The sequence below is a fragment of the Stegostoma tigrinum genome, chromosome 11 (genome assembly GCF_030684315.1).
Source record: "Stegostoma tigrinum isolate sSteTig4 chromosome 11, sSteTig4.hap1, whole genome shotgun sequence".
Taxonomy (NCBI): domain Eukaryota; kingdom Metazoa; phylum Chordata; class Chondrichthyes; order Orectolobiformes; family Stegostomatidae; genus Stegostoma; species Stegostoma tigrinum.
Genome location: NC_081364.1, coordinates 471,059 through 749,578, shown reverse-complemented (window position 1 = coordinate 749,578; position 278,520 = coordinate 471,059). Strand labels below are relative to the sequence as shown.

The 278,520-nt window shown below is 45.0% G+C and overlaps 2 protein-coding genes across 8 annotated transcripts; one reads left to right on the top strand and one right to left on the bottom strand.

Annotated features, from left to right (window-relative positions):
* The first annotated feature begins 49,140 nt into the window (after positions 1–49,140).
* On the top strand, positions 49,141–176,317 carry LOC125460176 (6-phosphofructo-2-kinase/fructose-2,6-bisphosphatase 4-like). Of its 5 annotated transcripts, none has more exons than XM_048547311.2 (15): positions 49,141–49,269; positions 101,907–102,132; positions 125,898–126,023; positions 127,964–128,060; positions 128,167–128,233; positions 130,129–130,203; positions 131,271–131,327; positions 132,591–132,712; positions 136,050–136,257; positions 138,023–138,169; positions 140,942–141,046; positions 147,961–148,090; positions 153,653–153,715; positions 157,321–157,385; positions 175,032–176,315. In XM_048547311.2, the coding sequence occupies exons 2-15, from the start codon at positions 102,117–102,119 to the stop codon at positions 175,110–175,112; spliced, it is 1,359 nt and encodes a 452-aa protein (XP_048403268.1). In that variant the 5' UTR covers positions 49,141–49,269; positions 101,907–102,116; the 3' UTR covers positions 175,113–176,315. The 5 variants fall into 5 exon arrangements, with proteins under 5 accessions (XP_048403268.1, XP_048403269.1, XP_048403265.1 ...); XM_048547312.2 differs by lacking the exon at positions 49,141–49,269 and adding an exon at positions 51,259–51,417; XM_048547308.2 differs by lacking the exons at positions 49,141–49,269; positions 101,907–102,132 and adding an exon at positions 114,656–114,910 and having other exon boundaries at positions 175,032–176,311.
* A 2,419-nt stretch (positions 176,318–178,736) lies between these two features.
* Positions 178,737–264,361, bottom strand: LOC125460312 (protein kinase C delta type-like). 3 transcript variants are annotated; one of them, XM_048547653.2, is made up of 18 exons: positions 264,235–264,361; positions 225,942–226,076; positions 217,188–217,387; positions 216,261–216,321; positions 210,796–210,955; positions 210,243–210,274; positions 210,057–210,142; positions 209,380–209,509; positions 209,181–209,281; positions 206,501–206,612; positions 200,933–201,078; positions 199,846–200,019; positions 198,206–198,297; positions 195,320–195,382; positions 187,825–187,963; positions 187,345–187,533; positions 186,216–186,344; positions 178,737–182,889 (listed from the first exon to the last, which is right to left on the bottom strand). In XM_048547653.2, the coding sequence occupies exons 2-18, from the start codon at positions 226,054–226,056 to the stop codon at positions 182,734–182,736; spliced, it is 2,085 nt and encodes a 694-aa protein (XP_048403610.1). In that variant the 5' UTR covers positions 226,057–226,076; positions 264,235–264,361; the 3' UTR covers positions 178,737–182,733. The 3 variants fall into 3 exon arrangements, with proteins under 3 accessions (XP_048403610.1, XP_048403611.1, XP_048403612.1); XM_048547654.2 differs by lacking the exon at positions 264,235–264,361 and adding an exon at positions 249,787–249,855; XM_048547655.2 differs by lacking the exon at positions 264,235–264,361 and adding an exon at positions 249,731–249,755.
* Between the last annotated feature and the right edge of the window lie 14,159 nt (positions 264,362–278,520).

Here is a 278,520-nt window from a genome sequence, read left to right as displayed (position 1 = left end):
GACAGGATGCAGAGATGGGCTGAGAGGTGGCAGATGGAGTTCAACCTGGATAAATGCGAGGTGATGCATTTTGGAAGGTCGAATTTGAAAGCTGAGTACAGGATTAAGGATAGGATTCTTGGCAGCGTGGAGGAACAGAGGGATCTTGGTGTGCAGATACATAGATCCCTTAAAATGGCCACCCAAGTGGACAGGGTTGTTAAGAAAGCATATGGTGTTTTGGCTTTCATTAACAGGGGGATTGAGTTTAAGAGTCGTGAGATCTTGTTGCAGCTCTATAAAACTTTGGTTAGACCGCACTTGGAATACTGCGTCCAGTTCTGGGCACCCTATTATAGGAAAGATGTGGATGCTTTGGAGAGGGTTCAGAGGAGGTTTACCAGGATGCTGCCTGGACTGGAGGGCTTATCTTATGAAGAGAGGTTGACTGAGCTCGGTCTCTTTTCATTGGAGAAAAGGAGGAGGAGAGGTGACCTAATTGAGGTATACAAGATAATGAGAGGCATGGATAGAGTTGATAGCCAGAGACTATTTCCCAGGGCAGAAATGGCTAGCACGAGGGGTCATAGTTTTAAGCTGGTTGGTGGAAAGTATAGAGGGGATGTCAGAGGCAGGTTCTTTACGCAGAGAGTTGTGAGAGCATGGAATGCGTTGCCAGCAGCAGTTGTGGAAGCAAGGTCATTGGGGTCATTTAAGAGACTGCTGGACATGCATATGGTCACAGAAATTTGAGGGTGCATACATGAGGATCAATGGTCGGCACAACATTGTGGGCTGAAGGGCCTGTTCTGTGCTGTACTGTTCTATGTTCTATGTTCTATGTTCTAATTTTCCATCTTTCTTCTGACCAGGAATTGTAAACAGGAAACTATAGGCCAGTTAGTTGGGTATCTATTTGGAGAAGGTGTTAGGATCAATCATTAGAGACGTTATAATCTGGGCATTAGAACAACTCAAGATAATTGAGAGGAGTCAGCATGAATTTGCAAAATGGTAATGCTTAAACAATTTTGGAATTCTTTGAAGGTGTAACATGCACAGTAGATTAAGAGTATCCTTAGGTGCACTGTTCTAGGACTTCCTGAAGGCATCTGACTTGGAGCCACATAAAAGATTGTTGTGCAAAGATGGTGATTAATACCACATTAGCGTGGATAGTAAAGTCACTGTAATCCCAGAGGACCAGAGCGCTGCTCTGTGGTGGTTTAACCTGAGGGTTGCCATGTCTCAGAAAAGGGGAGAGGTTGAGGAGGGGGCACCTTCATGTAGCCTCAGACAGTATGGAATTTGAACTTGTGTTGTTGGCATCATTCTGCATCAGTGGTAGAAAACAGAGATAAATGGTTCTTTGTCAAATTGACTAGCTGCAGTTCATGGAGTTCTACAGGGGCCAGTTCCTGAGCCTTAGCTTTTTGCAATTTAGATCAATGACTTAGATAAGGGGAGCAAAGGCACGGTTGCTAACTTCGAAGATGATGCCAAGACAGGGAGGGAGAACTGTTATAAAGAAGACATAAAGCAGTTGCAAATAGATATAAATAAGTTGGAATGAATGCACAAAAATCTGGCAGAGAGAATATAATGTGGTAAAATGTAAATTTGTTTACTTTGGCAGGAAGAATGAAACAGCAGAATATTACATAAATGGAGATTGTCAAGTATGGTAACTAATTAAGAAGGACTTGAATGTTAAAATTAAAAATGAAAGCAAAATATTGCAGATGTCAGAAATATGAAACAAACAGAATAGTGGAGAAACTCAGCAGTCTGGCGGCATCTGAGGGGAGAGAAACAGTGTTAATGTTTGGAGTCCAGCACAAGGCTCCTTCCTAAAAAAATAAAGACTTTGTGGTTCACTTATACTGGGCACTGGTGAGGCCATTAATTGAAAGACTGAGTGTAGTTTTGGTGGCCGTATTTAGGGAAGGATGTAAATTAATTGAAGGTGTTCACATTAGGTTTACTAGATTCAAAAACAGATTTTGCTGGAAAAGCTCAGCACGTCTGGCAGCATCTGTGGAGAGAAATCAGAGTTAACGTTTCGAGTCGAGAGACCCTTCCTCCGAACCTTAACACTCCCAGACCTGCTGAGCTTTTCCAGCAGTTTCTGTTTCTTTCTGATTTCAAACGAACACAATATTTCACTTTTATCAAGTACGTTGATACCTGAATATGGGGATGGTTTTATGAGTATCGACTGGGCTTGTTGCAATGGAGAAACAGTTTGTGCTTAAATTTCACTGGGGTACAGTCCCCCACACACAGTGACTCTCACCGGGGTACAGGGTCCCACACACACACTGACTCTCACTGGGGTACAGTCCCCCCCACACAGTGACTCTCACTGGGGTACAGTCCCACACACACACTGACTCTCACTGGGGTACGGGGTCCCACACACACACTGACTCTCACTGGGGTGCGGGGTCCCACACACACACTGACTCTCACTGGGGTACGGGGTCCCACACACACACTGACTCTCACTGGGGTACAGGGTCCCACACACACACTGACTCTCACTGGGGTACAGTCCCACACACACACCGACTCTCACTGGGGTACAGTACAGAGGAGGTTTTTCCCCACTATCTAACCCCGTGCTAACCCTATGCCGGGAGTGTTTGAAGAGGAAGGTGTCGTTTCTTACTCTCCCAGGGATTTCCTGTCACCCAGCACAAACAGAACCATCAGAGATTTTCATTTCATGGACAGACTTTCTTCGAATTGTTTAGGAATCTTATTCACGAACAAGCTTTAAATTGGTTCTTTTCCGGCAATAATGTCTCAATCCATGAGTGATGCTGCGGCTGACTGGGAGTTATCCGGCATTTCAAAAACCCGGTGTTTACAATTCTGAACTCTCCACCTCCTGGTCTGCCTGTTACCGGGCGCTCTGAACCTTGTCCTGAGGCTGGAACTCTAGTGTGGTCCATGTCTCAGTGTAAATCGACTGCCCCCTCTCTCTGTCTGACTCTGTATCTCTCTTTACTAATTATCTCCAAGTTTCTTTCTCTCTCCGCCCCAACGGGTTTCTCTGCCTTTTTCAGTGCCTCTCTTCCCAACTTCTCCCTCTCTCATTCAATCGCTCCCAGTCATTCTCGCTCCGCTCCACTGAACCTCTATACTCTCAGATTGTCTTCCTTTGTTTAGTGCCCATCTCCCTCCAATTTCCTGCTTCTCTCCTGTCCTCGGGGCCCGCACACTCCTCTCTGTGGTCACTTTATCAAATGGCCTTATTCTCAGAGCATGCCCCCCGACCTCCCCCCAACCACCCCTGCTTTCTCTGCTCCAGTGCCACATTTCCCTGGCGGCAGTTTCCTGGATCCTGTCTCTCCCTGGAAAGGTTATCCCTCAGCCAAAAAAAAGCGTTCATCCAGAAAACGGTCCATTCCAACATCATATTAAAATGAAGAGGCAGAGACCCCTGGGGGCGCAGGTCACAGGAAGACCCCAGGGGACGGGACCAAGGTGGGGGGGTAACCTGGGGGCAGGAAGGTAGAGGAAAGGGTAACACGGTTAGGGGGCAGGGTGTATTTGAGGAGTTAAGGTTGGAAGCACGAGCAACTGTTTCTAAATAAATTGCATTGATTCCGCTGCCTAACACTCCAGCCCCTCCCTATCTGGTCCGGAACTTTCCAAAACACTCAGGTCCGGTTACACCCACTTATTAATTTGTCTGAAAATAATTTCAGTCTGGATGTAAATAGATCTGAAATCTCTCTGTGTCTTTGAACATGGGTCTGCCAATAAACTGTTCTCAGTTAACGACAATACTGGGACAGGGAGCCATCAAACAGCACACAACAAGAATCCACTATCAATGACACGATTTCATCTTTACTGATCTGCATTGAGGTTGTAATACTGACAAAAAGACAGTCAGGAGAACATCCCAGTTTTCAAAGCGCTGCTTTGGGATTTTTAAATTCTTTCTTGGGATGTGGGCATTTGCAGGTCCAGCATTTATTACCCATTCCTTATTACCCTTGAGAAAGTGGTGATAAGCTACTTTCTTAATGCTGCAGACCTTGGGATGTAATTGGACAATGCTATTAGGGAGAGAATTCCAGGATTTTGACTCAACTATTGTGAAAGAATGGCAATATTTTTACAAGTCAGGATGGTGAGTGGCTTTGAGGGGAACTTGGGGGGGTGGGTTGGTGTTCCCATGTATCTGCTGCCCTTGTCCTTCTAGATGGAAGTGGCTGTGGGTTTTGGAAAGTGCTGTCTGAGGATCTTTGGTGAATTTCTGCAGTACATCTTGTAGACAGTACACACTGCTGCTACTGAGCATCGGTGGTGGAGGGAGTGGGATGCTTGTGGATGTGGTCCCAAACAAGCGGCTGCTTTGTCCTGGATGGTGTCGAGCATCTTGAGTGTTGTTGGGGCTGCACTCATCCAGGCAAGTGGGGAGTATTCCATCACACACCTGACTTGTGCCTTGCAGTTGATGGGCAGGCTTTGACTCAGAGTCAGGAAGTGAGTTCCTTGTGCAGTTTCCTTGCTTCTGACCTGCTCTCATAGCCACTGTGTTTATTTTGCTGGGTCTGTTCAGTTCCTGCTCATCATAATGTTCAGCATGATAATAGTAAAGTATCAATCAATGATATGTCCATTAACTATTAAGGGGATATAGACAATCTTTATTTGACACATATGTGCTACATTTGGTTCTTCCCACACAAAGTCATTGATCAGCCTTTTGTTGCATTTGGGCAGAGACTGCCTCAGTATCTGAGGAGTCAAGAATGGTGATGAACACTGTGCAATCATCAGTGAACTTCCTCATTTCTGGCCTTAAGGTGGAGGCAAGGCCATTGATGAAGCAGCTGGAGATGGCTGGGTGTAGGACACTACCCTGAGAATTTTTGTGTGCTCATGTGGACACTGGTTGTCCTTACCTCTGAGCTAGGTGGCCCAGGATCAAGTCTCACCTGCTCCAAAGCAGTGTAATCACTTCAGTGAGAGAGAGATAATGGGAACTGCAGATGCTGGAGAATCCGAGATAACAAAGTGTGGAGCTGGATGAACACAGCAGGCCCAGCAGCATCTCAGGAGCACAAAAGCTGACGTTTCAGGCCTAGACCCTTCATCAGAAAAGGGGGATTGGGAGAGGGTTCTGAAATAAATAGGGAGAGCTGTGAACAGGACATTTAGAAAATATCTACCTTAAGGAGCTCCTACAGGAATTGACTGGGACCCTTTTTTACACATGCTCAGAAAGTCAGGTTATCTGATAAAGCAGCACTCCTCAGGTACATCACTGAGGGTCAGTTTAGAGAGTGTTTCTGCACTGGTTTCTGAAATCATGTTCTAAGACAAAGAAAAGTAATATATACAGTCCGGTTGAGATAGAGGGAGCGCCGCACTGTCGGACGGTCAGTGCTGTGGGAGTGCCGCACTGTCGGAGGGTCAGTGCTGAGGGAGTGTTGCACTGTCGGAGGGTCAGTGCTGAGGGAGCGCCGCACTGTCGGAGGGTCAGTGCTGTGGGAGTGCCGCACTGTCGGAGGGTCAGTGCTGAGGGAGTGCCGCACTGTCGGAGGGTCAGTGCTGAGGGAGCGCCGCACTGTCGGAGGGTCAGTGCTGAGGGAGTGGGCACTGTCGGAGGGTCAGTGAGTTTGAGTGTAATCTCTCTCTGTGTCTCTGTCTCGAGTCTGGGCTGTCAGATTGTCTGAGTGCAGAGAATGACGAGGCTATCCCCGGGATCCGGTAAACGAGCGTGATCATACCTGGCTCCCAGCATCTTGTTGCTGCTCGCAGGCCGCTCTCTCTCTGGAACAGGGGCTTCCCTTTGGTCCCTCACGGAGCCGCACCGTTTCTGGCCCGGGCTGTCCCGCCTCTCCGAGCCCGATGTCCTGCCCTGGGCGGGGTGGCGTGATACCGGTCCCGGGACTCGGGACCTCCCAGGTGGAGCTCACATCCACACGGAGCCGCCTGGACGCGACGGAAACTCGGAGTTGTCCCAAACACAGAGGAAGAGAGAGTGGGGCGGGGGGTGGTGGTGTGGGGAGACAGAAGGAGGGAGGGGGAGACAGAAGGAGGGAGGGGGAGACAGAAGGAGGGAGGGGGAGACAGAAGTGGGGAAAGAGAGAGAGGGATGGAGGGAGAGAAAGAAAGATTGGGAGAGACAGAAATACAGATGTGAGGGGTGGGGTTGGTGGGAAGAGTGAGTCGGGGTGGAGGTATGGTGGGGAGAGTGAGAGAGTGGGGGCTTCGTGGCTGGTGGGGAGAGTGAGAGTGGGGGGGAGTTGGTGGGGAGAGTGAGGGCGGGGGTGTGCGGGAGGTGGTGGGGAGAGTGAGAGCCGGGGGTGGGGCGGGGAGGTATGGTGGGGAGAGTGAGGGTGGGGACGGGCCCGGAGACAGAGGGAGTGAGAGACAGAGAGAACGCGGTCCCAGATCCAGACCCGGCTGATTCCCGGCAGAGACTCCGAGGCGGAGAGTTCCCAACTTCTCCGCCAGCTCCGGGATGGGCAGCACACCGGGGGAAGTTGCTGTCCTGGGAGTTCAGCCCGTCCGCACCTCCCGTACTAGCCACCTGCCCGTCGGTAAGAAGCGCTCCGAGAACGGGCAGCAGCTGTTGCTCCATCTGTCTGTGGGAGCACAGCTTTTGTGTGAAGATGAATGATTGAAATGTGAGCTGCCTGTTTCTCCCTGAAACCCTGGAGAATGAGGCGAGGGAGCCAGCGGGACAAAGAGACTGCATCAGATTTCCCCTCTGCACAGGAGCCACTCTGAGGGTCACGATCCCAGCCAATCCTCAGCTCCGGGCTGAAACACCCTACCCCGTCCCGGGTAGACCAATCCTTCGGGAGGGGGCATTATCTTGGCGACCATTATTGCAGGGGGACAATCGCTTTGTATGGGGCCCAGTATAAAATGCTCCCAAAATGCGGTTAAACTGCACTGGGGAAATCCGTCTGATTGTGGAGCACTGGGCCCCAGTGAGAGTCAGTGTGTGTGTGGGACCCTGTACCCCAGTGAGAGTCAGTGTGTGTGTGGGACTGTACCCCAGTGAGAGTCAGTGTGTGTGTGGGACTGTACCCCAGTGAGAGTCAGTGTGTGTGTGTGGGACCCCGTACCCCAGTGAGAGTCAGTGTGTGTGTTGGACCCTGTACCCCAGTGAGAGTCAGTGTGTGTGTGGGACCCCGTACCCCAGTGAGGGTCAGTGTGTGTGTGGGACCCCATACCCCAGTGAGAGTCAGTGTGTGTGTGGGACCCCGTACCCCAGTGAGAGTCAGTGTGTGTGTGTGGGACTGTACCCCAGTGAGAGTCAGTGTGTGTGTGTGTGTGTGTGGGACAGTACCCCAGTGAGAGTCAGTGTGTGCGTGGGACCCTGTACCCCAGTGAGAGTCAGTGTGTGTGTTGGACCCTGTACCCCAGTGAGAGTCAGTGTGTGTGTGGGACCCCGTACCCCAGTGAGGGTCAGTGTGTGTGTGGGACCCCGTACCCCAGTGAGGGTCAGTGTGTGTGTGGGACCCCATACCCCAGTGAGAGCCAGTGTGTGTGTGGGACCCTGTACCCCAGTGAGAGTCAGTGTGTGTGTGGGACTGTACCCCAGTGAGAGTCAGTGTGTGTGTGTGGGACTGTACCCCAGTGAGAGTCAGTGTGTGTGTGTGGGACCCCGTACCCCAGTGAGAGTCAGTGTGTGTGTGGGACCCCATACCCCAGTGAGAGTCAGTGTGTGTGTGTGGGACTGTACCCCAGTGAGGGTCAGTGTGTGTGTGTGTGTGTGTGTGTGTGTGTGTGTGTGTGTGTGTGAGAGAGACCCTGTATCCCAGTGAGAGTCAGTGTGAGAGTCAGAGACTGTTCCCCAATGTTCTTATGCAAATCGCAAATTTATTTAAGTTCTTTCAAAGGATAGTGGTGTTATGAAGAATCTTTATCCAAAATATAAACTTATAATTTCATTGATTGGACTTATGTAAATATTTACGGAATATAATCAGGAATGTTAATGGAATGTTGACCCCTATTCCAAGGGGTTTGGGGTATTAAAATAGGGAAGTCTTAATGCAGCTGTGCAAGGTGCTGGGGAGGCTACATCAGAGTAGTGTGAGCAGTTTTGGTTCCCCTATTAGGAAAGATATCATTTCATTGTAGGATGTTCAGTAAAGGTTCACTAGGAAGATCCCCAATATAGAGGGATTGTCTTATGAGCAAAGGTTAAACAGGTTGGGACTCCACCCATTGGAGTGTAGAGGAATGAGAGGTGAGCTCATTGAAACATGTAGGATTCTTCAGGGGCTTGACAGGGTAAATGCTGAGAAGATGTTTCTCCTTAAGAGAATGTCTAGATCCAGAGGGTATAGTCTCAGGATAAAGGGGCACTAATTTAAGACTGAAGAGGAATTTCTTCTCTGAGGGTAGAGGGTTGAGAGTCTTCAGAACTCCCTGCCACAGAGAACTGTGGAGATAGAGTCATAGAACATGGAACAGTAGAGCACAGTACAGGACCTTTGGCCCACAATGTTGTGCCGAACTTTTTACCCTAATCCTCAGGTCTATCTAACCAACACCCTTACCTTATACTATCATCCATATACCTATCTAATAGCTGCTTAAATGCCCCTAATGAGGCCGACTCCATTACCCTCTCCGGCAATGCATTCTACGCCCTGACCACTCTCTAAGTAAAGAAACTCCCTCTGACATCTCCCCTATATCTACCTCCACTCACCCTAAAACTATGTCCCTGTGTAATAGCTACCTCTGCCCTAGGAAAAAATGTCTGGCTGTCTACTCTATCTATACCTCTGATCATTTTGTACACCTCTACCAAGTCACCTCTCATCCTTCGTCGTTCTAAAGAGAAAAGCCCTAGCTCTCTCAACCTTTCCACATAAGACCTTCCCTCCATTCCAGGCAACATCCTGGTAAATCTCTTCTGCACCTTTTCCAATGCTTCCACATCTTTCCTGTAATGAGATGACCAGAACTGGACACAATACTCCAGATGTGGCCGAACCAAGCTTTTGTTTGGCTGGAGCATAACTTCACGGCTCTTTAACTCAATCCCTCGATTAATGAAAGCTAACACACCATACGCCTTCTTAACAACTCTATCCACCTGGGTGGCAGCTTTCAAGGAACTGTGGACATGAACCCCAAGATCCCTCTGCTCTTCCACACTGCCAAGAATCTTTCTGTTAACCCTGTATTCTGCTTTCAAGTTTGTCCTTCCAAAATGAATCACCTCACACTTTTCAGGGTTAAACTCCATCTGCCACTTCTCAGCCCAGTTGTGCATCCTATCAATGTCCCTTTGTAACCTAGAACAGTCCTCTGCAGTATCCACAACACGACCCACCTTCATATCGTCCGTGAACTTGCTAATCCACCCTTCCACTCCTACATCCAAACCATTTACAAAAATCACAAATAGGAGACGACCCAGAACAGATCCTTGTGGTACACCACTCGTAACTGAGCACCATGTTGAACATTTGCCGTCCATGGCCACCCTTTGCCTTCTAAGGGTCAGTGAATTGTCCTTGCATATATTTAAGGCTGAGATAGATAAAATCTTGATCAGTTGGGAAATTGAGGATTATCGGGAAAGAGCAGGAAAGTGAACATGGGGATGTTGGATCACGGTCCTATTGAATGGCAGTGAAGGCTTGAGGGGCTGAATGGCCGACTCCTGTTCCTATTTCTTTTGGTCTTATAGTGTGTCTCTATATATGTCTCTCCAAGTTGTTCATTAACCTGAGGACCAGACACAGAGATTGGCAGTAAAAGGGCTCTATCATTAGTAACTAGTCACTAATCCATAGCTCAAACAACTTTTTGTTGCCAGCAAAAGCAACACCTGTACACCCCTCAAGCTCCAAATCTCCTTGAAGTTTGCAATTACTGCTTGTTCAAACAGGTGTTTTGGTGATACCTGGTGTGGGAGTCAGGTTACTTGTTTTTCAAAACTGTTACAACTTCTTCAAACACTGCTTCTTTAAAACAGCTTTTTTCAGTTCAGTTTTTAATAACATTTAATAACATAAAATAAAAAGACACAGTCTTTTACCAGAACAATGCTGTTTAATTTACGAAGAACAAAGCACTTGACTGGTGACACTGAACCTTCAACACTTTCAGAGGGAGGTCACATTATCTAGTGATAATGGGAACTGCAGATGCTGGAGATTCCAAGATAATAAAATGTGAGGCTGGATGAACACAGCAGGCCAAGCAGCATCTCAGGAGCACAAAAGCTGACGTTTCGGGCCGAGACCCTTCATCAGAGAGGGGGATGGGGGGAGGGAACTGGAATAAATAGGGAGAGAGGGGGAGGCGGACCGAAGATGGAGAGTAAAGAAGATAGGTGGAGAGGGTGTAGGTGGGGAGGTAGGGAGGGGATAGGTCAGTCCAGGGAAGACGGACAGGTCAAGGAGGTGGGATGAGGTTAGTAGGTAGCTGGGGGTGCGGCTTGGGGTGGGAGGAAGGGATGGGTGAGAGGAAGAACCGGTTAGGGAGGCAGAGACAGGTTGGACTGGTTTTGGGATGCAGTGGGTGGGGGGGAAGAGCTGGGCTGGTTGTGTGGTGCAGTGGGGGGAGGGGATGAACTGGGCTGGTTTAGGGATGCAGTGGGGGAAGGGGAGATTTTGAAACTGGTGAAGTCCACATTGATACCATATGGCTGCAGGGTTCCCAGGCGGAATATGAGTTGCTGTTCTCCCGCATTTCCCGCGACACATCCCTCACACCCCGCCCCCGCCACAACCGCCCCAAGAGGATCCCCCTCGTTCTCACACACCACCCTACCAACCTCCGGATACAACGCATTATCCTCCGACACTTCCGCCATTTACAATCCGACCCCACCACCCAAGACATTTTTCCATCCCCACCCCTGTCTGCTTTCCGGAGAGACCACTCTCTCCGTGACTCCCTTGTTCGCTCCACACTGCCCTCCAACCCCACCACACCCGGCACCTTCCCCTGCAACCGCAGGAAATGCTACACTTGTCCCCACACCTCCTCCCTCACCCCCATCCCAGGCCCCAAGATGACATTCCACATTAAGCAGAGGTTCACCTGCACATCTGCCAATGTGGTATACTGCATCCACTGTACCCGGTGCGGCTTTCTCTACATTGGGGAAACCAAGCGGAGGCTTGGGGACCGCTTTGCAGAACACCTCCGCTCAGTTCGCAACAAACAACTGCACCTCCCAGTCGCAAACCATTTCCACTCCCCCTCCCATTCTCTTGATGACATGTCCATCATGGGCCTCCTGCACTGCCACAATGATGCCACCCGAAGGTTGCAGGAACAGCAACTCATATTCCGCCTGGGAACCCTGCAGCCATATGGTATCAATGTGGACTTCACCAGTTTCAAAATCTCCCCTTCCCCCACTGCATCCCTAAACCAGCCCAGTTCATCCCCTCCCCCCACTGCACCACACAACCAGCCCAGCTCTTCCCCCCCACCCACTGCATCCCAAAACCAGTCCAACCTGTCTCTGCCTCCCTAACCGGTTCTTCCTCTCACCCATCCCTTCCTCCCACCCCAAGCCACCCCCAGCTACCTACTAACCTCATCCCACCTCCTTGACCTGTCCGTCTTCCCTGGACTGACCTATCCCCTCCCTACCTTCCCACCTACACCCTCTCCACCTATCTTCTTTACTCTCCATCTTCGGTCCGCCTCCCCCTCTCTCCCTATTTATTCCAGTTCCCTCCCCCCATCCCCCTCTCTGATGAAGGGTCTAGGCCCGAAACGTCAGCTTTTGTGCTCCTGAGATGCTGCTTGGCCTGCTGTGTTCATCCAGCCTCACATTTTATTATCACATTATCTAGTGTTGTGGTTGTGAAACAATTGTTTTGAACATAGTGCAATAGCTACAGGGCAACAATGCCATCAATGCCTGTGAATTGAAAACCTACTCTAAGGCCTCATCATGAGACAGTAAGAACTGCCGATGCTGGAGTCTGAGATAACACAGTGTGGAGCTGGAGTAACACACCAGGCTAGGCAGCATCAGAGGAATGGGAAAGCTAATGTTTTGGGTCGGGATACTTCTTCAGAAATGGGGGAATGGCAGGGGACTCTGAAATAAATAGAGAGAGGAGGGGTGGGGCTGGAGAAGGTAGGTGGGGTGGTGATAGGTGAGTGCAGGTAGGCAATGGTGGGGGTTGGTCAGTGAGGTGGGAGGAAGAAGGGTCTCGACCTGAAACGTCAGCATTCCTGCTCCTCTGATCCTGCTTGAACAACATCTCATTTTCAGATTGGGCACTTTACAACCTTCTGGACTCATCTCCACCTATCTGGACTCCATTTTCTCCCCTTTGGTCCAGGAACTCCCTACCTCCGTCCGTGACACCACCCACACCCTCCACCTCCTCCAGGACTTCCAATTCCCTGGCCCCCAACGCCTCATTTTCACCATGGACGTCCAGTCCCTATACACCTGTATTCCACATGCAGATGGCCTCAAGGCCCTCCGCTTCTTCCTGTCCCGCAGGCTCGACCAGTCCCCCTCCACCGACACCCTCATCCGCCTAGCTGAACTCGTCCTCACCCTCAACAACTTGTCTTTCGATTCCTCCCACTTCCTACAGACAAAGGGGGTGGCCACGGGCACCCGCATGGGCTCCAGCTATGCCTGCCTCTTTGTAAGTTACGTGGAACAGTCCCCCGTCCGCACCTACACAGGCCCCAAACCCCACCTCTTCCTCCGTTACATTGATGACTGTATCGGTGCTGCGTCTTGCTCCCCAGAGGAGCTCGAACAGTTCATCCACTTCACCAACACCTTCCACCCCAACCTTCAGTTCACCTGGGCCATCTCCAGCACATCCCTCACCTTCCTGGACCTCTCAGTCTCCATCTCAGGCAACCAGCTTATAACTGATGCCCATTTCAAGCCCACTGACTCCCACAGCTACCTAGAATACACCTCCTCCCACCCACCCTCCTGCAAAAATTCCATCCCCTATTCCCAATTCCTCCGCCTCCGCCGCATCTGCTCCCACAATGAGGCATTCCACTCCCGCACATCCCAGATGTCCAAGTTCTTCAAGACCGCAACTTACCCCCCACAGCGGTCGAGAACGCCCCTGACCGCGTCTCCCGCATTTCCCGCAACACATCCCTCACACCCCGCCCCCGCCTCAACCGCCCAAAGAGGATCCCCCTCGTTCTCACACACCACCCCACCAACCTCCGGATACAACGCATCATCCTCTGACACTTCCGCCATCTACAATCCGACCCCACCACCCAAGACATTTTTCCATCCCCATCCCTGTCTGCTTTCCGGAGAGACCACTCTCTCTGTGACTTCCTTGTTCGCTCCACACTGCCCTCCAACCCCACCACACCCGGCACCTTCCCCTGCAACCACAGGAAATGCTTCACCTGCCCGCACACCACCTCCCTCACCCCTATCCCAGGCCCCAAGATGACTTTCCATATTAAGCAGAGGTTCACCTGCACATCTGCCAATGTGGTATACTGCATCCATTGTACCCGGTGTGACTTTCTCTACATTGGGGAAACCAAGCGGAGGCTTGGGGACCGCTTTGCAGAACACCTCCGCTCGGTTCGCAATAAACAACTGCACTTCCCAGTCGCAAACCATTTCCACGCCCCCCCATTCTTTAGATGACATGTCCATCATGGGCCTCCTGCAGTGCCACAATGATGCCACCCGAAGGTTGCAGGAACAGCAACTCATATTCCGCTTGGGAACCCTGCAGCCCAATGGCATCAATGTGGACTTCACCAGCTTCAAAATCTCCCCTTCCCCCACCGCATCCCAAAATCAGCCCAGTTTGTCCCCTCCCCCCACTGCACCACACAACCAGCCCAGCTTCTCCCCTCCACCCACTGCATCCCAAAACGAGTCCAGCCTGTCTCTGCCTCCCTAACCTGTTCTTCCTCTCACCCATCCCTTCCTCCCACCCCAAGCCGCACCTCTATCTCCTACCTACTAACCTCATCCCACCTCCTTGACCTGTCCGTCTTCCCTGGACTGACCTATCCCCTCCCCACCTCCCCACCTATACTCTCCTCTCCACCTATCTTCTTTTCTCTCCATCTTCGGTCCGCCTCCCCCTCTCTCCCTATTTATTCCAGAACCCTCACCCCATCCCCCTCTCTGATGAAGGGTCTAGGCCCGAAACGTCAGCTTTTGTGCTCCTGAGATGCTGCTGGGCCTGCTGTGTTCATCCAGCCTGACATTTTATTGTCATAGACTTAATATTGAGTTCAGCACCTTCAGATTGTGAACTCACTCCCACTTCTTCCCTTTCTTTTATTTTCCTTTGTATTCTCTTCAACTATGTCCTCTCTCCCCTCCCCTATTCCAGTGAAATCAGCTGTTCTTTCTAGTTTGGCTGTTATACACACCATTGTTCTGCCATTCTTCCATTCCTAACACTTAACCTGCAGTATTAGCACCCTTTCTCCTGTTGCACTCCACACCCCACCCAATATCGCATAAATGTTGCCCTGTCCACACTTCATGTTAGCTCTGATGAAGAGTCATCTCGCCTCAAAATGTTAGCTTTCTCTCTCTCTCTCTCTCTCTCTCTCTCTCTCCACAAATAATGTCTGACTCAGTATGATTTGCACTGGTTTGGTTTTCAGGCTTAACACCTTCCTGATATTCACCTTTGTGATATTCTTTCAACAGAAGATCTTCAGTTACTAATGTTGGTGACTGAATGTTTCAGCCTGTAGACACATTGCTGTATGCATTAAAATTCCTTTTAAACAAAAGCACAAAAAAAGGAGCAGAAATAGACCATTTAACTTTGCTATTCAATACATTCATGCCTTCAACTCTACTTTCCCACATATTCCACCCAAGCTTTGATTCCCTGTGAGATCAAATTTTGTCTAATCAAACATTAAAAACATTTGCCGGTGAAGCATCTATATTCCTCTCGGGCAGAGAATTGACACTGATACTGTCTAAGTGAAGAAATATCTCCTTATCTAATTCTTAAATTACCTGCTTCTTCCTCTGAGACTGTACACTATGGTCTTGATCCCCTGCTTGGAATCTAGAACATAGAATCCCTACAATGTGGAAACAGGCCATTGAAACAAGTACACACAGCCTGTCCAAACAGCATACCACCCAGACCTGTTCCCTTATATTTCCCCATGTCCAACCTACCTAACCTAAATATCCTGGGCACTAAGGACAACTTAGTACGGCCAATCCACCTACCCTGCACATCTTTGGACCGTGGGAGGAAACTGGAGCACCCAGAGGAAACCCACGCAGGAGGACGTGGAAATTCCACACAGACAGTCACCTGAGGGCAGAATTGAACCTGGGTCCCTGACACTGTGAGGCAGCAGTGCTAACTACTGAGCCATAGTTCCACCTTAATTTTGCAGTATGGAACTCTCAAGCCCTACAGAGCCTTACGTTTCAAAGAGGTCACCTTTCATTCTTCTAAACTCCAGAGATGTTTGATAACAGAATGGGCAAGGGGTTAGTGGAAAGACCTGCATTGTTTCCCATCGTCAGTTTATTCAACAATTTACTGTACCTTGTCCCTTCATCCTTCACTACAACAGGTGTTGCCATGTAACGTAGTAAAGTCAATCAATTTCTTTGAAAGCAATTCTTCTAATTTGAAAGCATGGACCTGGGAGTGCTTGGTGGCAACAATGTAGAGGATGATTTACTTTCAGTTTATCTTCAACTTAAAAGAGTAGAGTGAGCTTTACTCTATGTCTAACTCTCTGCTGTACATGTCCTGGAAGTGTTTTGTGGGGACAGAGTCAAGGGAGCTTTAATTTCTGTTGAAAAGAGTGCAGTAGAGGGGGGCTTTACTTTCTTTTTCTCAGAGTAGAAAGCATTTCTATTACTCAGGGCAACTCAGAATCAATATAATTTGAATCTTCTGAGCTCTTAGTTTTGGTAGATACAGGTTGTTGATACCAGTTCAGAAATCGTATTCACTATTAAAACTTGAGCTATCTTCTGTCTTGAAAAAGTATGTCACTTGGTTGATGGTGCTGTGTATTGCTAGCATTTATCTGCTGTCCCAATAATCCAATGTCACAGAATCCAAAACTCCCAGTATCCTAAAATCCCATTCACCTAAAAGTCTTGTTTCTCAAAATACCAAACATCTAATAACTCAGTTTTCTTGGTTACAGTGTCCTTGTCACTTGAGACCAGTATTTGGATCCTGGGCTGCAAGACTGTGTCTTGTCTAAGTGTTTCTTCCTCTGTTCCAGTGCATCTTGCCGTCTCAATGTTACTACTATCTCTCTCTCTCTTATCCAGTTGATCTCATTGTCGCCATCGTTATTTCATTTCCAGTCTCTTTCTTTCTGCCAGTGTCTCTCTTTTTTGCTGTTTCAGTCACTTTCTCCCCCTCTCTCTGTCTTGGTGGCTCTCTGTGTCTCAAGTTCTTTTTCTGTCTGTTCCAGTGCCTATCTCTTTTCTAGTTTCTCTCACTCTTATTCTCTGTCTCAGCGTCTCTCTGTGCCTCAGTTTCTTTTCTAGGGGACTTCTCTTTCATTATGTTCCAATGGCTCTCTATCTGTTCTAGTTTCCTTCTCTGTCCCAATTATTTTCTTGGCCTTTCTTTCTTGCTATCCCAGCATTGCCCTCTCTGTTCCGGTGTCTCTTTTCCTTCCAGTGTTTCTTCTAATTTTAGCATTTCACTTAGATGGGCTTCAGATCGATATGACAGGTCGGCACAACATCAAGGGCCGAAGGGCCTGTACTATGCTGTAATGTTCTATGTTCTATGTTCACTGTCTCATTCACTCTTTCCCACTCTCTATCTGTCTGTGTTTAGTGCCTCTCTCTTTCTTTCCATTTTTCTGCCTTTCCACTCTCCTGTCCCTGGGCCTGGCACACTCCTCCTTTCTGTAGCCACTTTCTGATGGTGGAACCACTCTGTCCTTATTCCCAAAGGACACCCCCTAACCTCAAAGCAACCACCATGCTTTCCCTGCTCCAGTGCCACATTTCCCCAGGAACAGCTTCCTGACTCATGTATCTCCTAGGAAATGTTTTCCCAAAGCTGAAAAACATTGAGTTCATCCAGAAAACAGTCCAATCCAATTTCATATTAATATGAGGAGGTGCTGACATCTGGGGGTGGGGAATCAAACAATGACCCCAGAAAATACTGAGATACAGGCTACTAGACTAGGTGGGATTAAGGCTCACAAGGAAGAGGTATTAGAAATCCTTCAGAGGGTGAAGATAGATAAGTCCCCCTGGGCCGGATGGGATTTATCCTCAGATCCTCTGGGAAGCCAGGGAGGTGATTGCCGAGCCTTTGGCATTGATCTTTAACTTGTCATTGTCTACAGGAATAGTGCCAGATGACTGGAGGATAGCAAATGTGGTTCCCCTGTTCAAGAAGGGGAGTAGAGACAACCCTGGTAATTATAGAGCAGTGAGCCTTACCTCAGTTGTTGGTAAAGTGTTGGAAAAGGTTATAAGGGATAGGATTTATAATCCTCTAGAAAAGAATAAATTGATTAGGGATACTCAGCACGGTTTTGTGAAGGGAAGGTTGTGCCTCACAAACCTTATTGAGTTCTTTGAGAAGGTGACCAAACAGGTAGATGAGAGTAAACCGGTTGATGTGGTGTATATGGATTTCAGCAAGGCGTTCGATAAAGTTCCCCACAGTAGGCTATTGTACAAAATGCGGAGGAATGGAATTGTGGGAGATATAGCAGTTTGGATCAGAAATTGGCTTGCTGAAAGAAGACAGAGGGTGGTAGTTGATGGGAAATGTTCACCCTGGAGACCAGTTACTAGTGGTGTACCACAAGGGTCGGTGTTGGGCCCACTGCTGTTTGTCATTTTTATAAATGACCTTGATGAAGGCGTAGAAGAATGGGTTGGTAAATTTGCAGACGACACTAAGGTCGGTGGAGTTGTGGATAGTGACAAAGGATGCTGTAGGTTGCAGAGAGACATAGATAAGCTGCAGAGCTGGGCTGAGAGGTGGCAAATGGAGTTTAATGCAGACAAGTGTGAGGTGATGCACTTTGGGAGGAGTAACCAGAAGGCAAAGTACAGGGCCAATGGTAAGATTCTTAGTAGTGTAGATGAGCAGAGAGATCTCGGTATCCATGTACACAGATCCTTGAAAGTTGCCACCCAGGTTGACAGGGCTGTTAAGAAAGCATACATGTTTTAGCTTTTATTAATAGAGGGATCGAGTTCTGGAACCAAGAGGTTATGGTGAAGCTGTACAAAACTCTGGTGCGGCCGCACTTGCAGTATTGTGTACAGTCCTGGTCACCGCATTACAAGAAGGATGTGGAAGCTTTGGAAAGGGTGCAGAGGAGATTTACTAGGATGTTGCTTGGTATGGAGGGAAGGTCTTACGAGGAAAGGCTGAGGGACTTGAGGCTGTTTTCATTAGAGAGAAGAAGGTTGCGAGGTAACTTAATTGAAACATATAAAATAATCAGAGGGTTAGATAGGGTGGATAGGGAGAGCCTTTTTCCTAGGATGGTGACGGCAAGCACGAGGGGGCATAGCTTTAAATTGAGGGGTGAAAGATATAGGACAGATGTCAGAGGTAGTTTCTTTACTCAGAGAGTAGTAAGGGAATGGAACGCTTTGCCTGCAATGGTAGTTGATTCGCCAACTTTAGTTACATTTAAGTCGTCATTGGATAAGCATATGGACGTACATGGAATAGTGTAGGTTAGATGGGCTTGAGATCGTATGACAGGTCGGCACAACATCGAGGGCCGAAGGGCCTGTACTGTGCTGTAATTTTCAATGTTCTATGTTCTAAAATAGGGTCAGGAGGGTTACCTAGGGACAAGAGGTAGTGAGTAGAGAAAGGGGTAACATGTTTAGGGGGCAGGATGTATTTGAGGGGTTAAGGTTGGAAGCACGAGCAACTGTTTCTAAATAAATTGCATTGATTCCACTGCCTAACACTCCAGCCCCTCCCTATCCGGTTAGGAACTTTCCAAAACACTCAGGTCCGGTTACACCCACTTATTAATGTGTCTGAAAATAATTTCAGTCTGGATGTAAATAGCTCTGAAATCTCTCTGTGTCTTTGAACATGGGTCTGCCAATAAACTGTTCTCAGTTAACGACAATACTGGGACAGGGAGCCATCAAACAGCACACAACAAGAATCCACTATCAATGACACAATTTCATCTTTACTGATCTGCACTGAGGTTGTAATACTGACAAAAATACAGTCAGGAAAACATCCCAGTTTTCAAAGCACTCCTTTGGGATCTTTCCTTTTAATTTTTTTTCTGGCATGCAGGCATCAGCTGGTCCAGCATTTATTGCCAATCCTGCAGAGAGGCAATGGTCTCATGGTATTATTGCTGGATTGTTAATCCAGAGACCAAGATAACATTCGGGGGAACCTGTGTTTGAATCCTGCCACAGCAGATGGGAGAATTTGAATTCAATAAATGTCTGGAATTAAGAATCTAATGATGACTGTGAATCCATTGTTGATTGTTGGAAAAACCCATCTGGTTCACTTATGTCCTTTAGGGACAGAAACTGCCATCCTTACCTGGTCTAGCCTACATGTGACTCCAGACCCACAGCAATGTGGTTGACTCTTAACTGCCCTCTGGACAATTAGGGATGGGCAATAAATGCTGCCTATCTAGCAATATCCTCACCCTGTGAATGAATACGTTACAAATGTCCCAAAGAAGGTGGTAGCCTTTTTGAATTTCTATGGTTCATTTGGTGTAGGTAAGACTACAAAACCATTAGGTTGGGACTTCCAGGATTTTGACCCAGCAACAATAAAGGATCAGCAATATGTTTCCAAGTCAGGATAGTGTCTGGCTTGGACAGGAACTTACCTATGGTCGTGTTCCCATGTATCTGTTGCAGGAAACATAGAGAATACTACAGAAACATCAGCAGAGTGAGGAGAGAAGCAGAACTAACGTTTGACTCAGGTCCATGTATATACTGCCCTTGTTAGTGTTTTATGGAATTAGTCCAGTCTTGCTTAACTCTTCACTGGGCACTTCCCTAACTTTGGCGCCGGGGATCGGTGGGGTTGAAATAAGCTTATTTTTCAGAACTCAGAAGCATCGACAATATTGTGTCGAATCAGTGAGCAGAAGCGCCTGCTGCAGAGTGAAATTTATCGAGTTTCTGATTTGTCACTTGTACATTTCCAAGTCTGAATGGAACAGATTAAATAGTGAGTATTATGAACGGTATGAAACAGCTTGGATAGTGCTTGTAACACATAACTGATTTCTGTTCAGGCTCGGGTTCCCCTTGAGCTCTTCAGCTGCGGCTTCAGGAATGGTCGCGCGCTGTCTCCGAAATAGGTGCCTTTCCCTGTCGCGAGGCCTGCCGGGATAGCTCTGCAGCCATTGCTCCTCCCTCATTCCGTCCCTGGCAGGAGGCCGGGAGCGGTGGTTCTTGTTGATGGCCCGGCCGTCGGTGAGAACGGAGTCTGGGTAGTGTCATGATTCACCAGCCTCTGTGATGGTTTTTGCACTTTTGCTTTCAGAAGATCATTTTTATTTTCATCTCTTTAGTTTACCATGCCATTTGTTTTGGATAAGGATCGCTGTTGTGGCTTAGAGGTAAAATTAACCCTTTCACTGACCTTGTTATTTTATCCGCGAGGTTCCCAGAATCACATTGCTAGTCTTCAGCTAATCTAATTCACTCCATATGATATCAAGAAAGGGCTGAATGCACAGGATATTGCAAATGTGATGGGCCCTGACAACATTCTGGCAATAGCACTGAAGACTCGGGCTCCAGACTAGCTGTGTCCTGAGCAAAGCAGGTCCAGTACAGGGAAAGGTATTTGCCCAACAATGTTGAAAATTGTCCAGATGTGTCACGTACATAAAAAGCATCACAAATTCAACCTGGCCAGTTTGTGCCCCTGTCAGTCTGAAATAACTCCACAGAGGCCAGTGTCCAAGTACTAGGTCACCCTTTATTTGCAAATGAACAGTCCTTGGCTTTAGTATTGCCTCAGTCCAAGTCCCTGGCAGGGTGTCAGTATCTCAGAACCTCCACTTCATTATTGGTCAGCCAGGGCTCCCTAATTGGACCAGATTAACATCCCCAATCAGCGAAATCATATTCTATGAGGCCCAGCTGGCTGACCTCTTTACAATCACTGCTTCCCTCCGCCTCTAACTTTTAAAAAATATATTCATTTTGTGGGATGTGGGCATCACTGGCTGGCCAGCATTTATTGTCTGTTTCTAGGTGCCCTTGAGAAGGTGGCAGTGAGCTTCCTTCTTGAACTACTACAGCCCACTTGCTGTGGGTTGGCTCACAATAACATATTGGAGAAAATTCTAGGATTTTGACCTGGTGACAGTGAAGGAATGTGATATATTTCTAAGTCAGGGTGGTGAGTGATTTGGAGGCAATCTTGAAGGTGGTGATGTTCCCATGTATCTGCTGCCCTTGTCCTTCTAAATGGAAGTGGTTGTGGGTTTGGAAGGTGCTGTCTCAGGATCTTGGGTAAACTTCTGCAGTGCGTCTTGTTGATAACACACACTTCTGCAACTGAGCATCAGTGGTGGCGAGAGTGTGGATGCAGTGTCAATCAAGCCAGCTACTGTGTCGTGGATGGTGTCAAGCTTCTTGAGTGTTGTTGGACTGCACTCAATCATAGTCCTAACTTAAGCTTTGTAGATGATGGACAGGATCTGGGAAGACAGGAGGTGAGTTACTTGCTGCAGCATTCCTAGCCTCTGACTGCTCTTGCAGCCACTGCATTCATGTGGTGAGACTAGCTGAGTTTTTGATCAAGACAACTCCCAGGATTTTAACAGTGGAGGATTCAGTGATGGTAACACCATTGAATGCCATGGGGCAATTGTTAGATTGTCTCTTATTGGTGATGGTCAGGGCCTGGCATTTGTGTGTTGTGAATGTTACTTTCTACTTGTCAGCCCAAGCCTGGATATTGACCAGACAATAGACAATAAGGTGCTGAAGTAGGCCATTCAGCCCTTTGAGCCAGCACCACCATTCATTATGATCATGGCTGATCATCCATAATCAGTATCCTGTTCCTGCCTTATTCCCATAACCCTTGATTCCTCTATCTTTAAGAGCTCTATCTATCTCTTTCTTAAAAGTATCCAGAGAGTTGGCCTCCACTGCCTTCTGGGGCAGAGCATTCCATATATCCACCACTCTCTGGGTGAAGAGGTTTTTCCTCAACTCTGTTCAAAATGGCCTACCCCTTATTTTTAAACTGTGTCCTCTGGTTCTGGATTCACCCATCAGTGGAAACATGCTTCCTGCCTCCAGAGTGTCCAATCCCTTAATAATCTTATACGCCTCAATCAGATCCCCTCTCATCCTTCTAAACTCAAGTGTATACAAGCCCAGTCACTCCAATCTTTCAACATATGATAGTCCCGCCATTCCAGGAATTGACCTTGTGAACCTACGCTGCACTCCCTCAATAGCAAGAATGTCCTTCCTCAAATTTGGAGACCAAAACTGTACACAATACTCCAGGTGCGGTCTCACCAGGGCCCTGTACAGCTGCAGAAGGACCTCTTTGCTCCTATACTCAATTTCTCTTGTTATGAAGGCCAGCATGCTATTAGCTTTCTTCACTGCCTGCTGTATTGGACCTTGATGTATTGGACACAGACAGCTTCAGTGTCTGAGGAGTTGCAAATGCTACTGAACATTGTGCAATCATCAAAGAACATTTGCGCTTCTGACCTTATATTGGAGGAAAGGTCATTGATGAAGCAGCTGAAGATGGTTGGGCCTAGGAACTCTAGCCTGAAGAACTCCAAGGGAGATGTCCTGGAGCTGAAATGACTGACCTCCAACAACCATAATCATCTTCCTGTGTGTCACATAAAACCTAAACACCAGAGTGTTTTCTCCCTGAAAACCATTGATTCCAGTTTTGCTCTGTGAGGTCTGTGATGCCACATTTGGTCAAATGCAGCCTCGATGTCAAGGGCTGTTACTCTCACCTCACCTTTAGAATTCAGTTCTTTTGTCCATGTTTGAACCGAGGCTATAATGAGGTCAGGAGCTGAATGACCCTGGAGGAACCCAAACTGGGTGCCACTGAGCCCATTATTGCTGAGCAGGTGCTGCTCGATAGCGCTGTTGATGACACTTCCATCATTTTACTGATGATCAACAGTAGGCTGATGGGGTGGTAATTGGCCAGATTGGATTTGTCCTGCTTTTTGGAGACAGGACATACATACTTGCACAATTTTCCACATTATCAGGTAGATGCCAGTGTTGTAAACATACTGGAATAGCTTGGCTAGGGGAATGGCAAGTTCTGGAGCACAAGTCTTCAGCACTATTGCCAGAGTTTTGTCAGGGCCCATAGCCTTTGCAGTATCCAGTGTCTCCAACCATTTCTTGATATTACTTGGGATGAATGTAATTGGTTGAAGACTTTCATTGCTAGATCTGTTCAAAGTCTATTATCCCATTTAGCGCAGTGATAGTGTCACACAACATGATGAAGGTGATTCTCAAAGTGAAGGCAGGACTTTGTTTCTACAAGGACTGTGCGTTGGTCAGTCTTACTGATTGTCATGGACAGATGCAACTGCAGCTGGCAGATTGGTAAGAATGAGGTAAAATATATTTTTCCCTCTTGGTTCTCTCACCACCTGCCCCAGACCCAGTCTAACAGCTATCTTCTTTAGGACCCAACCAGCTCGATCAGTAATAATTGGAACTGCAGATGCTGGAGAATCCAAGATAATGAAATGTGAGGCTGGATGAACACAGCAGGCCCAGCAGCATCTCAGGAGCACAAAAGCTAATGTTTCGGGCCTAGACCCTTCATCAGAGAGGGATGTTTCGGGCCTAGGCCCTTCATCAGAGAGCTCTGATGAAGGGTCTAGGCCCGAAACGTCAGCTTTTGTGCTCCTGAGATGCTGCTGGGCCTGCTGTGTTCATCCAGCCTCACATTTCATCAGCTCGATCAATGGTACTGCTGCTGAGCCACTCCGAGTGGTGGACATTGAAATTCCCCACCCAGAGTATGTTTTATGCCCTTGCCATCCTCAGTGCTTCGTCTGAGTGTTGTTCAATATGGAGGAGTACTGATTCATTAGCTGAAGGAGGATGGCATGGGGCAATCAAACGGTTTCCTTTCCCATGTTTAATCTGAAGCAACAAGACTTTGAACAGATCTAGCAACGAAAGTCTTCAGTCAATGTTGAGTACTCCTAGTGCAACTCCTTCTCGCCTGTATAGCCACGTGCCGCCATCTCTGCTGGGTGTGTCTTGCCTGTGAGACAGACCATATCCAGGGATGGTGATGGTAGTGTCTGCATCATTGTCTGTAATGTATGATTCTGTGATATGATGATGTCAGGCTGTGGCTTGACTAGTCTGTCAGATAGCTCTCCCAATTTTAGCACTAGCCCCTAGATATTAGTGATGCACTGCTGAAATTTTGGCTCCTTATACAGCACCTTCCAAAGCTGCAACCACTTCCATCTAGAAGGACAAGGGCAGCAGATACATGGGAACACCACCCCCTGCAAGTTCCCTTCCAAGTCGCTCACCCTCCTGACTTGGAAATATGTCACTGTTCCTTTACTGTCCCTGGGTCAATATCCTGGAATTCCTTCTCTTATGGCATTGTGGATCTACCGACAGCACATGGACTGCATTGGTTCAAGAAGATAGATCACAGGGCAATCAGAGATGGGCAATAAATGCTGAGCCAGCCGGTGATGCCCATATCCCATGAATATTTCTTTTTTAATTCATTCATGGGATGAGAGCATCATGGGCTAGACCAACATTTATTGCCTGTCAAAATAAAAACGGAAAGAACTGCGGATGCTGTAAATCAAGAACAAAAATAAAGTTGCTGGAAAAGCTCAGCAGTGTGTGAAGGAAAAAAAAATCAGTTATTGTACAAAATGCGGAGGAATGGAATTGTGGGAGATATAGCAGTTTGGATCGGAAATTGGCTTGCTGAAAGAAGACAGAGGGTGGTAGTTGATGGGAAATGTTCATCCTGGAGACCAGTTACTAGTGGTGTACCGCAAGGGTCGGCGTTGGGTCCACTGCTGTTTGTCATTTTTATAAATGACCTGGATGAGGGCGTAGAAGGATGAGTTAGTAAATTTGCAGACGACACTAAGGTCGGTGGAGTTGTGGATAGTGACGAAGGATGCTGTAGGTTGCAGAGAGACATAGATAAGCTGCAGAGCTGGGCTGAGAGGTGGCAAATGGAGTTTAATGCAGACAAGTGTGAGGTGATGCACTTTGGTAGGGAGTAACCGGAAGGCAAAGTACAGGGCTAATGGTAAGATTCTTAGTAGTGTAGATGAGCAGAGAGATCTCGGTGTCCATTTACACAGATCCTTGAAAGTTGCCACCCATGTTGACAGGGCTGTTAAGAAGGCATACATGTTTTAGCTTTTATTAATAGAGGGATTGAGTTCCGGAACCAAGAGGTTATGGTGAAGCTGTACAAAACTCTGGTGTGGCCGCACTTGGGAGTATTGTGTACAGTTCTGGTCACCGCATTATAAGAAGGATGTGGAAGCTTTGGAAAGGGTGCAGAGGAGATTTACTAGGATGTTGCCTGGTATGGAGGGAAGGTCTTATGGAGAAAGGCTGAGGGGCTTGAGGCTGTTTTCATTAGAGAGAATAAGGCTGAGAGGTGACTTAATTGAAACATATAAAATAATCAGAGGGTTAGATAGGGTGGATAGAGAGAGCCTTTTTCCTAGGATGGTGACGGCGAGCACGAGGGGGCATAGCTTTAAATTGAGGGGTGAACGATATAGGACAGATGTCAGAGGTAGTTTCTTTACTCAGAGAGTAGTAAGGGAATGGGACGCTTTGCCTGCAACGGTAGTAGATTCACCAACTTTAGGTACATTTAAGTCGTCATTGGATAAGTATATGGACGTACATAAAATAGTGTAGGTTAGATAGGCTTGAGATCGGTATGACAGGTCGGCACAACATTGAGGGCCAAAGGGCCTGTACTGTGCTGTAATGTTCTGTGTGTATGTTCTATGTTAACGTTTCAGATCTAGTAACCCTTCCTCAGAAGGTCTGTCCCTAATTGTCCTGAGATAGTTAAGAGTCAATCACATTGCTGTGGGTCTGGGATCACATGTAGACCAGACCAGGTATGGATAGCAGCTTCCCTCCCTAAAGGACATTTGTGAACCAGATGAACTTTTACGACAACTTATTCATGGTCTCAATTCCAGAAATAGTAGGAACTGCAGATGCTGGAGAATCTGAAATAACAAGGTGTAGAGCTGGATGAACAGAGCAGGCCAAGCAGCATCTTAGGATCAGGAAAGCTGATCTTTCGGGGCCTAGACTCTTCTTCAGAAATGGAGGAAGAGGGCTCTGAAACAAATAGGGAGAGGGGGGAGGCAGATAGAAGATGGGTAGAGGAGAAGATAGGTGGAGAGGTGACAGACAGGTCAAAGAGATGGGGTTGGAGCCAGTAAGGGTGAGTGTAGGTAGGGAGTTAAGGAGGGGATAGGTCAGTCGGGGGAGGGCAGACAGGTCAAGGGGGCGGGATGAAGTTAGTAGGTAGGAGATAGGGGTGCGGCTTGAGGTGGGAGGAGGGGATAGGTGGGAGGGAGGACAGGTTAGGGAGGCAGGGACAAGCTGGGCTGGTTTCAGGAACAGCTACTGCATCCCTGACTGGGTCTCTGGATTAACAGTCCAGGGATAATACAACTAGGCTGTTGCCTCCCTGATTAATAGAATTCTCCAATTTAGAGTGGACAGTCTCAGTCATATCCCATTGATATCAGTCTTAAATAACTCTAAAATCTTAGTACCTGTGAATGTGAAGTTGAATTCGATCATTTATAATCGGGATGAGATTAATGTTCAAGCAACATTTGACTGTTCATTAAAATGTGGTCTTTCCTGATTCACATTGAATCTGCCTGTACTTTTATTTGTTCATCAGGAAACATCCCTGATACACCCATAAACATTCACTGTCTTTATGATTTGTACTCATTTGCCCCTCCCACTCTATGTGAAAGTTGAAATCCCCCATAAAAACCTCACTGCCTTTGCTACACACCTGCATAATCCCCACAATTATACAATTTACCACTTCAGAGCTACTCTAATGGGCTGTATATAAAACCCATTGCAGCCTTAAATCCTTTTCTATTTCTTAATTCTAACTGTGGAGTCTTGACCAGCTGTCTCACAGTATCTCAGAGTAATTTGGGACTGTTCCCGTTGGAGAGAAGAAGGCTGAGATGAAATCTGGGAAGTGTTCAACATCATGAGCAGGCCGCATAGAGTAGATAGGAAGAAACTGTTTCCACTCGTTTAAAAAAATAATCAAGAGGGTACAAATTTAAAGTGACTAGCAGTGTCCCACAAGGGCTGGTGCTGGGCACACAGCTTCTTGTCATTATACAAATGATTTGGATGTGAATATAGGAGGTATGGTTAGTAAGTTGCAGATGACGCCAGAATAGGTTGTGTAGCGGACAATGAAGAAGGTTAACTCAGCGTACAGCAGGACCTTGGTCAGATAGGTCCATGAGCTGAGGAGTAGCAGATGGAGTTTAGTTTAGATAAATGTGAAATATTGCATTTTGGCAAGGCAAAATCAGGGCTGGATTTATATTTAATGGTAAATTCCTGGACAGTTTTGCCAACAAAGAGACTTAGGGTGCAGTTCCATGAAAGTGCAGTCACATGTAGACAAGTTGGTGAAGAAGACATTAGGTATGCTTGCCTTCATCAGTCAGTGCATTGAATATGGGAGTTGGGAGGTCATGTTTTGGCTGTACAATGCATTGATTAGACCACTGTTGGAATACTGCGTGCAATTCTTGTCTCCCTGCTGTAGGAAGGCTGTTGTGAAACTTGAAAGGGTTCAGAAAAGATTTACAAGCACGTTGGCAGGGTTGGAGGGTTTGAGCTATAGGGAGAGGCTGACGCTATTACCCCGGAGCACCAGAGGCTGAGGAGTGACTTTATAGAGGTTCATAAAATCATGAGGGGCATGGATAGGGTGACTAGCCAAGGTCTTTTTCCCAAGACAGGGAAGTCAAAAACTAGACAGCATAGGGTTAAGGTGAGTGGAAAGATTTAAAAGGGATTTGAAGTGTATCATTTTTACGCAGAGGGTGGTGCATGTATGAAATGAGCTGCCAGAGGAAGTGATGGAGGATGGTACAATTACAACATTTAAAAGGCACCTGGATTGGTATATGCATAGGGAGAGTTTAGAGAGATATGGGCCAAATACTGACAAATGTGACTGGATTAATTTAGAATATTTGGTCAGCGTGGGCCAGGTAGACCAAAGGTTCTGTTTCCATGCTGAGTTACTCTGTGACTCTATGATGTTCAAATGAAGCAAGGATGTGATGTGAGAGAAATGCATTTTCACACAGTAAGTAGTTAGTGTTTGGAATGCATTGCCTGGAAGTGTGTGCAGGCAGTTGAGGCATTCAAGAGGGTCGTGAATGGTTATTTGGATAGAAATAGCATGCAGAGATAGGGGGAAAAGACAGGAAATTGGAATGAGCTAACAGAACTGGTATGGGGCACGATGGACTAAATGGCCTCTTCTGCACCATGACAATGCTGAGAATCTGTGAACTTCAAGGGAGAAACGTTAGGTTTTCTTCAATTGAAGGAGTTAATGCCTGATTTATGTTAATGAAATGTTTCTTGCCACTTGTCAGCCCAAACCTGGGTATGGTCCAAATCCTGTTGCATTTGAATATGGCCTGCTTCAGTATCTGAAGAGCCACAAGAACTTTGTGCAACCATCAGCAAACATCCCCACCTCTGATCTTACGATGGAGGGAAGGTCATTGATGAAGCAGCTGGAGGTGTTTGGACGAAGGAACTTGTGGTAAAGGCTGTATCTTTCCATTTTACTATATTTTTGACATGTTTTGAAATTGGAGATGAACTGTTTCTTAAAAATGAGGTTTATGAAAGGACTTGCTACACAACAAGCGCCATTCCAAAGGGATAGACAATGGCCTCAATTGCCCTCAGTGGAATAGAGTCCTTAGGTGGTTGTTTATGACTGGAGCAGCACAATGGGCCAAAGGGCCTATTTCTGTGGTGTAAATCTCTATGGCACTACGGCCTCTAAAAAGCAAGTTACCAGAACTCATTGTGTGTGTTGTTTACACTGCTGCTTTGTTCAAATGATAGGGGAGGCTGCTTGAAGTGGGCCAGCACCAGGGGATGTGTACAAAGTGAGATTTGGCTGTCAACATGCTGTACATAATTTGTGGAGTTGTGGATGGCAAAGACCATTAACCTGACAACAACTGCCTGATTGGCTCCCAAGTACTTTAACAGTTTTGTGGGTATGAATGACACTCACAGAAACCCATGGGCTGGGCAGAAGATGTCTTTTCTCCAGCAAAATGTCTAAAGCCAGGAACAAAAACAAGTTGCTGGAATTGCTCAGCAGGTCTGGCAACATCTGTGAAGGAAAAAATCAGAGTTAACGTTTCGGGCCCGGTGACCTTTGTTCAGAACTTAGATTTTGTTTCTGATTTACAGCATTCGCAAATCTTTTAGATTTCTAAATAAAGCCAGTTTAATTTTCTCTCACCAGTTGGTATGCTATGACCTTTAGGGAGTAACTAAGAGACTTTGCAGTTACTGTATCAACCACCTGTGTCTCCTGTGGAGAAGTGAAAAGAATCTAAGAGAGACTGACAAACAAACTCCTGAATAAAAACCAAAGGAACTGCTGATGCTGCAAATCAGAAACCAAAACAGAAGGTGCTCGAAAAGCTCAGCATCGGTGAAGAGAAATGAGAGTTAACGTCCTTGGTCCAGTGACCCTTCCTCAGTTACTACTGGCAGGCAAAAGGATTAGCGTTTCACCAAACCCTGTGGACTGAGGCCGTTGAACTGCTCCCCAGATTTTACTTTCCCTACATCCACAACATCAATGTCTGTCTGTCTGTACGTGCGTGTGCAGCAGCAGATTTGGAAACGAGTGTTATTGTTTACCTGTGGTTGGAATCTATTTATTTGCAATAAACAATAATTCTTGTAAAGTACAGAAATCTGGTCTATGTATTTTTGTAAATCTGTATATACCTAACAGTGAAGTGGGACTTGGTGTAGTTTGATTTTTTAAAAACTTTTGTGATGGCTCTGTGAATATTAGTATTTCATTTCCCCCAGTTGGACAACACAGTGTGCGAGCATGTGTGTGTGTATGTGTGTGTGTGCGCGAGCATGTGTATGTGTGTGTGTGTATGCGCGAGCATGTGTATGTGTGTGCGTGCGTGCGCGAGCATGTGTATGTGTGTGCGTGCGTGCGCGAGCATGTGTATGTGTGTGCGCGAGTGTGCGCGCGCGCATGTGTATGTGTGCGTGCGAGCATGTGTGTGCGCAAGCATGTGTATGTGTGTGTGTGAGCGAGCATGTGTGTGCGTGTGCGAGCACGTGTATGTGTGTATGTGTGTGTGCGTATGTGAGCATGTGTATGTGTGTGCGTCCGAGCATGTGTGTGTGCGTGAGCATGTGTATGTGCGTGCGATCATGTGTGTGTGTGCGCGCGCGCGATTGTGAGTGTGGATCGGTGTGTAAATGTGAGTGAGCGTGCGCTTGTATCCAAGTGTATGTGACTAATCCTGTAAATCCACGTGAAATTCCAGCTGCGATTACAATGAGTTAGGGTTTTGGTTAAATTTATAAGCAATAACCATAAAAATAATTTAAGATTAATTTTTATTTGTTTTCCAAGAAATTAGATTAAAATAATATTTTACATATGTGTATATACATGCTCAGATGATAGTGCAACGGTACTGAACCAACATTAACACTCAGGCCTTACTTGGAAATAGAATGCGAGGATGACCCCATACCACGCCAAGAAAGACAAAGCAGTGGGGGTTTAGTTAACGGTGGGAATGAAGCACAGGCTTCGGCGTGGAGACAGTTTGATACCTCGGAGGAGTGAGTGCGGTGGGACCGGAGATACAGGTGCCTTGCCACTTTTGGATTGGTGTGAAAATCTAAGTGTTTGTCTAAAACAGACCATTTCGGTATTCGAGTAATGTACTGTCTACATGACTTACAATAAACAAATATCTGATGAATCCTCTTTGAGTTAAAGTACAATCTCAGAATATTTACTGGAGTAGACTAGCTCACTAAATAATCGCTGAACTGTACCTTGAGGCTCCTGAAATTATTTCGTTAAATAATCTACCACAACAATTGTGTGGGAATTTGTGTATGAGTGTACAGGTGAACGTGTTGGGAAGTTCACGATGATGTCCCACATTATCCCATTTGTTTCAATTCCTACCTTCCTCGTTTTCCCATATCTGTCCGCCCTTCTTCACCCCCGATACAGTCGTCCCAAATCTCCCTTGCTCCTCATCCCTTACACCAGATTACTCTGCCTCTGGTCCCTATTTCCCATCCCATAAATCTGCTCTTCTCAGTCTCCATATCAACTCCATTCCCTAAGGTTACAGATTGTAAAATCGCTCCAAAGCAAAAATTGAACTTGCTAAACTGCACAGTTGAACCTGAAATAATATCAGAGATAATGGGAACTGCAGATGCTGGAGAATTCCAAGATAATAAAATGTGAGGCTGGATGAACACAGCTGGCCAAGCAGCATCTCAGGAACACAAAAGCTGACGTTTCGGGCCTAGACCCTTCATCAGAGAGGGGGATGGGGAGAGGGAGCTGGAATAAATAGGGAGAGAGGGGGAGGTGGACCGAAGACGGAGAGTAAAGAAGATAGGTGGAGAGAGTATAGGTGGGGAGGTAGGGAGGGGATAGGTCAGTCCAGGGAAGACGGACAGGTCAAGGAGGTGGGATGAGGTTAGTAGGTAGCTGGGGGTGCGGCTTGGTGTGGGAGGAAGGGATGGGTGAGAGGAAGAACCGGTTAGGGAGGCAGAGACAGGTTGGACTGGTTTTGGGATGCAGTGGGTCGGGGGGGGGGAAGAGCTGGGCTGGTTGTGTGGTGCAGTGGGGGGAGGGGACGAACTAGGCTGGTTTAGGGATGCAGTAGGGGAAGGGGAGATTTTGAAACTGGTGAAGTCCACATTGATACCATATGGCTGCAGGGTTCCCAGGCAGAATATGAGTTGCTGTTCCTGCAACCTTCGGGTGGCATCATTGTATGACTGTATCGGCGCCGCCTCTTGCTCCCCAGAGGAGCTCGAACAGTTCATCCACTTCACCAACACCTTCCACCCCAACCTTCAGTTCACCTGGGCCATCTCCAGCACATCCCTCACCTTCCTGGACCTCTCAGTCTCCATCTCAGGCAACCAGCTTGTAACTGATGTCCATTTCAAGCCCACCGACTCCCACAGCTAACTAGAATACACCTCCTCCCACCCACCCTCCTGCAAAAATTCCATCCCCTATTCCCAATTCCTCCGCCTCCGCCGCATCTGCTCCCACGATCAGACATTCCACTCCCGCACATCCCAGATGTCCAAGTTCTTTAAGGACCGCAACTTTCCCCCCACAGTGATCAAGAACGCCCTTGACCGCGTCTCCCGTATTTCCCGCAACACATCCCTCACACCCCGCCCCCGCCACAACCGCCCTAAGAGGATCCCCCTCGTTCTCACACACCACCCTACCAACCTCCGGATACAACGCATCATCCTCCGACACTTCCGCCATTTACAATCCGACCCCACCACCCAAGACATTTTTCCATCCCCTCCCCTGTCTGCTTTCCGGAGAGACCACTCTTTCCGTGACTCCCTTGTTCGCTCCACACTGCCCTCCAACCCCACCACACCCGGCACCTTCCCCTGCAACCGCAGGAAATGCTACACTTGTCCCCACACCTCCTCCCTCACCCCTATCGCAGGCCCCAAGATGACATTCCACATTAAGCAGAGGTTCACCTGCACATCTGCCGATGTGGTATACTGTATCCACTGTAGCCGGTGTGGCTTCCTCTACATTGGGGAAACCAAGCGGAGGCTTGGAGACCGCTTTGCAGAACACCTCCGCTCAGTTCGCAACAAACAACTGCACCTCCCAGTCGCAAACCATTTCCACTCCCCCTCCCATTCTCTAGATGACATGTCCATCATGGGCCTCCTGCACTGCCACAATGATGCCACCCGAAGGTTGCAGGAACAGCAACTCATATTCCGCCTGGGAACCCTGCAGCCATATGGTACCAATGTGGACTTCACCAGTTTCAAAATCTCCCCTTCCCCTACTGCATCCCTAAACCAGCCTAGTTCGTCCCCTCCCCCCACTGCACCACACAACCAGCCCAGCTCTTCCCCCCCCACCCACTGCATCCCAAAACCAGTCCAACCTGTCTCTGCCTCCCTAACCTGTTCTTCCTCTCACCCATCCCTTCCTCCCACACCAAGCCGCACCCCCATCTACCTACTAACCTCATCCCACCTCCTTGACCTGTCCGTCTTCCCTGGACTGATCTATCCCCTCACTACCTCCCCACCTATACTCTCTCCACCTATCTTCTTTACTCTCCATCTTCGGTCCGCCTGCCCCTCTCTCCCTATTTATTCCAGTTCCCTCTCCCCATCCCCCTCTCTGATGAAGGGTCTAGGCCCGAAACGTCAGCTTTTGTGCTCCTGAGATGCTGCTTGGCCTGCTGTGTTCATCCAGCCTCACATTTTATTATCTTGAACCTGAAATAAACTGTGCTCTTCCTGCCCTCTGCTGGCAGAACTGTGACACAGCACCGCTAGACATCAGTCACAGCAGAAACCAGCAGGGATGCCACAGAAACAAAGTTGCTGGAAGAGCTCAGCAGGTCTGGCATCATCGGTGAAGGAGAAAACAGAGTTAATGTTTCGGGTCCGGTGACCCTTACTCAGAACTGGGAGAGATGAAGAGAGAAATGAAAAGAGAGTAGAATGGAGTTAATGAGATTGGGTGAAGATTCAAGCAATCAAGTAATCGTCTACTAGAGATAATGGGAACTGCAGATGCTGCAGAATTCCAAGATAATATTGCAGGAACAGCAACTCATATTCCGCCTGGGAACACTGCAGCCTAATGGTATCAATGTGGACTTCACCAGTTTCAAAATCTCCCCTTCCCCTACTGCATCCCTAAACCAGCCCAGTTCGTCCCCTCCCCCCAACGCACCACACAACCAACCCAGCTCTTCCCCCCCACCCACTGCATCCCAAAACCAGTCCAACCTGTCTCTGCCTCCCTAACCTGTTCTTCCTCTCACCCATCCCTTCCTCCCACCCCAAGCCGCACCCCCATCTACCTACTAACCTCATCCCACCTCCTTGACCTGTCCGTCTTCCCTGGACTGATCTATCCCCTCACTACCTCTCCACCTATACTCTCTCCACCTATCTTCTTTACTCTCCATCTTCGGTCCGCCTCCCCCTCTCTCCCTATTTATTCCAGTTCCCTCTCCCCATCCCCCTCTCTGATGAAGGATCTAGGCCCAAAACGTCAGCTTTTGTGCTCCTGAGATGCTGCTTGGCCTGCTGTGTTCATCCAGCCTCACATTTTATTATCAAGTAATCTTCTACTGTTCGTATTTCTGTGGAATAAGGAAATTCAATCAAATCATAACTGACCTTCAATGTGAACCATCCAGCCTGCGTGTGGGTATTTGAATCACCAGCAACCTTGAATGTAAACTAATAATTGGTTGATTAAAGTGTTGGATGAGCTCTCTGGATTGGCCCTTTAAGTCTGGTAGTTGGGCCATTTGGGGGTCCACAGTGATTGGTTGGTTTCCAATTAGTTTCAGTCACTCAGTTTGAGGTTATTTGATAAATGAGTTGAGATCATGACTATTGCTGAGTTTGCAGAGATGAAAGTTGCACTTGTGAAAACATTGTGTTGCTATGGTAAGTGAGTTTTAAAAGTTTCTATGGTTGGCTTGTGTGAAATAAAGAAGAAGGCTTTTAATGACCTAGTGAATGATTTTTTTTTAAACAAAATCTTGCTTGTTTCCCAACCTGGGACTTGCTCCTTCTGTGGCTTTTGGGGATGTCTCTCAGGTTTGGGAAGAGTGGGGGCTAGGGATTGTTGATGGATGAAAGTTTGGGATTGGGATCTTGTTTGGGAATTTGTGGAGTTGGACGTGGAAGGGGCTCTTATTGATGAACTAAGGCTTGATTTGAGTTGTTTTCTGTTCTGATTGCTTGATGTTTCTCTTGCAGTGGCTAGTTGGACTGATTCTAGAAATCCTTCATTATCCAATGACACTCTGAATTTTGAAATTTCAAATCAAAATATCCTGAGCCCTATCACTCCAAAACTTGACATCACTGATCGCTGCTACCGTGTTATTGGCTCTACCCCAAAGTCAGCTCAAGAGAGGAGGAAAGGAAGATCTTATCGGAGCAAAATCTCCAAATCTGACATTGGAACTCCCAGTAATTTCCAGTGAGATTCTCAAACATTCTGTCTAAACACCATCTCAACATATGGGGTAGGGGAGGGAATCTGAGGAAAGGGCAATTTGACAATGGGTTTGGAATCTGTGGGAAGGCGGCCTTGGGTAGTGCTAGTTCTGATGGAGTGCTGTTAATGTACTGAGTCATGGGGATTGGCGGGGGGGGTGAGATGTGTCATTGCAATTGAAAAAGTTAAATGTGGCTGTGGTGTCAGTGGGATGGTCTGGGCTGGAGGTAGAAGGGGGTGATGGATTGGATGAATAGAGAGACTGCAGAATACTTTCATTAGTGGGATCTGGGTGATCTGGTATGTGAATCTAGTGTAGTCAGCAGGTGTAGCATCTCAAGAGTGCTCATGAGATGTTGCTGGGCCTGCTGTGTTCATCCAGCTCCACACTTTATCTTTTGGATTCTTCAGCATCTGCAGTTCTCATTATCTCTAGTCAACAGATGCCATGTGATTAGAAATACTAATGGGAAATTCTCCTCTTGAAAGAAGAATGGAATATAAAAGTGAAGACTTATCCTTCCTGTGGGATAAACTACAATTAGGGGATAGTCCTAAAATGAGAAGTCACCCATTCATGATGATGAGAATTCTTTTTTGAGGGTTGCAATTCTCTCCAGAGACCTGTGGAGATGAGTCAAGATGATGATTTGGGTTGTTTTGGTTTGACAAGGGAGTTAATCCTTATAGGATATGGAGTTTAGTCCTCAAATCAGATCAGCCATGATTTATCACATGGAAGAACAGGCTGAAGGGACAGAATAGTTGTTGTCTCTTGGCAACTTTTGTCTGGTTGGGAATGACGTAAGGGTAGTGGAGGTTTAGGATTGTGGGTTGATCATGTTTTTGCTGCTGACAAATTTGTTTCTGCCCTTCTGCTCAGGCATGTTGGCCATGTGGCTTGGGACCCTGAGGCTGGATTCAATGTAAGTGCACAGTCTACACACCACCACTGCGCACCCCCCCTGACCCCCGCAACCTCCAAGTTGGTGCCAATCCTTGGGTGTGGGAGGCTTGAGGTGGGGAAGCCATGGAAGGGGAGGGCAATGGGACTGGGGTATGTGGGTGAGATCAAGGTGGGGGGGATGGCTTTGGGTGCGGAAGAGGGGTTAGGGAAGTGTTTGCTTGCTTGGATTGGGAATGTGGGGTGGCTGGAAGGTTTAGGGGTGGGGTTTGGTTTGGGAAAGCAGTTGGTAATGAGTAGGTTTTCGATCACCACTATTAGGATGAAATTGTATGTTAGGTGGGGCATTGGGATGGAATGGGAGATGTATTGGTGGGGAAGGTGCTGGGGTCGTGGTATGTTGAATGCTTACTATTGTCCCATGTGGTGAAGGTGTCTGGCCCGGGTCTGGAGGTGTTCAGAGAGGTGGGAATGAGTGACTCCTGTCCTGAAAATGAGATGACCCCAAGGCGGATGCTTCCTGTTCCTGATGAGAAAGGAATCCTTCCTGTGTGTGAAGAAACAAAACTGAAAGGTACTGGCTTTGGTCTGGGGTTGGATGTGTGTGGTTTGATTGGTATTGAATTGGGCTGAGAATGTGGGTAGAAAATGAGTGCAGGATTCCCTTAACTTAAAAGTTTGTCCCCTCAGTTTTGAACTCTCCACTCAAGGGAAAAAGACCTTTGTTCACCTCATCTCTGTTCATGATTTTTGAAGCTCTAAGGTCACCCCTAGGTTGCCTCCTTTGCTCCAGTGGAAAATGTCCCAGCCTGCCCTCAACTCGAACACTCCAGTCCCAGCAACATCCTGCTAAAGCTTTTCTGAACCTGTTCCAATTAATATCTCTTACTCAGAAAATGGCTTGCCATGAACTCAGAATGGGATGTCAGTCCTCTTCTCCCAGCTGCAAACCCAACGTAGCTGACAGCGTTGCGGGGTGGGGGGGTTGGTGTTCCAGGCCTCTTGAAGGTTAAAAATCATGGGGTGGATTTTTTGGCAAATCCAATGCCTTAGATGGGTGAGGAAGTGGTAAGCGTGCGTCGTCAACTGAAGGTGTGGGTGTCAGAGTACTGACTCTCTCTCTCTCTCTCTCTAGCTCCTTCATCGACTTCCAGAGCCAACTGTGTGTTGACCCCTCCCAAGACTGTAACAGATCCTCTTGTGCTACCTGCTCAAACAAGCAGCCAACAAGCCTCTAGAAAAACCAGAGAACTTGGTCCCTCTCCACAGCAGTCTGGTGATCCTCTTGAACTCTGTCAAGACACTGGCGGCTCCCCTCCTTTAACCCCAGCATTAACGCTCACCCATTCTTTCCGTGCCCCAGTTGCCCCACCCCCTCCACCCCCTATATGTCACTGTGCTGCATCACTTCCTTTCTCGCCATCTCCAAACAATTGCCTGCCGAAGGACAACGTACGGAGCTCTCGCCTGAATTCAGTGGAAACAGGGCGGTCTCTGGGAGCTGCCAGTGATTGGCGCCTGCTGCTGAGTCAGATCCGACAAGGATGCGTTTTAAAGCCAGTAAGTCTGGGGCTGGGAAGTCTGCCAAATTTTCATTTTTGTTTTAATACAATTCATGGGCCTGCGGCTGAGCCAGCAATTATGGCCTAGTTACTCCTTGAAATAATAATGAGCTGCTGCAACCCATGTGCTGTAGGCAGACCCATAAAGCCCTTAGGGTGGGAATTCCAGGATTCTGACCCAGCCACAGTGAAGGAATAGTGGGTCTGTTCCCAAGTCAAGATGGTGAGTGGCTTGGAGGGGATCTTGCAGAACAGCATTTAGGATAGTGACAGCTGCCAAGAAAGATCAACTCTAATACAAAGTCCATTCAAAAATCGAAGTGGGGAAGAAGCTATTTTTTGAATCTGGTAAGTTTTCAGACTTGTCTTCTGCCTGATGGAAGAGAGTATAACCTGTTTTCCCATGGCAACAGGAAGTATAGATGGAATCAATGGAAGGCTGGTTTTTACGCTGAACTGGGTTGTGTTCACAATTGAAACTTCTTGTGGTCTTGGGGCACAGCAGTTGCTATAACAAGCTGTGATGCACCTATAGATAACAAAGTGTGGAGCTGGATGAACACCGCAGGCCAAGCAGCATCTCCGGAGCACAAAAGCTGACGTTTCGGGCCTAGACCCTTCAGCCTCTGAAGAGGCTAGGCCCAAAATGTCACTTTTGTGCTCCTGAGATGCTGCTTGACCTGCTGTGTTCATCCAGCTCCACACTTTGTTATCTTAGATTCTCCAGCATCTGCAGTTCCCATTATCTATGATGCATCTATAGAGTATTTTCTATGGTACACCTATTAAAAATTGGTAAGAGTCGTTGCACATAACAAATTTCCTTTAGCTTTCTGAGGAAGTAGATGCATTGGTATGCTTTCTACTGTAGTGCCAATATGGGTGGATCAGGACAGCCTGGTGAGATTTAATTTCAGGAACTTGATGCACTGAGCCATTTCCATCACAATTGGTACTGACAGGGGTGTACCCTCCTGAAGTCAATGATCCATTCCTCTTGCTGACATTGAGGGAGAGATTGTTGTCTTTACACCATAACCACTGAAATCAGTCCCTCTCCTATATTGTCTCAATCGTGTTTTAAGATCTGACCCACTACAATGGTGTCATCAGCAAACTTGTAAATGGAGCTAGAGCAGAATTTGGCCCTACAGTCATCTGTAGAAGGAGTATAGTAAGGGGATTGCTATACAGCCTAGCAGGGCACTGGTGTTGAGGATTATTGTGGAGGAAGTGTTGTTGCCTATCTTTACTGATTGTGGCTTGTGGGCCAGAAAGTTGAGGATCCATTGTGGTGGACGGTAGGGGAAGCAGAGTCTGGAGATGAGTTTATTTAGAATTATGATGTTGAGTTTAACTCCACCTTCAATCAATAGGAGTTAAATGTAGGTGTACTTGTTATCCAGATATTTCAGGGACATGTAGGGCTGGGGAGATGGCATCTACTATGGACCTGTTGTGACAGGTAAATTGTGGATCAAAGCATTAGAGATGTTTGTGAATATCCTGCCAGAATTTAGTCTGTGCAGAATTGTAACCAATAACTATTCAATCATTCCTACATTTGAATAATCTGAACTTGATGATAACTGTCTTCTAGGTAACTCGTGTGGATCCCAAACCGATCCCTGCTGCTGTGCCTGATGGGATTGTGAGTGCCCTTCTGAAAGCCTTACAGAACAGAAGTCGTGTCATTCATTCTTCAAGTGAGCCATAATTTTTAACGTTTTGCCCATGCTGCTAGCAGCCACACCCACTCAAGCTATTAAACATTCTGAAACTTCATTCAGACAACTTTGTTAGGATAGGGATTGATGGAACAATAGGCTGTCCCCAGGAGATGGACTAATGGGGTTAGAGGAGGTGTGATAGTGAGCACCATCAAAACTGTTCCCTGTTTGAAGCAACATTGCTGAATATTGAACCTCCCCTGAGATCTGGTTTAAAATGATGCAGTGACTAATTCAATTTGAGAGAAAGTTCATTAAAACTGAATCAATCTGCATGTGGCAGTAATATTTCTCCTTTCTTTCAAATTCCTTGAAAGGAAATGGTAATATCCTTGTGACAGGCAACATCCCTTTTTATTCCTGCCTTGAGCAGGTGATTTCAAATCGGAGAGCTTTGAATTTTTTCCTTTGGGTAGTAACCTAAAGACAGTGTGGCCAGCAAGGGAACCACTCAGCCTTTGGATGGCAAAGTTGTTTTTGTGTTGGGGACATGATGGTGGAAGGTAGGGGTGAGAAAAGCAGGAAGAGTATCACTGACAAGGCTGGAGAACAAATTCTAGACAATAAATGCCCTGGAGAAGTGGTGGTGAGCTGTTGTAGAGCCCCTGAAGTGTAGGGGCGCAGTGCTGATTAGAAAATACAGGATTTCAACCCAGTGATAATGATATACTTTGGGATGGTGTGGAATTAATGGTCTATCAACATTCCTTTATTCACTTACAAGATGAGGGTGTCACTGGCCAGGCAGTATTTACTGCCCATCCCTAATTTCCCAGACAGCAATTGAGTGAACCACATCGCTGTGGGTCTAGAGCCATATGTAACCCAGATCAGGTGAGGATGGCAGTTTCTGTCCCTAAAGGACATTAGTGAACTGGATGGGTCTTTCAGACAATTGACAATGGATTCATGGTCATCATTAGATTCCCAATTCCAGAGATTTATTGAATTCGAATTCAATCATCTGCCACGGCAAGATTCAAACCAGGACCCCACAATGTTATCTGGGTCTTTGCGTTAACAACAATCCAGCAATTATACCACTCAGCCATTGCCTTGTCATTATCTGTCTTATCCTACTTGGTGTAGACTTGGGATGGAATGAGTTTTGGGGAAGGTCTCTGCATAGAGGAAAATGTGATATTGATGATGTGTTTCTTTCCAGATGATTTTGAAGATGATGATGAATGGGATGATTAAACTCCAAGTTGAGATCATTTTTGGATCAGTGCCATTCTAGAAATGTCATTTTCTTAATTGCTTGTTTAATTTGCATTTTCTGTAGTGGCTGTTTTTGATCAATATCATGGATTTTAAACCCTCCCTTGATGTATGCTATGCTAGGGCTGATGACACCATGTTTGAACAAGATATATTCAAATCTTGAGCATTGGTTTTTAAAAACAAGAAATTTATCATCGGAATTGTGAAACTTTAATCTGTCTGAATACTTCTTTTATTTAAAATTCAAAGTGGTGCTCACCTGGAGGACTCAATACTGAATCAAACACTGCCTCCGGCTTGTCTTAGAGACATTCCTGGACTTTTGATCTGTATCTTGTGACCTTGAATGTGCTTAAACTGTGTTCCTGCTCTTAAGAGAAGGAACAAATTATTCAGTTATTTTTGAATGTATTTTGTGTTTTTGTAAATAAAGTCCCTATGGATCTGACCAGCTGACTGGTAGCCTGTAATAACCAGCGTGCAATGTGAAGACTGTACCAGACTACTCCTTTTGCTTATGTATGGATAGGGAGCCTGAGTTTCAAGAACTCCATTGCAGACGAAGATTTGTTTGCATTCGTGGGGAGATAATGGCCTATTAGTACTATTGTCAGGCTATAAATTCAGAGATCCAGATAATATTAAGGGCTGTAATATTATGTCATGACTAGACTCTTTATTCCAGATTTTTATTGGATTAAAATTTCATCACCTTACATGTGGTAGGATTTGAATCTGCCCCCAGAACATTGAGCTTGTTGTCCAGAACTCTAATGACATTGCCACTACACCACCTCTAAAGGTTCATAATGCATTTTTCTTTAAAAGTTGTCAACATCAAATAGTCTGGACAATCATTTGTCTGGTCAGCTGGAGAATTTCCTCACTGCTATAGCTGGTTAGACCTAGATAAAACTGAAATGTGTTCTGGAGAGACTTGGTAGGTTCAGCACAATCTGTGCAGAGAAACCTCAAGTTGTACTGGTCTCAATGTTTTGGCTGTTTCTTCTCTGGATCCTACTAGAGCTACTGAATGTCCTCAGCATTTTGTTCTTGGGTCTCCAGCATCTGCAATGGTTTGGTTTATTTCACAGGACTGAGCTGTTTATCGGCCCTGCTTCTCGTACCCAACTATCCCAGTTCAGCTATTTTCCCAGATTAGGGCTGACTCAGTAGGTGCCAGGGCACAGTCAGATCTACAGCAAAAAGCCTTTCACCCTGTCTTAGACCATTCCTTTAGCTGTTCTGTTTAATTACTGAACTTAACATATCTGAACAGGTTACGGGGAAAATAGTTTATTACACACTTTTGGAACAAGAACAAGAAAAATAGTGCAGGATCAGGCCCTTTGGCCCTCCAAGCCCATGCTAACGCTTTGCCCTTCCAGCCTAAAACTGTCCTCACTTACAGGATCCATAATCCTTCTATTTGCTTCCTATTCATGTATTCATCCAGCTGCTCCTCGAATGCTGCTATTGTCTACTTCCACTACCACCTCTGGCAATATGTTCCAGGCACTCCACACCCTTCATGGAAAAACTTTGCCTCTTGCATCTCTCTTTAAACTTACCTCTTGCACTTTGAACCTGTGTTCCCCTAGTAATTGACCCCTCCATCTTGGGGGTGGGGGGTGGTGGAAGAAACGCTCACTCTCTACTCTACCCATACCATTCACTATATTAAACTTCTACTCAGTCACTCCTCAGACTTCTGCATTTCAGTGAAAACAAGCTGAGTCTATTTTCTGAAGAAGGACCCTGACCTGAAATGTCAGCTTTTCTGCTGCCTGGCCTGCTGTGTTCCTCCTGCTCCACACTTCTTTCTGACTCCAGTATTGGCAGTTCTTACTATGAGTCTATCCACCCTTTCTTCATAGCTCAAAATCCTGTATACCAGGTAACATCCTGGTTCACTTTTTCTGTGCCCTCTCCAAAGCAGGTGTGATTTGACCCTAGGTCTCCTGGCCCAAGGGTACAGACACTACCTTTTGCATGACAAGAAGGCCCCCACTTAATTGAACTTAGAGCCATTTAGGGAGTTACTTATTTAATCTTGACTAAACTGACAAAGCATTTGCTAACTCCAATGAGATTGAATTGAGGATTGCTATAGGTGATCTTTTTAGCGTTAAGATTTGTAGGACACTTTCTGGGTGAAAAGTTGTGGAGAAAGGATTAAGGAAGATGGTAACTAACCTAATCAACTATGTATGTGGTAACTTCTAAAGTAATGCTCAAGTTTTGTGGGGGGAAGGAAGGTTAAAAATATTTAGACAAATTTTTGGTTTGGGAATTACACAGGGTGCTTGATGCAGGATTTAAATTGAGAGTATAGGTTTTTGGGTGTACACTTTTAGACTCTGGGTATGGGAGCACAGTTTGGGCTGTGGGAAGAATGTCAATATTCTTTGAGCGTGATGGTTGTTTCAGCATCTGTTGATTATTGGGATAAATCTTATCCACCACTAAGCTGTGTATATTGGCTCTAGGTGCTCCAGTAGTAATGATGACTAGAACCAGTGATGGAATAGGTGATGTTGCCTTCCAGATTTTGATCCACTTCAGCTGAAGTTTTCTAATTTAAAAATGGTTTTCAGCTCAGCTTCGTTTTTAACACTGCTGTGAAAGATAGCAGTGAGACTTTAGGAACTAAGTCAAAGACAGAAGTGGGAAGTTGTGTGTGGACCTGGTGGAGATTGGAGAGGTGCTAAACGAACATTTCTCATCTGGTTTCACTCAGGAAAAGGAGAATATTTGTAGAGGAGAAGGCTGAGTTACGGGCTATTAGACTTGAAAGGATTGATAGAACGTAGAACAGTACAGCACAGAACAGGCCCTTCAGCCCACGATGTTGTGCCGACCATTGATCCACATGTACGCACCCTCAAATTTCTGTGACCATATGCATGTCCAGCAGTCTCTTAAATGTCCCCAGTGACCTTGCTTCCACAACTGCTGCTGGCAACGCATTCCATGCTCTCACAACTCTCTGTGTAAAGAACCCGCCTCTGACATCCCCTCTATACTTTCCTCCAACCAGCTTAAAACTATGACCCCCTTGTGTTAGCCTTTTCTGCCCTGGGAAATAGTCTCTGGCTATCAACTCTATCTATGCCTCTCATTATCTTGTATACCTCAATTAGGTCCCCTCTCCTCCTCCTTTTCTCCAATGAAAAGAGACCGAGCTCAGTCAACCTCTCTTCATAAGATAAGCCCTCCAGTCCAGGCAGCATCCTGGTAAACCTCCTCTGACCCTCTCCAAAGCATCCACATCTTTCCTATAATAGGGCGACCAGAACTGGATGCAAGTGTGGTCGAACCAAAGTTTTATAGAGCTGCAACAAGATCTCACGACTCTTAAACTCAATCCCCCTGTTAATGAATGCCAAAACACCATATGTTTTCTTAACAACCCTGTCCATTTGGGTGGCCATTTTAAGGGATCTATGTATCTGCACACCAAGATCCCTCTGTTCCTCCACGCTGCCAAGAATCCTATCCTTAATCCTGTACTCAGCTTTCAAATTCGACCTTCCAAAATGCATCACCTTGCATTTATCCAGGTTGAACTCCATCTGCCAACTCTCAGCCCATCTCTGCATCCTGTCAATGTCCCACTGCAGCCTACAACTGCCCTCTATACTGTCAACGACACCTCCAACCTTTGTGTCGTCTGCAAACTTGCTGACCCATCCTTCAATCTCCTCATCCAAGTCATTAATAAAAATTACAAACAGTAGAGGCCCAAGGACAGAGCCCTGTGGAACACTACTCACCACTGACTTCCAGGCAGAATATTTTCCTTCTACTACCACTCGCTGTCTTCTGTTGGCCAGCCAATTCTGTATCCAGACAGCTAAGTTCCCCTGTATCCCATTCCTCCTGACCTTCTGAATGAGCCTACCATGGGGAACCTTATCAAATGCCTTACTGAAGTCCATATACACCACATCCACAGCTCGACCCTCATCAACTTTTCTAGTCACATCCTCAAAGAACTCGATAAGGTTTGTGAGGCATTACCTGTACCTCACAAAGCCATGTTGACTGCATTTAATCAAGCCATGCTCTTCAAGATGGTCATAAATCCTATCCCTCAGAATCCTTTCCAACACCTTGCAGACGACAGACGTGAGACTTACTGGTCTGTAATTGCCGGGGATTTCCCTATTTCCTTTCTTGAAGAGAGGAATTACATTTGCCTCTCTCCAGTCCTCAGGTACGACTCCAGTGGTGAGCGAGGATGCAAAGATCTTCGCAAGTGGCAAAGCAATTGCATTTCTCGTTTCCCAAAGCAGCCAAGGACAAATCTGGTCTGGGCCTGGTGACTTGTCAATCTTAATGTTTGACAAAATTTTCAGCACATCAGCTTCCTCTATCTCTATCCATTCCAGCATGCACACCTGCTCTTCAAAGGTTTCATTCACTACAAAGTTCGTTTCTTTCGTAAAGACAGAAGCAAAAAACTCATTTAGGGCTTCCCCTACCTCCTCAGACTCCACACACAAGCTCCCTATGCTATCCCTGATCGTCTCTACTCTTTCTTTGACCGTTCTTCTTATTCCTTACATAAAAGTGTAAAATGCCTTTGGGTTTTCCCTAATCTGTTCTGCCAAGCCTTTCTCGTGCCCCCTCCTGGCTCTCCTCAGACCATTTTTGAGCTCCTTCCTCGCCTGCCTGTAATCCTCTAGAGCTGAGCTTGACCCTAGCTTCAATGTTAGTAAGGAGGAGGTGTTATCAATTCTAGAAAGTGTGAAGGTAGATAAATCCCCTGGGCCGGAGGGGATTTTTCCAAGGATTATTTTGGAAGCTAGGGAGGAGACAGCGGAGCCTTTGGCCTTGATCTTTGAGTCCTCATTGTCTACAGGTTTAGTACCAGAGGACTGGAGGATTGCAAATGTGCCCTTGTTCAAGAAGGGCAGTAGGGATGACCCAGGTAATTATAGACCTGTGACCCTTACGTCTGTTGTAGGAAAAGTTTTGGAAAGGATTACAAGAGACAGGATTTATAGTCATCTGGCAAGCAACAATTTGATTGGAGATAGTCGACATGGATTCGTCAAGGGCAGGTCGTGTCTCACTAACCTCAGTGAGTTTTTTAAGAAGGGCATGTGGATGAGGGTAGGGCAGTTGACATGGTGTACATGGACTTCAGTAAAGCCTTTGATAAGGTTTCACATGGTAGGCTATTGGAGGAAATGCGGACGCATGGGATTGAAGGAGATTTAGCAGTTTGGATTAGAAATTGGCTTTCTGTAAGAAGGCAATGAGTGGTGGTTGATGGAAAGCATTCAGCCTGGAATCCAGTTACTAGTCGTGTGCCTCAAGGATCTGTTTTGGGACCGCTGCTGTTTGTCATTTTTATAAATGGCTTGGACGTGGGCATAGGTGGATGGGTTAGTAAGTTTGCAGATGACACAAAAGTTGGTGGAGTGGTGGACAGTGGAAAAATGTTGCAGGTTGCAGAATTGGTCTGAAAGGTGGCAAATGGAGTTCAATGCAGATAAATGTGAGGTGATTCACTTTGGGAAGAAGAATAGGAAGGCAGAATACTGGGTCAATGGAAAGATTCTTGGTAGTGTGGATGTGCAGAAGGCTCTTGGTGTCCATGTACATAGATCCCTGAAAGTTGCCAACCAGGTTGATAGTGCTGTTAAGAAGGCTTACGGTGTGTTAGGTTTTATTGGTAGTGGGATTGAGTTCCGGAGCCGTGATGTCATGCTGCAACTGGACAAAACACTAGTGTGGCCTCACTTGGAATATTGCGTGCAGTTCTGGTCGCCCCATTACAGGAAGGATGTGAAAGCATTAGAAAAGGTGCAGAGGGGATTTACCAGGATGTTGCCTGGTCTGGAGCGAAGGTCTTATGAAGAAAGGCTGAGGGACTTAGGTCTGTTCTCATTGGAGAGACGAAGGCTAAGAAGGGATTTAACAGAGACATACAGGATAATCAGAAGATTAGATAGGGTGGACAGTGAGAGTCTTTTTCCGAGGATGATGACTTCAGCTTGTACAAGGGGACATAGCTACAAATTGAGGGGTGATAGATTTAAGACAGATGTCAGATGTAGGTTCTTTACTCAGAGAGTGGTAAGGGCATGGAACGCCCTGCCTGCCAATGTAGTGAACTCAGCCACATTAGGGGCATTTAAACAGTTCTTGGGACAGCATATAGATGATGATGGGATAGTGTAGGGGGGTGGGCTTAGATTAGTTCACAGGTCGGCGCAACATGGAGGGCTGAAGGACCTGTTCTATGTTCTAACGTTTGTTATTAATGAGTAAAATGACAAGGTATGAACAGACCTGTGGAGATAGCAAGAACTGCTTATGCTAGAGTCAGAGATAAGTGTGCAGCTGGAGGAATACAGCAGGCCAGGCAGCATCACACAAGCAGGGAAGGTGATGTTTCAGGTCAGGACCCTTTGCCCACTTTCCTACTCCTATGAACAGACCTGCTCCCAGTTAATCGAACAAAGATAGTGCAGTGAGATAGATTAGGAGCAGAATAGTATGAGCAAGAATGAGCTGTGGGCAGGGTGGACCAGGCAAAACCAGGCTAGCCAGATTGGGACCTTGGGCACTAGACTGGACTCAAGGCACTGGCCAGAGGGCAGCAGTGGCAGTGGACAGATCCCTGATTAGTGAGGAGAGCAGGTGGGCAGTGGCATGATCATTAAGGAGTAGGCTGGGCACTGGCCAGACCCCTGTAGTCGGGAGATCAGGACAATGGGCAAGGGGTAGAGTGGACTAGAGGGAGGGCTGGACCCTGGGCAGTGGGGAAGAGTGGGGTGGAGGGCAGGGCAGGGCAGGGCAGGGCTGGACCCCGGACACGGTGCAGAGTGGGGTAGGGATGAGGGGGCAGGCCTGGGCACTGGGCAGAGTCAGGTAGAGGGCAGGGCAGGGCTGGACCCCAGGCACGGTGCAGAGTCGGGTAGGGGACAGGGCTGGACCCGGGGAACGGTGCAGAATCAGGTAGGGATGATGGGGCAGGCCTGGGCACAGGGCAGAGTGGGGTAGAGGGCAGGGCTGGACCCTGGGCACAGTGCAGAGTCGGGTAGGGGACAGAGCTGGACCCTAGGCAGTGGGCATAGGGAAGAGTGGATTGGAGGGCAGGGCAGGGCAGGGCTGGACCCTGGGCACGGTGCAGTCGGGTAGGGATGAGGGGGCAGACCTGGGCATGGTGCAGAGTGGGCTAGAGGGCAGGGCTGGACCCCGGGCACAGTGCAGAGTGGGGCAGGGGGCAGGGCTGGACTCAGGGCACGGTGCAGAGTCGGGCAGAGGGTAGGGGACAGGGCTGGACCCCGGGCACGGTGCAGAGTCGGGTAGGGATGAGGGGGCAGGCCTGGGCACAGGGCAGAGTGGGGTAGAGGGCAGGGCTGGACTCAGGGCACGGTGCAGAGTCGGGCAGAGGGCAGGGGACAGGGCTGGACCCCGGGCACGGTGCAGAGTCAGGTAGGGATGAGGGGGCAGGCCTGGGCACAGGGCAGAGTGGGGTAGAGGGCAGGGCTGGACTCAGGGCACGGTGCAGAGTCGGGCAGAGGGCAGGGGACAGGGCTGGACCCCGGGCACGGTGCAGAGTCGGGTAGGGATGAGGGGGCAGGCCTGGGCACAGGGCAGAGTGGGGTAGAGGGCAGGGCTGGACTCAGGGCACGGTGCAGAGTCGGGCAGAGGGCAGGGGACAGGGCTGGACCCCGGGCACGGTGCAGAGTCGGGTAGGGATGAGGGGGCAGGCCTGGGCACAGGGCAGAGTGGGGTAGAGGGCAGGGCTGGACTCAGGGCACGGTGCAGAGTTGGGCAGAGGGCAGGGGACAGGGCTGGACCCCGGGCACGGTGCAGAGTCGGGTAGGGATGAGGGGGCAGGCCTGGGCAGTGGGCATAGGGAAGAGTGGAGTGGAGGGCAGGGCTGGACCCTGGGCACGGTGCAGTTGGGTAGGGATGAGGGATCAGACCTGGGCACGGTGCAGAGTGAGCTAGAGGGCAGGGCTGGACCCTGGGCACAGTGCAGAGTGGGACAGGGGGCAGGGCTGGACTCAAGGCACGGTGCAGAGTCGGGTAGGGATGAGGGGGCAGGCCTGGGCACAGGGCAAAGTGGGGTAGAGGGCAGGGCTGGACCCTGGGCACAGTGCAGAGTCGGGTAGGGGACAGAGCTGGACCCTAGGCAGTGGGCATAGGGAAGAGTGGATTGGAGGGCAGGGCAGGGCAGGGCTGGACCCTGGGCACGGTGCAGTCGGGTAGGGATGAGGGGGCAGACCTGGGCATGGTGCAGAGTCGGGCAGAGGACAGGGCTGGACCCCGGCCACGGTGCAGAGTCGGGTAGGGATGAGGGGGCAGGCCTGGGCACAGGGCAGAGTGGGGCATTGCCGGGTTGGCTGCGACGGTCCGGGGCGGGCCCGGGGCGGAGCGGGTTCCCGCTGCCGTCACTTGTTTTGCGCCGCTCGGCACCGCCCGGGCTCGGGGAGCGGGAGTCGGAGCCGCCGCTACGGTCCCAGGTAAGGGCCGGAGGGAGGGAGTCCGCGATCGGGGGGTAGACCCCCAGCACAGCACCTCCCCCACACCCAGCCCCAACCCCCTCCTCGTCCTGACCCGGCCCACACCTCCCTGATGATCACCAACCCCACCCCCGACACACACACACACACTCTCTCTTTCTCACATACACATCCCACAACATACACACACTCTCATACTCAGTCACTCATTCTTTCTCACTCTCTCTCTCTGTTTCACACACACAGTCTGTCTCTCTCTGTCTATCTCACTAGGGCATGGTTTTAGCTGCAGGGTCTGGTTTTCTGACTGTTGTCTGTGAAAATTCATGTGTCAGTGATCTGTCTGAGGGCAGTGAGTGTCAGACCTCAGTTTGTTTCCATCTGATGAGCTGGGATAAGTTGTTGTTGCTCAGTGATTAATTTTGATACTGCAGTAACTCTTCAGTAGTTCAGCTGATTATGAATTTTGTCAAATGAAAAGAAAAAACGCTGGTGATAATCAGCAGGTCCCGCTGCACCTTTGGTGAGGAAAATAAGGTAAATTTTGAGCCTGATGTTACTCTTCTTTAGAACACTTCCACACAGTTCTGAAGAAGTCATTGGATTCCAAGTTGACTATTTCTTTCAGTACAGAGGCTGCCAGAGCTCCTGAGTTTCTCTAACACTTTGTGTTTTTATTTGAGATTTCTGCATCTGCAGTATTCTGTTTTTATTTGAATTGTCTCAGTATGTGTTTATGTAAATAGATTTGCAGCATGGTCATCCAGTTATGAGCCTGCCTGGGATGGTTTAGAGTTTCATGAATTAGCAGTTCTTCCAAGTGATTGGAAACAGTGTGTTTCCAACAGGGAGCTTCGACATGTTTTTATTCATCCAGGAATGCTTGGTGTCACAGGCTGGCTGCCCTGAACCATGGTCCATTAGATGCAAGGATACCCACAATGCTCTTGGGGAGGAAATTCCAGGATTTTGATCCAGCAACAGTGAAGAAAAAGTGATATATTTTCAAGTCAGGGTGGAGAGTGACTTGGAGGGAACTTGTGTATGATCTTGTCCCCTTGTATCTCCTGCCCTTGACCTTCTGGATGTGTTGTGGGTTTGGAAGGAGCTGTCTAAGGATCTTTGGTGAATTTCTGCATTGCATCTTGTAGATAGTACACACTGCTGCTACTGAGCGTCGGTGGTGGAGGGAGTGGGATGCTTGTGGAGGTGGTGCCAATCAAGTGGCTGCTTTGTCCTGGATGGTGTCGAGCCTCTTGTGTGTTGTTGGGGCTGCACACATCCAGGCAAGTGGGGAGTATTCCATCACACTCCTGACTTGTGCCTTGTAGATGGTGGATAGGCTTTGGGGAGTCAGCAGGTGAGTTACTTGCTGCAGGATTCTTTAGCCTGTGACCTGCTGTGTAGCTACTGTGTTAGTGTGTATAGTCTAGTTGAGTTTGTAGTCAATGGTAACCCTCCGCCCCTCCCACCCCAGTTTGTTGATAATTCAGTGATGGTAATGCCATTGGGTGTCAAAGGGAGATGTTTTAATGCTCACTTGTTGATGATGGTCATTGACACTTACGTGGTTTGAATGTTAGCTGCTGCTGAGTAGCTGAGGCATTAATGTTGATGTTAGGTGACTGCTCACCAAGGGTCTTTTTCAGTGGTGGAGGAAGCTCGAGGAGCTAAATGATCTCCTCCTGTTAATGAGTGTGTATATTAAGCTAAATTGTCTTTGGGACAGATTCAGTTTTTGCCCTGTTCTGTCATGTGGTCAGTTTTGTAACCTTAAGTAAAATCTTACTTGGCAAGGAATACCAAGATTTGTTAGAACTCAATCTCCAGGGATTATACCCCTGTGAGTTAAATTAAACTGACAGGAGCTGTGTTTCAAGCTGAGCCACTCTAGAGATTTAGGAGTTTACAAACAGTGGGATTTGCTGTTGTGGTTTATGTTCATGATCTTCCTCGTCCCTCTGAGTACGTGCGTTACTGTGCTGAAGCGATTTGATGATTGAGGATTCAGGCTCTTCCTCATCATTGGCTTTTGTTATCCCAGTATTACTGATCTGTTACAAGCTCCTATGTTTGCTGAAACATGCCAAAACGCTTTTCTACGGTTCTGGCAAAATAAAAATGTTAACGGCATTTGCTACAACTGGAGTAAGCATGAATTTTTGATCTGTTTTTGTCATAAATCCTTGTGGTTTCCATGTTTAATAACAGTGAATATGTGTCGGTCTATTTGATGTTCTGTTAAGATAGTAGGAACTGCTTATTTCTTTTAACAAACCCATGGTTAATCTTGTGTGTTATATTTATGTCAAAGAATACTACAAATGCTGGGAATCTGAAACAATGCAGGAAATGCTGAAGGTCAGGCAGCTTCTGTAGGAGAAATGAAGAAACTGTTCATGTTTGATCAAATTTCTGATGATTCCTCCATAAACGCATGATACAGCCTCCTTTTGCTGATAATCTCTTCACCAATGATTGTTGCTGTTAGTTCTCTTCCTTTTCATCCTCTTCGAACTGTCACCTCCTTAAAGCTCAGCCATTGCTCTGTTACAGTTTCTCCTGTCAGTGTCTGCTTCTCACCCCTTCCTATTCCCACTAAAGTTTCACCTGCGATAACAAAGTGTGGAGCTGGATGAACACAGCAGGCCAAGCAGCATCTCAGGAGCACAAAAGCCGACGTTTCGGGCCTAGACCCTTCATCAGAAAAAACGCTTGTGCTCCTGAGATGCTGCTGGGCCTGCTGTGTTCATCCAGCTCCACACTTTGTTACCTCGGATTCTCCAGCATCTGCAGTTCCCATTATCACTGATACAATGTTTCACCTGCTTCTCATTTAGAATCCCTAGTGTCAGCCCTCCCTTGCTCTTTCAGGGATGATACAGAGCTAAGTGGGGATCTGTTGTGTGGAAGATGTGGAGAGGCTTCAGGAGGATTTGGGCAAGAACAATGCAGATGCAATGTAATGTACTAAGCTGTGAGGCTATCCACTTTGGTAGGACGTGCAGATGCATAAAGTATTTCTTAAATGGTGTGAGGTTGCAAAATGTCCAAAGCGTGTCCTTGTTGCTAAGTGACTGAAGGCTAACACGCAGGTGCAGTGAACAATTAGGAAGGCTAATGGAATGTTAGCCTTTATCACAAGAGGATTTGAGTACGGGAGCAGTAAAGTCTTACTTCATTTATATAGAAGCTGCAGCTGGAGTACTGTGTGTGGTTTTGGTCACCTTATCACAGGAAAGATATTATTGCCATAGAGGGAATACAATAAAGATTTGCCTGACTGGATAGGATTGTGCTCGAGAGAGAGACTGGGGCTAACGAGGCCTGGATTCTCTAGAGTTTTGAAGAATGGGAGATGATTTTATTGAAATGTACAAAATATTTAAAGGGATAGACAGGAAGGACGCAGCTGAGAGTTTCCTCCGTTGGGGAATCCAGAGCCGGGGCACAATTTAAAAATAAGGGGGAAGCCACTTGGATTTGAGAAAAGGAATTTTTATTTGCTCAGAGGGTTGTGAACCTTCTGGAATTCAAAACCACAGATTGCTGTGGAAGCTCAGTGTTTGAAAATGTTTAAGATAGAGATTAATAGATTTCTGATCCCCAGTGGTGTACAGGATTATTGGTACGTGGATGGGGTGGATTAAAAAAAAATAGTATTCAGTCAGCCATGATAGTATTGAATGCCAGGCAGACTTGATGGGCTGAATGGCCTACTCTTGTCCCTATTCTCTTTCTGCCCCTTCCTACCTCTTCTCTTCGTCACGACCCAGGGGTACAGTCATGTGTGGTACCACATACCCAACATTTAGACTGAAACCAAGAGTGCACAGACCCTAACTGACCCCGAAGTATAGTTTCTCCATGAAATGTCACTGAGCTACTTTATGTGCCAGTACTGGGATTGCAGAGAAGGTGTATTCAGTGTTGGGGTGGGAGAGGGGTGCATGGGATGGGGATTTAAAGAATGGCTGTTGCAAGGAAGTTGTTGGATTCACTGTAAATGTTTTGTGGACCTCTGCTTGTTTTGAACAGGAGCTGGGGAATTCTCCACCTTGTCCTGTCTAACGCTTGTTTTTCAGTCAACTATCAGTAAGCTATCTGGTTGCTGTTTGTGGGAGCTTGCTGTGTATGTTCACTGTTGGACTTCCTATGTCACAGCAGTTGCTACACTTCACAGGTACTTCATTGGCTGTGCAACAGTTTGGAATGTGCCGTTCTCCTGAATTTGCAAGAGAAATGCAAGTCATGCTGTTCTTCATTTGACTAATTTGATGAGCACCTTTACTTATAACTTCCTCTTACCACTCCCAGCAAGGATATCTACCCCCTCTTCCAACAGTCCTTAAAACGATGAAATGGGTTGGATAGTGTAGGCTTCAAAAATCAGCTGCATTTATATGGCATCCTTAACATAGTAAAACACCAAAAGTTTGATTCAGAAATTAAATTGTGCAGAAATGCTTCAAAAATAATCTTGCCCTGAACTGTGTAGAGATTATATTGGAGCAGGCTGCTGAGAGTTTGGTTATTGAGTTGGGTGAATTAGTTGTACGGAGAGAGGGAGGCTTTAGGGGTGGGTGGGGGAGGGACATGGATACCAGATGAAGGCCTGGCTGCCAAGTCTGGTGGAATTAAATTTGAGAATGTTAAGTGCCCAGAATTAGAATGCAGATTCCTCAGTGTGAGGGGTGGGATAGAGGAGAAACAGATCACAGCAGGGGAAAGGTTACTAATCGTTTTGCTTTTATTATTATTTTGCTTTGATATTAAATTGCTTTATGCTTTTCCACCACTGTTCCTTGGCAAATCAACTGCTTCTCTTTCAAACTTTAATATTTGCACGAGGGGTCAGACACAGACCTCTGTTTAATAGTTTGTCCAGCGATATGGCTCTCCCTGAGCACAGGCCAGCAGACAGGGCGGCTGTTCAATATTTAAGGAATGATGTACTGGCTTTGGCAGGTTGGAGGAGGTTCTACAAGAGGCTTACAAGAATGATTCCGGGGATAATGGGATTGTCATATATGGAGCAGATGAAGACTCTGAGCCACACTTGATTGAGTTTAGAAGGATGAGGGGGGAATCTGATTATTGAAACTTACAGAATGCTGAGATTCCTGGGTAGAGTGGATGTGGAGAAGATGTTTCCACTAGTCGGAGAGACTTGGACCCTTGGGTACAGCCCCCAAGTGAAGGGATGACCCTTTAGAACTGAGATGAGGAGGAATTTCTTCAACCAGAGGGTGGTGAATCTGGGGAATTCATTGCTGCTGAGGGCTATGGAGGCCGAGACATTGAGTGTATTTAAGATAGGGATAGATAGGTTCTTGATTAGTAAAGGGATCCAGGGTCATGGGGAGAAGGCAGGAGAATGACTTTGAGAAACATCTCATCCGTGATCAAATGGTGGACAAGACTGGATGGGCCAAATGGCCTAATTCTGCTCCTGCATCTTATGTTGCCTTGGTACTGACTTTCCAACTGTACTTAAAGAGCATTTGACAGTCCTGAATCATTCTTGATAGTTGTTCAGTCACAAAATGCAAATCTACAATCTACCAGGTGTTACCCTTTGATTTGTGAGATTTGAAACTTTCGTTTATATGTTTGTGTTTCTGTATTGAAATAAAGCAAATTGCTGTGAATTGTTATGTTTGAAATGTATATATTGTGCACTAGAAAGGACACTGATATTAATGGCATTATGTTCACTTTCCCCTTGGTGCTATCAGTTTAAGTTTGTCTCATTTTTGTAAAATATTTGAAGATTCTGCATCCAGTGCCTTTTGAGGAAGGGAATTCCCAAGTCATGAATAATGTTCCTGAAGGGAAATGTTTCTTCCTTTCTGTTTTAAATGGGCCCCCCCTCTATTCTAAATTATGCCCCCCCCACCTCCCACCAAGTCCTCGATTTTCCCAAAAGAGGAAGGATCCTTTCCATATTCACCTGGCTAACTGCCCTCAGGATCTAAGTTTTAACTTAGTCACCTCTGGCTGCTTTTAGCTCCAGAGGATCCAGGCCCAGCCTTTCATCACAAGGTAATTCGCTTGTTCTAGGTATTAGCTTAGTAAACCTTCTCTGAGCTGCTTCCAATGTATTAATGTCCTTCCATAAGTATGGTGACTAGCACTGTACACAGTGCTCCAGAGGCAGTGGTGTGAGTCATGTACAATAATATCAGTAAGCACAGAACCCGAACTGTGTGTAGGTATGTGAAATTCTAGCAATGTAAATGTGTAGCTGTGTGAAAATAAGTAGGTCATGCAAAACTGTAAAATGTATTAGTCAGACCACAGCTGGAATCCTGTGAACTGTTTTGGGCCCCTACCTAGGGAAAGGTAGACTGGCATTAGAGGCAGTCCAGAGAAGGCTGACTTGGTTGATCTCCGGTATGGAGGGACTGTCCTTTGAGGAGAAGTTGAGTAGAAGAATGAGAGATGATCTTATTGAAACACACTGGATTCTTAGCAGACTTGACAGGGTAGATGTGGAGAAGTTGTCTCCCCTTGTGGGAGAGTCTAGGACTGGAATAAGTGGTCCCACGTTTTAGTTACGGATGAAGAAGAATTTCTTCCCCCAGAAAATAAATCTAGAATTCTTTATCACAGAGGCTGGGCCGTTAAGTATGTTCAAGACGGTGAAAGACAGGAGGGGAATGAAGGGTTATGGGGAAAAGGCAGGAAAGTGGAGTTGAGGATTATTGGATTAGCCATAATCTCGTTGAATGGTGGAGCAGAATCGATGGGCTGAATGGTCTACTTGTGTCCTACAACTTATGGCCTTAAACAGTTAGCGTTTTAACTAAACTTTATGACACTTGTCACGCAAAAGCCCCACTCTGTGATATATGTTAGCACATGTAACATATAGAAAACCACAACCTGCATCAGAGATGAAGAGGTTAAGGGATGAAATTTTTGAATATCTAGTCAGATAATTGAAATGAATAGGCATTAGAGTCCAAAATTGGAACAAGGCAGAAATTAATGGAGCCATCCCTGCCTCTGATTTGTCAGAAAATTAAATTTCAGAACAACTGAGAACATTTTCTCTCTCTCTGGCATAAACCTGACTCCTGGACTACAAATCTCCCTGTCTGAAACTGAATCAGGCTGCTCACAGCCTGGGCTCAGGTTTGAACAATCTGAACTCCTGATGTGATATCTTCTTCCATCATTGAGACCTTTTGTGTTCACCTTTAAGTGTAACTTGTACAAAACTCTGCTGCACATCTTCTAACCGATATAGAAACATAAAAGATAGCAGCTGGAGTAGGCCATTCAGCCCTTTGAGCCTGCACTGCCGTTCACCACGTAATCGTGGCCAGTCATCAAACTCAGTCTTCTGTCTCTGTTCTCTCCCTGTTTTGCCCTAAGAACTATATCAGTCTCCTTCAAATAATCAATGTTTTGACAACAAAACACTTCCTGTGGTAGAGAATTCAACAGGTTCCGCACTGCCTGGGTGAAGAAATTTCACCTCATCTCCGCTCTAAATAGCTTCCCCCATATCCTTAGACTGTGACCCCTCGTTCTGGACACCACCTACTGGGACCATCCTTCCTGTCTTGTATTGGATCACCTATGAGATCCCCCCTCATTCTTCTAAACTCCAGTGTTTGTAATCCTGACTGTTTCAAACTCTTTTGATATCCCAGGAGTCAGTCTGGTGAACTTTTGTTGGACTGCCTCCATAGGCAGAACATCCATCCTTCAGATAAAAAGACCAAAATTGTAGACAATATACCAGATGTGGCCTTGCCAAGGCCGACTGTGATTGGAATCCACTTGAAGGCCCATCAAGTCTGCACCAACCCTCTGAACAGTATCCTACCATATCTCCCTAACTCTGCATTTACCAAGCCTTCCTAAACACTGGACAATTTAGCATGGCCAATCCACCTAGCCTGTACGTCTTTGGACTGTGGGAGGAAACTGAAGCACCCGGAGGAAACCCACACAGACACTGGGAGAACAAGCAAACTCCACACAGACAGTCACCCAAGGGTGGAATTAAACCCAAGGACGTTGAACTTGTACATGATACTTGTTAGACCTGTGCTGGAGTACTGTGTATAGTTTGGGCACTACATTACAGAAAAGATGTGAATGCATTGGAGAGAGAGCGCAGAAGCAATTTGCAGGAATGAAAAACTTCAGTGATGAGGATAGATTGAAGAAGTTGGGACTGTTCTCCCTGGACAGAAAAAGGCTGAGAGAAGATTTGATTGAGGTTTATAAAATTATGAGTGGGCTCATCAGAGCAGCTAGGGAGAAGTTGCTTCCACCTCAAAAGGAACAAGAACAAGAGGGCATTCCTTTAAGGTGGTGTGCACTTGAAGTGAGGGAAATGGAAGAAGAAAGCATTTTCACAGCGAATTGCTGGAGTTCTGGAAAATATGGAGGAGGCAGATTCAATTGAGACATTCGAGAAGAAGTGTTTTTTTGTTGGTAACTTGGACAGACTGTGTGGGTAAATACTTGGTAAATGCAGTTTAATGTGGATAAATGTGAGGTTATTCACTTTGGTTGCAAAAACAGGAAGGCAGATTATTTCCTGAATGGTGGCAGTTTAAGAAAAGTTGAGGTGCAACAAGACCTGGGTGTCGCGATGGAACAGTTACTGAAGTTTGGTACACAGGTGCAGCAGGTGGTGAGCAAAGCTAATAGCATACTGGCTTTCATAGCGAGAGGATTTGAGTATTGGTGTATGGATATCTTGCTGCAGTTATACAGGGCCTTGTTGAGGCCACACCTTGAGTATTGTGTGCAGTTTTGGTCTCCTAGTCTGAAACAAAGAAACAAAGAAACCTACAGCACAGGAGCAGGCCCTGAGGAAGAACATTCTTGCTATTACATCTGAGAAAGGGGCAATGCTGCGAAAGCTTGTGGGTTTAAATAAACCTGATGGGCTATAACCTGGTGTCATGTGATTTTTGACCCATTCTTGCTGTTGAGGGAATCCAGCAAAAGTTCACCAGACTGATTCCTTGATGGCAGGACTGAATAATAAGGAAAGACTGGAACGAATGGGCTTAAATTCACTGGCATTTAGAAGAATGAGGGAGGGATCTCATAGAAACATATAAAATTGTGATGGGACTGGACAGGCCAGATGTGGGAAGAATTTTCTTGACATTGGGAAAGTCCAGAACTAGGGATCATAGGCTAAGAATAAAGCGTGAGCCATTCAGGACTGAGATGAGGAAGAATTTCTTCACACAGAGCATTGTGAATCTGTGGAATTCTCTCCCAGAGGAAGCTGTAGGGGCCAGTTCATTAGATATATTCAAGAGGGAGCTGAACGTAGCCCTTGCATCTAAAGGGATCAAAGGGTACGGAGAGAGGGCGGGAGTGGAATACTGACATTGTGTGATCAGCCATGATCGTATTGAATTGGTACAGGATCAAAGGGCCAAATGACTTACTCCTACACCTATTTTCAATTTTACTGTGTAATAATGTGCAGGAATATGGGGTCAAAGGCAAAAGATTGGCATTATCTCATACAGCTGGACTGGTAATAGAGCTGGTACAGGCATGATGGGCCAAATGGCCTCGTCCTGCGCTGTAGGATCCACATTAAACTGCATCTGCCATACATTAGCCCACACACGCATCCTGTCCAAATCACACTGAAGTATCTCTGTATCCTCTTCACAGCTCAACCTCCCACCCAGCTTTGTGTCATCTGCAAACTTGGTGATAGGATGCTAGTTCCCTCATTTAGTGAATATCTGGGGTCCCAACACTGATCACGACAGTACCTCAATAGTTACTGCTAACCACTCAGGGTTCGGGGGAAAAGATACATGTTATTTGTACTCGTTGCCTGATAACCTGTCACTGCTCCCAATCCCCTGTGCTTTAATTTTACATGCAAATAATTTATATAAAACTTTGAAAGCCTTCTGAATGCCCAAGTAAACCACATCCCTGGGGCCTTCTTATCAACTCTACTGATTACATCCTTGAGAAAGTACGTTTCCCTTTTGTAAATCCATGCAAACTCTGTCTGAACCTCTCACTCTTTTTTAAGTGCTTTGCTGTAATTGTTTTGTAACAGACCAGTATTTTCCCCACCACTGACCTCTGACTTACTGGTCTATAATTCCCTGTTTTCTCCTTACCACCCTTTTAAAGAATACTAATATATTAACTACATTCCAATCTATGGGAGCTGTTCCAGGATCCATAGAATTTTGAAAGATGAAAACAAATGCATTCAGTATGTCTCGAGCCATTTCTTTAAGTACTCTGAGGTGTAGATAAACCTCCCCTGTTTCTGACTGTAAGGGACTGACATTTGTCTTCACTAGTCATTTTCTCTTCATATGCCTATAGAAACATTTATAACAATTTGTATGTTCCTGCAAGCTTACATTTCCGCTGTAGTTTCCCTTTCAAAATCAGTCCCTTTGCCCTCTTTTACTGAATTCAAAACTCCCAATCCTCAGGTTTGCTGCTTTTTTTCTTGTTTAATTTCTATGCCCCTTCCTCTAGTCTAATACTATTCCTAATTTTCCTTGTTAGCCACAGTTGGGCCACTTTTCTTGAGATAACAAGGTGTAGAGCTAGATGACCACAGCAGGCCAAGCAGCATCTTAGGAGCAGCAAAGCTGACGTTTCGGGCCTAGACCCTTCATCAGAAATGGGGGAGTGGAAGAGGGTTCTGGAATAAATAGGGAGAGATTTTCTTGTTTTGTTTTTGTGCCAGATAGGAGTTAACAATTGTTGCAATTTGTCCATACGCTTTTAAATGTTCGTTATTTCCTATCCACTTCATCCCATTAAGTAGCATTCCCAATTCCCACTCTTCCTGAGTGGTGTCTCACAACTAGATTACTGGCTATATATGGAATGCTATGCCCCAGAAGGCAGTGGAGGCCAACTCTCTGGATGCTTTCAAGAAAGAGATAGACAGACCTCTTAAAGATAGTGGAATCACGGGTTATGGGGATAAGGCAGGAACAGGATACTGATTGTGGATGATCAGCCATGATCATAATGAATGGTGGTGCTGGCTCGAAGGGCCAAATGGCCTACTCCAGCACCTATTATCTATTGTCTATAATTTATCATAGTCAGCGTGTGACTTATACCATCATAATTTCCTGTTCTTGTGTCCAGGACCCTAGTCTCTGAATCGACTCCATCTCTCTCCATCTTAGTGAAGAATTCTATCATATTATGGCCACTCTTCCTGAGTGGTGTCTCACAACTAGATTACTGGTTATTCCTTACACCACCCATTGTCCCCTGGTTACCCTGTGTCCCAGAAGTCTGAAGCTCCCAGTTAACCAGTTCTTCAATGTCTAACAGTTCTCAACCTGGTTTTTAAATCCTTCCATGACCTTATCCCTAATTGTCCTTCAGCCCTAAGGCACTTTGTCAAACGTTTCCAAGGGCTGGATTTAAAACTGTTCCATCACATCAGCTGCTGTATTGCCAATGGCAAAGTTACTGCTGGTGCACCTGTACAGAGCTGGACCATTGCTTTATCTTTCAATTTCTTTGGACCAGAATACTCGTGCAACTATCCACAAGTTTGCCAATAGAACTGAGCTCGCAGATACAGGTTTAAGGCAATTGGCAAAAGAGTATTAATGAAAATGCTTTTACATCATGGTCTGGAGTGTGCTACCTGAAAGGGCAGTGGAAACAGACTCGTCAGGAAATTTCAAAAAGGAAACTGGAAAAATACTGGAAAGAGAAATATTTGTGAAACTAGGAAGGAGCAGTGAAGGTGGGATTAAGTTGATATATTTTTCAAAGGGTTAGTACAGGAGTTGTGGATTGGATGACTTCCTGTTATTCAGAATTCCTCAGATTTTGAGAGAGAACGTTTCCACGTGGAAAGTATTAAGTGTAATCTGAAGGATTTCTGGGTTGTTGGAGTATCTTGGAGTTTTGTTTGATAGCTGTGAGGAGTGAGTGACTTTTAAAATTTATATTTGCGATTGTATGGACTAAAAGCTGACTGGAGGGGTCTTGTCAGGGTCGCTGTGGAGCGGATGTTTCCACCTTTGGGGACATCTAGAACTAGGAGCCACTTTGGGATCACTTTCACAGCAATGAGAGCTATTTTCTTTAAAGGTCAAGAGCCCTTGGATCTCTCTTCCTGAAAAGGCGGTGGAGGCATTGTCGTTGAATATTTTTCAAGTAGAGGTGGATTGATTCTTGGTAAGCAAGATGGGGGTAGGCAGGATTGCAGATTTATGATTAAATCAGATCAGCCATGATTTTATTGAATAGTGTAGTAGGTTTTAGAGGCTGAGTGGTCTACGCCTGCTCTTAATTCATATTTATTTGTTTTATTTATTTTTCTGCTTTATTACCAAGATTCAATATTGATGGTGCCATAAGTAGTGACTTGTAAATTTTTCACTGTACTAATGTGATTACATATGACAATAAAGCAAATTCAATTCAATTCAGTAACTATTTTTGCCTGACATTTTTATTTCCTTATTTGGTTTATTGTTGTGGTTTCCATCTTAAGGCTTGTCAAATCCTTTTGGAAATTACATTGACCTGCTCCCACTGTTTTTCCTTGATCTCTCTGCCTTCCTGTAAATTGCTCTATTTAACTGTTAACCATCATCGATTGAGAACCTGTACAATCTTACTGGGTATGTGACATGAAGAATACTCAGCTAATACATTATCCTTTCTCCTTTACGTTCAGTGTTTTTAAGAATTTTTTTAAGAAAGAGGGTATTGCCTGGGTTGGATTTCCATTTAAGGCTCGAAGGAGGATGTATGAATGTAAAAGGCAGGTTATGTCAGGCTTCAAAATAAACCCTGAGCTGCTGTCAAAATGGGTCCCACAAACTGTCGATGTGTTTGTGCAGCGACAATAGCACACACATGGTAAAAGGCTGGAGGAATAATTTCTTCTAAAAGGTGACATAGTTGTCTGATTACACTTCCTGTTATTGTAATCAGGAGCGAGTCTGTACCTAGTATTACCATTCATTAAATAAAGTTTATTGGTATCAGTGAAGTGTTTTAATATAAACCCAACTTATCAGTATGAGCTGTTATTGGAAAGTGTCTTCTAGGACAGTTGCCACTAAATCTGTTGCATTTATTTTGTTTTTTTTCTAGAGTGGTCTCTTCTAAAGTGCCTGTTGTACTGAACATGAAGGATATAAATCCGGCTGATCTTAGTGGGTCCTTAACCAAGGACCTGATATGCTAAGATAACAAGGTGTAGAACTGAATGAACACAGCAGACCAAGCAGCATCAGAAAAGCAGGAAGGCTGACGCCAGAAGAAGAATGGAAGAATCTGAAGAAGGGTCTGGGCCCGAAACATCAGCTTTCCTGCTCCTCTGATGCTGCTTGGCCTGCTGTGTCCATCCAGCTCTACACCTTGTTATCTCAGATACTCCAGCACCTGCAGTTCCTGCTATACCTGATAATGCTAACTTTGTTTTTCTTTCTCAGCAAATGATGCCTGACAAACTGAGTATTTGCAGCATTTTCTGTTTTTATTTTGGATTTCCAGCATCTGCAGGATTTTGCCTTTTTAGTATCAAATACTGATTCATGCTTTCGAACATGGCACTAAAAAGTGATACACATCACTGTAACTACTCTGGTAGCCTAGTTGTTTTGTATATGTAAACGTTAGACTGGGTATTAGGCCTGCTGCAGTCTGTTCAAAGCTGTCTCTAACGAGAATTGTATTTATATGACAGCAATAAGTGTGTGATACACAAAGCTTGTTTGGGATCTGATTGTCTGGTTAAGGGTAGACATGCACAAACCATTGAAGGTGGCAGGACAGGTTGAGCGAGCAGCTCATAAAGTATATATTGTCTTAGGTTTCATCAGTTGGAATGTAGAGTACAGAGCAAGGAGGAAATACTGAGCTTTGTGTCTCTCCCTATAGATATTGTCAGACCTGCTGAGTTTCTCCAACATTCATTCGACCTTGGTGTAAATATTGAAAGACAATGGAGAGAATTCACAACTGATTCATGAGAACAGTTCCATGAATGGTGAACTTCCGTTCTGAGGGTGGATTAGAAGATTTGGAAATGTTTTTCTTGGAGAAGAGGAAGTTAAGAAGGAGATTTGATTGATGTTTTTCAACTCATGAGGGGTCTGGACAGAGGAGGTAAGGAGAAATGATCCCATTGGTGGAAGAGTTGAGCACCAGAGGACACTGATTTAAGATTAATGGAATAGAAGCAGTGATGACATGAGGAGGAATGATTTTATACAGGAATGGCTTGGGTCTGGAATGTGCTGCCAGAGAATGTGGTGGAGGCAGGGCCAATTGAAACATTCAAAAAAGATGGAAAATACCGGATTAGGGAAAATTTGCAGAGTTATGGAAAAGGGAGGGGAGTGGGATTTGCTTAATTGCTCTGAGAACTGACATGAACTTGATGGACCAAATGATCTCTTGTGCTGTAATCATTGCATGATTCTCTGATTTTTCTCTTTTTACACAATGTATACTAGTTTATAAAACACAGCTAATTTTTTGGGTGAGTATGGCCTTTTGGAACTGCTGCTTACATGGCCTCAAAGCTAAAGCCTAGTTTAAAAGTGGTAATTGAACACCTAATGCTGGTCACTTTGTAAGGGCTGGTACTAAAATAGCAGCCCAGGGAGCTTTTAAATGTCAGGAGACATCCTTACACAACTGGTGATGTAACCACAATTCCCTGATCCTGCTGCTAACTTACCCTCACTTTGCAGGAATATGCTTTTCATGTTTTTAAGATAGTTTTTGTGGATTTATGTTCCTCTGAAGAAGAAGAAGAGTGGCTATGTAGATGCAGGAGCTCTTTATAATTTGGGTTCCCAATGCCAAATTAAGATTTTGCCAAATATAATATAATATAAGCTGTGTAAACGTGCCCCATTACAAGTGTCAATAAGCTTTCTGAAAATAACATTTCCTACTTTCCACTAGAACCAACTTTACAACATCGCTTTCCCATTGGATATGTTGCTCCATAGTGAGGGAAAGCTGCATAGTTATTTGAAGATTTCTGCCCTGCGGATGTGCTGATTTTTTTTCTGAGAGCCAGATCAATAAACATTGAGAGTGGGACCCTAGTAGCTGAGGTCCCTAAAGCTGAAACACTTACTATTTTCACCGAGACCCTGCTTTGGAGTGTTGTGACTGTGACTGGAGGTATGTGCTGATGATCGAGGCCCACTGCTCCATCAGCTACGCCATGAGTGTAAACATGTTAGTTCAATCACTAATGTGGCCAGTTGCTTTACTTTTGTACTCCATCCAGGGCGTGAGAAATGTCCTTCAGGCTTCTTCTAATGATACCAGAAAAATCTGATTATAATAAACAAACTCATTCTTAACCAGAATTTGCAATTTGTTTTAAAATGTAATCTGGAATTACAACTATATCTCCTTATTCCCACACATAGACACAATCAGATAACACAAAAAGATAAGCCTCTGCAGAGATAATGAACCAGATCTAATAGTACTCCTTTCTCATTGGACTGAAAACCTTCTGCAGAATGTTCTCCTCTCTCCTGATTACACCACAACTGCACCAGGCTAGAATTCAATAATTAAAATCCCCCGTTAGAAATCTCTGTAATAGACTACATCAAGCAATGTAATTGCAGTTTTTTGTACCTTAGCTCTAAGCAAATTGATTCTATCCTTGATCTGTCTGGGACCTTTACTTCCTGCAGCACTGCAATGCACCCCTTAATCAATACAGCTGCATTTCCCCCTTTATATCCTTTCCTAAACGCCTGGTATCCAGCAACATTTAACATGGAGTCCTGCTCTTCATTAAGTCAGATCTCTGTAATATAGTCACCGCATTATATTCTACTTAGTAATCTGAACCTGCAAATTACCAATCTTATTTACTACACTCCACGCATTCACGTATATGAAGTAACCCTGGTTTAGATTTTATTATTTTCTCCCTCACTCTGACACCACTCATAACTTACTAGTCTCCATCCTCAAGCTATCTGTCTCTCTCAGTATTCACTGCACCTTGACATTCCTCCTTATTCCCACATTCCTGCTGAGTTAGTTTTAACCCTCCCAATGGCACCACGAATTGCCCAATGTTCAGCACAATTCATGAGCCCTCAAATACTGAAACAGTCCATGTTTAAATGTAACAAGATCTGGACAATATCCAGGGTTGGGCTGACAAGTGGCAAGTGACTTTCACACCACACAAATGCCAGTCTATGACCATCATCAATAAAACACAATCTAAACCACACCTCTTGACATTCAATGATGTTACCCTGAATCTCCTCCCACTATCAACATCCTAGGGGGGGGGTTATCATTGACCAGAAACTCAACTGGACTCACCACATAAACACAGTGGATACAACAGCAGGTCAGAAACTAGGATCCTGTGGTGAGTAACCCACCTCCTGACTCCTCAAAGCCTGTCCACCATCTACAAGGCACAAGTCAGGAGTGTGATGGAATACTCCCCACTTGCCTGGATGAGTGCAGCCCCAACAACACTCAAGAAGCTTGATACTATTCAGGTCAAAGCAGCCCGCTTGATTGGCACTAGGTCTACAAGCATTCACTCCTTCCAACACCAATGCTCAGTAGCAGCAGTACTGCAGAAGTTCACCAAAGATCCTCCGACAGAAACTTCCAAAACCACGACCGCTTCCATCTAGAAGGACAATGACAACAGACATATGGGAACACCACCACTTAATGTTCCCCTCCAAACCACACACCATCCTGGTTTGGAAATATATCTCTATTCGTTCACTGTCACTGGGTCAAAATCCTGGAATTCCCTCCCGAATAGAGTTGTGGATCTACCTACAGCAGGAGTACTGCAGCAGTTCAAGAAGGCAGCTCACTACCACCTTCTCAAGGGACAACTAGGGATGGAAAACAAAGGTTGGCCAGCCATTGACGCCCACATCCCAGAAATGAATAGGAAAAAACAAGGTGCCTGGCAAGGACCCCAGACCTCAGCTCTGTTCAGGTATAACCCATCCATCTAGTCCAGGAGCAACCTTTCCCAGACTGGTACAGAGGACACTGATTGTGCTGTGAAGGTATTGACCTCAGTATTGAGTCCTAAAAGCGATAAAATGCCTAAGTGGAAAACGAGGTGCTGTACTGACGAGAACCACAAACTACCTCTTTCACCATTTTTCAAAACTGTTTGGGAGTACGATGCAGTGAGGGAGCTCTTGTGTGACTTGCCTATTACTTTTTAATTAGCTGGTGGTCACCGTTCCCCTCATCCCTGTGCGCACTCACACTGAGCACGTCTGTGTTCTTATCCATGCAGTTCAGCCTCACAGTGCCCCAACTGAAGCTCAAGCCTGAACTTGGAGCTCAGAACTTCAACCTCTTGGTTATCTAGTACTTGGGCAATCTGCTGGAGTTCCTGTATTGCACAGGATGTGCGCTGTTCAGGTTGGAGCACCCCTACTATTTCTTTACCTAATAATTAACCTTGCTACTGCTGAAAATCTTTACCACTAATAATATGGCTTATAGCATTGAGTAAAACCTTACTCATACCAATGAGTTGCAGTTAGTTGTTACCAATGTGTTGTGTAGACTCAGCCTCCAAACAGCAATACCCTTGAGCAAAGCACCTTTTGGCTTACATGTGACACCAGACCTTGATTTCTGTTTTGAATGTGGCTTTGATTCTCCACAAGCTGCAACACAAAGCCCCTAAGTCCATTGAGCTCTCAATCTCCCTCATGACCTTTTGAAATATCTGTGAAATTCTCCAAGATAATAACTGCTGATGCTGGAGTCTGAGACAACAGTGTGGAGCTGGAGGAATACAGCAGGCTAGGTAGTGTTAGGGAGCAGCAAAGTTGACCTTTCAGTTCGGGACCCTTCTTCAGAAATGGAGGAGGGGTAAGGGAGCTCTGAAATAAATAGAGAGAGGGAATATGTGGTTGGAGAAGGTAGGTGAGATGGTGATAAATGAGTGCAGGTAAGGAGTGGTGGGGATTGGTCAGTGAGGTGGGAGCAGCGGATAGGTGGGAGAGAAGATGGACAGGTCAAGGAAGTGAGGATGAGAGAGAGGGTTGGCCATGGGATGAGGCCGGAGGTGGGGAGACTTTGAAGCTAGTAAAGCACCCATTGAGACCATTGCGCTGTAGCTGCCAAGGCGGGATATGAGGTGCTGCGCCTCCAATTTCTGGGTGGCGTCATTGTGACTGCGGAGACCCAGGATGGACATGTCGTCCAGGGAGCTGGAGGGGGAGTTGAAGTGGTTTGCGATTGGAAAGTGGTGTTGTTTGGCGTAAACAGAGTGCAGGTGCTCTATAAAGTGGCCTCTGAGCCTCCACTTGGCCTCCGCGATGTAGTGGAGGCTACATTGGGAGCAGGAACCTCCTGCTGGCTGCCGTTGGGTCATCTTTAAGGAGTATCTACAGTTCTTTGACTCAGTGTTTGAGCTGGAGGCTGAGCTCCAAACACACTGACACATCAGGCAGGTGGAAAGTACCTGGTTATTCTGTACCAAGTGGCAAGCATAGTCTTTGGGGTTAGACCTTCTGATTTGGCCAGTGGTCATGGACAATTGGACGTGACCAAGGCAGGGAGGGAGATCAAGACCCCCAAAGGATGGCTTTTTTGAGCTTCCATCTGGACAGTTGTCAATCAGGTTTAAGGTTCTTCCTCCTTTTTTTGGGTGACAGTGAGGGCTATGGGGTGCATGAGCTAAATAGCATGACACCATGGTACAGGAAGCTATTCAAGAGGAGAACGAAATGCAATGTAAGGCAAGAGGGGGTAGTATAGTCACGGCGATTGATACAGTTTTCTGCAGCAGACGGTGTGAATCCAGATGGCTGATGCCAGGTTTCAGTTCACCTGCTCAGGGCTGGAGAGGAACTCGCTGTGTGAGGGGAAGGTTCTAGTCAATGTGGCCCATTTGAGTATAAACAACACAGCATGAGGTTCTGCCTGGAGAGTGTGGGCACTCCACTCTCAAGGATATTAATCTCTAGTTTATTAACTTGAGTTATGCACCATTTGGTCGAGGTAAGAGTAATGAAATGAGTACATGGCTCTAAGATAGCTGTGGGAGGAAGTGTTCCAGTTCGTGTGTCCCTGACAGCAGTACTGGGGAAGTTTAGATCTGTACTGTCAGGATGATCTGCACCTTAACCATGCTGGCATCAGTGTTCCAGTAACAAATCAAAAGGCAGAGTCAGGGCAGGAGAGCAACATAGTAAAACGGGAAATGAAGTCAAAGAATAGCAGGAAAGGACAGGAAAAGTAAAAACTAACAATACCATCAAGACCATGTTTACTGTGCAATTTGAGAGGGAGAAGATCGAGTCAGAGGTAATGGTACTACAGCTGAGTAAAGGCAACTGCAGAGGCATGAGGAAGGAGCTGAGCAGAATTGACTGGCACTCCTGTTTAAAAAAGGAGTCAGGCAAGAGTCTGAAAATTACAGGCCTATTAGCCTAATCTCGGCCGTGGGTAATATTTTAGAATGCGTTGTGAAGAATGAGATTTCTGAATATTTGGAAGTGTAGGATAAAATAGGGCAAAGTCAGCCTGGTTTCATCAAGGGGAGGTCATGCCTAACAAATCTGTTAGAATTCTTTGAGGAAGTAACAAGTGGGTTACACCAAGGAGAGCCAATGGGTGTTATTTACCTGGACTTCAAGGAGGCCTTTGATAAGGTCCCACACAGGAGGCTGCTGAGTAAGATAAGGGCCCACGGTGTTAGAGGCAAGGTGCTAGCATGGATAGAAGAATGGCTGTCTGACAGAAAGCAGAGAGTGGGGATAAAGGAGTCTTGCTCAGAATGGCAGCCGGTCACAAGTGGTGTCCCACAAGGGTCAGTGCTGGGACCACAACTTTTCACTTTATTCATGAATGATCTTGACGAAGGAACTGAGGGCATTCTGCCTAAGTTTGCAGACAATACAGAGATAGGTGGAGGGATAGGTAGTATTGAGGATGCAGGGAGGCTGCTGGAGGATTTGGACAGGTTAGGAGCATGGGCAAAGAAGTGACAGATGGATTACAATGTGGGAAAGTGTGAGGCCATGCACTTTGGTAAGAAGAATAAAAGCATGGACTATTTTCTAAATGGGGAGAAAATTCAGAAGTTTGAAGTGCAAAGAGACTTGGGAGTTCTAGACCAGGATTCTCTGAAGGTAAACTTGAGCCAGTAGTTAGGAAGGCAAATGCAATTTAGTTGGAAAGGATTTGAATATAAAAGTGGGGTGTACATCTAAGGCTCTTTAAGGCTCTGGTCAGGCCACATTTGGAGTATTGTGCGCAGTTTTGGGCCCCATATCTCAGGAAGGATGTACTGTCCCTGTAGCGGGATCAGAGGATGTTCATGAGAATGGTCCCAGGAATGAAAAGATTAACATATGAGGAATGTTGAGGACTCTGGGTCTATACTTGATGGAGCAGAGAGAAACCTATCAGCCATTATTGAAAGGCAGAGCTGGCTCGATGGGCTGAATGCCTAATTCCTGCTCCTATGTCTTGTGGTCTTATGTATTATAAAGATAACAAACAGACAAACTATAGGCTCTTAATGCATTTAATTCATATCGGAGTAGAGGAATTGGAAAATAATTGGGTCCTGAAGAGGAGCATGTGACCTTCAAGAAGAATAGTGAGCTAAGTAAAGGTGGGGGTCTAGAACTGTCAATCAAGGATGATATGGGTGCTGTAGTTAGACATGGCCTTGGTTCAGAACATCAGAAAGGAGTATTACTTTGGGTAGAGCTAAGGGATGCCACTCGTGGCAGTGATCCATAGCACTCTCTGCATTCTAACAGTAACCACAATGTGACAAAAGGTATACAAAGTGAAAGACTGGGTACTTGTAATAAAGGAACGGCAATAATCATGGGTGACTGGCATATGGTATGCTTGCCTTTATTGGTCGGGGAATTGAATACCAGAGTTGGCATGTTATGCTGCAGCTTTGTAAGATTTTGGTTGGGCACATTTAGAACATGGCATTCAGTTCTGTTTGCAACATCACAGGAAGGATGTGGAGGCTTAGAAGAGGTTTACTAGGACATTGTCTGGATTAGAGGGTGTGAGCTATAAGGAGAGGCTGGAAAATCTCTGGTTGTTTTCTGTAGAGCAGTAGAGGCTGAGGGGAGGCTTGATAGAAATCTGTTGCTAGAAAAGTTCAGCAGTGAGTTTTGAGAAGATTTGTAGCTCAGGTTGAGGTTCTGGATGTGAGTTTGCTCGCTGAGCTGGAAGGTTAGTTTTCAGATGTTTTGTCACCATTCTAGGTAACATCATCAGTGAGCCTCCGACGAAGCGCTGGTGTTATGTCCCGCTTTCTATTTATCTGGTTAGGTTTCCTTGGGTTGGTGATGTCATTTCCTGCATTGGTGATGTCATTTCCTGTTCTTTTTCTCAGAGGGTGGTAGATGGGCTCCAAATCAATGTGTTTGTTGATGGAGTTCCGGTTGGAATGCCATGCTAGAACATAGAACATAGAACATAGAACATAGAACAGTACAGCACAGAACAGGCCCTTCAGCCCACAATGTTGTGCCGACCATTGATCCTCATGTATGCACCCTCAAATTTCTGTGACCATATGCATGTCCAGCAGTCTCTTAAATGACCCCAATGACCTTGCTTCCACAACTGCTGCTGGCAACGCATTCCATGCTCTCACAACTCTCTGCGTAAAGAACCTGCCTCTGACATCCCCTCTATACTTTCCACCAACCAGCTTAAAACTATGACCCCTCGTGCTAGCCATTTCTGCCCTGGGAAATAGTCTCTGGCTATCAACTCTATCTATGCCTCTATGCTTCTAGGAATTCTCGTGCATGTCTCTGTTTGGCTTGTCCTAGGATGGATGTGTTGTCCCAATCAAAGCGGTGTCCTTCCTTATCTGTATGTGAGGATACGAGTGATAGTGGGTCATGTCGTTTTGCGGCTAGTTGATGTTCATGTATCCTGGTGGCTAGCTTTCTGCCAGTTTGTCCAATGTAGTGTTTGTCACAGTTCTTGCAAGGTATTTTGTAGATGACATTCGTTTTATTTGTTGTCTGTATAGGGTCTTTTAAGTTCATTAGCTGCTGTTTTAGTGTGTTGGTGGGCTTGTGGGCTACCCTGATGCCAAGAGGTCCGAGTAGTCTGGCAGTCATTTCGGAAATGTCTTTGATGTAGGGGATAATAAAATGTGAGGCTGGATGAACACAGCAGGCCAAGCAGCATCTCAGGAGCACCTGAGGTGCTCCTGAGATGCTGCTTGGCCTGCTGTGTTCATCCAGCCTCACATTTTATTATCTTGGAATCTCCAGCATCTGCAGTTCCCATTATCTTTGATGTAGGGGAGAGTGGTTATGGTTTCTGAGCCTGTTTTGCCTGTTTGTTTGGGTTTATTGCTGAGGAATCGGCGGACTGTGTTCATAGGGTACCCGTTCTTTTTGAATACGCTGTATGGGTGATTTTCTTCTGCTCTGCGTAGTTCCTCTGTGCTGCAGTGTGTGGTGGCTCGTTGGAATAAAGTTCTAATGCAGCTTCGTTTGCGGGTGTTGGGATGGTTGCTCCTGTAGTTCAGTATTTGGTCCGTATGTGTTGTTTTCCTGTAGACGCTGGTTTGAAGTTCCCCATTGGCTGTTCACTCTACTGTGACATCTAGGAATGGCAGTTTGCTGTTGTTTTCCTCCTCTTTTGTGAATGTTATGCCAGTAAGGGTATTATTGATGGTCTTGAATGTTTGCTCTAATTTGTTTTGTTTAGTGATGACAAAGGTGTCATCCACATAGCGGACCCAAAGTTTGGGTTGGATGATTGGCAGAGCTGTTTGTTCGAGTCTCTGCATTACTGCCTCTGCTAAGAACCCTGATATCGGGTTTAAATCACTGTTTTAAAATTAGGGGTTGCCTTTTAGGCCTCAAATGAGGAGAAACCTTTTCTGACAGTTATGTGATTTTGGAGTCTTTGCCTCAGATATCAGGGTTCTTAGCAGAGGCAGTAATGCAGAGACTCGAACAAACAGCTCTGCCAATCATCCAACCCAAAACTTTGGGTCCGCTACATGGATGACACATTTGTCTTTGCCTCAGAAGGCAGTGGACAGGGTTCAGTAAATATTTTTGAGGAGGAGATAGATAGAGTTTCGGTGTCCATGTACACAGATCCTTGAAAGTTGCCACCCAGGTTGACAGGGCTGTTAAGAAGGCATACAGTGTTTTAGCTTTTATTAATAGAGGGATCGAGTTCCGGAACCAAGAGGTAATGATGAAGCTGTACAAAACTCTGGTGCGGCCACACTTGGAGTATTGTATACAGTTCTGGTCACCGCATTATGAGAAGGATGTGGAAGCTTTGGAAAGGGTGCAGAGGAGATTTACTAGGATGTTGCCTGGTATGGAGGGAAGGTCTTACAAGGAAAGGCTGAGGGACTTGAGGCTGCTTTCATTAGAGAGAAGAAGGTTGAGAGGTGACTTAATTGAAACTTATAAAATAATCAGAGGGTTAGATAGGGTGGATAGGGAGAGCCTTTTTCCTAGGATGGTGACGGCGAGCACGAGGGGGCATAGCTTTAAATTGAGGGGTGAAAGATATAGGACAGTTGTCGGAGGTAGTTTCTTTACTCATAGAGTAGTAAGGGAATGGAATGCTTTGCCTGCAACGGTCGTAGATTCACCAACTTTTGGTACATTTAAGTCGTCATTGGATAAGCATATGGACGTACATGGAATAGTGTAGGTTAGATGGGCTTGAGATCGGTATGACAGGTCGGCACAACCTCGAGGGCTGAAGGGTCTGTACTGTGCTGTAATGTTCTATGTTCTAGAGTTGTGTTAGGGAGGAAATCGAGGGTTATTGAGAAGGATTAGATATACAAATAGATCTTCCAGGATCTTACTGAATGGCAGTGTAGGCTCAGGGGCTGAATCTCCACTTCTACGTAGTTTACTTCTTGCGCTCCCTCATGTTGACACTTGGATCTTCTTGTTCTTGATGGCTGATTGGCACATTTTTTGTGAAGTCATCAGTGGAGTGGCAGATTGTTTTCATGGTCTCAATAGACAGCAATGAAAGGACATAAGGAAATCACAGGAAAAATAAAATGGAAGCTGAAGGGACTGATTGGATTGGGTGTAGTACAGAGGAAGAACCAGCGCAGGTTTAATGGGTTGAATGGTTCCTTTCTGCTGTATAACCTTTTGCTATTCAAGTCATATTTTAAGATTATATTCAATGTTCCCTTTGCTTTCTGTGTGAAGTTTCTATTGTTATGTACTCAAATTGGTGAGTGGGTTTGAGATTGTGAAGCTGCTGTCATAGACACTGATGTTAACAACACAATGTTACTTGACAAATAGAACACAATGACATCATGGTAATTGCTAAGTGACAGCTTCTGTGTGAGCGCTGAACAGCCATCCTGTATTCTACCGCTCTGGAAAAATTGCGCTGCAATGTTTCTGAGATGTTGAACTGAGTAGTGTACATAGTTAGTCAGCAAACCTGATAAAAATGCAATGAATCAGTGTAACTATGAAAGATCTAAAAAAAAACACTGTTCCTGTCACATGACAAGTGGGAATCATCTGAAGCAGTCTATGGCAGAGTGCTTCTGGCAAACCAAAGACATTGTATTGTAAAGGAACGGGAAACTGCAACTCTCAGAACCTGAGAAATGCAAGAGTGGGTCAGATGTGTTGAAGAAAGTGAAACAGAATAGTATTGGTCAATCAAAACAGTGGATATTCACCAGAATCAACAGTCCCTGGCGGCCTGTGAGATCATACACAGAAGAAATAGAGCAGCAGTGACCATGTGGCCTTCAGAAGCATGCTGTGACATTAAGTGACTTATCACCAGCCTTACCTCCACTTTCCATCCCTTCCACAAATTCCTTGATTCTCTGAAAGGACAAGAACTTTCTATTTTGAATGTGGGAACATTCAGGAGTAGGCCATTCACCCTCATTCCTACATTGTGGAAGCAGGAGGCTATTTGGCTCATTGAGCTCATGCTGACCTCCAAAGAGCATCCCATCCAGACCTAGCCCAACCCAGCCCTACAACCTTGTATTTCCCATGGCCAATCCACCCTAACCTGCACAGCTTTGGACTGTGGGAGGAAACCTACTTGGGCACAGGGTGAATGTGCAAATTCTACACAATCAGTTCCCGAGGGCGGAATTGAATCCGGGTCCCTGATGCTGTGAGGCAGTAGTGCTAACCACTGAAATCTAGATCATGGCTGATCATCTACTTTAATGCCAGTTTTCCTGTGATATCTTGATTTCCCTTTAATGTCATTAGTCGCCAGCAATCTATTGATTTCTGTCTTGGACCTGCTCAATGACTGATCCTGCACAGCCCGCTGGAGTAGAGAATTCCAAGGATCCATCACCCTTTGAGAGAAGAACTTCCTCATCTCAATCTTAAATCTTGAGTTTATGTCCCTTGATCCTTGAGTCACCAGCCAGGGAAAATTTCCAACTGCATTAACCCAACCACACCCATTTAAGAATTTCATAAGTTTCAATGAGATCAACTCATTCTTCTAAACTGTAGGGAATACTCGCCCAGTTTCTTCAATGTATCCTCATTAGACATTCCTGTCATCCCAGGGAATAGTCTGGTGAAACTTTGTACTCAGTCTGTGGTACCTTGAATATTTATCCTTGGATAAAGAAGACAGAAATGTCTTCACCCAAAGGGTGATGAGTCTTTGGAATTCACTGACCCAAAGTTAATGTTTCAGTTCACATTACCCTTCTTCAGTTCTGAGGAAGGCTCACTTGAACTGAAACATTAACTTTCTGTCAGAGAACCTCAGTTCTGAGGAAGGCTCATTGAAATGTTAACTCTGTTTTCTCTGCACAGATGTTGCCAGACCTGCTGAGTTTTTCCAGCAATTTCTATTTTTGTTTCTGATTTACAGTATTGCAATTCTATTGGTTTTATTTTGCCTTTCTAATTACTCTCTGTACCTGCATGTGAACTTTTTATTCCTTGCACGTGTATAGAGAAGCCCTTCTGAACGTTAGAATTACAAGCTTCAGCCTTTTTTTAATAAAGAAAAATTGCTTTAGTGTTGTTAAGTACAAAGTAAATAACCCCTCTCTTCCCATTTAATATTCCATCAGCCAAATTGTTATTTATTCATGTAACCTGTAGATATATCTTTGTAATCTCTATGTGTCCTCCTCACAGCTTACATCCCCATCTGGCTTTGTATCATCAGCAAACATGGATACATTACTCACTTTTGCCTGGCTCGCTAGTAAAGATTGGAACTGAGCATGGGACGTTATGGCCGTTCACTGGTCACAGTTTTCCAATTTGAAAATGCCCCATTTGTACTCCTTGTGTGCTTTCAGTCCATTACCAAGCCATCTATCAATGCTAATGCACTAACCCAAACTCCATCAGCCCTTGTCTCATTCTTTCTGTTGCACCTCATCAAAAGTCTTGTGGGACTCCAAGTCTGCAAGACTGTTGTGGCACAATGATTGTACCCCTGCCTCTGGGCTAGGAGAGCTGGGTTTAAGGCCCACCTCTTTTAGAGATATGTAATAACATTTCCGAGCAAGCTGATTAGAAATTATCTTCTCCACCTGCTGTTTGCTCATTACATACCTGACTTGTTACATCCTCAAAAAACACTGATAAGTTAGTCAGACAATTTCCCCTTTGTAAAACTGTGGCAACTCAATTTGATTGCACTATAATTTTCTAAGTACATTGTTGGCCATGGAGGAAAGGGCCAGTCTGGGAGGGTGCAGGGAGGGGACGGGAGCCAAGGGGAGCTCTGAGGTTGAGGCTGAAGCTACACTGATGATTTACTCAGTACTAAAGAAGAGAAACTCTATTTTGGTTTCCACAAATGGGCTTGCTGCTGACTTTCTCAAGCATGTTCAGTTTTGATTATTGATAGTTTCCTGTGTCGCTTTTGTCAATGGAAAGAGAAGAATGCACACTATGTTCCTGCACTGGTTGGAGCAGTGGATCAACATGTGAAGGTAGAATTGTGAAAGATTTGTGGAATGCAGAAGAGGGTGGAGAAGGCAGAAGAGTATTGAGAGAGTTGCTGCTGTTGTACGTGTGTTTAATTGAAAGGTGGAATGTTTCTCAATACAACTTGGAAATATTTCATTCTCACAGACAGACTCAGTTAAACCTGTTTTCCCTTTGCGCCTGTCACAGCCTCAGACAACACTTTCCAGTCAAAACCCTACTTTCAATCTAAAGTAGGGAAAGTTCACCAGGAGGTTGCCTGGATTGGAGTGCTTTATGTTTTAGGAGAGGTTGGACAAACTTTTGTTTTTATGAGAGCATCGGAGGCTGAGGAGCAACCTAATAGAAAAATATAACATTATGGGAGGCATGGATAGGGTGCGTGGATGGAGTCTGTTTCCCAGGGTGGAAATGTCAAATACTAGAAGCATAGGTTTAAGGTCAGAAACAAAGAAACCTACAGCACAGGAACAGGCCCTTCGGCCCTCCAAGCCTGCGCCGATCAAGATCCTCTGTCTCACCTGTCATCTATTTTCTAACGGCCTGTGTCCATTTGCTCCCTGCCCATCCATGTACCTGTCCAAATATATCTTAAAAGACACTATTGTGTCTGCGTCTACCACCTCCGCTGAAGCAGAAAAGTTTGATTAAGACATTTGAGGCAAGTTTTTTTTACACAGAGGATGGTAGGTACCTATGCACTGCTGGGGAGATGGCAGAAGCAGATATGATAGCAATGTTTAAGAGGTTTTCAGACAGACACATGAACGGGCAAAGGAAAGAGGAATACAGACCGTGTACAAGTAGATGGCATTTGTTTAGAATAGCATCATGCTGGTACAGACATTGTCGGTGAATGGCCAGTTCCTGTACTGTACTGCTTTATGTTCTATGTTTAATTGATAATCAATTCATGCTTCTATAATTTAAACTTTAGATATTTCAGTTTAAGGCTTTTTTATTTTCAAAGCATTAACATGGATATTTGTGGGAAATACAATAAATTAATAGCTTGGGTGATGAAATTGTGATGCGTTTGGTTATTAGTTTTCCATCAATCAGTAAGACTGGAACTTTATTCTCCCAGGTTGTTACCAGAAGCTATTTCTAGCTGACATCATGTAAAATGGTAATTCCTGGCCCTGCTCTTTGATCAGTTCAGGAGGCTGAAGGAATTTTCTTCAACAGGGAGATGGGAAAGTGGTCTCACTATCAAATAACTCAAGTTGTCATATGGTTTGTTTTATCTTTAATTCATTATTGCTAATCTACGCCAGCTCCCCAATAAGCAATATACAAAATTCTCCATCTTCAAATTCACTCTCTCATCTCACCCCCACCTCCCCCCACCACCCCAACCCAGCCATTCCATCCCACCACACCAACCCTCTCAGATCTCTGTACTCCTTCACTCCTGGCCTTTTGAATATTCCCTTGGCTGTGCTGCCTGGGCCCCAAGTTTTGGAATTCCCTCCCAAAACCTCTTCCTCTTTTCATACACTTTTTGACCAAGCTGTGTTAATTTGATCTAATGCCGTCTTGTGAGTCAGTGCTATTTTGAGTTCACTCTAAACTCTAACCCTAGCAAGCTGTGGACCGTAATTCTCCTGTAAGCAAGTTACTTTGCAACAGACTGTGCTTTAGAAACCCAATGCTATTACTTTGGTTTTGTTTGCCTGGCATTGTGGATGTTATAGCTAGTTTGGGACAACCTGGGATACAAGTACTTTTTAAAACACTCATGAAATCAGGTAATTGGACGGGTGAAAACGGTATTTATATCGTGTCTGACATTGACGAGAGGGATACTCAGTCAGCCATGGGTTGAATTAGTCAGCTCTGTTGGAATTCACGCAATGAATCTTGATTTCAAAGTAAGAAAGAACAACTGGGTCAGAAATCCCAAGGAGACAGCAAGTTCAGAGGAGAGGACACCTCATATTGTATGAGTGAAATAGAGACAAGATGGTGACAGAGGGAGAATGTTACTTTGCAGTAAAAATGTTTGTCGAAAGAAGAGCTTATTCAATGTGTGACAGATGTTGGATTCATATGGAGGAGTGGAAACCTCTAAACTGTTTCTAGTGGCAATGATCACACAGAATGCACAACAGTACAGCACAAGAGCAGATCCTTCAGCCCACCATGTCTGTACCGACCGTGATGCCATTCTAAATTAATCCCATCTGCCTACATAATAGAGATGACAAAGTGTGGAGCTGGATGAACACAGCAGGCCAAGCAGCATCTTAGGAGCACAAAAGCTGATGTTTCGGGCCTAGACCCTAGGTCTGAAACGTCAGCTTTTGTGCTCCTAAGATGCTGCTTGGCCTGTTGTGTCCATCCAGCTCCACATTTTGTTATCTAGGATTCTCCAGCGTCTGCAGTTCCCATTATCCCATCTGCCTACACATAGTCCTTATTACTCTATTCCCAGCCTGTTCATGTCTGTCTAAGTGCCTCTTAAACATTGCATCTGCTTTTACCACCTTCCCTGGCACGTGTGTTTTAAAAAAAATTCCTCACAAGTCTCCCTTAACTTGTCTCCCTCACCTTAAATCGATGGCCTGTAGAATTTGAAATTTCCACTCTGGGAGAGAGACTCTGACAATCCTCCTTATCCACACACACAATTTGGTATACATTTATAAGGTTGCCCCTCGGCCTCCAGTGCTCTTGTGAAAACATTCCAGGTTTGTCCAACTACTCTTGGTAGCCAATACGTTCTGATCCAGGCAACATCCTGCGAGATAATGCCTGGAGATTTGGTTTTGTTGAATTTTGCTGCAAGGTTTTCTTCTGTGAAGTTCTCAGCCATTCAGCTTTTCTTGCAGCTTGCTGCCTGCATGAGCAGGATTCGTAAAGTGTCAGATTTCCACAAAGCTGCTAGCTAGCTGCTACACTGAAGTGGAGCCTGTGCCATTTACCACTGTGTGTTGGAAGATGAATCCCAGATTTAGATTTCTTGTCCCATGTTTATAAAAATACAGTGACGAGTATTTATTGTGTTATACGAAGTGTCACCGTGCTCCATCACTATGTTGAAACACTGAATATAACCAAGACTTTACTGCAATAGACTTCATCTTTCTGTTGTTACTGCCCGCTGCTCACTATTGGCCAGAATTTCTGTAATGGGCTCTGTGGTCTCAGTTTTGGGTAAGCCTCCCCCACTGCTGCTGCTACTACAGTCTCCACATCTGAGCTGGAGACACAGGCCTGGTCTTATACCCCCTATTCCCACTCCTCCAAACGCTGCTGCTGGCCATCTGTACTGTTGATGCTGCAGCCTCTGTGACCACCGTGCCTGAGACAGAGCTGGCCATGGGCCTAATCTCAACGTGTACAAACTGGACCCTGAGCCCGAAGCACTGAACTTGCGGAAAACTGAGGAAAGGCAACAAAGCTGTCACAGGGACTGAAAAATGTGTGAGGGGGGGATGAAGGCAGCCAGCTGTGATACATGGTGCTGTCACCATGGTGCCCAGGAACAGTGGAGCTCAGGCTCATGATTCAAATGTTGCTGACAGTGCCACCACCATCTTCAAATCCTCTGAGCTCTCTAGCAGATTCGCTGTTGGAATCCCCTAATTAATGTGGACTATTATGGGAGAGGAAAATCACCTGCTTGTCTGACACATGGAGCTTGTCTTAAAAACGATGTAGATAGTCGTTATCATGCAATAAAATTTAATATGATTAGCTAAATTAGTATTAACTTGTTACATTAATATGGTGGGCATTATTACAGAAACCATAGGAGTGTTAGAGTCTCACTCCTCTCAGATCTGAAGCTGTTCCTTCTCTATGACATTATTGTAGCGGCCGGAATCTAAGGAACTCCCCCGGTATTAACCCTTTCATTCCCTTACATCCTTCTGCAATATGTATTATCTAAGTTTGATGGTTAGTTGTAAAGTTTCTGTAACATAGTGAACTTTTCCAGTAAATTTCAAAAGCCCATTTGATTTAGGTAGTTTTTTTTCTTTATCCATAATGGAATGAGGGCGTTGCTGATCAGGCAGTATTTATTGCCCTCCCTAATTGCCCAGAGGGTAGTTCAGAGTCAACCACGTTGTTGATCGCATAGTAATTCAAATCTTAGTATACTTATTTTGTTGAGATAAACCCATAAATTGAGCTCAAAAAGAGAAGTTGCGGGAAAAGCTCAGCAGGTCTGGCAGCATCTGTGAAGAAAAACTCGAGTTAATGTTTCGGGGTCTGGTGTTCTGAGGAAGGGTCAGCAACTTCTCTTTTTGTTCCTGATTTGCAGCATCCACAGTTCTTTTGGTTTCTATAAATTGAGCTGTTGTTTTCACTAAGGAAAGGAGTTCCCTTGGTGTAAGAGAACCGAGCTGATGAACTGGAGTAATTTGCAAAAAGAATTAACGAGCAAAGGCAAACATTTAAACTGGCAAATTCTTAACCAATCTGTCTTTCTGTATGTCTTTATTAGACTAAATTTACAGGATAGAAAGAAACTTAAACTTAAAAGTAGACTTAACAGCTGCTGATCATCTTTTCTGCTGATATTACTTTTGGTGTTTTTAACGTTCTCCCTTGGCCACTGACCTACTTTATCATTGGGACCATCCATTCTTTAGTTAATCACTCAGGTGTTACAAGTACTAATGAGGTAAAAAGTCATGAAAAGACTCTGGAGATTAAACTCCTCTAGATTTGGTTGCTGATTATGATTATTTCCCCTGCGTTTAGTTTACTTCCTCTCCTGACACTGTTTGATTGCCTGGCCTGGTTCTGAACCTTTAAAACTGTCTGACCTCCTGTTATGGCTTTCTTTCAAGAGAGGGGAAGCCTTGGAGGGGTTCAAATTCCACAAAAACAATTTTATATCAGAGCTAGTGTGGCACAAAGTTAGTGATGTTGAGCTGGACTGGTGTAGGATGAATATTTCACGTCATCTTGTCTTACACTCACTCCTGGGCCCCCACTTTAAACATCCAGTAATCTCTCTGTGTTTCTCCTGCACTGCCATTCCCTCTGTTCAGTTTTTGATTGTCCTTCATTATATCTGCTTATTTATCAGCATAGATTGTTCTTGACACATTTAGATAGTTTTGTGAATGTAAATTGTTATGAGCAGATGTTGAAATTTATAAAATTGCTTATTTGAGAGGATAAATAGTGAGAGATGGTTTTTCACTGTTTTGCAAATTGATAATCGGAGACAGAAACTCACAGTGAGCCGGGATGTTAGAATTTGTTTTAGAGAGTTTATTTCTTTGATGTTCTACATTGAGGTTGAGACAATAACTCCGTTCAATTTGCATGGTATTTGTAAAGAAGCATGTGAAATGTACTAGACAATAAGATTGGTGACGACAGTTTCAGTTGCACTATCACAGGAACCTTGCGCAGTATAGCAGTCAATTGCCCAGTAATTCAGATGATCGTTCATGTAGAGTCATGAGTTGAGAGTTGCCATTCTGTGATTGATTGCACGACGAATATACTCTGATTTAAATAAGTTTTTAATATAAGAAACGTACAATCCTTGAGCCATTTTCATTTATTCCTTTGCATGTGGATAGCTAGAATATTGGGACCAATGAAATATGAAGTGTTACAACTGATTATATGGTGTTCCTTTGTCTTCAGGTTAAGTATTAAACTGCAGTTATTATTGCCACAGTTAACCTTTGAAACAGTTGTAACCTGCTCATCAATTCCCTGTTTAAAATTGATAAATAAGTGGACTGGATTATTTGTGTACCTTTTATCACATGGCCCCACATGGGATAAGCTGGTGTCTCTCCTAGCTCTGTAATAAGAAGGTAAGTGAGCTGCATGTTCTCATAGTGACAGCAGGCTAAATTTAAAATTGGGAATAGACAAGGGTAGTTTCATGTTGAGTCTGGGAATAATCCAGCCTGTTCTGGTCACTGGGATATGAGCTTCAATAATATATCCAGTGTCTGCTGACTCCAGGAGAAAAATCCGTGCTGGAGAACATTGTGAGTATGAGATGACAACTAAGTTTGCTTCAACACTGCAGCACGATGTGACAATGGGAAAACAATTCTGCTTCTACTCTTAGAAACAGTGATTGAGCTATTTCTAAAGTTGTCAGTTAACGTGTTGACAGTGACCACAGTTTATCCCAGGCTTTCTAATTTGAGGAACAAGAGCAGAAGGAGAGAACTGGGAATGTTTGTCAAATGGATACATGTTTTGGTCTTTGTACTATGATCCTGATGGAGCTAAATTTAACTTTTCAAAAGGGATTTGCTGGCAGTTATTAGCTGTGTACAGAAATCTGACCACTGTGATCAGTTTCATTTTCAGAATTAGCCTATATAGTGAAAAGGAAGAATAAGAGTTGCATTTAATAATAGCCCAACATTACCTGGTTGAAACTTATAAATAACTTCAAATGGACGGTACCATATGTGGTCAGTGGGTCAACACAAATCTGAGTCAATTAAGAAGGTCAGTGCTGAGGGAGTGCCGCACTGTTGGAGTGTCAGTACTGGGGGAGCACCGCGCTGTCGGAGGGTCGGTGCTGAGGGAGTGCCGCACTGTCAGACGGTCAGTGCTGAGGGAGTGCAGCGCTGTCGGAGGGGCAGTGCTGAGGGAGTGCAGCGCTGTCGGAGGGGCAGTGCTGAGGGAGTGCAGCGCTGTTGGAGGGGCAGTGCTGAGGGAATGCAGCGCTGTCGGAGGGGCAGTGCTGAGGGAGTGCAGCGCTGTCGGAGGGTCAGTGCTGAGGGAGTGCAGCGCTGCTGGAGGGTCAGCGCTGAGGGAGTGCCGCGCTACCGGAGGGTCAGCGCTGAGGGAGTGCCGCGCTGCCGGAGGGTCAGCGCTGAGAGAGTGCCGCGCTGCCGGAGGGTCAGCGCTGAGGGAGTGCCGCGCTGCCGGAGGGTCAGCGCTGAGAGAGTGCCGCGCTGCCGGAGGGTCAGCGCTGAGGGAGTGCCGCGCTGCCGGAGGGTCAGCGCTGAGGGAGTGCCGCGCTGCCGGAGGGTCAGCGCTGAGGGAGTGCCGCGCTGCCGGAGGGTCAGCGCTGAGGGAGTGCCGCGCTGCCGGAGGGTCAGCGCTGAGGGAGTGCCGCGCTGCCGGAGGGTCAGCGCTGAGGGAGTGCCGCGCTGCCAGAGGGTCAGCGCTGAGGGAGTGCCGCGCTGCCGGAGGGTCAGCGCTGAGGGAGTGCCGCGCTGCCGGAGGGTCAGCGCTGAGGGAGTGCCGCGCTGCCGGAGGGGCAGTGCTGAGGGAGTGCCGCGTTGTCGGAGTGTCAATGTTTGTCACTTAAATGCAGGATAGATAAATCCCCTGGTCTGCATGGGATATACCCAAGGTTACAATAATACAGCACAGTACAGGCCCTTCGGCCCACGATGTTGTGCGAACCTATTATCCTACTAAGGTCAATCTACCCTGCATACCCTACATTTTACTATCCTCCATGAACCTATCCAAGAGTCGTTTAAAAGTCTCTAAGTGAGTGAAGAGATTGCTGCACTTTTGGCAATGATCTTTGCATCTTCACTGTCCACTAGAGTAGTACCAGATGATTGGAGGGTGGCAAATGTTATTTCCTTGATCGAGAAAGGTATTAGGGATTATCCTGGGGATTATAGGCCAGTCAACCTTGGAATACTGTGTTCAGTTCTAGTTGCCTCATTACAGTAAGGATGTGGAAGATTTAGAGAGGGTGCAGAGGAGATTTACCAGGATGCTGCCTGGAATGGAGGGCAGATCTTATGAGGAAAGGTTGAGGGAGCTGGGGCTTTTCTTATTGGGGTGAAGAAGGATGAGTGGTGATTTTATAGAGATGTACAAGATGATAAGAAGCATAAATAGAGTGAATAGCCAGAGACATTTTCCCAGGGTGGAAATGACTATTATATGGGGGCATAATTTTAAGGTGATTGAAGAAAGGTATAGGGAGATGTCAGAGGTAGGTTCTTCACACAGGGACTGGTGGGTGCGTGGAATGCACTGCTGGCAGTGGTAGTGGTGTCAGATACTTTAGGGGCATTTAAGTAACTCTTGGATAGGCACATGGAGGATAGTAAAATGTAGGGTTTGCAGGTTAGTTTGATCTTACAGTAGGATAATAGGTTGGCACAACATCGTGGGCCAAAGGCCTGTACTGATCTATGTTCTTTGTAATTAGCTGTGAAGTGTTCTGCAATATCCTGAGATTGGGAAAGCTGCTGTGGAAATAAGATGTTGCATTTCCCTTTTCACACAAATTCCTTTGAGATGCCAGCATTGTTCTGTCAGCAGTGTCTGACTGTGCCCCGACGTATTTTTCAAAAGTGAAACATGAGTGAAACTATTGACAAACCATGAGGTATTGAAGACTGCAATGGAGTTTATCAAAAATAAATTGAAAATTGTAATTATGGGCATTCACAGGAAGCGAAAAGTTTATTAGCTCGAGTGCATAACAACAGCTTGTCTTATTATTCCTTCAGAGGAAGAGAGTGTCGCTGGATGGGCCAGCATTTACTGCCTGTCCCTAGTTGTCCTTGAGAAGTTGGTGGTGAGATGCCTTCTTCAACCTCTGCAGTCAATGAGCTCTAGATAGAACCACAATGCCCTTGGGGAGGGAATTTCAGGGTTATGGCCCAGTGACCAAGAAGGAATGATGATAAATCCCAAGTCAGGATGGTGAGTGGCTCGGAGAGGAACTTGCAGGGGGTGGTGTTCCCTGCTGTTGTCCTTCTTGATGAAAGTGGTCACAGGATTGAAAGGTCCTGCCTGAGGAGTTTTGGTGAATTTCTACAGTGTATCTTGTAGATGATTTTGCCTGTTGTCCTTTGATTTGAGGATGAGGTCAACCTTGTGACTTGATATGTTGCTGTGAGCTTCCATGTGATTAAACAGACTGATACTCACTACTGGATTTTTGAGCATGTGGGAAGCACTGAGGTCTGGAGAGTAGGATTGGTTTCCTTTTCTCTTCCTGCTGGTCTGCCTTATCATAAGACATTCAATCTGATGGAATGATGAAGCTTGATGGATAAGTTTTTGCTATTTGGAACAATTGGTAGCAAGCTCCTTCTGATCATAAGGATCATTAAAGGTCAATGTTCCTGTGTTTCTGGAAGAGGCTGAGTGTCATTTCCTTTCTTAACTGGGAATAACACCTGTTTGAGACAGTGTACACACTGCTGTGACTGCACTGGTGGTGAAGATAGGGGACTGGGTTAATGTGAATCTTTAAATAAAGAGAGTTTGCCACAACATCATCAGGAAGTGATGTAATATCACATGACTACGTGTGAGCCCCCAGTCTCTCTCCCTGTTTAATGGCACAGGTGACGTTTTCACCTACATAATACTTGGAGTGAGAGTCACAGAATGTAGTGTCTGTTTGTTAAATAGGAGGGTAATTACTGAGAAAGTTAAATAATATTTACCAACCTGTCTCCTAGAGCCAAGTAAAACAAATTGGAGGGTCTGATCGTTTAAGGTAGTTGTCCTGTTAGTGTTGGGTGTGAGCAGTTGGAGGTCACAAATGTCTGGTAAAATTAAGGGCACTTCATCACCCTTCTAACTTTTTGTCTCTAGATTGTGCACTAACTTTGAGGAATCGCAAGGTGAGTGACTTCCCTCAGAACATCCACCTGACCTTGCAGCCAATATTTCTGTATAAAAAGAAAAGTTTTCCAGAAATGTTCAAGCCTCCTGTAATGAGATTTCTGAATTTGAGACATTTTCCCACCTGCAGCCTGATGACTGAATTTTCTAAATGTGAGCAAGAGGATGTGTTTGTCCCAGTGGTAGCTGAAATTCTCTGTGATCTCTGTATGCTAGTATTGCCCAATAGATGAGCTATTAAATGTCATGATATTCTGGCTAAGTAGCTAAAAATAAACAAGGTAGATTACTCGGCAGTGAACCTGGAATGACTTTGAGCTGAGAGTTATCCTCCCTTCCAGCCTCTGTGATGATTGCTAATAAATTTGTGTTGTGTTTTAGAATCACAAATAAATGATTTCTGTTTGTGTTATAACCCCAAACATTACAGTAGATGCTATCCTAGTCTGGGAAAATCACAGCTTCAGACTCCTGAATGTTGGACTACTTTTGCTCAGCTACATATATTTTGAGAAGAGTAAACAAAATCTCCAAGGAATTAGTCTGAGCTGGTGTTAGTTTGCATCAACAACAGTGTCAAGCTTATTTTTGGAAGAAAGGGTCACAGGGTCTTGAGGAATAGTTTCTGGGTCAACTGCGCAACCTGCCAATTTAGTTCCGCTCCTTTTGTACAGCAGTTGTTTCTTCTGCAGCTGCTTCCATCACTAGCGCCTTTATGCCATCACAACTAATTATATACCTACATAATGTAGAGTCATACAAATGACTCTGGCAGCCAGCTTTCAGGCACTGTTACACACACATTGAGTTATGGATAATGAGAAATGGCAAATGGAAGATTTGGGCAATTCCTTGCTTGCAAACAGGTAGCATTTGATTTCTGGGAACTTAATAGTCAAAAGGTCAAAGAGAACTCGATGTTGTCTGTTGTTTTGTTTCCTCTCTCTTGGGACATGGGTATCACTGGCTGGGCCAGCATTTCTTGCCCATCTCTGGTTGCCCTTGAGAAGGTGGTGGTGACCCGTTGTCTTGAACAGCTGCAGTGCCTGTGCCGTAGGGGGACACTCAATGCCCTTAGGAAGGAATTTCAGGTGAATTTCTGCAACGCATCTTGTATATAACACACACTGCTCCTACTTAGTGTCAGTGATGGGGGACATGGATATTTGTGGGGCTACAATAATTTAGGCAAGTGGGACAGTATTCCATTACTCCCCGACCTATGCCTTGTAGATGGGAGATAGGCTTTGGGGAGTCAGGAGGTGAGTTACTCAGTGCGATATTCCTAGTTTCTGACCTGTTCTTGTAATCAATGTATTTATATGGTGATCAGAGATAGTTTCTGGTCAATGGTATCCCAAAGGTTGTTGACAGTGGGGCATTTACTGATGGTAACATCATTGAATGCCAAGAGGTTGTGGGTAAATTGTCTCTTATTGGTGATGGTCATAGCCTGGCATTTTTGTGGCACAATTGTCACTTGCCACCTGTCAGAATAAACCTGGATATTTTCAGGTCTTGTTGCAATTTAACATGGGCTGCTTCAGTATCTGAGGAATCATCAAAGGCGCTACACATTGTACAATCTTCAGCAACCATCCCCACTTCTGACCTTATGATGGAGGGAAGGTCATTGATGAAGCAGCTAAAGATGGTTGGGTGTGGACATTACCCTGAGGAACTCCTGCAGAGATATCCTGGAGCTGAGATGACTGACCTGCAACAATCACAACCATCTTCCAATGTGCCAGGTTTGACTCCAACCACTGGAGAGTATGCTTCCCCCTGCCACCCCGGGTTCCGAATGATTCTAGCTTTGCTCGGGCTCCTTGAAGGCATGCTGGGTTGAATATGACCTTTTATGTAAAGGGCTGCCACTCTCATCTTAGCTGTTTACAAAAGTCAACTGACATTTTGCAGAATACAAGCTAAAACTTCTAAGACAGAGTTTTTTAAACTTTTTTTTATCCATTCACTGGATGAAGGCATCGCTGACTAGGCCAGCATTTATTGTCCACCCCTAATTGCTGAGAGGGTGATTAAGAGTCAACCATATTGCAGTGGGTCTGAAGTAACATGTAGGCCAAACAGATAAGGATGGCAGATTAGTGAACCAGATGCATTATTTGCTGACAAGCAGCAAATAGTTTCACAGTTGTCATTAGACTCTTAATTCCAGATTGTTATTGAATTCAAATTCCACCATTTGCCATGGCAGGATTCGAACCCAGGCCTGACTAGGCCATCACCTTCCCTAGCATAAAATCATAGATTCCCTACAGCATGAAATCAGGCCACTTTGGCCCATCAAGTCTACACTAACCCTCTGGAGAGCATCCCACCCAGGTAACCCCCTACCCTATCTCTGTAACCCTGCATTAACCATGGCTAATCCACCTTGCCTGCACATCTCTGGACACTACGGGCAATTTAGCATGGTGAACCCACCTAACCTGCACACCTTTGGTCTGTGGGAGGAAATCCACACAGACACCGAGAGAACATGCAAATTCCACAGAAACAGTCACCCAAGAGTGGAAGCAACCTGGGTCCCTGGTGCTGTGATGCTCAAAGGGGACTATTGTTTAAGTTCGTAACCTATTGTATGAATATATTTTACCTTTATTAGGTACATTATTTTTCAGTTCATTGAGAAACTTGCTGAAAATGTCTGTTCCAGTTGACAGTAATAAAGAGACTAATTGATTTGATTTATGGATGTAAGTTTGCTCGCTGAGCTGTAAGGTTCGTTTTGAGACGTTTCGTCACCATTCTAGGTAACATCATCAGTGAGCCTCTGGTGAAGCGCTGGTGTTATGTCCCGCTTTCTATTTATGTGTTTAGGTTTCCTTGGGTTGGTGATGTCATTTCCTGTGTTGATGTCAACTAGCCACAAAAAGACATGACCCACTATCACTCGTATCCTTACATACAGATGAGGAAGGACGCCGCTTTGATTGGCACAACACATCCATCCTAGGACAAGCCAAACAGAGACACGCACGAGAATTCCTAGAAGCATGGCATTCCAACCAGAACTCCATCAACAAACACATTGATTTGGAGCCGCCCATCTACCACCCTCTGAGAAAAAGAACAGGAAATGACATCACCAACACAGGAAATGACATCACCAACACAGGAAATGACATCACCAACACAGGAAATGACATCACCAACACAGGAAATGACATCAACACGGGAAATGACATCACCAACTCAAAGAAACCTAAACACATAAATAGAAAGTGGAACATAACACCAGCGCTTCACCAGAGGCTCACTGATGATGTTACCTGGAATGGTAACGAAACTTCTGAAAACGAACATTCCAGCTCAGCGAGCAAACTCACATCCAGAACCTCAACCTGAGCTACAAATCTTCTCAAAACTCACTGATTTGATTTATCATTGTCACATGCACCAAGATCTCACACCTAAAATGCATTGTCTGACTTGAGATGTCACCTCTTGTATATATTGATAAAACGTTTAATTATCTCAGAACAATAATGTGAGAGGAACTGGATTTTGCATTTTAATCAGTAGCCTCCTTCTTCACTGATTTAAAAATTCAACAACATGTGGCCAGTTTTAGAGTTGTTACCTTTCTGCTTATAAATTCTGTGTCTTATACCATCTCCCTTGCACTACATTTGAGGAGGGAGCTGGGCTACGAAAGCTTGCATTTTCAATTAAACCTCTTGGACTGTTACCTGATATTGTGTGATTTTTTTTTTTACCTTGTCCATCCTAGTCCAACACTGGCACCTCCACTTCAGAGACAGAGAAGGTGCAAGAAAGATCAACTCTAACATGTGAGAGTTCCATTCATAAGCCTAAGGACAGCAAGGAAGAAGCTGTTCTTATTTTGTTAATGGATGAAACATTTTCATCTCTGTTACAACTCATGAAGTAGTGGGATTTGATTTCCAGTCCTCTCCTCCCATTGGTGAGAACAACGGTAAGATTCCAACAAGATAAACAATGAGTTATGCTTCCTCTTTCAGTTGTTGGTGGAGAGCGAAATTTCAGCCAGGACATCAGTAGCAATCCGTATGCTAGGTTTGAATATTATTTCATTGAAAGGCAGACCAGGCTTATGTGGCAAGTGGCCTACTCCTCTTCATGGTTTGTACGCAACACAGAAAACTCTCTACTGGTTGGAGTAAGACATAGGAAAACGGAAAGGAAGACTGTTGTGGTTCTTGGCGGTCAGTCACTTCAGTTTCAGGACATCTCTGCAGGAGTTCCTCAGGGGTGTGTCCCAGGATGAACCATCTTCATCTGCTTCATCAATGACCTTCCTTCCATCAGAAGATTAGAAATGGGGTGTTCACTGATGATCGTGCAATGTTCAGCATCATTCATGATTCCTCAGATACTGAAGCAGTCCATGTTCAAATATAACAAGACCTGGACAATATCCAGGCTTGGGCAGACAAGTGGCAAGTAATATTGCACCACAAAAATGCCAGGGAATAACCATCTCCAGTAAGTGACAACCAAACCACTGTCCCTTGACATTCATTGGCACTACTAACACTGAATCCCTGCCAGCAACATCCTTGGGTTACTAAATAAAAACCAATCTGCAATCTCCAAAACTTCCACATCCTTCTGGTAATGTGGCGACCAAAACTGCACTCTCCAAATGCGGCCAAATTTTTGTAAAGCTGCGACATGGATTGACAACTCTTGTACTCCATGCCCTGGCCGATGAAAGCAAGCAATGCCATATGCCTTCTTAATAACTTTGGCCACCTGCGTTGTCACTTTTAGGGAACTGCGGACCTGCATATCCAGATCCATCTGAATGTTACTATTCCTAAGGGTTCTGCCATTTACAGTATAATTCACACCTAAATTTGATCCACCGAAATGCATCACCTCAAATTTTCCTGGATTATAATCCATCTGCCATTTCTGTGCCAAGTAACCAAACCATAAACTTGTTTTTTTTACAATTATCAGCACGATATGGAATCCAGTGATATTTTTGGTTAGTGGTATTCCCAAGGATACAAACAGAAGTTACTGGAAAAGCTCAGCAGGTCTGGCAGCATCTGTAAAGAAAAAAAAATCAGAGTTAGCATTTTAGGTCCGGTCACCCTTCCTCAGAACTGATGGTAGTTTGGAAAACATTGGTTTATATGCAGAAAATAGGAAGAGAGAAGGGGTAGGGAGTAAATGGTAGCATAAAGAATAGAGCCCAAAGAAACAGAAGAGCAGTTGGATAGACAAAGAAATTGATAACGATCTGGCTGGGAGGGGGAATAGCTTTTAGTGGGGACTATTAGTGACTAACAATGGGTAGTGTGTATGTTGGGGTTGAAGGAAGAGTAGACCAGGGTGTCCCAGATGGAACAGTCCCTGTGGAAGGCGGACAAGGGAGGGAATGGGATTGTGTGTTTGGTAGGTGGACTGGCCGCTAATATCCACTGTAAACCCACTGACACCCACAGCAACCTGGATTATACAACCTCTCAACCTGCTTTAGCCTCCCTGCTCCTCTGATGCAGCTTGGCCTGCTGTGTTCATCCAGCTCTACACCTTGTTATCTCCTGTAATAACACCAGCCCATTCTCTCAGTTCTTCCATCTCTGTCATATATGTTGTCAAGGGAGTAGGTGAAATTTCCACCTTCTTCCTCAACCGAAGATTCCCCAGCTCCATGGTTGTCAGGGCTCTCAACCAGGTCCAGCCCATCACCCGCATGTCTGCCCTCACCCCTTCTCTTTGCTCGCGATAGGGCTCCCTTATCCACACCTACCATCCCACCAGCATCCACATCCAGAAGATCATCAGACACCATTTCCGCCACCTCCAGCGAGATGCCACCACCAGACACACATTCCCCTCCCCTCCCCTCCCTTTTCTGCCTTCCACAGAGACCATTTCCTCTGAGACACCCTGTTCCATACTTCCTTCACCCCCAGCACCTCCCCACAGTCCCACGGCACTTTCCCCTGTAACGGGCAAAGGTGTTACACCTGACCATTTACCTCCTTCCTCCCCAGTATCCAAGGGCCCAAACATACCTTCCAGATGAAGCAACTTTTCACCTGCACTTCCCAGAATCTAGTCTACTGCATTCACTGCTCACAATGTGGTCTCCTATACATTGGGGAAACAAAGTACAGACTTGGTAACCGCATGGCAGAACATCTACGTTCTTCTCACAAAAAAACACTTTGAGCCACCTTTGCCTATGCCTTTAACAAACCACCCTGTTCCCTGGCCAACATCTCTGATCTGGCTTACTGCAGTGTTCCAGCGAAGCTCAGCGCAAACCGGAAGAATAACACCTCATTTTCCGCTCGGGGACCCTATAGCCCCCTGGACTCAATATCGAGTTCAATAACTTTATGGCCTAAACTCACCCATGTCACAGCCCCCCACCCCACACACCAGGCCTTGTGTGACATAGCCTGCCACTGTATACTACCAATTGTTAGCCACTAACAGTTCCCATTAACAACTATTCACCTTCTTAGCCAAATCGTTATCAACTCCCTTGTCTACCCACCTGTTCTTCTCTCTTCAGGCTCTACTCTTTATCTTATCGTTTACTCCCTACCCCAGACCTCTCCCTATATTTTTTTCATATAAACCAACATTTTCCCAGCTTTAATGGGAACTGCAGATGCTGGAGAATCCAAGATAACGAAATGTGAGGCTGGATGAACACAGCAGGCCCAGCAGCATCTCAGGAGCACAAAAGCTGACGTTTCGGGCCTAGACCTTTTCCCAGCTACCATCAGTTCTGAGAAAGGGTCACTGGACCCAAAATGTTAACTCTGATTTTTCTTCACAGATGCTGCCAGTCCTACTGAGCGTTTCCAGCAGTTTCAGTTTTTGTTCCTGATTTACAGCATCCACTGTTCTTTTGTTTTTTATGATTTAAGTGTCTAAGGGTGTGGGGTTGCGAGGTCCTTGCTGAAATGGGAGGGATGTGACTGAAGAAGTGCATGTGCAGGCAGAAAGCTAAAAGATGGAAGAATGGGCAGAGGTCCAGCTAAGCAACTGCTGAAGGTGCAGCTAATACACAAGTAATTCTCAGGATCTGCTGAGTTTTAAATGGCAAATGGACTCAAATGCTTCTGTTTATGTATTTCTTATGAGGACTGAGCATTTAAAAATTGCTTTTAAAAATATCTAGAAGTAGAAGAAGTTGAGTTAAACGTCCAGCAGGGGGCCAGTGCTCTACTTTAATGAAGCAGTAGCAGTTGATTATAGCCCAATCGGTGACTGACTGACTACGCTGCTCAATTGCTCAGTATTTCACGAAATACTCAGCCCAGTCAAGCATTTATTATGAAAAGAACAGCTGGGATTTTAGGGCCTTGTGTAACAGTGATAGTGTCCCTGCCCCTTAGCCTGGAGGCCTGGGTTCAAGCTCCACCTGCTCCAGAGTTGTATAATAATATCGCTAATGGATTGGTTAAAAATAAGGAGCTGGAATCTTTAGTGTTGTAATTTGTTATTTGTGTAATTTGTTAAACGTGTGAGCAAACAAGCTGAGTTTTCTTGAGATTTGGTGATGGGAAGGAAGAGAGCTGGGGGTGTGAGGTCGATGATGGGAGTGTTGGTATGTGTGGGAGGAAGGATCCAGGAGGGGAAGTTGGTGGTTATGTGAGAGATGAGAACTGCAGATGCTGGAAAATCCAAGATAACAAAGTGTGGAGCTGGATGAACACAGCAGGCCCAGTAGCATCTTAGGAGCACAAAAGCTGACGTTTCGGGCCTGGAACCTTCATCAGAAAAGGGGGAGGGGGAGAGGATTCTGAAATAAATAGGAAGAGAGGGGGAGGCGGACCGAAGATGGATAGTGGAGAAGATAGGTGGAGAGGAGAGTATAGGTGGGGAGGTAGGGAGGGGATTGGTCAGTCCGGGGAGGCCGGACAGGTCAAGGGGGTGGGATGAGGTTAGTAGGTAGGAAATGGAGGTATGGCTTGAGGTGAGAGGTGGGGGTAGGTGAGTGGACGAACAGGTTAGGGAGGCGGGAATGAGCTGGGCTGGTTTTGGGATGCAGTAGGGGGAGGGGAGATTTTGAAGCTGGTGAAATCCACATTGGTACCATTGGGCTGCAGGGTTCCCAAGCGGAATATGAGTTGCTGTTCCTGCAACCTTAAGGTGGCATCGTTGTGGCACTGCAGGAGGCCCAGAATGGACATGTCATCTAAGGAAAGGGAGGGGGAGTTAAAATGGTTGGCGACTGGGAGGTGCAGTGGTTTATTGTGAACAGAGCGGAGGTGTTCTGCAAAGCGGTCCCCAAGCCTCCGCTTGGTTTCCCCAATGTACAGGAAGCCACAACAGGTACAGTGGATGCAGTATATCACATCTACTTGATGTGGAAAGTCATCTTGGGGCCTGGGATGTGGGTGAGGGAGGAGGTGTGGGGGCAAGTGTAGCACTTCCTGCGGTTGCAGGGGAAATGCCAGGTGTGGTGGGCTTGGAGGGGAGTGTGGAGCGGACAAGGGAGTCACGGAGAGAGTGGTCTCTCCAGAAGGCAAACAAGGGTGGGGTTGGAAACATGTCTTTGGTGGACAGGTCAGATTGTAGATGGTGGAAATGTCGGAGGATGATGCATTGTATCTGAAGGTTGGTGGGGCGGTATGTGAGGACGAGTTCCAGAGGTTGGTGGAGTAGCATGATGCTGCTTGGCCTGCTGTGTTCATCCAGCTCCACACTTTGTTGTCTTGGTGTTTATGTGAAACAAGCTTGCAAGAAACCCCTTGTAAGTTTCTGAAAGTCTTTTGATGCCTAATTCAACGTGTGGTTATCAGTCTGTGAAATATCGATAAGGTGGTTTAGAGGGCAATAGTTACTTACCTTCATTGGGTGAGGGATTGAATATACGTACAGGGGCACAATGCTGGAACTGGTTAGGCAGCAGCTGGAGGTTTGTGTGCAGTTGTGATCACTACGTTACAGGAAGAAGATAATTGCAGTGGAGTTATAAGAATATTGTGAGATTTGAAAATTGCAGCTATGTGGAAAGATGGGATAGGCTGGGGTTCTTGAACTAGGAACAGAGGAGGCTAAGGGCTGACCTGATCGAGGTGTAGAAAATAATGAGGAGCTTGGATGGGGTGGGTGTGGAAGACCTGTTTCCCCCAGCAGAGAGGTCAGTCGCCACTGGGCCCAGATTTACAGGACAGTGGAAGGATTAGGGGAGATGTTTGGAAAGCCAGTTTCACCCAGAGAATGGTAAGTGTCTGGAATTCGCTGCCCATTTTAATGGTTGAGGTGGAAACTCTCTTCTCATTGAAGAAGAACTTGGATCAGCTCCTGACATACTGGAACCTGCAAGGCTGTGAACCAGGGGCTGGGAATGGGTTGAGAATGGATGGCTGGCTTATTCAGCGAGCACAGACACAATGGGCTGAATGGTCTCTTTCTGTGCTGTAACTTTTCTGCAGAAATTGGGGTTAGTATATTGAGATGGTTGACACACAGGAAATAAAAACTAGGAATAAATGGGTCTTTTTCTAACTGACAGGCAGTGACTAGTGAAGTATCACAGGGGTCAGTGCTAAAATCCGAGCTATGCACCATATACATTAATGATGAGGGAGCTAAATGTAATTTTTTCAAATTTTCAGACAATACAATTCTGGGTGGAAGGGTGAGCTGTGACAAGGAAGCAGAAATGCTTCAATGTGGCTTGGACAGGCTGAGTGAGTGGGCTAATGTATGGCCAAATCGCTTTAGTATGGGTCAGTGAGACATTATCCACTTTGGGAGCAAAAATAGGAAGGCAGATCATTATTTGGCTATAAATTGAGAGTCAGGAATGGTCAATGAGACCTGTGCTGGAGTGGGACTTGCAGGGAGGGGATGTTCCTATAGATCAGTTGCCCTTGTGCTTTGAGATAGGAGTGTTTGTGGGTTTAGAACGTAGTTGCCTGAAGACCTTTGGTAAATTTCTGCAGTGCACTTGTTGATAATACACACTGCTACTGAGCGTCAGTGGTTGGAGGAAGTGGGTATGTGTGGATATGGTGTCAAGCTTCTTGAGTGTTGTTGGGGCTACACTCATCCAGACAAGTGGGAGTATTCCATCACACTTCTGACTTGTGCCTTGTAGATGGTGGACAGGCTTTGAGTCATAAGGTGGGTTCCTCACCTCAGTACTCCCAGCTTCTGGCCTGCTCTTGTAGCCACTGTGTTTATATGGTGAGTCCAGTTGAGTTTCCTGATATTCCCCTGGATATTGACAGGGGGATTCAGTGATGGCAACACCACTGAATGTCAAGGGGTAGTGGTCATAGCCTGGCACTTGTGTGGCGTGAATGATACTTGCTACTTGTCATTCCATGCCTGAATTTTGCCTAGGTGCTGTCACATTTGGACATGGACTGCTTCAGTTGTGAATGGTGCTGAACATTGCGCAATCATCAGCAAACATTCCCACTTATGACCTTTATGATGAAGTGAATGTCATTGATGAAGCAGCTGAAGATGGGTTGGCCTAGGCCACTACACTGAGGAATTCCTGCAAAAATGACCTGGAGCTGAACTAGCTGATCTCCAACAACACGAACATCTTCCAATGTGTCAGACATGAGTCCAACTAGTGGAGAGTATCCCCCCTCCACCAACACCAGTTGATTCCAGTTTTGCTAGGGCTCCTTGATGCCGCACTTGGATGAATGCAGCCTTGATGTCAAGGGCTGTCACTCTCACCTCTGGAATTCGCTCTTTTGTCCATGTTTGAACCAAGGCTGTGATGAGATCAAGAGCTGAGTGGTTATGATTGTATTTGCGCGAGTTCAGAAGAATGAGGGCTGATCTCATGGAAACCTATAAAATTCTAACAGGACTAGGGGTGTGTGGGGTATAGGGGGATGGATCTGGTGGGATTCTTAAGGGGCAGTGTGGACTTGTTGGGCCGAAGGGCCTGTTTCCACACTGTAGACAATCTAATCTAGACAAGGAAAACTTCTTGTTTTCACTAAGAAGCTAAATAGAGCTTTTGTGGCTAAAGGGGTCAAGGGACAAGGAGGGAGAATGGGATTAAAGAATTGACCTCAATGATCAGTTATGGTCATGTTTATTTTTTATTTTTTGTTGAATTCAAATTCCACCCTGTGCTGTGGTAGGATTTGAACCTGCGTCTCTGGATTAACAGCCCAGCAATAATTCCATGAGGCCATCGCCTCCCCAGGGTTGAATGGGAGAATAGGCTCCAGGGTTGAATGACCTACTCCTTCTCCTGTCTTCTGTGTTTCTCTATTCTCTACCCTAGAGAATGGGCAGAACCACAAACATTTTGATTTATGTAGCATTTATATAGCACCTTGCAAACTTCACAACATCCCAATACTTTCCATGACCAATGAAGTCCATTTGAAATAAAAACAGAAGGTGCAAGAAATGCTCAGCAGCTCTGGCAGCTTCTGTAGAGAGAGAGAGAGAGAGAGAGAGAGACTGTGTGAATCTTTCATCCCAACAGATTGAGCTGAACCCCTTGTACTGGTGAATGCATGTTGAGGCACAGTGGCTAGGAAGGGTTTTGGCCTGACTCACGTGCTCCTTGGATGCTGTCTGACCTGGTGCATAGGAAAATGGTCATGGTTAGAGATCAAATATTTTAGCTGCAGGAGATCAGTAGGGTAATTGCTGTAATCCTGGCTTTAAGCTATAGCTGTGTAAATAGTGCTCACAAATGGTGCCTGGTTACTTGCTTTCTAATCATCCAGCAATCTTGCAATTTCTGGTTTTAAAACAACCCTTTTTTTTCATTTCAATCACAATTTAAAAATACACAAAAACAAAAAGACAGTCTTTAGGTTCAACCAAAACTCTATCCTTCTGAAGGAGGGTCGCTGGACTCAACGTAACTCTGCTTTCTCTCTGCAGATGTTGCCAGACCTTCTGAGTTTTTTTTAGCAGTTCCTGTTTTTGCCTGCAGAAGTTGAGCTGAGTTTCTGGTCTAACAGTCTAGCATTAATACCACTAGACCATCGCCTCTGCTGACAGACTGTGATGCCTCCACAGTGCACAATCAATGCAGTCCCTGCCTGAAGAAGATTGTGAGGATGTGATGTTCCCCATGATTTAATTTACTTCTCCTTGGGTCAGACACCCCAATTACCAATTACAATTTAATCTTTGGCACCGTAAGATGTGAGATGTGACATCATTGCACTATTTGAAGGAAATATTGCCCAAAAATGTGAAATTATTGTTGTTTTTGAATATTCACTGATGGGATATGGGCATTTCTGGCTGGACTAGTATTTATTACTTGTCAGTAGTTGCCCTTGAGAAGGTGATGGTGATCTATCTTCTTAAACCAGACTGGAGTCCATGTGCTGTAAGTAGGCTCATAACGTCCTTAGGAAGGGAGCTGCCATATTTTGACCCAGTGACACCTAAGGAATGACGATAAATTTCCATATCAGATAGAACATAGAACAGTACAGATGGTGAGTATCTTGGTGGGGAACTTGCAAGTGGTGATGTTACCATGTATCTGCTGCCCTTTTTCCTTCTGGATGGAAGTGGTTGTGTGTTTGGAAAGTGCTGTCTGAGGATCTTTGGTGAATTTCTGCAGTGCATGTTGTAGATGGTACACACTGCTGCTACTGAGTGTTGGTGGCAAAGGGAGTGAATGGCACCACATCCGCAATCAAGCGGCTGCTTTCTCCTGGATGGTATCAAGCTTCTTGAGTGTTGTTGGAGCTGCACCCATCCAGGCAACTGGGAATCTTTATAAATGACCTGGATGAGGAAGTGGAAGGGTGGGTTAGTAAGTTTGCTGATAATATGAAGGTTGGTGGAGTTGTGGACAGTGTGGAGGGCTGTTGCCGGTTGCAACGGAACATTGACAGGATACTGAGCTGGGCATAAAAGTGACAGATGGAATTCAACCCGGAAAAGTGTGAAGTAATTCATTTTGGAAGGTCAAATTTGAATGCGGAATACAGGGTTAATGGCAAGATTCTTGGCAGTGTGGAGGAACAGAGGAATCTTGGGGCCCATGTCCATAAATCCCTCAAAGTTGCCACCCAAGTTGATAGGGTTGTTAAGAAGGTGCATGTTTTGTTGGCTTTCATTGGCAGGGGGGTTGAGTTTAAGAGCTGTAAGGTTATTCTGCAGCTCTATAAAACCCTGGAATACTGTGTTCAGTTCTGGTTGCCTCATTGTAGGAAGGATGTGGAAGCTAGGGAGAGTGTGCAGAGGAGATTTACCAGGATGCTGCCTGGAATGGAGGGCAGATCTTATGAGGAAAGGTTGAGGAAGCTGGGGCTTTTCTTATTGGGGTGAAGAAGGATGAGTGGTGATTTTATAGAGATGTACAAGATGATGAGAAGCACAGATAGAGTGGACAGCCAGAGACTTTTTCCCAGGGTGGAAATGACTATTATGAGGGGGCATAATTTTAAGATGATTGAAGGAAGGTATAGGGAGATGTCAGAGGTAGGTTCTTCACACAGAGAGTGGAAGGTGCATGGGATACACTGCCAGCGATGGTAGTGGAGTCAGATACATTAGGGACATTTAAACGACTCTTGGATAGGCACATGGATGATAGTAAAATGTGGGGTATGCAGGTTAGTTTGATCTTTGAGTAGGATAATAGGTTGGCACAACATCGTGGGCCGAAAGGCCTGTACTGTGCTGTACTGTTCTATGTTCCATTCCATCACAGTCCTGACCTGTGCTTTATATGTGGTGGACAGACTCTGGGGAGTCAGGAGATGAGTTACTCGCTGCAGTATTCCGAGCTTCTGACCTTCCCTTGTAGCTACTGTGTTTATGTGGTGAGTCCAGTTGAGTTTCTGGTCGATGGGAGACCCCAGGATGTTGGGAGTGGAGGACTTGGTGATAGTGATCCCAGTGAATGTCAAGAGGCAATAGAGAGAAGTTTAACTACAAAAATACCCAAGATGAAGGAGCTCAGTTTTGTTGCGATAGGACATAGAACACCATAAGACCATAAGACATAGGAGTGGAAGTAAGGCCATTCGGCCCATCACGTCCACTCCGCCATTTAGATCATGGCTGATGGGCATTTCAACTCCACTTCCCTGCACTCTCCCCATAGCCCTTGATTCCTTTTGAGATCAAGAATTTGTCGATCTCTGCCTTGAAAGCATGCAACGTTGCGGCCTCCACTGCACTCTGCGGCAATGAATTCCACGAGCCCACCACTCTCTGGCTGAAGAAATGTCATCTCATTTCAGTTTTAAATTGACCCCCTCTAATTTTAAGGCTGTGCCCACGGGTCCTAGTCTGCCCGCCTAACGGAAACAACTTCCTAGCGTCCACCCCTTCTAAGCCATGCATTATGTTGTAAGTTTCTATTAGATCTCCCCTCAACCTTCTAAACTCTAATGAGGACAATCCCAGGATCCTTAGTCGTTCATCATACGTTAAACCTACCATTCCAGGGATCATCCGTGTGAATCTTCGCTGGACACGCTCCAGGGCTAGTATGTCCTTTCTGAGGTGTGGGGCCCAAAATTGGACGCAGTATTCTAAATGGGGCCTAACTAGAGCTTTATAAAGCCTCAGAAGCACATCGCTGCTTTTATATTCCAACCCTCTTGAGATAAACGACAACATTATATTTGCTTTCTTAATTACGGACTCTACCTGCAAGTTAACCTTTAGAGAATCCTGGACCAACACTCCCAGATCCCTTTGTACTTCTGATTTGTGAATTTTCTCACCATTTAGAAAATAGTCCATGCCTGTATTCTTTTTTCCAAAATGCAAAACCTCACATTTACTCACATTGAATTTCATCAGCCATTTCCTAGACCACTCTCCTAAACTGTTTAAATCTTTCTGCAGCTTCCCCACCTCCTCAGTACTACCTGCCTGTCCACCTGTCTTCATATCATTGGCAAACTTCGCCAGAATGCCCCCAGTCCCTTCATCCAGATGGCAAACTTCGCCAGAATGTCCCCAGTCCCTTCAACACAGAACAGTACAGCAAAGTACAGGCCCTTCGGCCCACGATGTTGTGCTGAACTTTTACCCTAAACCTAAAGTCTATTTAACCTCCACCCCTACCTTATACTATCATCCATATGCCTATCTAATAGCCGCTTAAATGCCCCTAATGAGGCCGACTCCACTCCCCTCTCCGGCAATGCATTCCAGCCCTGGCCACTCTCTGAGTAAAGAACCTACCTCTGATGTCTCCCCTGTATCTACCTCCACTCACTCTAAAACTATGTCTCCTTGTAAGTAGCTACCTCCACCCGAGGAAAAAGTCTCTGGCTGTCTACTCTATATCTCTGATCCTTTTGTACACCTCTATCAAGTCACCCCTTATCCTTTGTCGTTCTAAAGAGAAAAGCCCTAGCTCTCTCGATGTTTCCTCGTAAGACCTTCCCTCCATTCCGGGCAACATCCTGATAAATCTCCTCTGCACCTTTTCCAACGCTTCCAATTCTTTCCTGTAATGAGGTGACCAGAACTGGACACAATACTTCATTTGTATCTGAACTAGGCTTTTGTATAGCTGGAGCATAACTTCATGACTCTTGAACTCAATCCATGTATTAATGAAAGCTAACACACCATTTGCCTTCTTAACAACTCTAGCCACCTGGGTGGCAGCTTTCAGGGAACTGTAAACATGAACCCCAAGATCCCTCTGCTCCTCCACACTGCCAAGAATCTTTCCATTAACCCTGTATTCTGCTTTCAAGTTTGTCCTTCCAAAATGAATCACCTCACACTTTTCAGGGTTAAACTCTATTTGCCACTTCTCAACCCAGCAACAGACCCAGATCTGGTTAGGTTTATTCCAAAAGGCATTTTGAATCATTATAAATTTTGGCTAATCTATAGTAAGATTGCAGAGCACTGTGTTGAAAAAAATCTGTTGTAACCCATTTCATAACCAATCTCCAAAACTACTGCTTCATTCCAGCCAGTAAGATACCTTACAGAGTAAAGGACATTATCATTTTCAGGAATCCAGCCATCTTCCTGAAGAAGATATCTTTGTTTACTAGATCTTTAGAAACGTTCATTATTGTTTTATAGTGCAGCAGCCGTGTTCCAATGGACATTCATTTGGATTTGTCTCCATCATTTACTGTAGTTATCAAATTCTAATCTTTCTTTCAGTTTGCAAAACGGATTTCATGAGAGCGGATGAGCAGGTTTGGACTCAAACCCTGGGACAAGGAGAACTGCTGTTGGTTGGAAGAAGTGATGAGGACTCAGCAAGGATTCAGGAATTATCAGGGGAGATTCTATTATTTCTTCCAGAAAGCTCTTTAAAACAACTGTTACTCCCTTACTCATGTTACATGGAGCCTGGGATTGAATTGAAAAATGATGACCAATAGAGGTAAGTGACCCAACCTTATATTAACTCATCTGTTGAAATGTCACCTTTCCGGTTCAATTTATTGGAGTTCACAAGAACAACACATTACGGCGCGTGCACTCCCACGCACACAAACACGTGCGCATTACACAAGGCTGGAGAAAGTAAGATGATTATTTTATGGGAATGGCTGAAAAGTGCTGGCGGTTTTGGGGAAGCAAGTGGCTTTTCTCTTTGCTGGAACATTATGAAAGAACTTTGCAAAGTGGTAGGCGGTAAGGAGTTGGCACGTGCCCATTGTTGCCCCCTGAGCCTCAACAGTTTCCATGGATTTGGGATTTTTCTACGAGTAATGTATCATGATAAAGCATTGGACTGTTTCTTTAAAACATTGTTTCTAAAATAAAGTGTCTTTTCTTTCCAGTTTGATTGCTTTGTGGAATTTACACATACAGTAATTCAAAAAGTCTCTTGACTGAATTAGTTATTATCACTCATTCTTGTGAAGATTCTGCTCCATTCCTAGATGAATGGTATTTTTGAAATGCATCTCCCATGTGATGGGAGATGTGATGTGATACACACACACTTTATCACTTTCCCTGTTGTGAGTCTGAAGAGTATGACCACACCTGCACTTTGGGAATTCTGAAACCTGTGTTAATGTAAAGGTGGAATGAACCATTTAATTTTGGTCTGTCTCCCTCAGTTCCTTGGCAGCTATCTCCCAGCTCGGTTATAATTCTGCAGCTTGACTGCTTGTGTAACTGGTCGTTTTAGAGTGAGGCACTTGATTTTAAGCCTTGAAGTGCCTTTCTCCACATGGCGTGTTGACTGAGCTCAACCCTGCAGTCTCCAAATACAGAACTCACTGTCCTGAAGAGCTGAGCTGATCACTCCCCTCCATCACTTCCTTCACTTGGGGACACTGACACCAACTATAGCTTCATCAACCCTCTGCCAATCATTGTAAAATGCGAGGGAAGGAATCAGTTAGTGACACCTGAAAACAAGTGTTCTGATTACCTCTAATTAGTTGAAACTGAGTCCTCAGCCAATTCGATTTCCTCCACATGATATGAAGAAATGGTTGGAAACAGTGGATATTGCAAAAGCTATGGCTCCTGACAACATTCAGTAAACGTATTGAAGACTTATGCTCCAGAACTTGCCGCTCCCTTGGTCAAACTGTTCCAGTTCAGTTACAACACTCGTATCTACCCAACAACGTGGAAATGTTCAACATTCAAACAGCTACAAGTCCCTGAGGCTAACAACATCTTGGTGCCCAATCAACAACAGTATGCTTAAACTTCTCCTGGTTAATTAGTGTTCGTCCTTTCCAGCCAACTCCCAAATCAGCTGCAAATTTTTTTTAAATTTGTGGAATGTGTGTGTTGCTGGTTAGACCAAAATTTATTATCCATCCCTAATCGCCCAGAGGGCAGTTCAGAGTCAACCATTTTGTTGTGGGTCTGGAGTCACGTGTAGGCCAAACCAGGTAAGGATGGCACTTTCCTTCCCTAAAGGACATTAGTGAACAAGATGTGTTTTTCCTGACAATCAGCAAATAGTTTCATGGTCATCATTAGAGTCTTAATTCCAGATTTTTATTGAATTCAAATTCCACCATCTGCCGTGGTAAGAATTGAACCTGGGTCCCAGAATGTTTTGCTGGGTCTCAAAATTAACAGTAGCAGCATTTCCCTCTTAAAAAGTACCATTCAACGTTTAAGTCTCAACTTCAACACAGGTTCCAAACCATAGTGATGGTCTCACCACATGTGCTGTCGTGTTTCTACACCTGTCTCAATGATTATCTTTGTCATGTTATGTTCATTATGGATAATGTATAAGCATCAACCATTAGTGAATCTTTATAATGTAGATAACAAGGTGTACAGCTGGATAAACACAACAGGCCAAGCAGTATCAGACGAGCAGGAAAGCTGCCGTTTCAGGCCCAGACCCTTCTTCAGAAATGAGCAGAAATTATGACTTATTCTAGTTTGTCATTAACTGGCAATTGTGTGAAACAACATTCCCTGTTGCTTGAGCCTTTTTATAAATCTGTTTGGTCCTTCTGTGGATTTGAGTTTGAAAACTTGAGAATTTGGACACGGGATCCAAAATATTCCTGAAATTCATGGCGTGAAATGGAGTTAACATTTGAGGTCACGGTGGTCTTTCTCCATTTGGCTCCAGCTGTGAATGAAGATCATTTCCAGGAAGCAGTCTCAGTTTTGTGTGGTTTTACTGATTTTCTGACCTCATTCAATTGAGAATAAATGATTTTAAAATGAATTGTTATGGGAAAGCTTTGCAGGAAGGGACAACAGCTAGAATAGTTTTGCATTACAGTTCGGAAGATTGGACATTTGGAATTGCAGCACTGTACATTCACAATAAATTCATCAAGATATTTCATAGAATCTCTTCAGTGTGGAAACAGGCCCTTCACCCAACAAGTCCACACTGCCCCTCAGACATCCAGCCTAAACCCATCCCCCGTACTCCACCTACACATCCCTGGACATTCTGGGTAATTTAGCATGGCCCATGAACCCTAACTAGGACATCTTTGGACTGTGGGAGGAAACCGGAGCACCCGGAGAGACCCCATGCAGATACGGGGAGAATGTGCAAACTCCACAAAGACAGTCACCTGAAGTTGGAATCGAACCCGGGTTCCTGGCGCTGTGAGGCAGCAGTGCTAATCACTGAGCCAGTATGTCACCCAATATGTTCTAACAATAATCACGAACAGCTTCAGCAATTTTTAAATCCCATATGGACTAGTTGCACCTTAAAGTTCTCTCAATTTAAAAGGTTTAATGTTTTTGGTATTTTGGTATAATGTTTTCGGCCCAACATTTATGGCCCATCACTAGTTGCCTCTTGAGAAGGTGGGGGTGAGTTGCCTTCTTGAACCGCTGCAGTCCACATGCTGTGGGTTGACCCACAATGCCCTTAGGGAGGGAATTCTAGGATTTTGACCCGGTAACAGTTCAGGAACGGCAATATATTTCCAAGTCAGAATGGTGAGGGGCTGGGAGGGGAACTTGCAGGGGGTAGTGTTCCCATGTACCTGCTGCCCTTTTCCTTCCAAATGGAAGTGGTCGTGGGTTTGGAAGGTGCTGTCTGTAGATCTTTGGTAAATTTCTGCAGTGCATCTTGGAGATGGTACACACTGCTGCTACTGAGGATCAGTATGGAGGGAGGGGATGCTTTTGGATGTGGTGCCAATCAAATGGGCTGCTTGGTGCAAAGGTTCTTGAGTGTTGTTGGGGCTGCACTCATCCAGGCAAGTGGAGAGTATTCCATCACACTCCTGACTTGTGCCTTGTGGACAGTCTTCGGGGAGTCAGGATGCAAGTTACTCGCTGCAAGATTTCCAACTGCTGACTTCACTGGTCATGGGGTTGATGTCTCAGTTGTGTTTGATTCTGTGAGCGATTTCCTGCCAAATACATTATTTTACAGTAATGTTGTGAATCTATCCAAAAGTTATGTTAAAATTATTGAGTATTAGTTTGGGCCCTCTGTGGCCTTGAGATTTGATCTTTCGAGGGTTAATCATAGAATTCCTACTGTAATGAAAGTGGTTATTCAGCCCATTAAGTCTGCACTGATGCTCCGAACAGTATCCAACCCAGAACCTGCCACCCTATCCCTGTAACCCTGCATTTTCCATGGCTAATCCATTTAGCCTGCACATGTTTGGCCTGCGGGAGGAAACCCATGCAGACACAAGGAGAATATCTGTGTGGAGTTTGCAGTCGCCCAAAGGTAGAGTGGAACTCAGGCTGCTGGTGCCTTGAGGCAGCAGTGCTAACCACTGAGCTGCTGTTCCAGTTCATTTTGTTCGATGTGGTTATTGATGGAAATATTTATGGTCTGTTGTCTCTCTTGGTAGCAGCCTGTTTGGAGCAGGAGAAAACAGTTGATCATTGACAACAAGCAAAGAAATTACTGGAAAGACTCGACAGGTCTGGTAGCTTCTGTGGAGAGAAATCACAGTTAAAGTTTCGGGTCAAGTGAGCCTTCTTCAGACTGATGGTAGCTTGGAAAATATTGGTATTGTTACAGAAGATTGAGGCGGGGCGTGATGTTGGTGGGGAGTAAATGATAGTTGGAGATAGAACCCAAAGATAGAGAAAAATAGTTGAACAGATGAGTGAGTAAAGGTCAATCTGGGAGAATGAATAGCTGCTAATGGGGTCTATTAGTAACTGACAATGGGTTGTGTGGGGTCCTGTGTGAGGACAAGGCCTGGTGTGTTGGGTTAGGGTGAAGGACATGGGAAAAGGTGCTCAGACCCTAAAATTGTTGAACTCTATTTTAAGTCCAGAAAGCTGCAGAGTTCCCAAGTGGAAAATGAGGTGCTGTTCTTCCAGTTTGCGCTGAGCTTTGCTGGAGCACTGCAGCTAGCCTGGGGTCAAAGCTGTTGGCGAGGAATCACAGTGGTGGGTTGAAGTCACAAGCAAGTGGAAGCTCAAGGTCTGTTTTGTAGATGGAACGTAGGTGTTTGGCGATGAAGTGGCGACCACAGTGTGAACAGTGAATGCAGTAGACTGGATTGTGGGAAGTGCAATTGTTTGTTGCTTTTTGCTGCGATTCACCTTTGACCTTTGCCTTGGTGTTGTGAGCTGGGTTGGGTTTTTCAGTTTTTCAGACAACTGTGCCATTTCCTGGCAGTCAGAATAACCTGCCCAGATGTGATCCATATCTGAGTTCTTTTTCTTTCGTTATGTCATGTGTAAATTAAAAATAAGTTCCTCAATAGATAGAGGTTGTATTTAATGAAATGCTCAGAATATGAGTTTTTTTTTAAACATAGTTAAATTATTTCACCTCCACTTTTAAAACTGCAAGCTGTTAACAATAGAATGCTGCAGGATAGGAGGAGGAGCATTGTCTGTATTTCCCCTGTAAAGGAACCGTTTCCTTAGAAGGCACCGCTGCCTTTTCCCTGTAATCCTGCAAGTTTATACCTTTTAAGAAAATTATCTATTTTTCTTTTAAAGGCCTTAATTTAATTTACCTTTACTGCAACCTTGGGTGGAACATTCCAGACACTAATTGCATGGCGAGCTAAACAGTTATACTTCAAGTTGCTGCTCCTCTCTTCACCTCGATCCATCCAGGAATGGGAATAGCTTGTCCCTATCCAGAACCTCCATCAAATCTCCCCTCAACCTCTGCGTCTCAAGGGCACAGTCCCAAGATATCCAGTCTTCGCCAGAACAAAACCTCTTCCTCTCTGAGGCTCTGGAATTGTCCCTGTCCCTGGGGGCTTTCTAGGAGTGGGGGATTCTCTTGGGTGTGTCAGCAGGTGTCTGTGGGTGTGTTTGGGGATGGAATTTAATCCTGATAAATGTGAGGTGATGCACTTTGGAAGAAGGAACAAGACAAGGGAGCAATCAATGAATGGCAGGGCACTAGGAAGCGCAAAGAAACAGAAGGATCTTGGGATGTTTGACCGCAGATCCCTGAAGGCAGCATATGGGACATTTTTATCAATCGTTGCATAGATTAAGAGAGTAGGGAGGTGATGTTGGAGCTGTACAGGACTCTGTTGGGCCACAGCTGGAGCATTGTGTGCAGCTCTGGTCAGTGCACTATAGGAACGGTGTCATTGCACTGGAGGGGGTGCAGAGGAGATTCACTGGAATGCTGCCTGGGATGGAGCAGGTTAGCTATGGAGAGAGGCTGGATACACTCGGGTAGTTATCTTTGGAGCAGAGAAGGCTGAGGGGGATCAGATAGAGGTGTATAAAATTATGAGGGGCATGTGGATTGAGTGGATAGGAAACAGTCGAAGGGTCAATAACAAGGGGGCATGATTTTAAAGTCAATGGCAGGAGGTTCAGAATTTAAGGAAAACTGTTCCCACCCAGAGGGTAGTGTGAGTCTGTAATGCACTGGCTGGGAGGGCAGTGAGGCAGGAAACCTCATGCAAACTTCTTAAAAAATAATTGGATGAGCAACTGAAATGTCATAACATCCAAGGGTGTGGGCCATGTGTGGGAAAGTGGGATTAGATGTAGGTAGAATGCCATTTTTGGTGGTACAGGCTCAAAGGGAAGAAGGGCCACTCTATTGTATGGTTCTCTGATTCTGCAGCCAGAGACTGAGAGCTCCTCCATGTACACTTATCAATCAAAATATGGTGGAAAAACTCAGCTGTTCAAGCAGTATGCTTTGAGAGGTAACCAGGAACTGTTTCAGATCAGCTTCTGAAGAAGAGACACATCAGGCTCGAAATGTTAAAGACAAAAATAGAAATTGCTGGAAAAGCTCAGCAGGTCTGGCAGCATCTGTGGAGTGAAATCAGAGTTTAATGTTTTGGGGGAGACTGTTCCTCAGAACTGGATGAGAAAAAAGATGGAAAGGAAATCCTATTGGAGAGAGTAGCAGAACTCCTTCAAGGAGGGTATGCCTACAAGAGATGTGGCAGTGAGTTAAATACAAAATAAAAACTGAAAGAACTGCAGATGTTAATTCTTCTTTCCACATACACAGTAAGACTTGTTGAGTTTCTCCAGCAATTTCTGTTTTTATTTGATTTCTCTTATCTGAAATATTTTGCTTTAAATGTAATGTTTCCATTTGCTGACTGCCTGGAAAGAAAACATTTTAAAATGAATCAGCAATATTTGGAAAAGGCACATTTTGCAGTGTACAAGTTGGGTCAGACCGAACTATGTCATTAACCCAGTGTGACTGACTGTACCGACTGGGCTTTCCTCTGTGCTGGGCATATTTAATTGTACGAGCAAGGAATGTGTCAGGGACAGAGCTCCAGGGAAAGAAAACAACAAGGGTTTTGTGTTGGGATGAAGGACAGGTATGCTTGTGTCAGACTGAAGTTCCATCTAGAACAGATTCTAAATTGAAAGAAAAGCATACAATGTGACAAAGATTAGTGGGAGGCCAGAGGATTCTGCAAGTTTTAAAAATCAGTAAAAGACGAGCAACAAGAAAAGGAGAAAATAATCTTTTGAGGAAAAGCTTGCAAGATTGTTTCCCCTTAGGTTTTGGAGTAGTTTTGAGGCTCAGGTTGTGGAGGTTGAGGTTGGTTGGTTCGCTGAGCTGGTTTGTTGTTCCGCAGACGTTTCATTATCCTGCAGGGTAACATCATCAGGGCAGCCTCCGATGAAGTGTCAGTGTGTTTTCCCGCCTGTTTCTTAAACGTCCGTTGAGATGGATTACCTCACTTTTGGTTTTCCTTCGTAGTGAAGTGTGTATGGGGCCGAGCTCTATGTGTTTATCGATGGCTTTCTTTGTGGAGTACCAGGCTTCTAGGAATTCCTGTGCCTGTCTCTGCTTTGCTTGTCCCAGGATCTTGGTGTTGTCCCAGTAGAATTGCTGGTTCTCTTTATCCATGTGGATAGAGATGAGTGAGTATTGGTCGTGTATTTTTGTAGCCAGTTGGTGTTCATGTCCTCTTGTTGTTAGTTTCCTTCCTATTTGTCTGATGTAGTGTTTCTCACAGTCTCTGCAGGGGATCTTATAGATGACATTTGGTCCGTAGTGGGTGGTGGGTCTACGACAACTGCTCACCCGAACTAAAGACCCACTCCCTGCCCTGCAGGGTAACGAAACATCTGCGGAGCAACAAACCAGCTCAGCGAGCCACCCAACCTCAATTGTTTCCCCTAGTGGGATAGTCCAGAACCAGGCCATACAATCTCAAAATAAGGGGTCGCATATTTAAGACAGAAATGAGAATGAATTTCTTTTCTTAGAGGGTGGTATGGTGGCGAAATAGTTAGCAGTGCAGCCGCTCAGCACCAGGGACCTGGTTTAATTCTAGCCTCGGGTGACTGTCTGTATGGAGTTTGCATATTCTCCCTGTCTGTCTGTGGGTTTCCTCCCATAATCCAAAGATGTGCTGGTTAGGGTGGATTGGCCATGATAAATTGCCCCATAGTGTCTAGGAATGTGTAGGCTAGGTGGGTTAGCAATGGTTAATACAGAGTTAAGGGGATAGGGAGGAGGCCTGAGTCTGGGTGGGATGCTTTTTGGGTGGATCCGTGCAGTCTCAGTGGGATGAATGGCCTCTTTCAGCAATGAAGGGATTCTATAGTTGTGGATCTGTAGAATTCTATACTGCAGAGGGCTGTTGAGGCTGGATCATTGGCATATTCAAGTCTGTAAGGGACTCAAGGAAATGGGAAACAGCAGAAGGTGGAGTTCAGGATTATCAAATCAGCCATGATCCAATTGGTGAAGCAAACTGAGTAGCCTCCTATATGTTATGGTCTAATAGTAACTACTGTGTCCAATGAGAAAGACCAGAAACTGTTGGCAAATTCTGTCTCATTTCTGCTCTGTGCTGAATCAATCAGCACAGTCTTTTTGCCCAACTTGCCCATGCAGGCCAGGCCCAGGTTACCTCAACTGAACTCGCCTACATATCGTCCATATCCATCAGAACTTTTCCTATCCATATACCTGTTCAAATATCTTCTAAATGTTTTAATTGTACCTGTCTCTACCACCTCCTCTGGCAGCTAATTTTATACACACACCACCCTCTGAGTGAAAAGTTTGTCCCTTAGGTCCCTTTTAAATCTTTCCCCTCTCACCTTAAACCTATGACCTATAGCTTTGGACACCCTACCCATGCCTCTCATGATTTTATAAATTTCTATAAGGTCACCCCTCAACGTCCCAGCTCCAGTGAAAAAAAATTACAGCCTTTCCAGCCTCTCCCTATAACTCAAAACCTTCCAGTCTTGGTCACATCCTTGTACATAAGGTTATGACGCCTTCGGTACAGAACATAGAACATAGAACATTACAGCACAGTACAGGCCCTTTGGCCCTCGATGTTGTGCCGACCTGTCATACCGATCTCAAGCCCATCTAACCTACACTATTCCATGTACGTCCATATGCTTGTCCAATGACGACTTAAATGTACCTAAAGTTGGCGAATCTACTACCGTTGCAGGCAAAGCGTTCCATTCCCTTACTACTCTCTGAGTAAAGAAACTACCTCTGACATCTGTCCTATATCTTTAATCCCTCAATTTAAAGCTATGCCCCCTCGTGCTCGCTGTCACCATCCTAGGAAAAAGGCTCTCCCTATCCACTCTATCTAACCCTCTGATTATTTTATAAGTTTCAATTAAGTCACCTCTCAACCTTCTTCTCTCTAACAAAAATAGCCTCAAGTCCCTCAGCCTTTCCTTGTAAGACCTTCCCTCCATACCAGGCAACATCCTAGTAAATCTCCTCGGCACCCTTTCCAAAGCTTCCACATCCTTCTCGTAATGCGGTGACCAGGGCTGTACGCAATACTCCAAGTGCGGGCGCACCAGAGTTTTGTACAGCCTCACCATAACCTCTTGGTTCTGGAACCCGATCCCTCTATTATTAAAAGCTAAAACACTGTATGCCTTCTTAACAGCCCTGTCAACCTGGGTGGCAACTTTCAAGGATCTGTGTACATGGACACCGAGATCTCTCTGCTCATCTACACTACTAAGAATCTTACCATTAGCCCTGTACTTTGCCTTCTGGTTACTCCTACCAAAGTGCATCACCTCACACTTGTCTGCATTAAACTCCATTTTCCACCTCTCAGCCCAGCTCTGCAGCTTATCTATGTCTCTCTGCAACCTACAGCATCCTTCGTCACTATCCACAACTCCACCGACCTTAGTGTCATCTGCAAATTTACTAACCCATCCTTCTACACCCTCATCCAGGTCATTTATAAAAATGACAAACAGCAGTGGACCCAACACCGACCCTTGCGGTACACCACTAGTAACTGGTCTCCAGGGTGAACATTTCCCATCAACTACCACCCTCTGTATTCTTTCAGCAAGCCAAGGTACAGTTCAGTCCAAATGAGAGTTTAGAAGCCGACTACGCTCTCTTTTTAATCGAGTTTGCTCTGGCTTTTATGACTTTGAGCAAAGGAGAAGAAATCTTGTGAGAGCTTCCTTCTCTTTGCAACAGTCACTGCATTTGTAATGATAAGATTGGGAGATGGTGACCACCACAAGCTTGTCTACGATGCCTTCATGGTCAAATTGCCAGTCATTACTGTGAAGATTTTCAAATGCAAAATGGACAGTGGATCAAATTAGTCACGGAGGGGCTGAGTGGTATCCATTAAATCATACTGCAGCAAGTTACATTGATTTCTCCCTACTCAAAAACTGTGTCAATTTAATTGAAGACTTTCCTATGAAATATAGACAGTTTACCATGTTGACGATGCTATATAAATGCAAAGAAACTTTCAGGATGGCAAGGGAAGAGACTGACCAGTGCTGTTGCTGGATTATAAAGAACACAAAAGCTGGGACATCTCTTTGGAGATAGAGATATCAACTTGAAACCTTGACCCTTCGTGTCCAAGGATATTTCCTGAGCTGCGGAATATTGTCACCCTGTTTTTATTTGTATTTCTAGTATCTGCATATTTTGCATCCACCAATGGAGTGGTGTGTGATATAAACTTCACATTATATTTCCAATTCCTCGATACAGCCCAACACAGTCCTCTTCATTCCCTCCACCACCTCCACGTATTTGGGTGCTTGAAAATTCTAGAGCCTGAAGCTAGGACTGTTCTGAAACTCTCTTTACAGCCTGCTCGTTCACCACAAGTGCTGCCACATGTTTCCGGGTCCTTTCACTGGTCAGCTCCCCCCCCACCCCCACCCCCACCCCCACCCCCACAACAGCCTGGCTTTCTGACCGCCCCACCCACCATACACCTAATTCAGAAAGATCTGTGTGAGGGATAGTAGGAACTGCAGATGCTGGAGAATCTGAGAAAACAAAGTGTAGAGCTGGATGAACACAGCAGAAAATCTGAAGAAGGGTCTAGACCCAAAATGTCAGCTTTCCTGCTCCCCTGATGCTGCTTGTGTTCATCCAGCTCTACACCTTGTTATCTCAGATCTGTGTGACTTTGCCCCACCCTGCGTCTTCATTCTCAGGGAGACAGGTTCTTTGTGCCATTGCTCTCACTCCAGCATTGGTCACTGATTCTCCCTGATCCTACTGCCTTCATAAACTCATTATCCTCCTCACCTTTTAAAAGAAATACAATAGAACCCAAGATAACAAAGTGTGTAACTGGATGAACACAGCAGGCCAAGCAGCATCTTAGGAGCATAAAAGCTGATGTTTCAGGCCTAGACCTTTCATCAGAGAGGGGGATGGGGAGAGGGTTCTGAAATAAATAGGGAGAGAGGGGGAGGCGGACTGAAGATGGCAAGAGGAGAAGATAGGTGGGGAGGTAGGGAGGGGATAGGTCAGTCCAGGGAAGACGGACAGGTCAAGGGGGTGGGATGAGGTTAGTAGGTAGGAAATGGAGGTGCGGCTTGAGGTGGGGGGTGGGGATAGGTGAGAGGAAGAATAGGTTAGGGAGGCGGGGACGAGCTGGGCTGGTTTTGGGATGCAGTGGGGGGAGGGGAGATTTTGAAGCTTGCAAAATCCACATTGGTACCATTAGGTTGCAGGGTTCCCAAGTGTAATATGAGATGCTGTTCCTGCAATCTACGGGTGGCATCATTATGGCACTGCAGGAGGCCCAGGATGGGCATATCATCTAAGAAATGGGAGGGGGGAAGTTGAAATGGTTCACGACTGGGAGGTGCAGTTGTTTATTGTGAACAGAGCTTAAGCGGTCCCCAAGCCTCTGCTTGGTTTCCCCAACTGCAACCTTCTCCCCCTACAATAGAACCCACTTTGCTTTCAAATATCTTCCTTCCTGGTTTGCCTGTCTGTTTCCATCACTACCTTTTTGTGAATTGGCTATTCAGTGTAAATGAGTGCAGTTGTTTTAACAGTGCTGGGAGGGTTGTGATGTTGGCTGGACTGGTTCAGTTCAAGGTTCATGTGCAGAGCAGTGTTCTGTCACAGTTTTCTTTGGCTGCTGTGCTCTGTGTGTGTTGGTAACATGCTCAGTGTTAAGCAACATCTGTTATTCTGCAATACGTTTCCTGTCATGAGGAAGCTGATTGGTGCTCGCATTGTAGCACTTCCAGCAGTTGGCTGTTCTCACATGAACATGATTTTCCCACGTGAGAGATCCGCTGGGATCCTGCAACGTGGAATGAACCACAATGATGCAATATTCAGAAAAAAGCTTATCTTGTGTGTACCTTGTACATTAGAACAACAAATCAGTAGAGGCACAAAAAGTATCCAGTGACTGTGTGAAACAAGTATTCTGCAAAGAAATAATTCTGGGAAGACTGTAGAACAAATTCATATGAGATTCTATGTAAAAATGTAACTTACAGTATAATTAGATTTTTAAAGTAGCTTTATTTTGTAAAACACAATCTGTGTGCAGCTGATTTGACCAATATTTCAAAACAGTAGAGAATTTTTAAAAATGTAATTGCCAGAATGGAGAGATTAAAGTTTTATGGCAGGCTCTATTTAGTTAAACTCGGTATAAAGTGTTAGGTTGGGGTTGTTGACATAGCCTTTAGGTGTACATCTTGACCTTTATAATCTGAGTGCTCATGATTTAGGATATTTGTGGTAGTTTGCAGTTTGGTTTCACGTGACATGATCACTGCTATTACCTAGTGCTCAATAAATGGCTGCAAATAGGGGAGAAGGAGCAACCTAGACCAAGTCAAATCATTGACAAGTCACAGCGATGGCAGTGTGGGTTTAACTTTGCAGCTAGACAAAGGAACGAGGACTAACATGGCAAACTCACCTCTAGAACTCACTCAGAATCCTCTGAAGAAGATTTGGATGCCTTCTAAAAATGGCCTCTGTGAGATGCACACTTCACAAAGGAAGGGTAGGTATGGAGCCTGGCAAAAGGGGTACACACCGATCCTCGACCATTTTGTCACTGGTCTATTGTGAAGCTTCTGGTCCTGGAAGTGGCTGATAGTGCATCGTTGCTTTAAAAGCCTTGTTGCTCCATTGAGTCTGCAGTGCTGTGATGCCAGTGAATGTGCTCAGATAGCCTGCTGCCTGGAGACAGATTTAGCCTCAGCCTTTTCTTAGTGTTTGCACAACTTTATAAGGATCCTGCAGTAAAATAGCTGTGTTAACATGGATTATAGTGCAGGATGGATCCGAATACAAGCTGCACTTCTTTGCAATCAGCTGCAAAGGTACCGTTTACATGTTGGGTGGTATAGATTAAGCTATAGCTGGTGTTTGTCAGCGCTTGAGTAGAAATTAAGGTCTGACGCTGATTTATATTTTAAATGCCAAATTAAAACTGTGATAATCATGCACAATGTATGTAAACAGTTCTAGGTATAGTCATGCGTGGTAGACTAATTCAAGGTGAAGAATAAATATCTGAAATAAACTTTCATTTCCTTGTTAGCTTTGTAAATATTAGTGTGAGTCATGCAGCATTTGTGGTTGCTGCTGCGTGATTCTCTTTGTGATCAAGTTTCTGATTTTTATATTATGTGAGCGACTCATACTGAACACATTAGGAACCAGAGCTCATCGAGTCATTATGACCGAAAAGGAGCTCACTAAAGACTTGCTTCACATGAGTTTTCACAAAGGAAATGGATAATGTTGATTTTTCCAGTGAAAGAGAATAGGAATGTGATGGACTCCAGACGTATAAAAACAATATTCTTTGAGAGTTACAAGCTTAACTATTTCACCTAGAATTCCTGCTGAGTGACTGCACGAGATAAGGGTAAAGATAGCCAATGCATTTGGATGCAGGAATAGTGCCATGCAGTGCAAAGTTTGCTAAAGGTCTCCTGCAATTCACTAAGGTGCGAAAGTTAACATAGAAACATAGAAGCTGAGAGCAGGAGGTCACCATTCAGCTCTTCGAACTTGCTCAGCCATTCTGCAGGATCATGGCTGATCATCCAACTCAATAGCCCATTCCTGCTTACTCCATTTAACTTTGATCCCATTTGCCCCAAGTCTTATATCTAGTCGCTTCTTGAATACATTCAGTATTTTGGCATCAACTACTCCCTGCAGTAATGAATTCCACAGGCTCACCACTCTTTGGGTGAAGAAATGTCTCCCCATCTCTGTCCTAAAAGGTCTCCCCCAAATCCACATACTGTGAACCCCTGTGTCTGGACACATCCATCGTCAGGAACATCCTCCCTGCATCTACCCTGTCCAGCCCTGTTAGAATTTTATAAGTCTCTGTGAGATCCCCCTCATTCATCTGAACTCCAGTGAAAGTAATCCCAGCCCATCCAATCTCTCCTCATTCGTCAGTCCCGCCATCCCCGGAATCAGCCTGGTAAACCTTCGCTCTATTCCCTCGAGAGCAAGAGCATTCTTCCTCAGAAAAGGAGACCAAAACTACACACAATATTCTAGATGTGTTACTCCATAAAATTACAGACCAGTTCCTTCGTGGTCCATAGTGGGGAAAGCCATTATCAGAGACAAGATAAACTTTCATTTGGAAAAACACAAGTTACTCAGGAAGAGTCAGCATGGATAACACAGTGTGGAGGTGGAGGAACACAGCAGGCCAGGCAGCATTGGAAGAACAAGAAAGTTGATGTTTCGGGCCAGGACCCATCTTCAGAAAAAGGCTTTGCAGTGAGGTTATAACTCAATCAGAGATAGTAAGAACTGTGAAAGTGGAAGAATGGAGCAGACCAGGTGGCATCAGAGGAGCAGGAAAGTTGATATTTCTGGTCGGGACCCTTCTTCAGAATTTTTCTGCATGGTCCGCTGTGCTCCTCCAACTCCACACTGCTATTGCTGACCCCAGCATCGGCAGTTCTTGCTATCTCAGAGTCAGCATGGATATATTTGATTGTCTAGCCAGAGTCAGAAATGGACAACAGACCCTTTGGTTCAACTTGTCCATGCCGACCAGGTCTCCTAAATTGACCTAGCCCCGTTTGCCAGCATTTGGCCTATATCCCTCTTAAACCCTTCCTGGTCATGTCCCAATCCAGATGCCTTTTAAATGTTGTAATTGTACCAGCCTCCACTACCTCCTCTGGCAGCTCATTCCATACACGCATCACCCTCTGCGTGAAAAAGATCCCCCTTAGGTCCCTTTAAATCTTTCCCCTCTCACCTTAAACCTATACCCTCTAGTTTTGAATTCCTCACCCCGGGGAAAAGAGCTTGCCTATTTACCCTATCCATGTCCCCCATACAAACCTCTATAAGGTCACCCCTCAGCCTCCAAAGCTCCAGGGATAATAGCCTCAGCCTGTTCAGCCTCTCTCTATGGCTCAAACCCTCTAACCCTGGTAACATCCTTGTAAATCTTTTCTGAACCGTTCTTGTAGCAGGGAGACCAGAATTGCATGCGGTATTCCAAAAGTGGCCTAATCAATGTCCTGTACAACCTTAATACGTCCTTCCAACTCCTATACTCAATGCACTAACCAATAAAGGTAAGCGTAGCAAATGCCTTCTTCACCACCCTGTCTACCTGCGACTCCACTTTCACGGAACCATGAACCTGCTCTCCAAGGTCTCTATATTCAGTAACTTAATTTCTGATTCATTTGATTGAATAATTGGTGAGTTAGCAAATAAGGTTGGTTGAGGTAGTACGGTAGATGGGTATTTACAGACTTCTGGAAAGCTTTTGGCAAAATGTCAGCTTGGAGGCTTATTAAAAAGATGGAAGCTCGCAGAACCAAAGGCATTTATAAATACAGTTAGCTCAGTAACAAGAAGCAGAGGGTGTGTGGTAGGTGGTTTGCAGAACAGGAGGTGGTTTGTGCTAATAATCCTCAAGGGTCAGTTTTGAGTCCAACATTTTTTGCAATTTTTATGTATAAACCAAAAACCCTGACCTAGACATAAGGAGTTAAAAGTTGAGAAAGTAACAAATTGTGAAGAGAATAGTTACTGGCCTCAGGAGAGTGATGATACCCGAAAGAAGCAGAACGTGAGAGAGACAGTGCGTAAACTAAAGGGGCACTTATAGTAAGGGGAAGACCTTTTTAGAATGGAGATAAAGAGAAACTTCTTCAGCCAGAGAGTGGTGAATATATGGAATTCACTGGCACAGAAGGCTATGGAGGCCGGGTCATTGAGTATATCTAAGACTGAGATAGATAGGTTCTTGTTTATCAAAGAGATCAAGGGTTACGGGGAGAAAGCAAGTGAATGGGATTGAGAAATTTATCAGCCATGACTGAATGGTGGGGCAGACTAGATGGGCTGAACGACCTAATTTCTGCTCCTGTGTTTATGGTCTTGAGGTGTTATGGCATGGGCTGCTGTAGATGCACACCCTTAAAGATAGTGGTGGGAAATGATCAGGTGACTAACAACACAAAGCGTTACTTGAGTTTATAAAAGTGGAGCAGAATAATAAAAAGCTGTGGATTATACTGGTACCATGCACTCCGGAAGGTGCAAAGGCCTCAGTAAGAGTTTCCAAGGGATGAGGGACTTGAGTTAAGAAGAGACCAGCTCCTAAACAAGCAGGAGGGGAGGAGCCAGAGGCAGTCAGCAGCACCAATAGCAGAGAGAGGGGGTGGAGGGAAGGAGGAGGAGGAAAGGGGGGAGGGGATGGAGGGAAAGATGGAGGTGGAGTAGGAGGGTGAGAGACACTAAACGAAAGAGGGAGGGATGGAGTAGAGGAGGGGAGAAAATGAGGGAGAAGGAGGGAAGGAGAAAGCAGTGATACCAGATAAAGGCACCAAGGAGAAACAAATTCTAAATAAGACAGTATAGGAAAGTTGAGGGTTGATTGGTTGTTCAACTCCATTCGTATTATTTCAGTCTGTAAAAAGAAATTGATCAATCATTGGCCGTCTTTATAAATGCATTATCTTTATGAAATTCCACATTACTGTACAAATAAGAAGTAAATGTCAGTCTGATCTGCCAAATATTCCATAATTTGTTTTTCTAGATGATCAAATCAAAATGAGTCAACAAAAGATTTGAACTGTGGTTAATTTCAAGCTCTAAAAGAATTCTAGGAAAATAGCATTAGTCAACATCTTCTGGGATACACCTGAAGGGTTAAGCTGCCTTTTCAGATGCATTCATCTTTAAGATATGATCTTAACTTTTTCTGGGTTTGGATTAAAGGTTTTCTGCATACAACCGTGCACTTTAGATGTTTGGTTGGATAATTATTAGTTTAAACTATTGTTAGCTTGCAGCAGAAATGACAACACTCATATTTTGGAGATTAAACTTCATGTTGTGCGCAGTTTAACTGTTTGAACAAACATTTGTTTAGATCATAGTTTGTGTTGGATATCTGATTTCTATCATTAAGAACACTATTAGTCAAACTTAAATGTATACAGCTTTGAAATGCATTTGTTGTTGTGAAGGCATCTTTGTTGGATAAATAGCTAGTATTTTACAATATATTTTTAGATATCTAGGGAAAGGAAAAGCTGTTCAATTTGTTCTTGTAGGATGAACTATATTTGTGTTGGCATGGATTGGTGCACCTTGTCTTATTTTAACCCTCTGCCATCTTGGTGTGACAAGTCGTGGACATGTCACATGACTTGGACAAGCCCATGTGCAGGGACTGTCACTGTCTGCACAGGACGTGGCATAAGAATGACAGCAGCAACTTGGATGCAAAATCAACTGAGGGACAGGAAGCAGGGAGTAATGGCCAATGGATATTTTTTGGCTGAGGAAGGTTTGGAGTAGAATTGTCCTGGGCTTGGAATTTGTAGTTGTTCAAAAAATGTTGGAGAATTGCAAACTGAGGCCAGTGTAGGATTTCAAAAACACATCATTGTGTAGGTGGATAGGTGGCAGATGGAGTTCTGAATGCTGAGAAGTGTGAAGTGATGCACTTTGATGCATGAAGACAAGAATAAAATGAAGGGTGTTTTCTTAAAAAGTGTGCTGAAGCAGAGAGATCTGAATAGAAATGTGTGTAAATCATTAAACATAGCAGGACAGGCAGAGAGAGCTGTTAGCAAAGTGTACAGTGTTCTACATTTCATTACTAGGGACATAGAAGAGCAGGAGGTCACAGTGAACTTGAATAAGACACAGGTTATACTGTAACTGAAGTATTATGTACGGTTCTCAGCACTACACTATAGGAAGGATCTGAAGTGAGTACTGAAGAGGCCTTTGAGAGTGGTCCAACAAATGAGATCCTTTAGTTTTGAGGAAAGATGAAATAAGTTGGATCTGTTTTCCTTGGAGATTTGATTTGAAGTTTTCAAAATACAAGTGGTTTGGACGGAGTGGATAGGTAGAAACTGTTCTCATTCATAAATGGATTGAAAATAAGAAGGTGCAGTTGTAAAGTATTTTGCAAAAGAAGCAAATGCAAGACCATAAGACATAAGAGCAGAATTTAGGCCTTTCGGCCCATCGGGTATACTCTGCCATTCAATCCCTTGGCACCGACCCTCTGACAGCGTGGCCCTCCCGTGGCACTGACCCTCTGACAGCATGGTGCTCACTTGGCACCGACCCTCCTTGTCTCCGTTATAAAGGGTCATCTCTTTACTCGAAGGCTGTACCTTCGGGTCCTAGTCTCTCCTACCAGTGGAAACATCTTCCCAATGTCCACTCTGCCCAGCTTAATCAGTATTCTCTAAGTTTCAATTAGATCCCCCCCTCCGACAGCATGGCGCTCCTTTGGCACTGACCCTCCGACAGCACGGCGCTCCCTTGGCACCGACCCTCCGACAGCGCGACGTCAAGAATATTGAATATTTTTGTTAGAACCAGGACTGAGGCCTGAAGGTGATATCTGTAGCCTTTCTCTCAAATATTTGGTTTTATAACCAGACGATTGTTGGGTAGATGCCATTAACATGGAAAATTGCCCATCTATGTCCTGTACGTAAAAAGCAGGACAAATCCAACTCTGCTAATTACCACCTTATCAATCTATTTTTGATCTTCAGTAAAGAGATGGAATTTATCATCAGCGGTGCCATCAGGCAGCACCTACTTCACTGTAGTCACTTTGGGCTCTGTCAGGGCCACTCAGCTCCTGACCTCATTACAGCCTTGGTCCCACAGTGTTATGAAGTGGCAGGTGGAATGGAGGAGCTGAATATTATTTAAATGGGGAAAGATTACAGAAAGTCTCAGAACAGAGGACTCATCTTAAAAAAACGAGCAAACATTTTGTAGGTAATGAGGAAACCAAATGGAATATTAGCCAATATTTCAAAGGGAATGAAGTATAAAAGTAGGGAGGTTTTACTAAAACTGTACAAGGCTCTAGTCGGACCACAGCTTCAATACTGTGAACAGTTTTAGGTCCCTTGTTTAAGGAAAGAGAAACTGGCATTGGAAGCAGTCCAGAGAATGTTCACTCAGCTGCTTGCAGGTATAGAGGGGTTGTTTTATGAGGAGAGGTTGACTACGTTGGGTCTATATTCATTGGCATTTAGAAGAATCGGAAGCGACCTATTGAAACATATAAGTTTCTTAGGTGACTTGACAGTGGAGATGTGGAGAAGTTTATTTTCCCTTTGTGGGAGAGTCTAGGAGCAAAGGGAATAGTCTCAGAATAAGGAGTCGGTCATTTTAGACAGATTAGGAGGAATTTCTTTGAGGAAGATGAATCTGGGGAATTCTTTGCCACAGAGGGTTGTTGAAGTTGGGTTGTTAAGTATATTCAGGGATGTGAGAGATGTTTAATCAGGAAGGGAATCGAGGCTTATTTGGCGGGGGGGAGGGGAATAGGTAAATGGAGTTGAGATCAGCTGTGATCTTATGGGTAGAGCTGACTTGATGCGCTGAATGGCCTAATACAACTCCGACATCTCAAAATCTTATTGTCTAAACATGGACAAGGGATTGAACTCCAGAATGAGGTTAAGAGTGTCAGCAGTTAACAGGAAAATATCATTGACCAAATGTGGTATCAAAGAAGCCGAGCAAAATTAGAGTCAATGGGAATCAGTCTGACAACTCTGTTCTCTGGTAGGTTTCAGACCGCAACGTAAAGGGAGATGATTGTGGTTAGAGTCACAGGTGTATGACACAAAAAAAGGCCCTTCAGCTCATTGCCTCTGACCCTGTCAAAAACAATCTCAATTATTCTAACCACATTTTCCAGCATTTGACCCATAGCTTTGTATGCCTTGACATTGCAAGTGCACATCTAAATCCTTCGGCAGTGAGGGTTTCTGCTTCTACTGCCCCTTACAGGCAGTGAGTTCCAGATTCCCAACACCGTCTAGGTGAAAAAGATTTTCCTCACATCTCTTCTTCCCTTATCTTAAATCAATGCTGCCTGGTTAATCATCCTTCAACGAAAAGGAAAGATTTCTTCCTGTCACCCCTATCTATATCCTTCATAATTTAATTCCTCTCAGTTATGTCCTCTATCAATCTCCTTTGACTTTGGGCTTTTGGAGGTCAGTCATTTCAGCTCCAGGACATTTCTGCAGGAGTTCCTCAGGGTAGTGTCCTAGACATAACTGCCTTCAGCTGCTTCATCAATGACCTTCTCTCTATCATAAGGTCAGAAGTCAGGATGTACACCGATGATTATACAATATTCAGCACTGTTCGTAACTCCTCAGATCCTGAAGCAGTCCATGTCCAAATACAGCAAGACCCAGATAATTTCTAGCCTTGGGCTGACAAGTGGCAAGTAACATTTGTACCCAAAATGCCGGGCAAGATCATCTCCAATAAGAGACAATCCAACCACTGCCCTTTGACATTCAATGGCGTTACTATCACTGAATTTCCTGGTACAAACTGAAGGGCCTCTCTCGTACTGAAAGATGCTAATTGTTTCTATCAAGATCTTGGGATTTACCATGGACTGCACTGGCAACAAGAGATGTTACAAAGGTTCCTTGGACAGTATCTTCCAAATTCACGATCAGTTCTGTCTAAAAGGACAAGGGCTGCAGATACATGGGAACAGCACCCCCTGCAAGTTCCCCTCCAAGTCACTCTCCATTCTGACTTGGAAATATATCGCTGTTCCTTCACTGTCACTGAGTCAAACTTCTGGAACTCCCTCCTTAACAGCACTGAGGATTTGAATGTACTAAATGGACTAAAGTAGTTCAAGAAGACAACTGACAACCACCATCATTTCAGGGGCATCTAGGGACAGGCCATAAATGTTAGCAACAACCCATGTGGGAATTAGAGAATGATAAAGAGAGCTGGAGTTAATTTAGTTCATATCTATCATCCTGGTACTCATGTCACACAGTTGTTACTGAGCAAAATGTGATGTAGACGATGATGAAATCATTTCCTTGTGGTTTTCTTGTGTTAATTCAGTCCAATATTCTGTTAGCTTACAAAGGACATTTTGTGCAAAGACATTGCAACTTGAGTTGAGCTCTCTCTCTGGGATCCCTTTGTGCTGTTTGTAGAGGATCTCAAATAGCAGGTGGTTCTGTAAACTTGCAAATGCCAGGCAACAACCAGCTCCAATAAGAGACAACCTAACCACCGTCTCTTAACATTCAGCAGTATTACCGTCGCTGAAATCCCCACTGCCAATATTTTGCAGATCATCATAGACTAGAAGCTGACAACTACATAAATTCAGTGGCTACAAGAGGAGGTCACAGGCTAGGAATACTGTGGTGAGTAACTCATCTCCTAATTCCCAAAAGCCTGTCCACCATCGACAAGGCACAAGTCAGGAGTGTGATGGAATACTCCCCACTTGGCTGGATGAGTGCCTCAGGAAGCTTGACACCATCCAGGACAAAGCAGCCACTTGATTGGTACCACATCTACAAGGATCCCACTTCCTCCACCACCGATGCTCAGTCGCAGCAGTGTGTACCATCTACAAGATGCACTGCAGAATTCACCAAAAATCCTCAGACAGCACCTTCCAAACCCACGGCCACTTCCATCTAGAAGGACAAGGGCAGCAGATACTGCAAGTTCCCCTCCGAGCCACTCACCATCCTGACTTTGAAATATATCACCGTTCCTTCAGTGTTGCTGGGTCAAAATCATGGAATTCCGTCCCTAAGGGCATCATGGCTCTACCTACAGCATGTGGGCTACAGCTGTTCAAGAAGGCAGTTCAAGATCATACGAATGAACTTTAAAAAAAGGGCAGCCCCTCATTTTAGAAACCTAGTTGTAGATTTTGCCTCAACAGTATCATCCTTTCCCCATCTACTGGGTCAGGGCCATTCTGAATTGGATGTTTCTGTCAGTCACCTGGGACTGCTGATTTTCGCTGTTACACTATATTGTTTTGGTGGCTCAGCAGCAGACGTGCCTATCTGGTTCTCCAAATGTTTGAGATGCCAGGTGTTCAATTATTCCTGTTCAGCGTCAGCTGCGTAGGTTCGACACTGTCCCCGGGTAGAGCAGTCAGTCTGTGTACCTGTTGACCCATTCGTGAGTTACTGATACCTGTGATGTCGCAAGTACCCTTTAAATAGAATGAGCTGTGCAGCACTGGCCAGTCTCCTTCAGTAAGCTGCTTTAATTTTTCACTGTCGTCAACAAGTCTCTGATTTAGTTTGAAATGACCTGACCCACATCTCACTGCAAATATAGTCATCACCCTCCTGACTAACTCGTGGGAGCTTCGTGACGACCTGTGGCCTTCGCCTCTTGCCTGTTAATCATATTGACTCATCAGCTAGCATCATGATGATCCTCGGGATCATCTCAACAATAGTTTCTTTAATTGCTGCTTGCCTCACATCACAATCCCTACTACTGCTAGATGGCTACCTGGAGCACACACACAAACTGAGAGAACGACCACACAAGCTGCTGAATTGTCTCTCTCTGCTCCTGGAGACAGTGGAATTGAACAATTGTCACCTTATACCGGACACGTGTTACGGATACAAAGCGTCTTGCTCTGTGCCTCCATGTTAGGTGCTGATTGCTTATTCAGACAGCTCTTATTTAACAGAGTGTTAGTAATTTAATTAGAAATTGTAGTCTGACTTGCTGTAAGTTTTTTAAATATTGTTTTCTGTAAATGTTTAAAACAAATTTAAAGAGGATTCAATTTTACAACTGAAATTTTGTTTGAAATCTTTTAAGAGTTTTATAGACAGTTCCAAAAACAATTTCTTGCCTTGTTTGGAAATAACTTGATTATCTTTTAGCAATCAAGTTGTCATTTTACTTTTCTTAAATTACTTTATACTCCAACTCAGTATTTCTTCTGAGGGCAAGCTGGGTTCACCTGGTGCAGGGCTCAGTGAGAAACTGGGGTTGTTGTGGGTGGACGGGGGTGGGGGGGATGTGGGGGGTGTTGTGATGGGCAGTGGTGGGGGTTGGAGATGGAGGCGGAGGGGGTGTGGGGGTCAATGAGAAACTGGATATATGCTGCCAGGGGAGGTGGTGGGGATTCGTATCTGTGGGAAGTTGGAACACAGAGCCAGGGCTGGGCATATGGAGGTAACAGATTGAAGTATGGTCCACCACAATGATATCTAATAAAGGCTAGCTTTTAAGCAGAGGGCAGTTGATCTTTGTTGTGAGTAGCCACTGCCAGTGGATTGTACATTCTATTAGGGTTATCTCGTGGTCTTGTCTGACCTCAGTCCAGATTTTTGAAGGCAGCTAATTCAGATTTCCACATCATCATAAAGCAATTGCTGGATTGGGACTAAGTGTCTTAGACTTGGAAACTCTGGGGAACAATGTACAGAGCCCTACAGTCAGATTAATGATGCAGTGAGCAGTTCCTTGTGTGTTCTCCATTGTCTCATGCTGCACTGAGTCACAAACATTCTTCCAGTCCCTCTACACCTATTGAGGTCTAATTGTTGACTTTTAAGTATCAAGCTACTGGTGAAATGTTTAGAAATAGGTTGGATTTAAAATGATTATTTTGTGCATGTTGTGACAATAATCATACGGTCTTTTTATCATTACAGTATGGATCCCACACCTTACAAACTCTCCCTCACTCATTGTCATGGTGGGTCTCCCAGCCCGAGGGAAAACATACATATCAAAGAAACTCACTCGCTATTTCAACTGGATTGGGGTCCCCACGAAAGGTAGGTTCCTGAATGTGACTCACTGCACAGGGGTAGTCCAGCTGTGTATATATTAACCAGCTGAAAGGTATATAGGCTGTAATGCTGACCCATACCAATAGGTAAACAAGATTAGAATTTGATAAAGGACTGGCAGCATTAAATTATTTTATAAAATAAACTTGCAGGATGTAATGGGTCATTGCAGGAAGCTCTGCCACCGACTTGCTTTCAGATGAACCAGTTGGTGAACAAATTCAAGTAAAAGATTATGCATGCTGGAAATCTGAAATCCAAACAGAAAGTGCTGGATATTCTGCTTTTCTATTCTACCTTCCAAAGTGAATAATCTCACATACCCTGTCTTCCCACATTACACTGCATCTGCCAAAAATTGGTCTACTAACTTCAATTATCAGTGTCCCTTTGAAGACACCACCTGTCCTCCTTGCAGTGTGCTTCGCTGCCTGTACTGGGCTCAACAACACGTTTGGCTACAAGCCAGCTTTTGGCTTCATCTACGTCACAGATTGTAACTAATTCAGGCTCCACTACTGATCCCCGTGATACTCTCCTAGTTACAATTTGCCAATTTCAAAATGGCCCACTTATCCTGACTGTTTGCTTCCTGTTATGTAGACCAACACCATAAACTCTTCAAAAACCAAAAGAACTGTGGATGCTGTAAATCGGGAACAAAAACAAAGTTGCTGAAAAAGCTCAGCAGGTCTGGCAGCATCTGTGAAGAAGAAAGCAGAGTTAACTTTTTGGGTCCAGTGACCCTTCCTCAGAACTGATGGTACCCTGCATATGAAACTGATGTTTTTCCAGCCACCATCAGTTCTGAGGAAATGTCACCGGACCCAAAACATTAACTCTGTTTTCTCCTTCGCAGATGCTGCCAGACCTGCTGAGCTTTTCCGGCAATTTTATTTTTGACCATAAACTCTTTATTGTCTGGAAAATGACTTTGTATGTGGCACTTTATGAAATGCGTTTTGGAAATCAAAATGTACCACATCATTTACTTTCCCTTTTATCTACCTGCTTAATCCATCCTCATAGAACTCTGGTAGATTCCCTTTCATCAAAACATGTTGACTGTGCCTGATTGCATTATGATTCTCAAAGTGCCATGCTTGTAAGATGCTCGATAATGGAATCATCGTTTGGTCCTACAAAACTTGGGTATTGCTGAAGAAGACAAATTCTGTTTAAGCTTTTTGTCTGGTACTCCTCAGGGCAATTCACAAGAATAGCAATTTATGGGAAATCAAAACATCATCTGTGCTTCATTGGAGGGTGCTAATTTGGCAAATTTCACTTCCTAACAAGACACAAATGGCGGGGATTCTTGTAATTGAAATGGAGGACAGATGTTGTGTTGTGAAGTTGTGAAACTCAATGTTAAATCCTAGAGGCCTTTGATGTGTGTTTAAGTGGAAAGTTAGGTGTTGTGTGGACCCATTTTCTTTTTTTCACATTTTACTTACCTTCCCAATCACTCACTGCACCTACATGTGAACATCTTGCGATATGTGTGTTAGGGCACACAGTGACTGTGCCTTCATACCTGCCATCAAGCTGTGCAAACTGGGAATAGTTGAAGTTTCCAGCTGTCTATACCATGGTCAGGGTCTGCGCTCTCCAGTGTCTGCATCATTCAATATCCTTTCTCATCTTGCTGTCAGAGTATTACCCTCTGGTTCATTAGGGATGTTCTCCCTTGTATTTAAATTTCTGTTTAGCTCTGCTGTGTCAGAAGTTTCTGAGCTGTATGTTCTGGGACTGTAAACTTCACAGTATCATTTCCTTAGGTGTTAAGAACAGCAAGTTTAATGGTGTTTTGTTTGAGATGTTTCACAGATAAATGAGTTTGTGTTGATATTTGAGATGTGTCACAGTGCACTGATCCCTTATATTAGTGTGTATACAAATGGATAACTCTCTTCCATTCACAGCATTTAATGTTGGGCAGTATCGTCGTGACCTGGTGAAAACCTACAAATCCTTTGAATTTTTCCTTCCCGACAATGAAGAAGGATTGCAAATTCGAAGGTAACTGTGGGACTGTGGTCACTTTATATCATTATGTTGCTTTTTATATTTTTGTCTGCTGCATATCAACTTGAATAATTAATTGTCTGGTGTCTTTCAATTGTAGACAATGTGCATCAACAGCGATGAATGATGTGAAGAAATATCTTAATGAAGAAGGGGGTCAGGTGGCGGTAAGTGACAAAGGCGTGGGATCTTGTGACTGAGTTTCTTGGGCAATGCCTCATGGGCTGTGACCTGCCTTGTGTGGGCACCGCTGTTCTTACAGGCAGTTTGTAATAGCAACATGTAATGACCAGAAATGTTAATTGTTGAAAAAAGACACGTTTGGTGCACTCCTCAGGTCAAAGGCTTTGACAAAATATACCTCTTCAGCAAGCTCAAGTTATGTAACTATCAAGTGACTATTTGAACAAAAAATATCCTGAATGACTAGCTAATGTTGTGTAGTATTGATCAGGTAAATGACAGTATGTTAGTCATTAGGGCGAAAGGAGCTTTCGTTACCAACCAAAGCAGGTCACTGTCGAGATCACTGCTTAGAGAATGCTTCTGGATGTACAGGTGGTGACAGATCTCCTTTCAGTCTGATGTTGAACTCCAACCAAACCTGAGTTGGAATATGCATTTGAGGTCTGACAAGCAGAAGATCCACTTATTGAAAGCAGTCACATCTTTGGAGTTCAAGTGAACATGCATTAGAGTATGGCAAAGTACAAGACAGTCAGGAAATTTGTTAAAGACGTGCAGACAGGTCTTGTGGGCTGGATGACCTCCGTGTGAGCAAATGTGGTGTGCTACAATTTGGAAAGAGAATTTAATTTAATTTGTGTGTGGGATGTGGATATCAAGGGTTGGGCCAGCATTGATTTCCTGGCCCTTGTTGGTCTTTGAGAAGGAGGTGGTGAGAAGGAGGTAGACCTGGGTGAATTTCTGCTGTAGACGGTATACACTGCTACTACTGAGCGTTGGCGATGGAGGGAGTGGGATGTTTGTGGATGTGGTACCAATCAAGCGACTGCTTCGTCCTGGATGGTGTTAAGCTTCTTGAGTGTTGTTGGGGCTACACTCATCCAGACAAGTGGGGAGTATTCCATCATACTCCTGACTTGTGCCTTGTAGATGGTGGACAGGCTTTTGAGGAAATAGGAGGTGAGTTACTCACAGCAGGATTCCCACCCTCTGACCTTCTCTTGCAGCTCCTGTGTTTTTGGTGAGTGGTAACCCCAGGATGTTGATTGGAATGCCCAGGATTATTGTAGTTTAATGAGGTCATAATTGTGCCAAAATCCTCAATGAATAGCGTTGATAGAGTAAACAATACAAAGGACATGTATTTCTCATCTGTAACCAGATGATCGTGGATTAAAAATTGTTGGAAAAACATCTAAAGTGTAGATGAGGACATGTTTTCCTTTCGAGCGTTGGCCGGACATGAAATAGGATCACTTAATTTCTGGAAACTGATCCCATGTATAATGTTGGAGTGAAGTTGGCGAAGTCTCAAGGAGGAAGAATTGTGGGAGACTAAATGTGCTTCCTCTTTCAAAAAGGCAACATCAGCTCAATTTTTCATTTATTTAGTTTGTTTAGTGAATGTAAATCTCTGGAGATGTGATTGCCTCTTCATTTGCAGAGTTTACGATGACTAGTCAGCCCCTCAGACAGGAGTCATGGGAGCCTCCTAGTTAATGGGGAACGTTGTTTCTGAGTCTCCATGAGTGCCCAAGCAGTTTGTACTGGAGCCTTGGAGGGAGGTTAGTGTTTGCTGCACAAGTGTCATTGTCTGCCTAGAGCTTATTTAGCAGAGAGTGCCCACACTATGGGAGCTCAAAGCCCCCGCCACGCCACACCCCCTCAACACACTCGGTACTCTTGCTGCATAACCTGTACTAAACCCCCCCTCCCACACCTACCACTTATAACACCCCCTGTAACCCACCTGTATCTCTCCATACCCTACACTGTACACTTCCCAGAATGCTGCCCCTCCCCAAACCCTCCATACCACCAGCCCCTGCCGCCTGCTGTGTATTTTCTCAAATGCCTTTTATTAATCTCCTGTCAGGTCTTTGATGCCACAAACACAACACGGGAACGGAGAGACACCATCCTAAACTTTGCTGAGCAGAATGGCTACAAGGTCAGTGGTTAATCAACGCTGGTCCACCCTGTGCCATTGCAGATGCTGTTGTTTCCTGCTGTCGAGCTGTAAACTCATGCAAAGACGATAGCTGCTAGCATTTACTGTATTCCTTCATTGTGCCTCTGGCTCTGAATCCTTGATATTCGGCCCAGTGCTTACATTGCCCAACAGAGAGTTGCCAGTGAACCCTCTGCCTGTGTGTTACTGCAGTGACTGTGTCAGGGCCACCTGCCTCCCAGTTATGCAGCTCCCACCTACAGGATGCATCCGTCTTTTCCATCGAGTCAATCAAATCCAGCCAATGCCACCTCAGTCGCGTGCCCTTGTACTTCAGTCTCCTCACTTTTTTTTGTTTTGTATAATTTTGTACTTGGCCCTTTTTCTACTTTATTTGAATTGAATTAGATTTATTGTTATATGTACTCACCTGAGCGCAGTGAAAAGCTTACAAGTCAGCACTTATGGCACCATCAAGATAGCAAGGTTTCTAGGTACAGATTCTTGGTTCACCAATGTCCTTTAGGAAAGGAAACTGCCATCCCTACCTGGTCTGGCCTACATGTGACTCTGGACCCACAGCAATTTAATTGACTCATAACTGCCCTCAGGGTAATTGGGGATGGGCAATAAATGCTGGTCTAGCCAGCAACACCCATAATCCTGTGGAAAGATATTAAAGCAGAACTACAATCCCTGTATCTTTATAAAATTGTAGAGAATAGCAGGATAAAATATTTATAAAGTGTGCACAATTAGACTGGGTGGGATAGTGAAAGGGAGTGGGGAATGAGGGGGACAGTGGGATTTCTATGATTTTTTTCTTAGAACCATACAAATGATTCAGCACAGAAGGAGCTATTCGACCCATATTGTCTATGCTGACCCGAAGGCACCCAGATTTGCTCTAAACATTTATGGAAAGGATATATTTGAATGTGGTATTTGATAGAGGAACACAGAATCAAGTTGGTACATTTCTGTTTTGTTGAGTTTCTGGCAGCAAAATGATTAAAGTTTATGAAATTGATTTTCACCTTCTTCTCTGATCCACTTTCTGATCTAAGGTGTTTTTTGTTGAGTCGGTCTGTGAAGATCCTGAAGTTATTGAGACAAACATTGTGGTAAGTTGGAAGTTGATGGCTGTGGGTTTTATCTGATAAACTGTTTCCTATGTCACTGAGCGAGGTGTAGACTGCTTTTTGAAGACCCCCTTGCCCCGGCCGTTGAACAATCTTTGTGTCAGCTCCTGCACCTGGTGGGCACAACTTCTGTAAAATGTAAAATACTCAGTGTTCTTGCATTGAAAGTGTAACATAGGAACAGCAACAGACCATTCAGTCCCTGAAGTCGATAACATCATGGCTGATCTGCGATTTAACTCCGTACACCTGTCTTCGACTCATATCCCTTGATACCCTTGCTTAATAAAACATAAAGTTGTCTATGTCAGATTTAAATTTAACCACTGAATTAGTATTGATTGCTGCTGGGGACGAGAGTTCCAAACCTTCACTACTGTTTGTGTGTAGAAGTGCTTTCTAACATCTTTCCTGAATGGCCTGCCCCTAATTCTCAGACTGTGCCCTGGTTGTAAAATCTTCAACCAGTGAAAATTCTGCATCTTTAACCTGTCTTTCCCTGTTAATGTCCTAAAAACCTTGATTATTTCACTCCTTAACATTCTAAATTCTGGAGAATAAAGACCTAACTTAACCCCTGAAGTCTAGGTATCCTCCTTGTAAACCTGTGATAAATTCCCTCCAGGGCCAAACCATCCTTTCTGAGGTGTAATACCTTGATCTGTTCATAATACTGTGTGGGTCCAACTATGGCTTTGTGTAAAGTCTGCATCCTAATACTCTACTCCTCCAGATATAAAGGCTAGTGTTCCATTAGCTGCCTTGACTATTTTCTGTACCTTGGATACGTGGAATTTTGAAGATATATGTACCTGAACCCCCAAATCTCATCTGACATCTATTGTATTTAACTTTGTGCCTTCTTTAAAAAAAACACCCTGATCTACCCACTTTTGAAATGGATAATCTCTCACTTGCTTTTGTTTAAAATCCATCGCTACATTCACCTGATCTATCAATATCCTGTTGATGTCATCAACACTGTCTATCCAGGACCAATCCATCTTTGTCAGCAACTCGTGCTGTCTTTGTAGGTGACAGGGAAGTGGGCTTAATTGGCAATGAAGTCATACTGTGTACTGGCAATTAATTTTCATTGGTTTCTCGAAACAGCTCAGGTCATTGTGCACATGGCGTCACTGTGCAGCTAGAGGATCATGGTGTGGGAGGGAATGTGAGGGTTGGCGGGTGGTAATTTAATGCCTCTGAAACGCTTTCCTAATTTTTACACTTTACTTTTTGCAGCAAGTGAAACTGGGCAGTCCAGACTACAGTGACTGTAACAATGATGAAGCAATATCTGACTTCCTGAAAAGGATAGAGTGTTATCAAAACACTTACCAAACTCTGGATGAAGTGTCAGATCGGTATGTCAGCCCCTGTGTATATTGCCAACTGAGAATACAAAGGCACACTTCAATATTGTGCTGCCCAATCTCCACACACCCACAACTCCCCACTCCCTTTAATATCCCACCCAGTCTAATCCCACTCTCCCCCCTCGCTCCCTGCTCCCTTTAATATACCACCGGTCTAATCCCACTCTCTCCCCTCGCTCCCTGCTCCCTTTAATATCCCACCGGTCTAATCCCACTCTCCCCCCCTCACTCCCCGCTCCCTTTAATGTCCCACCGGTCTAATCCCACTCTCCCCCCTCGCTCCCCGCTCCCTTTAATATCCCCCCCAGTCTAATCCCACTCACTGCCCTCTCTCCCCGCTCCCTTTAATATCCCTCCCAGTCTAATCCCACTGTCCATGGATCTTTTGCATGTTTGGCCACCAGGTTTTCTTTGCCGCTGCCCTGTCTCTGGATGCTGTTTGCCTGAACCATTATAACAAAATGTGGGGCTGGATGAACACAGCAGGCCAAGCGGCACCTCAGGAGCACAAAAGCTGACGTTTCGGGCCTAGACCCTTCATCAGAGAGGGGGATGGGGAGAGCGTTCTGGAATAAATAGGGAGAGAGGGGGAGGCGGACCGAAGATGGAGAGAAAACAAGATAGGTGGAGAGGAGAGTATAGGTGGGGAGGTGGGGAGGGGATAGGTCAGTCCAGGGAAGACGGACAGGTCAAGGGGGCGGGATGAGGTTAGTAGGTAGGAAATGGGGGTGCGGCTTGGGGTGGGCCAGGGGATAGGTGAGAGGAAGAACAGGTTAGGGAGGCAGAGACAGGCTGGGCTGGTTTTGGGATGCAGTGGGTGGAGGGGACGAGCTGGGCTGGTTTTGGGATGCAGTGGGGGGAGGGGAGATTTTGAAGCTTGTGAAATCCACATTGATACCATTGGGCTGCAGGGTTCCCAATCGGAATATTCGATGCTGTTCCTGCAACCTTCGGGTGGCATCATTGTGGCACTGCAGGAGGCCCAGGATGGACATGTCGTCTGAGGAATGGGAGGGGGAGTTGAAATGGTTTGCGACTGGGAGGTGCAGTTGTTTGTTGCGAACCGAGCGGAGGTGTTCTGCAAAGCCAATGGTATCGATGTGGACTTCACAAGCTTCAAAATCTCCCCTCCCCCCTACTGCATCCCAAAACTAGCCTAGCTCGTCCCCTTCCCCCCCACTGCATCCCAAAACCAGCCCAGTGTGTCTCTGCTTCCCGAACCTGTTTTTCCTCTCACCCATCCCTTCCTCCCACCTCAAGCTGCACCTCCATTTCCTACCTACCACCTCATCCCACCTCCTTGACCTGTCCATCTTCCCTGGACTGACCTATCCCCTCCCTACCTCCCCACCTATACTCTCCTCTCCACCTATCTTGTTTTCTCTCCATCTTCGCTCTGCCTCCCCCTCTCTCCCTATTTATTCCAGTTCCCTCTCCCCATCTTCCTCTCTGATGAAGGGTCTAGGCCCAAACCGTCAGCTTTTGTGCTCCTGAGATGCTGCTTGGCCTGCTGTGTTCATCCAGCCCCACACTTTTTTATCTTGGATTCTCCAGCATCTGCAGTTCCCATTATCACTGATACAATTATGCCTGAACCATTAACTGTGTTTTGCTGTTCTATTGGAAAGTGTTTCATATTCTGATGTATTGTGTAAACATTTTTATTTAGCTTCAGGTTGTCTTCACATTCAGTTCCGTGAATCATGTGAAGGGGATAGATACGCTGATGTAACTGTTTCTTGCAAGAACATTGTTAACAGCTGCTTCTTTACAAACCTCAGTCACCTGCAGCCTGGTGCAGTTTGTCCTGCATCGAGCTCAATACATTAGGAGTTGCATGGGTGCCTAGTATGACCCAGTTATACCACATGGCGTGGCTTTTATCACACAAAACATGCCATTCGGCCCAGCTTGTTCATATTGGTGTTTATGATGACTGAAAATCTTTCCTCATCCTATCACTGTTTCTGTTCATGTTCTCTCGCACATTGTCTCCCTCCCCTTCACTGTAATGAGACTATTCATCTTGACCTCTCCCTGTGCAAGTAATTGTCCCATTCTCCCGAACTTCGGGATGAAGACATTTATATTGAATGCCCAGTGGAATTGATTAGTGTCAGATATTGATCTTTTACTTATTCAATACAGGTGGCCAGCATTTATTGTCCATTGCTAATTGCAAAGGGGCTGAAAGATTCATGGGGTTGTGCAGGATTGTAGATTTGAGTTTAAAATCCCATCAGCCATGTTCTTATTGAATGACAAAGCTTCGAATGGCCAAGTAACATACTGCTATTCCTTGTTCATATGTTTGTAACTTAACTTCCTCCAGCTGCTGTGGTGGGATTGGGACCACAAGGCTGTAAGATAACGGAGCAGAATTGGGGTGTTTAAGCCATTGAGCCTGCTCTGCCGTTTGATTATGGCTGATGTGTTTCTCAAACCCATTCTTCTGCCTTCTCCCAGTATCACTTGATTCCCTTACCAATCAAGAACCTACCTTTCTCTGACTTAAATACACTTTGGTCCTAACCCTCTGTGACAATGAGTTCCACAGACTGACCTGGAGAATTGTCCAAGGCCTGTAACTTGAAATCCAGACACAAAAATGCTGACTTGGTGCAGCACAGGCCCAGGTGCAGTATCTGAATTTCGATTTACAGGTAGGAAATTTGCCCATTGTATTGGATAATACAGCTGTAGCTGAGACCTAACCAATAATTTGTAATACTTCAGCATTAACTGCTACCCATTAGCTCCCTGTGCCTTTGTTAATGAGACCCAGAATCCTGTATATTACTTATAGCTTTTTCATTCAGTTACTTTAAACTATGAATATATCAAGTCTACTTCCTTTTGTGTTCCTTCATGCCCTTTATAACATATGCTTTCTATTTAAGCACCTCTTACTTTTTATATTGCCTTGCCTCACTCTTCCCACTGCAGCTGGTGTCTGCCTTTCATTTTTCCAGGCTGCCTGTGTTTTTATCCTCCTAGCTCAGAGCTAGAGACACTGCCACCACATCACAAGACCTTTTTAACACCTGTGCATGCTTTGAAATGGTCCCCATGTGCTCCCAGGTTTAGACCATTAATGTACATCAAAATGAACCATGGTCCTAAAGCTGATTCAGAGGCACAGCCTTCGCCTAGTCATGAACCACTCACCATCCACTTCCTGTTCCAAAAAAAATTATATATCGCCCTGCATCCCTCCCTGCTAACACAGTGAGTGCATGTTTATCTGCATTTATTCAAGCGTTTGAGAGAGTTTCTGAATTTGTCTGAGTGGTTTATATGTTTGTATTTTTGTTTTAACTCAAAGGGATCTTTCCTTTATTAAAATCATTGATGTTGGAAGACGGTACCTTGTCAACCACGTACTTGATCATATTCAAAGCAAAATTGTTTACTACCTCATGAACATCCACATAACTCCTCGATCAATCTACCTCTGTCGCCATGGCGAGAGTGACCTGAATCTGAAGGGCAGGATCGGTGGTGACTCGGGACTTTCTTTCCGAGGCAGGCAGGTCGGTTCACGTTGTGACACATCCCCACAGCTGGCAAAGTCTCTGTCTCTCACCAGTGACTGGATAGAACTGCTCCATCATTTAAGATTCTCTGGGTCATGTTTCATAAGAAATACTTGTTACATATTTATTTAAGTGAAGGTGTAGTCTACAGATTTTGAGTCTGAATTTGCCGAGATTTTCTGCAGTAGTGGATACTGTAGTTTGGATTCTCAGACATGGATCACGCCAGAGCAACAGTGTCAGTTCTATCTGTGCTGTTTGTGGTGGACACATGATATCGTTCATCAATACACCATTTCAAATTGAGCAACGGTGTTTACTGGGAATCTGAGAATCCTGAATATTGCTGAGGTGCATATTTAACCTGCTTGGGTCTGCTCCTGTCACTGCTTGGATTAACTTGGGAGTGTTTGTATCTATGTTCTATAAACAATAATTTGGAGGAAGTCATAGAATTGTGTGATCTGAAATGTACATTTTTTTGTCAGTTTTTATTTTTTTTTTCTGCATTTCATCAAAGCCATTGCCCACTCCCTAAGGCTGGCACTGTAAACATCTGCTGGGCCTTGAAGTGCTGTTTATCCCTCCCCATTCAGTAAGCATTGTCCATGGTCAGCCTAGTTCTGTTTCCGTAGAACAACAAAATGGACTGACATTAAACAGGAAGCTGAATCCTTGCTGCATGTCCCTTAGTCACAGTGGTCAGAGGTTGGAGGAGCACCGTTGCTGTCAATCGCACAGTGATCAAAACAAGGCTGTCGCTGAGTTACATGGTTCAGCTCCTTACTTGAGGCATTAGCAGAGCCATCAGATGGTACTTTATGGAGACAGTGGTCTTCTTTTGTACATTCCCAGGATGTGGGAGTTGTTGGACTGGGCCAACATATGTTTTGGCACAGCACGATGGCTCAGTGATCAGCACTGCTGCCACACTACACCAGGGACCCAGGTTCAATTCCACCCTTGGGTGACTGTCTGTGTGGAGCTTGTATTTTCTCCCCCTGTCTGCGAGGGTTTCTTATGGGTGTTTTGGTTTCCTCTCACAGTCCAAAGGTGAGCGAGCTAGGTGAATTGGCCATGCTAAATTGCTCCATAGTGCTCAGGCATGTGCAGACCCGATGGGTTAGCCATAGAAAATTCAGGGTTACAGGGATAGGTTAAGGGGATTGGGTCTGGGGGGAAATGCTTTTCAGAGAGTCGGTGTTGACTTGATGGGCTGAATGCCTGATTCCACGCTGTAGGTTTTCTGTGATTGCCTGTCCCTACTTACTGTTTGAGAAGGTGTCGATAATGTGCCACAATTCATGTGGAACCATTGGTTAAAGAGCTGGTGAAATTGCTGCAGCCAGTGTACAAGGGATCCTGGCCCAGGAGAAAGGATTGCAGAGGAGGGGTGTCATGGTAAGGGTATTTAGTTGGTTTTCAGTGACCATCTCGCTGCCCCCAAAAGGAATTGTTGTTGGGATCCCTGCAAAGCAAATACACACCAGTGAGGGACCAAGCTTCTGGGGCATTGATCACCCACTGAATGATCTGAATTGGCACTGGGGGCAGGTTCAGTGTTCACAAGGTAGGAAAGTAGTGGGATCCTGGGAGATCACCTGCTCCAGGAGAAACTGTTTGGGAAGATAATGGGATTCCCCAGGAGAATACCTGCTCCAGAAGAGACTGTTCAGGAAGGTAATGTTTATGTACTTGTTATTGTGATTGACATCAGGTGAAATCAGTGTCTTGCTTCTAAACTCTTTTCTGTCTTTGCTAGTTTGCCAAATCATTAGGAAAGTTTATAGAGGAGCAGAACATAAGGGACTTAAAGGTCTGGACAAGTCAGATGAAAAGGACAATCCAGACTGCGGAAGCCTTAAAGGTGCCTTATGAGCAGTGGAAAATATTGAATGAAATTGATGCGGTGAGTTCAGTAGAGCTACATTATCTTGTAGCCAACCTTTGGAGCACTACAGTAACTGTCTTGTTTCATTGCAGCAAAGATGAAGCCACTATTTCTGAAAGAAGTGATACAGATAGAACATAGAACATTACAGCACAGTACAGGCCCTTCGGCCCTCGATGTTGTGCCAAACTGTCATACCGATCTCAAGCCCATCTAACCTACGCTATTCCATGTACGTCCATATGCTTGTCCAATGACGACTTAAATGTACCTAAAGTTGGCGAATCTACTACCGTTGCAGGCAAAGCGTTCCATTTCCTTACTACTCTCTGAGTAAAGAAAATACCTCTGACATCTGTCCTATATCTTTCACCCCTCAATTTAAAGCTATGCCCCCTCGTGCTCGCTGACACCATCCTAGGAAAAAGGCTCTCCCTATCCACCCTATCTAACCCTCTGATTATTTTATATGTTTCAATTAAGTCACCTCTCAACCTTCTTCTCTCTAATGAAAACAGCCTCAAGTCCCTCAGCCTTTCCTCGTAAGACCTTCCCTCCATACCAGGCAACATCCTAGTAAATCTCCTCTGCACCCTTTCCAAAGCTTCCACATCCTTCTTATAATGCGGTGACCAGAACTGTACACAATACTCGAAGTGCAGCCGTTTTGTACAGCTTCACCATAACCTCTTGGTTCCGGAACTCGATCCCTCTATTAATAAAAGCTAAAACACTGTATGCCTTCTTAACAACCCTGCCAACCTGGGTGGCAACTTTCAAGGATCTGTGTAGATGGACACCGAGATCTCTCTGCTCATCTACACTGCTAAGAATCTTACCATTAGCCCTGTACTTTGCCTTCCGGTTACTCCTACCAAAGTGCATCACCTCACACTTGTCTGCATTAAACTCCATTTGCCACCTCTCAGCCCAGCTCTGCAGCTTATCTATGTCTCTCTGCAACCTACAGCATCTTTCATCACTATCCACAACTCCACCGACCTTAGTGTCGTCTGCAAATTTACCAACCCATCCTTCTACGCCTTCATCCAGGTCATTTATAAAAATGACAAACAGCAGCGGACCCAACACCGACCCTTGCGGTAGACCACTAGTAACTGGTCTCCAGGATGAACATTTCCCATCAACTACCACCCTCTGTATTCTTTCAGCAAGCCAATTTCCGATCCAAACTGCTAGATCTCCCACAATTCCATTCCTCTGCATTTTGTACAATAGCCTACTGTAGGGAACCTTATCGAATGCCTTGCTGAAATCCATATACACCACGTCAACTGGTTTACTCTCATCTATCTGTTTGGTCACCTTCTCAAAGAATTCAATAAGGTTTGTGAGGCACAACCTTCCCTTCACAAAACCGTGCTGAGTATCCCGAATCAGTTTATTCTTTTCTAGATGATTATAAATCCTATCCCTTATAACTTTTTCCAACATTTTACCAACAACTGAGGTAAGGCTCACTGGTCTATAATTACCAGGGTTCCCTTCTTGAACAGGGGAACCACATTTGCTATCCTCCAGTTATCTGGCACTATTCCTGTAGACAATGATGAGTTAAAGATCAATGCCAAAGGCTCGGCAATCTCCTCCCTGGCTTCCCAGAGGATCGAGGATAAATCCCATCTGGCCCAGGGGACTTATCTGTCTTCACCCTTAAAAAGGATTTCTAATACCTCTTCCTTGTGAGCCACAATCCCACCTAGTCTAGTAGCCTGTATCTCAGTATTCTCCTCGACAACATTGTTGTTTTCGAGAGTGAATACTGTTGAAAAGTATTCATTTAGCGCTTGCCCTATCTCATCTGACTCCATACACTGCTTACCACTGCTATCCTTGATTGGGCCTAATCTTACTTTCGTCATTCTTTTATTCCTTAAATACGTATAGAAAGCCTTAGGGTTTACCCTGATTCTGTCCACCAACAACTTCTCATGTCTCCTCCTGGCTCTTCTGAGCTTTCTCTTTAGGTCTTTCCCGGCTACCTCGTAGCCCTCAAGTGCCCTAACTGAGCCTTCACATCTCATCCTGACATAAGCCGCCTTCTTCCTCTTGACCAGAGATTCCACCTCCTTCGTAAACCATGGCTCCTGCACTCTACAGCTTCCTCCCTGCCTGACAGGTACATACTTATCTAGGACACACAGGAGCTTTTCCTTGAATAAGCTCCACATTTCTACTGTGCCCATCCCCTGCAGTTTCCTTCCCCATCCTATGCTCCCTAAATCTTGCCTAATCTCATCGTAATTGCCTTTCCCCCAGCTATAACTCTTGCCCAGTGGTATACACCTATCCCTTTCCATCACTAAAGTAAACGTAACAGAATTGTGATTGCTATCACCAAAGTGCTCACCTACTTCCAAATCTAACACCTGCCCAGGCTCATTACCCAGTAATGTCTCTTGGGAAGCTTGATCTAAAGTGAGGGTATCAACTGATTGTGGACGATGAGTCAAGATCATAATGAATCGTGGTGCTGGCTCGAAGGGCCGAATGGCCTACTTCTGCACCTATTGTCTATAACTCAAAATTGCAGGAGCTAATGATTATAACATTATACAATGAAACCAACTTGGAATAAGATATTAACACTTTCCCTTCTATGTAATAAAAACTTAATTGGTACAAAATGTCTGTGAACAATTATTTAATCGATCGGACTGTGAGTCACAGTGTGGTTTGTCAGGGAAGAACGTTACCGAGGTTCCTGGGATTTGGGAGATGGATTTTAGTCTCAACTTAAGTCTCATCAGTTGTGAAATGTTTTTGCAGGGTGTCTGTGAGGAAATGACATATGAGGAGATTCAGATGAACTACCCAGCTGAATTTGCACTAAGAGATCAAGACAAATGCAGATATCGCTACCCAAAGGGTGAGGTGGGTAACAGAATGCTACACTTCTTGTGTGGTGTCAAAACCAGGGAGGGTGTGCTCGAGCAGCATTGAACGCAGGGCCTTTGAATCAGGTTCCGGGTGGGATATCTCTCCAGGCTCAGAGCTGTCTTGTGCCAGTGCTTTGAACTAAACACTTCACCTGTCTTGGAAAGTTGGCAAACTCCAGGCTTCCAACTGCAGTCTTGAAATGGTTTCTGTTAGAACAGAACCCAGAAGCAGTAAACCACTCAGCCCTTTGAACTTGTTCTGCTATACAGCAGGGTCATGACTGATCTGCTGTCACACACCATATCCCAGCTGCCTCCATGCTGCTTGACACTTGCAGCTTTTGAAATCCATCTGCTTTCTTCAAAACATTCAGTAAGTTCACCTCAACGCCTTCGATGGTAGTGAATTCCACAGGCTCACCACCCCATGAGAGAAAAAAAATCACTTCTTGTCTCAATCCTAAACAGGCCACTCTGCATCCAGAGAATGTGACATGAAACTAGATACTGCCACACCGTCCCCACCGCACAACGAAGGAAAATATCCTCCATGCATCTAGTCTTCCCAGCCCTGTTAGAATTACATTTCAATCAGATTCCCACTCCTCCATCTAACCTCTTGTGAATTCAGACCTAATTGAACCAGTCTCTCCTCATGTGACCAAGTTCTGATATCCCCAGTAACAGCCTTTTGAACTTCCTCTGCACTCCCTCAATGGCAGGTACATCCTTCCTTAGGCAGGGAGATCAAAACTGCATACAGTACTCCAGGTCTGGACTTTGCAAGGCCTTGTAAAAGTGCAGCAATTAATCCCTAGTTCTAAACTAGGAGGGGGAGTTGTTAGCCCAGTGGTATTATCACTCGATTATTAATCCGGGAACTGAGCCAATCTTCTGGGAACCTGGGGTTTGAATTCTGCTCTGGTAGATGGTGAAATTTGAATTCATTTTTTACAAAATTGGACTTAAATATCTACCAATGACCATGAAACCATGGGATAACAGGGTGTAGGGCTGGATGAACACAGCAGGCAAAGCAGCATCAGAGGAGCAGGAAAGCTGACGTTTCGGGCCTAGACCCCTCCCTAGAAAATTCAGAAATGAAGGATCTAGGCCTGATACGTCAGCTTTCCTGCTCCTCTGATGCTGCTTGGCCTGCTGTGTTCATCCAGCTCTACCCGTTCTTATCCCATCTTATTCACTGATGTCCTTCAAGAAAAGAAATCTTCTACCCTCAACTGGCCTGGCCTCCATGTGACTCCAGACCCACAGCAATGTGGTTGACTCCGAGTTGCCCTCTAAAATGGCCTAGCAAGCCATTCAATTATACCAATCCCTGCAAAGTCTCTTCAAGGGCAACTAGGGATGGGCAATAAAATTTGGCTGGCTAGGTGGCAACACCCACATGCCTCAAATGAATAAAAACAAACTCAAATCCTCTTGTAATGAAAGCCAATATACCACTCTCCTTTCTAAATGTTTACTTGCACCTGCCTGTTTGCTTTCATTGACTGTACAAAGACACCCGGCTCCCTTTGTACAAACACATTTCACAATTCATCACCGTTTAAATAATACTCTTTCTTTCAGTTTTTCATGTAAAAGTGCATAACTTCACATTTAGCCACATTGTACTGCATCTGCCATGTCTTTATCCACACTCTCAACTTCTCTAAATCACCTTGAAGCTTCTTTACATTCCCCTCACAAAATGGCCTAGTTTTGTGCCATCAGCAAACTTGGGAATGTCGTAACAAAAACAGAAATTTCTGAAAAAGCTCAGCAGGTCTTGCAGCATTGGTGGAGAGAAATCAGAGTTAACATTAATTCTCATTTCTGTCTACAGATGCTGCCAGAATTACTGAGGTTTTCCAGCAATTTCTGTTGTTTCTGATTTTCTAGCATCCACAATTCTTGCGGTTTTTACTTGGAAATATTTCCCTCATCCAGGACTTTAGTATATATTGTGAATAGCTGGAATCCAAACTCTGATCCCTGCAGTATCCACTAGTCACTGGCTTCCACTCTTCAATGACTAATGTATCCCCCCTTTGTTTCCTGCTTGCCAATCGTTTCTCAATCAATGACCAGATATTACTCCTGATGCCATGTGTTTAGTTTTCTGTACACTAATACTTTTTCGTTGCAGTCGTCAAGATCAGGGAAACATGTAGTGGAGGGAGATTACAAGCTGCATGACCTGGAAGGCAATGGCCTAGTGGTATTATTGTTAAAATATTAATCCAGAAATTCAGCTTATGTTCCGGGGACCCGGGTTTGAATCCTGTCTCAGCAGGTAGTTGAATTTGAATTCAATAAAGAATCTGGAATTAAGAGACTAATGATGACTGTGAAGCCATTGTTGATTGTCAGGGAAAACTCATCCGGCTTGCTAAGGCCCTTTAGGATGGGAAATCTGCCATCCTTATCTGGTCTGACCTACATGTGACTCCAGATGCAAGATGTGGTTGACTCGAAATTGCCCTCTGGGCAATTAGGGGTGGGGAATAAGAGCTAACTTAGCCAGAGACATCCATGTTCCATGAATGAATTTTAAAAAAAGTTGTTTTGAGAACACCCAAGGCCAGGAATCACAGAATTGTTACAATGCAGAAGGTGACCATTCAACCCATTATCTCTGTACTGGAAGATAAACTTTTTCTTCTACCCGAATGATTGACTTCAGCCCTGCAGAACATACGCTGCTAACAAATGACTTCTCTCTACCAGCCCAATCCCTCATCCCAGCTCCCCCCAGTCCTTCCCCATTACTTCCTGCCTTTGAATTCTGAACATAACCAGTTCTGAAAAAAAAACTCATATCACGCTCAAAATGTTATTTCTGCTTTTCCCTCCACAGATGCTGCCAGACCTGCTGAGTTTCTCCAGCAGTTTGTGTTCTTGTTTCCAGTATCTGCAGCATTTTGTTTCTTTCGATGTAAACAGGTTACTTGTTAGTTCATTTACTTTTCCCACAGTGACAGTCCTTCAGAAGGATATTATCTCCTCTAAAGCAGCTTCTACCATCCTGATGCTGACAGACTGTGTTGAAATTAAAACCTTCCTTTCTTTGGTACGACCAATAGAAATGAATGTTGACAATACAGTCTGCCGTGGAAATACCCCAACAGCTTGTTGACGGTGATACCGAGCTCATTGTAAACAGCTTCTTTGTGCTGACTCAGCACAGGAGAGCTTGGCAGTGAGTTACTATTAGCTTAATAGATTGAATAATGTAGGTCAGGGCTAGAGTGAACTTATTAATTAGATAGAGGGCTTGAGAGTGCTAAGAAATTGTAATTCTTGAGCGAGAATTCAGGCAGAAAAATGCATTGAGAATTTTCCAATCCATTACAAATGCATCCATGTGTAAAACTCAGTAATTGGTGAAAGTTACTGGGTGAGTCTTGTTGAAAAAGTATGTACAAGCTGAGGGGAGTCTGTCAGAGCTGGCTCCTTCAGCAAACAAGCTGCAAGTAACTTTGTATCAGAGATAATGGGAACTGCAGATGCTGTAGAATCCAAGATAATAAAGTGTGAAGCTGGATGAACACAGCAGGCCAAGCAGCATCTCAGGAGCACAAAAGCTGACGTTTCGGGCCTAGACCCTTCATCAGAGAGGGGGATGGGGTGAGGGTTCTGGAATAAATAGGGAGAGAGGGGGAGGCGGACTGAAGATGGAGAGAAAAAAAGATAGGTGGAGAGGAGAGTATAGGTGGGGAGGTAGGGAGGGGATTGGTCAGCTCAGGGAAGACGGACAGGTCAAGGAGGTGGGATGAGGTTGGTAGGTAGGAAATGGAGGTGCGGCTTGGGGTGAGAGGAAGAATAGGTTAGGGAGGCAGAAACAGGCTGGGCTGGTTTTGGGATACAGTGGGGGGAGGGGACGAACTGGGCTGGTTTAGCCAGTCTCCGTTTATTGTCAGAAATCATGAATTCATTTCACCTTGGAAAATTTGGGCTGTTCACGTTATTTTGTGTCAGCCTGTTTGAACGTTTCCAGGGAAACCCCTCCCCCCTGATAAATGGAACTTAAACCTGGAACCCCTGGCCCAGAGAGAGAGACATGACCACAAGACCTTCCTGGATGTTTCGTGGATGTTGCTGGCTAGACTAGCATTTATTGCCTGTCCTTAGTTGCCCCAGAGGTAAAGAGTCAACCACATTGTTGTGGGCCTGGAGTCACATGTAGTCCAGGTGAAGCCAGCAATCACTTTCCCTAAAGGTCAGTAGTGAATCAGATGGGTTTTCCCCCAAATATCGACAGTGGTTTTGTGGTCATCATTAAACTCTTAATTCCAGATGTTTTATTTCTTGAATTCACACCCCATATCTGCCACAGTGGGATTTGAACTAGGTCTGCATCTAGCAATTATACTATAAGGCCATTGCCTTCCCCTACAATATACAACATCTGACATGGACCTGCCCTGGGAATGTTTGATGGGGACAGTGTAGATGAAGCTTTACTCTGTATCTGCCTGGAAATGTGATGGAAGCATATTTAATTGAGGCATTCAAGAGGACGTTGTATGTTTATTTGGTTAGAAATAGTGTGCAGAGATGTGGGGAAAAGGCAGGAGATTGGTGCTTGGTAATAGAATTGGTACACACATAATGGACCAAAAGGTAAGCTTTAGCAGCAAAACAATTTTGTGATGCTGAGAAATGATTGTCCCCAGTTCTATACTGTAAATGGTGGAGCCTTCTTGTATGAATATTCATAAAACTGAGAGCTTAAACTCTTTCACCCTCTAATAACCTATCTATTTCTGACCATGTTCTTCTGACCTGAAAGCTGAGCACACTAGAGGGGAGAGAATTAAACTTGTATCTGATCCCAGTCAGGTTTCTTTGAACTATCCCAAAAACTTTTAATTTCCTAGACTAAAGTCAATACTTATTTGCTTTGAATTGAAAATCTACGGTAATGGCCTTCAATGTTCACTTACCATCATAAATCAACATATTGTGGCTAATTTCCCATTAACTTGTCCCAAGGGAGAAAGGCAATGCTTTCTGAGCAATGGTGGACTAGGTCATTGCTCTGGAAGGGTTCTCTGATCTTCCTATTTTCAAGAAAATACTTCACATAAGTAACTAACACCCACATGCCACTATTTTGAAATCCAAATTTAAAAAATAAATCCTGCATCTTCCATCACTCATTGAACAAAAAAGCATTGGTCCGGCCTCTGAACCTTGGGAGACACCATTGTCTACCACCCCAGGCTGTTGGTAAAATTACTGAGTAGGGTAATTTGTTAAAATATTTTCTTAAAATCCATATTGAAAATGTCCACCTACATTCCTTTATCAGCCTTCTGTGTTTTTTCTTCATGTAATGACCCAGTTGGGAATATGCACTGATTCTCAAGCTCCACTCTTCCAGAAACAGCACAAGAGTTAGTGATGTATTCAAAATGTGCCCATTTCCTGATTTACATGTCTGTTGGAATCAGGTTAACAGAAAACATTGACCAGGTTCCTGTACTAAACAAGAACTGCTGTTTATTACAAAAGACTAAATTCTAGTCACAAGTAACCAAGCTATGAATGATCAATAGATGGCTCAACTAGTTCAAACTCTCAACTCTTTTTAAGATCCTGACACAGACAAGAATAAAGTGGAGTCCACAGCTCAATAACACCAGCTATCAGAGTTCATTGATGTTTCTGTTGAATTGCCAGGTCTTTTCTGTTCTTGAATTTCTTTTAGTGTTTTTCAGTTTACACAAGGCAGAGGGTGATTGGCACACTAACTACAAAGCCTTTTAAGCAGTAGCTTACAATAACTGATTTGCAAAAGTTACCAGATTTCTTCAGGCTTCAGTTATTTTTACTGTAGGGAGAGAGTGACACATCGCATTTGTTCCCAGCAGTCCAAAGGCTGCTTCCAGTATTGTTCACACCCACAAACTGTGCAGGTACCCAGGAATCGGTCTGAAAGTTGTAAGGCTGATGACCTTTGGCATCCTCACCTGATCACAACTGCATCACATGCATCATCAGCACTTGTTACCAGCTGAATCTCACTCTGTTCATGCGCTCTCTGGTGCTGTGCCATCTATTCACACCTCCCGCACTGCTTGAGCAATGCAGTAAACACAACTTATAATGAGTTTTGAGATAATGGGACCTGCAGAAGCTGGAGAATCCAAGATAACAAAGTGTGAAGCTGGATGAACACAGCAGGCCAAGCAGCATCTCAGGAGCACAAAAGCTGACGTTTCGGGCCTACACCCTTCATCAGAAGGGTCTTTCTGATGAAGGGTCTAGGCCCGAAACGTCAGCTTATGTGCTCCTAAGATGCTGCTTGGCCTGCTGTGTTTATACAGCTCCACACTTTGTTATCTTATAATGAGTTTCATTTACTTGTTTTTAAAATGTACTGCAGTTTCTTCCACAATCCTTGATTTTATGACAATCTTCTACCCAAATCAGTCCACAATCAAAAATACAGAAGGTAGAATGAAATTGGTCTTTACCACTGAGATTTCCACTAGAGTAATCAATCTCCTTATGTTGGCAGGCTAGGAGACAGAATCAAGCTAGGGAGCGAACCCCAGCAGGAAGAAGTGTTTCGGGGAGGCAGAGGGCAAGGAATAGTAATGGGTTTACTTCACGGGACTCCACACTGTGCAGTTCTGAAGATTATATAATAATACCCATGTCTAATGGTAACATTCCTGTCAAAGCCATTATTCATTGCTGGCTCTAGAACATACAGAAATGTAGATGGGTTGATGAACATTGGAATTGAAATCTTCACACATAGTTTTAACATTAGTTTCTGTTGACCTACCTGATCTAATGCCTTCTTTCTGAGGTGTGAATCTCTGAAATCTTAAGGGTGGAGGTTGGATAGAATTTGTGTTTAGCCGTCAATGACACCTGGCCTTTATCCTTCAGTCTTATGAAGATCTGGTACAGCGCCTGGAGCCGGTAATCATGGAGCTAGAGAGACAAGAAAATGTTTTGGTCATCTGTCACCAGGCTGTCATGCGTTGTTTGCTGGCGTACTTCCTCGATAAGACAGCAGGTAACAGCAAAGTAAGGTTGCTACAGCCATATTTGGATTGGGGCGTCCCTGCAGCAAGGCTGCTGGCTGACAGTTGTCACATTCACCTCCATCTGTTGGCAATTTGCTTAGCAAAAAAGCAAAGTTCAAATTCTGTTCTCGTAAACACTGTTACTTATTAACCATCCATCAAGACCTTCGTTTCAGCAATCTATGGTACAAGGCTGTTCTGCAACCAGTTGCTTTGTGATAAGCTTTGTGTTGGTTGCCTGCACAGTAAGGAGACAAGAAAATAATGCAATCACAGCCAGATTGTTTTTCTTTTGCTCCCTTTGCTTGACTCTTGAAAGCATTCCCTTGTTTCCTTTTAGGTACAAGGTGAGGAGGGGGAACACCTTGGATCCAAGCAGGACAAAGGAAAGTGTAAAAGTGGAGGTGGTGTGGCATTATTAATGAAGGAGCCAGTTCTTACAGTAAGCAGGAGTAATATCTTAGAGGTGTTGTTAAATGAGGCTTTGTGGGCAAATCTTAGGAAGAACTTGGGGGCCTCACACTGTTAGGAGTGCATTATATGATAAAGGAGTAAATGTATAGGCAATTTGCTGAGGTGTGTAAAAATAGTCAGGTATACGTACTAGGCAATTTCAATTGTCCCAATATTAATTGGGGTAATCATAATGTAAAGGGTTAAGAGGAGAAATATTGCTTGAAATGTATACAGGAGAGTTTTTTATGCCATCGCGTAGATGGTCCGACAAGGGACAGTGCAATGTGGGTTCTAGGGATTGCAGCTGGGAGGTGTTCACACTGACAGTGGGGGAGCATTTTAGTGATACAACACTCGCGCATTTCTAAGATAGTAGGAACTGCAGTTGCTGGAGAATCTGAGATAACAAGGTATAGAGCTGGATGAACACAGCAAGCCAAGCAGCATCAGAGGAGCAGGAAGGCTGATGTTTTGGGCCTTGACCCTTCTTCAGAAAAGGGTTTTTTGAAGAAGAATCTAGGCCCGAAATGCCAGCCTTCCTGCTCCTCTTATGCTACTTGGCCTGCTGTGTTCATCCAGCTCTATGCCCTGCTTACCCGTGCATTTCTGTTCTGTTATGGAAAAGGAAAGAAATTATCTGCAAGAAGGGTTTTAGATTGGGCAAAGGCAGATTTTATTGAAAGATGGCAGATCTAGCCAAAGTAGACGTGAAACAATAAGCAAAAACAAGAAGGCAGATTACTACCTGAATGGCTGTAACTTGCGAGGGGGAGTGTGCAGTGGGACCTGGGTGTCCTTGTGCACCAGTTGCTGAAGGTAAGCATGCATATGCAGCAGGTGGTAAAGAAGGCAAATGGTATGTTGGCCTTCATTGTGAGATGTTTTGCGTTCAGGAGCAGGAAATTTGTTGCGGTTATACAGGGCCTTGGTGAGACCACACCTAGAATATTGTGTGCAGTTTTGGTCTCCTTTTCTGAGGAAGGATGCTCTTGCTCTTGAGGGAGTGCAGCGAAGGTTTACCAGGCTGATTCCGGGGATGGTGGGACTGATGTATGAGGACAGATTGACTAGGCTGGGATTGTTTTCACTGGAGTTCAGACAAATGAGGGGATCTCATTAGAGACTTATAAAATTCTTACAGGACTAGACAGGGTAGATGCGAAGAGAATGTTCCCGATGGTGGGTGTGTCCAGAACTGGGGGATTCGGGGTAGATTATTTAGGATGGAGATGAGACGTTTGTTCACCCGAAGAGCGGTGAGCCTGTGGAATTCATTACAAAAGTAGTTGATGCCAAAATATTGAATGTATTCAAGAGGTAACTAGACATAGCACTTGGGGTGGGGATCAAAGGTTATGGGAAAAATGCAGGATTAGGCTTTTGAGTCTGACGATCAGCCAGGATCGTGAAGAATGGCAGAGCAGGCCAAATGGTCTCCTCCTTCTCCCATATTCTATATTTCTATGTAACAGCTGCTTGAGGGTAAATCTACTGTAGAATGGTGGGAGTTGTTCAAAAAGAAATGTACTGTGGAAGAGTATGGGCCCCAGTGTGTTCCCTTTTAGAGTGAACATTGGAGCAGCAGGCCCAGGGAACCTGGATGTCTAGGAATATTCAGGAGTGGATAGAAAGCAAAAGAGAGAGACCAATAATAACTGGTACAAAGGGAGCAAATCAACAGGGGCCCAAGAGGAGGATAGATCTTGCAGGGGGGGAAACTGAAGACACCAATTAGGGGCTTGAGAACACTGCGGATGAGATGAAATTAGGGAGAATCCCAAGATATACTACAAGTCTATCAATGGGAAGAGAATCACCAGGGAAAAGGTAGGACTCAAGAGCGACAAAGGGGAAATCTGTACAAGGAGCCAGCGGACATTGGTAGAGTGTTAAATGAGTACTTGACATCTGTCTTTATTCTGGAGAGAGAGGATGTAAGTACAGAATTCGAGAGGATGATGGACAGTGAGGCTCTTGAGCAGATTGATATAAGAAACAAGGAGGCTTTGGCAATTTTTCACAGATTTAGAAGTAGATAAATCTCCAGGACTGGATGGGTTGTATCCCAGTCTGTTGTGGGAGATGACGGAGAAAACTCATAGGGCTCTGACCCAAATTTTTATTTCATCTCTGGCCAGCGAGAAGGTGCCAGAGGACTGGAGGGCAGCTCATGTAGATCAGAGATAATGGGAGATGCAGATGCTGGAGAATTCAAGATAACAAAGTATGAAGCTGGATGAACCCAACAGGCCAAGCAGCAACAAAATGTGGAGCTGGATAAACGCAGCAGGCCAAGCAGCATCTTAGGAGCACAAAAGCTGATGAAGGGCCTAGGCCCGAAATGTCAGCTTTTGTGCTCCTAAGATGCTGCTGGGCCTGCTATGTTCATCCAGCTTCACACTTTGTTATCTCGGCAGCTTATGTAGTTCTACTTTTCAAGGATTGTGGATTGTTTGGCCATCGCAGAGGTAGTTAAGAATTAACTGCATTGTTGTTGATCTGAAGTCTCACATATGACAGACTGGGTATAGACAGTAGATTTCACAGTCATTATTAGACTTTTAAATCCAGATTTTGCCTTTTGAATTGAAATCTCAAGCTCCTGTGATGAGATTGAAACCCTGGGCCCCCAGAGCACCACCAGGTTCTCCGGGTTATTGATCCAGTGAAAATACCACAGTGCTGTTGTGTCCCCTTATCCTGCAACTCCCAGCTCTCCTGCGAAAAACCATGATCTACTGAAGGTACTGATCCTTTGAAAGTGCATCTTGCTGATTGAGCACATTCATAGTATGAAATTTCAAATGACTTGTCTGAATTTCACACTCAATGCAATGCAAATGTTTGGCAGCATTGAGAGGTCTCATGGTCAACCCAGCAGAGGGACAGGAATATCACCTGAGCCTGTTTGACCAAATCAAGTAACTATATGTCTTTTTTAGTAATGGCTACAAATTCATATCCCCATTGGATCAGCTGTTCAGCCTGAGGAGACTGCCTTGCTCAAAAGCAAGCCGGAAAAGACCAATGGTTGGACTACAGTAGGGTCAGTGACCAGACCAGTGATATATGTAAGAGAGTTTGTCCTCACTGTCATCCCTGTACGTGAGGATGGCCTGTGAGGCCAAAGCCTGGGTCAGGTAGTTAGCTGTTGTTACTGAGATCAGAAGCGGGAGCTGTGGCTGGGAGCAGAGAGAGGTGCCGTGGAGAGTTGCCTCTTTTGCACTCAGTTGGGGTGTGGGTAGGGAATGATGGAGGAAAAGGGGAGACTGCAGTGGGGCTGGAGGGAAATAGTCTTTAAAAGGGTGGGGCTGGTGAGGGCGGAGATAGTTGACCTGAGGGGAGATGGCACTTCTACAAAGGAATTGGAGAGAGATGAGGAAGCAGCAAAAGGATGTGGAGGGGTTCAGGAAGAATAGTCACAACGGAAATGGAGAAAGATGGGGAAGGTTGCAGGGAGGCCATAAGAGACGGAAAGGGAGAACGAGCAAAGAGAGAACATTTTCATACCTGCCAGAATGGATCATTTAGCAAACCAGGAGTGAGGAAAAAGTGACATCCCGTAGGTAATGAATCACTGTGTCTACACCTCAAGGTTTCATACATTCAGGATTAACTGTACAGGGACCATTCGAGTGGATGTTATCATAATGCACACTATGTTAGTTATTAAAGTTAAAACTGATATTAAGTACAACGAAGCTGTAAAACAGGTAGTAAGCTGTTTGTTTAAAATATTCACAGTTTTTGAACATGCAAAGGACATATATTAGCTGTGATGTCACTAATCTATGGAAAGTTTGTTTAGGCTGATGGCTTTTTTGTAGAAGTGTGTCAGTTGTTTTGAAATTCACCTTGTTGACTTATGAATGTTGTCACCTGCCATTGTCAACATTGAAGTATCTGGGAAATCATATACTGTGGTTTTCAATTGAAGCGATTGATAATTTATTGAGGAATTTCTTGAATTATGTGAGCCCTAATAATGCCTACAGCAACACAGTTACATAAAGTAGTGTTATCAAATGATGCATCACCTCATAAAATAAAAAATACAGTAAGTGGCAGGATCCTTAGGCTCTTTGATGTATGAGGGATTTTAAGTCCATAGCTCTCTGAAAGTGGCAACACAAGTAGATAAGTTGGTAAAGAAGGCATATGGCATTTGCCTTCAAGCGTAAGTCGCAAAATGTGTTCGGTAAGGCACATTTTGAAGTATTGTGGGTAGTTCTGATTGACACAGTTAGGAAGGATGTGAGGCTTTGTAGAGGGTATAAAAGAGATTCACCAGGATTTTGCCTGATTGGGGTGTATTAGCTACAAGGAGAGTTTGGACAAACTTTATTTTCACGAGAGCATCAGGGACCGAGGGATGACCTGTTTGATGTATACAAAATTGAGAGGACTGGATAGGGTGGATTGTTGAAGTCTCTTTCCCGGGGTGGAAATGTCAAATACTAAGGGGAATAGGTTTAAGGTGAGAAGGGGGAAAGTTTAAAGGAGATGTTCAAGGGAAGTTTTTTCTCACAGATAGGGTGATAAGTGCCTGGGATGCATTGCCAGGGGAGGTGGTAGAAGCCGATACAATAGCAATGTTTAAGAGGCATTTAGACAAGAGACATGAACAGGCAGGGAATAGAGGGACCATGTGCAGGCAAATAGGATTAGTCCTGAGGAAGGGTCACCGGACTCTAAACATTAACTCTGATTTCTCTTTACAGATACTGCTGGACCTGCTGAGCTTTTACAGCAACTTCTGTTTTTGTTCCTGATTTACAGCATCCGCAGTTCTTTCGGTTTATATTTGCAATTCGTATCACAGATCATAGAATCCCTACAGTGTGGATACAGGCCCTTTGGCCCAACAAGTTCACACTGACCCTCAGAGCATCCCACCCAGACCCATCACTATAAGTATAGATTGGCATTATGGTGGGCCAAAGGGCTTGTTCCCGTGCTTTAAAGTGAATAAAACTGAAGCCCTTGAAAGCATGTAAAATAAAAGAGGGAATTAATTTGTACAACAAGGGCAATTAAGTTGATCCTGTATTTGCTACAGTGATTTTCGATTGCAGTGTTTCTGTTCTTATTTGCAGAGGAGCTCCCGTACCTGAAGTGCCCACTGCACACTGTCTTAAAGTTGACCCCAGTAGCTTATGGTAAGCGGCTTCAGCCTGTGATAAGGCTTTACAAATGTAATAATGAATATAATGTTCCAGCAGTGGCAGGAGGAGTGCACTGGTGATCAATTCACACTCCCACAAACGGTCCAAAAGTATAAATATCCAGTTGAATCTCCAAGATGCTTAAATTGTTATGTTTTTACTAGTATCTAGGATAAGTAAAAGCCTCCCACCAGATTTCTTAAGTAAACACATCTTATTTATTATTATGAAATGCAGGCTTTACCAGGTGGTAAAATGGATTATTAATGAGTATGATATTATTTTTTAAACCCAAATCTGTCAGGTAGGATAAGACGGGACATACACCCCTACAGAGTTGTTATGGGTGGGGGTAAATTGGCAAGAAATAAAATCTTGTGGATTGAGAGTCTGGACAATGAGGATGAAGTGTGCTGTTTCTCTCACCGCTCTTTCAGTTTCTGTCACATTGCTGCTGACCACAGGGCAATGGAAGATCCTCGAGTTAGTCTTTGAACACTGTCTTTTACACACCAGGGGGGAAAGAGAGATCAAAATACTTCTTCCTCGCTAAGCTCTCCACAACTGTAAGGGTTTTCCCATTACCTAGAATTGAGAGAGCGAGATAAAGAGATCTGTCTTTGCTGCAGACTTCTTGAAGGTCTGTTTTCAACTGCATCACTCCCTAACAGTCCGGAAGCTGTTGCTAAGTCCTGCTGCTCAATGCTACTTTCACTAGTTAGGAACAGAAGTAGCTATTCAGCCTGTCGAGTCTGCTCCACTATTAAATACAGTCATGGTTGATCGAACATATCAATGCTTTTTAACCACTTTATCCCCATAACCCTTCAAGTTATTTATAATCAAATATGTATCAACCTCTACCTCAAACATACCCAAACACCTGAATTTCAACAGCCTTCTGCTGTAGAGAATTCCAAAGATTCACAACCCTTTGAATAAAAGAAAGTCTTCTAACTAAGTTGCAACCCACTTGTTTTTAAACTGTGCCCCTGGTTCTAGACTCCCCACCCAGGGAAAACATCTTATCCATGTCTAGCGTGTCTATCCCTTTAAGGGCTACATCCATCAACTCCCTTTCTGTGAATTTTGTTAAAACAGTCTCAAAAAACTCTGATAAATTTATCAAACACTATTTCCCATTTACAATTTCATGCCGACTCTACCTCGCAGGTCATTTTATCTCTGTCCATTTATCACATTCTTCATGATAGATTCTAGTATTTTCCTTTCTACTGATGTAAGGTTGATAGGTTTGTAATTTCCTGTTTTTCCTCGCTCCTTTCATAAATAGCAGGGTGACATTTTGCACGCTTCCATCTGCACGAATTACTCCAGATTCAATGGCATTTTGGAAGATTCCCTAGCATTATCCCTGTAGTTACCTCCTTCAACTCTCTATAGTTTCTCCAAACGAACCTTCTCACTAACATTAGTTTCTTTCAACTTTCCTCCTGTCTGAGAAGGCGATGGTGTAGAGGTAATGTCACTGGGCTAGTAATTCGGAGCCCTCGGCTAATGTTCTGGGGACATGAGTTTGAATTCCCTCAGGGAATTTCATAATGAAATTTGAAGTCAGTAATATCTGGAATAAAAAAACTAGCCAAATGGCAACTAAATAGTTATTGACAATTGCAGGGAAAAACCTGCCCTCACCTGGTCTGGCCGACACATGACTCTAGTCCAACAGCCATGCAATGGACTCTTAATCTGCCTCTGGGCAATTAGAGATGAACAATAAATGCTGACCTAGCCAGGAACATCACAACCTGTGAATGAAAAAAAAAATGTACTCAGGGTTTGGTCTCACTAAGGCCATGTGTAACTGAAGTAAGAGATCCTTCCTCCTAAATTCAAATCCTTTGCAGTGGAGACTATGGCATCTTACATCATCCTAGCTGCCTGCTGCATCTGCTTGTCTGTGTTTATTGTCTGTTGCACAAGTACACCCAGATCTCTTTGGGAAATGTGGATGTATATTGTATCACATTTAAATAACACATCTGAGGACATCAGTAATAGAGAATGGTGCTGAGGAAACTAAAGGAGTTAAAGGCTGATAAGTTCCCAGGTCCTGAAAATTCACATCTTGGAGTTCTCAAGGAAATATCTCTGGAAATATTGGATGCATTGGCAGTCATCTTCCAAAAATCTATAAACTCTGGAGCAGTTCCTATTGATCAGAAGGTGGCAAATACAGTCCCAGCACTTAAAAAGGGAGAACCATAAAAAGAAAATAAAATTCTAGGCCAGATTACTGGGGAAACGTTAGAGTCTAGAAATGATGACAGAATGATAACATTTGGAAAGCATTAACAGGATTGGACAAAGTCAGAATGGCACTATGAAAGACAAATTGTATTTAACAAATCTACTGCAGTTTTTTGAGAATGTAACCAGTAAGATAGATAAGGGAGCATCCATGAATGCAGTGTATTTCGATGTTTGGAAGGCATTTGATCAGGTCTCCTATAAGTAGTTAGTGGGAAAAATTAAAGCACACGAGATATGGGGTAATATATTGGCATGGATCAAGAATTAGTTGACAGATAGGAAACGGAGTCGGCAAAAATGGGTCTTTTTCTGAGTGGCAGACAGCAACTAGCGGGTGCCACAGCGATTAGTACTGGGGCCCCAGCCATTCTGTGTGTGTGTGTGTGTGTGTGTGTGTGTGTGTTAAAAATCTTGCTTATTGGATAACATTATGACTCAATCGAGCAGGATTATAGTAAAAAATTTGGCAATATTCCTTCAAAGGAAATTTTAGTTGATGGAAAAGTTTAAATGTGATAAAGGAGCTTAAACACAATCCCTTGTTTGATGAGTTGGTTCAGTTTCTGATCATTTAGTAAGCCCGCAGGATGTAGATAGTGGGGGATTCAGTAATGGTAACATTAGTGAGGGGCAACATTGTAAAATTTTCACTGAACTTCTGTACTTGAATACACGTGATAATAAAACGAATTCTAAAAAGATTAACACTTGTTGGAGATGGTATTTGTGAGTTGGAATTTAGTATTACTTTCTATTTATAATACTCATTGGGACTTTTCCTTAAATGAGAGAGGTTATATAAGACGTGGCAGAAACAGGCCATTGGGCATAACGCTGCCATTGTTTATGCTTCACTCGAGCCTCCATGTATATTTCCTCCTGTGAATGCAGGAATATGGGCTACATAACCCTGTCATTAAAAGAACTGTGGGCAAAAAAGTCTGCTCAGTAACGAGGGCCATAGTTGTAATTGCTGTTGAATTGGCCTGCCTGCCTAGACACTTTTCATGCCAGCACGGTTTTAAAACGAAAATATTTTTGGGTTTGTTTTTACTTGTGCCACTTGTCTAAGACTTAGATTCTGGACGAAATGGATACGTTTCTTGTCAAAAGAGGTGATTCTTCTGTTATTTCAGTTGATGAAGCATCTGAACCCAAAGAGAAAGAAAAGCAAGAATTGTTCAGAGGCAGATGACATGTTGAGAGCTATTTGACCTTTAGATTTTCATAGACAGGAGATATTGAGGAGCTTTACATGAAACTCGCGATAACATTGATGCTTTAATTGGGAATTAATGTTGTTTGCATTTTTTTTCCCACTTTAGGATGTAAGGTTGAATCTATTTTCCTGAATATTGAAGCTGTCAACACACACCGAGAAAGGCCTGAGGTAAGATAGAAAACCCAATGAACTTATTTCATCAGAAACACTCTAGTCAGTTTGACAAATGTTACTGCAGCTGTTGTCAGTGGTGGTAAATATTCCCATGAAGAGATAATGGGAACTGCAGATGCTGGAGATTCCAAGATAATAAAATGTGAGGCTGGATGAACACAGCAGGCCAAGCAGCATCTCAGGAGCACAAAAGCTGACGTTTCGGGCCTAGACCCTTCATCAGAGAGGGGGATGGGGGGAGGGAACTGGAATAAATAGGGAGAGAGGGGGAGGCGGACCGAAGATGGAGAGTAAAGAAGATAGGTGGAGAGGGTGTAGGTGGGGAGGTAGGGAGGGGATAGGTCAGTCCAGGGAAGACGGACAGGTCAAGGAGGTGGGATGAGGTTAGTAGGTAGCTGGGGGTGCGGCTTGGGGTGGGAGGAAGGGATGGGTGAGAGGAAGAACCGGTTAGGGAGGCAGAGACAGGTTGGACTGGTTTTGGGATGCAGTGGGTGGGGGGGAAGAGCTGGGCTGGTTGTGTGGTGCAGTGGGGGGAGGGGATGAACTGGGCTGGTTGAGGGATGCAGTGGGGGAAGGGGAGATTTTGAAACTGGTGAAGTCCACATTGATACCATATGGCTGCAGGGTTCCCAGGCGGAATATGAGTTGCTGTTCCTGCAACCTTCGGGTGGCATCATGGTGGCAGTGCAGGAGGCCCATGATGGACATGTCATCAAGAGAATGGGAGGGGGAGTGGAAATGGTTTGCGACTGGGAGGTGCAGTTGTTTGTTGCGAACTGAGCGGAGGTGTTCTGCAAAGCGGTCCCCAAGCCTCCGCTTGGTTTCCCCAATGTAGAGAAAGCCGCACCGGGTACAGTGGATGCAGTATACCACATTGGCAGATGTGCAGGTGAACCTCTGCTTAATGTGGAATGTCATCTTGGGGCCTGGGATGGGGGTGAGGGAGGAGGTGTGGGGACAAGTGTAGCATTTCCTGCGGTTGCAGGGGAAGGTGCCGGGTGTGGTGGGGTTGGAGGGCAGTGTGGAGCGAACAAGGGAGTCACGGAGAGAGTGGTCTCTCCGGAAAGCAGACAGGGGTGGGGATGGAAAAATGTCTTGGGTGGTGGGGTCGGATTGTAAATGGCGGAAGTGTCGGAGGATAATGCGTTGTATCCGGAGGTTGGTAGGGTGGTGTGTGAGAACGAGGGGGATCCTCTTGGGGCGGTTGTGGCGGGGGCGGGGTGTGAGGGATGTGTCGCGGGAAATGCGGGAGACGCGGTCAAGGGCGTTCTCAATCACCGTGGGGGGGAAGTTGCGGTCCTTAAAGAACTTGGACATCTGGGATGTGCGGGAGTGGAATGTCTTATCGTGGGAGCAGATGCGGCGGAGGCGGAGGAATTGGGAATAGGGGATGGAATTTTTGCAGGAGGGTGGGTGGGAGGAGGTGTATTCTAGGTAGCTGTGGGAGTCGGTGGGCTTGTAATGGACATCAGTTACAAGCTGGTTGCCTGAGATGGAGACTGAGAGGTCCAGGAAGGTGAGGGATGTGCTGGAGATGGCCCAGGTGAACTGAAGGTTGGGGTGGAAGGTGTTGGTGAAGTGGATGAACTGTTCGAGCTCCTCTGGGGAGCAAGAGGCGGCGCCGATACAGTCATCAATGTACCGGAGGAAGAGGTGGGGTTTGGGGCCTGTGTAGGTGCGGAAGATGGACTGTTCCACGTAACCTACAAAGAGGCAGGCATAGCTGGGGCCCATGCGGGTGCCCATGGCCACCCCCTTAGTCTGTAGGAAGTGGGAGGAGTCAAAAGAGAAGTTGTTGAGTGTGAGGACGAGTTCCGCTAGGCGGATGAGAGTGTCGGTGGAGGGGGCCTGGTCGGGCCTGCGGGACAGGAAGAAGCGGAGGGCCTTGAGGCCATCTCCATGCGGAATGCAGGTGTACAGGGACTGGACGTCCATGGTGAATATGAGGTGTTGGGGGCCAGGGAATTGGAAGTCCTGGAGGAGGTGGAGGGCGTGGGTGGTGTCACGGACATAGGTGGGGAGTTCCTGGACCAAAGGGGAGAAAATGGAGTCCAGATAGGTGGAGATGAGTTCGGTGGGGCAGGAGCAGGCTGAGACGATGGGTCGACCAGGGCAGGCAGGTTTGTGGATTTTGGGAAGGAGATAGAAACGGGCCGTGCGGGGTTGGGGAACAATGAGGTTGGAGGCTGTGGGTGGGAGGTCCCCTGAGGTGATGAGGTCATGAATGGTGGGTGGCCATGGGCACCCGCATGGGCCCCAGCTATGCCTGCCTCTTTGTAGGTTACGTGGAACAGTCCATCTTCCGCACCTACACAGGCCCCAAACCCCACCTCTTCCTCCGGTACATTGATGACTGTATCGGCGCCGCCTCTTGCTCCCCAGAGGAGCTCGAACAGTTCATCCACTTCACCAACACCTTCCACCCCAACCTTCAGTTCACCTGGGCCATCTCCAGCACATCCCTCACCTTCCTGGACCTCTCAGTCTCCATCTCAGGCAACCAGCTTGTAACTGATGTCCATTACAAGCCCACCGACTCCCACAGCTACCTAGAATACACCTCCTCCCACCCACCCTCCTGCAAAAATTCCATCCCCTATTCCCAATTCCTCCGCCTCCGCCGCATCTGCTCCCACGATAAGACATTCCACTCCCGCACATCCCAGATGTCCAAGTTCTTTAAGGACCGCAACTTCCCCCCCACGGTGATTGAGAACGCCCTTGACCGCGTCTCCCGCATTTCCCGCGACACATCCCTCACACCCCGCCCCCGCCACAACCGCCCCAAGAGGATCCCCCTCGTTCTCACACACCACCCTACCAACCTCCGGATACAACGCATTATCCTCCGACACTTCCGCCATTTACAATCCGACCCCACCACCCAAGACATTTTTCCATCCCCACCCCTGTCTGCTTTCCGGAGAGACCACTCTCTCCGTGACTCCCTTGTTCGCTCCACACTGCCCTCCAACCCCACCACACCCGGCACCTTCCCCTGCAACCGCAGGAAATGCTACACTTGTCCCCACACCTCCTCCCTCACCCCCATCCCAGGCCCCAAGATGACATTCCACATTAAGCAGAGGTTCACCTGCACATCTGCCAATGTGGTATACTGCATCCACTGTACCCGGTGCGGCTTTCTCTACATTGGGGAAACCAAGCGGAGGCTTGGGGACCGCTTTGCAGAACACCTCCGCTCAGTTCGCAACAAACAACTGCACCTCCCAGTCGCAAACCATTTCCACTCCCCCTCCCATTCTCTTGATGACATGTCCATCATGGGCCTCCTGCACTGCCACCATGATGCCACCCGAAGGTTGCAGGAACAGCAACTCATATTCCGCCTGGGAACCCTGCAGCCATATGGTATCAATGTGGACTTCACCAGTTTCAAAATCTCCCCTTCCCCCACTGCATCCCTCAACCAGCCCAGTTCATCCCCTCCCCCCACTGCACCACACAACCAGCCCAGCTCTTCCCCCCCACCCACTGCATCCCAAAACCAGTCCAACCTGTCTCTGCCTCCCTAACCGGTTCTTCCTCTCACCCATCCCTTCCTCCCACCCCAAGCCGCACCCCCAGCTACCTACTAACCTCATCCCACCTCCTTGACCTGTCCGTCTTCCCTGGACTGACCTATCCCCTCCCTACCTCCCCACCTACACTCTCTCCACCTATCTTCTTTACTCTCCATCTTCGGTCCGCCTCCCCCTCTCTCCCTATTTATTCCAGTTCCCTCCCCCCATCCCCCTCTCTGATGAAGGGTCTAGGCCCGAAACGTCAGCTTTTGTGCTCCTGAGATGCTGCTTGGCCTGCTGTGTTCATCCAGCCTCACATTATATTCCCATGAAGATTTGTCTTGAGATTGAGGCCAAAATCTGGATTTTGTTTTTGTCCCTTCCTCTTCTCTCAGTAATTTGCAGTCATTTATTCACTTGTTTTCATTTGTTCACAGGATGTGGGTGTTGTTGGCTGGGCCAGCATTTATTGCCTGTCCCTCGTTGCTGCTTGAGAATATTGCAGTGAGCTGCTTTCTTGAAACGATGCAATGTTTTGGGGTGTCGGAGCACCCTCAAATACTGTTACGGAGGGAGCTCCAGGATTTTGACCCAGCAACATTGAAAGAGAGTTGATATATTTCCTAGTCAGGATGATGAGTGGTTTAGAAAGGAAGTTTCAGGGTGTAGTGTTCCTGTGTATCTGCTGCTGTTGTCCTAGGTGGTAGTGGTTGTAGTTTTGAAGGTGCTGCTGGAGGAACGTTGATGAATTTCTGAAGTGTATCTTATAACAGTACACACTACTGTGATTGCAGTGAAGTGTACTCAGGAAGCTAGCACAGTATGGTACAGACTACAGATGATAAGCTAACAGTTTATAGTGGGTCTGACATCTCTTGTATTGATGTTCTGCATCTTAAATGTCAATATGGCTCATTGAGATGAACATCTGAAAATCTTTATAATTGTTGAAGCAGCTGCGCCAGCAATTCTTCTACCAGCCTGCACAGACCGACATATTATTGTGGGCTATGAGGTGACAATCCATCAATTCCAACCGCAGAGATTCTAGACTGCAACATCGAGTCTGTCCATGATCTGTAATTGGCCTTTACGCAGACAGGTTTCTTGCAACTGGCAAATTTAAAGACAATGCATCATCTGAAAGAAGACATACAACCTGTCATCTCTCACACTTTGTGTTCGACTTTCAAACAAACACACTGGTTTGTGAAAAGATATTGTCTTGCCATGAACACCCTTATGACATCGTAATGAGGAGCGGTCATGTCCTGTGAAAAAATAGATGACATTTCCAAGATAATGAAATGTGAGGCTGGATGAACACAGCAGGCCCAGCAGCATCTCAGGAGCACAAAAGCTGACATTTCGGGCCTAGACCCTTCATCAGAGAGGGGGATGGGGTGAGGGTTCCGGAAAAAATAGGGAGAGAGGGGGAGGCGGACCGAAGATGGAGAGAAAAGAAGATAGGTGGAGAGGAGAGTATAGGTGGGGAGGTAGGGAGGGGATAGGCCAGTCTAGGGAAGACGGACAGGTCAAGGAGGTGGGATGAGGTTAGTAGGCAGGGGATGGAGATGCGGCTTGGGGTGGGAGGAAGGGATGGGTGAGAGGAAGAACAGGTTAGGGAGGCAGAGACATGTTGGACTGATTTTGGGATGCAGTGGGTGGAGGGGAAGAGCTGGGCTGGTTGTGTGGTGCAGTGGGTGGAGGGGAAGAGCTGGGCTGGTTTTGGGATGCGGTGGGGGAAGGGGAGGTTTTGAAGCTGGTGAAGTCCACATTGATACCATTGGGCTGCAGGGTTCCCAAGCGGAATATGAGTTGCTGTTCCTGCAACCTTCGGGTTGCATCATTGTGGCACTGCAGGAGGCCCGTGATGGACATGCCATCTAAAGAATGGGAGGGGGAGTGGAAATGGTTTGCGACTGGGAGGTGCAGTTGTTTATTGCGAACGGAGCAGAGGTGTTCTGCAAAGCGGTCCCCAAGCCTCCGCTTGGTTTCCCCAATGTAGAGGAAGCCACATCGGGTACAGTGGATGCAGTATACCACATTGGCAGATGTGCAGGTGAACCTCTGCTTAATTTGGAAAGTCATCTTGGGGCCTGGGATGGAGGTGTGGGGGCAAGTGTAGCATTTTCTGCGGTTGCAGGGGAAGGTGCCGGGTGTGGTGGGGTTGGAGGGCAGTGTGGAGCGAACAAGGGAGTCACGGAGAGAGTGGTCTCTCCGGAAAGCAGACAGGGGTGGGGATGGAAAAATGTCTTGGGTGGTGGGGTCGGATTGTAGATGGCGGAAGTGTCGGAGGATGATGCGTTGTATCCGGAGGTTGGTGGGGTGGTGTGTGAGAACGAGGGGGATCCTCTTTGGGCGGTTGTGGCGGGGGCGGGGTTTCCACAACATATCCCTCACACCCAGTCCCCGCCACAACCGCCCAAAGAGGATCCCCCTCGTTCTCACACACCACCCCACCAACCTCCAGATACAACGCATCATCCTCCGACACTTCCGCCATCTACAATTCGACCCCACCACCCAAGACATTTTTCCATCCCCACCCCTGTCTGCTTTCCGGAGAGACCACTCTCTCCGTGACTCCCTTGTTCGCTCCACACTGCCCTCCAACCCCACCACACCCGGCACCTTCCCCTGCAACCGCAGAAAATGCTACACTTGCCCCCACACCTCCTCCCTCACCCCTATCCCAGGCCCCAAGATGACTTTCCATATTAAGCAGAGGTTCACCTGCACATCTGCCAATGTGGTATACTGCATCCACTGTACCCGGTGCGGCTTTCTCTACATTGGGGAAACCAAGCGGAGGCTTGGGGACCGCTTTCCAGAACACCTCCGCTCGGTTCATAATAAACAACTGCACCTCCCAGTCGCAAACCATTTCCACTCCCCCTCCCATTCTTTAGATGGCATGTCCATCACGGGCCTCCTGCAGTGCCACAATGATGCCACCCGAAGGTTGCAGGAACAGCAACTCATATTCCGCCTGGGAACCCTGCAGCCCAATGGTATCAATGTGGACTTCACCAGCTTCAAAATCTCCCCTTCCCCCACCGCATCCCAAAACCAGCCCAGTTTGTCCCCCCCGCCCCACTGCACCACACAACCAGCCCAGCTCTTCCCCTCCACCCACTGCATCCCAAAATTAGTCCAACCTGTCTCTGCCTCCCTAACCTGTTCTTCCTCTCACCCATCCCCTCCTCCCACCCCAAGCCGCACCTCCATCTCCTACCTACTAATCTCATCTCACCTCCTTGACCAGTCCTTGTTCCCTGGACTGACCCATCCCCTCCCTACCTCCCCACCTATACTCTCCTCTCCACCTATCTTCTTTTCTCTCCATCTTAGGTCCGCCTTCCCCTCTCTCCCTATTTATTCCAGAACCGTCACCCCATCCCCCTCTCTGATGAAGGGTCTAGGCCCGAAACGTCAGCTTTTGCGCTCCTGAGATGCTGCTGGGCCTGCTGTGTTCATCCAGCCTCACATTTCATTACCTTGGATTCTCCAGCATCTGCAGTTCCCATTATCACTGATGACATTTCCAAACTGTATTCCATCAACCACCTGTCACACAGGGTGTTGACTTGGACAATGAGGACATCATTCCAGACAACAACCAGACACCTCCATCACATGGCACTCCACCATCTGCGATGACACTGTAGAGTGAAGCCACACAACCAAGTCAGAATGATTGTGAAAGTACAAGAATATGTTGTGCTGTACCTTCACTACATTGTTATCTGAATGTGTAGAGGTAATGTATCAATATGTTTCCTTGTGGATGTTTATTGGAAGAGTTTGCATTCTTTAAAGGAGAAAAATGGAATGCTCCATATTGCATAAATTGCAGAAAGGCAGTGTACTTGTTCTGGTAAATATCATTGGTAGTTATAGCAACAGGGACTATGCATTGCATCGGCAATAATAGAACTCAGTCTGTGCATATGAAACTGTATAACAGTGTAAATACTGTTGTTAATAAACTTCAAGATATCTGTCTCAACAAGATCCCAGTCTTTGTTGTATATGATACATTAGCTAATGTATAAGGAAGTGCTCAGACCACGTCATACAAAAATATCAGATGGAGCAGGGCATTTAGGAAACTTCAGGGTATTCAATCAGAGTCATCATGGCTTTATGAAATAAAAATCATGTATAACTACTTTAAATTTGTTGAAGAAAATTTTTTTTAAAAATTCATTGCGATGTGGGCCCCGTTGGCTGCGGCAGCATTTCTTGCCCATCCCTAGTTGCCCTGAGAAGGTGGTGGTGAGCTGCTTTCTTGAACCACTGCAGTCATATGCTGCAGGTGGACTCTCAATATCCTTAGGAAGGGAATTCCAGGGTTTTGACCCAGCAGCACTGAAGGTACAACGATATACTTCCAAGTCAGGATAGTGAGTGTGTTGGAGAGGAACTTGTAGGGATTGGTGTTCTCATGTACTTGCTACTCTTGTCCTTCTTCATGTAAGTGATAATGAGTTTGGAAGGTGCCGTCTAAGGAGCCTTAGTGAATTTCTGCAGTGCATCTTGTAGATGGTACACCCTCTGCTGTTGCTGAGCTTCAGTGGTGGAGGGAGTAGATGCTTGTGGATGTGGCGCAAAGTAAATAGGCTGCTTTGTCTTGGATGGTGCCAAGTTTCTTGATTATTGTCGGAGCTGCACTCCTCATCCAGGCAAATTGGAAGTATCCCATCTCACTCCTGACTTGTGCTTTGTAGATGGTGGACAGGCTTTAAGGAGTCATTCGCTGCAGGGTGCCAAGCTTCTGACCTGCTTTTGCAGTCATTGTCTGTACGTGTATATATAATAGTATGGCAAGTCCAGTTGAGTTTCTGGTCAATAGTAACCCCAGGATGTTGATACTGGGGGATTTTGGTGAATGTAGCACTATTGAGTGTCAAGAGGCAGTAGTTAGATTGTCTTTTGGAAGGTTACTTTCTACCTATCACTCAAAGTCTGAATGCTCTTTTTTTTAAAATACTCATTGGGATTTTCCTTTAGGTGGGATATGTTACATCAGCCACATGGCAGAAACAGGCCATGGGCACAACATTGCCATTGTTTATGCTTCACTCGAGCCCCCTCCCATCTTTCTAATTACTGTAAACGCCAGTTCCTTTCCCCCTCATTGGCTTGTCTAGTTTTCCCATAAATACATTGATACACATTCCCTCACCCAGTCTTTGTGCCGCGGAATTCCACATTCTCACCACTCCCAGGCTAAGGGCATTTTTCCTGAATTCCTGACCTCTTAGTTACTCCCATACTGATGGCCTCTTGTTCTGCTCTTGCCCACAAGAGAAGACATTGTCTCTATATCCATGCAATCAAAACCTTTCATCAATCTAAAGATCCCCATTAGATTACCCTCAGCCTTTTCCCATGAGAAAACAGACCCAGCTGGTCAATCCTTCCTTGATTTTTCTGGCATCATCCCCATAAATCTTTCCTGACCGTCTCCAGTGCCTCTGTACCCTTATTAATAGGATGGTGACTTGACTGCCTGGAGTACTCATAAATGTGGTCAAACTAAGGTTCAGTACTGGTTTAATAACTTGTCCAATTTTCTATCCTGTGCTTCTAGATGCAGCTTGTGATACAATCTTTAGTGGTGGTGTATTTGTACACCAGAGATCTCTTTGCTCCTCTACTCCACCCTCTATTCTTCTCAATCTGATGTCATCTGCAAATCTAGGAATTGCGTTTCGGATTCCAAAATCCAAGTCATTGATGAAAATTGTGAACTGCAATGGCCCCGTGACTGAGCCTTGTTGAACATCACTTCCCAATTTCTGTCACTAACTCTCTGTTGCTCCCACTTGATGTTTTCTGCCTTGATAGTGCTGTTCTGACAGCAATCCATTCTGCCATTCATTCCCTAACTCCATATTCTCTGACTTTATTAAAAAAACATGAATATTCATGAGTCTATTTTCAGGAACGGAATTACACATTCAGATAAATGACATCTAGCGTCCACTCCTTTGTCCACTCTTTGTTGTCACCTTGAAACATTAATAGTCCATTCTGACTATTCGTTACTATACTCCTCATTTATAGAAGTTCTAGCCTCATTGGTGGGCTGTCCATTATTTGGGATAATGTTACTGAGATAGTAATCCAAAGGCTTCAGCAAATACTCTGGGGCATGCCTTCAAATTCCACCACAGCAGCTGGTGAAATTAAACTCAATTAATTAACAAATAATGAAGTAGTTTGAACAAAATGGCTAGTGTTGCTGAAAGTGATCATGAAGCAATCACTGTCATTAAAAACCCATTTGGTTCACAAATGTCCTTTTCTCTCAGGAAATCAGCCAAGGACACTGTTTGCTTTATAACTGCTTTCTCTACCTGTCCTGCCACCTTCACTGATCTATGCACAAATACATCCAGCACCCTCTCCTCCTGCAGTCCCTTTAGAATTGTACCACTATTTTACATTGTCTTTCAATGCTCTTCCCACCAAAATGCATCACTTCTCTGCATTGAACATCACCTGCCATTTACTCACCCACCCCACTAAATTGTCAGTGTCCTTAAGGAATTCCACATTGTCTTCTTCACAGATTACTATTCCTCCAAATTTCATGTCATCCATAAACTTCAAAGATATAGAAGATGCCATAACGTTATTCGATGAAGAGTGAGATCTGCTGGGATCTTGATCAACGTTCCTTTCTTACTTCCTAAGTGCTGAGGAAGTGTCGCTGGACCTGAAACATTAACTCTGATTTCTCTCCACAGATGCTGCCAGACCCGCTGAACTTTTCCAGCAATTTCTGTTTTTGTTTCTAATTTTCAGCATCCGCAGTTCTTTTGGTTTTTGTTTAGCATTTGTTCCTTAACCAATTTGCCCAAAGTTGCATTTCATATTTATTAGTTATCAGTTAGATCCTACCAACCTTGTACAGGCACTGCATGTTTCTGAATCTGACAGCACTTCCCTGCACTTAAGCCATTGGTTGTGAAATACTAAATGTGAGATTATCTCTTGTTTGAAAAATCCAAATTGCCGTTCCACAAGGATATTGTCTGTGTACAATCCTGGTCACCCTTCTAAAGGAAGCTTGCTGTTAAAACTTGAATGGGTGCCGAAGAGATTTACAAGTGTGTTACTGGGAATGGAGGGTTTGAGCTACAGGCGAAGGCTGAATAGGCTGGGACTGTTTTTCCTGGAGCAACAGAGGCTGAGGGGTGAGCTTACAGAGGTTTATAAAATCATGAGGGCATGGTTAGGGTGAATAGTTGAGGTCTTTTTTGTAGAGTTCAAAAGTAGAGGACACAGATTTAAGGTGAGAGGGGCAAGACTTCAAAAGGACCTGAGGAATAACTTTTTCACACAGTGGGTGGTGTGTGTATGGAAAAGTGCCAGAGGACATGATGGAGTTGGGTACAGTTATAACATTTAAAAGGCATCTGAGTGGGTGCATGGATAGGAAGGGTTTAGAAGGATATGGGCCAAATGCTGGCAATAGGACTAGGTCAGATTGGGATGTCCGGTCAGCATGGAAGACTTGGACCAAAGGGTTTGTTTCTATGCTGTATGACTGACTGTATAAATTTTCATGTGGCTGTCATTGGTACATATTGCGAGTCTAGTGTTACCCACCCTGACTGCCCTTGAACTGAGTCTTTTGCTTGGTCTCAGGGCAGTTAAGAATCAGCTGCATTGCTATGTGTCTTGGGGTCGCATGTAGGCCAGACACTGTAAGGACGGCAGATTTCCTTCACTGAAAAGTATTATGATGGGCTTTCTACAACAATTGATGATATTTTCAGGGTCTCTATCGCGGAGACTAGCCCTTAATTCCAGGTTTAGTTTCAGATTCTAAACAGCTGACGTACCAGGTTGCAGGGCTTTTGCCTTGGCCTCTAGATTATTATTCTGGTGACATCAGCACTAATCCACTGTCTCCTGCTGATGCTGCCCTCAAACTTCCTCCTGGCTTTTTCCATCTAACCCCATTGACACACACTTTAGTCTTGTGTTTATCCACTTCTGAAATGCTACTTTTTGCTTTGACCACGCCCAGTGATAACGAGTTCCACATTCTTGAAGCAATTAGGGACTGCTGAGTTAAAGTAAATGCCAGTTTTGCTCATGTCCTGAGAATAAATAAATAAAATTCTTAACACTCAATGTAAAAGTTATTTTTCCTGAATTTCATGCCACTGACAATTTGATAATCATGGCCCCAATTCTGATGAGACGTCATCTCAAACTCATACTCGACCCGCTCATTGTCTCTCTGCTGATGCTGTCAAACCTGTTGCTGAGTTTCTCCAGCATTTTCTGTTTTTGTTTCAGATTTCCAGCATCTGTATGATTTGGCATTTTGTAATGGACTCACCTTCCCAATCAAAAACCCATTGATGACAGTTAAGTTTTGAATGGTCATAAACCAAGTGAAGGTTCCTTCACCTTTCATCATTTTTAATGCAAGAAATGCAGATGGAGCCATTTTTGTGTAGTCGTAAACACAGTCTGGCGCAGGAACGCAGTGTGAGGCCAGTGATGGTTAGAAAGGGAGCTCTGGGCACCAGAGTCACCCACTGCCCACAACCAACCTGCTGTTGCGACAGTCACTAACTACACAGCCTCAAGCACTGGGTCCCTCAATCCGTTGTCCCTGAATCATCCACAACTCAAAATACAACCCACAACTCAAAAATATCCCCCACCTCCAACAGCCCTCCGTACTCCATCACCCCCCAACCCACAACAACCTCCACCCCCATCACCTCCCCACACCCTCAATACTCCCCAATCTCCAACATGTACCCCCTAGCTCCAATACCCCACAGCCCTGCCTAACCACATCCCTTTCTTATTCCCTCATTTGCAATAACCTCCAGTATTATTCCTTTCCCCACCACCGCTTCCCCATCCGGCCCCATCCTCTCTTCACAGTCCTTCAGAACCCCCGCTTTGAGTCTCCTGGGATGTGGGTAAGTCTGGAACGGGGGCTGGAAGCTCCTGTGGTTTTGCACTTGGCATGTTGTTAACTACATTTGCATTGTCCTTCTGCCTGTGCTGCTGGTTTGGTTTACTCTTCACCCTTTCTGTTTTATTGTCACGCAGAATGTAGACATTTCAAGACCTCCTGAGGAAGCCCTTCTAACCGTCCCTGCTCACCAGTGAGACTTGCTGCCTGTCCTCTCACCACTGCAGCCCTATCTGGGGGTCAGCCCTCAGCTTCTAACCTCATGATGCAACTTGAGATTTTATTTCAAATCCTTAAGTAATACTGGAAAGAAATGTTTTTACTTCTGGCTGTTTTATTAAGTGTTTGTGGATTAAATGCTACTGTACGCAAGACTTTTTGGGGTAACAGTGCAATGAAATTTGTGATTGAAGATCATCAAATCCAGTTCTAACCAATCCTGCACCGATCTGCCTGACCTGAATGGACTATAACCGATGTCTGCAGCCTGAGTAACTTTCAGTATATCTGTGATTGTACATCTATTCATCATCCAATGGACTGTTTACTTCTGAGAGTTTAGACTGTGTTCCTTCAAAGCCACAATACTTAGTAGTGACTGATCAACATGAGAAAGTGAGCAGCCACCATTTGGGGAAATGTTAAGATTTTCAAAACTGTTTACATTTATTAACTCTTTTTGCATTTGGCATGTTTGTTTTAACCTGGTATTGAGTTTAACAACCTCATAGCCACACTTTGTTTTCTGGAAGGGAAGTATGTAACTCAGAGCTGGAAATTGAAATGAATTTGATCTAATTTAAGAGGAGTCTTACAATGCAGCTGGTAACTGATATCTCATTGTAGTGAAGTGAATTCTGGCAAGTGAAACACAGTCTTTAATGGGCTGGGACTAAGTTAGTGAAGTACCTTTTCTACAGTACAGCTGACATTGATTCAGAAGAAGTTGTTTCAAAGTGGTTGATTACTGTGTAAATTTACTTTTATTTCAGATGCACAATGTTGTATGTTTTGCTGAGCAGTATTGCTATAGGATGTCTCACTGTTTGGAATAAATGATTTTAATTACATAAAAGTTACAGAGATGTATAGAATGTTCAAACTGTGCAAATTATCAAAAGATAGGTGAGAATTTTTATTTATCATTGTACTGGTTTCATTTCAGTCTATCGCTTCACTTCAAGGTGATTTTAATTAAATTTTGTAGCATTTAAATGGAAATTATTTGCATCTAGTACATTCTTGTCTGTTCTATAGTTGTGTTATTGTGCTATTTACACTCAGGTACTTTTAATCTGTCTATTCAGCTGAATATGTGCCTCTAAATATTAACCTCCTGTAAACATTACATCTCAAACTCACTCAATCATGAACCTCAATCTCCTCGGCTAGCAACCTCCTCCATTGTGTAGAGTCCTGGAAGTAAATTACCAACTACCACTACTACTGCATTTAGCATTTATTGACAGCTTCAGTCTGTTGTTTTGGGATCCCTGTGCAATCCAGGTGAGTGGAATTGGGAGTGTACTGTATTACAACTAGCAGTTGATCTTCCCCTCATCATGTTGCAGTTTCTGGTAGATGCTATGCACAATTTAGCTGCTACTCTTCCTCTGTTACAGCACTGACTAATGTGAAACACTTTGGAACTTCCTTACATGATGAAAGGTGCTTTAAAAATTATTGATAATCAGAGTGATCAAAATCTGTTAGTTTACAATAAACTTGGACAGGAAGAGAGGATCCTACACCCCAGGTACAGAGTCCAAAAGTAACTAACTCCTCTATTCACTATAAACCCAGAAACTGCAGAGCAGTCTGCCTGGTGGGGAAATGTTTAAACACAATAACTCAGGACAAAATTAATTGGTATCTGCAGAAATGAGGGTTGTTAGATGAAGCAAGCAATGCTTTGAGCTGTTTGAAGTGATTGTGATTGTGAGTATTGACGAGGGTATGCTAATTGATAGACAGACAGAAAGTGCTGGAGAAACTCAGCAAGTCTCTCAATATCTATGGAGAGAGAAACCGAGTTAGTTTGGATCCAGTAACTTTTTCTGAACTCTGAAAAAGAGTTCTGTGGGGCAAGGCTAGCTGTATTTCTCCAGCAATTTGTTTGTATTTCAGATCTGCATCACCTGCAATGCCTCACCTTTTATTGTTTTGAGCTTGTTCTAAATCTGGGTCTTATACAGTGTAATATTATAGAGTTGTAAACACATTGTAATCCTATGGGCATAAATGGCCAAAGGCAGCACAGATACAAAACTGACAAAGTGACAGAAAAGAGCAGCAGAATTTATACAGACCTGTAATGATATAGAGTTAGGTTATGGCTAAGACATCAGTGTGAGACACAACTGCAGGATCTGTTTAGCTTCATGGTCCTTTACAAATTGAGTGCAGCGTACAGATCACACTGATTACATACAACCAATAAATTACAGCATATCAAAATTCACATGAGTGTAACAGAATACCAACATGGACCTAGCAAAATGCACTTTGTTCTATTAGTTTACCAGTGGTAGTCGTGGAAGTGAGGTCATTAGTGACATTTAAGCAACTGCTGGACATGCACATGGACAGCCGTGAATTGAGGGGCATGTAGGTTAGGTTATTTTATTTTTGGATTAGGATTATTCCACAGCACAACATCATGGGCTGAAGGGCCTGTATATGCTGTACTTTTCTATGTTCTATGTTCACTTCACAGTTCGCAATCCATTGTTTCATTACCTTAATCATATTGTCCTTTTCGATTGGTCATTATTCTTATCACTGTAACACAAGTGCTAAATTAACACATTGAAGATTATCACAGATGTGACTCAGTGAGTTTAATGTCCCAACAGCTTCCTTATCTGGGAAGACTTCTTTCTGCCTTTTATGTAATAATTCATCCCATTCTCAGCACAAAACTGTTCTAACTCACTGGACAGAATGTTTAATGTTGGCGACAGAAATCTGGCCCATTGGCGGAACCATGTGCCACTTCCTATAGTGATGGGCCAATAGACAATAGGTGCAGCCCTTTGAGCCAGCACCACCATTCATTACAATCATGGCTGATCATCCACAGTCAGTATCCTGTTCCTGCCTTATCCCCATAACCCTTGATTCCACTATGTTTATGAGCTCTAACCATTTATTTCTTGAAAGCATCCAGAGAGTTGGTCTCCACTGCCTTCTGGGGCAGTGCATTCCATATATCCACCACTCTCTGGGTGAAGAAGTTTTTCCTCAACTCTGTTCTAAATGGCCTACCCCTTATTTTTAAACTGTGTCCTCGGTTGTAACAACTGGCCAGAATCGGGTCTTCCTTGGGATCCTGCCCTCTGAGAGCTGAGAGCTCAATATTAACTGGTTCTCCAGCTAATGCCCAACTCACCATGACCAATCAACCCAGATCCTCCAGACCCCAGTCAGCCAGACATTAGGCGGATAAGAAGCTGACAGCTCTCGATGCCTGTCAACAGCACCAGGGCCTGAAGATCATTGACAATACTGGCCACAGCTGACTGAGGCTAGGGAAGGTATCCCTGGCTCTGTAGAAAGGGCAAACAAAGTATCTCAGCAGACCACCTCCTTCTTTACACTGGGTACCCTGATCAGATACTGAGTGCTTGTGATGGAGGGACCCCTACTCTTCACTGCCCCTGCCCCCAAGGACCCTGACTGGATTCTTGTGAAGTTATGCCCCCACCTACTTGTGATTAAGTACCAGCAATGCCAGGGGAAGGTCCTTATGTCAATCTTAATTACTTAGGTGGGAAGGATTTCCTGCCTCAGATTTTGAGGATGAGAGTTGGGTCACTGTAGTGTTCTCTGGGGGTCAGTATTAGGAATAATTTCTTTGAAATACATTAATAATTTTGGCATTGTTACACACAGTTGTTCACACCCACAAGCTTGTCAGCTGCCTATAAGGTGAATGTAATTTGGTTTGTACGGTTGTGCCCAGTTAAAGATACCAATCAGCTACTTCCAACAACCAAATCTCAGTGCATGCAGTCCAGGGCTCTGCCATCTGCAGGTGTCATCCCTCACTGCTTAAACAAAGAAGCAGTGTAAACATTGTACACAATGAGCGGAATTATTTGGTGTCAAAAATGCAGTATTCGTTCCACAATCTTTGATTTCTAAAATGTTCCTTTCCCCGTACAAAATTTTTCATGCAGTGAGTGGTTAGGTTCTGAAATACATAGCCTGAGATTGTAATAGAAGGAAGTTTAACAGGCTTGCAAAAGGGAACTGAACAATTGAAGAGAAAAGAAAATGTTGGTCTGTAGGATCAAGATAGGACAGAGGCTCCAGGTGAATTACTGTTACTGATGGCCAACACAGATACAACAGACCCAATAGCCTGTTTCTGTTCTATAACTATTGTACAATTCCATCTAAAAGGCACAGTGTTTAACAAACTCATCATAAAAGATCCACTTGGAAAAGGTAATCATAATCATTTTACTATTAAATTTGAGAATCATATATTCATATTCAAATCCAAAGCAAGAATTGCAGTTAGTAAATAGTTGCTCAGCCGAACAAGTATTGAATAATATGGATGAGAGAGAAATGTTGCAGCTTTTTGTATTGTACTCATCAGGACCAATGCAAGAATACAAAACTTCAGATAATTGCAACAAATTATACTACAGGATAAGAGGGTGTTATTGGCTGAAACTTTTCCAAAGAGACAGCAACATGTAGTTATAGGCTCCTCAAGCTCACAGCTACTTGGAAAAAGACACAAGTTTTAAAACACGTTCATTTGTTTGCAGAGACTTTATCCCTGAGTAAGAATGTAGGCCTCCCATACTATGACCTCAATTAGTTATTTAACGTTGATTGCCATTAAGCACTGTGGCTTAGCACTGGCCCTTCACTAATGGCGCACTCCCTCACTGACCCTCCGACAATGGCGCACTCCCTCACTGACCCTCCGACAGCGCGGCGCCCCCTCAGCACTGACCCTCCGACAGCGCGGCGCCCCCTCAGCACTGACCCTCCGACAGCGCAGCGCTCCCTCAGCCCTGACCGTCCGACAGTGCATTGTGGGGCTCTGGGCTTTATATGTGATTTACATCACATCCTCCCAAATCAGCTGATGTGCCCTAATCCTTTTTTGTCCATTTATTGTTTTTTATTCAGAATGTGAATGTGAATCGGACTTCGGAGGATGCACTGAAAACTGTCCCAGCTCAATACCCAGCTGCTGACTTCGAGTACTGACAAGATTGAAACTGAGATCCTTCCTGTGATTGGGCAGCAAGGGACCCGATATACACAGTGTAATCCGCCTCACTGTTCAGGGTCAGATACATTTGATTTACGATCACAGAGACGTTGTCTTCATGTGCCTTCAGAGTTATTTAACCGGCTCTCTCAGCAGGTTCTGTATTTGTCTGCTGCTTGAGCTGTGAGGCTTTCAGCTTGTCTTGTGTGCCAGCAAAGCTTAGGTCTTTATTCGTGCCATGCTATCAATTCTGTTTGTTTTTCTCTTCTTCACACTGAGATGGAATTGACACTCTGTAAGATTGCAGTTTTGGAATTCAGGGTCTTAAAAGTGAAATGTATTTTAGCACAAGCTTCCTATTATTGAATTGAGTGTAGCACTTAGCTGTTAGCTGGGTGTAGCCTTCCCTAAGGCTCAAACTTTCAAATGAACCTGTTCAGAGATGACATTGTACCCCTCTGGAACAGGTGGGACTTGACCTGGGCCTCCTGGTTCAGAGGTTTGAACAGATGATGAGGCTTTACAACATGGTGCAGTGACCTGAACCCAGAGTCCAGCCTGAGCTCACTGCAGCACTGCAGGAGACCCACGCTGTCGGAGGGGGTCAGTGCTGCGGGAGACCCGCGCTGTCGGAGGGGGTCAGCGCTGCGGGAGACCCGCACTGTCGGAGGGGGTCAGCGCTGCGGGAGACCCGCACTGTCGAAGAGACTCAGCGCCGCGGGAGACCCGCACTGTCGGAGAGGGTCAGCGCCGCAGGAGACCCGCACTGTTGGAGGGGGTCGGCACTGGGGATGTGCCATCACAGGGTGTGTCTATTGAAAGATGAGGAGATGTTCTTCCCATGTGCTGTGATGTTTCAGCAGCTTCTTGACTCAGTCATGGTTAGCTTATGGGATCTTGCTGTGCTGACATTGATTGCAGTCTTTACCAACAATGATGACATGGCATAAAATATTCATTGGTTGTAATGAGCTTGTGACAGGTGCCATATAAAAGAGAACCTTTTGTTAGCAAAGTTTTAATAAAGTGAACATGAAGCATCAGCAGCTTTGTCTGATATCAGTTCTGAGAGTTCTTCGCCAAGGCAAATTGAGTTTCTCTTTGTCATTCCCAGAACATAGAACAGAGTGTCCTCTATTCCTCAGTTCGGACATCTCTTGGCAAAGATAAGGAAAAGCACAGAACAATCAACTCTGTGTTCCTGAATATTGTGGAACCATTCAGTTCTGTGTCTTGTGGAGTACAGTGAGTTTTCTATCTGAGTGATGGAGAACCTGAATTCATTTGTGTTCATTCAGGATTCATCACTGAATTCCAAGAAAATAATCTTATTCCATATTCCACTCTTAAAACTCCTTTGGCAGAATCAGTGGAATCTCCCAACTTAAATGGGAAATTTGTATATTTACACAAACCAGCAAACAGTGTTGCCCCCACCTCCCACCTAACATTCTGTATGTACCCAAATTGACTGCTAGTTAGAGATTAATTTGTATATATTAAATAAAAATACATTTTAAAATGCTGGTTTTATGGATGAATTGATGCTACATGCTTCAATCCCAAGAAGTGCAATTGTGTAAAGTATTAGTGCAGTGTTTTGCTCTGAGATGAGAAAGCTTGTGTGCTGGGGCAGCTATACACAACATGGGGCAGATGATCAGGACCCTCAGAGAGTGGCGGCTTGAACACCTAACATCACTCGCTTTCATAAGAGCCTTGTTCAGTAAATACCCTGTGAGGGGATAGAGGCCTTGCACATCTTCAGACTGTGGGAGGGAACACGTACAGACCACCAGGAGAATGTGCAAACCTCACTCAGAGTTGTCTCAGGGTGGTAATCAATCAAACCCTGGTCCCTGGCACTGAGACAGCAGTGCTGACCACTGAGCAACCGTGCCTACTGGATCAAAAACGGAAATTGCTGGAAAAGCTCAGCAAGTCTGGCAGCATCTATGAAGAATCTATGATGACCTAGAGGCCACTTCAGCAAACCACCCTGTTCCCTGGCCAACATCTCTGTCTCTGGCTTGCTGCAGTGTTCCAGCGAAGTTCAGTAATTTTAAGGGGGCTAAACACTCCTATGTCCTAGCCCCCTACCCCACACACCAGGCCTTGTTATATGACTAACAATAGGTGGTGTCAGGCTAACAGTTCCCATTAACAACTGTTTCGCCTCCCTGCCAGATCGTTATCAACTGCTCTTCTCGCTCTCTGGGCTCAATCCTTTATCCTATCATTTACTCCTTAACCAATCCTCCTCCCATTTTCTGCATATAAATCAACAATTTTCCACTACCATCAGTTATGAGGATCAACTGACCCCAAAATGTTAACTGACTTTTTTCTTCATAGATGCTGCCAGACTTGCTGAGCTTTTCCAGCAATTTCCGTTTTTGATCCAGTAGGCACGGTTGCTCAGTGGTCAGCACTGCTGTCTCAGTGCCAGGGACCAGGGTTTGATTGATTACCACCCTGAGACAACTCTGAGTGAGGTTTGCACATTCTCCTGGTGGTCTGTACGTGTTCCCTCCCACAGTCTGAAGATGTGCAGGTTAAGTGGATTGGCCATGCTAAATTGCCCACGAGTGTCTAGGGATGTGCAGACAAGGTGGGTTAGCCATGGTAAATGCAGGGTTAAAGGGATAGGATAGGGGTCCGGGTGGTGTAGACTTGATAGGCTGAATGGCCTCTTTCTGCACTGTCGGGATTCAATTCTAGGTTTTTAATTTGTAGAATAAAGAATTGAATAACAACCACAAAACATGTGACCAACTGTTGGGAAAACCCATTTGAATCACTACTGACCTTTTGGAAAGAAATCTGCCATGCTTGGATCTGGCCGATATGGAATTCCAAACTCCAAATGTGGCTGACCCTTAACCACACTCAGGGGCAACTAAGGATCCACAATAAATGCTGGCCTAGCCCATGACAATCCTTCTGTAAATGAATAAAAAATAATTTATGCACCCCTCTATATCCAAGGGAAACATCCCGGTCTGTCCATTCTCTCTTCATAACCAAAGCTCCAGCTCAGGCAACATCCTGGTACATCTCCATTGCACCCTCTCCAGTGTGATCACATCCCTTCTGCAAAGTGGACTCCAAAACAGCACACAAAACTCACAATACTATCCACTTATGTAACATTTTATACAGTTCTAGCATCACCTCCCAGCTGTGAAGTCTTCATCTCCTCAAATTAGTCCTGTGCAGGGTCTAGGCCCGAAACATCAGCTTTCCTGCTCCTCTGATGCTGCTTGGCCTGCTATGTTCATCCAGCTCTACACCTTGTTATCTCAGATTCTCCAGCATCTGCCGTTCCTATTATCCCTGTCTCCCAGGCAATTCTTTCCCTGCTATGGCTACCAGTCCAAACATGGGGAGAGAATATGTAAACTCTACAGTTGGCTGAGGCAGGAATTGAATCAGAGTCCTGGTTGTGTGAGGCAACAGAGTTCATCTCTGGGAGTAGAATAACCTCTTCACTTTTGACATCTGCAACGTGCATCTTTTTAAAGGGAGTATTGCAAACTTTTGAAGGTGATCACTTTAAAGAACAGACATCTTGGTAAGTTGAAATCAGAAGATAAATATTTATTCACATAATACCCAGAAATGTAAATGCAATGAAAATAATCATCCCCTCACACTTTCAGACACAGACAAGGAAAGATTAATTCTGGAAAAAAAAACATGCACTTAGATTATTGACCAAAATAACATGATCATCAAATTTTAAAGTACTTCTTTAAGATACAAGCACTGTGGCCTAATGTGTTCTGGCTCATGGTTATTATTTAGAGATAAATTGAGGTTGGAAATACCCTGGGTTTTTCTCTGAAATTTAGTCTCCCCAAATTTAGCTGAAATTTGCAGATAACAAAACTTGATTGTCTTCCTGGCTGGGATGCCAGGAATTTGGCAGGTTTCTCCCCTCCATGCTGTGGGGGTCTAGACTGAATGATCCCTCGCTGTTCCTTGGAGTTACAAACTGTTGTTATCTGAAGTCAGCTACTCTTATTGTCCAAACAATTGAACAAAAGAAGAAGCTAATCGCTACATTGGCAATTAATGGTGGCCATTTACAACTTCCCTTGAAAGTTTTATATTTGCAGACTGAGTTTTGGTGAGCATTTGTTTTCAGCTTTTGTACAGGTCCAAACAATAGGAGCTATAAATCACAAGTGATTTTGTATCTAGAGAATGTCTTTTCAAAACAGGAGGGATGACTCCACCCATGTGTATTTACATTTTCATTTTGACTTCCAGAGACAGGAGTTAGTTCTTGCATTCAGAATCCAGGTTACCAGACTTTTGGCTACTATCTTTGTAGCAGCACATTATAAATTAAACAAAGTTAATGGCACACAGTCTATTTGAATTTCACATCTTAAAAAAGGTACAAATAAGACATCTTCACTGAGCAAGACATTTTTGTATCTGCTCCCCTACATTTAAGGGCAGACTTGGAAACAGAAAACATTTACAGCAGACAAAAAGAGTCAGTCATCCCATCAAGTCTGTGCAAGCTGAGAATGACCAACCCGACATAATACCGGTAGGTGCAGCAGCTTAACTGCACATCCAGATTTTGTTTTATAACACAATAAAGTTTTCTGCCTCAGCTATCCTGTCTGCATTCCAGATCCCCACCATTCTGGCTGAAGGACTGTTCTCAACTCCCCCTCTAATCCTTCCACCAATTAATTGTAATTTCTGTTTTCTGAGCAGCAGTATGACATGACAAAGACCATCCTTTCCCACATCTCTAACATTATCCACTCCCACAGCTCCTACCCCTATCTTTAGATTGCCTGTAGCTCCACAAGCTGAGATATTGGCACTCAGCTCATTCAGACTTTTGATCACCTCCAATTAAAATCTCATTACTACACGGTTAGTGTCTGTGCCCTGCTCAGGTTTGCAATCCCAGACTGCAGTGGCTCAAAGGCAGCAACTCCCCACCACCTTCTTAAGTGCAACTAGGGATGGACAATAAATGTTGGCCCAGCCTGCAATGCCCACATCTGCAAGAGAATTTAAAAGAATAAAAAACACAAAATGAGAAACAGTTAGAGGCACTGGATACGGACAAGGCTACAGGCCCTGACAACATTTTGAGAACTGTACTGAAGACCTGTTCTCTAGAACATGTACACCTCTAGCCAAGCTATTCCAGTACAATTACAAAACTAGTATCTACTTGACAATGTGAAAAAATCAGGAGGTCAGAGTGACTGTCCTTGATATCAAGAAGCCAGAGGAAAAATGGAGTCAGTGGGAATCTGAGGGAAAGGCCTCCACTGGTTAGACTCATATCTAGCACAAAGCAACCACTCTCGTAGCTACTCCATTTATATAACTAGTCTAGTTGGAGTTTCTGGTTAATGGTAATCCCCAGGAAGTTGATAGTGATGGATTCAGTGATGGCAATGCCAATGATAGGCAAGGGGCTGTGGTCAGAATCTCTTGTTGGAATTTGTCACTACCTGTAACATATGAGGCAAATGTTACTTGCCACTTGTCAGCCCCCACTGTGGATATTGTCCTGCTCTTGATTCACTATCTGACAGCTTGCAAATGTTGCTGAACATTGCACAATTATCAGCCAACATTCTCACTTCTGACCTTACAATGCAGGGAAGGTAAGTTGGACTGATGATGATGCTGATGATGTTGAAAGTTTCCCTGACTTGTGTTGCTAGGGATCCTTTAGAGCCACTCTTGACCAAACATGATCTTAAATGTCAAGGATAGTCACTCCTCTGAAATTCAGCTCTTTTGTCTATGTTCCAACCAAAGTTGTAATGAATGAGGAGCAGAGTGGCCCTGGCAGAACTCAAACTGGACATCAGTGAGTAACTGATGAATAGCACATTCAATCTAACCTCCTGCTGCTCAGTGGCAATATTCTTCACTTTCCTTCCTGTTTCAATTCACTATCTTTCCACAGCCACTATTTCTCTAATGAGGAAGTCTATCAAATCATCTTTTGGAGGCTCAGTTCAGAATGATCTGAGATGTACTCATACAACCACATCTTTCTGTTTAATTCTTGCTAATTTTGTTGGAATGTCCAATGGAGGGAACGGTGTTTCATAAAAGTTAATTCTTCTAATCATAACCATCTCCCCAGCCGTACCACATGTGGACCAATGCAATGTCACGGCCAAATTGGTGAAGGGTTTGCAGGCACAAGGCTGATCATATTCCATCCCATCCCATCCCTCGGAACTCCCAGGGCACATCACATGGATGTCTCCAAGCCTTCGGTATATGTTCAGCATCGAACGCTGCCATTTATTTGACCAGTGGGGAAAAAGCACATCTCCTCAGGTACTTGTTTGCCACTTACAAGACCTGGATAACTGCCAGGCTTGGCCTGATTAGGGATAACATTGGTATAGCCAAAGATGCCAGATAACTGCCATTCCAAAGCACCACAACCATATGTTAGTCTGTGGGAGCTTGCTATCCACAAACTACTTCTTTAATTTACATTGGTCAAACAAGTGACTGCGGTTCAAAATTAGAGATTTGGAGGGTGTAAAATTCTTTATTTATCTGTAAGCAATGACTACAAGAGCAGGTCATGGGTTAGGAATCCTGTAGCTAGTAACTCTCCTCCTGTATCCCTGTCCACCATCTACAAGGCACAAGTCAAGAATGAGATGAAACGCCCCCAACTTGCCCAGATGGTTGCAGCTTCAAAAACACTCAAGAAACTTGACAACATCCAGGACAAAGCAGCCACTCTACTGGTACGACATCCACAAACATCGATCCCGTCCCCCTGATGCTCTGTAGCAATAGTGTGTACTATCCACAAGATATACTGATAAAAAGATCCTCAGACAGCAACTTCCAAATCACGAACACTTCTATCTTTCCCAAAAGGACAAGGGCAGCAGATACAAGGGAACACCAGCCACCTGCAAGTTCCACTCAGAGCCACTCTCCATCCAGTCAGAATCCGGGAATTCCCTCCCTAAGGGCATTCTGAGTCAACCTACAGCACATGGACTATAGTGGTTAAGAAGGCAGCTCACCCCCACCTTCTCAAGGGGGCAACTAAGGACAGGCAATAAATGCTGGTCCAGCCAGCGACACCCTCACCCAGTGAGTGATTTTGAAAACTGTCCGACACATGTACAAGATTATTTTGCTTTCACCAGGTCTGTCTCACGGTAATTAGAAACACTGTTCAGAGCTGATGAAAAGATACTGCAATTTGAAGGTGACCTTTACAGCATTGTACACTTTAATCAGAGATAATGATACTAAGATGAAAAGCCGGGAGTTTAAAAAATATCGATGACCATCGTTTGCTTCTCTATTCTCAGAAAAACTTTACAATAAACCCGACTGTATGTTGGCTGGCAACCAGAGGCCATGCCCAGACACCATTACCCACCTCCAGCCCCAGACCACCCCCCCTGATGTGGAGCCGCTGTAATGCCCCAAGAATGGGCAGCCTCAGAATCACTCATTGCCACAATGATAACAGGTGGATTAGATAAAAACCAGAAAACAGTCCCAACTCCCATCCCTGGGGTCCAATCAAATCAGATGAAATGCAGGAGTGTGATTAGAGGGCTGATCATTTTGTAATTATTTGATCAGACGCTCCATGTTGGGGTTAATGAAGGAAAATCCCAGGAATGCAGACTGATCCATGGAGTCTATCAAATTCTTGTCGCCCTGAGACAGGCGCGGCTTCTCACTCAGAAACTCTCGGTCAAAGTTGCTGTAGTCACCAGGAGATTTCTGAAAATACACAGTCAAAATTTGAATGAGAGAGAAAGAGAAACAGAGAGATGGTGCAGACAGAGAATGACATTGTGATGGAGTGAGAGAGATAGAGAGTGAGCAGACAGCTGGGGGTGTGGGGACGAGGAAAGGAGGCAGGGAGGGTGAGAGGGAGCAGGACAGGGTGGAAGCAATTGTGGAGAGAGAGGGAAGGAGTGAGAGAGCATAAGATGTAGGAGCAGGATTAGGCCATTCAGCCCATTGACTCTGTTCTGCCTTTCAATTATGACTGGTATTTTTCTCAACCCCATTCGGCTGCCTCCTGATCCCCACCTGTCTGTCTTAATTACACTCAATGCCTTGACCTCCACAGCCCTCTTGTGGTGTTGAGTTCCACAGATTCACCACACCCTGGCTGAAGAAATTCCTTTTCATCATTGTTCTAAAGGTGCATCCCTTCACTCGGAGGCTGTGCCCTACGGTCCTAGTCTTTCCAACTAGTGGAAACATCATCTCCATTTTCACTCTATCCAGGCCTCTCAAAATTCTCTTAAGTTTCACTGAAATCACCCCTCACCCTTCCGAACTTCAGAGTATAAACCCAGAGTCCTCAACTGCTCCTCACACATCGAGCCCTTCATGCCCAGTATCATTCTTATAAACATCCTCTGGACCACCTCCAACACCTGCACAGCCTTTGTTAGATACAGGGCTCAATACTGCTCATAATATTCTAAACAGTGTCTGACGAGAGTCTTACATGGCCTCAGTAGTGCATCCCTGCTTGTGTGCTCTAACCTCCTTGAAATGAATGGTAACATTGCATTTATCTTCCCAACTGCCAACTCAACCTGCACGTTAATCTCAAGAGAATCCTGAACCAGGAACTCCCAAGACCCCGTGTCCTTCAGATTTCCAAAGTCTTTCCCCATATAGACATTAGTCTAAACCTCTAATCTTCCTACCAAACTGGATAACCTGTATTCCATCTATTACTCTTTTTGCCCACTCTCCCAGACTGTCCAGGTCCTTCTGCAGCCTCCCTGCTTCTTCCCTGTCTACCTATCTTTGTGCAAATTTAGCAACAATGCTATCAATTCCTTCATGCAGATCATTAATATATAACATGAATAGTTGTGGCCCCATCAGCGACCCCTGTAGAGCTCCACTAGTCACTGGCTGTCATCCTGAAAAAGACCTCTTTATCCCCACTTTCTGCCAGTCAGATAATCCTCTATCTATGCCAATACCTTGCTGCTAACACCACGGGTCTTACCGTATTTAGCAGCCTCTTGTGTGGCCCCTTGTCAGAGGCCTTTTGAAAATCCAAATAGATCATATTGGCAGGCTGATGGAGAAGGTGAAGTCACATGGGGTCCAGGGTGTGCTAGCTAGATGGATTAAAAAAAAAATGGCTAGGCAACAGGAGACAGAGGGTAGTAGTAGAAGGGAGTTTCTCAAATTGGAGATCTGTGACCAGTGGTGTTCCACAGGGATCTGTGCTGGGACCACTGTTGTTTGTGATATACGTAAATGATCTGGAGGAAGGTGTAGGTGGTCTGATCAGCAAGTTTGCTGATGACACTAAGATTGGTGGAGTAGCTGATAGTGAAAGGGGCTGTCAGAGATTACAGCAGATATAGATAGACTGGAGAGTTGGGCAGATAAATGGCAGATGGAGTTCAATCCGGGCAAATGCGACGTGATGCATTTTGGAAGATCAAATTCAAGGGCAAACTATACAGTAAATGGAAAAGTTCTAGGGAAAATTGATGAACAGAGAGATCTGGGTGTTCAGGTCCATTGTTCCCTGAAGGTGACAACACAGGTCAATAGGGTGGTCAAGAAGGCATATGACATGCTTTCCTTCATTGGGCGGGGTATTGAGTACAAGAGTTGGCAGGTCATGTTACAGTTGTATGGGACTTTGGTTCGGCCACATTTGGAGTACTGTGTACAGTTCTGGTCGCCACATTACCAAGAGGATGTGGATGCTTTGGAGAGGGTGCAGAGGAGGTTCACCAGAATGTTGCCTGGTATGGAGGGTGCTAGCTATGAAGAGAGGTTGAATAGATTAGGATTATTTTCATTAGAAAGACGAGATTGAGGGGGGACCTGATTGAGGTCTACAAAATCATGAGGGGTATTGACAAGGAGGATAGCAAAAAGCTTTTTCCCCCAGAGTGGGGGACTCAATTACTAGGGGTGATGAGTTCAAAGTGAGAGGAGGAAAGTTTAAGGGAGATATGCGTGGAAAGTTCTTTATACAGAGGGTGGTGGGCACCTGGAACGCGTTGCCAGCGGAGGTGGTAGACGCAGACATGTTAGCGTCTTTTAAGATATATTTGGACAGGTACATGGATGGGCAGGGAGCAAATGGACACAGACCCTTAGAAAATAGATGACAGGTCAGACAGAGGATCTCGATCGGCGCAGGCTTGGAGGGCCAAAGGGCCTGTTCCTGTGCTGTAGGTTTCTTTGTTTGTTTTATATCCATCGGCTCTCCATTGTCCAACTTGCTTATTACCTCCTCAAAGAATTTTTCCCTTCCAATCAATTCTGGCCAGTTCCTCACTTAGTCTTTGTAGTTACCTTTCCTCAGTTATAATACCATTACACCTGATTCAATCTTCTCCCTCTGAAACTGCAGGGGTACTTCTATCATATTATGGTCCTACAGGTTCCTTTACCCTCAGCTCCCTAATCAAATCTGCCTCATCACACATCACCAAATCTAGAACTGGCTGTTCCCTAGAGGGCTCTATCACAGACTGTTCTTAAAAAAAGCCCATCTTGCAGACATTCCATGAATTCCTTTCCTTAGAATCCACTACCAGCCTGATTTTCCAAGTCCACTGCATATTGAAGTTCTCCACGATTATTGTAATACTGCCTTTCTTACATGTCTTTTCTATCTTCCGATTTATTCTGTTCCCCACATCCTGGTATTGCTAGGACACCTGTACACAACTCCTTTCGGGGTCTCTCTTTCCTTTGTGGTTCCTCAGCACTACCCATACAGATTCTGCAGGAGCAAGAGTGAGAGGAAGTGAGAGAAAGCAGGTGGTGGGTGGGGGAGTGGATTGTGAGGTGGAAGAGGGTCGTGAGGGAAGGTCCTTTTTTTGGAGGGGGTGTTGTGGGGAAGGTCATGAGAGAAAGCCAGGGAAGGCACAAAGTGATGGGTTTGTGAGGGAAGGGTAAGGTTGGTGCTGCAAGGGGTTGGGGGGACAAGGGACGGAGAGATGGGCAGGGAGGGAACATGCAAAACAAAACAGAAAAAAAAAAGAAGGAGGCCCAACAAGGAATTGTTTCAGGAGAACGAGGCAAGGGGGTGGGATCCTCACCACTTTGGGTTTGAATGGAGGATCAATTGCTCTTTTCTCCAGTGCTGTCCAGTTCACCGTTTTGAAGAAGTTGTGTAGTTTGATGTTTCCTGCAATGCCGAGTCTCTTTGTTGGATCTCTTTCAAACAGCTTAAACAAGAAACAAAGTGTATGTGTGAAATGCAGCAAAGTATAATAATCTACTTCCAGGCCTTTTGCAAACAAAACATAATGCAAAGGAAAGATTTTCTGAAGGGTCTAGGCCCGAAACATCAGCCTTCCTACTCCTGTGATATTGCTTGGCTCGCTGTGTTCATCCAGCTCTACACCTTGTTATCTATAATACAAAGCCCCCAAAGGGCTTGAGTAGTGCAGAGGTTGTCCCTGGCTCAACTCCAATTTGCTCCAAGATGTATAGCAAATCCCTGAACAGGTCGATTACAAAAAATAAACCTACAAAGCCCCATACTGAGATTTGTGCGACACCATGACCAGAAACGCCATCCAGGATGTGTGTTTGGGAGTTCCAGGATGTGTGTTTGGGAGTGAATTGAATTAAAAATGGTTTAGGTTGGGAATCCCAGGCAGCTGAAGGTGTAGTGCTGCAGGAGAGCCTGGAATTAAATGGAGCAGAAACCTTCAAAAGGTTCAGAGGCTGGCAATCAGGGAGATATGGATGGGGGATTTGAAGAAAAGCAAACACATTTGAAACTAATTTTGCTGAGCCATATGCTTAGTCAACAATATGGCCAGATAACAGCCCATTTCCCCAAACCCGCCAACCTCAGGGATTGGTTTGAACGCTGAGTTTACACATGCCCAATTTCTCTCACTGATTTTAAATGCCAACTAATCGCAAGGAAGGGTTAAGCAAAGACTGCAACAACTCCAGTCAGTTTTTCAATGCTCCAGATGCAAGATTTTGCCACATCCCACCCATCATGTTGAGAAAACACTTCTCCCCTCCTCCAGCAATGGAACTGTGCATAAACACAGACACACGCGTGCACGCACATACAGACAGACAGAAAGGCAGTCTCCAGACTGGATGATGCAGGGTGGATCAATTGGACTTGGTCAGAGCAGGATGATGACTTCAATCCTGCAATTTGTTGTTATTCAGGGTAACAACATAAAGGCAGGTACATACCTTTTCCAGGATGTCCTTGGATTCCCTAGTGATCCAACGAGGATAGTGAGGCGTGTCCACCCGGATTGACTCAAATAGTTCATCCTCATCATCACCATGGAATGGTGACTGACCAATCAGCATCTCATATAGCAGCACCCCAAATGACCACCAATCAACCGAGAAAGTATACTTCTGGCCCAGCAAGATCTAGCAGGAAACATCAACAGAGAGCAATCAAGATTATGGAGACAAGACACGGAGGCTGCGAGGGACCAAGGTATGGGAGATAGGGAGGAAGCCAGCCTGGGTCCACAGAGCCAAGCACAAGGTATACGATGGGGCAAACACCACAGCAAGACAGAGGACACAAAACAATTATCACAAGCAACAGCAGTACAGATCCCAAAAGCAACAATTCTCCTTTTGTTCTCTTGGGGAATCCCCACAAATGAAGTCAGTTCAGCGGCTCTTTGCTTTCGACATGGTGAAAGTGCTCACCTCTGGTGCAATGTAATCTGGTGTTCCACAGAAAGTGGTAGCTCTGTTCTCTCCAAACACATTCTCCTTGCACATCCCAAAGTCAGCGATTTTGATATGCCCATCCTTGTCTAACATCACATTGTCCAGTTTGAGGTCTCTGCATCAAAAGACCAAGAACAGAGTTAAAACTGAAAAATTATTTTGTGGTTTTTAAATTCTAACAAAAATTTATGGAAAGTAAAACATTTTTAAGAGCCATGAAAATTCAGCTCTGATGTTCTGACAGGATTGGATTGTAAAGACCACAATTCTTTACTTTGCTCTGTATTTAGAGTGTGAACCAAAATTGGAAAAGGACTGTTTTAAACAAAGGAAGTTGTGGAAGGTGTTGCAGCACAAGGCACTGTAGCCCATTGAGAGTTGTATTTCAATTGCTGTATTGTTGAAGCGGTTGGGCAGGAGATATCTGGGACACTCCAGCACTGCTGTTGTGGGCAGAGCAAGCTTCACCCAGAAAAAGATTGCAACTGAAGTCAGAATCCCCCAAAACAATACCAACAAAAACAAGAAAAAGTCACCCTATCAGAATGGAAACAAATGGTGAGGAGCTGCACCTCCAATCGTAGGCTGGTTCACTCTCGTAACTGCAGCTGATAGGTTCAAATCCAGGAGCAGGGAGGATGGAGCAGCAAGATGCAGGGGTTGGGAGGTCTGGGAGGTCAAGTGTTTGTGACTAGGCACCAATCATTCTTCAGTGATTCGAGGACAAAATAGAGGAGAGCTTCCTTTTCTGTTGAGGTGCCATCTGCCTTCAGGGTTAGGGAGGGAATGGGAATGCCATAAAGGGACAGCAGCAAGGTTTTAAACCCAATGACAGCAAAGGACCAACAATATATTTCCAAGTCAGGATGGTGAGTGACTTGGAGGGGAACTTGCAGGGCTTGGGGGTCCCAAGTATCTGTTGTCCTTGTCCTTCCAGATGGATGTGGTGTGGGTTTGGAAGGTGCTACCCAAGGATGTTTAATGAATTTCTGCCATGTGATACTACTACATTTCTCTCTTCTCTCCCCACCCCCTCGCATGGGACAATTAAATCGAAGGGACAGTGATGGATGAGTGGACCAAGGTGTCCTGGAGGACACAATACCTGTGGAATGCTGACAAAGGATGGGACGGCAGTGTGCGTCTGGTCGTGACATCTCGCTAGAGGCGACAGAAAAGGGCGGCTTATGATCCTAACCTTTTAGGACTGAGGTAAGGAGCTTCTTCAGCCAGAGGGTGGTGAATCCATGGAACTCATTGCTACACAGGGCTGCCGAGGCCAAGTCATTGAGTGTATTGAACACAGAAATATGTAGGTCCTTGATTAGTCAGAGGACCAAAGGTGAGAACTGTAGAATTTTACAGAAGGTCATCCAATCTATTGTCTGTGTACCAGCACCCAAAAGAGCTACCCTGATAATCCCAGTCTACTAGCCCTCTGTCCTTTGCCATCCAAATTCATCAGTTTTAAATACATATCCAGCTCTCTCCCCTACAGAATCTGCAGTCACTCTTCCAGGCAGCACATCCTAAATCCTAACAACTTATGGAGTAGGGACATTTCTGGTCATTCCCTCCAGGCTCACTAGCTCACAATCCTGAAATTGTGACTCATAGTTACTGACATACCAACTACTGCAAACAGAATATCCTTCTTTACCCTGTCAAAACTGTCCACAATTTTGAACATTTCCATAAAAGGTCACCTCTTCTTGTCGTTGGAGCAAAGAAGTTTAAGCCCAATCTCTCTAATCTTTTCTTGCACATAAAATCCTTCATTCCTGGATTCCCTGTATTTATTTCACATGGCTATGAACTTAGCTTGCACAAACAAAAGTTGCTGGAAAAGCTCAGGTCTGGCAGCATCTGTGAAGAAAAGATCAGAGTTAACATTTCGGGTCCGGTGACCCTTCCTCAGACCCAGACCTGAGCCATTAACACTGATATTTTTTTCTTCATGGATGCTGTCAGATCTGAGCTTTTCCAGCAACTTCTATATTTATTCCTGATTTACAGCATCCACAGTTCTCTCTTATCTTCTATCCTGGCTTGCTCCCTGTTCTTCTCTTTTGAAAGTCTCCCATTTTTCATTCATTGGAAATGCATTTTGGTCGACAAAGCATTCAACTTTTAGATCCCTAAAACCTACCCTTTTCTAGTCTGAGATCTTAATCCTGAAGTGATTTGTATGGCTAATTCTCAAATACTCCCCCATACAGACGTTGTGTATTTGACTCCACATCACCTTATCAATCCCCTTTGGCATTTTGTATGCCTCAATTGGGTCCCCCCCCACCTCATTGTTCTGAACCCCAGTGAGTCCACGCACCAAATATTCAACTGCTCCTTGTCTGACAGACTTTTCATCCCTGAAATCAAATCAGGTGAACTGCCTCTAGTGCCACCACATCCTTCCCCAAGTAAGGAGACAAAAACTGCATACAATCTTCCAGATGTGGTCTCATCGATGCCTTATATGATTGTAACAACACTTCTTTATTTTTATAATTCAGTCCTTTTGCAATAAATACCAGGATTCCATTTGCCTTTCTTATTATATGCTGCACCTATACACCCACTTTCCGAGACTAGGCCCGAATCCGTACCGCACCAGAACATGGAACAGTACAGCACAGGAACAGACCTTTCAGCCCACAATGTTGTGCTGAACATGACACCAAGTTAAACCAGTCCCTTCTGCCAGCCCATAATCCATAGATTTATAGGCTTCTGGTTACTGTATCTCTGTCTTCCGGCTGATGCTGCAGGCTTTCCTGGATGCTGCTCCAAGCTAAGTGCCCTGTAAAGACTCTAAATATCTTCAAGAGAATTAATTTGCTTCATCTACACTTTTGTTTCTTTTGCAATATCTCCTAACTATTTCCAAAGGGGCTGTTCACATTCTCATAGTTTTAACACAGAAATCAAACATTCCTATTTGATCACAAACACTAACAGCTCTTGTCAAATAATTGCTTTAAAATTGGGTATCTCAGGTTTCCAAAAGTTAAAAGCAACTTGCTAATGAGAAACTACAAGGCATGATTACTAAGTATGTGGAGGACACTAAAACAGGCAGTATTGTGGACAATGAGGAAAGTTATCAGAAATTGCAGCGGATCTTGGTCAGCTGGGGAAGTGGGCCGAGAAATGGCAAATAGAGTTTAATATAGGTAAGAGAGAAGTGCTGCATTTTGGCAAGTCAATTCAAGGTAGGAATTTCATAGTGAGTGTAGTGGAGTGTACTGGAACAGAGGAATTTGGAGTTCAGGTACACGGTTCTCTGAAAATGGAGTCACGGATAGACAGGGCAGTGAAGGCGGCTTTTGGCCTCTAATCAGTCAAGGCATTGAGTACAGAAGTTGGGAAGCTATGTTGCAGTTGTACAGGACTTTGGTGAGGCTGCACTTGGGAGTATTGTGCTCAGATTTGGTCACCTTGCCATAGGAAGGATGTTATTAAACTGGTAAGAGTGCCAAAGAAATTTACAAGGATGTTGTCAGGACTCAATGGATCGAGTTATAGGGCCAGGGTTGGGCAAGCTGGGACTTTTTTTTCTTTCGGGTGTAAGAGTCTGAGGGGAAATCTTATAGAAGTGTAAAAGATCATGACAGGCATGAATAGGTTGAATGCACTCAGTCTTTTTCCGAGAGTTGAGGAAAATTGAAGATTAGAGGGCATCAGTTAAGGTAAGAGGGGAAAGAATTCATAGGAAATGTCGACACAACTTTTTAAAAAAAATAACAGAGGGTGGTAGACATGTGGAATGAACAGCAAGCTGAAGTGTTTGAGGTGGGCACATTAACAACATTTAAAAGGCATTTAGACGAATACATGGACAGAAAAGTTTAGAAGGATATGGGCCAAGTGCGGGGAAATGAGGGTAACACGGATGGACATTTTGGTTGGTACGGACCTGTTTGGGCCAAAGGATCTGTCTCCGTGCTGCAGGACTCTGACAAAGGTCAGGTTAAGATCAGCCTGTAATTTCCCATCTTTTGCCTTACTACCTTCTTAAACAGGGGTGTCACAACAGCAATTTTCAAGTCTTCTGGAACCCTCCCTGACTCCAGCAATTCCTGAAGGATCTTCACTCAAAACTTCAGCTATCCCCACCAGAACACTGTGGTGTAGTCCATTTGGTCCAAGTGATTTATCCACCTTCACACTTTTCAGATTTTCTAGCTCCTTCTCTTTGGGTGATGGCCACCACATTTACCTTTCCCCCCCGGAGTCTCTTGAATTTTTGAGATTTACTGGTGTGTTCTACCCAAAAGACTGGCCAATCTCTTATTCAGTTCCTCTGCCATTTTTTTCTATCCCCATTACTACTTCTCCAGCATTATCTTCCACAGGCCTAACGTCCACTTTTGCTTCTTTTTTTCCCTTCATATATCTAAAGAAACTTTTGTAATCTTCTTTTATATTACTGGCTAGCTTACCCTCATAGTTAATCTTCTCCCTCCCTATTTCTTTTCTTACTGTCCTCTGTTGGTCTTTGCAGGCTTCCTAATCCTCTGGTTTCCCACTGCCTATCACCACAATACACGCTTTCCCTTTTGCATTTATGCTGCCCCGACTTCCCTTGTCAGCCATGGTTGCCTCATCTTCCCTTTAGTGTGCTTCTTTTTCCTAGGGTTGAGTTTTTGCTGCATCTCCTGAATTACTGCTATCTTTATCTGTTACAGGGACAAGGCAGGAGAAGGGAGTTGAGAAATATAATCAACCACAATTGAATGGTGGAGCAGATTCAATAGGCCAAATCACCTAATTCTACTTAGATTTTATGGTCTTATAGAATAGTTTATTCCTGGCTACCCTGTGTATCACCCTCAGAACTTTGTATACTTCAAACACACCTCGTTTCAGCCTTCTCTGCTATAAAGTTGAGATTGTTTTCTTATCTAATCCCTAGTCGAGTATGCAGAAGCAGAAAAACTTGGGTGTACCTGTGTCCAAGTTATGAAAGGTGCAGGACATGAAGAATGTGTGGTCAACAAAACAGTATTCTACATTATTCTTCATTAATAAAGATATAATATACAAGAGCAGGGAGATTTTCACAAACTTATTTAGGACGCTGGTTAGACGTCAGCTGGAGTACCGTGTACAATTCTGGCACTACACCATAGGAACTACGTGCACTCTGTCCACTACAGTCACACAAAGTTTGAGATTGGTTTCAGGGATAAGAAACTTCAGCTATGAGGACCAACCGGAGACGTCAAGACTGTTTTCTTCAGAGGGCAGAAGGCTGAGGTGAGATTTGACAGAGTTTGAAAGTCATAGAACATAGAACAGTACAGCACAGTACAGGCCCTTCAGCCCACAATGTTGTCCCGAACTATTATCCTACTAAGATCAATCTACCCTGCATACCCTACATTTTACTGTCCTCCATGTGCCTATCCAAGAGTCGCTTAAAAGTCTCTGACTCCACTCCCACTGCTGGCAGTGCATTCCACATGCCCACCACTCTGTGTGAAGAAGCTACCTCTGACATCTCCCCTACACCTTCCTCCAATCACCTTAAAATTATGCCCCCTCGTAATAGTTAATTCTGCCCTGGGAAAAAGTCTCTGACTATCCACTCTATCTATGCCTATCATCTTGTATACCTCTATCAAGTCATCTCTCATCCTTCTTCGATCCAATGAGAAAGCCTTAGCTCCCTCGACCTTTCCTCATAAGACCTGCCCTCCATTCCAGACAGCATACTGGTAAATCTCCTCTGCACCCTCCCTAAAGCTTCCACATCTTTCCTGTAATGAAGTGACCAAGACTGAACACATTATTCCAAGTAAGGTTAACCAGAGTTGTACAGAGCTGCAGCATAACCTCACAGCTCAATTCCCCTGTCAATGAAATGCAACACACCATATGACTTCTTCACCACCCTATAAACTTGGGTCGCTACTTTGAGGGATCAATGGATGAGGACCTGGAAATCCCTCCACACTGCTGAGAATTTTACCATTAACCTTGTAATCTGCATTCAAACGCGACCTTCCAAAATGAGTGGGTTGAACAAAGTGGATTGCAAGAAACTCTTACTGCTTGTAAACAGATCAAGAATTTCTTGGGGGGGGGGGGGGGGGGGGGGGGAGAATGGTGAGGGGCACAGATTTAAATATCTTTAGCAAAATAAACAAATGTGAAGCCAGAAAAGCCTTTTTCATACAGCAAATACTTCGGGTTGGGAATGCACTGCCCAGAAATGTGCCAGAGGCAGGTTTAACTGAGGCATTTGAGAGGAACCATAATTCATTGACTTGTGTTTGTCGTTTATCTATGTATATGGTCACAGGGAATATCAGAAGACAGGCACCGAATCAAAATGCTCAGGGCTGGTACAGATAGGATGAGCCATATAGCCTCCTCCTGCATTCTAATTCTGAGATTCTGTGTAGGACATGGTTGAGGGTCTCTGCAGGGGAGGAGCAGACACAGCTTCTTTGTTGGGTGATGTTAACGCCTTGGTCTGTTGTCTTGACTCCTCAGCACTTTCTCCATGTTTGAGAATTTCACCTTTGGTGCAACACTCTCACCTGTCCTTTAAAATCCTTGTTCTCGATTGTCGAGACCACAGACTGAGTCTCTCACTAAAATATCCTCATCGCATTCCTCTCAGTCCCTGTAACTTTCACAACACTGGATTGCAGTTGATCCTGTCTCTCCTCAGAGTTCACTGTCCCTAGCCTGACCTCTCCTTAGCCCATGTGCTGACAGCTAGCCCCTTCTGCCTCCCATCTCACATGGATCTAACCCTTCCCCATTGTCAATCACAGATGGTGCCATCTCTGTTCAGTCTGATATCACCTTCCACTTCCTATCCGAACCCTTCATCCTGGAGGAAGGAAAGATCCTTCCCAATTCACTGACTTTCAAGGTCCCAATTTTTAGGACCTTAATTCCTGACAACTTTGTTACAAATACTGATCTGCTCAATTGTACTCTTTGCTCCACCTTTAATGTCCCATTCAGATCACCTCAGCCATTCCACCCCTCAGCTGCAGGAGCTCTCATTGAAAGGTCATAGTCAACAGTGAACCATCACTGCCAGAACTGACTGGACTCCGATACAATTGGAACAGATTTTGATCATCTAATGTTGTGGTCTACTCCAGAATCCATCCACCTTCATCTTCCCTACCCATACTTCCTATATGAGAATAAAGGTACTGAATAAGAGCTTGTCTCTAAGATCAGGAGCACCCAGTCAGCAGCCACTGCCATATCTTGGCCATTGGTCAAACTTCCTGTCATTACCCCTACCTCAACTCTGAAGCTGTACCTTCCTCCAGTTTCCCACACCCCATCTCTCAACTTCTGAGCTCATCTGGCCCACAAGACCCATTTCTTCCACTCTCAACAAATTTCCAATAACCCTGAAAGATGTCCCACTGTCTCTGTCCAACTGTAAGGTGACCCAGTGTCGTGTCCTGAACTCTCAGAATGATCTCACACTCACCGATAAATAATCCCCTTCGAGTGCAGGAATTGCAATCCGCAGATGATCTCCGCTCCATAAAACCTGTTGGATGAGAAAGAAACCATTTTTTACATACGCCATCCATCAAACCTTTTACAGAACAGGTTCTACAAGATCCTCTCACCATTTACACAGTGAAGCTTAGCTCAATGCTCATACTCTTGACTATAAGATTTTGAGTTGAAAGCCTCCTGCTGTCTACTCTATCTGTATCTCTGATCACTTTGTACACCTCTATCAAATCACCTCTCATCCTTTTTTGTTCTAAAGAGAAAAGCCCCAGCTCTCTCAAACTTTCCTTGTTAGACCTTCCTTCATTCCAGGCAACATCCTGGTAAATCTCCTCTGTACTTTTTCTAACGCTTCTACATCTTTCCTGTAATGAGGCGACCAGAACTGGACACAATACTCCAGATGTGGCCAAACCAGGCTTTTGTACAGCAGGAGTATAACTTCATGGCTCTGGAACTCAATCCCACTATACGCCTTCTCAACAAATCCATTCACCTGGGTGGCAGCTTTCAGGGAACTGTAAATGTGGACCCCAAAGATCTCACTGCTCCTCCACACTGCCAAGAATCTTTCCGTTAACCGTGTATTCTGCTTTCAAGTTTGTCCTTCCAAAATGCCTCACCTCACACTGTTCAGGGTTAAACTCCATCTGCCACTTGTCAGCCCAGCTCTGCATTCTATCAATGTCCCTTTATAACCGAGAACAGCCCTCTGCACTGTTCACAACTCAACCCACCTTTGTATTGTCTGCAAACTTGCTAATCCACCCTTCCACTCCTTCATCCAAATCATTTACAAAAATCACAAATAGAAGAAGATCCAGAACAGATCCTTGTGGTACACCTCTCATAACTGAGCACCACGTTGAATATTTTCTGTCCACTACCACCCTTTGTCTTCTAAGGGTCAGCCAATTCTGAATCCAATCTGCCACATTTCTCACTATCCCATGTCTCCCTACTTTCTGCATGAGCCTACCATGGGGAACCTTATCAAACACCTTACTTAAATCCATATATACCACATCCACTGTTCCACCTTCATCTACGTGTTTGGTCACCAGTTCAAAGAATTCAATAAGGTTTGAGAGGCATGATCTATCCCTCACAAATCCATGCTGACTATCATAAATCAAACTGTGCCTATCCAAGTGATCATAAATCCTATCTCTGAGCCCTTTCCAATAATTTTCCCACCACTGACGTAAGACTAACTGGCCTGTAATTTCTGGGGTTATCCCTATTCCCTTTTTTGAACAAGGGAATGACATTTGCCTCTCTCCAATCTTCCGGCACTATACCCGTAGACAGAGAGGATGAAAAATAATCATCGCCAAACGCCTGGTGATCTCTTTCCTTGTTTCCCATACATTCCTTGGATAAATCCCATCAAGCCCCGGGGAATTGTCTATCTTCAAGTTCCTCAGAATTCCGAGCACATCTTCCTTACTAACATTGTGAAACAGGCAGGCAGGCTAGAGGAGGCCAATGTTCTCCTCTACAACTGGGTCCCTCTCAGTTGTGAAAACTGAAGTATTCACTAAGGACCTCTCCTATCTCTTTAGGCTCCGTGCACAAATTCCCTTTACAATCCGTGATCATCCCTGCCCTTTCTCTGGTCATTCTCTTGTTCCGCACATACGCGTAAAAAGCCTTGGGGTTCTCCTTGATCCTATCTGCCAAGGTTTTCTCATGCCCCCTTATAGCTCTCCAAAGCCCTTTCTTCAGCTCCTTCCAGGATAACTTGTATCCCTCCAGAGCCTTTTCCGTTCCATGTTTCTTAAACCTTACATAAGCAACATTCTTCCTCATTTGACCTCTTGAGAACCATGGCTCCCTCACTCGACCGCTTCCTTCCTGCCTGCTAGGGACAAACATATCGAGCACACACAGTATGCATTCCTTAAACAATCTCCACATTTCTGTGGTGCTCTTCCCTGACAGCATCTGTTCCCATTTTATGTTACCCAGTTCTTGCCTAACTGACTTATAATTACCCTTTCCCCAATTATAAACCTTATCCTGCTGTATGTACCTGTCCTTATCCATGACTGTTGTGAAAGAAACAGAGTTATGATCGCTACCGCCAAAATGCTCTCCTCCCAACAGGTCTAACACTTGGCCCGGTTCATTGCCAAGCACCAAAATCCAAAGTGGCCTCTTCTTGTGTTGGTCTATCTACAATACTGTGTCAGGAATCCTTCCTGAACGCACTGGACAAAATCTGCTCCATCTAAACTATTACAAATAAAACATTTCCAATTAATATTTGGAAAGTTGAAGTCACCCATGGCTATAACCCTGTGACTTCTGCACCTTTCCAGTATCTGCCTCCCAATCAGCTCCTCCACATCTCTGCTGAAGGTGCTGAGTTTTTCCAGCAATTTCTGTTTTTGTTGTGAACAATAAGTTTCAACTCTTTTTCTCAGCAATAACCTTAACAGACACTGAATCCCAGTGAGGTATCATTCTTATCTATACTTCTTAATTTCTTATTTGGCGTGCCTTCCAAGAAACCAGTTACCTCTGACTTTTCTTACTAAACTCAAAAGGAAAAGTTAGATAATTTGAAGCTGCCAGCAGCACGTCTGCTGGTATTGCACATTTTGAATGGAACCTGCTTCTGGCCTCTCCACCTGTCTCTCTGTGGATCATAAACATTCCAGTCATTATCTCACCAGGTAGGTTGTACTGTTCTCTAAATCAATACACGTGCCTTCTACAGAATGTCATTTTGGCCCAATACATCATTACATAAACATAAAACAGGCTAGGGGTGAGGAGAGGTGGATGGGGTGGTTCAGTTTAGTTTAGTACTCGGAAACCTCTAGTTGCTGGTGGTGGATTAACTTACATCGCTCGGTACAGATCGAAACGTCCTTTTTCCTGAATGTGGAACATCAGGTCACCTCCATTCAAATATTCCATGACAAAGAACAGATGCTCCTGCCCATGAAAACAAAACGTCGATTTTTAGATTTTGAATTTACCGGGTCCAATTCAACCATCTCAGTCTACATTCTATCATAAACCCAACCACCAGAATATAATCTGTCCAATAGTCCCAAGTCCTGACTCAGTCTCCAATGCCACTCGAGGTGCCCACTGACACCAGCATCAATTCCAGAGCCAGAAGCCATTCAAGCAATTGGAGCTTGCCTGGTTATCCACCCAGAACCCTATCAATTTCAGAAATGGGGATTGAGGGTGATTCTAAAACTAGTCAAAAGGCCACAGCTTAACTGGCCTGCTCAAGTGTGGACAATGATTTAGATTTGCTCATTGGATATAAATCACTTCGAGTGGTTTGCCAGCTATGTGCTGCAAGGAACAGTACTGGGGTCCCTGTTGTTTGTCAATTATATAAATGATATGGATGAGAATACGGGAAATCTGGTTAGTAAGTTTGCACCAAAACTGGTGGTAGAGTGGACAGTGAAGGTTATCTAAGATTACAAAGAGATCTTGATCAACTGGGCCAATGAACAAAGGAGTGGTGGATGGAATTTAGTTCAGATAAATGTGAGGTGTTACATCTTGGTAAGAAAATCCATGGCAGGAATTTCCCAGGTAGTGGTAGGGCTCTGGGGGCTGTTGTCAAACAGAGAGACCTAAGAGGTGCCGGTATATAGTTCCTTCGAAGGTGAATTACAGGTAGACAAAGACAGTGAAGATGACATTTGACACTCTTCCTTCATTGCTCAGACAAAGCAGTTGGGACATCATGTTACAGCTGTTACAAGACATTGTTAAGGCATACTGTGTGTTGTTGAGGCATTAGAGTACTGGTGTACAATTCTCGTCACCCTGCTTTCAAAGGTGGTTACTAAACTGGAAAAGGTGCAAAAAAAATTTACAAGTGTATTATCAAGAGTAGTGGGCTTGAGTTATAAGGATAGGCCAGGACTTTATTCCCTGGAGTGTAGGAGGCTGAAGGGTGACCTTACAGAGGTTGACAAAATCACAAGGGGCATGGATTAGGGTGAATAGCAAAGATCTTTTCTCTAGTGTGAGGAAGTCCAAAACCAGAGGGGAAAGATTTAAAAGTGGCCACAGGGGCAACATTTTCACAGAGAGGGTGGTGTGTCTATGGAATGAGCTGCCAGAGGAAGTGGAATTGGTTGAGATGAGTATAATTATAACATTTAAAGACATTTGGACAGGTACATGGATAGGAAAGGTTTTGAGGGATGTAAGCCAAATGCAGGCAAATGGGACTAGTTTAGTTGAGGAAATCTGGTCACATGAACAAGTTGAGCTGAAGGGTCTATTTCCACGCTCTGATTCTATGGTTTTGTCCCGGTTTCCCTGTTTACTGTACAATTATTGACCATCACCACAGGAGGGTGCCATTCAGTTCCACAACCTCCTTTCTTAAATCTTTCCCTTTAATGTTCTTGTGATGCAGTGACAATCTTTCGACTTCTTCTCCACAGCAAGCCTGACAGCAAGATTCTGATGAATGACTTCTCTCTGTTTGTGATTATTTGTTACCTTGGTCTGAAAGGTCGAGTACAGGTGAGTGAGAAATGGATTGTCCCAGGCCAGAGCCAGAACCCGTTTCTCCACCATCGTGCATTCCACATCGTCATCCATTAGAACCACATCCTTCTTCAGTGCTTTCACAGCGAAGAACTCGCCCTTTCCTTTCAGTTCCGCAAGTAAAACCTGTTACCAAAACAAGCACCTGGTAAACCACTAAAGACATATTAACCTGTGGTAAACTCTGGAATGATTAAACATATCTATCATCAGTTTTCTTTGCACTTTGGTATGGGCTGGTATTTCAATTTTGAAATATATTTGTTTAAGGTTTTACCACCTGATGGCATTTTTGAAGTAAACAATTTTTTAAAAATTTCCAATTCAAACCATTCAAATGTTCAGAGAAAACCCAGACCACTTCCATCTAGAAGGACAAGGGGAGCAGATACATGGGAACACCACCCCCTGCAAATTGCCCCCCAAGGCACTCAGCATCCTGACTTGGAAATATATCCATTCCTGCACTGTCACTGGGTCAAAATCCTGGAATTCCCTCCCTAAGGGCATTGTGGGTCAACCCACGGCACACGGACTGCAATGGTTCAAGGCGGCAGCACATCACCACATTCTCAAGGGGCAACTAGGGATGGGTAGTAAATGCTGGGCCCAGCCAGTGATGTCCAATGTCCCATGAACAAAAATGTTGAAGAACTTGAAGTGGGCAACTTGATGGGATCAGCCAGGAGGAGCAGCCTCCTGTGAGGGGACAGGTGACGGTGGACTCCTTGTGACTACATGCTGTAGCACTGAGACCAACAAACTGGACAATTCAGGCTCATCATGAAGCAATGCTCAGTTAGCCCTGTCTCTGCTCCCGAGGTACAGCTAGACATCAGGGGAGTGTTCCAGAGACATGTTACAATGTCATCACTGATTTCCCCAGGGAGATAACAGAGGAGGTCAAACTTAAAACGAACCCCATTCCAAAGGTAGCAAGCAGAGAATAAGGAGAAATATTCCCCTTAATGGGGGAAGCAGCAGTCATCTCTCGAAGACAGATATAAACCAGAATTCAAGCTCCTCGAGCCACACTCACTTTCCCGAAGCTTCCTTTTCCTAACACTTTATGGAGAGTGAAGTTCTCGATTGTCAGTTTCCTCATGGAATTGGGACGGAGACTGGGTCCTCGCTGTGGAGGTTTCGGTGAACCATCTTCCCACAACTTGCCATATTGGTGACTGTCTGTAAACAGGAAAAGGGTCAGGCAGAGAGCACAGGGTCAGGCAGAATATGACAAACTGGGCATTTCACGGTTTACATGATGAACATAAGCAATTGAGTGAGATCAGTAACCTGGTTGTGAATATACAAGGCATGATTAGTAAATTTGTGGGTGGTACAAAATTAGGAGGCATCGTTGATATAGACGAAGGTTATCAAATTACAGTGATCTTGATCAAATGGCCAAGTGGGCTGAGGATTGGCAAATGCAATTCAATACACCTAAAAAGTGTGAGGTGTTGCATTTTGGAAAGTCAAACCAAGTAAGACTTATGGGAAGGTCCTGAGGAGTGTTGTGGAACAGAGGGAATGGGGGGTGGTTTTGAACATGTTACTAATCCCGGCAGGTACAGCTCAGGGAGCAACTATTTAACCACTATTTCTGGAGAGTCAGTGTGATGGACTTCATTGATTCAGACCCACAGTTTTCTGTAATGACTTCACAAACCATTCTGCTCAGTTCGGGACAGACACCAAAATCATGAAGCATGGATTGTGTCAACCTTTTCCCCATAGAGGCCATGTCTAAGACCAGAGGGGATATGTTTATGATGTGGAGTAAACGGTTTAGAGGAAACTGGAGAAAGAAAGAATATTTTCACCCAGAGTGTGGTAGAAATATGGAAGGTGCTGCCTGAGGGGGTCACAGAGGCAGGTACTCTCAACAATTCAGGAGCATTTAAAATGCCAGAGCATAGCAGTCTATACAACAAGTGCAGGTAAATGGGATTAGAGCAGTTTCATATTTGTTGGTCGGTTTAGAAGGGCCTGTTTCAATACTCTGTGACTCAATGACCAGATGCTGATCATGTCAGGGGGCATTAGGTCACATGAAATAATACTTTTTACATATTCACCATCACATCACAAACTGCTTTCATCAGAATATAAACAGCAAGACTCAACGGACAAAAACAACTTGTTTCTGCGATTTTTATGCTAGTCACCCCGTCTTAAAACAATCCTCTATAACTGCCATCTCTCAGATATACAATCTCTTGTCACAATCACAAAACTGTTAAATGTAGAAGGGGGTCATTCAGCCCCTCGTTCTTGTGCTGGCAGGTTCCACCTATGTAAATTAGCTAGACATATCCAAGCAGATGTTGACTGGGTCACTATCCCAGTTTCTCCAAAGCCCTGACTAAGCTCTGCCTGGTGTAGCGAGAACACTGGTATCTAGCTGACAACTTGGATAAGTACCCAGATACATCCCTGCATAAAAAGCAGAGCAGGTTGTTACAAAGTTGGTGGTGTAATAGCAATGTCTGACTCAGGCTGGAGCTCCGGGAACACAGAGACACATCCCAGCACAGCAACCAGATGAAACTGGAATCCAATATAATACATATCAATATAACAAAATGAGGGATCCCACTATTAAAACTTCAGAGAAGGAAATCTGATATCCTTACCTGGTCTGGCCTGCAGGTGACTCCAGGCCTCAGGATACAGTTGACTCTTGATAGCCCTCTGGAAGGCCAAGGAAGTCACTCAATTTCAAGAGAAATTAGGGACATGCAACAAATGCTGACCTCCACAGTGACACCTACATCCCATGAATCGGTTTAAAAACAAACAAAAACAGCCAATTACCACCCCTCAGCCTTATCTGGGGCATCACCATCCTGAGCAGAATGGCTGAAATGGTGTAACAAGCAGCACTTACATTGTAACAATTGCTCACTCTCATGCAGCTGAAATTCCACCAGGGTGCTCCACTCCTAATCTCATTACAGCCTTCAGACAAGTATGGATAAAAGAGCTGGGCTCAAAAAGGGAGGAAGAGTGACTTCCCTCAACCATGACACAATGTTTGACTAAGCGTGATATTACGGAGCCCCAGCCAAAACTGCAGTCAATGGGAATCGGGGGCAAACTCTCCGGTGGTTGGAGTCATACCTGAGACATTGGAGCATGGTCGTGGTTGTTGGAGGTCAATTATCTCAGCTCCAGGACATGTCCACATGAATTCTTCAGGATGATGTCCCAGACCCAACCATCTTCAGCTGCTTCATCAATGACATTCCCTCCATCATAAGGTCAGAATTGGAAATGTTTTCTGATGACTGCACAATGTTCAGCATCATTCCTGACTCCTCAGATACTGCCCATGTTCAAATGCAACAAGATCTAGACAATATCCAGGTTTGGGCTGATAAGTGATCAATAGCACCCATGCCATACAAGTGTCAAGGTATCACCATCTCTAGTTCAAGAGAATCTATTCATCTTCCTTTGATATTCAACAGCGTTTCCTTGGAATTCCCCATTATCGATATCCTATGAGATACCATTGATCAGAAACTTAATTGGATTAGCCATAAAAAGGCAACTCCATGTCAGAGGTTAGGAATCCTACAGCAAGTAATTCACTTCCTCACTCTCCAAATCTTGTAGATGATGGACAAGTCCAGATTATGATGGAATACTCCCGACTTGCCTGGATGAGTGCAGCCCCAACAAGACTCAAGGAGCTTGACACCATGCAGGACAAAGCAGCCGCTTGACTGGCGCTACATCCACTCCCTCCTCCACCGATGCTCAGTAGCAGCAGTGTGCATCATCCACTAGGTGCACTGCAGAAATTCACCAGACTTCTTGAATCACTGCAATCTCTTCTGAGGTAGGGGTGATCTGTACAAGAGGGACAGGTTGTACTTGAACCAGAGGAGGCCCAATATACTTGTGCGAAGATTTGCTAGTTTTAACTGGGAGGGGAGGGTTTAAACTAGTTTCACAGCAGGGGTGGGGCTTCTGAACGAGAGGGGCCATCACAAACAAAAAGGGATGGTACAGTGGCTCAGTGGTTAGCACTGCTGCCTTGCAGTGTCAGGGACCTGGGTTCTATTCCAGCCTCTGATGACTGTCTGTGTGGAGTTTGCTTGTTCTTCCTGTGTCTGCGTGGGTTTCCTCCAGGTGCTCTGGTTTCCTCCCACAGTCCAAAGATGTGCAGGTCAGGTGGATTGGCCACATTAATTGCCTATAGTGTCTCTGGATACTGAGGTTAGCTGGATTAGCCATTGGAAATGCAGGGTTACAAGGATACAGTAGGTGGGTGAGTCTGGATGGGATGCTCATCCGAGAGTTGGGTGTGGACGTGTTGGGCCAATAGCTTGCTTCTACACTGGAGAGATTCTATGATCCTTGGACAGGATCTTCCAAACCCATGACTACTTTTCTGAAGGAAAAGGTCAGAAGATACATAGCAAAACCACCTCCTCAAAGGTTCCCCTCCAAGCCACACACCATCTTCTTTAGGAAATATACTGTCATTCTTTCAGTGTCCCTGGGTGAAAATCCTGGAATTCCCTCTCTAACACCCTCTACAGTATAACTAGAGATAGACAATAAATCCCAGTCTAAACACTGATGCCAAGATCCCACAAATGAGTAAACAGAAAAGCTCCTGACCACACAATCCACTTCCAAATCTCTTGCTGGTAACTGAAGTTCCTCATGGATCAATCATCCTGCTCCTGCACTTCCATCACAATACTTTCTGGATGCATGTACACCAAGTCAACTTCCAACGTGATCTCCTACTACTGCCAATGGGTTGTCAAACTGTTTCAGTAACTTCATCCTTGAATACACACAAACACAATCCACCCTGTAGAAAACCTACAGTGTGAAAATAGATAAGTCCCCTGGGCCAGATGGGATTTATCCTAGGATCCTCTGGGAAGCCAGGGAGGAGATTGCCGAGCCTTTGGCATTGATCTTTAACTCATCATTGTTTACAGGAATAGTACCAGAAGACTGGAGGATAGCAAATGTGGTTCCCCTGTTCAAGAAGGGGAGTAGAGACAACCCTGGTAATTGTAGACCAGTGAGCCTTACTTCAGTTGTTGGTAAAGTGTTGGAAAAGGTTATAAGGGATAGGATTTATAATCATCTAGAAAAGAATAATTTGATTAGGGATAGTCAGCACGGTTTTGTGAAGGGTAGGTCGTGCTTCACAAACCTTATTGAATTCTTTGAGAAGGTGACCAATCAGGTAGATGAGAGCAAACCAGTTGATGTGGTGTATATGGATTTCAGCAAGGCGTTCGATAAAGTTCCCCACAGTAGGCTATTGTACAAAATGCGGAGGAATGGAATTGTGGGAGATATTGCAGTTTGGATCGGAAATTGGCTTGCTGAAAGAAGACAGAGAGTGGTAGTTGATGGGAAATGTTCATCCTGGAGTCCAGTTACTAGTGGTGTACCGCAAGGATCAGTGTTGGGTCCACTGCTGTTTGTCATTTTTATAAACAACTTGGATGAGGGTGTAGAAGGATGGGTTAGTAAATTTGCAGACGATACTAAGGTCGGTGGAGTTGTGGATAGTGACGAAGGATGCTGTAAGTTACAGAGAGACATAGATAAGCTGCAGAGCTGGGCTGAGAGGTAGCAAATGGAGTTTAATGCGGACAAGTGTGAGGTGATGCACTTTGGTAGGAGTAACCGGAAGGCAAAGTACTGGGCTAATGGTAAGATTCGTGGTAGTGTAGACGAGCAAAGAGATCTCAGTGTCCATGTACACATATTCTTGAAAGTTGCCACCCAGGTTGACAGGGCTGTTAAGAAGGCATAGTGTTTTAGCTTTTATTAATAGAGGGATCGAGTTCTGGAACCAAGAGGTTATGCTGCAGCTGTACAAAACTCTGGTGCGGCCGCACTTGGAGTACTGCGTACAGTTCTGGTCACCGCATTATAAGAAGGATGTGGAAGCTTTGGAAAGGGTGCAGAGGAGATTTACTAGGATGTTGCCTGGTATGGAGGGAAGGTCTTACGAGGAAAGGCTGAGGGACTTGAGGCTGTTTTCATTAGAGAGAAGAAGGTTGAGAGGTGACTTAATTGAAACATATAAAATAATCAGAGGGTTAGATAGGGTGGATAGGGAGAGCCTTTTTCCTAGGATGGTGACGGTGAGCACGAGGGGGCATAGCTTTAAATTGAAGGGTGAAAGATATAGGACAGATGTCAGAGGTAGTTTCTTTACTCAGAGTAATAAGGGAATGGAATGCTTTGCCTGCAACGGTTGTAGATTCGCCAACTTTAAGTACATTTAAGTCATCATTGGACAAGCATATGGACGTACATGGAATAGTGTAGGTTAGATGGGCTCGAGATCGGTATGACAGGTCGGCACAACATCGAGGACCGAAGGGCCTGTACTGTGCTGTAATGTTCTATGTTCTAGAACCTTGGAAAATATGTGCCATCCTGGCTAATCAGCAACAGTCTAGAGGACTCACTGCTGCTGCAATTCGCCTTAACTCCAGCAGGATTCAGTCACGGTTCACTCTTTTCAGCTGTACCAATGAGAATTCCGAAGTCACAGCACCAGTTCCAGACTCACTCTTGGATTTCAATTAGGAAGTGTCCATGTAGTTACCTGTGCTGTCCAGGTGTGGGGTTCCAGGACCACCGCTGTTGTTGAAAGGCTGATAAATGCCAATATTTGAATTGTCAGGCAGACTGCTATCAGATCTCCGAGTAGATGATTTCTGAAAGAATAAAGACTATTTTAAACATTGAACAGTACTACTCTCAACTAAACATGTGAAACTACTGGGGAAGCTGATATTGTCCTCCAGTGAAAGTGAATGGAATGTTTAACATGGAGTTTTAATCAGTTCAATAAAGTGTTTTCAGTAGGAGTTGGTAAGCCCAGAGAAATACAGATTTAGAAACATCTGGTAGAAAAATGGAACAAGTTAGAAGGACAAAAAAAAGAACGAGGCCAGAGTGTGACATCAAATCCACAAATATGCCAATACCTTGCTTAAGAATATATTCACAGAAGTTGTTGGAAAAGCTCAGTAGGTGGCAGCATCCATGAAGAGAGCATTAGAATTAATGCTTCAGATCCAGTGATCCTTCCTCAGAACTGAACTCTGTTTTTGTTTCTGATTTACAGCATCTGCAGTTCTTTTGGTTTTCATTAAGAAACCATTCACCTTGTTCTTAAAAATATTCAGAAGTGTCTGCATCCAACACCTATTCAGGAAGAGTTCCAACTACATTCAACCCTCAGACAAAAAAAGATATTGACTCATCCATGTTCTAGATGAGCAAGAGCTGATTTTTAAACAGTGGTGGTGAGGGGAGGAGAATATTGTCTGGAAGGTGAGTGCAAAAACAAAAAAACTGCACAGGCACTAACTATAACTTTCCAAAATTGTTGAGACTCAGCAATTTTGCCAGGGGACTGGAACATTTTCAATATTACATCTTTAATTAGACACACTAAGGTTAAATCCAGCAACAAGAGGCCAGTTTAACCTCAATGGTTAACTACAGGTTTCTAGAAAAAGGAATTTGGGACAAAAATTTATAGTTGTGAGGGCAGGAGGAAGGTACAGTACAGTAGAGGCCCTTCGGCCCACAATGTTGTGCCAAACTTTTACCCCAATCCTAAGGTCTATCTAACCTCCACCCTTACCTTATACTATCATCCATATGCCTATCTAATAGCCACTTAAATGCCCCTAATGAGGCTGACTCCACTACACTCTCTGGTAATGCATTCCACGCCCTGGCCACTCTGAGTAAAGAACCTAACTCTGACGTCTCCCCTATATCTACTTCCACTCACTTTAAAACTACGCCCCCTTGTAATAGCCACCTCTAATTAATTAAGATTAATTAAGAAAATTCTGATGGATTTCTTAATGCAAATTGTAATTAATGAATTGCCCAGAACTATTTTTGAAATTTTTTTTAAAAAACAAAAAACATTTTATGATTTTATATTGATGACGGTATTGCAGTTTAGGATGGTATATTTAATTCCTAAAGACATTGGATAAAGTGGTGCCCACCAGAGTTGTGAGCAAAGTTATGAAAGTCGCTGAGTGAAAGGAAACAAAGTCATGATCAATGATCAGGCAGGAGGTGGTGTTTAGGGCAGTTTCTTAGAGACCCTTGCCTTTTCTTAATATATATGACCTAGTCCTTGGTGAACAGGGTCAAAACATACGGATGGTGCAACATTTGGAATCACTGTGGACCATGATGAGGATTAGTGTAGAATTTCCAAAACACAAGTCTGTGGAATGGACAGACACATGGCAGATTAAATTTAACACAGAGAATGAGGAAATGATTCATTTTGGTTAGTCTGGAAGGACAACACAAGATGCAGGAGACAATTCTAAGAGGGTGAGCAGAGGAACGTGGGTGAATATGTGCGCGAGGTTTTAAAATAGCAATGACAGCTGGTTAATGAAGTACATTTTTAGATTAGATTAGATTACCTACAGTGTGGAAGCAGGCCCTTCAGCTCAACAAGTCCACACCGCCCCTTGAAGCATCCCATCCAGACCCATTCCCCTATAACCCACACATCCCTGAACACTATGGGCAATTTAGCATGGCCAATCCACCTAACCTGCACATCTTTGGATTGTGCAAGGAAACCGGAGCACCCAGAGAAAACCCACGCAGACACGGGGAGAATGTGCAAACTCCACACAGACAGTCACCTGAGGCTGGAATCGAACCCGGGTCCCTGGCGCTGTGAGGCTGCAGTGCTAACCACCAAGCCATCGACATTGGCATCACTGTCTGGGTCACTATTATCTTCCACTCCCAGAGGTATATGGAGAAAGCAATGTGGAATGATACTCGGCCAATCACTTCTTCAGAGAATCAGAACGGATAACGGGCTGATTGGCCTCAGCCAACATGATCACCATTTTAATTCTATAATTATGCAGCAAATTATGGTCTGGGATACGCTGTTCAGAAAGTTGGAGAAAACAGGTTCAACTTTAGATTTCAAATTTGAAGGACTGTAGGAAAAGCAAGAGAAATGGGATAAATTTCAACAACTCCTTTGGTCACAGGCAAGTTGGGTGAAGATATGGAAGTCTCATTCCAGCTAAAACAGTCTGACACACCCCTACATCTCCCCCACAGCTCTTTCTATGACTGTTCATTCTGTAATTTCTGTTGCTGTAATTGGTATGGATGGAAAATCCAAACTTTGTTTAAATAGTTATTATTTAAAAGAAAAATCCACAGTTAACCAAAACCAGACACCCAGATCCCCTGCACTGGGTTTTACTTACCAGGCTAATCTGGTTCAGTGCCTCAGCCATCAGTTTCTGGTTGATCCCACAAAGATTGGCAACTTTGGATTGACATTTGTGGTGCACATTCATCAAACATTCTGCAGCAGGAAGACAAACAGCAAGTTTTAAGAGTGAATCAGCGCAGGACACCCACAGATGATATCAGCTCAGCTCTGGGGACAAGTGAGAGACACACCTTCACATTTGAGTCCTTGTTTGACTAGCCCCCACAACAAGCTCCCACAGTGATCACAGAATGTCGGGCTCATGTAGTTATTCACTTTAAACCTGTGTGGAACATCGATATTGAAACGCTCCTTCTGGAACTAGAGAACAAAGTGTTAGAGTGACAGCACCCACCTTCAGAAGCACAGACACAGTCATTATGAAGTACTAGGAGGATACTGTATATCCACATAGGAGCTGGTATCTGGTGATCATTGCACTGGTAAATTCTTGTCTAAACCTCTAGTTCATGAAAAGCCTCAGGAAGGGGATCTGCCTTTTTTACCTGGTGAGTACGACGTGGAACTCCAGATTCCCCATCCCCCCCTCCGTCTGGTTGGTATCAAATTGCTCTTGTGGACATTCAGGAATGGACAATAAATGGAGCTGTGGCAACAACAGAACAGCCAATGAAAGGACATGGGAGTCTGGCAGGAGGGTAAGAGGAAGACAAGATAATAAAGTGTGAAGCTGGATGAACACAGCAGGCCAAGCAGCATCTCAGGAGCACTCCTGAGATGCTGCTTGGCCTGCTGTGTTCATCCAGCTTCACACTTTATTATCTTGGATTCTCCAGCATCTGCAGTTCCCATTATCATTAAGAGGAAGACAGTTTGGTGCAGGACTTAAGAGTTCTGCTGAACTTACCACAGTGTCCCTGCTGTTGGTGGCAGTGCCTGTACAACGACCAATGATTTTATCAATACATTTCTTGTGGATTGCAGCATTACATTCTGCAAGGAAATGAAACAGGGGATTACAGACCAAAACAAGGGAGAGAGTGTGTACAAGATCTGCCTGTTAGTCAATGTTTGGGGTAGGCACAATACTCACGTCGACACTGGTAGCCCTGTTTGTTCAGGCCCCTGTGGAGGAGAGTCAACACTGAGCAAACTGCAGCACACAAAGACAACATTCACCACAAAACAAATAAAACCCTGGCATGGCCCAGGATTCAGCAGAGGATGTGGTGGCTAATAGCCCCTAGGAGGAGGCTGTGCCCAGAAGCCAGTTGGCTGATTTTAATGGCCACATCACAGACACAGAGTCAATAACAGCAGACAATCCAAAGGCCACAATTGTGGCACTCACTCTCAACTGAGGCTTAGGCCCAGAAACTGGATCTGTGCTACTAATCAAAATCTGGAAACACTGCACCACAGGAGAACGGCATGATGGCACATTGAGTGTTAAGGGTGACCACGCATTCCCCTGAACCAGCCAATTCCCGAACTGTGTTCCCCTCAAGTCACCAAACCCCTTTGTCCCTATATTCCAATCAATCACTCTCCCCCAGCGCTGGGTGATAGGCCTTGCTGACCTCCATCAATCTCATGCAGTTGAGCCGAGTTACATAGTCACAAAGGCTCTGTCCCATCATCCTTACCAGACAAAATCCCGACACACTGAGCAGAAGGTGGGCTGTCGGAAGAAGGTGGCAGTGAACTCATGGTTCTTGATGTAGTGGATTTTCGCCTGTTTGATTGCTCCTCGGCGCCGGTTCAGTGTCACTGCCCCATCTTCCTCCCTCACAGACTGGTGACAATCTGTCAACACAAAACAGCTCAGGCTTTGACCAGATGTGGCTGCTGAGGAGCAGACATATTGGGTTTAATTTACTATAGTCTCCTACATCCTGGAAAATACTAAATAAGAGCTCTGTAGTCAAGCAAGGATAGATACCGAAGATAACAAAGTACGGAGCTGGATGAACACAGCAGGCCAAGCAGCATTTTAGGAGCACAAAAGCTGACATTTCAGGCCTAGATCCTTCATCAGAAAAGGGGGATGGGGAGAGGGAACTGAAATAAAAAGGGAGAAGAGGGGGAGACAGACTGAGGATGGATAGAGGATACGATAGGTGGAGAGAAGAGTATAGGTGGGGAGGTAGGGAGGGGATAGGTCAGTCCGGGGAGGACAGACAGGTCAAGGGGGCGGGATGAAGTTAGTAGGTGGGAAATGGAGGTGTGGCTTGAGGTGGGAGGAGGAGATAGGTGGGAGGAAGAACAGGTTAGGGAGGCGGGGACGAGCTGGGCTGGTTTTGGGATGCAGTGGCGGGAGGGGAGATTTTGAAGCTTGTGAAATCCACATTGATATCATTGGGCTGCAGGGTTCCCAAGAGGAATACGAGTTGCTGCTCCTGCAACCTTCGGGTGGCATCATTGTGGCACTGCAGGAGGCCCAGGATGGACACGTCATCAAAGGAATGGGAGGGTGAGTTAAAATGGTTCGTGACTGGGAGGTGCAGTTGTTTACTGCGAACTGAGCGTAGGCGTTCTGCAAAGCGGTCCCCAAGCCTCCGCTCGGTTTCGCCAATGTAGAGGAAGCCACACCAGGTACAGCCGATGCAGAATACCACATTGGCGGATGTGCAGGTGAATATCTGCTTGATGTGGAAAGTCATCTTGGGGCCTGGGATGGAGGTAAGGGAGGAGATGAGGGCAGGTGTAGCACTTCCTGCAGTTGCAGAGGAAAGTTCTGGGTGTGGTGGGGTTGGAGGAGAGTGTGGAGCGAATAAGGGAGTCATGGAGAGAGTGGTCTCTCCGGAAGGCAGACAAGGGTGGGGTTGGAAAAATGTCTTGGGTGGTGGGGTCGGATTGTAGATGGCGCGAGTGTTGGAGGATGATGCGTTGGATCCGGAGGGTGGTGGAGTGGTATGTGAGGACGAGGGGGATTCTCTTTTGTTGGTTATTGCGGGGGCGGGGTGTGAGGGATGAGGTGCGGGAAATGCGGGAGACATGGTCAAGGGCGTTCTCGACCACTGCGGGGGGGCAAGTTGCAGTTCTTGAAGAACGAGGACATCTGGGATGTATCGGAGTGGAATGCCTCATCCTGGGAGCAGATGCGGCGGAGGCGAAGGAATTGGGAATAGGGATGGAATTTTTGCAGGAAGGTGGGTGGGAGGAGGTGTATTCCAGGTAGCTGTGGGAGTCGGTGGGCTTGAAATGGACATCGGTGCATAGGTGGTTGCCTGAGATGGAGATAGAAAAGGTCTAGGAAGGTGAGGGATGTGTTGGAGATGGTCCAGGTGAGCTTGAGGTTGGGGTAGAAGGTGTTGGCGAAATGGATGAACTGTTCGATCTCCTCTTGGGAGCATGAGGCAGCGTCGATACAGTCATCAATGTAGTGGAGAAAGAGGTGGGGTTTAGGGCCAGTGTGGGTGCGAAAGAGAGACTGTTCCACATAACCGACAAAAGAGGCAGGCATAGCTTGGGCCCATGCGGGTACCCATGGCCACCCCCTTTGTCTGTAGGAAGATACCGAAAACAGGAAACTACAGGTCACTTAGCTTAACAGCTACCAAACAGAAATGCTAGATTATGGTTACAGAGATCATGACATGGTACTTAAAAATAAACTTAACGCAATCAGGCAGAGGGGAACAGAATAGGAAAAGCAGGGGCTTTGCCACAGATGTACATGGGATTGGTGGGTCCATATCAGAGTACAGTCTAGAGAGCTGGTCTCTATTTTACTTTCCCCAGGGTAGGGGAGTCTAAAACTAGAGGGCATAGGTTTAAGGTGAGAGGGGAAAGATTTTAAAGAAACCTAAAGGGCAACCTTTTCACAGAAGGTGGTGCGTATATGGAATGAGCTGCTAGAGGAAGGAGGAGGAGACTGGTACAGTTACAACATTTAAAAGGCGTACGTACAGGAAGGGTTTAAGAGGGTCATGGGCCAAACACTGGCCAGTCGGACTAGGTTAGATTGGGATGGCTAGTCAACATGAATAAATTGGAAGGAAGGGTAACCATATGGCTCCATAAATAATGTAACCGTTATAAGAAATTCAGAGAATGTTCACTCAGGTGAAATGTTGCGATGAAGAGGTTTATTTCATGACGAAAGGTCAGACAAGTTATGCCATTGGAGTTTAGAAAAATAAAACATCCAGAGGGGATTTGAGGTGTGGGGGTGGAATGTTGAAAGATTGTTTGCCTTGCGAGAGAGCTTAAACCACAGACAGACAATTTAAACGTGAAGAAATTAGCCATTAAGGCAGAGACAAGACTTTCTTTTCACCTCCTCATTGGGTTGTTAGCCGTGGAATCTTTTCCCAGAGAGCAGTGGACGGAGGGATATTGAACATTTGCAAGGCTCAGTTATACAGATTTTTGACAGACAGAAGAGTCACAAGGGGAATTGGAAAATGTATGGAAATGGAGGGTGGTCCATAATCAGGTCATGAAATTGTCTATTAAATCATAAAATCCAATGGCTCAGTAATGTCATTTACCTTTCCCCAGTGAATAGGGGTGGTGGTGCTGTGGTTTAGGGCAGGACAGAAAATGGTGCACTGCAGCTTTTAGATTCTTCCAATTAGAAAGACCTTAACGGTGAGCTCAACTGGCTTGTCCCTAATCATTAGGGTGGCACAGTGGCTCAGTGGTTAGCACTGATGTCTCGCAGGTGCCAAGGACACGGGTTCGATTCTCCGTCTTGGGCAGCTGTGTGAAGTTTGCTCGTTCTCCCTGTGTCTGTGTGGGTTTCCTCTGGGTGCTCCAGTTTCCTCCAACACAAAGATGTGGAAGTTAGGTGGATTGGCCATGCTATACTATCGATAGTGTTCAAGGATATGTAGGTTAGGTGAATTAGCCACAGGAAATGCAGGGTTACAGGAATAAGGTGGGGCAGGGGAGATGCTCTTTGGAGGTTCGGTGTGGACTTGGAGGAATAGCCTGTTTCTGCACTTTATGATGATCAGTTAGCCAGCTCTGCTACTTTGAGAAGGTTGTGCATGGCCCCTCTCAAAGTCTCTCCACCGCAATATCAGATTTTCAGAAAAGCCCATTGTCACACTGTCCTGACCCACTGATAACTCAACCCAGTGGCCTGGAGAGCGCCATTTAACAAGACAAGGTTGGGCATAAAATTGTACAGTTAAAATCATCAGGGACTTGGGAAGCCAGTCATTCAGGTTTTACAACCTATTATTTTACCACAGCAACAAGGTATGGGGGCTAGTGGGTGTGGCTGATTGCAAGTACGATGATTGGTTTCCCATCTCTGATCAGATCTTTCATTCACAGATAACACGGTGTACAGCTGGATGAACACAGCAGGCCAAGCAGCATCAGAGAAGCAGGAAGGCTAACGTTTCAGATCTGGACCTTCAGAAACTCATCTTTCTTTCAGCTCCTTTCTATTCACCTCCCATTATCTGGCACCCTGACATTAACTAGGCCCAGCAATCAGCAAAAAAAAACCATCACTTCCTCAAATTGCATACATTCCAAAGCCTGTGCTGCTAGTGTCAGTGTAATCAGGAACAGCACAAGGTTAGGTACAGAGTGAACCTTCTTCTAAACAGAAACAGAAGTTGCTGGAACAGATCAGCAGGTCTGGCAGCATCTGGGAAGAAAAATCAGTGAATATTTCAGGTCTGGTGACTATTCCTCAGAACTGTTCTGTGGAAGAGTAAAGCTGCTCTATTTTTTTTAAAAGTAGGAAGTGAATATTGCTTGACTCCTTTAAAATAACATTTGGAGGTCTGCCATTTTTTTTAAAACCAAAGTAAAACTTTCTCTACACCATTCCCTTCCAACATCCCCACAGGAGGTACAGCACAAGGTTAGGTAAAGAGCAAAGCTTTCTCTAAACAAAAACCAAAAGAACTGCAGACGCTGTAAATCAGGAACAAAAACAAAAGTTGCTGGAAAAGCTCAGCAGGTCTGGCAGCATCTATGAAGAAAAAACAAAATCAGAGTTAACATTTTGAGTCCAATGACCCTTCCTACCCGACACGGCTCTCTCGACACTGTCCCCATCAAACACTCCCAGGGAAAGGATTCAGCCGCTGAAGCTTGCAGCTTTACTGTGTTCAAACCAATGCATATTGGAGAAACAAGGCATATTGTCATTGCTAACTACAAAGACCAATCTTTTAGCCAAAAGGTGGCTGCAGGCGTGGGCACAAATGGGAAAGTGGATGACTGAAACATGGGATGACCATGTGAGTGCCGTCCTAAGAGTAACAATGTTCAAGAAATCAGAGACACTTAGGATTTGAATTTGTGGTAATACAGCAGTAGGGAAAAACATTTACACACTCCAGGGGATTGTAGAGATTGGGGAGGGGGGGAGGTGGGGAGAACAGGAAGAATGCGCAATGAAATGGAGCAGAAACAGCCATAGAGTCATACAGTTGTACAGCATGAAAACAGACCCTTTGGTCCAACTCGTCCATGCCAACCAGATAGCTAAACTTAATCTAGTCCCATTTGTCAGCATTTAGTCCATATCCCTCCAAACCCTTCCTATTCATAAACCCATCCAAGTGCCTTTTAAAATGTCGTAATTGTACCAGCCTCCACCACTTCCTCTCGAAGTTCCATACATGCACTGCCCTTGGGTCTCTTTTTAAATCTTTCTCCTCTCACCTTAAACCTACGCCCTCGAGTTTTGGAATCCCCTAACCTGGGGAAAAGGCCTTGGATGTTCACCTTAACTTGTAAATGATTCATAAAAATCAGTAAAAAATATCCCTTTAAACTCTCCTGTAAACACCTTGCTGCCTAACAATGGCGTTCATTGACAAGGTATAGTGCAAAGATCAGTGATTCACCCTGCAACACTGTGATTAACGTCAGTTAACTTTGCCAAGTGTCCACCAGCTTCACAATGTCCCCCCAACCCCTACTCTTTCATATATTACAAACGCTAACCAGTCTGAGATGAAGAGATTTCTAACTGTGCAGCAGCTATAGCAGGAAAGCAACCTTTTACACACACCAACTCCAAAACACAGTGAACAAAATTCTTCCTCAACCTCTCTTGACAGGACAAGGGCATGGAAAGAAACAAGTAAGGAGGAAACTTGCACATTAAGGAATGATCCCTCCAGAATCTCACCTGAATCCTCCAGGAACAGCTGCACTGCCATTAGTACCTTCCCCTGGGGCTGCAAATCCAACTGTGGAGTGAGACACAGACAGTCATTAGTGAACATTATAAACCATCCTCATAGTCAGGGCTTGGTGAATTCGGTGTGACTGCACACCCTACTTGTTACTACAGGGCCAGCAGTCTTACACACTCCCTCCTAGTCACTTTTTAAAATACAGTTCAGACTCAGAACAGAGGTGATGCACGATGATGCCACCCTCCAAGGGTCAGTGCTAAGGAAGGGTACCAACCTCAGAGGATCAGGCTTTCAGGTGATACATTAAACCAAGACTTGAGCTCACTGTGAACTCGGAGGCAAGATGAGATTTTTGGAATGCAGGATTCCTTGGTGTCAGGGCAGGGAAAATGATCATTGATCTGCTTAGACAAAAGGACCTTGGTTGTGTACAATTCACTGTCACATCTGCCTTTAAAACAATCACAGCTAAAACTAAAAATAAATTCATAATACTTTAAATCTGTTCTCATGTATGAAAACGTTGATAGGGAAATGGGGTTCAATGCAGAGTAACTTTTCCTCTACTCTTTTATATCTAAAGCTGAAGTTCCCTTGACACTGCGCCCATCAAACAGTTGCAGGACAAAGGACGTTTTGCTCATCCCCAGCTGCAAGGGTTAGCACGAGTCTACAACGTGTGGGTTTAGAACTCGCTGTTTCTGCCAATTCTCCCTGTCACAGCATTTGTTCCTTATTTCTGTTTAAACATGGTGTTGTAGTAGACACAAGATGGACAGCACAGGCTGGTCTTTACCTGCCAACTGATTTTCCTGAGCTGATTTAGGGAAGTGGAGATTGAATATTCTCTTCCTTAAATGATGCTACTGTCCAGTCTGTATACTTTCTGTGCACTAAGCTCATTAACCCTCACTTACCCAGAACTCTGCCTTGCCATTGCCTTTCTTACAACGCTCAGCAAGGACTGAAACCCCGACAGTGACCTCAGACAGAGGTTCCTCTGCACTCTTCATCAGCACAATCTGGATCACACGTCCCTCGTAAATGTGAGCATCAAAGGAAGATTGCCAGTCTGGATACATAGTTGGCTTCTTCTGAACCAGAGTCTTCCCGCGTTCTGCTCAAAGACAAGGAACAGCTGAACAGAGAGACAACCAGCACAGAACAGGAACAAGTGATCACACAACTAGAAAACAAACTCATGGTCCACCTTGACCTAAAGCAGAATTAAAACATTATGTTCCGATACAGAACTCCCGTTCCACTTTTAAAATACTGGAACAGTTGTTCATTCTCACTCCCCTCTGTAGTTGCTTTCTACGCCCTCATCCAGGTCATTTATAAAAATGACAAACAGCAGTGGACCCAACACCGACCCTTGCGGTACACCACTAGTAACTGGTCTCCAGGATGAACATTTCCCATCAACTACCACCCTCTGTCTTCTTTCAGCAAGCCAATTTCCGATCCAAACTGCTATATCTCCCACAATTCGGGTGGCCTGGGGGCAGAAAGGAAATGGGTGATTGCCAGGCAATCCAAGTGCCTGGAGTCTCACTCACAAACCAGCTTGCCATTTTGGACTCTGAGGGCACTGGCTCCTCAAGGGAGTGGAGTCAGAGCCGAGTCTGAAGCAGTGAGAGTAGCTGACAGGAAGAAACCAGGAGTGATATTGATAGGGAATTTGTTATGAGGGGAATAGATGGGTCTATCTCTGCGCATCAATGTAACTCCAGGATGATGTGTTGTTGACCCTGGCACCAGGGATGCAATGTCTCAGAGTGGTTCCAGGATATTCCTCTGGGAATGGTGAGTAACCAGAGGGTGGGGTCAATGCTGATATCAATGACAACAACAACAAAAACAAAGTTCCTGGAAAAGCTCAGCAGGTCTGGCAGCATCTGTGAAGAAAAAAAAGAGTTAACGTTTCGGGTCCAATGACCCATCCTCAGAACTGAGCAAGTTCTCTTCAGTCCATCAGGTCTGAACTGCAGTTACACTAGTTAGCACGGTTTTGTGAAGGGAAGGTCATGCCTCACAAATCTTATTGAGTTCTTTGAGAAGGTGACCAAACAGGTAGATGAGAGTAAACCGGTTGATGTGGTGTATATGGATTTCAGCAAGGCGTTCGATAAAGTTCCCCACAATAGGCTATTGTACAAAATGCGGAGGAATGGAATTGTGGGAGATACAGCAGTTTGGATCAGAAATTGGCTTGCTGAAAGAAGACAGAGGGTTGCAGTTGATGGGAAATGTTCATCCTGGAGACCAGTTACTGGTGGTGTACCGCAAGGGTCGGTGTTGGGTCCACTGCTGTTTGTCATTTTTATAAATGACCTGGATGAGGGCGTAGAAGGATGGGTTAGTAAATTTGCAGATGACACTAAGGTCAGTGGAGTTGTGGATAGTGATGAAGGATGCTGTAGGTTGCAGAGAGACATAGATAAGCTGCAGAGCTGGGCTGAGAGGTGGCAATGGAGTTTAATGCAGACAAGCGTGAGGCAATGCAGTTTGGTAGGAGTAACCAGAAGGCAAAGTACAGGGCTAATAGTAAGATTCTTAGTAGTGTAGATGAGCAGAGAGATCTTGGTGTCCATCTACACAGATCCTTTAAAGTTGCCACCCAGGTTGACAGGGCTGTTAAGAAGGCATACAGTGTTTTAGCTTTTATTAATAGAGGGATCGAGTTCCGGAACCAAGTGGTTATGGTGAAGCTGTACAAAACTCTGGTGCGGCCACACTTGGAGTATTGTGTACAGTTCTGGTCACCGCATTATAAGAAGGATGTGGAAGCTTTGGAAAGGGTGCAGAGGACATTTACTAGGATGTTGCCTGGTATGGAGGGAAGGTCTTATGGGGAAAGGCTAAGGGACTTGAGGCTGTTTTCATTAGAGAGAAGAAGGTTGAGAGGTGACTTAACTGAAACATAAAATAATCAGAGAGTTAGACAGGATGGATAGGGAGAGCCTTTTTCCTAGGATGGTGACGGTGAGCACGAGGGGCATGGCTTTAAATTGAGGGGTGAAAGATATAGGACAGATGTCAGAGGTAGTTTCTTTACTCAGAGAGTAGTGAGGGAATGGAACGCTTTGCCTGCAACGGTAGTAGATTCACCGACTTTAGGTACATTTAAGTCGTCATTGGACAAGCATATGGACATATATGGAATAGTGTAGGTTAGGTGGGCTTGAGATCGGTATGACAGGTTGGCACAACATCGAGGGCCGAAGGGCCTGTACTGTACTGTAATGTTCTATTTCTATTTCTAGCTCTATAGTCCCACCTTCCAGCCCTTGGACAGTTTAAATGCTCATCCAAGTACTGTCTAAAATGTTTGAGGTTTCCCACCTTAACCCCCCTCCCAAGCAGTGCACTGCAGACCCCCTACCACCCTCTGGGTGAAAAACATTTTTCCTCAAATCCCCTCTAAACCTCATACCCTTCGCTTTAAAATAATACCCCCTTGTTTCTGCCCCTTCAAATGGGGGAACAGCGGCTTTGTCTCCATATCCCTCATAATCTTAAAATGCCTCTATGAAGTCCCTCCTCAACTTCCTTTCCTCCATAGAGGACAACTCAAGTGTACCCGGCCTCTCTTCACTGCTGAAACGCTCCGTACCAGGCAACATCCTGGTGAATCTACTCTGCACCCGTTCCAGCGCAATCACATCAGGACAAGAGAATTGCACACTGTGCTCCAGCTATGGCCACAAAGTCCTGTACAGCTCCAACATCACCTCCGTGCTCCTATAATCTGTGTAATAACTGATAATGGCAAGTATCCCATAAGCCTTCTGAACCATCCTATCAACCCATCCTGCCATCTTCAGGGATCTGTCGACAGGATCCCCAAGATCCCTCCATTCCTCTGAGCTTCCTTGTGTCCAGCCATTTAAGTACTCCCTTGTCTCATAGTTATCAGGGTTCAATTCCATCAAACACTGACATGCCCAATACATTATCTCCTCCTGTAACCAAACACCTTCTTCTTCACCAATCTGGCCAATCTTCACATCACTGGCAAACTTACTTGTCATCTCATACCACCACAGCAAGGGTTTCGGCGACAGGGAGGGGTTGAATAGGTTGAGGTTATTTGTCGTGAAGCAGAGGCAGAGGGGTGACCTTAGAGATTTATGAAAATCATGAAGGCCAAGGATAGGGTGAATAGCAAAAGTCTTTTCCACAGGGTAGGAGACTCCAAAACTAGACAGCATAGGTTTAAGGTTAGGGGGAAAAGATATAGAAGAGGTCTAAGGGGCAGCTTTTTCCCACACAGAGGGTGGTGCGTGTATGGAACTAGCTACCAGAGGAAGTGATGGAGGCTGATACAATTACAACATTTAAAAGGCATCTGGATGAGTATGTGAATAGGATGGGTTTAGAAGGATATGAGCTAAATGTTTGCAAATGGGACTAGATTAATTTAGGATATCTGGTCAGCATGGATGGGTTGGACCAAAGGGTCTACTTCCATGCTGTCTAAACACTCCAACACCCCCGGACACATTCTCAGATCCATTGTTTACGAATATCACAAACAATGATGGACCCAGCACTGATCCCTGTGGTACACCACTGCAGATTAGGCTCCAATCACACAAACAGCCTCCTACCACCACTCGGTCTCCTGTCACAATGCCAATTTTGGATCCAACTTGCCAAGTTACTTGGGTCCCATGTGCTTTTACCTTCTTTAATCAGATTCCCCATGTAGGGCCATGTCAAATGCCTTGCTGAAATCCATATAAACTACGTCAAATGCCCCACCTGCATCTAAACACTTGGTTACCTTGAAAAATTCTTACATGACTTCCCTCTGACTAAGGCATATTAACTACCCAATTCTTTCTAAATGGGCATTAATGTTTTTGTTTACTGCTTTCTCCATATGCTTTCCTACTACTGATGTGAGACTCCCTGGTCTGCAATTCTCTGGTTTCTCTCTACCACCCTTTTTGTGAGATGGAGTCATCTAGCCCTTCCCGCTGGCCAGAGATGAAATAAAAATTTGGGTCAGAGCCCTATGAGTTCCTCAGTCATCTCGCACAACAGACTGGGATACAACCCATCCAGTCCTAGAGATTTATCTACTTCTAAATCTGCGAAAAATCACCAAAGCCTCCTTGTTTCTTATATCAATCTGCTCAAGAGCCTCAATGTCCATCATCCTCTTGAATTCTGTACTTACATCCTCTCTCTCCAGAGAGAAATAATTGTTTATCACTCTACCAACGTTCTCTGGCTCCACTCAGATTTCCATTATGCGCCCTATCCTTTCCCTGGTTAATCTCTTCCCCTTGATATATTTGCAAAATATAAAATTGGATTTTCCCTAATCTCACCCACCAGCGGTTTTTTCAAGCCCCTAATTGCTGTCTTCAGTTTCCCCCCCTGCAAGATCTTTCCTCCTCTCGGGCCCCTGTTGATTTGTTCCCTTTGTACCAGTTATTATTGGTCTCTCTCTTCTTTTTTTTCTCCACTCCTGAATATTCCTAGACATCCAGGTTCCCTGGGCCTGCTGCTCCAATGCTTCACCCTAAGGGTAACACATTGGGCCCATACTCTTCCACAGTGACATTCCTTTTCGAACACCTCCCGTTGTTCCGCCATAGATTTACCATCAAGTAGACGCTCCCAGTCCAATTCCCACTTTACTAATTTTAATACAATCTGTTTTACCCCCAATTCCAAGCCTTTTTTGGCAGACCCACTTTTTCCTTGTACATTTCAAATTTGTTATGTAAAATATTGTGGATGCCATCCCTAAAATACTGTCCCACTGTCAGTTCACACACCTGTCTGGCTTCATTCCCCACAATTAGGTCCAGCACTGCACTGTTCCTTGTCAGACAGACTAATCTACACATTATGTACATTTTTTGTGTCAGATGGGCTTTTTAATGCCATTTCCTCCCCCTCCCCAACACTAAATCTATTACACAATATTATCCTACTTATAGCACAGCAGGTCAAACAGCATTAGAGGAGCAGGAAAATCAATGTTTCAAATTGAAGACCTTCTTCAGGGCTGAAGAAAGTTCCAATCTGAAATGCTGTCCAACTTGAATGCTGTCTGTCCTGCTGTGCTTTTCCAGTTCCACATTATTGGACTCTAGCTTCCAGCATCTGCAGTCCTTTCTGTCTCCATTGTCCCAACTAACATCAGGGTGGTTGAAGTCCTCTTATGTAATACCCTCTTACTACTTTTACATGCCTTATTGAATTAACTGCATATCTGCTCAAATGCCTGGTTGTTTGGGGCTTGTATTATATTCCCAGTGTGACTGCCAATTTTTATTCCTAAATTCTATCCACAAAGCTTCCCTTTGATGACCCCTCCAAAGGTATCATTCCTCCTAACTGCAGTAAGTGACTCCCTGACTAATAATGCAACTCCACCCCCACTGTTACATTTTCGGTGTTTCAAATTTCCAGCCTCCGTGGTACTTTGCTTTTACTGGAGTCAGAATTTGGGACCCTTGCTTTTCCTGATATATATTAGTGATTCAGATTTTGATGTGCAGGGGGCAATTTCAAAGTTTGCAGATGCCACAAAGCTTGGAAGAACTGTAAATTGTGAGGAAGACAATATGGAACTCCTGAAGGACACTGAAAAGTTGGTGGAATGGGGGGGACAAGGGACAGGTAAGGTTTAATACAGAGAAGTGTGAGGTGATGCGTTTCAGCCAGAAGAACATTCGAAGAAAGTATAAAATTGGGGATACAATTCTAAAGGGGGTTCAGAAGAGGAGGGATCTGGGTGTATTTTTGTGCACAGATCATTGCAGGTGGCAGGACAGGTAGAGAGAGCAGTTAATAAAACAGGGTACCAAAGCAAGGGGGAGATGCTGAACTTGTACACAACCCTTAGCTGGAATACTTAAGTGTAAACATACTGGACAGGCTGCAAAAGCAGTTTAAAAGAATGGTTCCTGGGATGAGGAACTTCAATGATGAGGATAGATTGAAGAAATTGGCATTGTTTGCTTTGAGAGAAGATCAGATAGAAGTTTTCAAAATCATGAGTAGGCTGGACAGAGTAATGGGGAGAAACCGTTTCTGCACAAGAAAGGAACAACAATGAAAGGACATTAAAATCGAAAGTGACGTGAAGAAACAAAGTTAGAGCTTGGAATGAGCTGCCTGGGAGTATGGTGAAAGCAGGTTAAATTTAGGTGTTCAGGAGAGTATTGGATGATTATTTGGATAAAAATAATGTACAAGGGCTTGTGGGGTAAAGGAAGACTTTGACACTAGGTCATGATGCTTATTTGATGAGCCAAATGGTCTCATTAGACTTGAGTGATTTTATTTGCACGGTCAGTCAGAATTTGGACACATCTTATCATACTGAATCCATGAAGTTATTTTTCAGGACTATTTCAACTGAAAAGTGGTTTTGCCATTTGACTTCTTATAAATGAAGTTAGCAGCTTTATGATGCCGTAAGCACCAAGCTATTTTTATTGAAAAATCGATTAGTGAAAGCTTTGCTTCGCTGCTTCTCCAACAAGAAATAAGGTTTATGGCCTTAATTACTGGAAAAACCAGGTATCGAGGGGATTAGAGGTCCTTCTGTTAACACTTGCATGGCAACCCTTTACAATATTAGCGTTCTGTTCTACAGACAGAGTCAGAGAAAAGCAGAATACCCAGAGACTGCAAGACTCTCCTGAAATCTTGGTCTCAGAAGAAGCCCTTGGGAACCTGAGATTTTTCTAATACCAATAGTTCCTGTCTACCAATAGGGGCTGAGAAGTTGGGCTGTGACCATGTTCTGAAGAATCAAACGTCGTCATGACTAGACACTTGTTTCAATGTATACCATTAAATCTTCCGCTTCATCATCAGCAAAGGAGTGTGAGAAGTCATCACATCCTATCCTTGGCCTAAAAGGAGTCATACTTCCCCTTTTATTAAAGAGCAAAGAAAAAAACAAAAATCACATGCAGAAATTTGAGTTTTTGCATTCTAAGTTTGTGTCTGGTTGTGGGATTATGGAATATAGTTTTGATTACAGATTACATTTTAAATGTTAACCAGCATTTGCTACTTGCTTTAAGAGTAAGCTTCATTTACAATAATCAGATTATTTTGGGTTCATTAAAAGAAGCCTGAGGGACATCCCTCTTGTACTTCAGTCCAGAACAGCAGAAAAGCAACTGGCCGCATTAGTGATTGAATCAACATATTTACAAAACGGGCAGCTGGTGGGACTTCTTCATCAGCACATTTCTCCGGGCACAGTCATATCATTACAAACAAACTCGTTAAAAGCAGAAGTAGGCCATTCATCTCCTTCAGTCTTTTCTATCAGTCAATAAGATCAGTTTATATTTCAACATCCACCTTCCTATTTACCCCCACTGCCCTCTGATTTCTTTACCAAAAAGGATCACTCTCACCGTTAAAAATATTCAACACTCCCACTTCCAAAGACACAGTTTCAAAGCAACACAACGCTACAGGAAAATACACTTGCATCTGTCTTGAAAAAGGATCACTTAATTTTTAAATAGTGACCAGTCTTTTTTTTTGTGCCCAAAAACAGTTATTTCCAATTTATATTTTCTTAATCTATTGTGTTTATTCAGCCATCGTGCTTTAGATCTTGTGATATTCCTGACAGTAACTGGCCTCCCCTCCCTACTTCCTGTCTTCACTCTAATTACTAATCTCACTTGACTGAGTGACCCGAGTTTGAGGTCAGTGACTTCCCTTCAAACCCACAAACAATTTGAGAAGCTCAGGACCATAGCTGCTTGTCAGTTCACTTCCAATGATACAATTTAAATCAGAGAAAACAGGGGTAGTAGGCCATCAGCCCCTTTATGCTCCACCATTCATTATGATCAAAGCTTAGGGTTAGATTCCCCAGTCATCATTTCCGTGTTTACCTGGTCTATACTCTGGTAAAATTTTACAGGTTATGAGAATCCCTCATTCTTCTAAAAAATTTATAATCCAAACCACTGCAGTTATCTCTTCATGTGCCAGTTCTGCCATCCCAGGAATCAATTTAATGAATCCACATTGCGCCTCCCTCCCTAACCGGAACATCCTTCCTCAGAGGAGGAAGCAAAATCTGGATACAATAGTCCAGGTGTGGTCCCACCAAGGCCCTGTATAACTGCAGCAAGACATCCCTGCTCCTGCTCTCAAATCTTCTCACTATGAAGGCCAAAAGTATAACTTTAACTTCTTCACCACCTGCTGTACCCACTTGTTTTGCTGAATGATGTACGAGAACACCCGGATCTCATGCAATCTCCCTTTCCTAATCTATTGTCACTCAGATAATAGTCTACCTTCCGCCCTCACTGGACCTGTCCAAATCACACTGAAGCATCTCTGCTTCCTGCTCACAGATCACCCAATCTTGTGTCATCAGCAAATGTGGAGATATTACATCTAGATTCCTCATCTAAATCATTAATAATCCACATGATCTTGCTGCTTTCCAGGAAGCATCTCGACCCACACTGTCACCAGATCAGAATATCCACATCTAGTTCTCACAGGACCCCACCCAATACTGCAGTGAATGGGCAAGAATGGGTGGGCATTACCCTGGCACCTCCAGAAGGGGCAGACTCCCCGCCAAACTCCCCGGATTGTAGAGAGTGAGAATCCCTTCCATTGAAGCTCAGAGCTGCACCTTTTCATACCTGTTGTCAAGGCTTCCTTCACCTTTACAGCAACGAATGGCGGTAGAGGGTCAGCTGAATTCACCAAGGATCCCACCTCGTAGGAATTAAACGAGAGGCGAAGAAATGGTGCCATGACTCAAACAGGAGGAGGATCTGGGCAGCAAGAAGAAACAAAATTCAAACCATGCAAACCCTAAAATGTTCTTAAAAATCAAAGCTTTAATTATAATCATTCCCTTCAGACGATTCAGGAGGTTATACTGAAGGCAGAATTTGTAGACTTACAAACACTGGCATTCCTGTTGCAACGCAGTCAAGGGTTAGATTTAGAAACAACCGCCAGCACCGCGCCCCAGTGTTGCACCGCGACAGACCCGCCCCCGCCAGCACCGCGCCCCAGTGTTGCACGCGACAGACCCGCCCCCGCCAGCACCGCACCCCAGTGTTGCACCACGACAGACCCGCCCCCGTCAGCACCGCGCCCCAGTGTTGCACCACGACAGACCTGCCCCCGTCAGCACCGCGCCCCAGTGTTGCACCGCGACAGACCTGCCCCCGCCAGCACCGCACCCCAGTGTTGCACCGCGACAGACCCGCCCCCGTCAGCACCGCGCCCCAGTGTTGCACCGCGACAGACCCGCCCCCGTCAGCACCGCGCCCCAGTGTTGCACCGCGACAGACCTGCCCCCGCCAGCACCGCGCCCCAGTGTTGTACAGCTACAGACCCACCCCCGCCAGCACCGCGCCCCAGTGTTGTACCGCTACAGACCTGCCCCCGCCAGCACAGCGCCCCAGTGTTGTACAGCAGACCTTACATTGATTTCTGGCAGAGGAACAGCTTGATTTTAATATAGTCAACTTTTGTTTTCAAACTCCTCCACGTCCTCACCACCCCTATTTTTCAAATCTCTTCTGGCCCTACAATCCTCTGGGATCTCAGTGCTTATTGCAGTCTACATTATTGTCACCCCATTGTAACCAGTCCAGTTGCTTTGGTCCTGAGCTCTGAACTCCAATGTTACCTCTCCTCTTGTTTAAGTTGGTCTTTAAAACAAATGCTATTGGCTGAAGTTCTGGTGCATTATATCATTCCATTAGCTCAATTTCAAATTTGATTCAATAACCCTACTGTTAAAAGCCGTGGGAATTGTTTTTTTAAGAAAGGGGGCTATGTAGATACAAATCTTGTTGTACGCTTTGGAGTTGAGTCTGTCTGTAGCCAATGAGTTCCTGCAACATCACCACCTCACCCCTTAGCCTTCAACTGGGCTGAGCTTGCTCGTTGCTGGTGGATTTCAAGCAGGAGCAGGCAGCATGCTGCGTGTCAGCATTTCCAATGGACACAGACTTCGACAGAGTCCCCGTGATGAACACAGTGAGGTCACAGCAGCCAAGTTATAGCATAGCAAGGTACACAGAGGCCCAGAGGGCTTGAGCTGAGAATCAGAAAATTGTCAAAGGCACTAGCTTCCCTAACTCAATGACTCATTTGCAAACAGGATATTTGTATTCCATTTCTGTTTGATGAAAGCCCTGTAACTGATGGTTAAAACTGTGTGGGTGGAATGAGCGCGCAGGGTATGGCAAGATGTGATTGAAGGTGAGATAAGAGGTAGCTTTGTGTGTTGAATAGCCTGTTAATCACATTTTCTGACTGCATGGAGATGATGAGCAACACCTCAGGCATTTACTTCAGCCCTTATTATTGAAACATATTGAAACTAGGATATTCACAGGTGTATGCCTTTAGTGGGAGTTCACAGGTGTATGCCTTTAGTGGGAACTCTAAACAAACAAATGCGTACAAAGTTTCAATGAGGCTACAGCTGGAGCACTGTAGTTCCAGTTGCCACACCATAGGAAACGATGGGATTGCAGTCGCAGGGGTGCAATGGAGATTGACTGGGAAGTTGCCTGGGATGGAGCATTTCAGTGCTGAGGAGACTTAGAAAAACTCAGATTTCTTAGCCTTCTCAGGAGGCTGAGGGGAGATAGAAAGATTACGGAGAGACATGGACAGGATGGATAGGGAGCAGCTATTCCCCTTAATCGAAGGATCAATAATCCTTCTATTTGTGATTTTTGTAAAAGATTTGGATGTAGGAGTGGAAGGGTGGATTACTAAGTTCGCAGACGATACGAAGGTGGGTCACGTTGTGGATAGTGCGGCGGGCTGTTCTAGGTTGCGAAGGGACATTGATAGGATGCAGAGCTGGGCTGAGAATTGACAGATGGAGATTAACCCTGAAAAGTGTGAGGTGATTCATTTTGGAAGGACAAATTTGAAAGCAGAATACAGGGTTAACGGAAAGATTCTTGGCAGTGTGGAGGAGCAGAGGGATCTTGGGGTTCATGTCCACAGTTTCCTGAAAGCTGCCACGCAGGTGGATAGAATTGTTAAGAAGGCGGTATGGTGTGTTAGCTTTCGTTAGAGGGATTGAGTTCAAGAGCCACGAAGTTATGCTCCAGCTATACAAAAGCCTGGTTCGGCCACATCTGGAGTATTGTGTCTAGTTCTGGTCATCTCATTACAGGAAAGATGTGGAAGCGTTAGAAAAGTTGCAGGGGAGATTTACCAGGATAATAAAGTGTGAAGCTGGATGAACACAGCAGGGCAAGCAGCATCTCAGGAGCACAAAAGCTGATGTTTCGGGCCTAGACCCTTCATCAGTGAGGGGGATGGGGAGGGGGTTCTGAAATAAATAGTGGGGGGTGGGGGGTGGGGGGTGGGGGGGAGGCGGACCGAAGACGGACAGAGGATAAGATAGGTGAATATAGGTGGAGAGGGGATAGGTCAGTCCGGGGAGGACGGACAGGTCAAGGAGGTGGGATGAGGTTGGTAGGTGGGAAATGGAGGTGCGGCTTGAGGTGGGAGGAGCGGATAGGTGGGAGGAAGAACAGGTTAGGGAGGCGGGGATGAGCTGGGCTGGTTTTGGGATGCAGTAGGGGGAGGGAAGATTTTGAAGCTTGTGAAGTCCACATTGATACTATTGGGCTGTAGGCCTCCCAAGCGGAATATGAGTTGCTGTTCCTCCAACCTTGTCCCCTCCCCCCACTGCATCACAAAACCAGCCCAGCTCGTCCCTCTGAAACGTCAGTTTTTGTGCTCCTGAGATGCTGCTTGGCCTGCGGTGTTCATCCAGCTTCACATTGTTATCTTGGGATTCTCCAGCATCTGCAGTTCCCATTATCACTGATCACAAGTTTTACCAGGATGTTGCCTGGAATGGAGGAAAGGTCTTACGAGGAAGGGCTGAGAGAGCTAGGGCTTTTCTCTTTAGAACAATGAAGGATGAGTGGTGATTTGATAGAGGTGTACAAAATGATCAGAGGTGTAGATAGAGTGGACAGTCAGACCTTTTCCTAGGGTGGAGGTAGCTATTACGAGGAGGCATAGTTTTAGAGTGAGAGGAGGTAGATATCGGGGAGACGTCAGAGGTAGGTTCTTTACTCAGAGTGGTCAGGGCGTGGAATGCATGGCCAGAGAGGGTGGTGGAGTCGGCCTCGTTAGGGGCATTTAAGCGGTTATTAGATAGGCATATGGATGATAGTATAGGGTAGGGGTGGAGGTTAGATAGATCTTAGGATTAGGATAAAAGTTCGTGGGCCGAAGGTCCTCTATGGTGCTGTATATTTCTGTGTTCTAATAATTTGGGAGCAGAACATGAAGACGAAAGGCAGGCAGTTGAGAGAGAATTTGAGGACAACCTCTGGAATGTACTGCCTGGGGGAGTCGTTGAAGGAAACCTCACAACCTTTAAAAATTACTTGGATGAGCACTTGAAATATCATAACATTCAAAGCAATGAGCCAAGTGCACAAAATGGGACTAGAGAGAGGTCAGCACAGAATTGATGGACTGAAGGGCCTCTTCTGTGCTGTCCAACACCATACTTCTATAAAAGTGTGGACAGACAGACTCCAGATCTCCCCTTCTGCAGTGGATCTGGAAGCGTTGTGGGGCCCTGAGGAGGGTGGAACAGGAAAGAGACAGAGAGAAAATACAATGTTCTGAGCTGGCAGGAATAATCTCGGTTTCAGAATTCTCATTCATACATTTTCAGTTTCACAGGCATTTGTTGGGGCAAGTGTGAGGCCTGCCAACAGCCCTCATCTCTCCTCAATCCCTCACAAAGCCTCTCGCTCCTCTTCCTCACCCTCAACCCTTACATCACAGTAACCAGCAGGATAACCAGGAGTGGATATTACAGTCTGGGGGAAATCACAACTGGTGATTCAAAGTCTTCAAACATGGGTAACGATAGAGAAATTTCACAACCAAATCAGATTGGGCAGCCAGAAAACCCTTCAAATCAAAAGAGAATCAAACCATAATCCCAAATTCAAAAATGCCCTTCTGCACAGTCCTGACCTATGAAAGCCCACTCCAAACAACACAATACCTCAGGCGCAGAAATCACTGCCAGCCCCAGACAACAAACTGCCAAATTCTCCCACAATGAGCCGAGATCCCGTTTCGATGAAAAGGAAAGCAGAACCTTCCCAGTCTCACTGAAGCGAGAGAACGCAGACAGATCAGTCAGCATTCCAAAACAACAGACTGAACAATATGGTTCATGCTATCCCCAAACCACTCCCAGGACAGGAACATCATGGGGTTAGAGACAGCAAACTTGCCCTTTTCTGTGACTCTAAGATTCAAAGGATGTAATCAATGTTAACAGCTGTTTCAAGGAATACCCACATATGGTTTGCAGTTTTCACAGGGCTCCTCCTCCTAAAAAGGGGTAGGCCGAGATCACTCCTCACTACTATTTGTGAAAGAATATTGAAGCTGTTTTCAAAGCTGTGTGAAGCCAAAGCTGTTTAATAACATACAAAAATGCCCAAGAGTCAATGAGCAGGAGCTGAAATGGCCACATTCTGAGCTCCAGGAAATGCCAAGTAGTGTTGGAGAACACACTCTTTGGCCACTTGTGTCAGGAGGTCGCGGTTCACATGCTACACAAGGCCGAGGTACAAACTTCACACACAGCCTCCTGCTGCAGAGCAGGTACCATCAGGGTGTGGGCATCTTTCAGATAAAAGATCACAGATGTCAAAAAGTACAGGTCCCATTTCAAACACACAATACATCGGAGATGAACAGTAACATTCTCCCTGGAAGGTTGTTTGCTAGTGTACATTTAGTATAGTTTTGATAGTACAGGCACAATGGGCCAAAAGACGACTACTGTACTGTATGATTCTGTGAATGTTCTTCAGCCAGCAATGCTGAGTGAATGATCCATCTCAGTCTGCTCCAGTAGTCCCCAGCATCACAGATACCTGTCTTCCGCCAGTTCAAGTCACTAAGGTGATAACAAAAATGGCTGGATGCACTGCATACTACAAAGGCTGTGGACCTTAATAACATTCTGACAATAACACTGAAGACTTGTTCCAGGACTTCCTGCCTAGAACAACACTGGCAACTATCCGACAATGTGGAAAATTGCCCAGGTATGTCCTGTACACAAAAAGCAGGACAAATCATACAAAGGTCAGAAGTGGGATGTTTGCTGAAGATTGCACACAATGTCTAGCATCATTTGTGACTCCGCAGACGCTGAAGCAGTCCATGTCCAAAGGGAGAAAGCCCATCCGCCATCTACAAGACAGGTCAGGCATGTGATGGAATACTCCCCACTTACCTGGGTCGGTGCAACTCCAACGCTCAAGAAGCTTGTCCATCCAGGACAAAGCAGTCTGCTTAATTGACATCACATCCACAAGCATCCACGCCCTCCACCATAGAACACACTGCTGCTACTGAAAATCTAATCTGCAAGATGCACTGCAGAAATTCACCAAAAATCTTCAGACCAGCACCTTCCAAACCACCACATTTCCATCTAGAAGGACAAGGGCAGCAGATATATGAGAATACCGCCACCTTCAAGATCCCCGCCAAACCAGTCACAAGCCTGACTTAGAAACATATTACCATTCCTTCACTATCACTGGGTCAAAATCCTAGAATTTCCTCCCTAGTAACATTGTGGGTCTACCCACAGCACATGGGCTGTAGCAATTCATGAAGGCAGGCTCACCACTACTTTTTCAAGGGGCAACTAGGTATGGACAATAAAATGTTGCTCCAGCCAGCAATGCCCCTAGTGAGTGAAGAAAAACAATTCCTCTGAGATGCTGTACTTGAGGGTTTGATTTCAGAGTTTCAGGATGGCCTTGATTTCCACACAGCTATTTAATGTCAATCTGCATCACAGCTTTTATTGAATCGGAGCAAGGTCTCTGGTTGATTAACTCTGCCTCAGTCTAGACCTACTAAGGCTACCAGACAACTCAGTTACCACCTGACCACCAGCTAACATCAGAAAACCAAGACTGTTGTCTCCTGTCCCAGCTACTGACTGGATCATGATGCCTCAGATACAGAAAAGACAATGCATCAGCTTCATTTTGAATTCACTGATAATTTCATTCAATATTCAAACTATTTATGGGAAGGCTACAAAAACAAACAAAGAATAACAAAGAGAGAAATAAGGAAGGAGAGGATCAAATATGAAAGTAGGCTAGCCAGTAGTATTAGAAATGATAGTAAAAGTTTCTTCCCATACATAAGAAACAACAAGGGGCAAAAGTAGACATTGGGCTGTTCCAAACTGATGCTGGAAGGCGAGTGATGGGAGATAAGGAAATAGCCGAAGAACTTAATAAGTACTTTGCGTCAGTCTTCACAGTGGGAGACATGAGTAATATCCCAACAATTAAGGAGAGTCGGGGGCAGAATTGAGTATGGTAAGCATTACAAAAGAGGAAGTGCTAGAAAAGCTAAAATGTCTAAAAATTAGGGCATTTAAACAGTCCTTGGATAAGCAGATGGATGATGATGAGATAGTGTAAGGGGATAGGCTTAGAATAGTTCACAGGTCGGCGCAACATCGAGGGCTAAAGGGCCTGTTGTGCATTGTATTCTTCTATGTTCTAAACTAAATAATGGAGAGTGGATTCAGCTGCACAGAAAATTATGGAAAGTGTTTGTTTTTGGTGGGGCCGGTCGAGGATTAGAGGGTGTCTCAGGGGATGTTATTTAAGGTTCCAGAACAAGTAATTGGTCAGAGTGTAGAAACGGTCAGGAATCTAACTTCAGGCACAGGAGGTAAGGGGACAATTATGAGAAGGGGTGCAGTCAACACTGGACGGAGGGTGTTGTACTTAAATGCACACAGTATATAATACAAGGTAAATGAGCCTGTAACACAGATTGAAATAGGTGGGTACAATATTGTGGGTATCACAGAGACATAGCTGTAAGAGATCAGGGCTGGGTGCTAGGGTCTAGGCCTGAAACGTCAGCTTTTATGCTCCCGAGATGCTGCTTGGCCTGCTGTGTTCATCCAGCTCCACACTTAGTGCCTTGGATTCAGCAAGTAACAATGACAATAATCATGATGGTGGTGGTTGAAGAAACACTTACACCTGCAGGTGGACTGGGGGAGAAAAAAAACAGGCTGAAGTCAAGAAAAAGGGAATTCATAAAATATCCACAAGATGGGTTTTTCGATGTAGCTTGTTGTAGAACCTACTAGGGAACTGGCAATTCTGGGTGTGGTGGTGTAATGAGGAGACTTGATTAGGGAGCTTAAGGTGAAGGAATCACCAGGGGGCAATGACCATAATATGATGGGATTCCCTTGCAGTTTCAGAGGGGGAAAGATTGACTATTACAGTTAAGTAAATATAACTACAGAGACACAAGAGAGGAGCTGGCCAGAATTGATTGGAAGGGGTGCCTGGCAGGGAAGACAATGGAACAGTAATGGCAGGAGTTTCTGAATTCAGGAGGTACAGCAAAAATTCTTCCCAAGGAAGAAGAAACAAACTAAGGGGAGGACGAGGCGACTGTGGCTGACAAGGGAAGTCAGGGACGGCATAAAAACAAAAGACAAAGTAGACAATGTGGTGAGGACTAGTGGGAAACCAGAGGATTGGGAAGCCTTTAAAAACCAGCAGGGGATAACTAAAAGAAGAATTAAGGTGGCGGGGGGGGGGGAAGAAGATAAACATATATGAGGGCAAAATAGCTAGTAATATAAAATAAGATTGTATACAAAGGGAAAAAAAATTGCGAAGTCAAAGAGACGCAAGAGAGGACACAGGATGACTGAAAAAGGAGACTGGAGAAGTAGTAATGGGGAACAAAGAAATGGCAGAGGAATTGAACAGGTACTTTGCATCAGTTTTCACAGTGGGCTGGGGAGGGGGGGGGGGGCGTCGTTGAAAACGACACCAATGACATACCAGAACTTCAAGAGTCAGGGGCAGAAGTGAGGCTAGCAGCTGTCAGTGAGCAGGTGCTAAGGGACGCTGAGAAAGGTCTGAAGGTGGATAAGTTACCCAGATCAGATGGACTACGCCCCAGAGTTCTGCACCAGATAACTAAGATGATTGTGGAAGCATTGGTGTTGATCTTTCAAAAAAAAAAAATCACTGGAGTCAGGGAGGGTCCCAGAGGGCCAGAAAATGGCAAATTTAACACACTGTTTAAGAAGGGAGGGAGGCAGAGAACAGGGAACTTGGAAATGCACAGATAAACTGGGCTGAGTCAGCACTGATAACAAAGCGTGGAGCTGGATGAACACAGCAGTCCAAGCACCATCTCAGGAGCACAAAAGCTGACGTTTCGGGCCTAGACGCTTCATCAGAGAGGGGGATGGGGAGAGGGCATCTGCAGTTCCCATTATCACTGAGTCAGCACAGCTTTATCAATGTCATGTGGTCATGGCTGCCAAGGAAGCCCTTGACAAGGTGCAACGCAGGAGGTTGTGAAATAAGATAAGAGCCCATGGAGTTAGGCAACCTACAGGCATGGATAGAGAATGGCCTGACAGACATAAGGCAGAGAGTAAGAATAACAGGAGTCTTTTTCAGGACGACAGTGACTAGCAGAATTCCACAGGGGTCTGCGGTGAGCCTCAACTCTATCCACCTGGGTGGCAGCTTTAAGGAAACTGAACATGAACCCCAAGAGCCCTCTGCTCCTCCACACTGCCAAGAATTTTTCTGTTAACCCTGTATTCTGCTTTCAAGTTTGTCCTTCCTAAATGAATCACCTCACACTTTTCAGGGTTGAACTCCATCTGCCACTTCTCAGCCCAGCTCTGCATCCTATCAATGTCCCTTCGTAACCTAGAACAGCCCTCCGCCTGTCCACAACATGATACCCTTGTATCGTCTATGAACTTGCTAATTCAATTGTCACGAGTTCAAAGTGAGAGGAGGAAAGTTTGAGGGAGGTATGCGCGGGAAGTTCTTTACGCAGAGGCTGGTGGGTGCCTGGAACGCGTTGCCAGCGGAGGTGGTAGACGCAGACACGTTAGCGTCTTTTAAGATATATTTGGACAGGTACATGGATGGGCAGGGAGCAAAGGGATACAGACCCTTAGAAAATAGATGACAGGTGTAGGCAGAGGATCTCGATTGGCACAGGCTTGGAGGACCAAAGGGCCTGTTCCTGTGCTGTAATTTTCTTTGTTCTTTGTAATTCACGTTATACGTTAACAATCTAGATGAAGGAACTGAGGGCATTGTTGCTAAGTTTGCAGATGATAGAAAGATAGGTGGAAGGACAGGTAGTATTGAGGAAGCAGGAAGACTGCAGAAGGATTTGGATATGCTAGCAGAGTGGGCAAACAAGCAGGTGGAATAAAATGTGGAAAAGTGTGAGGTTGCACATTTTGGTGTGAAAATTAGAGGTGCAGACTTCTTTTTACAAGCAGAAATGTTTCAGAAATCTAAAGCAAAAAAAGACTTGGAGTCCTCATTCAGGATTGTCTTAAATTTAATATGCAGGTTCAGTTGGCAGTTAGGAAGGCAAGTACAACGTTAGCATCGATTTCAAGACGGTTAGAATACAAGACCAGAGATACATTGCTGAGGTTGTAGAAGGCTCTGGTCAGACCACATTTGGGAATATGGTGACTGGTTTTGGGCCCCATGTCTAAAAGAGAGGATGAGCTGGCCTTGGAGGGTGTCTAGAAGAGGTTTACAAAAATGATCCCAGCAATGAGGGTAAGATAACAAAGTGTGGAGCTGGATGAACACAGCAGGCCAAGCAGCATCTCAGGAGCACAAAAGCTGACATTTCAGGCCTAGACCCTTCATCAGCGATGAGGGTCTTGCCATTTGAGAAGTGATTGAGGAGTCTGGGCGTGTACTCAATGGAGTTTAGAAGGATGCGGGGGGGGGGGGGGGTGGAATCTGAGTGAAACTTACAGAATACTGAGAGACACCTGGAGATAGTGGACATAGCGATTTTTCCATAGTAGGACAGACTAGGACCCTGCGGCACAGCCTCACAATGAAGAGAGGACTCCAGAACTGACAGGAGGAGGAATTTCTTCAGCCAGTGGTGAAACTGTGGAACTCATTGCTGCAGCAGGATCCAGAGGCAAAAATCATTGAGTGTATTTATGATGGAGATAGATGGGTTCCTGATTAGTAAGCAATCAAGTATTATGGGGAGAAGGGAGCATGGAGTTGGGCAATATATCAGCCATGATTAAATGATGGAGCAGAATCGACGGGCCAAATGGCCTAGTGCTGCTCCTGTATCTTATGGAATTTTTAAAAAAGGAATAAAATGATAGATAAAAGCAAACAAAAAAAATGACATTTTGAACACCTCACAGAAGAAAGATCCTAAGTAACTTCTTTTTATTGCTATTCAAAAGGAAGCATCTTGATTCACAGTGAACCACGTAGAATGTCCATCACCATTTTTTTTAAAAACAGGCTTATGGGCATCCCTAGCTGCATCAGCATCTCAAAGTTTTTGAGAAGAATTAAAGCTCAGATTGTGGATGAGATTCTGGACTCGTTCGCTGAGTTGGTGTGTTCGATTCCAGACGTTTTGTCACCCTGCTAGGTAACATCGCTGGTGCACCTGTGAAGTGTTGGTGTTCTGTCCTGTGTATTACTTATATGCTTCAGTTTGCTGGGGTGGTTGGCATCACTTCCAAATCTGTTTTTCAGTCATTTATATATAAAGGTCCCCCCCTTTATTCATTAACAGGGCAAGGATGTTACTGGCGAGGCAGCTTTATTTTCTCCCCACCCCTAACTGCCCAGAGGGTAATTCAGTCAGCTACACTGATGTGGCTCTGGAGGCACATGTACGACAGACCAGGTGAGGATGGCAGTTTGCTACCCTAAAAAGGACATTAGAGCACCAGGTGGGATTTTCTGATAACCGATAACAAATGCACGGTCATCATTACATTCTTAATTCCAGATATTTTATTGCATGCGAATTCAACCATCTACTGTGGCGGGATTCAAACCCAGGTCCCCAGAACGTTATCTAGGTCACCAGATTAACAGTCCAACAATACCACCACTAGGCTATTACTTCCCCTCTGTTCATTTGTTGATGGAGTTCCGCTTGGAATGCTGGCATCCAGGAATTCCCTAACTTGTGATAGTCAACATGGATATGACAGGGTAGATCATGACTCACAAACCTTATTGAATTCTCTGAGGTGACCAAACATGTGGATGAAGGTGGAGCAGTGGAAATGGTATACATGGATTGAAGGCATTTGATAAGGTTCCCCATGGTAGGCTCATGCAGAAGTTAAGGAGGCATGGGATGGGGGGAAAATGTGGCAGATAGCAGTCAGAACTAGAAGACAAAGGGTCAGCCAAAGGGTGGTAGCGGACAGAAATATTCAAAATGGTACTCAGTTACAAGTGGTGTGCCACAAGGATCTGTTCTGGGTCTACTTCTATTTGTGATTTTTGTAAATGATTTGGAAGAAGAAGGAGTGGAAGGATGGATTAGCAAGTTCACGGACGATACTAAAGGTGGGTCACATTGTAACCTAGAACAGCCCTCCGAACTGTCCACAAAGGGACACTAATAGGATGCAGAGCTGGGCTGAGAAGTGGCAGGTGGCGTTTAACGCTGAAAAGTGTGAGGTGATGCATTTTGCAAGGAGAAACTTGAAAGCAGAATACAGGGTTAACGGAATGATTCTTGGCAGTGTGGAAGATCAGAGGGATCTTGGGGTTCATGTCCACAGTCCCCTTAAAGCTGCCACCCAGGTTGCTAGAGTTGTCGAGAAGGCGTATGGTGTGTTAGCTTTCGTTAATAGAGGGATTGAGTTCAAGAGCCATGAAGTTATGCTCTAGCTATACAAAAGCTTGGTTCGGCCACATCTGGGAGTATTGTGTCCAGTTCTGGTTGTCTCATTACAGGGAAAAAATGTGGAAGCATTGGAAAAGGTGCAGAGGAGATTTACCAGGATGTGGCCTGGAATAGAGGGAAGGTCTCCTGCGGAAGCTAGTGCTTTTCTCTTTAGAATGAAAAAAGGATGCGAGGTGACTTGATGGAGGAGTACAAAGTGATCAGAGGTATAGATAGAGTGGACAGCCAGAGATTTTTTTTCCTAGGGTGGAGGTAACTATTATGAGGGGGCGTAGTTTTAAAGTGAGGTATATATTGGGGAGATGAGAGAGAGGCTGGTTCTTTACTCAGAGTGGTCGGGGCATGGAATGCATTGCTGGAGAGAGTGTGTGTACTGGAATCGGCCTCATTAGGGGCATTTAAGCAGCTATTATACAAGCATCTGTATGCCTATCTAAGGGAAGGGTGGAGTTTAGATAAGCCTTAGGTTTAGTGTAAAAGTTAGGCACAACATCATGCGCCGAAGGGGCCATACTGTTCTGTGTTCTACATTCCATGTCTCTGTTTGGCTTGTGCTATTAGGGACGGATTGTTCCAGTCGAATTAATGTCCTTCTTGGTTAATACATACTGAGACCAGCGAGAATGGGTCATGTCTCTTGGTGTTTGTTTCTCAGTCCTTGCATGGTATTTTGTGTATTACGTTGGTTTTATTGGTTGCAGGTATGGGGTCCTTCATGTTCGTCGGTAGCTGTCACAGGGTGGTTGTTGGTTTGTGGGCCACTCTGATACGTAGGGATCTGAGTGGTCTCGTGGTCATCTCCGATATACAGTAGGGTGACTAGTGTGTCTGGCTCAGTTGCGTCTTCTTGTTGTGGTCTGTTACAGAGGTAACAGCAGATTGTGCTTTTGGGTATCCATTCCTTTTAAAAACTCCATACAAGCACTCTTGTTCTGCTTTGCGCAATTTTGGATTGTTGCAAAAAAAAAAAAAGGTTAGAACGGACTGCACTCCCCACAATCCAACCCAGACAGGTTATCAAAATGCACAAGACTAGAAGAAACCCACCAACGTGTAAACAACATCCGAGTGAGTGAAAGAAAAATAATTGACTACCCTTCCTAGACATAAATGGTGGAATGTAAGAACAAAGAACTCCAGACTAGTGTATACAGAAAGACCAGATACCTAGCTACACCAGCAAATCAACCCCAACACCCATAAAATGGAGCTGCATTCAAAGTGAGCCACACAATACACTGCAACAACCAGATCTGCACAAAAAAGCAGACCAGGAGCACTTCCATGGAAGTGTTTTTAAAAAGGAATGAATACCCAAAAAACACAAACTGCTGTTACCTCCATGATAGACCACAACATAGTCAGGCAGACACACTAGTCAGCCTACCATACATACAGAGATGACCACAAGACCACTCAGACCCCTAGGTATCAGGGTGGGCCACAGAATGAACAGCCACCGCATGACAGCTACTGACAAATGTAAAAAGGATCCCATACCCAAAACCAATATCTAAAATACTATGCAAGGACTGAGAAAAACATTACATTGGCCAGCTTCCACCCCAGTTTGGTAATTTAGAACACCAAGAGACATGATAAAGTGTGAAGCTGGTTGAATACAGCAGGCTAAGCAGCATCTTAGGAGCACAAAAGCTGACATTTTGGGCCTAGACCCTTCAGCAGAAAAAGGTGGAGGGGGAAGAGGGTTCTGAAATAAATAGGGAGAGACAGGGGGAGGCAGATCAAAGACAGATAGGAGGAGAAGATAGGTGGAGTGGAGAGAATAGGTGGGGAGGTAAGGAGGGGATAGGTCAGTCCGGGGGAGGACGTACAGGTCAAGGAGGCAGGATGAGGTTAGTAGATAGGAAGTGGAGGTGCGGCTTGAGGTGGGAGGAGGGGATAGGCGAGAGGAAGAACAGGTTAGGGTCTGATGAAGGGTCTAGGGCCAAAACGTCAGCTTTTGTGCTCCTAAGATGCTGCTTGGGCCTGCTGTGTTCACCCAGCTTCACAATTGGTTATCACGGATTCTTCAGCATCTGCAGTTCCCATTATCTCTGATCACCAAGAGACATGACCAGTTCTCACTGGTCTCAGTACACATGGACAAAGACATCCATAATAGCACAAGCCAAACATCAATGTGCCAGGGAACTCCTGAAGGCCTGGCATTCCAACTGGAACTACATCAACAAACACTGAACTGAACCCAATATACACAGCACTAAAAAAAAATGTGGTGATGCCAACCATGCCAGCAAACCAAGGCATATAAATAACAAGAGGGACAGAACGCCAATGCTTCACCAGAGGCAAACTGACGATGTTACCTAGCAGGGCAACCAAACACTGGCTCAGCAAGCAAGTCTACAACCTAGACCAGCTTTTATTGCCCACCCCTAACCACCCAGAGAGTATTTAAGAGGCAACCACATTATTGCAAGTCCGGTATCACATTTGGGCCAGACTTGGTAAGGTCAGCAGTTTCTTTCCCCAAAGGACACTAGTGAACTAAATTTTTTTTTTCTGACAATCAATGCTTTTGTGGTCATTAGACCCTTATTTCAATTCCGTGAAACGAATCTGGAATTTCCGCCATCTGTACCCAGAAGATTACCTAAATTTATGCATTACTAGTCTGTGTTGATGCCACTAGGCAATTGCTTCTTCACCACAAAAATCACAGGTGATATTGGCCAGGTGCGGTACAGTGGTTAGCGGTGCTGCCTCACAGCACCAGGGACCTGGGTTCAATTTCACCCTCAGCCAACTGTGTGTGGAGTTTGCACATTCTCTCCATGTCTGTGTAGGTTTCTGAGTGCTGTGGTTTCCACCCACAGTCCAAAGATGCGCAGGTTAAGTGGATCAGCTATTAAATTGTCCATAGTGTATTTGGGGGGGGGGGGGGGGGGGGGGGGGTGGGGGGGGGGGTGGGGGGGGGGGGTGGTGGGGGGGTGGTGGGTGGGTGGTGGTGGTGGTGTCTGGGTACGATGCTCTTTGGAGTGTCAGCATGGACTTAGTGGGCCAAATGGCCTGCTTCCACACTATAGGCATTCTATAAGATCTAAATTTGGCCAAGTGGTTACAGATTGAGCTGGGGGATCATGGCATAGCCTGCTGAGTACTACAGCAATGCATAGCACAGCACCATGTTCGGTCCTCACCTGTATGATCTGTAACCCACTCAGGTGTAACAGGACGCTGGGTAAGAGTGACCTCCTGCTGCCGCTGCCATGTGTGGTTAACCATGTAACCGTTAGCAGTACAAGAGGAGCTTCAAATGTTGAGATAAGACTGATAACTGGAAGCATTTTACAATTCAATGAATCAAGAAACTAATGAAGAAAGGGAGAATATAACATGAAAAGCAGACTATGAAAGCTTTTCTCAGTATGTAACAAGGTAAAGGCAAACAAAGGCAAAGATGGGTCAGAGATGATGGGATCTGCAGATGCTGGAGAATCCAAGATAAAGCGTGGAGCTGGATGCACCAGAGATGCTGCTTGGCCTGCTGTGTTCATCCAGCGCCACACTTTTGATACCAAAAGGCAAATATGGATCTATTATCAGAATTTGTCATGCAAAGTTGCAGAGAAGCCTAATAATTACTTTGTGCCGATCTTTATTAAGATATACGAAATCAGCCAGAAATAATAAGGATCCAGCAATCCAGTGAGAAAGCGAGAGAGAGAGAGAGAGAGAGAGAGATAAAAAGTTGCACTGGCACTGAAAATTGACAGATCCAGAACCTATAAAAGATTTGATAATTGGACATTTAGAAAATAATGAACTGACTGAGCAGAGGTAACAGGGATATGTGAAGGGGGTATCATGTTTAGCGAGAGAAATTGTTTTGAGAATGACTTTAGCAAAATACATGCATGGAGAACCACTAGGGAAGATTTCAATAACAAACAAGATCAGACCACATAGGATATGGGTGTAGCAGGATCTGTGGTAAGAGAAATGGAGATAGAGATAGAGATAAATGTTAAGTTCGGTGACCTTTCTTCAGAACTACTCCAAACAGGAGTCCTACTAGATTCTAAGCATTAACACTGTTTCTGTAGCCAGACATGCCACGTTTCTTCAGCAACTTCTGTTCTCGTTTCAAATCTTCAGCATCTACACACTTCTGCTTTAGTTGGATGTGAGCCGTGAAGAGGTCTCAAGGGGTCCATGGTAGATGGAATACGATGTGGAGACGTGATCCCCCCACTGGAGGAATGGAGATGCAGTTTATGCTTATTCTTTCATTTGGGGGATGTGGGCATCACTGGCTGGCCAGGATTTCTTGCCCACCCCTAGTTGCCCCTTGAGAAGATGGTGGTGAGCTGTGTTCTTGAAGCACTGCAGTCCATGTGCTATGAGTTGACCCGAATGCCCTTAGGCAGGGAATTTCAGGATTCTGACCCAGTGACAGTGAAGGAAGCGGATATATTTCCAAGTCAGGATGGTGAGTGACTTGGAGGGAAACTTGCAGGGGGATGGTGTTCCTAGGTATCTGCTGCCCTTGTCCTTCTAGATAGAAGGTGTCATGGATTTGGAAGGTGCTGTCCGAGGATCTTTGGTGAATTTCTGCAGTGCAAATTGTAGACAGTACACACCGCTGCTACTGAGTGTCGGTGGTGGAGGGAGTGGGATGTTTGTGGATGTGGTCCCAATCAAGCAGCTGCTTTGTCCTGGATGGTGTCAAGCTTCTTGAGTGTGGTTGGGGCTGCACTCATCCAGGCAAGTGGGGAGTATTCCATCACACTCCTGACTTGTGCCTTGTAGATGGTGGACAGGCTTTGGGGAGTCAGGTGGTGAGTTACTCACCGCAGTATTCCCAGGCTCTGACCTGCTCTTGTAGCCAGTGTTCATGTGGGGAGTCCAGGTGATTTTCTGGTCAATGGTAACCCCCTGGATGTTGATAGTGGGGAATTCGGTGATGTTATCATTGAACGTCAAGGAGTGATGGTTAGATTGTCTCTTATAGCCTGGCATTTGTGTGGCATGAGTGTCACTTGCCACTTGTCAGCACAAGCCTGGATATTGTCCAGATCTTGATGAATTTGAACATGGACTGCTTCAGTATCTGAGGAGTTGCAAATTGTGCTGAACATTGTGCAATGAAAGGGGAATGTTCCCACTTCTGACTTTATGATTTTTTTTGGGGGGGGCGGGGGTGCAGAAGGTCATTGATGAAGCAGCTGAAGATGGTTGGGCCTAGGACACTACCCTGAGGAACTCCTGCACAGAAGTCCTTGAACTAAGGTGATTGACCTCCCACAACCACGACCATCTTCCAAAAGGTATCAAGTATGACTCCAACCACTGGAAGGTTTGCCTCCCGATACCTATCGATTCCACTTTTGTTAGGGCTCCTTGATGCCACATGTGGAGGAATGCAGCCTTGATATCAAAGGCTGGTCACTCTCTCCTCACTTCTGGAATTCAGCTCTTTTGTCCATGTTTGGGCCAAGGCTGTAATGAGGTCAGGAGCAGGCCCTGGTAGAACCCAAAATGGGCGTCCCTGAGCAGGTGCTGGTGGATAGCACTGTTGATGACACCTTCTATCACTTTACTGATGGTACACAGAGTGGACTAATGAGGTGGTAATTGGCCAGGTTGGACATTTCCTGCTTTGTGTACAGGACATGTGGGCAATTTTTCACATTGGTGTCCACCTGACCAGTCTTGTAACTGCACTGGAACAGCTTGGCTAGGGGAGCGGCACGTTCTGGAGCACAAGTCTTCAGTACTATTGCCAGAATGTTGTCAGAGCCCACAGCCTTTGCAGTATTCAGTGTCTCCAATCGTTTCTTGATATCATGTGAGGTGAGTGAAATTGGTTGAAGACTGGTTTCTGTGATGCTGGGGACCACTGGAGGTCGAGATGGATCATCCACTCAGCACCTCTGGCTGAAGATTTCTGCAAATGCTTCAGACTTATCTTTTGCACCGATGTGCTGGCCTCTTCTGTCATTGAGGATGGCAATATTAGTGGAGCCTTCTCCTCCAGTGAGTTAATTGTCCACCACCATTCACGACTAGATGTGGCAGGACTGCAGAGCTTAGATCTGATCCATTAGTTGTGGGATCGCTTAGTTCTGTCTATCACTTGCTGCTTTCTCTGTTTGGCATGCAAGTATTCCCGTTTAGTGACTTCACCAGGCTGATACCTCCTGATTTACAGCATGCACAGTTCTTTTGGTTTTCACCTCTTCAGGTAAGCCTGGTGCTGCTCCTGGCATGTCCTCCTGCACTCGAGCCATGGTTGATCCCCTGGCTTGATAATAATGGCTGAATGGGTGGGGGGTGGTGGGATATGCTGGGCCATGATGTTACAGATTGTGCTGGAGTACAATTCTGCTGCTGTTGATGGCCCATAGCGCTTCATGGATGCTCCGCCTTGAGTTGCTAATTCTGTGCACAGTGATAGTGCCACACAACGCAATGGAGGCTGTTATCAACGTGAAGGTGGGACTTCATCTCCACAAGGACTGTGTGTCATGGACAGATGCAACTGCAGCTGGCAGACTGGTAAGGATGAGGTCAAGTATGTTTTTCCCTCTTGTTGTTTCTTTCGCCTCCTGCCGCAGACCCAGTCTAACAGCTATGTCCTTTAGGACCGGACCAGCTCAATCAGTAGTACTGCTGCTGAGCCACTCTTGGTAGTGGACATTGAAATCCCCCACCCCAGAGTACATTTTGTGCCCTTGTCATCCTCAGTGCTTCCTCCAAGCATTCAGCATAGAGGAGTATCAAGTCATCACCTGAGGGAGGATGCTGTGTGGTAAACAACAGGAGGTTTCCTTGCCCATATTTAACCTGAAGCCAAAAGAATTCATGGGGTCCCGAGTCAATATTGAGGACTCCCAGAGCAACTCCCTCCTGACTGTATCCCAAATGTGCTGCCCCCTCTGCTGGGACAGGACATATCCAGGAATGGTGATGGTGGTATCTGGGATATTGTCTGTAAGGTATGATTCTGAGAGTATAGCTATGTCACACTATTGCTTGACTAGACTGTGAGACAGCTCTCCCAATTTTGGCACTACCCCCCCCCCCCCCCCCCCAAATGTCAGTGAGGTGGACTTTACAGGGTCAATAGGGCTGTTTCTGCCGTTGTCTTTTCTGCTACCTGGGTTGATGCCAGGTGATAATTCTAGTTTCATTTCTTTGAATCTTTGTAGTGATTGGTACAACTGAATAGCTTGCTTGGCCATTTCAGAGGGCAACCAAGAGTCAATTCTGGGTCTGGATTCATTTGTAGGCCAAACTAGATAAGGGTGACAGATTTTCTTCCCTGAAGGACATTAACAAACAGATGGGTTTTTCTGACGATCAAATAGTGGTCATGGTCATCTATATATTTTTAAATCCATACTTTAAAATATATTGAATTAAAATTCCACCATCTGCCATGGTGGGATTCGAACTAGAGTCCCCAGAACATTATCTGGGTTTCTGGATCAATAGTCTAGTGATAACATCACTAGGCCATCACCTACTCTATATTTATATTTCTTAAATGGCAAAAGGTGGGAAGGGTTGATGTCCAGAGGGAGCTCTCAGTGTTTCTTTCTATAAAATGCTGGAAGCTAGAGAGCAGGTGCAGCAAGCAGCTTGGAAGACAAACAGCGCACTGACCTTCACGGCATTGAATTTGGTTACAGGAGCAAGCGCGTTTTGTTTCAATTGCACAGAACTTTTGTGAATAAGAAACACGATTGAATCAGAGAACATAGAACAATACAGTGCAGAACAGGCCCTTCGGCCCTCGATGTTGCGCCGGCCTGTGAACTAATCTAAGCTCCTCCCCCTACACTATCCCATCATTATCCATATGCTTATCCAAGGACTGTTTAAATGCCCCTAATGTAGCTGAGTCGACTACGTTGGCAGGCAGGGCATTCCACGCCCTTAACACACTGAGTAAAGAACCTGCCTCTGACATCTGTCTTAAATCTATCACCCCTCAATTTGTAGCTATGCCCCCTGTACAAGCTGAAGTCATCATCCTCGGAAAAAGACTCTCACTGTCCACCCTATCCAATCCTCTGATCATCTAGTATGTCTCTATTAAATCCCCTCTTAGCCTTCTTCTCTCCAATGAGAACAGACCCAAGTCCCTCAGCCTTTCTTCATAAGGCCTTTACTCCAGACCAGGCAACATCTTGGTAAATCTCCTCTGCACCTTTTCCAATGCTTCCACATCCTTCCTGTAATGGACCGACCAGAACTGCATGCAATATCATCTACTTCAGCTCCTTCGATTCATCATTAAGATCACAGCTGATCTGATTGTGATTCAAATTCTACATTAACACTCGGTCCCCTACCCAACAAGACTCAACTAATCTCTCCTTAACACGATTCAATAGCTTGTCTATCTCGAGCTCAGACAAAATTCCTAAACTTCAAAATAAAAAAGGTGACAACTGTGTTTTAGAACAGTGTCCCCTTGCTCCAGGCTGACCCACAGAAGAAAACACCCTTTCCATATCTACCTTGCCAAGGCTATTTAAAATCTTATACTGTAATCCAGTCACTCCTCACTCTTTTAAACTGCAGTGGAAACAAACCCAGTCAGTCTGACCTTACCTCAAGACAACCAATCATGCCAAGTCTCAATCTTGTGAGCCTCCTTTGAACAGCCTCATTCACTAACTGTTCTTGTGGCTCAGTCATTCCTCCTCTCACACTCACTCTGAGATCTGACCAAGAATTCAAATTCCACATCAGCCTTCCTCATTAACCCTACAGAGATTAACTCAGCACCACCCAAAGTCTCCCCACAAATCACTTTGCTTCCAGCACATGTGACTGTGTACTCAGCTGAGTTTCCATTTTCTTGAACAGAGGGAGGAGGAGGAAGAAATGCTGAAAGAAGCCACACCACTAAGTGCCATGATACAGCAGTGCACCTTTCTCGTTTGAATTAAACAGGGAGTTTTTCAGTGGCAGGATCCCATCTCAGAACAGTTTCAACCAATACTGCACCCAACTCCGATATTATCATAGCCCATTCGCCCTCATCACATTACCCTACATCCCGTTGCCCTATCCCTACACAGTTCTGCCCTGCCTACTCCCCTCCCCATCTCCAACTGGAATTCTGCCCTTATGCCCCAAAATCTCCAGTCCCAGCAAACCAGCCTCCCTTTGCCTCAGCTTCTACATCCACTGATCCACCACCCCCAAACTTTACAACCCCATCAACATTCCAATACCCCTCCAGGGGAGAAAGGACACTTGGCTCTTACCCCTCCAGGTCTGGGAGGGGTGGTGGGTGAAGATGAAAGATGGCACTCTGATCTGGGACACCCAGATTCCATTCCCACCTCCCCCCCCGCCCACATCACAAACACACGCTACTACATCAGCCATTCTCTCAGCATTTGAGATAAAGAGAATTTGACAGATTTATTCTGCAGAGGTTTTGACAAAGAGGTGATTTCAATGACAGAATCGCCCAGAGAACAAAGAAATTCTGGTTTAACGAGTTTTGGAAACTCATTGAAAAGCTGAAATTGAATTGTTATAAATACCAGGGCCCTCCCCCTCACCCACACACAGCATTAGCTCAGACATTGACAAGAGACACACTCACGGCTCAGAAACCAGCATGGACTGGGGAGGGCGGGGGGGAAGAATGGTGGGGATGTGCAGGGGCACAGCAGCTGGGTGGGGGACAGAGCAGAGCAGAGCAAAAAAAAAGTGACTGATTGCATGGGGTTGGGGGTGGGGGGGTGGAAAACAGGAGGGAAATCTGCAGCACAAAAAAAATGCAGTTCAGGACTCTCTTTGGGTTAATGTGCAGGTTTAGTTCGCAGTTAGGAAGGTAAATGCAATCTTAATGTTCATTTCAAGTAGGTTATAGAACACATGAACAGAGATGTGCTCTTGAGGCTGTATATGAATCTGGTCAAACTGCATTTGGAATATTGACAGCAGTTTTGGGCCCCATACCTAAGGAAGACTGTGCTAACCTTGGGAGGTAGTCCAGAAGGAGCTTTACAAAAAAAGTGTTCCCAGGGATGAAGGGTTTGTCATGAGGAGCAGTTGAGAGGAACTGGGGACAGAGGAGGTGGGGTGGGGAGGAGGGAGGCAGGGGCAGGTGGAAGAGAACGGATTGAGATTTACAGGGCACCAAACAGACCATGACAGAGTAGACATGGAGAAGATTTTTCCTACTAGTATCCAGACCCAGCAAGCCAAGAAGAGACTAGGACCCAATGGCACAGCCTCAGAGTGAAGGGATGACGCTTTAGAACAGGGATGAGGGGGAATTTTCTTTAGCCAGAGGGTAGCAAATCTGGCAAACTCATTTCCACGGAGGCCTGAGGAGGCAAAAATCATTGAGTGTATTTAAAACAGAGATAGACAGTCTTGAATGGTAAGGGGATCAAGGGTTACAGTGAGAAGGCAGGAGAATGGCATTTAGAAACATATCAGCCATGATCAAATGGCATAGCAGACTCAACGGGCTGAATGGAAAAAAAACACCATACTGGACACAGCTGACACTGCACCCTCTCCTCCCAATCACGCTGTGCACCACCCCGATCCACACCCACACTGCACCCCATCTGCCTGACCCACTCCACTCTCCCCCCCCCCCCCCCCCCAAGATATATCCCCCACGCTGTGCCCACACCCTGATGCATCCCACCCTCCCCTAGATCCACCGCCACACTGTGCCCCCTCCGTACTGCCAATCCAGCCCCACACTGTGCTGCCTCCCGTGATTCACCCCCACACTATACCATCCCCCCCATCATCTATTCATCTTGGACTGTTTTCCCCAACTTGGTGCTCAGATGTACTGACAACTCATTGTTCTGTTCAGTCAGTGCTGAAAAACTCCTGTTAGACAAATATCCCCCCAAATAAAAGGCAAATTTTGACACGGGAATATCTTCCTCCTCAGTCACAGACAGGGAGCTCTGTAGCTGGTAACTCTGACTCAGGGAGGAAGGAGGGAATGCAGACCTTACTTTCATACTTCCCCTGCTTTAAATTAGCTTTTCAATAAACTGAGCTTAAGTTCAACACACCATAAAACACTTCACTGAGCAGCCACACTGTCTTAGGTCACCTCACTGCATCCCTTCCATCAGATTCATCCCAGTTTCACGGTAAGCCTTAAAAACATTTCCTTGTCAACTGATCGGAGATTGACTCTGTTGCAGCAATTAGGAACTTCCAACTGCTCATAAAAAAAAATCACTTAAACCAACGAATGGGTCATGTACAGACTGAGACTGGCAACAAGGCAGGCAAAAATTATCCAACAGCTCTCAGACTGACGGACCAGGGAATAAAATCAAGAGGATCAGAATTAATTAGCTTTTTTATAACCCATTGCCTCAATCAGGTCAAATTTCTCCAATTCAATTCTTTCTAGATTTTTAAAAATATCTGTCTCTCTCAACAAGGCTGCTATCCTAATGGATGCTGCCTGAAGAGGCTTGATAAGAGGCTGTGGGGGACAGACGGGGTGCAGTCTGTCAGCCCATCACCACTTCACCCTCCTGTGAAGTAGGAACACAATCAGCAGCTCACTTCATTTCCATCTCTTTCATCTTTTCTTCATGAAAATGTTTTGAACTACAAGCTGTTAAATACTTCAGCCTTTACTGACCTGCTGTCACTGTGGCAATGGCTGCTCAGTTCTGCTAAAAACACAAGCTCACTCACCTGCACAGGAGAACCTGACGTCCTGGGATAGGAATTCAATGTGAAGAGCTGGTCACTCAGATTCTGCATCCAAACATTGCAACAGACTCCCTGACGTCAAATTCTGTTTGAGCTGCTGCCCCCTGGCAGTTTGTTTAGTCACAACAATCCTCAATCGCAAAAATCTCCAACTTCAAACACGAAGCAACACCTACTGCCCACAGGCAGGGCGACAGAGCACCCTCTTCCCCCTCATCATCCCCAACAGAATGCCCTCACTCACCAACAGAACACCCACCCTTCTATAATAAGCAGCCTGCACTCTCCATTGTGGCACTACCCTGTTTATGTCAATCATCAAACTAGGCTCCTCTCTGCATGCACCCCCTCCACCCCAGGAGACTACTAGAGTGTGGCTGGTTGACAGTGTGCAATCAGCCACCACAAGGTGTACGACAGGGAGGGTGGTTCTGGGCCGCTCCCACTCCTCTGGTAACAGTGGGTTCAGAAAGGGGTGGGCAAGCCGGTCTGTTTGTACAGACCTGTCTACGAGGCAGTGGGATCAAACTCTTTACAAGAGAGACAAGGTGTAGAGCTCGATGAACCCAGCAGGCCAAGCAGCATCTTAGGAGCAGGAAAGCTGACAGTTCAGGCCTAGACATCTGCAGAGACTGGATCAGCAGGCTTCATCTGTATGACAGGAGGCAGTGCCACAATGACTCAGATCAGGAATCAGTAAAGAGTCCAGACTGCGTGATCCTTCTCTGATTAGATGCCCCAGGACAGTGTGCTATTGCACTATGAGCCACAACAGTGCATCTGCCATTGGTCAGATCAACCACTATTCCACAACAGGGATGTCATACCTAACACCCGAAAGATCTTCTAGACCAAAACTGTCAGCCACAATATCATTCAACAACTTCCTTACCAGCACTGTGCAGCTTGTTGGGTGGAAATAAGATTCTCCAATACAAAAGAAAAAGAAACATAAACCAGCAGCATTGTCACTTCTGCCCTGTTTAAACCGGAATTCTTTTCTTTCAATCTCAGTAACAGATGGGATACTGGGAGATGCTAGAAGTTAATCTTATTATTCCCAAGGTTTGCATCCAAATGCAACCAGGGACAGTACGCAATTACTATTTAATACATGCTGAAAAAAAAATTTTTACATCATGCATTTGTTAAAATATGTTTGAAAGATTTGGGTTTTTATAATGGTTCAGAATTGAACACTTGAAATAAGCTTGCTCCACTAGTGCCAGCATCACAGATACTAGTCTTTAGACAATTCTATTCACTCCACGTGATATCAAACAAACAGTTAGGGTCCCTGGATACTGCAATGGCTATGGTCCCCGACAACATTCCAGCAACAGTCCTGAAGACTTGTGCTCCAGAACATGCCCTTCCTAGCCAAGCTGATCCACTATAGTTCAACGCTGACATCTATCCAATGATGTCGAAAATTACCCAGGTATGTCCTGTACACAAAAGTGGAGGACAAATCCATCCTGGCCAATTACTGCCTCAGATTACTCTCAATCAGTTAAGTGATGGAAAGGGTCATCAACAGTGCTATCAAGCCGCATCTGCCCTTGACATCAAGGCTGCATTCATCCAAGTGTGGCATCAAGGAGCCTTAGCAAAACTGGAATCAATAGGTTTAAGGGGGAAAACTCTCCACTTTTTATAGTTCATGGCAGTGTCCAAGGCCCAACCATCTTCAGCTGCTTCATTGAAGACCTCCACTCCTTCATAATCACTCATGAGCCCTCAGATTCTGAAGCAGTCCATGTTCAAAAGCAATAAGATCTGGACAATATCCAGGCTTGGGCTGAAAATGGCAAGTAATATTTGTGCCACACAAACAGCATCCTACGGGTTACCATGGGGCAGAAACCGATGATATGGTTGGGCCGCAAAGACAGTGGCTACAGGATGCCTGCATGAAGCGGTGCGGCAGAGGTGGGGAGAAAAAAAAACAGAACGCACACACACAGGATTAGTTTCGTTTGGCGTCACATTCGGTACATTGAGGGCCAAAGGGTCTGTTTCCATGCTGTACAGTTCCACGTTCCATGTTCTAAGAACAGGTCAGAGACTAGGAACACTGCAGTGAGCAAGATAATAAAATGTGAGGCTGGATGAACACAGCAGGCCAAGCAGCATCTCAGGAGCACAAAAGCTGACGTTTCGGGCCTAGACCCTTCATCAGAGAGGGGGATGGGGGGAGGGAACTGGAATAAATAGGGAGAGAGGGGGAGGCGGACCGAAGATGGAGAGAAAAGAAGATAGTTCCAGTTCCCTCTCCCCATCCCCCTATCTGATGAAGGGTCTAGGCCCGAAACGTCAGCTTTTGTGCTCCTGAGATGCTGCTTGGCCTGCTGTGTTCATCCAGCCTCACATTTTATTATCTTGGAATTCTCCAGCATCTACAGTTCCCATTATCTCGGATACTATTTTAACCTCACTGCGAAGCCTCTTCCAGGGATGCCTAACCTGAAGAAGTTACCCTCCTCCCTCCGGAAACTATCTTCTTTTCTCTCCATCTTCGGTCCGCCTCCCCCTCTCTCCCTATTTATTCCAGTTCCCTCTCCCCATCCCCCTCTCTGATGAAGGGTCTAGGCCCGAAACGTCAGCTTTTGTGCTCCTGAGATGCTGCTTGGCCTGCTGTGTTCATCCAGCCTCACATTTTATTATCACCCCTAATGTTACTAGTTTATTCACAGACTGACTCATGGGGTTTGCAGATATTTTACTGTACACAACATATACCCAGAGCGAGTGCCCTTCTGGGAGGCATATCTTAAACTTTATTACCAATACCTACTCACACAGCTACAATATCCAGGACTTGCACAGAATCTGTGTTCTGAGCTGAGTGATGGTATTGTTATTGTAATTGTATAAGTACAGCTGAATAGGTGAATACACAGCACCCATGCCATTACACAGAGACAGCGACTATAGAACATAGAACATTACAGCACAGTACAGGCCCTTCGGCCCTCAATGTTGTGCCGACCTGTCATACCAATCTCGAGCCCATCTAACCTACACTATTCCATGTACGTCCATATGCTTGTCCAATGACGACTTAAATGTACCTAAAGTTGGCGAATCTAATCCTGTTGCAGGCAAAGCGTTCTATCCCCTTACTACTCTGAGTAAAGAAACTACCTCTGACATCTGTCCTACATCTTTCACCCCTCAATTTAAAGCTATGCCCCCTCGTGCTCGCCATCACCATCCTAGGAAAAAGGCTCTCCCTATCCACCCTGTCTAACCCTCTGATTATTTTACATGTTTCAATTAAGTAAATTAAGACTATACGGAGACAGGCATTTTTATACTAGAGCTTCACATGCCAGGATGTCATCTAATTAACTATTTGAAAAAGATCCGTGCCTATCCAGTCTGCAATCCATGTCATAATAGTATAACTATTTTCCTCATTTATGGAATTCTCATGTTTCTTGATAACTGTCAGTTTTTATGACTCAAGTCAATCCTGCTGCAACAAGGAGCCAAAGCTGTGTATACAACACCTTTTATCTCAGAGATTACAGTAACTACAGCTGCCATCTGACAGAGACAGAATGCATAATTGACAGACCTCAGGCCAGGGAGAGTAATCATAAAGAAAAACTCCAAGAAAATTCAGACCATCATTAACCTACATTGTCCTTGATTCATAAACTCTATGCAAATTGATCAAACAAGGTGCATCCAGGATAATAATCCACAAGCCACAAAAACCTGTCAGGGCAGTTTGACAATTTGAAGAAGATCTGGAAGTAAAAAAAATGTACACAAGTGGCCACAAAACCGTTAGATGTTGGAAAAGCACACCAGTTAACGAATGCCCTTTAGAGAAGGAAACTTGTTCCTCTTACCAGATCTGGACCGTTGGAGCTCAAGAACACCTTTCTAGCTCATTGTGTATATACAGACTTTCAATTAATCCCACACCCCTGTAAATTTCTCCCAAATGTTTTATCCAATCTACTTTCAATGCCCTGACAGCACTACTTCCTCAATCATAAATTCCTACAAAAAAAACCCATCTCCCTTGGGCTTTAAGGTAATTACCCTAGTGACGACTGCCAACTCTGCTACCACTGGGAACAGTTTCTCCCCACTTACACAACAATATTAATCCTGAGGAATCATATCCTCGATTGAGTCCCCTCAACCATGTCTGCTCTAAAAAGAGAGAGCAAAACTAGTTTTGACATTCTCAACCAAAGACCCTCATCCATAATACTTTTACTGTAAAGTTCCCCTGTACCTTCTCCTAGGAAGGGAAACCCTCCCTGCTGTGCAGTGGCCAGAAAGACTACTCCCACTGAGGTCTCAAACAGTATTTTAAAATGACTCCTTGCTTACATGCTATGTTTCAATGAAAACATCAGGGACGCCATACAATTTTCTCAACAGGCGTTCTGTGCATACATCTTGCATTTGATTTTTGTAAATGATTTGGTGAAGGAGTGGAAGGGTGGATTAGCAAATTCGTGGACGATACAAAGGTGGGTCATGTTGTGGATAGTGTGGAGGGCTGTTCAAGGTTACAAAGGGACATTGATAGGATGCAGAGCTGGGCTGAGAAGTGGCAGATGGAGTTTAACCCTGAACAGCGTGAGGTGATGCATTTTGGAAGGACAAACTTGAAAGCAAAATACAGGGTTAACATAGAACATACGTAGAACATTACAGCACAGTACAAGCCCTTCAGCCCTTGATGTTGTGCTGACCTGTCATACCGATCTCAAGCCCATCTAACCTACACTATTCCATGTACATCCATATGCTTGTCCAATGACGACTTAAATGTACCTAAAGTTGGCGAATCTACTCCTGTTGCAGGCAAAGCATTCTATTCCCTTACTACTCTGAGTAAAGAAACTACCTCTGACCCTCTGTCCTCTATCTTTCACACCTCAATTTAAAGCTATGCCCCCTCGTGCTTGCCATCACCATCCTAGGAAAAAGGCTCTCCCTATCCACCCGTCTGATTATCTTATACGTCTCAATTAAGTCACCTCTCAACCTTCTTCCCTCTAACAATAAACAGCCTCAAGTCCCTCAGCCTTTCCTCGTAAGACTTTAACGGAAAGACTCTTGGCAGTGTGGAGGAGCAGAAGGATCTTGGGGTTCATGTCTACAGTTCCCTGAAAGCTGCCACCCAGGTGGCTAGAGTTGTTAAGAAGGCATATGGTGTGTTAGCTTTCATTAATAGACGGAGTGAGTTCAAGAGCCATGAACTTGTGCTCCAGCTATACAAAAGCCTGGTTCATCCACAAATGAAGTATTGTGTCCAGTTCTGGTCACCTCATTAAAGGAAAGATGTGGAAGTGTTGGAAAAGGTGCAGAGGAGATTTACCAGGGAGTTGCCTGGAATGGAGGGGAGGTCTTACGAGGAAAGGTTGAGAGCGCTACAGCTTTTCTCTTTATCATGATGAAGGATGAGAGGTGACTTGATAAAGGTGTACAAAATGATCGGAGGTATAGATAGAGTAGACAGTGAGACTTTTTCTTAGGGTGGAGGTAGCTATTATGAGGGGACATAGTTTTAAAGTGAGTGGAGGTAGATATCGGGGAGACAGAGGTGGGTTCTTTACTAAGAGTGTGGTCGGGACGTAGAACGCATTGCCGGAGAGGGTAATGAGTCAGCCTCATTAGAGGCATTTAAGCGGCTATTAGATAGGCATATGGATGCTAGTATAAAGACAGGCGTGGAGGCTAGACAGACACTAGGATTAGGGTAAAAGTTCAGCACAACATTCTGGGCCAGAGGGCCTGTACTGTCCTATGTTCTATGTCTGGTTTTACTATCCTTTCAACACTGATCACCGCCTTCTCAAGGCAAATAACAATTTGCAATAGATGTCCACTTGGTCCGAGACACTTGCATCAAGAACGTTTTGTTTCAAAATCACACTATACTAAACAAGCGAGATACACTTGCAAAGATCAGTGGTTGATGCAACATTACACAGATAAGATGATATGCACCATTCGGAGGTACAAGTAGCACATACTTATTAAGCCGCCAAGAAATAGCTCAAGGCAGGAGAGGTAGCAGATACATGGAGACAAAAAGATGCCACAAAGGTCCCCTCCAAGCAACACTATCCTGACTAGGAAACATATTGCCTGTTGTTCCTTTATCAAAGGGTCAAAGTCCAAGAGCTCTCTAATTGCAGTGTACCTACATCCCACCTGACTACAGCAGTTCACCACCACCTTCTCTAGTGCAACTGGGGACAAGCAGTAAATGCTGGCCCAGCCAGTGACACCCATGTGAACAAATATTTCACATTATTCTGTAAAAACGTAGGAGACTGTTCACTAAATAGCACCCAACCAACAGACAGCAGTAATTACAAAACCAGAAACTTAAACTACAACTATGCAACAGATCACATCAAAACAGAATGCCATCAAACTTTACAGGGCTCTGGTAAAAATGAACCTTAACTTTCTATTTGAATTCACAGGGATGAACTATAGACATAGATCAAGAGAGTGATAAGTTTATTTATTACAGTTGTGCGAAAAGATGCATTGATATCAGGTAGTCAAAGGTGACCAAGACAAAGGCATAGGACGGAGGCAAAGCAACCAAAGATTAGGGCCCACATGAACCAATGACATTAACTCCCTTTGAAAGTCTGAGAGTGTAAAATATGCAGCAGATTGTAAAACAAGTTGCCAACCTTTGTGTGCTTCCTGAGTGCTCACATGGAAAACTTCACTTTTGTACAGTATTGAAGTAAATATTTAAACAAGCAGCACTTTCTTGAAGGCCAGCTTTCACCTAGCTTAAACACAGTAAGGACTAAACACTTAAATGTGCAACAATATAATGCATTTGGAAAAGGTAGAGAAAGAGGGTTGAGGATGGCAACACTAAACATTTTCTAAATAGTGAGAAAATTCGCAAGTCAGAAGTGCAAAGGGATCTGGGAGTGTTGGTCCAGGATTCTCTAAAGGTTAACTTGCAGGTAGAGTCTGTGATTAAGAAAGCAAATGTAATGTTGTCATTTATCTCAAGAGGGTTGGAATATAAAAGCAGTGATGTGCTTCTGAGGCTTTATAAAGCTCTAGTTAGGCCCCATTTAGAATACTGCGTCCAATTTTGGGCCCCACACCTCAGGAAGGGCATACTAGCCTTGGAGCATGTCCAGCGGAGATTCAAGGATGATCCCTGGAATGGTAGGTTTAGTGTATGATGAACGGCTAAGATCCTGGGATTGTACTCATTAGAGTTTAGAAGGTTGAGGGGAGATCTAATAGAAACTTAGAAGATAACGTATGGTTTAGAAGGGGTGGACGCTGGGAAGTTGTTTCCGTTAGGTGGGGAGACCACAACCCGTGGGCACAGCCTTAAAATTAGAGGGGGTAAATTTAAAACTGAAATGAGACGACATTTCTTCAGCCAGAGAGTGGTGGGGTTGTGGAACTCATTGCTGCAGAGTGCATGGAGGCCGGGATGTTGAATGCGTTCGAGGCAGAGATCGACAAATTCTTGATCTCACAAGGAATCAAGGGCTATGGGGAGAGTGCAGGGAAGTGGTGTTGAAATGCCCAGCAGCCATGATTTAAATGGCAGAGTGGACTTGATGGGCTGAATGGCCTTACTTCCACTCCTATGTCTTATGGTCTTAAATAAAAGAGATATTGAAATATTGAAGATATAGGGCAAGCCCTTGAGGGGGAAAATAACAGAGTCCAGAGTCCAACTAGTTAGAACAGAGAATTAAAAAGTTTAAGACCATACTATTTGGGTATTCAACAGGCCTCCAAATGACACTGGGAAACTTAACCCCAAATCAATAATTGGCTAGTTAATGTTAGAGTAAAGGGTGAGCTGGCAAAGAAATTTCTGAAATGTGTTAAAGTGAATTTCCTTAATCAGTACATTCTCTCAGTGATTTAAAAAAAAGGGAGGGGTTGCTGGATCCAGTGCTGGTGAATGACCATTGCTAACGTCAACCTTGGGATGAATGGAAAACCGCAAGAAAGTCTAATGTAGAACTTACAAAGCACAATTTCAATGTGATGAGGAGGGATTCAGCCAGGCTATAAATGGAACCAGAAACAAAGAGATTCTTCAGGTAAAAGTTTAATACAATCCAACAAGGCAAATGGTAAGGAATCCAGCTCCCTACTTAGACAAGGGGGGAAAAGAGAGTGAGAGAGCTACAACAGGTTAAGAGGGATGAAGAGGAGAACACAAACCGGCAAAGAGGAAAATATGGGGATAGAGTGACAAATCAACAAAACAAAAATCTTCTACCAGTGTGTAAAGAGGCATGTTGTGAAAGTAACAAGAGGTGGAATGAACCAAATTGAGGACAGAGAGGATGTTCTGTGCTTAGAGGCATACAGCACAGAAAACTGGAAAATAGGAACAGGCATGGGCTTGGAGCCTGCTCTGACATTCATTATAATCATGGCTTATCATCCAAATCAATACCTGCTCCTGCTTTCCACCCATCCTTTGATCCCTTCACTCCCAAGTGCCGCATCCAACTCAGTCTTGAAATCATTCTCCAGCATCTGGAGTTCCCATCATCTCCAATCACAATTTTAACCTCACTGTGAAGCCTCTTCCAGGAGGCCTACCCTGAAGAAGTTACCTCCAGACCAACCTCAGGAGGATCTCTCTCCCACTGCCTCTCCACCTATCTTCTCCTCTATCCATCTTCAGTTTGCCTCCCTTTCTCTCCATGTTTATTTCAGAATGCTCTCCCCATCCCTCTTTACTGATGAAAGGTCTAGGCATGAAATGTCAGCTTTTGTGCTCCCAAGATGCTGCTTGGCCTGCTGTGTTCATCCAGCTCCACACTTTGTTATCTTGGATTCTCCAGCATCTGCAGTTCCCATTATCTCTGATCACAATGTTTTGGATTTGATTGCTTTCTGTGGTAGTGAATTCCACAGGTGTTCTACTCAGTGAAGAAATTTCTCCTCATTTCAGTCTACGAGTCCCCCACCATCAGGGGCATCCTTTCTGCATCTACTTTGTCTAGTCCTGTTAGAATTTCCAAGGTTCCAATGCGGTTCACGTCCTGCTTTATTCTGCTGAATGCCAGAAAATACAACCCTAACCTGATTCAAGCTCTCTTCATAAATCAGCTTTGTGACCCCAGGTTTGTCTGGCAAACTTTTGCTGCATGCTCTCTGTCTCTGTAGCAGTGTTAGAATATTATAACGAACACACTAGTTTACTAAAAACATGGAATCTGCCAATATGTCAGCAGATTGAGGCTATCTTTGTGGTACAGTAGAATTGTCCCTGCCCCTGAACCAGGTTCAAGTCCCACCTGCTCCAAAAAGGTGTGAAATTACATCCCTGAATCGGTTGATTAGAAATTATCAGACAAAGTGGATGAAATAGATAGGGTGAGAATGGAGGGCAGGAGGCACAGGGGTGGCTGATGAGTAGAAAATCCAGTTATCTTGTATTCCAGTTTGCTAAAGGAAGTGGTAGTGGAGATAGTGGAAGAGCTTGAAATATTCAACCTTCCCTTTGAAATGGAGGAGGCACCAGAAGATTGAACAGTGGAAAATGTGACACTTATTCAGGAATGCCTGTAAAGAACAATCCTAGAATCTACAGACTGGTTAGTTTAACATTGACAGTGGGTCAAGTTTTAGAAAGACCTAGGAAAAATAATCAAACTAGGATAAAAGGTAGACCATGCTCATCCAGTAAGATTGAATATTTTGATGAAGATTGATGGAGGGACTGTGGTGGATATTGCCTGTATAGATTTTAGAGAAAAAGGTTTGACAAAATGCCAGCTTGTCAAAGGCTGGTTCACAAAATTGAGATTCGTGAAACAGAATAGCAATGTGCAGTTGGGTAAATATTTACAGATAGAAAGCAGCGATCTGTGGAGTAGGATTATTTTTCAGACTAAAGAATCTAACAGAGGGACATTTCCCAAGAGTCAGGGCTAGGACCACTCCCTCTTGTTTCATAAAAATAACTTGGGTTGTGAAATATGAAATAAAATTTCAAAACTTGTCAATAATACAAAACATGGAGAATCAGTCAAGTGAGAATGACAGAAACTGTCTACAAAGGAACATTGATAGGCTGGCAGCATGGGCAGATCGAACTTAATACAGTGAATTAAGAGGTAGTACATGCTGGCAACGCAACAAGTGGCAGCAATACAGACTTAATGTCATTTAAATTCAAAGAGAGAGAGTTAACAGGGGGACCCAGGGTATGTGGCCATTTTTTCCCTACCACCTTCAAAAGGTCAAAGACTGGTTAGTAAATCAAATGTGGCATTAGACTTCATTAGAAATTGAGTACAGAAGCAGAAAAGGTGCACTAGACTTTTATGATGATCTGATTAAGCTCCAGTTAAAGTAACGCATTCAAACTCCTCAAGAGCGTGTGTATGGGATTTATCAGGACAGCTCTGGAATGAAGGGATTAGTGACAAGGATAGATTGAAGGAGCTGAGATTTCCTCCTGGGAGCAAAGAAGATTGATGGTAGATTTGACAGAGGTGTATAATGATGATAACGGGTTTAGAAAACTGAAAACAAAGCTGTATCAGAGATAATGGGAACTGCAGATGCTGGAGAATCCAAGATAATAAAGTGTGAGGCTGGATGAACACAGCAGGCCAAGCAGCATCTCAGGAGCACAAAAGCTGACGTTTCGGGCCTAGACCCTTCAGGGTCTAGGCCCGAAACGTCAGCTTTTGTGCTCCCGAGATGCTGCTTGGCCTGCTGCGTTCATCCAGCCTCACATTTTGTTGTCTCAAAACAAAGCTGTTCTCATTCTGACATTACATGTATTAGGGACCCAGCTACTTTCAGCTGCTTTGTCAATGACCTTCCCTCCAGAAAGGAAGAAATGGGGAATGGGGATGTTCACTGACGATTGCACAATGTTCAGCACCATTCGCAACTCCTCAGATACTGAAGCAGTCCATGTTCACATGTAACAAGATCTGGACAGTATCCAGGCCTGGGCCAACAAGTGGGAAGTGACATTTGTGCCATATAAATGCTACGACCATCTAACCTTTGCTCTTTGACATTCAATGGTGTTGTCATCATTGAATCCCCCACTATTAACATTTTGCAGGTCACCATTGACTAGAAACTGATATGGATTAATCACAAATGCAGTGGCTACAAGGCCAGGTCAGTAAACCAGAATGCTTAGCAAGAAACTCACTTCCTGACTCCCCAAAGCCAGTTCACCATCTACAAGGCACAAGTCAGGAGTGTGATGGATACTCCCCACTTGCCTGGATGGGTGCAGCCCCAACAACACGCAAGAAGCATGACATCTAGGACAAAGCAGCCTGTTTGATTGGCACCACATCCACAAACATCCCACTCCCTCCACCACCAACATTCAATCACAGTGTGTACCATCTACAAGATGCACTACAACAATTCACTAAACTCCTTAGACAAGACCTTCCAAACAACCACTTCCGTCTAGAAGGACAAGGGCAGCAAATACATAGGAACATCACCACCTGCAAGTTCCCCTCCAAGGCAGTCACCATCCTGACTTGGAATATATCACCGTTCCTTTGCTGTCACTTTGGACCTAGAGAGGACAGCCTAGAATCAATGGCTTCATTGTAGTTTCTGGCTGAAGAGATCCAAATTTTAACTGTATTCCACAGTGAGATGTGGAATGGCCAGTCTCCAGTGCTCACTTGGGAACAGAAGCTTACAGTCTAAAGGATCCTTTCAAAGAAAAAAAAATTTTTCCTTATCTTAAAACGTGGGACTCCTCACTTCTAAACAGTGGGGCAGCATGATGGCTCAGTGGTTAGCACTGCTGCCTCATAGCGCCAGGGACCTGGGTTCAATTCCACCCTCAGGCAACTGTCTGTGTGGAGTTTGTGCTTGCGTAGGTTTCCTCCAGGTGCTCTGGTTTCCTCCCACAGTCGAAAGATGCACAGGCTAGATGGATTGGCCATGCTAGATTGCCCATAGTGTTCAGGGATGTGTAGATCAGGTAGGCTATAGGCAGATGGGTCTGGGTGGGATGCTCCGAGGGTCCATGTGGATTTGTTGGGCCTAAGGGCCTGAGGGACTGTATGATAAATGGTGTCCCCTGGTTCTAGACTCTAAATATCCTCTCAGGTTCCATCCTGTCAAGGTATAGGCATTTGGAGCTATGGAAATTCACTGCAACAGACGTGAACAGGACTAGAGATCATTGACCTATAACATCAATTCTGTTCCTCACTCCACAGATGCAGCCAGACCTTCTGAGATCTTCCAGCCTTTGCTGCTTATCAGCATCTGAGGCATGCTGATTTTGGACTATAATAATTGTTGATTTTCGAGATTAGGAAGCAAACAAAAAAAGTGAGGTCGTGTTAATGAGTATGGGCAGCCAGTTGCAGAGCAATGCAAGAACTGGACACAGGAGTAGCCAAAGAATATTCCTGGGACTGCACTCTAAAATCAGATTTCTAATCTATAAAAAGGGCTTCAGGGTTACAACTGAGTGAAAAGAATAAGTAAAATAATTTCTAATTTAAAGAAGTTTGAATGCAGTAAAGTATCCAAAAAGGAATTCTGCAGGAGCATTATTAAACAAAATTAACCCAGAGCCAAGTAAGTAATGCTTGGAAAGCTGATCAGAAGTTTGGTCAAAAAGGTAGGCTTTAAGAAATTTAACAAAAATCAATGAATCAGGGAAAATTGCAACATCCTGTCTAAACTGCCAAGAATCAGCTAAACAACCTACTTCTATTTTCTAATTTTTGACTTGTGCCAATGTGAGATCAGAGCGTATTCAAGTACTCTGTAAATGCAATCAGCTTTACATGTTGAACATTCATTCAGGAAAGAAAGAACCAGACCCTCACTACCCTGTGGGCTAAACAGATCAAGTCGTGTTAGAGACAGAAAAGTTCAGGGATAGAATTTGAAAGCTTAGGGCCAAGGCAAAGTGGTTAAACAAATGAGATTTTGGAGGGACGTGGGGCTGGAAGGGATTATAAAGAAGGCTGCGGAGGTGGGGTAGGGGCGCAAGGACATGATTTGGGATTATAAGATGAACACATTGCTTGAACAGAACCATTTTATGTCAATTAGAAGAGCAAGAGGTGAACAAGACCTGACACAAGTTAAGACACTGGCATCAGAGTTTTTAATAATCCTATGGAGAATGAGAGAGAACAACCAGAACAAATTCTAAATCAAGTATTTAGAGATAACAAGGGAAAGAAAAAAGGTTTTCAAGACCAGATGAGGTAAGGAAAGGGACAATGTTGGTGAATATAGAAAGTATTAGTGATGATGTGTGTTTATACAAGTTTGGAACATTATCTCAGGGTCAAAAATTATACCAAGGTTGTGCAAGGTTTAGCCTCAGACAGCTGCTAAAGAGGGAATAGAATTGACAATTTAAGGAATGGATTGTTAGCCAGGACTGAAGACAATGATTTCTTACCTCTCAATGTTAACTAAAAGATTTTTCTGTTCATCTAGTTTAGATAAGCAATAGCAGTCATTTGTTGACTTGGTGACAAGAGAGAAGTTGAGAGAGGTGCTGGCGAGTTGGAGCTCGGTGTTAGCTTAGAAATATGTAACTCATGAATTCAGCATCTTAAAATTAAAAGGCTGAATTCAGACAGACAATGTGACCGAGGGGCAGTGTGAGGTTTTGAAATAGGAGGGATTGATGATCAACCCTTGGGCTGGGGGGGGCATCAGAGTTATAGTTAATGATACAGGAGAGGGAAGTGAAGCTATTGTAAGTAATTCTCTATCTGTGGTTAGGCAAATGAGTAAACGGGAAGATAGTACAACAGAATGACCTGACAGACATAACAATGCAAAAGTGCAAAGCCATGTTTTTTGGAGGAGAAAGAGGAATAAGGAGTGGATGAAGGACAGTGCAGTATGGGGTCATGTACACAGCTCCCCGAAAATAAATTTGGACAGAGAGTTGAAAAAAAGCTTGATAACAATTTAGATTTACAAACAACAAAAATATAGCAGATCATTAAAAAAAATCAATACTGTTTCAACAGCAGCTTTGAGAGTCCCATTACAGGAAGCACATTAAAAGGCAGTGGCGGTGTTATGTAGGTTTTACAAACTGGTGAATTATAATTAGGAGGCGAGACTGAGTCGGACAGCAACAGGAACTCTTCCTGGTCAAGGCCAAGGAGATTTTCTTGAGTCTATTCTAAAATTCCGAGGGGATTGGTAAATCAAATGTAGCCACATCGCGACTGGACGGGAGGTGGCTTCGGTTTAAAATTAATGCTGAGCTGGTGCGAGGGGAGAGTTACAGAAATACTGTCACAAAAGTTGCCGGAGTTTTTCTTAAGTTTTGTCGCAGACTTGGGAGGGGTGTGGGAGGGAGGACGGAGACGGGTGTGGGAGGGGGTTTAGATTAGGGGGTGGGGAGCGAGCCGGACTCGGTTGAAAAGAGCTCACCTCCGGGCGCTGGGCGCGGAGTCCGCTGTCGGGGCGGTGGCTGGCTGCTGGCTCCCAAGTGCGCTCAAATCCGGCTCCAAGGGCCGGCTACAGACGGAACAGTCACTCGCTCCGGCTCCGGCTCCGCCGCTTTTTCAGGAAGTGGCGGCCCTTACGTCACCCAGGTACAAAGCAGCCCGCCCAAAATTTAACCCGTTCCCGCCCCCTCCCGGGGCCGGGTAAATACCCCCTTATCCGGGTAAATACCCCTTATCTAGGTAAATACCCCGGGGCAAATACCCCCTTTTCCAGGTAAAGACCCACCTTATCTGGGTAAATAACCCTACCTGGGTAAATAACCCTACCTGGGTAAATACCCACCTTATCCGGGTAAATACCCCTACTCGAGTAAATACCTCCCTTGTCCGGGTAAATACTTCCCTTATCTGGTAAATACCCCCTTATCCACATAAAAACCCACTACCAAGGTAAATACCTCCCTAATCCGTGTAAACACCCCTTGCCCACGTAATTACTCCCTATCCAGGTAAATACCCCCTTATCCACATAAAAACACATTACCCAGGTAAATACCCCCCCCCCACCTGCATAAATACATCCTTATCCAGGTAAATACCCCTTTATCTGGCTAAAAGAACCCGTCTGGTTAAATATCCCTCTTATCTGGGTAAATAGCCCTCTCACCCAAGTAAATACCCCAATACCTGGGTAAATACCCCACAGGCAGGTAAATACCCCATACATGGGTAAATATCCCATGCTTGGGTAAATACCCATACCTTGGTAAATACAGCATACTCGGGTAAATATCCCATACCCAGCTAAATGTCTCATACCTAGGTAAATACCCCACACCCAAGATAATACCCAATTCCTGGGTAAATACTTCATACCAGGTATGTACCACATATCTGAGTATTTACCCCAACACCTGGCTAACTACACAACACCCGAGTAAATGCCTCGTATCTGAGTAACTAATCCACATCCGGGTAAAGACCCCATATCAAAAATACTTCTCACCTGGGATAAATACCCCATACCTGGGTAAATACCCCACACCCATATAAATACCCATACCCAGGTAACTGCCCCACATCTAAATAAATGCCCCATACCAGAGTAAATACCCCACACCCATATAAATGCCCCATACCCAGGTAGCTGTCCCACATCTAAAGAAATGCTCCATACCAGGGTAAATACCCCACACCCAGGTAAGTACTCTGTACCCAAGTAGATACTCCACATCTAGGTAAATTGCACCGTACGCAAGTAAATACCTCCTACCTGGGTAAAGCTACTCCCCAGGTAAATAGTCTGTACCAGGGTAAATACCCCATACCTGGATAAGTATCACATATCTGAATAAATACCCCATCCCATTTGGTAAATACCAGTCCTGGGTAAATCCCTCATACCCAGACAAATAACCCATTCCTGGGTACATGTCCCATAATTGGATAATTACCCCAACTGGGTAAATAATCTCCTAACGCAGGTAATTACCCCATACTGTGGATAAATACCCCATGCACAGGTAAATATCCCAATCACTGTGAATACCCCAATCCCAGGTAAATTTCCCCATCACAGGTAATTTTGCCCACCTGATTAATACACCCCACCCAGGGAACTATCCCTCACTGCTTCTAAATACCCTACATTGCAAGTAAATACCCTCACCCTGGGTAAGTACCCCATACCCTCATAAATGCCTGGGTAAATACTCCCATCCAGGTTAAAAACTCCGCATTTCGATAAATACCCCACACCCAAGTAAATACTCCACAATTGTGCAAAGTATTAGCCTCAGGCAGATGCTAAGGAGAGGGATAGAGTTGGTAATTGAGGAATGTATTTGTTGTAGGACTGAAGACAATGACTTTGACCTATCAGTATTAACCAGAAGAAAGAGCCCGCACTGGGGTTCATGATGTAATGTTGGCAACAGCCATGTGCCCGATTCTACACAGGCTGAGGTTACCATGAAGACCTCTCCTTCTAAACCTCTCCTCAACTGAGGTGTGGTTACCCTCAGGTTAAACCACCATCAGTCATCTTACTCTCTTTCTGTCTCTGTCTCTCTCTCTAATGAAAATACAGTTTTATAGTCCTTTGTGATTGTGATAGCTTTTACCACAAAATATACCCCATCATAGGTAAATGTCCCAAATATACCCCCACCCCAGGTAAATGCCCCAAATAGATCCCTCACCTCAGGTAAATGCCCTAAATGAAACTTGAAAGGGTTCAGAAAAGATATACAAGGATGTTGACGGGGTTGGAAGGTACAGGGAGAGGCTAAATAGACTATTTTCCCTGGAGCATTGGAAGCTGAGGGGTTACCTTAAATAGTTTATAAAATCATTAGGGGCATGGATAGGGTGGATTGTGAAAGTCTTTTTCCCAGGGTAGGGAGTCCAAAACTTGGTGGCGCAGGTTTAAGGTGAGAGGAGAAAGATTTAAAAGGGACTTAAGAGGCAACTTTTTCACAGCGAGGAAAGTGTGTGTACAGAATGAGCTGCCAGAGGAAGTGGTGCAGGCTGGTACAATTACAATGCATCTGGATGGGTAGATGAATAGAAAGGGTGTAGAGGGATATGGGCCAAATGCTGGCAAATAGGACTAGATTAGTTTAGAATACCTGGTCAGCGTGGACAAATTGGACCAAAGGGTCTGTTTCCTTCACTATCACTGAGTTAAAACCCTGGAACTCCCTCACTACCAGCATTGTGAGTTTATAGGAAGAGTCACTCAACCTGAAATGTTAAATTTTTGATTTCTCTCCACAGATGCTGCCAGACCTGCTGAGCTTTTCCAGCAATTTCTGGTTTTGTTTCTGATTTACAACATTAGCAGTTCTTTTTGTTCCAATCAATGTAAATGTCTGGTTAAGTGGTCACCCTGTGCTAGTGGAAGTTGAAGTCAGATGTCACATGACACCAGGTTATAGTCCAACAGGTTTATTTGAAATCACAAGCTTTTGAGCTTTTGTCCCTTCATTAGGTGAAGTGTAATGGAGATTGACACTGGCGCGACAGTGTCTCTGATTGCTGAACTAGTCTTTATCAAAATTCACCCTGGGCTCCAACCCTTAAGTTTATGTAATATCTTGTCCAGACTGTGAACATATACTGGGGAACCTTTACAGATTGAGGGCATAACTTCGGTTCTAATCTTGTATGACAAGCAGCTGGTTCAGTTACCACTGATCGTAATAAAAGGCTCAGGCCCATGCCTGATGGGACAAAATTGGTTGAGAAAGATTCAACCTAATTGGCTCAACATTTTTCAATTCGAAAATAGCTGCTTGAGTGAAGCCCTGATTAAATTCCTGAATGTTTTTCAAAACTATCAAAGCAGTCAAGGCCACCTTGCACATTGACCAATATTCTGCAAGGCCTGCTCAGTGCCATTTGCCTTTTGGGAAAAAGTAGAAGCAGAAATCAGGAGAAGAGAAAGCAAAGAAATCATCAGACTAGTCTAGTCTGCAGAATGGGCAGCACCACTCGTACTGATTGTGAAGCTTTACAGGTCAGTTTGCCTTTTTGGGGATTTTTAAAAAATGGTAAACCACTTCTCACAACTGGATAAATACCCAATCCCTTGCAATGTTATCAGGTGGTGGAGCTTCACAAAGTTGGACGTGAGCCATTCAAACTTGCAATTGCAGTTGGATGAGGATTCCCAGAAGTATGCTACAATTAATATCCATAAGAGTTTGTACCAATATATGAGACTGCCATTTGGGGTACCATCGGCCTGTGCCATTTTGCAATGGACAGTGGAGAATATTTTACAAAGTCTACTGTAGTTCACCATTCATCTGGATGATGTGCTAATAACAGGGAAGACCAATTAGGCACACTAAGAGAACTTGGTGTGAAAAGGTTTCAGCAATACCTTGCACATGTAAATAACAGACCACAAACTCTTACCAGGATTACTCAAAGAGGTCAAGGCCGTGCCACCCATAGCCTCAGATCAAATTCAGTGGTGGGCTCTCATTCTAAGTGGGTAAGTGTGTATAATTACAAATTTGAACATCAGCCAGAGACCATGCAGATGCAGATGCCTTGAACCATCTCCCACTGGCAGATACACCACTGGTGATGTTGAACTCGAAGAGTCCTCTCTGGTTTTAACACACTGAACACCCTTCCAGCATCACTGATAATGTTCTTGAGTAGATTTGTAGCTCAGGTTGTGGATGCTGTGGTTGGTTGGCTCACCGAGTTGGTTTGTTAGTTCATGCACGTTTCATTACCCTGCTGGGTAACATGGCCAGTGCAGCCTCCGATGAAGTGCTGTTGTGTTTTCCTGCCTGCTACTTAAACTCTGGGGTCATTCGGAATTGTTTACCTCATTTCCAGTTTTCCTTTGCTGTGGTGTACATATTGTGTCTAATTTTATGTGTTTGATGGCCTTCTTGGTGTAGAACTCGGCGAGTGAACCAACCACAGCAACCACTGATAATATCAGACTATGGGTGCAAAAAGATCTGGTCCTGGCAAAACTAAAAAAACTAATTGTGTGAGAAAAACTCAAGGGCTTTAACAATCAGAACTGAAACCTTCCTGCATCCAGAGAGACCAGATCACATAGAGAGCAGTATATTATGATGGAGAGCAAGAGTGATTGTTTTGGGTAAAGGTCATTGTCAAATACTGGCTGAACTCCACTAGGGTCATCCAGGAGTCTCCAAAATGAAGATGTTGGTGAGAATTTATGACTGCTGGACAGAATTGGATGCAGACATAGCCGTGTTGGTGGGGCAGTGCCCAGAGTGACAACAAGGACAAAAGTTAGTGCCATAGCTCTCCTACATTCATGGGAATGGCTGGGTAAACTCTGGATTTGTTTACTCACTGACTACGTCAGTCCTTTCCTGCTTTTAGTCATTGTGGACATCCACTTAAAATGGCTAGATGTGCAAAGCATTTATTTATCAAATACGGGGATGATGATTAAAATTAAAAACACTGCAAACATCTTTTCCAATACCCAGGCTCCTAGAAGTGTAAGTAAGCCATCACTTACCAGCAGGGAATTTGAGTATTTCCTAAATTCGAATGGCAGTCAGCATATAAGGACAGCTCCGTACCATCTACCATCCAATGGTCTAGCGGAAAGAGCAGTCCAAACAGCCTACAGCTTCACTCGATACCAGACTGTCTAGTTCCTATTTAATTATAGGACCATCCACCTCACCCCCTGCCCCCCATGCAACTGCAGGGATAGCTCCAGCAGATTTGCTGGGGTGGGGGGGGTGGCAGGAATCTCCACACTGATTCACCTTATATCTGATTTTACTGGATTTGCAGGAGAGGGTGAAATGGCATCAGGAATGCCACTGCCAGACACAAGACTCCTCTAAATGAGAAACACATTTACTTCAAAGGACAAAGTTTGGTTCCAAAACTGTGGGAATAGCCCTGCATGGGTAAGAGCCTTGGTCAAAGTGAGGTCAGGTGCCGTGATGTATAAAGTTCAACTTGGTGAGGCAGTCCTCAACAAACGTGTAGACCGCATGAAAACAGCAAGCTTGCAAATAGGGCAGGAGCAAAACATACCTAGCCCCTCAGAACAGCCAGAAAGGCTGTTGGAGCCCATGGGGGATGTCGGAACGCCTCCATTTGGCAATGAAGAAACCGTGGACTCTGAGATGGACACAGCGGATGTTGCAGCTTCAATCCCTTTACCACCTGACGAAGAAGCTGTAATTCTTTCAAGATGCTCCAAGCACAAGAAGCTGGGCTATGGTCTGGTACACGTCACTTGTATCTGAGGCTAAGTTGGAGGAACTGGATCCAATGCAAAAACACCCCAGAAGAAGCTACAAGAAAAAGAACAGGCCAATGCCCCAAACTTACAGGGGCAGAGAAATCATGACTGTAACAAGGTCAGCAAGTGGACTCATAGAATACCCCCTGACTAGGGGTGTTAAACTGGTCCAATCAGGGAGCCCTGTCTGACAGATATGAACAGAAGTGTCAGAGGTTCTGTTCACACTGAGAGCTGGCTCTGCGGGAGCTGGATCAGTGACAAGGACTCTTTACGTATCCAGAAAGGGTGGCTTGGTGATGGGATACCGGTCTCTGTGGAGCTGTTTCACTGTGGACCTGGGTTCACATCCTATCTGGAGCTAAAAGTCCAATAATGACCATGTATCAACTGTCAATTATTAAAAACCCATCTGGTCACTAATGAGAGCTGTAATCCTTACCCATTCTGGACTAGGTATGATTCTAGGCCCATTGCAATGCAGAACAATAGGCCATTAGTGTAAGACAGTCATCAAGAAATCTATTGGGGAGAAGTGCCCTAGGCCAGAGAGCAATGAGAATGTGGAAGTTTGTGGCACAAAGTGTGAGGGAATGAGTGTCAGTGTATTTAAGGGGAAACTAGACAATGAAGGAGAAAGGAATACAGGGTTACAACGATATATTTAGTGGCAACGTACAAAGAGGCGAAAGTGGAACATAAACGTGGACTACTTAGTCTGTATTCCCTCTTTATGTGCCATTTATCTAAGTAATCCTATGGTATTTTCACCTATCTATCACTGGGTGGGGGAGTGGCTTCACAATTTGACCCTACTCGATCTTTCTAATGGGAAGTTGACCAGGAGCAGTTTCCAGTTGATTTCCCCTGACCTTTCATTCTTGGCGAATTGAGACTGTTGGTAAATCTTTGGATCTGATCAGCAGACTCCATGCAGGTCTGAGATGCACCTGAGTCTCAATTAGTTCCATCATATATCTTTAATCAAATATGCAAAGCTCTCTGTTCTGCTTCTACATTAAAATTTTACTGGAGGAAGTATTTTACCACAAAGCTCAGTCAGCAGTTTATGTGGTTATTGCATTAAGGATTTTTCTGTTCTATTTTTTATTTTTAAATTCCTCTTTCTCAATCATCCTTTTTCTCTCTAACTGAATCAGATAATGCAGAGGAGGCCATTGCCCCTCTGTAATCCAAACACCAGGCACGTGTTCTGGGGACATGGGTTTTAATTCCCATCATGGCAGGTAGTGAAATTTGAATCCAATAAAAAGCAGGAACAAAAAGCTGGAATAATGGCAACCATGTAATTAATCTATTAATTATCTATTGTTGTCAGAATCCACCTGGTTCACTAATACCCTTTAGGGAAGGAAATCTACCGTCCTTACCTGATTTGTACTATGTGTGACTCCAGACCCACAACAATGTGTGTTAGCTGTTAACTACCTCCTGCACATGAGGGATGTGCAATAACTTCTGGCCTAACAAGAAATACCTACATCCATGAATGAATTTAAAAAACACAATTTTAAAGACTTCAATTAAAAATACAATATCCCAGCTACTCCAAACAACTTCCCTTTATAGTACTCAATAATCAGAGAAAACACTGTTCTGCATCACATCCATAGGTTTGACTTAACTGTTCCTTTCAATTTGTCGGTCTTGAGAGTTTGGCATCATCTTCTTGATTAGTCTCGTAACCAAGCTTTGACTTCCTCAGCTTCAAATAACCTCTTCAGGAACTTTCAACTTTTTCTTAACTGTTCTTACTTATCTTCTTTCTTCAGGAGAAATAAAACAGATTACATATCCAGTGTGAAGCCGCCTTGTGCAAACTGAAACCTAAAGTATCTCCAAGCTATGGGTTTTTCCACTTGGCAAATAGCAAATCCTGATCTTTCTAACTGGAAACAGTCTTTGATGTTCTATGTGCTTGGAAAAAATTCTCAATGCAAATAAATTCCCATCAACATTCCAGGAAATAGCTGACCTGTGCTGCTTTTTAAAAACAAAGCTTCAGAAAGCCTGACAAGTTAGTTCTTAAACGCTTTTGTACCCAAAGATCAAAACACACATCCCACCAGATCCAAAATCTAAACTATAAACTAAACGATTTAAAATATATATAACTGTCTGGCCAGAAGAGGAGTGCCAGAAAAATGAAGGACTGCTATTGTAGTATTGTTATTCAATAAGGATTTAGGGACAAACCAGGAAACTATAGGCCAAGAGATAGCAAGAATTGCAGATGCTGAAGTCTGGGAGAACACAGTGTGGAGCTGGATGAACACAGCAGGCCAGGCAGCATCAGAAGAGCAGGAAAGCTGATGTTTCGGGTCATGACCCCAATCGGTCTAACCTCGGGAAGCTATTAGAAAAAATTCTGAGGGACAGAATTAATCTCCAGTTGGAAAGGCACTGTCACTGGTGGCAATCCAGAGAAATTTCATCAGGTTCATCCCAGGTATGAAGGGGCTATTTTATGAGGAGAGCTTCAGTAGATATATGAGGAGAAAAAGACTGGTGAGGACAAATGTCCGTGCAGTCAGAATTAGGTGAATTCATAATGGACAACAAAGTAATGGCAGATCAGTCGAACAAAAACTTTGGATCTGTCTTCACTATGGAGGACACAAGTAATCTTTAGGAAATGCTAGGGGACAGAGGGTCAAGCATGGAGGAGGAACCGAACGCAATCTTTATTAGTCAGGAAGTAGTATTGGGGAAATTGATAGGATTAAAACCCAATATGTCCCCAGGGTCTAATGCTCTGCATTCCAGAGAACTTAAGGAAGTAGACCTGGAAATAACAGATACATTAGTGATCACTTTCCAGCATGCTGCAGACTCTGGAAGAGTTCAAATAGACTGGAGGATAGCTAATGTAATGCCACTCTTTAAAAAAGAAGGAGGAAAGAAAATGGGGAATTATAGGCCGGTCAGCCTGACATTGGTAGTGGGGAAATCAAGGACGTAATAACTTAGCATTTGGAAAGCAGTGACAGAATTGGTCCCAGTCAGCATGGATTCACTAAGGGGAAATCACGCTTGACAAATCTTCTGGAAGCTTTAGTGAGGTGGTCACGCCTAAGGTGCAGGAGACAGTAGCTGGGTGACCACCAGGAAAGGCAAAGTGAGTAGGCAGAGAGTGCAGGAGTCCCCTGTGGTCACTCCCCTTCAGAGCAAGTATACTTTTTTGGATATTGTTTGGGGAATGACCATTCAAGGGAAAGCAGCAGTAGCCAGGTCAATGAGCTATGACTGGCTCAGGGGCACAGCGGGAAAGAGCAAAGGTAAACAGGACCTTAGTGATAGGAAACTCGATAGTTAGAAGGATAGACAGGAGATTCTGTGGTTTCAGACGGGAATCCAGAATGGTGTGTTGCTTCCGGGGTGCTAGGGCCCAGAATGTCTTGGAGCGGCTGCAAAATGTTCTCAAGGGGGAAGAGCGAGCAGGCAGAATTCATTGCGCACATTGGCACAACTGACATGGGTAGAAATAGGGATGAGGTCCTGCAGAGTGATTATAGAGAGCCAGGAGAAAAGTTAAAATCCAGGACCTCGACCATAGTAATTTCCGGGATGTAAGTGCCACTTGCTAGGGTGGGAAAGAGCAGGAGGATATGGCAGATGAATGCGTAGGTAAAGAATTGGTGCAGGGGGCAGGGATTCAGATTGCTGGATCATTGGGATATTTTCTGGGGCAGAAGTGACCTGCTCAAGAGAGACCTGAACTGGAGGGGACCAATATTATGACGGCAGATTTGCTAGTGCTACAAGGGAGGGTTTAACCTAGATTGGCAGGTGTATGGGATCCTCAACAGCTGGGAGGCAAATGTGAAGCTGGAAGGAGATGCAGTAATCAGAAATAGCAAGTTGAAGAGACAGCTCAGAATACGACAGGGAGCGAGGAATGCCTGTTGGATTAAATTGGCCCCGATGGGCTACATCCTAGAGTTCTGAGGGAGGTGGCTGAGGGAATAGCGGAGGCTTTGGTTGTGATCTTTCAAAAGTCACTGGAGTCTAGGAAAGTCCCAGTTGATTGGAAAATTGCTGTTGTAACCTCCTTGTTTAAGAAAGGATCAAGGCAAAAGATGGAAAATTATAGGCTGATTAGCCTAACCTCGGTTTTCAGTAAAATTCTTGAATCCATCGTTAAGGACGAGATTTCTAAATTCCTGGAAGTGCAGGATCAGATTAGAACAAGTCAGCTGGATTTAGTAAGGGGAGGTCGTGCCTGACAAACCTGTCAGAATTCTTTGAAGAGGTAACAAGTATGTTAGACCAGGGAAACTCAGTAGATGTTAATTATCTATACTTCCAAAAGGCCTTTGATATGGTGCCTCACAGGAGGCTGCTGAGTAAGGTGAGGGTCCATGGTGTTCGAGGTGAGCTACTGGCTTGGATTGAGTATTGGCTGTCTGACAGAAGACAGAGAGTTGGGATAAAAGGCTCTTTTTCAGAATGGCAACCAGTGACGAGCGGTGTCCCACAGGGTTCAGTGTTGGGGCTGCAGCTGTTCACTTTATATATTAATGATCTGGATGAAGGGACTAGGGGCATTCTGGCGAAGTTTGCTGATGATACGAAGATAGGTGGACAGGCAGGTAATACTGAGGAGGTGGGGAGACTGCAGAAAGATGTAGACAGTTTAGGAGAGTGTTCCAGGAAATGGCTGATGAAATTCAATGTGAGGCTTTGCACTTTGGATAAAAGAATACAGGTATGGACTATTTTCTAAATGGTGAGAAAATTCATAAAGCAGAAGCACAAAGGGATCTGGGAGTGTTGGTCCAGGATTCTCTAAAGGTTAACTTGCAGGTAGAGTCCGTGATTAAGAAAGCAAATGTAATGTTGTCATTTATCTCAAGAGAGTAAATGTAAAAGCAGTGATGTGCTTCTGAGGCTTTATAAAGCTCTAGTTAGGCCCCATTTAGAATACTGTGTCCAATTTTGGGCCTGCACCTCAAGAAGGACATACTAGCTCTGGAGCGTGTCCAGCGGAGATTTACATGGATGATCCCTGGAATGGTCTGTTTAATGTATGATGAACGGCTGAGGATCCTGGGATTGTACTCATTAGAGTTTAGAAGGTTGAGGGGAGATTAGATTAGATTAGATTCCCTACAGTGTGAAAGCAGGACCTTTGGCCCAACAAGTCCACACCGCCCCTTGAAACATCCTACCCAGGCCCATCCCCCCTATAACCCACACACCCCTGAACACTATGGGCAATTTAGCATAGCCAATCCACCTAGCCTGAACATCTTTGGACTGTGGGAGGAAACCGGAGCACCTGGAGGAAACTGACACAGATAGTGGGAGAATGTGGAGATCTAATAGAAACTTACAAGATAATGTGTGGCCTAGAAGGGGTGGATGCTGGGAAGTTGTTTCCATTAGGCGGGGAGACTAGGACCCGTGGGCACAGCCTTAAAATTGGAGGGGGTAAATTTAAAACTGAAATGAGACGACATTTCTTCAGCCAGAGAGAGTGGTGGGCTTGTGGAATTCATTGCTGCAGAGTGCAGCCGAGGCCGGGACGTTAGATGCCTTCACGGCAGAGATCGACAAATTCTTGATCTCACAAGGAGTCAAGCGCTATGGGGAGAGTGCAGGGAAGTGGAGTTGAAGTGTCCATCAGCCATGATTTAAATGGCAGAGTGAACTTGATGGGCTGAATGGCCTTACTTCCACTCCTATGTCTTATGGTCTAAATTACATCTATTTCAATACAAAAGGGCTGACAGGTAAGGCCGATGAACTCGGGGTGTGGATCAGTACGTGGGGCTGCAATATTATAGCCATTACAGAAATATGGCTAATGGAGGGACAGGACTGGAAGCTTAATGTGCTAGGCTGTAGGTGCTTTAGGTGGGACAGAGGTGGAGGTAAGAGGGGAGGGGAAAGTTGTATTTTTGATTAAGGGGGATATCACAACAGTATTCAGAGATGAAACAACTGAGGCATCACCCAGTGAGGCTTTGTGGGTGGAGATAAGAAATAAGAAGGGGATGATTTTGTTACTGGGTTGCACTATAGGCCCCCAAATAGTCAACAGCAATTAGAGGAACAAATATGCAGGGGCAATAGAGTCGTCATGATTTTAATTTTCCTAACATTGACTGGGACTGCCATAGTGTGAAGGGCCTGGACGGAGTGGAATTTGTTAAATGTGTTCAAGAAAATTTCCTCAAACAGTATACAGAGGGTCCTACTTGGGAAGGGGCAAAACTCAACCTACTCTTTGGAAATAGGGCAGGCCTAGTGACTGAAGTGACAGTTGGGGAGCACTTTGGGGCCAGTGGCCATAGTTCTATTAATTTTAAAAGGGAACTCAGGCAAATGGGAGGCCTTTAAAAATGTGATAGCTAGAGTTCAAGGTCTCTATGTTTGTGTGAGCGTAAAGGGCCTGATTAGGGCACCTGGATAATAAGAGATATTGAGGCTTTGATCAGAACAAAAGGAAGCATGGTTCAGGAACAGGCGGCTGGGATCAAGGGGATCCCTGGAGGCATATAGGGGATACAGGAATAATGGGAACTGCAAATGCTGGAGAATCCAAGACAACAAAGTGTGTAGCTGGATGAACATATCAGGCCAAGCAGCATCTCAGGAGCACAAAAGCTGACGTTTCAGGCCTAGACCTTTCATCAGAGAGGGGGATGGGGAGAGGCTTCTGAAATAAATAGGGAGAGAGGGGGAGGCGGACCGAAGATGGAGAGAATAGAAGATAGGTGGAGAGGAGGGCAGACAAGGGTGTTCTGGAGAGACCACATTCTCCGTGACTCCCTTGTCCGTTTCACACTCCCCTCCAACCCCACCACACCCGGCACCTTCCCCTGCAAGCGCAGGAAGTGCTACACTTGTCCCCACACCTCCTCCCTCACCCCCATCCCAGGCCCCAAGATGACTTTCCACATTAAGCAGATGTTCACCTGCACATCTGCCAATGTGGTATACTGTATCCACTGTACCCGGCGTGGCTTCCTCTACATTGGGGAAACCAAGCGGAGGCTTGGGGACCGCTTTGCAGAACACCTCCACTCGGTTCGCAATAAACAACTGCACCTCCCAGTCGCGAACCATTTTAACTCCCCCTCCCATTCCTGAGATGACATGTCCATCATGGGCCTCCTGCAGTGCCACAATGATGCCATCCAAAGGTTGCAGGAACAGCAACTCATATTCCGCTTGGGAACCCTGCAGCCCAATGGTATCAATGTGGACTTCACAAGCTTCAAAATCTCCCCTCCCCCCACTGCACCCCAAAACCAGCCCAGCCTGTCCCCGCCTCCCTAACCTGTTCTTCTTCTCACCTATCCCTTCCTCCCACCTCAAGCCACACCTCCGTTTCCTACCTAATAACCTCATCCCGCCTCCTTGATCTGTCCGTCTTCCCTGGACTGACCTATCCCCTCCCTTCCTCCCCACCGATACTCTCCTCTCCGAAAGTCTGCTGTGTTCATCCAGCTTCACACTTTGTTGTAGGGGATACAGGAGTTTACTGAAGAAAGAAATCAGGAGCGCGAAAGGGGGTACAAAATAGTTTTGACTGAGAAGATTAGGGTGAATCCAAAGAGATTCTTTAAGTATATTGAAGGAAAAAGAATAACTAGAGAGAGAACAGGACCCCTCAAGGACCAAAATGGAGATGTATGTGCAGAAGCACAGAAGATGGGTGAGGTCCTCAATGAATATTTTTCCTGTGTTTACCGCAGAGAAAGACATGAAGACTTGGGAGCTTGGGGAAGTTAGTGGTGATATCTTGGGGATAATCCATATCAAAGTAGAGAAGGTGTTGGAGCCATTGGAACGTTTGAAGGGGGATAAATTTCCTGGTCCTGACCAAATATATCCAAGAACTCTGCCGGAGGCTAGAATAGAAATTGCAGGGGCCCTGACTGATATATTTGTCTCATCATTAGCCACAGGTGAGGCCCTGGAAGACTGGAGGGTAGCAGATGTTGCACTGTTCTTCAAGAAGGGCTGCAGAGAAAAGTCTGGGAATTATAGACCAGTAAATCTAACATCTGTGGTAGGTAAGTTACTTGAGAAGATTTTAAGGGACATGATACACATGTATTTGGAAAGATGGGGTTTGACTACGAGTAGTCAGCATGGCTTTGTGTGTGGGAGATCATGCCTCACAAATTTGTTACAGTTCTTTGATGAAATAACCAGGAAGGTTGATGAGGGAAGGGTAGTAGATGCAACCTACATGGATTTCACTAAGGCCTCTGATGAGGTTCGATATGGCAGGCTGTTATGGATGATTAGATTGCATGGAATAGAACATAGAACAGTACAGCACAGAACAGGCCCTTCAGCCCACGATGTTGTGCCGACCATTGATCCTCATGTATGCACCCTCAAATTTCTGTGACCATATGCATGTCCAGCAGTCTCTTAAATGACCCCAATGACCTTGCTTCCACAACTGCTGCTGGCAAATTCGTTACACAGTTGGCTTGATAGTAGGAAGCAGAGGGT

Excerpts from the sequence above, each read along its gene's own strand:
- LOC125460176 (XM_048547308.2), top strand. The coding sequence starts at position 114,811 with ATGGCAAACTCACCTCTAGAACTCACTCAGAATCCTCTGAAGAAGATT. Across the intron at positions 130,204-131,270 it reads CTGAGCAGAATGGCTACAAG|GTGTTTTTTGTTGAGTCGGT; the intron begins GTCAGTGGTTAA and ends TTCTGATCTAAG. Across the intron at positions 153,716-157,320 it reads GTTGACCCCAGTAGCTTATG|GATGTAAGGTTGAATCTATT; the intron begins GTAAGCGGCTTC and ends TTCCCACTTTAG.
- LOC125460312 (XM_048547653.2), bottom strand. The coding sequence starts at position 226,056 with ATGGCACCATTTCTTCGCCTCTCGTTTAATTCCTACGAGGTGGGATCC. Across the intron at positions 206,613-209,180 it reads CACTGAACCAGATTAGCCTG|AAATCATCTACTCGGAGATC; the intron begins GTAAGTAAAACC and ends TTATTCTTTCAG. Across the intron at positions 200,020-200,932 it reads GAAAAGGAAGCTTCGGGAAA|GTTTTACTTGCGGAACTGAA; the intron begins GTGAGTGTGGCT and ends TTTTGGTAACAG.